Here is a 221701-nt window from a genome sequence, read left to right on the forward strand (position 1 = left end):
TTGACGCCGCCGTAGTCCGCAGTTCTCTGAAGCAAGTGCATGGCTGGTTAGCGCTGTCCTCGCTGGTTCCTACGAAACGAGCCACCGCGGCGGGTGTTGAAGGCTTCCATGGTATCTTCGGGGAAGCTCGCCACGCTCGCCGCTGCAGCTGGCTGCGAAAACTTGCATGTTGCCACCTCGGCAGGCCATTCCTAACAACCTTTTGGGGGCGTATCTTGTCCCACAACAATAATAGTCATCTGTCTTGCCCGCGTTTCCTTTCTTTAACGCTGCGAACCCGGTACTTCCCAGTCACGAATGGCTTGCGCGTTATCAGCTTGGCACAGCATTCTCGACAGGAAATTAGCGAGCGCCGAGTTTTTCAAGAGAGGAAACGCAAGCAAGGCAGATTATTATTGTTTGGGGACAAGATAAGCCCCAAAAGGTGTAAACTTTTTTTTTTTTTAGTGTGTAACCTAAGGAGCACGAGAAACATTTTTCCGGGCTCCCGTCATCCCTGGTTCTACCCAGACTCGCACCACAACCTCACCTTCCCTCGAGCCATACAAGCATTCCCTGCCCTACACCCACACATCAAGGCACCGTAAACCGCAAAGCACAAACAGGCGCCCTTGCAACCCCAGACCGCCTTCACCTTCCCCGAGGTCTCACAGATCCCCCTCACTGCATACACTGCGGCGACCGGCCGAACACCAATCATATCTTGTGGATATGGCACCCGCCCCCTCTCAAACTTCCTTGTCCCACCTCTTTATCCCTACCACCAAACCCCGGGCGGCTGACTACAGCCACTACAAATCAGGATCTCATTCGCCATCAAGCACGCTGACACAGGCGGCCTGAACTGAGGCCACCTGCTCAATAATCCACTGAGCGACAATAACCTATGGTGTTAGGCTGCTGAGCACGAGGTCGCGGGATCGAATCCCGGCCACGGCGGCCGCATTTCGATGGGGGCGAAACGCGAAAACACCCGTGTACTTAGATTTAGGTGCACGTTAAAGAACCTCAGGTGGTTGAAATTTCCGGAATCCTCCACTACGGCGTGCCTCATAATCAGAAAGTGGTTTTGGCACGTAAAACCCCATAATATTTAGCGACAATAACTTTTTAAGGCGGAAGCCTTTAATGGCTCATTGTCAAAGTCATCTGCCGTTAGCAGAAACTGTCACAGCTTTCCGGCCTCCTGATTGGCCTCTGTGTCGTGGCGTCACTGTCGCTAGACGCACGTGTGCGCCTCCTGATTGGCTCGCGTACGTGACGTCACTGTAGTCAAGTGCGAGTGCCGGGTGGTTCGGCGCCACGCGGGATGACTCATCACATCAGCACGCGTGGCGGCCGTGTGTTCGACGGTGCGCCCCGACGTCACTGTCGTCGGGCGCTTGAGGTGGCTTCCCGATTGGGCGCTGTGTGGCCTGACGTCACTGTCGCGAGGCGCGCGTGGCGACCGTCTGCTTGGGTGTGGTGTGGCGGCGTCGGCAGTTTACTTTGCGCTATCGTGTGGGAAGGATGCCTCCGTCTCGCCAAACCAGTGTCTCCCAACACGCGACGGGTGGCAGCCGCTGAACGCAAGTGCTGCTCACGAGAGGTTGACCGTATACGTTGCATGCATCAGGGCAGCGAGGCGCGTCCGACACCACAGAGTCCAGGGACGCGACGGGCTAACGCAAGAGAGGCAATACGTTTGAAGCGACTCGCTGCATCTCCGGGTACCAAGGCAAGTGAAGCTCGGAAGCGCCGTGACCGCCATCATGCCGCGGCCAGCCGAGCAAGTACAAGTCAATCGAGCGAAGTGGATGATGAGGATGGCCAACTACACCCCGACACCGCCATGAAAGACGCGTCTCCTCCTGATCCACAAACTGCGCTGCAACGGTTCGGCGCTGCAAAGCAGCCATCCTGGATGTGGACCCACTAGAACACAAGGAGTTCACCGGCCATGAGTTGCAAGCCGACATCCTCCCAGATGACAGCTTTGAAACGATGGACTCAGAACACATCGGAACGATAGACATAGGCGTAAACGACGTTGCAGGCATTTAATAAACAAACATTCACATAACAGTGTACGAGTTGTGTGCCTCCGTGGTGTTTCCGACGCAATAAATCGTGTCAGGCTTCCGCCGTTTTACACTTTAGTCTCGACAATGTGCCTTCCGTTTTTGTTCTCTCCCAGTACGTCTGTATCGCAAACAATATCTGTAGCAACTGCCAAAGGGATGGTCAAGCGGTCAATCCGGCTATAACCCCTTAAATAAAAGTAGCGCCATCTCTGGCCTCGCCCTGCGCCGGCGTTCACTCTCCCTTCTGTCGACCGTGGCTCCCCCTACGCGGTGCTGAACTAGCAGACGCTCTCCGAATGAAACGCTGTCGCTACGTGTCGCTTGCACTTTTGAGGTCGTATTTTGATGGGAGTTTTTTTTTACGGTATATTATGGCTAGCTGCCGAAATATCAAAAGGACGCCTGAACGTCATTGCGGTTGGCTGGCTCTACTATTAGCGTTGAGACACTGAGCCACGCCGCGTGCGACCTCAGCGTTGGTTGATTTGACACCGTCGCCTCCGCGCTTCAGCAGCTTCAGTCCCTCGTCGGCCAGCGGTCAACGTACACGACGTGCCTCTAACGTTATGACTAGCCTGCGAGAGCAAATGATCGATCAGCAGTATGTGTAGTTTTCTACCGATGAATCGGCCGAAGCGGTCCGTCGATAATGAGGCACAAGTGGCTTCGCTCGCTTGCAGGGTACTTTACACAACTCCACACATATTCTGTTTGTGGACTTTAGAAGCGCGGCAGCAGTCATCTCACAGGTGTATGCAAGGCTTCTACTGCGGATAATATCACCGCTTGCATGTACTGCGCGCGGGCGCGAGAAATGCCGCGCTGCTTATTCTATCTACTTTCTTATGAAAATGAACGCAGAGTAAAAAACGATGAGTTAACCTCAAACTTTACCCTGGCAAACTGACAAAGCGAGCACAAACTTGCGGACGGTAGCAACAGTAACTTTGATCTTCTCCAACCATCGAGTTCCGATTTTTTTTTTTTTTTTTTTTTGAGGAGTGAAGTCGCCTCCACAAGTTCGTCTTTCCGCAGGTAAGCACCCCTTTTGCCTAAGTACCGTCACCGTTCCGTAACGCACGGCGATAACATGCATTCAGGGCAAAGACACGCCACGGAATGTATGAATGAGTCGACAAAAAGCACGTGCGTTTGAAGACAACTTGACTGAAGTCGGGCACAAAAGTTGGAAATAAACTCAGCGCGAACATGCGACACTTAGGAGAGCGAAAAAAGTTAACGAAGCCGCATACAGCTAGTGGCAGATTATGAGACTAGTGATTAGCGAAGAATCACTCGCTTACCTCACGAAGCCAGGACCACTACGTTGGGTTGAAATCAGCCCGGTTGATTCTTTGAAGCCGGACCTTGTTCCGCGCCGCGTCTAGCTTTCAGATGGAATCCGGAAGAGTCGCTTGCCGTAAGTTTCGCGTGTGCTGCAGCCGAAGGCACAGCAACACGGCATCGTGAACACGGAACTACGCTAAAAAGCGCGAAGGAGGCGCGGAACGTGGTGCCTGCGTACGCCGCATGTTTGGCACCGCGGTGTTGGCGGAATAACAAGCAAGAAAAAAAAGCGCGCCAGAGCACGTGAAGGCGCTCGGCCAATGGCAGGGTCGAGGGAAAGCGCAGGGGAGGAGTACGGCAGCAGTCTTCAAAAGATGGCGCTACTTTTATTTCCTCCGCGACGCTTCGCCTCCCTTGATAACTTGAAAGTACAGCCACTTCTTGAACTCAGCTACAGTGTACTAGATAGATAGATTCTAGTACACTGTAACTCAGCCGCCGCCGCGCGACCCCCCCCCCCCCGCCCCTACCCGCAGGAAGCGGTCTAGCCAGCGCCATCTAGAATTCTTGAGAAATTGACTACACAAGAAAATGTTGTGCAGTTTCATGCTTCCAGACATCAAAGGGAATTGCTGATTAGTTTGACACAAGAAGTAATAGACGATGAAGGATTCGATATCTGTTCTCAAGGTCATCATCCTGATGTCTATCAACATATACTGTGGGCAGCAGCGAACACATTGCTTAAAAATTATGTCCAAATGAAGACAGACCTCTTAAACACTGAACTGTCAAAAAAGGAACAGCAAAGAAAGCTCAAAACGCTTTCGTAATGCAGACCAGCTGCAGACAGGTTGTTTGGTTCGAGGATTTGTTTGTATTGTTTGTAGTCAGTGATTCTTCCACCGTGAGTCAGTGTATTGTAGTGTGTCTATACAGTGTTTGTGAGGACTCCCTTTTCGTTCTTCAGTGTGCATTTGAAGTAAATCTGTCAGGGTATTGTTCAGTGTTTTTTTTTTTTAATCAGTTCTAGTATTGGAAAATAAACCTTTTTTCCTTAATGGCTCGTGTCAAAGCCTCCCCTAAAGCTGCATTTTCTTAATTCTCCCGGCCTGCTCACCAGCGTTTTTGCTGCGGCAATTTGAACTTTGCATAAAGATGGGGTTGTCCTCAGTATGCCTAATATTCTGGTGGGACTCCCACCTCGCACGTCGCCAACTGCTGTTGTTCAGTCGGAAATGCAGCACTGTAGGTTGTTTTCCGCTGCGAGGAATTATGAGCGATGATACAGCCTCTCTCGATCGCACTTTTCGTTATTGTTAGGATACGTTGCCTGTTTTACTGAAAATCGGAATAGCGACTTGTATAGGAGCTATTTTCAGCGAACGTCGATGCGTGCGCCAGTCATAAAATGAATGCAGGCCCCGAAAAAATTTGTGGCAAGTATACCCGTGGTATTGCAGGTGATGAGCGCTAGCTAGTCCACATTGCGTTTTACTTTACAAAGTTTAAGGGGCTTTCAGATTATCAAGGGGTTTTAGTCGCCTAGCCTATCTTTCCCTTAAACTTAAGCCCCTTAAACTTCGAAATGTAGCGGCACGCTTTGAAGAATGCCGCCTCCTCCTCACGCGCTCTGGTTGAGGCCGACGCCGCGTCGCTATTGGCCTAATAGCATCACGTGAGCCCTCGCGCCGTGCTTCAGCGGCATTATCGCTCGAGAAGCGTCTACGGGGTGGCGAGGAGCGCATGTCGGCGCCGTTGCTACGCTCGAGCGGTGTAGGCGGCGTCACGGTCGAGGAGTGCGCGTGAAAGACAGGAGAAACGAGGAGGCGTGAAGGCGGAGGAGGAAAGTGTCGCTACTTTACGAAGTTTAAAGAGGTTTTAGCGCACTCGCTACCCTTCGTACTTTCCCCGGAGCGCGATTTTCTTCACCTCTAGCGCCTTCCTCGTTCGCTTGCTTCGCGGCTTCAGACAGACACCGCTGATTTGAAGAGCTGGACAGTTACGCTTGCCCGTAAAAATTGTTTCAGTTAGATCTGAAGCAGTTGTGTGCATCAGAGCCATGGTGCTAATTCTCATTCCTGACTGGCTCGCATGACTTCCGCATTCTGCCGTTCTGCACAGAGCTAATGAGACAGTGTGTGTTCCTAGTAATACCCATGTCACACAGCAAATCTAATGTCATTTCCAACAAATGACATTTGTTGCGATTAATGTCATTATCACGGCACGCTGTCACATGGCGAAAACTGTCATTTGAAAACTATGATAGTAAAAAAGAAAGACATGCAACAATAGTCTCAAACCCAATTTTTTCCAATATGTTAAATTCCACTGGAATATATGATCGTCCCTTTCACACCGTAGTGTTCAATCACTGACTTGTCGACATTACCAATGAAGTCTATAAAAAAAAAAGCCAAGCCAAGCAGAAGATAAGGCAAGCAAAATTGCGAAAAGCATGATGGCGCATCCACTACATCTGCTAAAGAGGAACGAGAATGGCAGTTGCATGTCATCGTCGTTCTGATGTGCATGCGGGCTCTTAATATCCACATTCTTGGCGCGTGTCACAGCAAAACACGTGCATGCATTTCCGTCAAGTCAATCAAAGTGGCCGCGGCCGATGCACCGGTGCGAACCAACATGACTGCCACAACGAAAGCTAAAGTCGCCTGTCTATAGTCACTGGATTGAGTAGCTTTCTGTAATTACACACTGTAATGCACCTCAATGTCGTTAAAGTAATAATTTGGTAATGAAATTGATAGAATAATAGTTATTTTTTGTTAAACAAAAAAAGAAGCGTGTACTGTTTGCAAAACTGACCGGTACGCTCGTGGTATTGAGGATACACATTCGGTTTCAAAACGAATGCGAATGAGTCTGGGGAACTCATTCGTTTGTAAATGTCATTTTCGACGAATGTTATCACGTTTTACAGAGTGTCAGCAAACAAATGGCATTATCAGCGAATGTCATTTGTTGTAAATGACATTAGATTTACCATGCGACGTCTAGCTGCACAATTCATGCTTACACACAATCGCACAGCATGTAAATGCCAATGAGTGTTCTGCTCTGCACTTGCACTTTAGAAATTGTCACTGGTATCTCAAACACATGGTCAGGCATCATGTTTAATTGCCACAGTTGCATCATGCCTGTGTGCTTACACAACCAGACATGATGTGAACAGATGGCAGTGCCAGATGCCCACACTGACACAGTAAAAAAAAAAACTTTATTGAATAGCTTGTTTCATTATGCTACCCAAACAAAACATTGAATGAGTTCGATAGCCTTAAGTGCAGTATATTGCTGCGGGAGGATTAAAGCTAATGAATGCAATGGTCGCCGCTGCAGTGAGTAGAATTCTCAGTCTTGCCTCATAGCTTTCGCCATTTCATTAAAAGCAGCTTTAAAAATTGTAGTTGGACTTTGATGCATCCATATGTCCATTAAGCTAGCATTGTTTACGCGTCATTGGACCATGTCAACCGGGTCAACTCTTCAGCTTCGGCCTCTCCATAAGCCAAAAAAAAAGGAAACCTAGCTTGCCCAACACCTCCACAGAGAATTGAAATTGTGAACCTGAAGTGATGTGCATTCACCTATTCTACAGCTTCTTTCTTTTACAGTGTTTATAACGATGAGGAAAAATGGTGTATGTACAGAACTATATGCAGCATTATGGGTCTTGTCTTGCTCATTTCAGACAAGGAGTCATGTCTACATAACCAGATGTGCAAGCACACTGGAATAAAACTCAACCAAGAAAAACTACCCCAAAGGTTCATTTACCTTCACACTGCGATCGTCACACGTGTGCTCCTGGCAACTGTATTGTAGACACTGTAAAATTGTTCACAAAACATAAATTCTCAAATATTAAGAGCCTCTACAGTTTCTCCAAAGAGGCACTGGTTTCTCTTACAAGCATGGTTTATGGTTAAGTGGTACAGAAAGTGCAGAAAATGGGTGGTGCGCACTCATTGCAAAAGGATGCTGCGCATAATTATGCAGCATCTTCACTGTTTCTGAAATCTGAAAGCCTGAAACACCTAGGGAATTTTTTCTCATGGTGCTTATGTTTATAGTTTGAAGTGAAATATATATGGCGGTTCCATCCAGTTTATTTGTGAACCAGCGAAGTGACGATCTGCCTCTGCGGGATGGGCAACTGCTGCGTTTTCAGACAGAACTGCAGTCAACTTATGAATGCCTTTCCAAAGTATAAGTGAGTGATAGTCAAGAGAAAACAGACGGTGGTTTGCACAACCAAACTGTCAAAACAAAAAAGAAAACAGTTCTCGAAGATTGACTCTGAAGAAAGCCAGACGCTGGATGAACCACTAAAGGTTCAAATTGCCAGTCGCATTATTATGAATCTCAAGCACTTAGAAAGTACCTTTCCTGTAATCCCCGACCCTTCAGATCCCCTCTCATGGTCACTTTATCCCAAACTTATTGCTGTCCCTGCCTGTTATCTTCTTTTTCCTTGTTTTCTTTGCATTCCTCAAAGACCAGGAAAGTATAACCAAAAAGACAATATTTCTTTGATGACTACTTTGATCTCTTGGTTTTATTTACTGCTGGCTAACTCTTCTGCTGTTTTCTAATCAAGGGAAAGCAATAAAGGCATATAACCAAGAAAAGGCTAAGCCTCACAAAGTGCGAAAGTTCTACGACTACTTTGCTTACATGAGCGCTAACTCCACTTCATCCTTTTCATGTTCACTTCATACTCATAGTAGACCGTGGCAAAACATGCACAGTTTGACGGACCTTGAACGACACTAAACTGAATTGAACCACGTGCTACACTGCAGAGGACAGTCCAAACAAAAGCAGAATAAAATGTGTCCCCAAGAATTTTTTGCACTTTACTAAGCTGTATGTGTGCCTGTTATGTGGCCATTTATGTAAGAATGTAGATTAAGCTGTCCCAATTTTGATCAGCTAAGATCTGCATTGAGGTCACTAATGAATGCTTGGACCCTGGAGTAACTCATCATTATAGAGATCTGCTCTAAAAACCTTAGTCTTCTTTAATGAAAGTGATATGGTATCTGTGTATTAACACAGCATGTTCTAATGTATTGGATATTTGATCGACTGACTTTATTGCATCTAATAACAAAAACTGCCATTTCATTGCAGTCTCTTCTTCTTGTTCTTTCTTTTTCTATATTGATGTTCAAGCACGTTAGCAAAGATTGCTTTACTTGCAGAATTCTTTAGTATCACCTCATGTTAGGATCCTTTAATCGTTGAATAATAGAGAATTTTAGTGCGTCCGGTATTCCAGCAAGTGCGGGCGGTTTGCCAGTTGAGCGGGGGCGTAAACGTGAGTGGACAGATTGGCGCCGCCAGCTGGTGGTGCGAAGCCTATTACTATATTCTGCTTAGCTGTGTAAATTTGCGACAGAGGCGTTATCGTGTTCACAATTACACCACTGCAGCAAATTTGTACCAGCAGTGAAGCAGGATATAGTGGGTTACTGCAATTTTAGCTCTGTGTTTGTCTGTTTGAACTCTATGCCACCAGGCGGTTGCACCGCTCCGGCTGCTCACATTTACGCACCTACAAATCCGGCAATGCGCCCAAATCGCCCCCGTTTCCCAGAATAGTGAACAGGCTAAATGTCTCCAATATACTGTTTGTAGAGACGGTGGTGAGACAATGTTGCCAACATTTACATTACAAACTGGCTTTAAATTTGCAAAATTTTTTACATTTGTTCCTATCTTTCAGGTGTTTTCAAGCTCAGTTTGATTTCCACTTGAGACAAAGCACTAAGAAACAAAATTTATTCACATGTCTATTATATTGTCACTAAGTGCAACTGAACTTGAAGTGCATTACATCTCTCCATCATCCATGAAAATGAAACATAAGTAAAGCTATGCACAAAAAAAAAAAAAAAGGCAGCCATTCTTGCATTATGAAAGATTAAACCTCTTCTGGGAACTAGTTGGTTTGTACAGCAGCGTTTCAACGCTTCAAAATCTACTGTCGTGTCTGGTGTCCTTCAAGCAAGCCATTCGCATCTAAGCTGCCCAGCCGAATGCTGTGCTATGTGCTTGCAGTAAGAAATGACACACGCACACATACACACACACTCACACAAAGTTTTGGTAATGATAAATCGAGCCAAGGATTTTTAATTTTTAAAAATATAGAACATTGCAAAAAAGATACAATCTGTACAACAAAAAACAGTAGCAGACCTGAGCGCACAACAACCCACTTGTGTCCCCTTGTGCGCATTGGCTCCGCAGCAAGAAAGGAGCTCCAGAAACAAAAAAATTTGCACAAAGTCCATAACAAACATAACTTATTCAGCCCTCTCTCTCCTCCATAAGTATAAACAGTGTTGACTATATACAAGCATTGTTAGTTACGCCCCGATTATAGCGTCTGTGTGTTCACTCCAGCATGTCTATGAAAAATAACTGACAGTTGCTTCTGCGTTTTTTGACCCCTCGTGCTACCAAGGTTGGCGGCCTCACAAAATAATTTCTCCAAGAATAGACACGGTGATCAGTTGCATCCAGCCGACAGCTGGATTAATTTCCCATAGACAGCATTCTCACTGCATGCCTTCAACTGCTGAAAGCTCCTTCTATGTCCCAGACGGCAATTCTTCGGGGAGGCTTTTGCTGAGAAAGGGGTCGGGGGTTGGGCGTGAAATCACACACTCGCGTATGCAGGGGAGGTGGTGGAAGGCAGTCTCGAGGCAAGAGAGAGAGAGAGCGAGAAAAAAAGTAAGCCGCGCGAAATAAATTAGGGGTCAACAGACGCACGCTACTCGATAGGTGCCAGAGGGCGCATAGAAGCTGACGGATGAGGAACAGGCAGTACGTCCCAGTAAACACAACTGGGAAAACTACATACGAGAGAACAGTCGGGAGAAACACATGCAATCCGGGGAGGAAACGGTAAAACAAACAACAAACAAGGAAATCACAGCATCACTCAAGAGGCCAACATGAACCAAAAGACAGCTCCTCAACACTCAAGGACACAAGACAACTATAGGGACATAGGAATCTTAACAGCACATCGACAGCATCCCAAGGATGAAGGTGCGTGGAGGGAGGACTGACCTCCCTCCGCATGGGAAACACATCACAAGAGCCCAGCTTGTCCCAAAAGACAACCTCCCCCTGACACAGGGAATGTGAGGCAGTGTGGCCGCTGCCCCAGCTGGCGAAAGCTACAAAAGCCACGAGCCACTTTCACACCAGGGACGAAGGGGTGGGGGGGAGGGGAAAGGAGAATACAGGGTGCCCTGCCAGGGGCGCTGCTGGTTCCCAAGCATCCTTTACTGCGCGGGAGCTCGATTGTCTAGCCGGAAGCAGAAGGAAGCAAGCATGCATGCAAGCTCTGTCTTGAACTGCAACTCTTGTGAGCAGTTCTGACACACTGGGCCTCTGTAATCTTCAAAATATGTCTCGGCAAAAATATTAGCAAATCTCATAGTTTGTCATAATTGTTTGAAATAGACAAACACTCTATTTTTCATCCAGGCACTTCCAGTTGTCGCTTCGTTTGTGCTCCAAATGTTTCTGCCGATATTCACTTGGCCTAAGCATCAGGTGTAGAACTCTGCCTTTGATGCCAAGTGCAAGTCAAATGCCACAATCAAGTCTTTGCAGCATGGCCTCCAAATGATTGACTGCTATAGTTTGATGTCCCAAAGCAATATTTAGGCTATAAAACGGTGCCAGAGTGGAAGCCTACGAATTAATTTTGACCACCTGGAGTTCTCAAATGTGCGCCAAGGTCAAGTACACGAGAATTCTTCCATTCTGCTTGCATCAGATTGTGGGTGCTGCTAGCTCAGAAGCAGAGCTCCATAGTCACCAAGCCTTTGCAGCAGGTCAGCTTTCAATTAGCTGTTTACACGAATAAGGAAATAACCAATTATAGGCTCAGTGCTCGCATATGCTTTTATGCTTGTGTAATGAATACCAGCTGGTGCCAGTACACGTTGAGCACTGCCATTCATCCGTGATTGTAGCTTGTTTCCTGGCCGTCATAACTCAACTTTTGGCCACACGTCATAATTTTCATGTGTAACCTATGTGATACAGTTGCCGCTGCTGAAGCTTGCCTTTGGCATTTGACCTATTTGCCATAGGGTAATGTTTTGCATTTCTTTTTTGCAGCATCCTTCTATCACTATATCATGAGCTGCATGCAAAGATTCAATTTTTGGATGCATTTCGTTTCATTGAAAGTGCATGAAAAATATGTTGCGTTTAACAGCTGCCAACAGCCCAAATGCTGCAGAGTGTAGCTTGAGTCACTGCCACATTCAGAGAGCTGCGAGGGTGGAAATACTTAACTCGTCACTGCCAACTGGCTTGCCACCTTTCAAAGCTTTCACTTGGCTGAGAGTCAGCAAATGGTGCAATGCCATGAAGATGCACAGGACAAATGGGATCAGAAATGGGAATGGCTATGTTTTAATTATTGTGGCAGTGGCAAAGATGCTGGCAGCTTTGTATGGCAGACAAGAGGGGAGAAGAGCTATGATTACTGGACGGAAACCCAAGCGTGGCTGGTAGCGAGAGGATACCTGCTTTGGAAAAAGCAGGCAACCGAGGAATAATACCTTCTATTCTTTACTTTTTTTTTACTTGAGCTTGAGGATACCCGTTCGTATTCCACGGTTGCAACATTTCCATCTCAGCCTTAGCACCATAGGTCTCAGCAGAAAAATAAAGGCCGTCTATATTTGGTCAAGGCACAGAATTTCACTGCCCCTTCACCCACAGAGTGTTGCACAGTCTAACCTAGCAACATTGCCTGGTCATGCATCCACAAAGTCGGCCTTTTTGTCTTTCACTCTGCAGATACTTTCATGCTGACAGAATGACTCCCCATAAGCAAAACAACTTAAGTTGGCACTGCTAGCCTTTGACAAGATGAGTTCTGCAAGGTAACATTGTTTACAGTGAGGTCACGGAAAGCAGCCTGTCCACACATGAAATTTTCCGCATCCACCAGTCACTCATTCTGTGTTCTACATTCAGAGAGCTAGAGGGGACATAAAATGGCAGGCCATATTTACATATCTTTCTTTGTCCTGAACACACTGTCCAACTCATTCGTACAATAGAGTGCTATGTTGCCAGAAAAATAATGAGTAAAGCTAAGGTTTGCATGCTCAAGGAACAAGGGAGAAGCAAAGAGTGGTACCTTGCAGAGAGGAAGGAAATAAGTGCTTGGAAACCAGCAACGCTCCGCGGCAGAAATATTCTTGGCTCACTAATGAAATGAGGCATCCATGGTTAGCAACATATATCATCTATGGTACATCAATATACTTATGGATACCAAGTTCCCTTTTTTCTTTTGTTTCTAGAAAGGCGCTTCCACACATTATCCAGGGGAGCTCTAAAAACACAACTCTGGTATCTACCCCTGTGTGCCCGCAACAAAAGCATTCAGCACTGTACCACTTGATGGCAATAAATATCCCATAGAGAACGGGACACTGCTAGACGGCAATGCATGACGCCCAAACCCCGAACTGCACGGCCACCATGCTGACACGTCCACGCACACGCCTCAACAGCCTTGTAATGGGGAAACATGGGGAAGCAACAAAGAAAGTGCAGAACGGCTCCAATGATCAGTGCAGAGATCGTGACGCTCGTACGACAGTCAGGTACACGGGTCTGTAGCAGACAGGAAAAAATGTAGCAGCTTGCCCCTGCTAAAGCATAGCAGGCAAGTGTCAAGCCAAGGTGTGTGCTTGCTGACGTGATCCAATGGGATGATTTGGGATTTGCTGCTCCCCTTGCTTCCCCAACCGCATGACAGAAATGGCCATGCATTGCTCAGCTGGACAGCAAGCAGTGTGCGTAGTGTGCGTAATGTGCACATGACCCCAGGGTCACCCATGCGCAGCTAATGCACAGAGCGAGCTGTTCTGTTGCCCCACATCTCATGCCTCGGTAGAAGTGGCACTTGTCCGAACACACAAGTGCCAAGGCAGTGACACACAATGAGAGAAATGCAATTTGCTCCCCGCCTAGTTGGAAAGATGAACAACGGAAGGGAAAGGAAAGTAAAAGAAAATTCAAGTAATCAAGCACTCTTACACATGTCCGAAATAAACATGCCTTCACACTGCACCTGGTTAGTCTCATCGGATCGTGACAGCAAGAAACAACAAAGGCACTCAAACAATAATAATAATTAAAAAAAAAATCAAGCAGCACCGCCTGCAAATATGTTGTGTCTCACTCGTGCCACTGATTCTTCACAAGTATCTCTTCTTTTTTTTTCTATGCTCCCAGGTGTTTTCTCTTGCTTGATATATTGGCTTCTCTTACGTCCACTGAGATTCAGAAGTGAAGGCGCGGGGCCAGGACAACCCACTGCCACAAGTCCCTCTGGGTATTCCACATAACAGTCTGTGCACGTCCAACAACCACACACTACAAGCACAGACAAGCACAGATGTACACACAAGGTTGACGCTCGATGTTTTGCTGTAGGTCCACTGGTTTCGTTGCCGGCAACGTCCCAAGTTGAAGCAGTCATGGTTAATGCATTTGCAGTCCTTTTTTTTTGTCCATTTTTCTTGCTTTGCTGCTACCTGCCAAGTGGTTTTGTGAAACACTGAGATCGTAAACCGCTCTGAATTCAAAAAGAAGAAAAAAGAATGGTGAGGCGGTCTGGTGGTGGGCTGCTCAGTCCTTCCCTCGCTGCTGGCATCTTTTCCTTCTGTTCTGGGGTGCTCCACACCCCCTTTCACATCACCGGTACCAAGCGAGCACTATACGATGCCATTATTCCCCATTTCTGTCGATCGTGCCTAGCGTTACACGTCGCTATGTACATGCACCCAACGTCGTAACACAGAGAGACAAAAAACACCCTTAAAAAAAAAGCAAACCAGGCAATAAAATAAAGTAAAGAACAATGCCCTTGCCATATGGAAGGGGAAGATATTTGTACAATTGTCAAAGTTTGTGCGTTTATCTCACTCACAGCCACCTCTCGCATGCAAATGCAGAGAAAGGGAGGCATCCCTGCCACTGCAAGCGACCACAGCTGCCCTGGCCATCGTGGCGCTGCCACTGTCGTCTGCCCAGAGGCAGAAAGGGGCGAGGAAGGAAAGCAGCAAACCACACTTTTTTGCCGGCACGTGGCATGACGCTGGCAGCAGTCCTCTCGCACAATCACTGGCTTCACAGGTTACAGAGTTACACACTAACCCAAGAGGAGCAGGACAAACCTTTCTCAAACTATGTTAAGGCACTTGACTGTGGGTTCAACAGTAGGTAGTGGTGGTACTACACGCTATCAAACGCAACCATGCAACCAGAGAGGCAAGCACAAAGGGGGGTGGCAGTGCACATCATGCATGCCCTCTGAAACAGTCCCCTTTTTCGCCACGCCATGGACCATTACATGCACTGCAGCTTTCAAACAATGGCTTTCATCACATGTGGCTACACCCGCCAGAAATGGTGCGAGAGGGCTCGCTGCAAGCCTCAATCATTATTGTTTGCCATTTCCTTCATCAGCGCTCCTCCCTGCAACACTCAAGAATGCCCTTCTGGAGCTGTTAGTCACTGCAACAAAAACATACACTAAACAGCGAAGCCTGTAGGATTTTAAAAAAAAGATAATAAAAGGAAAGAGCTGCTGGTCAGACCACAGGATCGCATTCCCAGCTTACAACTACACTCAGGCTCTGCAATGCTCATGATGCCTTTGTAGTATGCCAAGTCTGGGCAGAAGCCGCAGTCACCCCAATATACCCCCTGTAGTCAGTCAAGCACACAGACCAGGCATATGCTGTCCACACTGTCAGCCATGCTATCCCTCTTGTGCCATTTACATAAGTGGTTTGCGAGCATGGCTTTTGTGAATCCGTTCACATTCAGCAGTTAAAACCGTGGTTGGGGATAGTACAGTCTGAACATTACCTGTTCCACAATTTGCACTGAAGCCTCAGTACACTTAGCTCTCGGGGTGTAAAACACAAAAAGAAAGAAATTATCAACTATGTCACTGTCGGGCATCATTTATAACAACTCAATTACTGTCTTAAAATTACTGTCTGCAAGTAATCATTCATGGCCTCAAATAATAATGACATAGTCACTAGTGACAAAATAAAATGAGCAAAGTAGAATAAAAAGCAACTATTCTCCATGAGAACTTGTAAAATATTAATCATCAGTGCACTACAGTTAATGCTTTGTTGCATGAAAAGCAAAGAGATCGCTCTGCTTCAGCAGGAAAGAACTTTGTATTAACAGAAAACATGCTAACGATCAAACTTCTTTTTTTTTTTTTTTATAACAGTGTGAGGTAGCATTCTAATAAGTGCACACACACACACACACAGTCAGTGATAAAATGAAGATGGGCTTTCCCCCCACAGAAGTTTCTTCCCTCAATGCATTCTTTCAAGAGGTGTGCGAATACCGAATAGTAGATTTCTAATCGTATCAAGAAAAGAAAGCATAGTATTGAATCGAATATCAAATATCAGAAAATTTTTCACAACATTTAACATTACAAATTTTGGCCAAGACAATATGGTGCTGGACATGCTTGGAAATCTTCTAGCATTGGATAACAAGAATGTAGCAAGCTACCAGTAATTAATGTAAATATAAATCAAGATATACAGCACGATTCCACTCTTATAAAGTGAGCACCAAATCAGTATGACAACACTGATTACTCTTCAGTTCTAGTATATGACGGTCTGTATCCAACGCTATCTGTGTGCCTATTGGTGGCTGATCAGCCCGGTCTTCGCACATGCTTTCGCACTTAACGAAATGCGGTGCCGTTCGGTGAACTGTGGTGTTATGGCATTGTAGTGACCAAGTCCACTACATTGTCGCCGGGACGACCCGTCCCAGCTGACGACATGCTTGCGACATGTGGCACTGTGCGGCATCTCTACACCGAATATATGTAATAGTAGATACTTCATGTAGGAATCGAATTATTCAATCATTCACTATTCAATTCGATTCGGTGATATTAGAGTATTCGCACATCTCTAGTTCTTTCAAAACATGACTAAAGGTGGCCTGTCGGGGCTGGTGGCTCACACCTGACACACAAAAGGTGCAGCAAGCATGGCTGACGGCGTGGAAAGCAGGATGTTGGCCAAAGCCTTTTCCCAATAGCATTGGCAATGAGACGTACGACGCCTATACATTGTGGCAGTGCCAGAAGATGGGCCACTTGCAGGCAGTCCACAGCAGAGCCCAACACACTCCCCCACTACTACTCTTGGATGTCCCAAATCTCAGCCAGGAACGGTGGCAGCTTTTTGTTCTGCACCTTGAGCGAGAAGCACATCTCGGCATTCATGTTGCCCAAGGTGCGCAGCTCCGTCAAGATGGACAGCAGCCGGGCAAAGTAGTTCTTGCCCGGGGGCCGGTGGTTCTCCGAGTACATGCGCAGTGTCTCTATGTAGTACTCCTGAATGCGCTCCACCTTGCACGGGTCCACCAGTGCTGGCCGCTCTGCAGCAAAATCAATCAATCAATCAATCTTTGTTCAACAGTACAGTGTGGAAATGGATGCCAGGGAAGAAAGCTGGTATAGCAGCTTAACTAGGCCCTAGCAAACATGATGAGGCAGTACCTACAACATATCCTTATTAACATAGAAATACAAAGGAATGGCTAAAAAGGCACAATATAAAGGAAAACAAAGTGGAGTATTCTACAAGGCATTGTGGTGATTACACAACAATGAACATATGTGATGATTTTGGTAATGTAGACATAATGGAATGTAGATTAGTGATTGTGCTTTTGTAATTAAATAGTCAAACTGTTGTAATAGAATAATGGATATAATGAAGCAAGTAAAATTCCCCTTGAAGTCCCCACAGAGATCAATATTGCTGTACATGTAATAATGTATATAATGAACTAATTTTGCCTCCCCCTTCAACTGCGTTATAACAAGGTTTTACTGTATCCTCAGCCAACTTAGCTCAGCATACCATTATGAGCGGGTCCGTTTGGTTTTGTTCGATTCTTATTCACAGTGGCTGTACAATCCCAGTATTGACGGCACTACTTGAGCGAGAAGTAGGGGGCAGACAGCACTGGTTTGGAATGGAAATGGACTTAGTCATCGTCCAACTCCTAGAATCTAATGCAGTGCTGCGAACCCATAACATTCAGTGTTCTTCTGAAAAAGATATGCAAGCACAAGACATTGAGTACATTACCTGCCACAATTTGTATTGTCCTAGCCCACAGTTCTTTTCACACAGCTTAAGCACCGCTGCATTGTATTTTCTACTTCGGTGGCATTGAGTGCTATTCTACTCCAGTGGCGGCTGCATATGGGATGGCTGGGCCCCATCTTGTAAGCGATCTGCGATGGGTACAGAGACTAGGCGCAAGCTTCGTGTGTGCTGTGTTCTTGCCGCTTTGTCTGTGCGGAAGCAAGAGGCAGCAAGGGAGTCAATTCGCTCGCTGCAGCTGCCACTTCTCATGCCAGAGTTTTTACAGCGAGTGTTTGTGGTCGTAGAGTATGATGTGTTCATGTTTGCCTGTGCGTGTGTCACACCATACTTGTTAATTTAGTTTACATCTTTATATAGCCGATAAAACTACTATCCTCACTTTGTATAGCTGTCTAATAATTTGCTATCGCAATCGATGCTTCACCTTTCAATCGAAACTGCAACTTTTTTTCCTAATTTCTTCATAACTCTCTCATCTGTACGGAGGGGGCAAGTGGAACCATTTCCACTTATCCTCCCTGGATTTCTTTACTTCATTTCCCATACTCTTTCTTTATATTTAGTTCACACAGCATCAGAGAACTACAAGGAGATACCGTTCATAATAGACACAGAGCTGTGCAATACGACAGGGACGAAGAATAAGAAATACACATACATAGCGCTAACTTTCGACTAAATGTTTTATTTGATCGCACATATTATTTATACAATGACAGCGGCTCTATAATAAAACCAAGGAGTCAAACATATAAAGATATAGTACAGCACCCACAAGTGTCATCACAGTAATCGCATCATACCTGGTCACTTCGAGGTGATGAATCTAGAAACCAGAGACTTACCAGTACAACATCAAAAAAGTGGTGTCAGGCCATCTAGAAATCCACTGTCAGGATTGCGGCAGCATCCCAGTCTACGAAAACACGACCATTCCAAGTAGGGCCCAAGGCAGAATGACAAGATAGCATATCATATCAGCATATCGAAACATATCAAATCAACAAAATGAAAGAAAGATGTGTGAGCTTTCTATCTTTGGCCTTATCAGAGAAAGAAAAGTGGTTTCTAGATTCATCACCTTGAAATGACCAGGTACAGTGTTATTACAGTGACGACACATGCGGGTTCTGCCCTATATTTTTATATGTTTGTCTTTTTGGGTTCATAATTGATCCGCTGTCATTGTATGAATAACACGTGTGATAAATAAAACCTTTAGTTGAAAGTTAACATTGTGTATGTGTCTTGCCTATTCTTGGTCCCTGTTGTATTGCGCTGCTCCGTGTCTATCACGAATCCAAACCGACTAGCCCAGCAATGTGCCCTAGTGGAAGAGATACTGCTACTTACCAGAGAAAATAACAATGGCTGTGAGGAGTGCATATTCAGCATTGTCCACTCGCAGCTGACACATCTTGCGGCAGAAACGAAACAGGGCATCCGCTGAATCACCCACACTGGCACTGCGGTAGTTGTCCCTCGTGTACGGCTGGTTGTTGGCAAACACGATAGAATCCGTCTTCACATCATACTTCCGGGCACCTCTCAGCATCATCACCTCGCTGGAGCAAGCCTGCAAGCAACAAAGGCAAAGTCAACATGCAAATGAAGTGTCAGTTATAATGCTTTAATAGAATTGTCAAGATTTTTTATCAGTGAGACCACTGTGTCACTGCATTGTAGCAAGTCATCAATTCGTACATGTGCTTCTATCGCAACCTACATTCTGTGCACATGAAATTGATAATGAAGGGAACAGCCAAACACTTCAAAACATATATTACTGTAAGCAAAATGACACACCTGGGCATCTGCCTATACTTTTACAGCTCCTATTTTGTTCTGGAATTATTTCTGTCGTGTTGGCACATTTTCAGCAAGAAACTGCCCAGTGTCACATGAAAAGGCCCACATGGACTTGGCACTGATTAGCACAACTCGTACAGCATTCGCACTGCTTGACTCGCTTCCTCCCATGAACTCGTGGTTGACCAGAATGGTTTAAATATGACATTTTCCAGATTGAAGAGTCTACAATACTTTTCTGGGCACTTTTTACTTTGTTACAACAAGAATGTGTCTTGATAATTTGCAGCATACCTCGAACGTTTTACCAGACACACCATATTTTTATACATTTGTACAGGTGGCTCCAAAATATATTGCCAACTCTAAAGTTAGCACAGAGTAGGAAAGAAGAGCGCTTTTCAATTGGGCTTGAAATGGGAAAAAAGTTCTGACCCAACTATCAAGGACAGCCCTATTTGTCCAGGAAAGCAGATGTTGCGTGCCTTCTAAACATGCTCAAAATGTGATTTGTAGTAAAATGTTGAAATATTTTTTTTATTAGATGTGCCCACCTTCAGCAGAGTAATCTGATCTTCTCGTGCCAATGTGTCAAAGCCGGGCACTCGCTTGGAGAACTCCACAATGAGCTGCACTGTTAGGATGGTGATCTCGGTGATGTGCTGGAATCGCCGCTGGTTGTCTTCCTCACTGTCCCCCAGTGGGAAAGGCTGCATGCACAAAGAAATGTTGTGCATCAACATCAACAGAACAGAACGAAGCGTCAATCGAGTGACCACACACCTCATATTTACAAAAAGATAATGATATATATTCACACAGCAGTGGTCGATAGCTGGGCTGAATATTATATCAAAATTCACATACAGATGTGACTGCTATTCAAACTAACATGTGCTGTGGAAGCGACAAAAGTTCAATTATGCATATAGAAGTACTGATGAAACCTAACCCAACAAATAACTGTTTAAAATAGATGCCAGCTTCAGGCAATTAAGCAGATACATTGATCACATTACTGGAAACTGATGTAGTGCTCACACATCACATCATGACATTGTCGCCAAAAGCTAAGACTATTGCGCACTCAACTTGCTACTCACAGAAGTGAAAGGATTGTCACAAACCATAAAGCTGTGTCAAATGCAAAGGCCAGAGCACAGGATAGAATGGCCAATTTGCTGCCAATTGCCCAGCTGTTCGTTGCTGGCCGTAGCCTTCTTCAGAAGGCAACTCAAGCTGCTGCAAGTGTTAGACTAGCCTGCTGGCTTTGACACACTGCATTTTTCTGCTAGCCCTTGTAACTTGTGCAAGTGCATTGGGAAGAGAAAAGGGGCTTCTTCCCAAGATTCATTTTTACCCCAAAAAGCAATTATTCTACATGCTTTTCCAGCTTTTACACCGTAGACAGTTTTAGCATAGCAGTTCGACTGTTTAGTGAACGCATGCAAAATAGTTATGGCCACACTATACGCATGTGCTAGACAAGACATTTAGCACCGCCTTCCGCATGGTGAACGGATCACCAACGCCAAATGTGGAGTTACCATCTGGTACATAGAAATCAAAGCGCTTTCGTGGCAATGGTGGGGTGTTTTGTTAAGACTAGCAATGTCAGAGCAGATAACTGATTTCAACAATGAAGACAAAACATTACCTAGCTATGCTTGATCTTCAAAGAGATAAAACTAAGCGAAAGATAATTTCACCATTTACGTTTTGCTGCCGCGACAAACAGCAAGTAATAAGGCCCAATTCGAATCGAACTGGGAGGCCTCAGCACCCCCGTGTTGTTACGCTAGCCACACTAAGCAAAACCTGCAAAGTTATATCCTAAATTAGCATACATATGTAATCAACAAAGCTCTTCATAGCACTCTGCACATGCGCATTTTGGATTTTATACAGTAAGCAAAGTTACTTTCTTTTGTGTGTGTGTGCACTCTACCAGAACTGCCTATTTTGCCGACTGTCATCCAAACCACTCACCGTGGTTTTCTTCATGTCCTCTTCAGAAGGAGACTCAAACTCCTGCTGGTAGTAGACTAGCTTGTTGATGAGGTCCTCCTGAGACGAAGTAAGGGGCTTGACACCTGGGCTCAGCACAAGAGGTTTCTTGTCTTCCTCATGGTTGCTGTTGCTGCCCAGGGAGCTGCCTCCACCACCCAACGGCTGGCTGCTGGGGCTCACACCGCCGCCCACGGACGATGGTGCCATTAGCCCAGAGGGGCTCTCTCGTGTTGTGCTGTTGGGCCGGTCCTTTTGGTGCTTCTTGGACTCTCGCTTGATGGCACACTGGTATTCCGGCACCACACCTGTGACCCAAAACAGCATGAATACGCACTCTACATGTCATTTAAGTGGTCACAAAACTCCACAGTTTCATGTCTACTGCTTCCATTTCCATCATGGTGACACAGCCATGCAAGAAGGATATGGGAGATCACAACAAGAAAAGGACAGGGCAAGGGCTTCACTCACAGACTAAAAAATCACTGCATGAAAAAAATAGGGAGTGCTTTAGTTGCAATTGATTCACATGACCTATAATTTTTTTCTTCCTCACAACTGTGTGTGGTTCCACTGTTACACCTCTGTACCATCAAGGTGGAAGCCAACTGAGTATCCAGCTTTGCACTAATGCTGCTTTGTCATGGTGCACTGTAGTCAGACTATGAACCACCAAATAATTCAGCTTTTCATTTTCATTAGTTGCTGTACAGGAGCGCAAGGCAGTACAAAACTAATATGTGCCAAGATATCAGGCTAGATGGCTGTATGCTTAACCTAGCTGATGAATTGTTAACATACACAGAGCTGGATGACAGTGTGAAAACTAGGGGAAAGAAACAAAAGTATGTGCCCCTTGAGAACTGGTATGTACGGTGAACAGAGGCCAAACTTTAATGTGAACATCCTTTTGCAATATTTACAAAAAAAGAAATGAGTTCACACACAGTTTGACAATGCCAGTATTGTTCACATGCAAGATTGTATTCTTGGATGTTGTATTACAAAGAAGACTCCCAAATCCCTTCCCTACACAGTCCCAAAGACACCCCAACATTGCGAATTAACAATGGCTGCTGTAGAAAAAGCAATGGTCAACATCGAAGAGAAACCGCAAAGTTCAGCAGAGAAGCTAAAGGAATGGTCAGATATGAGAGCGGCCCCACGTGCTCAGTATATATACGTTTTCATTAAAAAAGGGAGTAAGTTGCAAAGCTGAAGCAGTAAGAAAAGCAAAAAAAAAAAAGAACAAGAAAAAAAAGCATGGCCCCTTTAGGGGCCAGAAAGCTCAAAAATGCAGCCATGTTGATTTATGATCAGAGTCCTTTAATAGGAATACTTCAATAATTTTCTACTGGTCACGAAACTTCAGGCCAAGCTGTGTTGTGCCGACGGCTGTGTTGGTGAAAGCGGAGTCATCAGCAGATAAGTCAGACGATTTCGTTGTCCCACTTACGCAACACAACAGCCCCCATGCCGATATGGCTGCCTCAGAATTTTTGTCACTGATTTCTGCATGTGCTACTCACTGTCTTGTTTTACTCATTCTCAAAAAAGCAGTTTGCATTTTCACAGCAAGGACCAATGTTAAAGCATAACGTTCCGTGTATGAAAATCGCTTTACCCAAGCGGAGCATTTGTTTACACTGGCACATACGGCCAAAGTTCGCTGTTCACTTCAAGTACTGCATAAACTGTACAGAGCTGACATGAAATAATGAAGAAATATTGGAAAATCATGCAGATTTGCACATATGAGCAGTGTTGCATCACACTACCTGGGACGATGAGCATAATATGAGCAGCCAGCACCTCAGGCCCCTTTGGAAATGGCAAATGAAAGATGTGTGTGTGGGGGGGGGGGGGGGGGTGCTGTTACTGACAGCTGGTTCTCGCTTTTCATACTCTTCATCAGGCATTCAGTGTGCTCAATGAAGTATTGTTAAAGGAAGCTATATGGCGCATAAGCACTCACTTAGAGGGCAAGTAGCTTTTTCTAGAAAACATTTATGAATGCTATATACTTGCATAATCAGTCAGAGAGGCACGCTGCAATACTGTGAAGGCTGTCATGTGTAGCCCGTTTGACATAAGTGGCAAACAAATGTGTTGGCATGAGAATGACACGACTATCTCTATAGGTCATACACAATACATACATAGCTACCAATATGTAGTCATATTTTTTAATGGAAACGCGAGCGAGTGCAACAGGAGCTTTCAATTGCGATTGGTGATTTACCAATGTTGCCACTGCGCAGTGTCACTGCTTCCCACTTCTTGTGTGTGCAACATACAACGCTTCAAATCGCCATGTGGGCAGAATTGAACTACTGAAGCTAACTTCGTCCTAAATGCCTATCCTTTAGTTAAGCTCCATCAGTAGCGGGTGCATGAACTCGTAGGCTGAACTAGGCTTAACATCCGCTGAACGAGATCGATACAGTCTCAAAGTGGATTTGAACGGCTGTTAAGGGCTGATGAGCATATTATTCAACTTTGGATGCATGTTTAGACTAACTTTAAGCATGAATAAATATATGGTGTCCCAGCTAATATTAAGCCAAACTGATTAAAAAATAAAAAGGAAACAGTCTCACAACTGAAAACCCTAGGTCTTATAATCGTATTTTGCACCGTGTTTTTATACTCTTTCCTTTAACAGCCTGGCTAACGCTGCGGCAATTGCATTGTCGGTATTTTTTCTCCCAGTAGGTGATTTCGCGAACGCTGGCAGACCGTTCCATCCGTCCTTCTGTAGCTGGAATGAACACTGGAGCATGCAACAGGTCTTCGGCATCGTTCTTCAAGTACATGAGTACCATTCAAGCCCCTCTGCACGCAGTAAAAGGCAGAAAGATGGTGTGAAGCCGCAAGAAAAACGACACCAACACACCGGTCAGCTACTGTTCCGCTTGATGAGTGCCCCCTCAGAACTGGTGGCACAGCGGCACTGTCACTGTTGGCAGATATAAAGCTCTCCCATAGCGTCATGGAGAAGTTTTGTGACCAGTAAAGAAGTATTTAGTCATTGCACAAAACAGAACACCAATGCGCCGCACACGCTGCGCGTTTGCACACACATGCACTAGTGCAAACATGAGAGGCTTGCATTTACTTCCGATGGCTACTGCAAAGGACACACTCTAAATAAATCTGTTTAAGCAACTCTGAAATATTCACAGCCTAGGTTTGTGGGTCCGGTTTCACTCCAGAGAAAAAAATTTTGGGTAATCGAGTAAGCACATCTTGGGCTTGCGAGCACTCACATTCTGGTCGCATTCCAACACTGAGGCACTTCTTGAGACGGCACTCCTGGCACTTGCGCCGCATGTACATGTCGATGTCACAGTTATTGCCATACTTGCACTGGTAGACCGCATTCTTTGTGATGCTACGCCTGAAGAAGCCCTTGCAGCCCTCGCACGTGAGTGCATTGTAATGGTAGCCTGATGCCCTGTCACCGCAGACCAAGCAGAGTTCCTCCTGCTGCCTTGGCGCGGGACCCTTCTTCTTCTTTGGGTCACCAAAGCTGTCCACAAAATAGCCATTCATGCCACCGCCCCCACTGCTAGGGCTCATCTCTTCTTTGCCTGCAGAAACAAGAAAAAGTAAAACAATAAGCACTAACATCACAAACTGTGGGCGATAGGACTGCGGTTAAAATTACTTTCAGGCACCATTACAGCTGCTTGCAGCAATGGTTATGCAAACCGTATGCAAGGTGTTGCATATGTAATCGGTCCAAATTAACAAACTTTTGTGCGATGAACTTCTCATATATGATATTAATATTGGGAAAGATCTAGGAAACAAGACTACAGGCATCAAAATGCATTTTTTTCAAGAGAACTGCAAAGAACAAATAGCGTGTGCTCCAATGAGGTAGCATACTGAAATGGTGATAAAGAAAGCAGGACATGCACTTAGCATGTAACAGGGTGGACAACAGTTTTGACTAGCTATGCAGCACAGAAACATTGCTAGATGGCAAGGAATTTAAACAATACCAATAGCTGTATAAACTGTACCGAGATTATCTGACGAAGTGCTACAGACTCTCAAACTCAAGTACAAATGTCAGCCTATAATTTACGGCATTGTCACAGACTACGCTTGTCAAAACGCTGGCACTAACAGAATTGCACATGGTCCAGCAGTGCGCTGTATCACACGTCAATGTCATAGCATGAAAAGAAGTGTCAGTCAAAGTCAGCCAACTTTCACGCCCAATTTTATGTCTATTCTGTTTCATTACGTGGGTATGTATATAGTGTGCATATTCTGACAAAGTCTTGAATTTAAATTAGAGGTGTTTGAATAGCGAAATTTCTTAACTGAATTGAATATTTGAGAACACCAGCCTTCAGATACTATCAAACTGAATGCCGAATATGTTTTCATTTCTAAACAAATTAAAACATAAAAGTTATGTTCAATCCGTATGGTAAAAAACAGGCTTATTTGCATCACTTGATACATACATGTAATTCCACTGACAACTAGACATCCAGTCAACTGAGGAGTTTGTAAATCACAAGTCCTCTCAGTTATCTGGTGCCCCTGTGCATTGCAGTATTGGAACAAAGGAACAGCACCTCACCAGATGCATGTAGGGAAGTGTTTTTTGTTAAAAAAGGTTAGCGTAATACTGGCAGCACTGTACATTGTTTTAAAGGGATGCAAACATGGTGAGATTAGCAATTATTCAGAAGTTATCTGCTCATTCACTCCCTCTGAAACTGGCACCTCTGGAGAACTGCAACTCTCGTACAGCAGAATCATTCGAAACAGTCACTACTTGCACTGGTCTTTCCTTCTCACTCGACACTTTAATAAGCATTGTTATTCCTTATATTTGTACAGACGCAAATATTCTACAATTGCGAATAGTGATTCTAAAATTTAATTCGAACATAACAGTGTGGAATATTGGATTCACATTTAAAATTCAAAATATTCGCACACGCCTTTTTTGAACGGGTTATGTACAACACTCACTCAGATGTTCTTGCATAGAAATGTGTTCACAGCCATAAGCTATAAACGCCAGCGGCACCACCTGTTGCACCATAAAAGGATTATGCATGTCTCTGCTATCGCAAACACCAGAGACCAGTGGAGCTGGCGGAAGGCCAGTGAAGTATACTCGCAGACAACTTTCTGTGACAATGAAGGGAAAGCTACGAAGGCAAAGCGCACACAAGAGAGAGCGCTTCTGAAAAGAGTCCCATGTGTTCATCCACGTTAGTTACACAAGCACCTTATTAGCAGCAGTTAAATGAGACAAAACACACCACTAAAAGTAAATGTTTACTTATTTTGTGGCTTTTCCCTTCCACGTCTAGGCAAACCCAGCAAGTGGAAGCTGCCTCAATTCAGCGTCTGTTCCGAGCAACCAAATCACTGCCAAACGCTGGCGGACTACTTGGCGCGGTAACAGATGTGCAACGGCTCCGCCCTCGTAGCTTTCCCTTCATTGCCACAGAAAGTAGTCCGCGAGTGTAGAGCCAAACCGCACACAAAACACACGAGCGCCGGCAACGCGTTCCTACGGCGTCCGCCAAAGGCGTCTGCTACTACGGCGTAGGCGATTCGCGTGTCCAACACCGTAAAGACGCCGCAGTTGTCTCCAATCTGTACGGAGCGGCGGGCGAGGAGGGCATCGAGGCAACGTAGCAGCCGCTGGAGAAGAACGCCCCTCCTCCCTCGCCTGACCCCCCAGCTTCGCGCGCCACAGGAGAGGGCACGCATCCGGGCTGCTCCTTCTCCCCCGCTAGGCTCCGCCCACTCTCGCCGCGTACCTATGCCTAGCCACCCTACATATGCTACGCAATGCTATTATTGCGATAGCAATTATATGGACGATATGGACACTCCAGGCGCATTTCTGCCGTCGGCGTCGCCGTGAAGTTCTGTATGAGGGAAAGCGGGTGAGCGTAAGCCGGTGAACGCTGTTGAATCTCGCGTGCGCGAGCGAGCATAAGAGTTTCTCACTACATTACCTAGAGGGAAATCTGGCGCTGCTGCGCTGTGGTATGCATGGGAATGCCGGTATATTGTGACTTCGGATTGGCATCGTTCTCGTAGAGACAGGATACCTTGAAAACGCGCTTGGCAAGTACCGTTCCGTCTGTCACAATGATTCATTTTCTACTAGGACAGCACGTAAAAAGCTGTTTTAGCTTTATTATTACGCGAAAACATGTTTTGTTTAACTATGAGAACTTATTATTGTGTGTGCGCCTACATGTTACGTAAAAAGTATCAGCGGGCCGCTGATACTAAAGTTGGAGGACAGACGACAAGGTTCGCGCTCGCTTTGAAACAGTTGGTCGTCTGTTCTTGCTTTCTTCGCTTGGTCATGCATCGTGGGTGAGTAAAGATGTAATATGCGTGAACGGAAACGTCTTATGAAGATTTTACTTTGAGAACGCGTTATTTGCGTAGCTATATCCACATTTTAGACGAAGCCTCTTACAACACCAGCCAACACGAGCCTCGCAGGCACATATGCCGTCATTCCCATGACGGCACGGTGCCCCCTTAAGAAACTCCCATAGACGGTGGCGCCAGATTACCCTCTAGGTGTAGTGAGAAACTCTATGCGAGCGAGGAACGCGGCACGGATGCGTGCCCTCTTCTGTGGCGCGCGAGGCGGGGGGGGGGGGTAGGCTGTCTGGCGAGGAAGCAGGGGCTTTCTTCTCCGGCGGCTGCTATAGGGTTCTAGGGTGCCTCGATATCCTCCTCGCCCGCCGCACCGTGCAGAGTGGAGACAACCGCGGCGTGTTCTACGGCGTTAGGAACACAAATGGCAGACGCTGTAGGCATGCGTTGCCGGCGCTCGTGTGTATTGAAAGCCGTCTGCGACGTGGCTTAAGTGCGCGCCCGCGCAGGCCTCATCTTCAAAGTGATCTGCGATGTTTGCAGAGTGCGCGTAGTGCCGGTAGCTTTCTATTCGCTGTGCTTTCGACGTTTCGTACGCGTTGAAGCGACAGATGCACGGAGGTCAATTGGCTCGCGGCTGCTGCCGCAATTCCTAACTCCAGCGTTTCCACATACAGTTTCCGCTGTCATCGAGCGATGTGTGTTCATGTTTACCTGTGCGCGCGTGACACCGTGCTGGTTAATTTAGTTAAAACACGTTGAAGTGCTAGTTGGTTTAAACCCATGATAGAATGTGTAAGCGCGACTGAAAGACGTAGAAAGAACCAGACACACAAAGACAGCACTGTCTCCGCGTGTCTGTTTCTTTCTACGTCCTCGTTGAGTCACGCTTACACATTCTATCATTGTTAATTCAGTTAGTAAGCGAATTTTTAATACGGACGATAAAACTACTATCCTTACTTGGTACAGCTATATACTAATTTGCTATCGCAATCGGTGCTTCGCCTTTCTGGCGGAACTGCGAATTTTACTCTGCTTTTACTCTCTCTCCCCCAGCTCGGCGTGGCTGCGGACGCAATGGGAAACCCAGCGAGGTTCTAACAGCTCCACTGTAACATGGTGCTTGACTTGGACGCTATATATGCTGTGACATCCAGTGTACAGCCGACAGACGATTTTTCCTTACATGCATCTCAGTTTCGTCACCGACTTCTATCGTTTCGCGGTGCAAGACTGCCGCTAGCACTTACAGAGGCTCGAGAAGTCGTGTCGTATCGAAAACCACGCGACAACGGAGGAACTGTTTCGTCGCAACAATGACCACTTATGATGCCACCTGTGCCGTCAAGTACGGCGGAGGTATGTGATGATCTAACATGGCTTGTCACAAGTCGAAGTTGACAGCGAAAGTCACATTGCAACTTGACTACATAGACGAGCGCTGGTGGAACGAGCATCGTCTCGGCCTGATCGCGACAGGAAGGCGAAAAAAAGGGAAAAGAAGGCTTTTGAGTAGCAACCTCCGCTACTACAGCGCTTTCGCAACCACGGGCAAGGCGCACACGGCTCATGTCATCGGTGCCGACATTCGCCGCTACAGCCCGCGCAGGTGGCCACTCTTCATCCCATACATGCAAAAACGTCCGCCATCAGTCAGTCAGCTGCACACGGCACGTACTGGGCCACTGTGCCGCGGCTGCGCCTTTCGCAGCTGTACGACCGGCACGTGGCCTCGGCGCGACCCCATGCGCGGCCCGCAGGCTCGCAGCAGAAGCCACCTTCGCGTTCGTGCGTTCGTTTGCCCGCGACCGCCTATGCCGACCTAACTGAGCGCGACCGAACCGTACCTAACCAGGAAGTATCTCTGTTACGCCGCATTTGGCACGCTTCATGGGTAACGAGAACCGGCGATGTGGCGGGTTGTGGCGCACGTCACGTCGCCGCACTCCGCAAAGCGCGAGGCCCCACTGGGGATGCGGGCGCTGCAATCGTTTTGACGTGCTAAGTTGGATCACGTGATTCCGCCTTACTCCGACGAAGGGACGTGGACGTTTGGAATGCGTTTTTTTTTTTTTACCGCAATTTCCTAGTGTTTTCCACTTAACAGCATTGTTTTGCACTCATTTCAAGTGCGCGGACACCTAGAGACTACAAAATCTGGGAAAGTGCGCTCAAAGTTATAAGCGGCGTGGTACTTTACTGCTCGGCGCCGAAGTGCGTTATGTGCGCAAAGGAGCAGGGCGCGAGCTTTCACTTTTACCCCAAAGATCAGAAACTGCGCGACGCATCGCTGATAAAGCTTCGAATGGGTAAGGAACCGATCTCCTACGCATGTGTTTGCAGCAAGCACTTCCGCAAAGAAGACTTTGTGTACGGACTCGGAGCGCAAATATTCGGTGAGTCGCAGACGACGCGAGACAATCGCTCACGTACAGCGTTCAGCGATCGAGTGATACGCAAGACTTGGACTGCATCGCGATCGGCGCCTTTTACGCCGCTGATGAGCAGTAGGTGATCGACGGAAGGCCGAATGCAGTCACAATGCACCGCAAGGACTTTCGCTTTCATGAGATACAGAAATGCATCAGCTCGGCGACCCCAGCGCCCACCGGTGGCGTAAGAAGTACCGGCGCCATCGGCAACGACGAGCTCCTAGTATGGCGTTTCAATCGCTGAGCACCGTTCGTTGGTCCCAAAAGGCGAGCTACACCTTGAAGAATGCTACTGCATTCAAATGCGCAAATACTGCCGGGTGTCACACAGTGCACTTTCGATCGTGAGCGAGCCCGATAGGGACCAAATTTCTCGATCGCGATTGGCCCCTTTGTGCAGCGGCGGAAGGGAGTCAAACGTCGCAAAATTTTATCCCGATGTGGCTCGATCGCGATCGCGAATACACCGTGTGACAACCGTATAGGATTCGAACAATAAGAAACAACATATAAATATCAAACTAGTTCGGCAGACAAACGAGCGCTCGTCGTCACACTCGCCAAAATGTAAGATGTTATCTAGCCACAACGTCAGCAATGGAACCCCTGTCAGAAAACTAACAAAGCTAAATTCTATGAATGACGCGCGCACTGCATATGGCTCGCGTGTGTATGCCTCAAATCATGTGAAAAAGGTCGCGGCTGCGTGCAGCTCAAAGCAGGTTGGATTGCTTCCCACAAAACGGAGAAACCACTTGCGTCGTGCTCCGTGGGGCTATGCGTGCTAAACTGCAATATAAATTTGCGAATGCCACTTCCTTGTCGTGTGAACCGCGGCCCGTTTGTAGATGCAAACCTACAATTGATGAAATTACACGGTGGACACGTTGCATGCCTTTCTTGTAGCAAAAATATGTTTCTAAATGGGCTGAAACCCATTTGATGCTTAGTTTTAATTCGACACAATGGTTTCTTACGTTGCACAAAAGCAGAGGACTCGGTCTCCGTGGTTTCCATGTCGGTGGCCATAGCAGACGACGCCGGCAGTAGGGGCGATGTGTAAGGTATTATACGGAAGTTAATTTTTTTGGAACAGTTATTTAGCGTATCGTACAGTCACTCACGAAGCCATATCAGTATTTTAGTGATTTCGTTGGAGTTAAATACCAATAATAAATTAATAATACAAAAAATACGACGCGAAAGCGGCTGCGGGCTGAACAATAGAGGGCTGGCGGAGAAATCCAACTTTGCGCGTCACACGGATGTCTCCGCATGGCGGCGCCGCGGTATGTCCTCGCCCCCTATTTGAGCCGCATAAGCCATTGCCTCCGTCGTTGCGGCGACCGAAAGGGAATCGGAAGACGATGCACCCACTTACAGTGTGGGCCGAGGAGCGCATAAGGACATTCATCGAGTACGCGTTTTCCTCATTGCGCACATTTACAGCATACGAGAAATGGCGCCGACGGCGCTGCGTATGTTCGGAACTCAAACTCGACTCGTGCCCAACTGCTCGTGCCCAACACTGTCCGCCATCTGCAGGCCCGCTAAGTCAAACCCCCCAAACTGCGCAGAAACTATAGAAGCCACCGTAACAGAACGATTGCAGGCGCATCTGCGTTTGTCCGAATCAAAAACAAGGTGACGACCTACAGCTTCAGCGAGCAGTAACGAGGAGCTTTAGTAACGACAAGTGAGGTAAGGAACATGCGTATGCACTTAGCCATGCGCTCTTGACCTTCGATGCGCGCGTGACTATGAAGCCCACGGCGGCGCAGCAAGTACCGTCCAGCGACAGGTTTCGTGCGAGGCAAAGCCTCACCATCGACGAACAGCGGACGAGCCAAGAAGCGGTGGCGGCGGCCGCCCACGCGCGCGTAACTCTTGGGCACGGCTCGCGTCACGACCTGGTATGACGCAAGCGGGCCCAATCGGCCGCCGAGGGGCCGCAGCCGGATACCTTATAAAGGGTGTGTTAAGGCTGCAACCTGGTTGTTACGGGGTCGGGGTTGTGGCGACCTTCAACAGCGTCTGCTCGGAGATCGAACCAGGTTGACCATGCATAGGAGCGGATTCGGCGGGGAAAACGAGGTGATGTAAAAACAATAACAGAATTTTAATACATCATTACGGGTGAGCAGAGCGCTCAAATAAATATATATATATATATATATATATATATATATATATATATATATATATATATATATATATATATATATATATATATATATATACACAGAAACGCTCCGCGTGCGTGCTCCTACACACAAGGGCAGAGAGGATGTGTATCTGCGTGGCGGCTCGCTCGCTGGTGTTCTTGCACCCTCCACCATCCGGGCAACCTCATTCTCTCTTGCTCCCTGGTAGAGAGCCTTGCCAGAACACGTCGGGTCAACCCACACAGAGAAGTACGGAGTGAAACCACTCCCTGGCTTAGAGGGGGTGAACGTTGGTCACAACGGGTCAACCCACACAGAGGAGTACGGAGAGAAACCACTCCCTGGCTTAGAGGGGGTGAACGTAGGTCAAAGGAGAGTAGGATTTGCACATTCCGCGCATAATCCCGTCGCACACACCCGACGGCCAAGTCTTTTCATGTAGACGAGCGTGACGATTAAGCACGTCGTGCCTCAGGCGTTTGGCATCCATTTCCCCATTCATGGCCTCACAAAGTAAACTGTAACAAGAGTGAAAGCTCTCCAACGCCCACACGCGTAATAATCGGGTACAGTCTGTTGCAAAAGTGTGAAGGCCACCGCTCTCTTCTCCAGACAATTCATATTCCACTGAAAGGAGAAGCGTCGTGCGCTTTGAAAAGCGACGCGGCGCCTGAAGGCCTGAACCGCGAATCCATTTCAAACGAGGCGCTGACGACGCTTAACGACATATTTTTTTCCCCCTTAGGATAGCTTTCCATGCCAGTGTCGGTCTTCTTAGACGACGTCACAGTGCGCTGGTCTTCTCCGGTGTAGCAACAGTAGCCGGCCATTCGATTGCGACGAGAGTGGATCCCAGTCGCCGTGCAAACGAATGCTAGCTAGCGCAGAGCCAGAACGAGAAACACAGCCGAAAAAGGCCACCCTTTATATTTTTCCCCGGCAGCTGGTTGGTTCACAAGTTACTTTAGAGCAGCGAAACGGCGTAATGCGATGAAGCAGAGATGCAGTAGTGAACGCTACCACGAGACCCCCCCCCCCCCCCCACATACACACAAACGTGGGCCCACATAAATTATACCGAGCCTTTTGTTAAGCGGAGTTGCTAACTACTAGCGAGTATGACGGACGCCTCACATAATGGTTTCAGAGTCAGCATGCGTATGTAGCGCAATTCCAATCCATTCTATCCGCAAGAAGCGTTTACTTCCTCATTACCGTGCAGCCGCGGATGCGCGAAGACGAGCTTTCTGGTTATTTTATTCCTGTCCCCCGCACGGCCGGTGCCGCCGCTGACGCGGATGGATTGATGGATGCTATGAGCATCCCCTTTAAAACGGGGCAGTGGGTTGCGCCACCAAGCTCTTATTTTGCCTAATGTCCTACGGTACATATCTTAAAAAAAAAAGAAAAGCAATTCCCAGCATCAAAGTTTCTGAACGCGGATGCGCGGTGACGAGCGTCATCTGGTGATGCTGCAAGGAACCGAGTGGGACGCACGCTCCGCTGTGATTGGTTGGCCTATTCGGCAAGGAAACAGCCAGGCCGCAGCTCCCGCAGTCACACAACCCGGCGAGTTTCGCAAAAACCTACGTTTTTAAAAAAAGAACGCGAGAGCTCTCGCCTTCGCGCACATCCGCGGCGGCATTGCATTAACCTGTCTACAATGCCTGAATAGAGCCTTCCGTGTCACTTTATGCGGACACTCAATATACACAAATTCGTGTTTCGACTCTATGTACCCACACAAAGCTTCGCTGTATATATTTGCTGCATTCTATTTTCAAACGCCCGTGGTTGCTAAACACACATGCCCTAAATAATAATGTTCAATTGAACTAAACGTCCGGCAGGAAAACTAACTGTTATGCATCAAGTTCCTACATCTGAACCCACGCATCACGAGTTACCATCGTTTAAAATGAATTCGCTGTTCCCTTTCATGTTGCTGACGCTGTACTTTATTTATTTCTTTTCGTGGAATTTCTCATTCCTTGGTTTTTCGACATCTTAAGACACTTTGTCACCCGATATGCTGCCATGTGACGCAGCCTTTCGCAGGCTGTAGATGCGTGCGTGCACGGGCAGCCGAGGAAAGGTACCGCGCGCTCGTCGCACCGAGCCCATTTACGAGCGGGGGTCGCGCCCTTCACGTTGTCGCTGCGGCAGTCGTGAATAATTCAGGACAGAGCGCTGTCAACAAACCTCGTCGGCATTCCTGCATGTTACGCCGAGAAACCGTCCCGGTTCCAAGCGCGCGAAATCTCCGACAGTTAGCCAAGCCAAGCCGCGGTCTTGAGGTGTCCTTCCTGGAGAGACAGTTACTGCGCTGCACTTCATCCCAATTTTTCTTCTTTCCTAACAAGAATCTCCATCTCTCTCGAGAGAGAGAGGTGGACAGTGAGCACGGCCCGCACCAAGTAACCGCGCCGACGCGAGCTCGCATTGGCCGCGCTCCATACTCGCCTCTCGGTCGACGGCAGAGTCACCAGGTGCCGTGGCCAGAAAGCAGCCAGCAAATTCTTAAACGCAGCCCCCCCCTCCCCCCCCCCCCCAATAAAAAAAAAAAAAAGGCGGCAACGCTGCGACAAAATGATACACCCCAGACACGTACGTGTACATTTGCATGCCACCTCATGCGACCCAGTAGAGACATCTCCCACTGAAGTCTCAGTGTGAGAGGTATTAAACTTTAGACCGGTATTACAGAAACGGAAGGACGCAGTGTAAGATGCAGTTTTTTAAGGCGAAGCTTTCTTTGGCTCTTTCCCCCACTTTGCGTGGACGGCTGAGAGAATTGGGTCGGTGCCGGAGACTGCTTAATCGAAGGTGATGACTTGGTGCGCCGATCTTGATACCAGTGTGCGATATGCGCCCTCGCTAAATCTTTGATTTGCATAACCGACCGATCCTGTAGGCAGCGCAACGTCGTAGCACAAAACACGCTGCATAGCACTGACAAATAGAGGTAACCAACAAATGTCGTCTGGAGCATATCTCAGAAGTTTGACATGGAAGCTACAGATCGCTCGACAGCTTCACACTGACAGTCGCACTCCGATAGTTCCTGACGTCTTATTTTCTTCTTTTTCATTCTTATTTCTTTTTTCGACAGCTTTAAATTAATGCTGTGAAACATAACGTCGAAGAGAAACCAACTTATAATTTTTTTTGTGTGTGTGCATACACGAAGCAGAAGTAGGCAGACGGAATGCGCGCGCATCTGCGAACTGTGGGATCGCGCCCAGACGTGGCCGTCCGCCTCTCCGTGCCGCGACAGGACCGGTCGGTCGCGCGAGGCGCGCACAGCTCGGCGTTGGTGGATCGCCCGCCGCACTAGTTGCCTTTCCTCTCGTCGCATTCCTTTCGCTTGCTTGTTCACTCCTGGCGTACACACGCCAAACATACTGGTTACGGATGCGCTCGGCTCGGGAAAATCCCGACAGACAGGTGGTGGTGGTCGCGGCCGCTGTCTGACAGGCAGAAAATGGACGACGCGCAGCCACGTCGTTCGAGCCGCAAGGAGGGCTTGCACAGTGCCCGTTCGCTCGGGTAAACCCCCTTCTCGCTCTCTTTTGCTTCGATTTTTTTTTTAAAGTTAATTTCGTGCTATCCGATTAGCCCGCCGCGTTCTGCTCCGCACACCCCCACATCACCTCACACGCCCCGAAAGACTAGGAGGCTGCTGCCTAGCGGTTTCGCGCTTCCGCGATTATTGCCGGGACGTCAATTATAAGGTCGGAAGGCCCTTGGCGAGAGCTCGCGTGCCTCCGACAAAAAAAAAAAAAAAGAAGAAGAAGAAGAAAGAAAGGGGGGGGGGCGGTCCTGGCACTCTTCGTCACTCTATCGGCGTGCTGGCGGCACTACTCGGAAACGGAGGAGGGTAAAATACTGCTAGAGACGGTGGAAGAAATTCGTTGAATCGTCTTCCAAGAAGGCACGAGGATGGACAGGTGAGGCTGGACGCTGAAAATTATCCGGCGGAGAACGCAGCACGCACAGGCTATGCCACAAACTTCCGGGGACATTCCGAAAGCAACAGGATATGTCCCCGGGTACACGTTGCAAGGGAGCTTCCTGAAGCACGACCGACACTTCAAAGTTCAACAGAGGGACGAACAGTATCCCGACTCTAGAACACCGGGGTTTCAGTACGCGTCTAGAAGTTCGATCTACCACGAGCCAGGTGGCATCTAGAACTTTTGACAAAGACTGCATTTCCTATTTTTCCTCCGTTAATTTAACTCCACCCATAAGGTTCAGCGCTGTACAGTCGATAGCGACGGCCGGGGCCGATCGGGGCCAGAGGCGGTGGGAGGCAGCTCGACAGACTCGCGTCGCGTCTGGTGCTGCCTAGCCGAGCGAGCACCAGCACTTCTTCAGAGTGTATTGCACGCCGAGCGTGAAACATGGCAGGCGCGCTATGCCCGCGAGATCAGCCGCGAGACAGCACTTCAGTGACGGCGGAGAAAGCGAGCGACGGAAGGCGGCGCGTCCGCTTGTCAACCCTTGACACGGCCGCTGCACGGACTCTCGCTCTCGACCCTCCTTTTCAAGGCCCGCGCACAGACCCGCGTGTGCAAGAGCCGCGGCAGACGAGTCCGCGCTCGGCGGCGTGCCCTTGAGGAGCCCGCGGAGTCCTTGGCCACGCACAACAGGGGCGGGCGGTCCGCGGCGGCGGGCAAGCGGAAAGTTTCAAGGGCGGCAGACGCCCCGCTCGCTTGCTGCCAAACAATGAAGCCATTCTTCTGCTGCCCGCCGCACGCACCCACCACGCAGGTTCGGAGCCGGTCACGCAACTTTGCCGCCGCCGCCGGCGACCCGCTCGCGAGCGCGCGCGACGCTGCCACGTCCGCGACCCGCGCGTTCGCCCATAGCCACCCATAGCGCACCTCCTCGCTGCGATATATCGTCGAACGTTGCCAGAGCCAGGGGTCACCAAATTGGAAGCGGAAGCTGCCCGCTGCGCGTATCGTTCGACGATGCAAGGACATCGCTCCAGTTCATCGGGAAGAGCGAGGTGGACTTGCGAAAGAAAGAGTTTAACGTTTCGTAACACGCACCCCTCACGCACGACCGCGGGAGACCGAACGGAAGCGCGGCGCAGTTAGCGAAAGGCGACCGCCCCGAGATACAGCGCCGGCGGCGATCCGAGTTGGGACTGCCGCGGTCCTTGCGCTCGTGGCAGAAGCTTCCACGTTTCCCAACGCGGCCACAGCGCAAAGCATTTCGCACGCCTCTCACGAAGCGGGCACACACACACACCGAGCACGGCCTTGCGCCGGACGGTTGCGCTGCCGCTTTCCGCCTCCACGCAACTGCGCTGCACGCCATGAATAATTGAAGGATCCCCGATGGCACCTTTCCCCCGTGTGCACTCCAGCGAGGAAACGGAAAGAAAAAAAAAAAATGAAAGGAAAACCGGACAGCAAGCGAGGGACCACTTCGCTAACGGGGCTCCTTTCAAACGCCTCGTTAAAGGTCGAGGGTGGACAAGTTGCGCTTCTTGCTAGAGGGCAGTGTGACGGCGTTGCTCTCGTGTCGGCACCGGCCATTGGAAACCGACGAGAAGACAGCAGCTTCGAACAGGCGCTGACAGGCGGGAACAACAAGAGTGTTCTGGACAGTTCTTGCAATAGCTGCGGCTGCCTTTAGGGAAGATCGCATGAAGTCCATAATGAAATCGAAAGAAAGCGTATCTCTGCACACGCTCAATGCAAGCGTTAATCAAGACCATCGAACGGTATACACAGCGCACAGCCCTCGCAGAGATGCGGTCTAAGTTGCGAAAAGGAAGAAGTACGGTACTAGAGAGAGAGATAGAGATAGAGATGAGACTTGTTCAGCGCCAGAAACGGCACAACTCCCCATGCAGAAATGGCGGGAAAACGCTTGGCTCCGTCTAACTCGGACGGCCAAAGGAATGTTCGGACCGCCGGATTTGCATGAAGAGTCCGCAAATGTCGCCCCTCAATGGCAAAGCCGGTGCAGCGTGTTCAATTATTCATAAAGGCAATCATTCATCCATGCATGCGCCTCTACAAATGCGGTCGACGACTGGACATTGCGTGGACCCGAACCGACTACCGCAATGCGAGACAAAGCTCGCGCAGTCGTAGCCGACGCTGAGGCACCCAATTTCTGCGCTTGACAGATGAAGGCGCAGCAGCCCGCTTCGTTCCGCTGCGACGGAATACCGAATTGCCACTCCGTTGAACGCAGCTACACAGTCCAACACAAAGGCGACCTGAGCTGAAGGCTTAGGAAGGACGACGGCCCATTTAGATCACGTCTTTATGCCGACAACGAGCGACGAACGGGAGCTGACACGCCAATTCGCCTTCAGTAAATTCGCCTTGCTGCGGTAAAGAGACTGCACGCTTTCAGCGTAATATTTTGCAACCACCAGTCCCTCAAGCCACCCTAGGGCCAGCTTGAGCGAGTTGGAGTTCAGACATAACGAACCCGGACAAAGCGAAATATCATCTATATCGAACACGCGGAACTTACTGAGCGATCCTCACGTAAAATAACTATCATAACGAACGGCACATTGGATATATCGAACTCGGGGCGTCCGCTGGGGCCGTCAGGGCGTCGCCCGACGTTCCAAGGCGCACTTTCTGCGGTGGTTGTGGAGCGCCGGCACTGTGCGGGCATTGAGGTACACAGCAGGTCTGTAGAAACTCGCGCATCGAGAACGCCGTTCTCAGCGACGCTGAGAAACAGTTCAAGGAACATACTACTGCCTACAACGCACGTAGTTACGTTTTCAATAAATCGATTCGTTCCTCGTTTCTTTCCACCACTGGAGACAACACAAATTTGCATATAACAAACGCATCACAAAAATTCGAATGTATATGTCGCATCGGGCAAGTCGAGTTACGCGACCATATCGAACTAATTCTTGCTGTTATAACCGGGTTCCACTGTACGCAGACACTTACGCGTGACGGCATTGTATCGCTCCGATGACACGGCTTTCTTCTACCGTGTCCTAAGTTCACAGCCACGAAAGTTCGCGTCCCGACGGTGAGTTCGCCAGGCATGCGGTCACGCAATTACCGCGCAGGTTACCTGCGACGACGTTAGGCCGCGAGACAGAGCCCTTAGTACATCGATCGCACCGCGCTGCTGTGCCTCGCACTGCGGATGCGACCCCTCCCTTTCCCGAGAGAGGTGTGCTCGCGGCGGGCATTTCTAAAAATGAGAAGGGCTTATCGCGGGCTCCTCCGGTCCCGCCCCGAGCGCGCAGCGAAGTCAACAGAAGATGCGCACCATCGGAGCCGCCGAGCGCACGCACCTCTATGGTCGACTCGCACAGATAAGGGCAGTGGAGTACGACAGCGGTGCACGCGGGCACAGGCGCGAAAACAAACAGGGCCGCCAGCCATAACGCCAGCCGCCCCGCGAGATAACAAGGCCGCCGCGACGAGAGCTCGTCCGCAGCCCTTATCGCGGCCGATCGACTCCTGGGAGGTTGGGGTAAGGCAGTCCAACCGTTCACAAGAGTCAGTCCGGGAAAGGGGGGGTGCACGGCGCGACGAACCGAAGAATTCCTCTGGTCTGTGTCGCCTGGTCCCACGAGTTACCACCATCACTCTGCTGCATCAAAAGGCCGATACGGAACGGCTGTTGTTTATTAATAAACGATCCCGCTCGCTTATCGCCTGCCAGCTCACCACTTTACCGTAGCTGGTTCTCCGCAGCTTGGCTGTTTCTCCACACTGGAATCTCTCTATACGCACCGCACAGCTTTTATACCGCGGATTGCGGGGCCTTAGGAAACCGCCCACAAATATCCGGCAAATCGTAGCCCGCATATGAGCAGGTCATAACCGGCCTATGAATCGGTCGCGCCCTCTACATCCAAATATTCGTTCACTCAAAGTGTGTAAATTCTACGAAAACAAGAAAGATTAAACGGGCCCCCTCGCTCCCTTTTTTCCATGAAAACGAGACCCAATCACTCGTTCAAGCTAATGTAGAACAAGGTGTCTGTTGTGCTGTTTTCAATAAAAGAAGAAGAAAAAAATGATGCACGTGTATGGCGACTAGCCAGTTAAGCTGCTGTGTTTGCGTTGGACCTAAATCACTCGATACATCCAGACGAGCGAACCGCGTACAAACACGACGCAACGTCGCACCAGGGTGACACCCGCGGTGCACGTTTATATATGCACGTGGCCAGAGCGCTAGTGGGAACCGGCGTGGGGATCAAAACCTTGTGGTTTACGTAGGCACATGCCGCAATTTGTCGAGAGGTCTGCTCGGGCATTTGTACAAAATGGCTGGCAAAACCCCTTTTAGAGAGTCCTCTAACTTTATGCTATCACCACGCGCCTATCTAGTTCAGGTCGCGTGTTAACGGTACCTACCTTGGCCTTATACTCGTATTATACAGACGGGCCGCGCACTGTCGCGATGATCAAAGCCCACAAGTCGTGCGAGCGACCTCCCTCCACCACCCACGGCTTAAAACACACATACACACACGCACGCACACAGGCGTCGGTACACGTCACTGAAATATTGAATCCACGCTGCACGCCGTCTCAAGATGAGCGCAGCTTGAACAGCCGGGAAACGCGTCGAATCGAAACGCAAGGAACAAAGAACAACGTCTCCACATGCATATACATCGACACCTGCAGTGTTCGACGCGTGCGACGTACAGCCGACGACTTGATCACCGAAGCAGCAGAGTCCTGCAGTATGCTGAACGCAGAGGCTTGGGAATGCAGTAACAGCCGCTGGCGGCAAGTTTCAAAATTACCTGGCGATTCCACCACCTTAGAACGGCCAAATCCATAGTTAACGAAATGTACCTTCTTCATCGGCAAATCAGACAACTTTCGCCAGGCAAACAATAGCCGTCCCTGTTGGATCCTGCGGCCGTATTTTCTCAACTACGATACATATCGTTTTCGATTCTTTTTCACGTATCTGCCAAGCTGTGAACCCTTAAATTCGGAAAATCCCGCGGACCCGACACCGGAACTGCGGACGCGAAGCAGATAGCAGTTTTTTTAGGGGTGGGGGGGATAAACGTGTGTGTGGGATACATACGCACTTTATTAACTACGGTTTGCCTTCGATTGCAGCATACAAGCAGGAGCACACTTGGAACAGCAGCAAGTGACAAACAACACAGTGATCTTAAATCACAGTTTCTTTATACTGCGGCATTGCTATTGACGATTTCGGCTGCTTCAGAAACTTGTACGAATAAAGTTTCTCACAGCAGGTCACCTCTGGTGTCCTTCCACCATCGGAATATTCCTGCCTGGGCATGATGGGAGAACGACGAGCGAAACTGTTTCGCTAAGAGAATTTAACTCTGCGTCCTATGGGTGTGGCGAATATTCGAAATTTCGAATACAAATCGAGTATTCCCTGCTATTAGATTCGCATTCGATTCGATAATTCACTATTCGAAGTTGTCAAATATTTGTTTCTTTCGAATACTCAAGCGACATAAACAATTATTGGAGTCTCGAAGTATACATACAGTACGATGAATGCGAGTGCTATCTCGAATCATTCTGCCGCAGGAATACCCTGGCGGGACAAGAAGCTCTCGTCCAGCAAGTACGTCGAGCAGCCATGGCCAGTGGAGTCCTGGTATGAGGACACCACCCACTCGACCTCAAGAGCAACCACCTCGATGGTCCGAATAAATGTGTTTTTTTTTTCTCTCTCTCTCTGCCGCAGGACAACTGCGGTGGCAAGTTGCGCAAGGGCACCAGTTCCTGAGCGGATGCATGGGACGGATGACTTTTGCCCAATAATTGCCAGTCATCCAATAAGATTCGCTCGTTTTTAGGCAAATTACGGGACATGTGGCAGGTACGTTTTTACCCTTCGTCGCTGTCTCGAGCGCCGCCGCCATGCGACGTGTAAAGAGCAATAAATTAAATTTATTGTTGCAAAACAGCGACCCTGATGCTGTAATGAACATGCATCGATCGCATTCTGCGCGGGCCTTTTGCATCACGCTCTGAGTAACAAATTTCAGGCATTGTAAATGCGAAACACTTTCTGTCTCTTTAACTGCCAGCTTCTCAGCAAGAGGTATCTATAACCTTTCACTCGGCAGAAAGCGTCACGCGAAATACTCACAAGTATCGTGATGTCAGCACGTATATGTACCTACGTAATTACGGATGTGTGACGTTCGCAACCACCAGGCGGGCCGTGGAAACCACACGACTTTATACAGTACGTCGTGGCGGAAACAACAAAGAGCGAATGTAAATTTCCTCGCGTTAATTCTTCGGCGTATAAGAACGTATACGTGTCGTGTGAGCTCAAAGCCGGGATGAACTTTTATTACAGACGTAAGCAGCTGGGCCGAGCATGAAAGCAAGAACTGTGCGCTTACCGAACACGGAAAACGGCAAGGGAAAGTACGTACATGTGAAAAAAAAAAAAAAAGTGGGCATTACGAATCTCAAGAATATTAAATTATGGGATTGTGCGTGCCAAAACCACCTTCTGATTATGAGGCACGCCGTAGTGGAGGACTCCGGAAATCTCGACCACCTGGGGTTCTTTAACGTGCACTTAAATCTAAGCACACGGATGTTTTCGCCCCCATCGAAATGCGGCCGCCGTGGCCGGGATTCGATCCCGCGACATCGTGCTCAGCAGCCCAACACCATAGCCACTCAGCAACCACGGCGGGTATTGCGAATCTCCGGGCATGCTACCACTGTTTATTGATGAACATACTACCTTTCTCAAACATATCGAAAGACACTGCATGTAGTGTATTTTCTTTTTCCCCGCACTTCCAGCAAGCAGAGTTAGCAACAAAAAAGAAAAAGAAGGAAACACGTGAAAACCAAACGACAAGCAAGAAGTCCAGTAAAGAAAATTATGAAGCTCCGAGAAGACAACAGACGGACCCAAGCATATTGTACTACGGCTGCGGTGCGAATATGTGATTCGCTACCACAGGAATCAGTCTTCGTTCTTAAAAATAACAGACGTAGCTCTCACATACGGCCACACTTGGAAGTGGGCTATGCGAGACGAAACACTACAGAACGGGCTCCATTCAGCCCGTGTCGACTAGGACTCCACTGAGGCACACGACCTTCGTTTGGCAAAAGCCCTTTGCGTCAAACGATGGCCGTGGCTTTGCAGATTGAACGTCAACGTCGGGGAGTTGTTACGAAGCGATAAGGCCGAGCCCAAGAGAGTCGTAAAGCTTGGCTCAGGTTCGTCCATACGAATTACTACGAACACACAGAGGGAGTTAATCTCTCCTCAAAGACAGCAAAGCGCTTCGAAACGTGGCCCGCTCTATCGCTACATACCATTACCGTTCATGCGAGGTGTGTGCCTATATGCGCGGAAATAGCTATGCAGTATAAGGTCTCTAGATAGAGAACATGCCGGTGTGTGAGCGGTAGCGATAACGACAAGGAGCTAACGCTAAGCTAAATACGGGCATCTTTATGGACTCGTTGCGGGAATCGTGGAAGGATCTAAAGGCGCTCGAGCGCGGTTGCTTACGAAAATAGGACATCGTACCTTGTATGCGTATACAACAATTTCGACTGATCAAGTACGATTCAAATGACGAGAATGTGGCAACGGGTACCTGTTCAGACACGCTCGAGACCGACGAGAGACATTTAAGCAAAAAGACAATCGCGCGAATGAAAAGAGCAGGTCACACCAAGTGACCGTGAAAGGCAAGAGCGTATTGGTATATAGAACGCAGTACGACCGAAAGGTTACAGCAAGTGACGGAGTGGGTCGGTCGCGAAAGACGGGAAAGCATTTCATCCTAAAGGACTCTGACCCCGTCTCTTCTTCGATGATAAGAGCAACCGATAACCCTGCTGCACTTTCTGACTTATTGCAGATACTATATATGAACTAACATGCAGTGTATTATAGTCAAGGAAATATCAACCAAACTTTTCGGAAAAACAGAATAATAATAACCAGAGAAAACTCGGCGCAGAGAGTGAATTCCGACAGGCGTTCCTTGATTCAGGAGCTGGCAGCTGCCGAGAGTTGTCGCGAATATCGCGCAAGAATACGAATATAGCTCCGTCACTTACGACACCAAGAAAAAAAGCCAAAACAGGTGTGGTTGCGCGAAGGAATGCTGCTGCTGTGCATTGCCGATATACACGTGCTTCAAGTAGTATCAGATGTTGTAGCGTGTACATGCAATATCTACACGTGCCGTAAGATGGCGCTCTCTATCACACCGCACCGCAAGTCCTTCCAAAGGGCAAGACTAAAGCTGAAACTGCCTTTTGTTACATGAAAGCAGATCAAATTTTTGTTCGGGGAAGGCTTGAATTATGCAAATGTGCATGCCACTGGTTTTCCGTGCCCCAAGGGCAACGCCGCGCGTAAGCAGACCCCACGCTATATGCCAGGTCACGCGCTCCGTGCGTATCTGCAACCGTGCCGATGTAGGATCTCAAAGAAAGAAGAAAGACAGAAAAAAAAAAAGAAGACAAACCAGACGCAGGACAAGCCGCCTCCTGTGGCGCAACTCTTTGCGAAGCAGCTCCACACACAGCGAGCTGGGAGGTCTCGTGTGCGTATATGCACAAGTATACAGCACCGTATGACTGGAATTAGGCAGGTGTGTGGCGACACCTTCCGATGCTTTGTTTTATAACCGACATGCGCTGGAACTATATGGCTAACGTTCTTCTGTTGCACGACACTTATAGGAGGCACGAATCATTGTCGTGTTACATATTTGTGCTCCTTTTTACGCCACTATAGATACAAAACGGCCGCAAACAATGTCTACTCGCTTTAGTGGAACACACCACCACACGACGTTATTTTCTTCGCTGCCCCTTCGTAGTTCCGTCTCGGTGTTCTTGTAGAACAGTAAATCTCACACGTGCGCACGGATCAGGAAAAGAAAGAATATCCATACAGTCACAGGAAGAGTGGCTTGAAGCTGCCCTCAAAAAATGATCGACGACGGCGCGGCAATGGGCATGCGCAGAAACCGAACTCCGCCTGCATCCTTATGCACCCACTAACGTTGCGCCTGCAATTTCTAAAAGTTCAATTTTCAACCTGTTTGATCAGACGGTACGCAGCCTACACACTAACCTGCTGCAGCAAGGTTAGTGCCAGCACTACGAATGTGATATTATGTGTTTCAACCTGGACCAGCCAAATCAATGACAAGAAAGAAAGAACAGCCTGTTGATCCAATGAAATTCTTAAATGAATGAAACTTTCATAAAGCACGTTACAGGAAGGCGGGAGTAGCCAAGCCGTCCACATACGGTCGCACATCCAGGTACGCTACGTAGATACGAGTACCGGGTGGAAAAAGACGCACAAGACACGTCCGAAAGCCAGTACAGGCGCGCAGAAAAAGCCACTGTGAACAGCTGCGGCGCGACAACCGTCGAAGCATTGGGAGAAAAAAATAACAATAAAAGTAAAGCTGAGGAATGAGATCGTTCAGAGAACTCGAGCGACGCGGCATAACGGGACGCACATGCAACCAAAGAGCGCCGAAGCTGTAGCTCTACGACAGTGACGCCAAGTATTCAGTCCGGTATATACAACAATTCGACTCGATACAACTAAACAGACACGACTGGGACGCTCCCGGACTCCTTCACCGCACTTCTGTAAGCAGTGAGCTCCACCGCGGGGAAAAAAAAAAAAAAAAAAAAAAAAAGACCCGCAAAGCATACACGAGGACCTGCTTCCTTCTGTTGCTGCTGTTGGTACTGTTACGCGAACCAAAGTGCTTATAATAAAATGATATCTCTTAGCGCATTGCACAATTACGCAAACCCAGCATGGGGGCGGTCGCGTCACCCCAGCATGCTCCATCGTCCGACGCTTGTCATCGCTTGATGAGCGCTTTGTTGTGCTTGTGTGTTGCTAGAAAGGAGATGTGTATCTCGGGTCATTCTTCACCCGTTTTTATCTGGAACGGCATGTCGGGCCTCTGGCATGCTGTCATATCGGTGTGTTTTCGCATGCTACAACTCTACTTTTACTGCTACCGTCTACTCCACATCATGAGCGGATATTGTAAACATTATACCACAAAGTTAACTGCATCCAATAGTCTGAGGGCCTGCGTCGACTCCATCTTTGCTTTGAATGAATGCACGAACGTAGTGGGAGTTTTCCAACAAAATTCTTCTTTAATCACCAGTGGCATGCAGTGCCCAGAAACCTACTCATCCAATTGGAAATTAAAACTCTGAGAAACGGACATCACTTGCACAAGAAATCAAAATACGCAATTGGATAATCAGCAAAATTTTACTCGGAAACTTTCTGGCTAATTACTGTAGCACGGATACTGCAATCTAAGAATCGAAGCCAGTGATTGCAATGGCGCATCCACTTCAAACGAGTGTCGAATTTAGCACCAGTTCGGAGATAAGCGCGGTCAAATTCGCGTTAAAAATGCAGCTGTTGGAAGGGAGCCAATCACTGTCGAGGAACTGGAATCCGATCGTCGAATTCGATCGCGATCGAACATGCACTGTGTGACTGCTTTCTTGAACCTGGCGCGTACATACATGAAGCCCAGAGAAAAATACGAACCGGATAAAGTTGGGTCGAGTCGGCTTGACAGGCTGAAATTGTCGTCGGGTTCATGTAAACGCTAGCGGGTCGAGCTGAGCGAGCGTCGAGGCGAGCTCTGTCAGCCCGCCTGCAAGGGTCGAGTTGAGTCGTTTAACCTGCATTCGGCAAGTTGCATGCAAACGCGGTAGGGTCGAGCGGGGTGAGCTTGGCTTCTGACTCGACCCACTCGTGTAGAGTTAATGTAAACGAAGCTAATGAGCAGCTGACTTTTCCATCGATTCCGGCCATGGCGGCCGCATTTCGATGGAGGCAAAATGCGAAAACACTCGTGTGCTTAGATTTAGGTGCACGTTAAAGAACCCCAGCTTGTTGAAATTTCCCGAGTCCTCCACTACGGCGTGCCTCATAATCAGAAAGTGATTTTGGCACGTAAATCCCTATAATTTTATTTTTTATTTTCTTGCGATATGGTGTACTACACGCGTATCGTTTCCTGTGTTCATCGCCGTTTTCTATATTCGCTTCTACACTTCCCTGAATTACGTTTAGAGGACTGAGATTTTCGAGGAATAAACAAGAAGAAGGAGAAGAAGAAGAAGCGTGGTCCACAGTGTGAAGCGACGACTTGAGGGAAATAACATAACATAAAGCTCGGACTGAACTTACGCATGCTGATCGACCAGCGAGACACCGCAGCACACATAGCAGTAGTTTGTGCTCGAACTTTCAGTCAGAGTTGACGAGCGACTTGGTTCTCTTTAAGTTCAATTTGCGAAGCCAATTCTTTGCCGTGCGTCGACTTTGCCATATCTCCTGACCTTTCAAACATTGAGCAGGAACGTCTCTTTTTGCTGGTTGTACCTTCGCTGCAAATCGCAATCTAACTAGCTTCCGTCTTTTCCGAGAATGGTCCTCAATAACACCCTTACTAACGTCCTACGCAGATGAATTGATTATTTGTACAAGCACACATTACCGAAGGTCTAACATATTGTACATAACTTTACTACGAACAAATCCATATATATATATATATATATATATATATATTCGGAGGCAAAACTTTCTGATTGTAATGCGCATCTCCAAAGGCTAAACGCGCTTCGGCGTCCAAGAGGAACAACATAGACGGCTGACAAATGCATGCACACGTATGTTCTCTGCTGCAAACCTGCAAAAGGCTACGCGGGAAAGACATAAAGAAAGAAAGAAAGAAGCGGCATAAGCGCGGAATCACGCACGAGAACATGAAGAGAAGGAGGGAGGAGGGGGGGGGCAACAGACGAGCTTTTCGTGAGCCATCACAAAGGCGACTGTTTCTCCGCATATGGTGAAGGGGACCGACCATTTTGTGGCGGTCGAACTTGGACGTGAACCACTTTCGATTCCATTAATTTATCATCTATTTCATTCAATTAATAAGCGCAATTAATTGTCCCTATGCTGTCCTTGTTGGCTTCTTATGATATGACTAATAAAAATCGGGCCCCTCGGTTTACTTTCTCCTCCTTCAATACATACATGTATATATATATATATATATATATATATATATATATATATATATATATATATATATATATATATATATATATATATATATATATATATATACACGATAAATATCGAGATTCAGCACCGGTGAGCCCAGCAACTTGCATAAGTGAACGCACGGAAGAAATGCGAGCGCAGTGTTCTCTCTTAAAAGAGAGCGCGACAGGCGCTGACTGCGAAAGCCTAAGGAGAGGTTGATTTATGAGGAGCGGTCGGTCTAACAATAAAGCTTGTATCACAAAATAACAAACGAATCGCGGCGCGACGACAATCGCTCCTTCGTAAAGAAAGCGCGATTCGAATGGCAGGCAAGGCAAACTCAATTCACGATCGGCGAACTTCTACAGTCGCCGAAGTGCGTCGAAAAGGTATACGTTTATCCATGACGCGTGTTGACTATGGGAAGCGGGGCGTCGACCTCCAGAATTTGCACAAATTTTTTTTAATGGCCTCCCTCTCCCCCCTCTCTATCTCACAAAAGGCAAATGGCTGATATAGGTCAAACATCCATTTCAGCGTGAGAATACGCAAATAAACACTCGATACCACACTTACGCATACAGCGCAGATCCGCTTATTCGTTCGCAAAAGGTGCGATTATTTACGTTTTCAAGTAAATATAGGGTTCGTGTCCGTATGTACGTCGGCAAACAGTATAAGCGGGGTATCATCTTCGACAGAGCCACCGGCTCTAATTCTCAGCTGCCACCTGTTGGAGCGCCTCGAGCCATCGTTGAAAAACAAACGAGTCGTAGAGAAACAGTGCGCAGGGCGGCAGCCGGTGCACCTAGCTAATTGTGAAGTGGTCACTCGAAAGCTCATTAATAAACAAAGAACGCTCGTTACAATTATTTTCATTCGCCTAGAAGCCGCTTGTAAGCCGCGTAAGCGCCCTTTTCTGCACACGTTTCCTTTTACGAGACCATGTATTAGTGGATGGGGAGCAGCAGTGTCCTGCGGAGATGGCCGAGGAATATGCTTCTCGCGATCTCCAGACGGCGTCCAGAGCCGATGTGCTAATGGCGCTAGTGAATGAAACAAGCCAACACCGCGAGCGAATAAAAAGAAGAAAGAAGAAGAAGAGTGCAGCCTCCGGCTGTAATAGTTCACCGGTGGACCGATCACGCGGCTCAACATGTGTGCCAACGCAAGCGTGTCTGCAGCTCGGAGAGCAAATAACACGGAGCAGCGTCGAGGAAAGGTCGACCGCAAAGGGAAGGGGGGGGGGGGCAACGACAGAGCGAAGGACGATAGCCCTGCGAAAAATCGCGCGCCTTGGGTACGACGACGACGGCTCCGAGCAGCAGCCGAACGGTCTCCGGGCTCTGACTCACGGAACGCAGCACCTGTGCACGCGCTTTCCACACGCCTCGGTCTGACGTAAGGGTGCCTCGCGCTCGCCAGCAGCAGCGGCGGCGGTGACGGCAGCAGCAGCAGCAGCAGCCGCTCACGCCAAGATAGATAAACTGTGGCAAGTGCTTAGCAAAAAGGCAGCGCAGAACAAAAGGCGGTCTGCACATTCGCTGTCGCCGCCGCCGCTGCCGTTGACACTCTGGGCGAGGCCCGGCCGCATGTGAGCCAGGAGCGGAAGGCCAGCCCCTAGTCTACTTATGGGGGCGTGCGGGCTAAGATGCCACGTTAGCCGCGTGGGCCTCGAGCCACGTCAGATTTACCCGCGGAAAACTTCCATCAGCCAAGTTGATGCTGGCTGTAAAATGTACATGACTGCGGCTACCCGCACCTCTGGCATGACACACACACACGCATACACACACACACACGCGCGTGTCCCAACATGCATGCCTGGACATGCAGTGGTGGTATTCCCGTGCCCCAGGCATCCAACACCATCCGAGAACGCTCGGGCCGACAGCTGAGGTGTGTTCGGTTCAGCAAGCAGTGAAGGTGATGATGGTGGTACGCACGCCAGAAGTGTTCCGGGGCCGCGTAGGGCGGGGGCACGTCCTCGTATCCGGGGTGGTAGTTCATGGCCGACGGCATCAGATGGCCCGCCATAAACAGCGCACTCTTTCGCCGCTCGGGGCTCAGCGGAGGAGCGCCAGGCTACGTCCTCTCGCAGTGAAACGGTCGTGAATTAGCGAATATGTCGTGAGGGAGTAGAGGAGGGGCGTGCCAGACACAACTGACCTTGAATACACGTTGTGCGCGCAGTGCATAGACCCCGAAGAGCGCGCGCGCGCAACGCTCCCTGGCTTCGGTTAGGCGAACAGCGTCAAGAATGCACAGCTGTTAGCGTCGACTCTATACTGCGGCGAGTTCGCGCACAAGAGCCATACGGCTCCTCGCCGTCAGTCATTCGCGCAGCAGGGCTGCCGCCTGTTTTGCCTTGCGGCCGGGGGTCGCCGTGCACTGCAGCGGCACCTGGCGGCAGCGAGCAAGCGGTGTCCCCACGCGCTAAGGCAGATCCCCTCCATCTGTCGTCACGGGAATCCCCTTCCGGTATCGGTATCGTGAGGTAAGCTGTGACGCACGCACGCAGCTAAGACAAAACGCGGAGCGAGGACCTAGGACGACATTCAGAGCTCGCGAGAAATCCGTGGAGAAATTTGCAGTCGAAATTGCCGCTGTCGTCATACGACTGCTACGGGGTCAACAACCGAATATAGCGAGAGCTTCCAGAGTCGCTGGGATTCTGCTTGAAAGACCCCGCCTGCGAAAGAAGAGTCCCCCTTTTTTTACAGGTCAAACATAGCAATGCGCGTAGGGAAAGCGAAATAGGGTGCGAGTCTCGAATGGGAACGATGCTAAACTGCTAATGGATGGGTGGATGGATGTTATGAGCGTCACCTTTGGGACGGGGCGGTGGGTTGTGCCACCAAGCTCTTACTATTATACTGCCTGATGTCCTACCTAGGTTAAAAAAGAAAAAAAAAACCTATGAACTCCCACAACCAAATTTTCTGATCCCCTATTGCGAACTTTGCTTTTGTACGTCTCCGTTTTTTATCCTTTCCTTACTTCCACCAATCTTCCAATCGCCTCTTACTAAATCGCTGTTAAACAGCGCCATCTTCTGTCCGTCCTTTACCGCCACGTGGCAGTGCGATTGATGAAAGAATCGCACGCTTCATGCGGAAGTTGTGGGTTCAGCTCTCACCGGCGGCGGCAAGTCGTTTCTTCTTCCATTTTACATTTCAACAAATAAACGAAGCTAAATTAGGTTCATTGTCTGTTGGCTTCATTTGGTCGCTACTAACAATAAATCGAGCCACTAAGTTCCCCTGATTCTTCTCTGTCTATGCGATTTGTCGATTTGTAAATTGTAGTTCGTGTTAACTACGCGCTATCCCCGGTCAGCAAGCTAAAGTTTAAGTGGCGAATTAGGGGTAAACGCTAGTGAAGTGTGTTGGCAATGCGTCGCATCTCTTCGGTGTCTCAGATCCATGATTTAAACCGCGTTCACTACATTCACTCACTCGACGACACACGACCTGCCTCTTCGAGGGAGCGAAGTGCAACTTACGGTGGTCCGGAGCAGGCGACCGTTGATTGCATTATATATATATATATATATATAAGTTTGTGGTGGTTCTTTTCAATCTGCTATATACCGTGGCAGTCCAAATATCAACTCGCCCAAATGTCAGCCTTGCTCCTCCTCTACATCTCTACTACGTGACCGGCTCCCCTCACATACACTTCCTTTGCACTTTGACACTCCGAATAATTAAAGCAACCCGGCCGGACGCTAAACTAGCGCAGGAATATATTTGTGACAACTCTGCAAACAATCAAGAAGGCGGAGCTCGAGCTCGGTGCCAAAGACGACGACGCTGGAGACTACCTTCACCCACGTTAAGAGGCAACAACATTGCGAAGCATGGCCAATCCCCCCTCTTGGGTACGTGTCATGGGTTAAAACAACGATAACCTATCCCACCACATGAGGTAAACAAACAAACTACGTTGGTGCCGGCAGAGAAGGAAAGTATACGAGGCGCAAACAGGGGGCCTCGACGCCTGAACAAGGCTTCGCCAGCCACCACGACCACTGACCGCCACTCTCCGTTGAATTGGTACCGCGGGTCGATAGCCGCCGGCGGATCCCCCGCCGGTGAGCGTCGCGTGCGGCCGCAGCCGACGACACGCGACGTCGTTGCGACTCGCCACGCGCTTCTCTCCGCCGCCGTTTCCGTATTCGCGCGCGAGACGCTAGCCTGAAAGCTCCTGCAACGCGCAGGACGGGCAGCGGCAGAACCGATTGCGGATGGCATTAAATGGTGAAAGGCCGACCGGTTGTTGCCCTGTGCGGCGCCGGCTTTCACCGGCCGACGCCGAATGAAACGACAGCAAAAGAAGCCTGCGCTCGACTAATAAGCTCGAGAAAAGTCGGGCGCCTTTTACAGCGGACGGCTGCTAAGGTTCATTACGCGGTCCTGGGGTTCTCCGCATGTGCGCAACGAATGCCGCAGTCTCCCCGATCGGCCCAGTGTGTTCCGACGTACTCTTACATCAGACCACCAGTTCATCAGATGCAGCGTGATGGGCCCAATATGCTGTATCTTATGGACTGAACCGTATAAGATATCGAATCACGGGCGCTCGGGGCTGCCAGCGAAACTATTTGCCATATTTTTCGCGCTATAAGGTGATTATGCGGAGACACAGAGCTGCGGTGTCCGCGTTATGTCGTACTGAAGCACCGTGTTTTGACGATCCCCACAAGGCTGTACGCACAAGATTGAGGTTACGGTAAGGTATACCTATTCGCTATCTTGGATTCTGTAAGCACGTGCCGACACGTGCAGATATGTATTTCGTCTCCGCCCTCCGTGCCGTATACGATCGGATCGCCGGCGGCCTACAAGGGCCAGCTGAGATCTTTCTCGCATACCGCAAATAGTATTTAGTCACGCAGTTACTGTATAATCGCGGCGGCTCCAGCCCCCTTCCGCCAACCTTCCTGATGACCCTTCCTTTGAACGTCTGGCTTGTGCTTGCGCGCCTTCGACCCCGTAGCGCTGTCCGTGCACGTCTCTCTCGCTTTCTTTTTATTCCCCTCCTCCCTTCCCCCAGCGTAGAGCAGACAACTGGACTGTTGACTGGTTAACATCCCCATCTTCTGTATATATAACCTTCTCTCAGTGTGTGAACGCAACATGACAATCAGTCAATAACAACGCGTTAATGCGTACTGTAAGTGGGCTCGCACTTGCTGAGATGTCGGCTGCACGTTGGCTTTTATGGCGTCCTCCGAATTACAGCGGGAACAATGCGTGCGTCGACGTTATTCCAGTATGGCGCCAATGAGGCTCGCGGCTTGTAGCGATGCAAAGTAGCGGCGTGCAGGAGCATACGTTCTTCGCTCGCAACCAAACAGGCAGCGAATACTTATACCAAGGCTGGAGCATTTGCAGCAGAGCGCTGACCCATGACATCTCCGCGACGACAGATGCGCAAACGGAGTTGAGAAATACTAGCAGCAGGCGAAACTTTGAAGCGGGAAATAATATATATATACAAAGCCTCCCATGTCACTGGCCACGCCTCAGGTCACAGTTTCTTTCTGCAGCATGTGCTCCTTAATTCGAGCGCGCGGAGAACACTCCGCCGCGACGTGATTGCTAAACAAGAGTTATGATTAATTTAGTGGCTTTCTTTCTTTTATTTATTCATTTTTCGTAGCCTTACTTTGATTCACACAAGCGCTAAAAACAGCAGCACCAGCCATGGATCGAGATTACACAATGACAACAAGAAGAAAGCCGGTCATATAACGACGACACAGCGAACGGCCGTTTGCGACGGAGAGCGCGTTTCTCGCACACGCCGAGACAATGGCGCGCCTTTCGTCGGGACACCGGCGGCAAACGGCGGCGAGCAGCTATAAATTGTACAGAAAAGGGTTTTTCGGCGCGACCACAAGACGGCTCTTCTGTCAAGAAACGGCTCGTCGTCGCTTTTGCTCCGCGAAATCGCCCCGGGGGACTCGTTCGTTCGTTCGCCGCAGACTCGCCACACTGGCACGACTTTTTTAGTGTTCTCTCTCTACGGCTTTCTTTCTTTCTTTTTTACTCGGCACAACTGGCGTAGGCGCGTAGGCGAAATAGCCACCCTATGGACGAGCACCCGCCTGGCAGCTGTGAGAACAACGACGTATGCGAATCTTCATCCCTTTCGTGCCTTGCCGCTTTCATCCTGGCGTCAGTGTCTGGCCACAGCCTCCCGAAATTTGGCAATGCCAGCAAGGCGAAATGTGTTGAAACGTGGTTCAAATACCTTAAACACACCGTGTCAACCGCGATCAACACCTGGGAAAGCAAAGTCCTCTTCGCTGATCACGCTGCTTCAGTGCGACTTAGCATACGTGCGGTAAACACACGTAAGGCTATGGACTGGTCAAAAACGTTTGGCCTTTTCTCCGGCAGAAACAGCGTACGGTGCTTGCGCCGCCGCTTCAATGGGACCGCCTTTAAAGGGCGAAATAAAAACGGAAATGAGAGAGTGTCTCCGGCAAGTGAGGAGGAAACAGGAAGGGATCTGCGGGAGGAAACGATGCCAGCGCAAAAAGGGGGCAAGAAAAGAAGAAAGAACAATTAATCAGAGCCTGGCTCGCTGCCAGGGTTCATGCCACACAGGCACGAGACAGCCCTGGGGAGCGAAAGAAGGCGAACTCTCGCCAGCAGCCTACCAGCCAGCCAGCGCGACGCGAGAATAGAGACGGCGCGTCGTCTCTCCCGAGCGACCGACGACGCAACCCGCGAGGTTCGCCGCTGTCCGCGACCCCTACTCGCGCGACATCGGCTCCCGGCCCAGGGACGCAGACCTCGTGGCGGCGGGGCTCCGTGTTCTGCCCACCGGGAAAGGGGGGGAGGTTGCGATGATGTAGCGGCTCGCCAGGTGGCGCCCAGGAAGGGTGCAGCACGTGTGCGACAGCACACGCGAAAAGAACGTCTTCCCCGCCCCATCGCCCACCCCCCTCCCCCTTCCCCGCCCCACTGCTACCTCCGTGCCCACACGCGCAGGAGCAGAAGCCGCAGCGTCGCTCACCCCACGACCGCGGTCCGTCCCCGCGGGGTCAGGGAGGCGGCGGGGAGCACCAGGAAATGCCTGGCCTGTTTCGTAATTTCTCTCGCTCTGCCGCCACGTTTTCCTCTTCCTTTTTCTTTCTTTTTCGCGGGGTAGCGAAAATGGGGTCTCCAGGTCAAGGTCGGTACAGCGGCTTCGCCACCCCCCGAAACCCTCCTCCTCCTCCTTAGTCGTCTCGGCGAACGCGGCCAGCTCGGATTCCCGTTTCACGTGAACGGAGCCGAGCACCGAGTCACGGGAAAACGACGCTCGTGCGCAAGCACACAAAACACGCACGCACCCTCGGTGCGGTTGGCCTTTTCTCTGGAAGGAGGCACAAGCTGCTACCGGCGCAACGTGTTGACTCAGACGAGTGGAAACGCGCGCGGGGCGAAGCCGCAGGAAACCGGCGGCTTCCGCACGCGGTTCGCTGCGCGCTTGCGCTCGGGGTCCCCCAGGAAATGGTGCGCTCGGTCGAAAGCCGAGCTCGCCAGTAACAAACGACCGTAGCAGCACCAGCGAGGCAACGCACCGAAAGATGAGACAGATATACTGCCGACGCCGTCCGCGTTTCCGCGCTTTCACGCGAGGAAACGCCACGTCGTGGTTCTTTGATAGTTCAGTGCCCGTTTGCTGCGAACAAATGAGATCTATGAGGAGTGCGTATTGGAACGAACGGTACTGACAGCCTATGGAGACGGTCACATTTAACCTCGAGGTTCTAGCGGCCCTCCAGGTGTCCACCCTGTGCCCTTTCCTGCGACGTGCAAATAGGATAAACCTTACGGCTGGAGAGCCCCATGTGTGAAGCACCAATTAACGGTTAGCAACCGAAGCTCAGTGCGGTGTAACACGATGTTCCTGCAAAGCCGACAACGCCATACGTGTCGGAGTGATGTAAGCATTAATATGCTCCTCCGAAGTGCGTGTCGTAGTCCTTACTCTTACAGGAATATTGAACAGAATGAGCAAATCTGCTTGCATTCGTTCTCCCAACTACACTGGCGCTCCCTCGGCGGAGGAAGGTTGCTAAGAAAATGGGCGAGAGTATTCTAATTTTTTTTTTTAATTTTGTTCTCAAGCCGAGGGAAGCATGCTGTCGTCATAAATATCAAGTATATTGGCCGTACTAGCGCACGAGATCTGTCGCCACCTGTCTTTCGTTTCGGCAAACTTACGGCGGCGTGCCAAGCCAAGCTCCCGCTCCCGATAAGGCCGATCTATATACAGTCGGGCGCCCTACAGCGAAATGACCTGTATTACGAAGGAACAATTCTGTCCCGGTTCTATTATGAGCGGCGCAGGGCGTGCCCTTTACAACGAAGTGACGTTTTTGAGAAATGATTTCGGAAGCCCCAAGGGCGCTTGGTTATAAAGGCGTTCGACTGTATTCAATACAGATGTGTAACCAGCAAAATCAGCTTCCCTTGGCATTTCCCTTTAGTGCCCTTTGATCGTTCTTATCGAGGACCTTTCTGCCGCCGGCCAAACCGACCCCTCAGCCTGGCGAAGAGCGAGCAAGCGGCAACATAGTTCTCTCAATGCGGGCGCGCCGGATTGGTCAGCGGTGCGGGCCGTCGACGCACGCACGCGACGGCAGACGCGTGCCGCCGCTGCGGGCAGCTCGGAGAGTGACGAACCGCCCACAGCGTTTTGAATCCAAGCCAAGGCCATCGCTTGTATGTCGAAACCCCGAGGCACGCGCCGCTGGCCCCAGAAATAGCGGCGCGTCTTCGCGGCGAGGGCAGGGAGAAGAAGCCCGAGCGGCAACGCGCGCGTCAGACGCGGCGCGCGCCAGAACCCGCTCGACCCGCCGTGACAGGGACGCCGCCGCCAAAATACCTGCGCCACGTAGCCAGCCAGCGCCGCGGTTCGCCGCAGCCAAGGCGCAGGGAGCGGGAGGGGGGTTGGCGATAAATAAACGAGACGCGCCGAGATTACAATAATAGCGCGCGAGGCCCGAAGGGCAAAGCCCTGCCAAGAGAGCGGCCTCGCGGCGCGCAGCGTAATACCGGCGGCCTCGAACGACAACAACGGCGGCCGCCAACCTGCGACAGGGGATGAGAGGGTGCGGAACCGAGGTCCAGCAGTGCAAAACCGTACGGCACACGCGCTAGTTGGCTCTCGCGCGCATTTTGCCTTCGCGCAAACTGCGTGCGATCTGCATACAGTACGTGTCCCTTGCGGCAGCACCAGGTTCACCAGCACAGCGCGACCGACAGTCGTGCACACCAACTTCTGTTTGACCCGCCGTGGTTGCTTGGGGGACATGGTGTTGGGCCGCTAAGCACGAGGTCGCGGGATCGAATGCCGGGCACGGCGGCCGCATTTCGATGGGAGCGCGAAATGCGAAAACACCGGTGTAGGTGCGATTTAGGTGCACGTTAAAAAACCCAGGTGGTCCAAATTTCCCGAGTCCCTCATTACTGCGTGCCTCATGATCCGATCGTGGTTTTGGCACGTAAAATCCCCATAATTTCATTTTTAACCACTGTCTGCTAGCCCAGCAACGCGATCAGCGCACGAGCGAGACCGCGGGAATGCCGACGACGAGAGGAGGCTGACCTTTCGACTCGCGTATCACCGTGCGAAGACTAAACAGGAAGCGAAGCGTAACGAGAGAAACTGACGCGCCCACGGTCGCGCACGTAGCGTGCCCCAAATCGCAAAACACTTTCGCCAGACCACTTCTCTCTCTGCGAGCGTGTTTTTTGCTTGCTTTTCCTTTTTTTTTTCCCCCGTTTCGTACAAGTGCTTTTCTACAACTGCAGCATCGGGAATGGCGAAACAAGAGAATGCTAATAGGCAGCTCAGACGGGCGTACGCAGATGCGCCACACAGAGGAGAGAGAGAGAGAGAGAGAGACGTTCAGCGCCAGACGTGGCAGCCGACGCCGGCGGCTATAGTCGTTCCCGAGAAGCGCGACGCGCCCGTACACTGATGGGCGCGAGAAGGGGTGGTTTTCCTCGAAAGCGAGGGCCGGACCCCGGGCCCTGCAGCAGCAAAACACACGAGCTGTGTGCTGCCGACGCAAGCGGGGACAACGGCCGAGCGCGCGAGCGCCACGGCCGGGCTGGAATGCGCGCCCAGTGTCGTTGATCGGCCGCTGTCCCCACCACCGCGTGGACGAGGCGAAACGTCGCCCTGGCAACGCCATGCCGCTTGCAGACCACACACGCGACACCGGCCGAATGCAGCGCTTGGCATCCCACCGCCCGAATGGCGAAAAAGAAAGAGCACCTCGGCGCCGCATGTACTACACAAAACATATACAAAATGCATTCAAAGGGCCCCGTTCGTTGTAAAGGGTCACACATCCGGAGGTACACTTATGCCGCACGATTATTAACTGATTGGTGATTACTGCCCATTAACTGCGCTCACTGTGGTCTTTCGTGCATTGTGTTACGGTTCAGTGATACCACGCCTAACTACGCCCCTGCTTATGCGAGAACCGCCGATAAGGAACACCGCACAATGCAGCAGCAAAATGCACGCCGCCTTGCCGTGTCTGTCCGTACGCATCGCTCGAAAAGTTCCTGCTCGACGTTACGCTAAGATGTCCTCTAAACAAGTGTTGCCGGCGTTGGAGCAGCTTGCCACAGGGCACCTCGCTCAGCCACAGCTACATACTCGGCCACTGTCCAGAGCAAGGCAGTAGCTTCGCCGAGTAAGGAAGCGTCAAACGACGGTCAAGGTGCCCCGGAAGAGCAGCAATCTGTCGCTATGCGCGCGCCTGTCGGGGGAGCTCCGGGCAAGTGCGTCGAGCACCGTTCCTAATCAGCATTGGGCCGCGAGGGCAAGGGAGGAATCGGCCGGGGCGCCTTCCTGCATGGAGCAGCAGAAGCAGTGCAGCATGCGCCGGCCCAGCGTCTCGCAGCAGGGCGCGCTATCGCGGGTCTTTCGAGCGGCGCCGATAAGCGCACGGCACTCGGCCGCTTGACCACAACACGCGCGACGACGACGCGCGTTGTCGTGCGCGTTCACGGGTCAAGACGCATTCGCACTGGACGTTTCGTCTTCCCCGTTCTTCTCGACGAACCACATCTCAATGCTGCCATCGAGCTCCACCTGTTCGCGACCAGTGAGCGTAGAGCGGGCGACACACGAGACTGCACGTCACTGACCCCGTTGTCTGAACAACAACTGGGCATGTAGGTCCCACGTGTACGACACGGACGATGGTGCACTATGTTACGGGGAGAGAGAGAGACGGCCACACGCGGTCCGGTTGCAACCGCGAACTATGTAACCACGGCCTCCACAGCTCGCACGGCGAACACGTATGAGCGCAGGTAAGCGTGTGGACCGCGTCGCGCCGGCGGTATCCGTTGTTGACACGGGGTATACCTGAGCTGGTGGACTCGTTGTTGATATCCAGGTCCCAGAAGTCTAGGTCCACGTCGGCGATGTCCGAGCCGCCCAGCGAGGGCACGGGGCTGACGGGCCGGCCCTTGGCCGGGCTGCTCGAGCTCACCTCGGGCGAGCTGTCCTCGGGCGGCAGCGCCCGCTTGCGCGGCGCCCCCACCGAGCCCCGCGGCGGCGGGGGCGCACCGCCCCCAGGAGGGGGCGGCGGACCCCCTTTCTTGCGCCGGGGGCTCGCCAGCCTGGGCTCGGGCCGCGCCACCCACGCCACGGCAGCGCTGCTTCCGCCGTCCGACACTAGGATCACGGGCACGATGACAAGCGAAGGCGCTGGTCAGCCGGCCTCCATGGCGCATAACTCCTGTACACGCAACGCGCACTACCGCTTCCGCAGGGAGAGCCACACGCAGAGGGAGCGAGGACCGCAGCGGCGCCTGGACGTTGCCACCACCAGCGGCGGACGAGTTGGTCCCAAACAGAGCCGGCGTTCAAGGTCGGCCGCCGTGCGGGGCGCTCCGCTCGCTCGCTGCAGCGCCGGAGAGGGCGAGGGACCGCGCTCGCCGGCGAGAATCAATGGCGCGCCCGTCAAATCGGCGTCGCGCTGCGGGCCTGAACTTCGTCTCAACAGAACTGTGCCACTTGCGGTCCTGGCCGAGGGTCCGACGCTCAACGCTCGTCAAAGCCGGGACTGCGTCGTGTCGGATCGACACAGTGCTTCACGAGAGCAGTCGGACTGCCCTCAGGACTCGTTTCATTCCTTCTCCATTAATGAAATTTCTCCAGAGTTACGGAGTTTCCTCCTTCCCGTCGGAGCTGTGTGCAGTAGGCTACAAGCTCTCTGTTCTGATCGTTGATGTTGTGATATAATAGAATGTTTCTTGACCGTCCGCTCAACCACGTAACGAAAGAGTAAACAATGATACCAAGCACAACAAACGCCACATGCTTCCTTTATTTTGAGGGACACTGACAATACGCATTTGAAGTGTGACTGCCGCATACGCAACTCTTCTTTATTCCCCCGACGACGGAAGTCAAACCAGCAACGTTCCCTTCTTCCGGTCAGTGTCGTTTCATGTTCGCGTTTCCATCCAAAGCTTAGTGTTTTGACCTAGTTGTTATGCTACAAGCGCGACGTCCCAAATGCTATCCAGTAGCTCCAGGAAGGTTTCGATACACATTCGACAAAGCTTTCAGGGCCAGCGCACTGCCTACTGCAGCCGGCCCGGGTGCAGTACTGGCCGTCACTCGCGCACCGCGAGACGCGCACCGCGACAGGTTGGGCCCACGAAGCGGCACCGCCTGGTGTCGATTTCGACACGCCGGCGCAGGTGCCGCGGACCGTTCGCTGCTGGCCCGATTAGCGAGCGCCACAGCGAAGGCCGCCCCCACCAGCAGGGCCCCCACGTCTTCGCGTAGCTCTCTCTTCGGCCGCTCCAAGTTGCGCGTCGTCGCAGGATATGTGGGGCCGTAGGAAAGAAGACGCTGCCGTGGCGAGATGCCACTTTCGCCTCAGGGGTCCTTCAACCGCCACGATGGCGGGGCGAGGGGGGTAGCCGGAAAGCGTAGCCCACCCCTTTGGCCTGCAGAGGCAGCACCGGCAGCCGGTCAACGAACGGTTCACCTTGAACGCGGACTTTCACACTGGCCGAGCCGGTTTGGCCCCAGCGAGCACTTTCGCCAAGCGGCGGCGGGCGCAGCCTTCCGTAGCGCCGAGCTCGCTGCCGCCGTCACCCTCGCAGCTTCCTCCCCACCCGTCGCCGCCAGCGTTTCCGACGCCGGAGGAGAACGCACGCCGCCAGCAAGGCAAGCCAGAGGAACCTGCAGGGGCCCACCGAGCAAAGCAACCCCCCTCCCTGCCCATATTCCCTCCATCCGACCCGACCAAGAAAACTTGGCGGCGCGCCGACGCCGTCGGAGGAGCCCAGATCGCGCGCCGCCATGTTTATTCTCAAAACGCGAGCGTCGGCATTAGCACTTCCGCCGTTCCCCGCGCGAATCACTCCCCTTTCGGTGAGAGAGGAGAGTACACTGTGTGCACTGCTGCTACGCGTCTCGTGCGCCGCCGCCACACATCCGGCTGTGTGCCGAACGACGGGCTTTGCACCGGCGCGCCGCCTGCGCGTTTCCTCGTGCACACTTTCACGGTCGCATGAGAGTTGCAAGGGACGACGCCTTGTCACGCGAGTGCGGACGCCGATGAACGTCGGTCCGCGTTCAAACGCCGGGGCGGAATCCAGAGATTATGAAATGCGTGGCACTCCCACCAAGACAAGGCGTGCAGTCGCGGGAGGAATGAAGAGTAAACAGTAGGCCCTGACGACGTATAGTAACTCACGACTTCCCAATCGATGTGTACTACGCGTCGATAAACGCCGCATCACTTCCTGCAATAGACGTATCTGTTTTCATATGGTGATCGTCAACAAGGGGGGGGGGGGGGGGGACAGTCCAGTTCTTGGAGTGATAGCGAGTCTAGAAGTTGCGTTCTTTGCAGGAAGGTGGTTGACGTTTTGTTAGCTCCGGGGCGTGTCCAATATGGGTTTGTGGCATCGGGGTATTCACGGAAGATTTGGCAGTGCGGGTACCAGCGCGCTCGTGAACACAGTCTTGTGTAGTCGGCAAGTTGGCTGGTCTCTTTTTGACACGTGTAGCTGGCGCATCGTCGAAAAAGTGGTATTAATTGGAAGGGGAAGCATGCACTGGGAAAGAGTGCAAATTTGGGCTGGGTGGCACGCGTTAGTAACAGCGGATGATGCAGGACGTTCGCTCATTCCGTTTGTCCGTTCCCAAGCTCTTTTACTGGAACTGTGCATACTACAAGCTAGGCTAGTGGCAGCTAGCTAACAGTAGTTCATCCTGAAGTTCCTGCAACAGCTCGAAGTGACGTCATAGATTTTGGCAGCGTATGATCGGGTCTAGGTCTAATGGCAAAGGAAGACAACCTTGTGTTTTATACATAACCTAAAGACTCAATCTAGCAACGTTCAATAAATTTTCAACAATACAAGAAGAAGCTTCGGAATCCGTGAAGCCAAATTGACGTACAGGCGCAGATATTGCGGCGCGAATTTTAAAGAGAATTTTGGCTTGCTTTTTTATTCTTGAGTATCAACATTCTTTTCCCCGCCAAAAGATTAAAATAGTCTTGAAAGGACACTACGTCAAACTAAACTGATTTAATGTCCCGCTTTGCTGTCCATTAAGGAGGTTCAAACGCCATCAACAGAACCAAAAATAGCACAAGTTGCAAGGGCCATGTTTAAATCACCTTATTAATTTATTGAGAAAATACCAAATTTCCTAAGTCTTGTCCTCATTTGGAAAGTCTCCCAGTGAATACTACACTTTTCTGTTTTCCATTTCAGGTTTTCAAAAAAGAGCCGCGGCCCTACTTCTCTAGCGCACCCATACGGGTGCAGATCATCATCAACACGGAAAGTTGTTGTTGTTAGTTCTGTCACGTGACAACCACCCTCATCTTCCAAGTGACGCAGACGATATCCGCGCGTGGAAGGAGGCGGAAGCGGCGCGTCAGATACACTTCGGGAAAGAACAGTCTCTTCCTTCATCGGCTCCCTCCCTTCCTGTACCATGCTCTCCACAATGCATCACTGAAGTAGGCCTGGCCGGATGTTGTCCTCCGTCCTGGCTGGCTTTCCCGTGACCGTTTCTCTCGGGCAGCGGGTACTAGCATGGAACCCTATTCTGCGCGCCCGCACGCCACCCTTCTCCGCATCGCGTCTCCCTCTCGGCAGGCGACGACCCACGGACTGTTGTTGCAGCCCCGTGCCTCCGGATGGTGTTTACATCACGTGTTCGCGAAAGAAGGGTTGGCGTGGAAAGCCTGGTACTCTCGCAGATGGTCTGTATGTGTATGCCTCGCCTCACGAATAGTGCGCAGCACGGCTCGTAACGGAAGCTGGGCATAATACAAGGATTCCTTTCGCTCGATTCCATTCACTTCTTATCATACACCGTTCCCCTACCGGCCGGCCCCGCTGATAATGTGGGCAGAGCGCAACTCCAACTTTTTACGAAGCGCGAAAAGGAATAGCAATGGAATAGCACTATCCCGTCCCTGGTTTCGTCAATAAACCAGTAGCTAGTACAGCCGGAAGAAAGGCTGGTTCACTGAATGACGCTAATCCCTTTGGGAGAGACAACGGCAGGATTAGCGGCACATAGTGGGCAAGCCAAAGCGTAAGTACTTTCTCTGAACTGTGTAACCCAGCGCCCATTTCTCGTTAGCTCTGTGGATGGCTTTTAATGGGAAAAGTGAAGAGAAAAGTGCAGCGCCGTAATTGCCTCTCGTGAGAGGGCACCTAAACAGCGCTGCACGGGAAAGGGGATGAGGGAGGTATAAAGAAAAGCAGAAAAGGATTGGAAAAAAAAAAATCTGGTTAGCTGGCAGAGGAAGTCTGGCACTATCGCCTCCATGGTTTCACCAACTCTCTGGAGCACGGCGGCAAAAGATGTGGCTACTTTCAGCCAATCAGTAACGAGGTTCAGCTGCCTGTCTGAGAATAAGGAAGGCCTGCTCATTCTGGGCCCCGAATCCCGCCGTGACCCCCCTATCTATGCAGGAGGAGTCACCCTCAAGATGTTCTGCGGTGTACAATGGACAACCATTTCTCCTTGACCTATTAACGCTTTGCACTTTAGTCTAAAAAGATTTATTATTATTATTATTATTATTATTATTATTATTATTATTATTATTATTATTATTATTATTATTATTTAATGCAGACACTCTCTCACACGCTCAGCATTGCTAAGTCAGACTGGCAAAGAGTGACGATAACATACGTATTATCAGCTTGTGTTCGACATATGAAATTGTTCAAACGCTTCCTTCGCTGTTTATTGGCCCTAAAAGTCTGCGGTGAATGCGTTTCGAGAGGAGGTACGAAGAACAAAGTAGGAATGGGTGTGACCATAGAGTTTCTCACTATAACACCAAGAGGGTAATCTGGCGCCACCGTCTATGGGAGTTTCTTAAGGGGGCACCGTGCCGTCATGGGAATGACGGTATATGTGCCTGCGAGGCTCGTGTTGGCTGATGTTGTAAGAGGCTTCGTCTAAAACGTGGATATGGCTACGCAAATAACGCGTTCTCAAAGTAAAATGTTCATAAAATGTTTCCATTTACGCATATTACATCTTTACTCACCCACGATGCATGACCAAGCGAAGAAAAGCAAGAACAGACGACCAACTGTTTCAAAGCGAGCGCGAACCTTGTCGTCTGTCCTCCAACTTTAGCGGCCCGCTGATACTTTTTACGTAACATGAAGTCGTACACATAATAACAAGTTCTCATAGTTAAACAAAACATGTTTTCGCGTAATAATAAAGCTAAAACAGCTTTTCACATGCTGTTCTAGTAGAAAATGAATCATTGTGACAGACGGAACGGTGTTTTCCAAGCGCGTCTTCAAGGTGTCCTGTCTCTACGAGAACGATGCCAATCCGAATCCACAATATACCGGCATTCCCATGCATACCACAGCGCAGCAGCGCCAGATTTCCCTCTAGGTAATGTAGTGAGAAACTCTATGGGTGTGACATTGATCTTGATAGAGAAACCGATGCATTTGGAGGGTGCATGAATGATACAGATGCCTCGTGTAACTGAGAATGGTAGGAGCAGCAGGGTCATCGATGAATTGGCCACAGTTTCCTGTCGGTGTACTGCACATGTGTGGAGAGAGAGCTCGCCCGCCACTCTATCGGAAGCGAATCAGAGGGCACACCGTGTTTCTACAGGGGCTTGTCATTCTCGGTCAGATGATTACGGCAAGCGCGAACGGAACGCGCGATCAATTTCTCGTCGCGACGGGACACGTGGCCCATCCGAGCTCCGAAGGCGCAGGCTCCATTACTGGCGCGCTGTACTAGACTGCGACTCGTTGAGAGGCGGCTCGACGCGAAGCCGTTCGGCGTTAACAAGGTTACGGCGAGGCTGCTTGCACCCCGTGACCGCGCGCGCCGCCGACAGCTTCGCCGTTCACGGTTGAGGCCGCAAATTCGCGCTCGCCAACACAACCGGGCCAACTGGCTCGTCCTCCTCCGCTTGCTCAGGGGTCTGGAAGAAGCGGAGCAAGAACCTCAGGCGAGGCGAAAGGAAGCAGCGCGCTGAGGAACAACGCGGCAACAACAGAAGCAGCAGCAAAGAATCGCAGCGCGAGAAAGAAGAAAAAGAAGTCAGGCAGTTACGAGGGCGCAACGCCGCCGCGAACGGGTTCCTGCCTCCCCGCTCGCACTCACGCAGATCTCTCCCCAAGCCGTCTGGGCCCGGGGCGGTTACGTACGTGCTTGCGCGAGCACAGGCGCTCCACTCGCCCTCCCTCCCGCCAACTGCCGATTTCTTCTCTCTCTTTCTCTCTCCCCTAGTCTGCAGGCGACGATGGCGGCGATACGCCTTCTCTGCGACTGCACGCTGCTGCTTTGAAACCCCAACTGCTGCTCTGCCTGGAGAGAGGGTTGCTGCATTGTGGAGGAGAAGGCGAACTCCCCCCCCTTCCCCCTTTTTTGTAGGTTTGTTCTTCACCGCGATCTCATTCGCCCATTTTGTGGTTATGCACTACTGGCAGACCCGCTTTTAATGAGCTCCCGGTCATGCGTCTTTCATATTTTATCGCCTGTTTGCTTTTCGTTCCTTTTGCAGCACAGACACACACAAGCGCGCGCGCCGGAAGTCTGAGAACCCACTAACGGGGCCAGACGACACTCTGCTGCCAGCGCGCATTATGAGACTTCTTTCTGGGGAAATAAAAATGGCCAGAAAAAGGGGGCCGCTATGAAGCCGTGGGCCACTGCGCGACCTTCCCCGTAGACCTCTATCCGGCCGCCCACCGAAAACTTGGGCTTTCGACGCGATTGCAATAAAACGTGATATATGCACACCCCCGCAAATGACGTTGGTGATCGTGGATCCGATAAATCTGACTCACTAACGGCTCTCTATGGAAGCAAGCATGCTGACTAGCGGTACAAATGAAAGGGAGACTTCAGAGCAACAGTAAATCGGTTTACACCTAGTTCATTGTCGTTAAAGAAAACAACAGCAACAAAAACTCCTACCTAAATTTTTCTCTGCAAGAAAAAGTTTGCATGCAACTGTGATGGGTGTACGCGAAAGTATGTATCCGAGAGTTGCGTACATCCTATTTAGCGTAGCAACCCTTCGCTGACACGGTAAGACTGACCTACTTGGAATTCCAGAACTGTCACGTACCTTCACATTGACGTTTCTTTAAAAAAAATTGCACGAAAATCGTCGCTCAATGCGAGAAAAGTTACTGCCGCAGAAAACGTGAGCTAGACGCTTTTACCTCCGAGAGAAGGAAATGAATATCTGCAATAAGCTGCAGAGAATGCATGTATTCGCTAATCAGCGATCTTCTTTTGTCTTCAAGCTTAAGCACGCGCCCACTCAGGCGGAATTGCGGCATCGGCCTCCCTCCCGCAAGCCGCGGCGGCATTTGGAGACCGACGGGGTTTTCCGAGAAGGGGCGCGCCTAGGCGGGAGAAATAAATGCGCGCAGCTGTGTGTCCGAGAGAGAACGTGAGTGTTGTGTCTGGTCCGGTAATCGCTTTCCATAGCGGCGAATCGTATGGCGAGCGAGGCAGCCGCAACGGTAATGAGTGCAGCGGGCGCGGTGAAGGACCGACTCCTTGCTCGCCTCACTCACGCGCCCGAGGTGCCCACGTCTCGGCAGAGGCGTGACTCATCACCACTGGTCACGGGACGAAGGCTCGCCTTCGCGCGGCTCCACTTGTCGAAGGTCTGTCGCTGGTTTTCGAGGGAAAAAAAAGAATAAAAAAAGAACGTCGCGGTGGTGGCGGTGATACGCAAGCACGTCATTTTCTCGTGTTATGTCGTGATGCTTACTCATGCGCTGCTTGCAACTAGCCCAGCCATTTCATTATACGAGTGCGAACAACATGATACTAAACGTGAGTAAACAAGAAGCGCATTCATCGAGCCGGTACACGGGGTAATAATGTAACTGAACAAGGCAGAACTTCTTCTGGCAAATAATAACAACAAGACCTTGTAATAATTGCACTCTCACAAGTCCCGAAATGCGTGGCACCTGTGGTGGAAGTGAACTGTAGAATCCCAACCGGCTTTTAAAGGCGAAGGCTGCTGTAATACGAGCTGGTTATCTGTACTGGAGAGCGCTTCTAGCATACTTACGTTCCAGCAACAATCCAGCATATGCCTGATCGAAACAGAAGACTGGCGAACTGGCCGATTTCGGAACTATGAACACAATAGCTATGTAGCTGCTTATGCTGTACAGCATTAAGCTTACAACAACAGAGTCAATTTTACTCGTCCTCTTCGTTTTGTACGCTGTCAAAGTGATTGGACTAGTAACTGGAATGCCTTGTCAAAGTTAATGGACCGACTCACAGGCTACGGCACTCGTCTGCTGAACAGCGAGCGCGCGGATTGTATTATCCGCGGAGGTCACTGCATTCAGATGGGGGCAGAATTAAGCCCGGGAGCCGAACTTCTGGTGCACGCTGAAGAACCCCAACAAATCATCAGCATTAACCAGGATCACTCCACAAGGGAGGGTTGCTTTGGGACTCTAAACGCCAAGTTGTAATAAATCATTCAGCCACGTCGCTGGAAACAGACCTGTCGAAACGTAGAAGCCGGAAAGGCCGGGACTCGGTAAGGAAAGGCGTGGTGAAGCATTGTCAACGAAGAACCCGCAAAACTGCGGGTCAGCTGTCTGAACTACTATCCTTTTGAAGTTCGCGCCTTCAGGGGTCGAGCGCCAGTCGAACGGATGGATGGATGGATGTTACCAGAGTCCAACTGCTCCGTTTCGTTGCGCCACCAAGCTCATCGTCGGGACGGAGCGCCACCTCGCGACAGGCCGCCAAGGTACTCGATGGAAAAAAAAAAAGAAAGAAAGGAGGGTGTGGGGAGGTATGGGAGGGTGGGGGGGGGGTCGCTTTCGCCAAAGAAGGCCAGAGAGAACAAAGGAAGGCGCGACGTCAGCGACGGCGGCGGCAGAGCTTTCCCTCTGGTTTGCACTCTTCCGCGACTTGCGCGACCGTTCCGCAGGTACGGCGCCCTCGCCCGCGCAACGACTTCAGCGAACGCCGGCAGCCGGTTCGGCGCGATGACGACGCGCCGATGTGCCGGCAGCAGCGCGTTCGGAAAGAACGCGGCGCCAGACAAGCCGCAAACGGAGAAGTAACGCTGTGAGAACAAAATTCCTCTGCTGCTGCTGCTGCTGCTGATGATGATGATGATGACTGCGATGATTATAATGATCCTTAAACGTGGCCCGTACCCATAATGGGGGATAGGCCAATAGTCGGATGCTTCACATCACTTTGTATTTTCCTTTTTCCCATTGCTTCTCTTTACGGATGAGAATTTGTGATAAGTTAAAATTTTTTACGAATTATTTTTAATCGCACTTCACCCACATGATCTGCAGCAACATGTCAGACATTTGGTTAAGCTAACGTCTCCAGCTCTCAACAAAGTATATCTCTCTCACTTAGCATACACAATGTTTCCGAACCGCAATCACGTCAGACTTGCCAAGGCAACTACGTATCAAGGCTTCCACCCAGAACTCAATTTACTGCCACTTCCGCATACAATACGAACACAGATGTAATACGAGGGACAACTTTTAGGCCCGAGAAAAATATCCATGCATAATAACTTCTAAGACTTAAAAAAACACCTTTTCTCGTGATGAAGGATCAATGTCCCAGAAGACCTAGATACCGCAACATTAACACGAGAAACTTGGCTCGCGAGAACCGCCCTAGTGGTGATGGTGGTGGCGATATGAATTCATTTCGGCCAGCTGGGGTTCTGCAACACTGACCTGCACTATGTTTATGATCTGTACCCGCTAAGGCACGGATCTGTCGTTACGTTACAGTGTTACAGTGTCGTTACAGTGTTCCGTTACGTGAGCCGAGATGTAAGTGTGCACCAGCGCTACTGCATTGGGCTCCCAACGGAATGCGACCACCGCGAACGGGGATCGAGCCCGCGATATTGTGCTCAGGGGCCGAATGATATTTGCCACTGGAGCGGTTATCTTCGCTAAGGATTGGTTGGCATTCAGTCTTACGAACAATTCCACCGTGCAAGATCTCTTTCGTGAATACGGGCCCAGATGAATAACAATACCGCCGACACTGCGCCCAGTATCTAGAGTTACCACTAAATGGCGGCTTGAGCAGGCGCTTAAAGAAAAGTTGACAACTTACTGGGATTTGTAAACAGGCGGAAGCAATAAGTGGCTTTCCGTGTCCAAAGATAATCGTCAGCAGCACTAGGCATGCCAAGAAACTAAACGCTGCTTGAGCAAAAGGAAATGAGGGAGAACCAAAGGTCTCTTTTTAGCACCATGAAGCCAATAGACAATGAAACCAAGAAAACATCAGGAAAACAAATTTAACTGCGTTTCTTAAACTTAAGAATGGACAATTGACAAGTTAAATTCGAAACGAAAGCGCAATAAGCCAACTTGCCGCCAGTGAGGGACGAACCCACAACCTCCGAAAGAACTGCGCGAGGTTTTGCCGGTTGAGTCAGGACTGCGGCTGCCCCACGCTCCGCGCCCCGTCCCCTTTCTTAGGCATCTGCGAATATGTACTAATCCTTTGTGCACTGGTAGGGATAAGTCAGCAGTACCCTGGGTCATGGCGGCGGATGTGGGACAACTCTTTCAGCTGCAGGCGTCTCTCCGCTCGTATTCTTATGCACACAGGGCCGATGGCGCCCGCTATCTTTATGTCCCTTATTTCTAAAACTCCCGAACGACAAGCCTCGAAGATTCAAGCCTCACGACAGAGTCACTGATAACACGCGGAGCGCGCGACAAACGCGAGCACGAAGCTACGAAGGCCAGGGCGAAATGCTTTGTGCAACGCAAATAGAAAGAACATGTAGGAACACCATCGACGAACACAGGCCGCTTTGTGTCTAAATGCTGGGTCCCTTAGCGCTGCGCGAACTCACTTTTCAAGAACAATGTACCGGCTAGCTCGAGAACGAATTCTGGAACAAATTTCAGGAATAAGTAGTTTTAGTAGTAATGGCAAAACTTGTCTTTAGTTAATTATTCTAAAAAAAAAGGGTGGAGCCCCGAGTCCAGGGCCTCATTTCCAGCGATTCGGCCGGCGCGGTCGATCGGTTCAAGACACGATCCGGGACCAACCAAAGAAGACCAGCAACCATAACTTTTTGCCTTCTTTTGCTGCTTCTTCACGAGCACAACGCAGTAAGCGAGCGAATCGAGGTTTATAATGTGAGAAGCCAGCCACGCGAAAGGCGAAAGGAAATAAAATAGTGACATTCCCCTCGGGTTTCCCCCGGAACACGAAGTGCGAGCGAAGGCCAGTCGACCGGTCTCTCCCCCTTGTGACCGCCGCCCTTCGAAAGCGAAAACGCGCGGCAAACGTGCGACGGAGGCGGGAAAGGCGCCCGCGCGCGATGGCGACGAGCGATAAAGATCACGCTACCCTTTGCGGGGCCGCCGCCGCCTCAGGTGGCTGGCTCCGAGAGTTTAATGAACTCGCAAGGACATCTGAGCATCTCAATTTTATTGTTCCTTGTTTACCTCGACATTTATTTCACCGCTCCCCCATCACCCGATGCTTTCCTGCGGTGCGCTGGCGCTCTGCGGGAGAGACCTTGTCGCGATCGTATACGGAATGTAGAATAATAACAATCATCGGTCGCAATACTTATTGCGAGCGAGGCGGCCTTGGGGCGCCGACAGCGCACGCCGGTGACCGCAAACCGCGACCTCGGCCCGTGCGCCCTTTCTATCGGCGACACAAAAAATACGCTGGGAAAGAGTCCGGCGGAAAGTGCCGGCTCACTGCAAGCCAGGCAGTGCGGACAATCGCAAAGGCCGGTAACCGCGCCTAATCCCTGCCCCCTCGACCACTACGGGAGAGCAACGCGCATAGTCAATAATGGACGCTCGGAGATTCCTGCAAATCAACTGCGAAAAAAATAATAATAAACAAATAAATAAAATAACAAAAATAAAGGAAGAGAGGGTGGGGGGGGGGATGAACGCATCATCGCCACAAATGAAGCAGGCCGAAATTTCCGTGTGCCTAAACACAAAAGAGCTCTCGGTAGCGTGTTCGCAAGTGCACTACGAGGAACAAAGCACGTCTGAGCTGTATACTGTGAAGGCGAGTGAACTTCGTACCTGTTGCACCTCGTATTATGGGGTGATCTCGTAATTATTATCCAGGTGGAGATGTAAGCAAGCAACTAACGAGCGGGAAACGAGACCAAGAAATGCACGCTTGGCTTTTTGTCGCGCTAGTTTTTCTTTGTCCGTATGAACCAACTTAGGCCTATGGCGACGGTGATGCAGAGGATGAAGAGGTGGCCTGACTTATTACGACGTCGGCATGATGAAGGCTGGGTGAACGGAATGGACGGACTTACCGAATAACACGGTAAACATAGTTCCGAGGTTCCTATAAACTGCTGTTAGAGTCAAAAATATGTTCGGCTAAACTGGCATACCACCACAGCAACACTAAGGTACGTATTGAGATCGCAAAATCAAGAGCGCACTTACTGAACCGTTCAATAAAGAAAAAAACTGTCCATATTCAGCAGGCCCGTCAGTTATAGTTACAGGAGCAATTCATTACACCGTACAGCAATCATTACCCCAACTAAATGCGCTATAATACGAAACCCACACAGCAGGAGTTTGCGACTCCTCCTCACAGATCTTGTGCTATCAGCTAGATGCTCGAATCGAGCTCGCGGTTCCTGAAAACCGCAATTAACCGTCCATACGATTCCCCTATACCAGTGTAAATACAGTCTGTCACAGAAGCCTCGACGTCCCAGCTCATTCCACCTCTGCTATTGCACCTATACTCGCCTGCAGCGAGACTATAGACTTCGAAATTACTGAAAACAAATGGAGGCAACCGCAGTTGCAACCTAAAGGAAGCTGGCCCACTGTGACGACGGGGACTCTGAATTTTACTGCTGACCGTACGTCCAAACGTGAGCACCCGACTCATTCGAACAACGGAGCGCCATAAATTGGTTACCAGATTTGCACGACGGACTAAGGTAACGATTTGGACCACGGATAGAGCTGGATGAGGCTTAGAGGCAACGATGCGCGTCGTCCTGCGCGTTGCGATTCGGTGCCGTTGAGCTACATTTGGTGCCTGGTGTGAACGGCCAGAAATCGCCGATACAGACGGGCCAAATTGCTTGAAGGTTGCAGTTTTCTGGTGGAAACGGGAGGGCTGGCGCTACGTGCTTCCAGCGGCACCAATATCGTGCAAGGCCTGTTTTTCTGGAGCGGCGGCGTCACAGATGTGGGCCAACGTTTCTTTCCACCATCAACGTTGCCACGGTGAAAGGATGAGTGCGATAGGTGTACCGCTGTTCGCTTGTAGCCGGTATATTCGATTGTATGGGCTGTCGGAACTTTCGGTTCAATCGTGTGACGTCATGTATCAGAGCGCAAAATCGCGGGAGTGGCTCTGGCGCTGACTTGAACGCCCACGCTACGACTGCAAGGCAAGGGAAGCCGTTTGTTCGCTAGGTAGGCTAGGCGGCTAGGTTTGTACTCAGCCTAACAAGACAGAGCTGAACGCGAGCGGTAAAGCAATAGGAAAAACGTAAAATAAACGCAATAACGCAACGTGACGACATCGAAGGAAGAAAACATAACCGCGCTGAGCTCGTCTCGAGGGTTGGAAGTTGATGCGATGGAAGCTCTGGCAGGCGTTAGGCACCGGCGGCACGGCGCACACACGCCGTGTTGGGATGTTTGCTCTTCGCAAAACTCAAATAGGCGCGTCTTTCGCGCAGCAAAGGCAAGCGATCGCACAGAGCCTTGCGGGAAATAAAGAAAAACTAGCGAATGAAGCTTGGCCGTAGGGGGCGACGGAGCCTACGAAAGAAAAACATCTGTGTCGGCAGTGAACTTGAAAACGAAAAAAATAAAAACGCTAACCAAGTACACTGAGCATAAGTGGAGAAAGGAGTGAAAGGAGGTCAGAAGATGAGTAAGTAAGAGAGAGACTGCACCCATCTTACACCGCTGATCGATGCATGGATGCGTACTAGAGTATAGCCGTACGAGCGGTTCTCGAAAGGGAGAGGGGAACGGAACAGCGGTCCCTCGGCGATGGCACAGCACCGCTCGCGAGCAAGTGCTCAGTTTGCGGCGTGCGTGCGTGAGCCGACAAGAAGGGCGCAGCAGCGGACCTCGTTGCCTGCTCCGCGGCGGCAGTCCGAAAAAGCGAGCGCCAATTAAAGCGGCAGGCAGCGCTACATAACGACGAGGGGGGGGGGGGGGGGGGGAGAGCGGACTGCACGCAACCCAAGAGCGAGGCACAGCGGGCAGAAGAGAGGGAAGGGGGCCGGGTTGCAAGGAGGAGCGAGCCGCCACGCAACCGGTCACGTCATCCGCCAGAAAGGCGCACGGACAAAAGGATGCTGCGGCAGCAGCGGGGCAGAAACGAGTTGGCACAGAGATTCCACCTGTTCTTCCTGCGGCGGCGTGCAGGCGAGCGAGCGGCGGCATGTGGAAAAACCAGTTTGTGGCCGCGCCGCGGAGCGCGACAGCCGGTCCCGAAGCGAGCAGCACGCTGCCCTTGAAAAAGGGGCGAGGGGCCCGGCGGCGCGATCGCCCTTGACTCGGGCGCAGCAGCGGCGGCACGCACGCGTGCGCCCGCGAGAACCGCGCGCTGCTGCTGCTGCTCCTCCCCCCCCTCCCTCCGACGCAGCCATAGCGCGGACGCCGACAAAAGCAAGCCCCCTCCGCTAGGCCACGCCATCTTCTTCTTCCCCTGCCCGAAAAACACATCAAGCCTAGGCCTCGTCGAGCCAGCCGTGTCGAGAGGGGCAGCCTTCGGACCCGTTCGTTCGCTAGGCATTTCGCCCCCGGGAGATGCCAAAATGACGACCAAGGGGCCGGGAAGTGAGTCAACGCATGCGATACACATAGGATGCACTGCCGTACTAAGACGCTGCACGAACAATGGATATTAGACAATGCACCCGCCGCGTGGTGAAGGGCGTTACGATACAACGTAATAAAGACAGGCACGTAGGGCGCGTAAAAGTCGAATGTCGTTACCATGGCTGTTCGAATGTAACCGCGCGGCTCAGCGACGCTACATTCGTCATGGATGCCCCTTTAGGGTTACGGTTTAGTAGCAGTTACGTCCGCCGACTATAACCGAAAGAGCGCCACTCGCGATTCGCCTTGACGCCAGAGAGAGAACAGCGAGAAATGCAAGTGCGAGATTGACGAGCGCCTGCTGATTGATGGCGTCGAGCGAGAGCCCGTGAGAACCACGCCCCCCACCGGCGGCGCGTTTGTTTACGTTCTCATAAAGCCCCTCAATTTTTCAAAAGTAGCGCCATTCTTAGATCTTTCCGACACCCCGCTCACCCTGGCGCGTCCTCCTCCACGCCTCCTGTCGCCCCAGCCTCCTCCGCTCCCCCATTGGCCAATCTGTGTCACGTGGAAGCAGGCGCCGCGCTTTTCTATATTTTTTCTTTCCAGGGCGGAGCAGGCGCCGCGCTTTTGTGTATTTTTTTCTTTCCAGCGCGCGCCGACCTCCATTGTTGGGCCTGCGCGACGAAAGTACGGCAGGCGGACTGACGGAGTGCGTTAGCGCAATAGAATGTGTAGGGCCGAAAACTTAATGCTGCTGCGCCTTCGGTTGCCGCAACAGACACAGCGAGGGCAAAAAGCCTTTTGCTTTGCCATCCGGTGGGCACGCAAAAATAAGTGTGGATTCGCAGGATCGGGCGCGCTGACTTCGAGGAAGTGGCAAAGAACGCACGGCTTAGTGAAGTAAGGGCCACGGCTACTCACAACCTCTTATTTCGAGCCTAGCCCACGCCTTACGCTTCGAAAAAGTGTGTGCTCATGCTCTGCGTGGTTTTAAGCGCGTTGTTTGACTTTTTTTTTTTTTTTTCGAATGTGCTCTCTTTGTTTCATGTAGTTTCGTCTTGCGGTGAAATGCACGCATCTGCAGCTGGCCTGTGACATAAAAGCGACTTTATTCAGGGTGTGTTTTGAGCTCCACCAGAAGTTAACATATTCTCGATGCTTTTGCAAGGCTCAATATGACTTACGATGCAGTCTTTTAGCTTCGAATGTACGCCCGCATGTATTGATTTGGTTTGAGGTGATTAACGTTTTTAACGTTCCGAAGCGACTAAAGCTAGGATGCAGGTCGTAGTGGATGGCTCCGGATAACTTTATCTAGCTCGCCTGGGGATGTTTAACGTGCACTTTGATCGTAGAGTCGTACGTGGGCCGGTAAATTCCTTGTTGGCGTTTCATAACACTCGCGCGGGCGCGCTAGCGCTGCTTTAGAAGTTGGCGCCTCGGCGCGATTGTATTTCTTCAATAAATTTTATTTACTAGTTGTAACACCTTGTCATTATTTCGTATTATTGACGGCGCCTCTAGGGCACCAAAGCGGCAACGGGAACATTAAAGCTAGAACCAGGGCTGGATGGGGCCCGCCGAAGCCTGTGCATGCCAAGGGGGTATAAGATTGCGGACAGTCAATTTTGTATGCGAACACTCCGACGCCTGCATTATTGTAATGTCACGTGCTCTTCGAGGCCTCCGTTAGCCATTACATGTGCCCTCCTGGAGCAGTACTTCTAACAAAAAAACAATATATCGTCACGATTACCAAAGCACATCGCAATGGAAAAAACGGCCCTGTTGCCAAGCATTGCTGACTGCACACAGCCATTCCGCCTGTGTGCGGTCAGCAATCTCTCACGCGCCGGCCGAGGAAAAGTATCCTGCAGGTACGTAAATGAACCTACGAAACTACGTACACATACTTTCACGCTGTCAACACCTGAAACTTTGGTAATTACGCGCGTGTTTGAGTACACCGCGTGCATGCGTCGTGTTTCAGCAACACGAACTCTCAACGTCGCGCGCTTTACGCTTTAAATACGCCTTGAATAATGGTCCTTTTCTCTATTTCTTCCGCAATTCCAACACGAAATTCTAAAGGCCAGTCACCGACTGACGAAGAAAGATCTCGATTGAAAAAACTGCTCCGCAGGGCTCGAACGAACTTTTCCGCGGATTTCTTCCCGTAGCGTGTTAGCCGTCGTCTGCTACAGCAGGCCCACCACCGGCGGCGCCACCGTCGAGGCCGCGCCGAGCGGAGGAGGAGGGAAGTGAATGGCGCTACTTTGGGAGATTAAGGGGCTTTACGTTCTCATAACAGGGCGCCCCCCTCCGGAGGTGTCCGAAGGCGTGGAGCCGGCGGCCCATCCCTTCCCCCCGCAGCGACGCGACTTCCAATTGTTCTTGGCCGCGCCGACGCTGTCGTCTCGAGACGCCTGAACCGCTTGTTACGGCGGCCGGCGACACCGACGTCGACATAGCCAACAATAGCCGTGATGACGCTAAAGCGACGGCAGATTTCGCCGACGGAAGCATTCTGTGTGTCGAGCTCCAATGGACTGGCAGTGGCTGGGTAAGAGCACACGTCAGAAAAGTAAGGAAGATGTAGAAACAATACGTAGAAATAGTGGACTGAAAGGTAAGCTGGCGCTGTTCTGTCCAGCGCAGTAGCTCGATATTTGCGCATGCGTATTGCTATCGACGGCATATTGTGAGATACGCTAACCTCTCTAGAGTTTACGTGAGCTCATTTGTGACCGCCATGACCATAACTCTGTAACGAGGATTAGTGTAAAACCACGGAAGATTCTCAAGAAAGGAACTACAACAAAGGCGACCAATTATTTGCACGTTTTCGCGCCACCGTTCGTGCGAGTGCTTGGCGGCTCTTTTGTTACGGAGGTTTATCTGACTGACCCTCTACAATTCTTGTTCATTTCTTACTTTCCCGGCTTCCTGGCACAGCGATCATTCCCGACGGGTCAACCTGTTCCACACAAACTGCGCGAATTCCGCCCTTTGCCGGCTACAATCCCGAGGGTGTGACATCCGACGAGCGGATTGGAAGCGAAGAACAATGGCATGGGAAGAAGAGGCAGAGAAAGGCAGATGGTGCGACACGAAGGAAACCGTGTAACGACGCAGCGAGCCGACAAGAAAGGAAACTTGGTCTCGCACCGTCTCTACTCTGCAAACACGGTGGCGACGAAGATGTATCCATTTCTCGCAACGCGTCCATGCGTGAAAATAGTGTCCTGCCATCGCCTGAAACTGCACAGAAGTGCACGAAACACCACGCTTCAGACGGCGCGTGACGGAGACCCTATTCCCGGCTGGATGCTACACGACCGCGACAACGAGATAACACAACACGGTGGCTGCCGGCTCCGGCAGGAGTTCGCAGCAAGGAGCCGCCGAAACGACGACCGATTGCAGCAGCGACGGAGAAAACCACCTGCCCGCTGCCCCACACTCCTAGCACTGCATCTTCAGAATTCTCGGAAGGGGGGGGGGAGTAATAAAAAATATAACAGAAAGAAAAAGCCTGAGTTGCAGTGGGAGAAGGATGGTTCGGCTTCCATCCCGGGTGCCTGTAAGCAAGTCGCTACGCGTTGGTAAAAAAGAAAAAAAGAACGGCACCCACATTCTGCCTGGCCCCTCACCCAATCAACCCCTCCTTGCACCCACCTGGCGAGCGAAGGAAAACCAAAAACAGGAGGAAAATATACGTGGTCGCTTCGCGGTGCACGAGATGCGCCGGTGAGCATGTGCGGCTTTGACGGCGCGAAGGCCTATTTGATTCCTCTCTCAGGTTGAGCGTAGATAGCAGGATGACGACGTCTCCCCACTGTGGACGCAGAAGAAACTGCCGCCTCGCTCGTCCCAACGCACAAAATGCCCCTTTTCAAGGCTGAACCCCGCGCAATGCCGCCTATAGCTTCGGTGATCTGACGATCTGTATTGGGCATGACGGCACGCAGGTTCTTTAACAGTTAGTGACATAGTATGACGCAAAAGCTCGCATATGATACGAACCCGCGTAGATGGAGCGAGTTCGCCGTCAAGAAAATGAATGAGAGAAAGAAAAGAAAGTGCAGTTGATAGTTTTTATAAGACATAAATATATACTAAATACATATAGCAAAACCGCGCATAGCAGCACCAAAAAGAACACTGTTCCCCCCTCCCCCCCCTTTCGCACGCAATATAAAACAAGAGAGCAATTACATCTCTGAAAACGTTGGTATTCCAATTTAATACGGTTACCAAACTTGGCACACACTCGCGGGCAACGTTCTGTGGCAACGAAAGTAAAGCTACGTAAGCAAAGCGCGCACAAGTAAAAGTGCGAGTAGAGTTTGATAGCGTTGGTTTCAGTTAGTTCTCCCTGCCTCGCCCTCATCATGCGGCATCAAATCGGGGGTGCTTAATGTTACCTGCGCGCATGTGCGAGCCTTCGGAAACACCTCCGCTGCGGAGAACTTGCGCTGCGCTTTCGTTGCACGCAGCTATATGTAGCATCGCAGTTTGTCAGCGGTAACAATGAACTTGGAGCTCAGGAAAGGAGCGGCAAACAGGATAACAATGGAAGCGTCGCTTTCTTTTTCTTACTTCGCTGCGACAAGAAAAGGAAGTCCAAGCGGAGTCGCCGATTGCGCAGTACTTCCAATGAAAAGGGCCCAATTAGTTTGTCTTTAGCGGAGACGGCAGATTTTTACGCTGTTGCCTTCTGAATGGCAGCCGGACTATAGCGGAACGGCATCTGATATATATATTTTTTCTTTACCTAGAGTGTGTCTCTTACTCGCTTCCCTTTGTAGCCCACACATTTCAGACTACAGGAATCCCCAAGCGCGAGGGAAGACTTGAAAAACAGGCACATGTGCGCAGTAGGGCTGTTGTTTCGCTGCGGCTTATACGGCCGGAAACGCTCGCTTTGCAACCAAAGCCACCGCTGAAAACAATGCGAGCTGATACAGGCCAGAATTAGGTAAAGCGAAAAAGGAAACAGGCTCTGCAAGACGACTTTTGTCGTTTGTTTCCTCCTGTAACCTCGTTTAGGTCGGGCTTGTTTCAGCTTACACGAAATGACGCGAAACAAGAGCAACTCGCCAACTCAACGTGACGTTATTATTACTACAACTGCAAAAAGGAAAAGGAATAATGATCGAAAGGGCACAATGCCAACCCCCCAAAAAGGAACGGTTAGAAACAGTACAGGACAGAAAGGCAGGAAATAAAAGAAAAGTCCGCTAGATGGTGCTGAGTAGCACTGAAGCCACTGCTCCGCGCTCGAATTACGTTAACAGAAAGAACGAGAACAAAGGGGTTAACCGAGGGGCCCGATTTTTATTAATCATAAGAAGCCAACAAAGACACCAAGGACAACATAGGCGAAATTACTTGTACTTACGAATTGAATTAAAGAATGTGATAACCTAATGGTAATGAACGTGGATGAAAAAAACAACTTGTCGCAGGTGGTGAACGATCCCACGTCATCGCATTACACGTTCGATGCTCTAACCATTTGAACTAGGGCGGCTAGATTAATTCTAGTAGTAAAGAAAACGTAAATACCTGTAAGAAAGTGGATGGGGAAACGGCGCCGTAGTAGCTCAATTGGTTAGAGCATCGCACGCGCAATGCGAAGACGTGGGATCGTTCCCCACCTGCGGCAAGTTGTTTTTTTTTTTCATCCACTTTCATTGCCGTTCATTTATCATTTTGTTTAATTCAATTAGTCAGTACAAGTAATTTGCCCTATGTTGTCCTTGGTGTCTTTGTTTCTTGGCTTTTTAAGATATGGCTAACAGAAACAGATACTGGAAAGTAAAGGAAACGCCCGGGACTTGTGCAGAAACCAAGAAAAACGAGTAACCTGAAGGAGGCGCGTCACACAGTGACCCCACGTAGTTACAAAAGAAGTCATTTAGTCGTTCCCCAGCCAATTAGCCCGAAAACAAACCTGGGATGCGCGATCACACTCCTGCAACACAACAGCTAGATACTGTTGCACCTCGTTACATGGTAGGACACGGCTGACTCTATAGCCGACGACCTGTTGCCAGACATGCGAAACGGCGAGCAAGCCGCGGGACAAAAATAAACGACCGAAAGCCGAGGGAAAACGCAAACCGTCCGTGTTGCGCAGCGACGCCAACGCGGTCGACACGGTCTGTCACAACGCTCGGTTAGCTTCAAAGGAGTGTCTAGTTAGTCCCTTTACCATGTGCACCAAGCGCACCGCTACCGAGGTTTGCTCGTGCAAGCTGGAAAGAGCTGCGCGGCATTCGCTTCCGATAGCGGCGCAGGAAGCACCGGGGTGCGTCCGAGGGAATCGCGGTTCACCGAGTGTCTTTTAACCGGCGGCAGAAGCGAACCTCTCTCTCCCGCCGAGAGTGCGACGTTCCGAGCATGTAGGAACGGCAATCGCTTTCGAGGAACGCTTCGCAGTTGAATCGCCGCGCACCCAAACGGCGTTCCTTCCTTTATTTTTTCTCCAAGGAAAAGAGGCGAGCCCATCTGTTCGAAATGCGGAAGGCCATGGGCTAGATTCCAAGGCTGGACGAGATCAATGGCGCCGTTTACGGCGCAGCGAGCACGCGGTCAGGGCGGCGCCCGGGCGGCCGGTCGCTCTTGCTCATGGCCTCGACCTCAAAGGGCGGCAGCACCACCGAAGCGTCGGCCCGGAGCTTTTCGCAACAGGGTCCTCTCGCTTGACACCTTCGCTGCCAATCGGCGTAACGGCCGAACGAGCCGGGTCATTCGTATATATAGAAACGAGGTCCACATCGTTTCTACAACGAAAGCACGCAGCGTTGCGGAAGGCTATAGAGCTGGCACCAGCAGGTCAGCGGGTCGTAATCGATGCACTCGAGGCTCCTATATAGGCGCGACTGTGCCCTTCCAGAGACGAAAGCATGTTCAGAAATTAATTCTGGAAGGATATCGAATTTCTCAAATTTTTTTTATGTGATCACAATTTTTCTATGCCATTCTGACTGCGAACATGTAGTACTTGATTGGTTTCTGGTTAGAACTGAAAAAAAAAAAAGAAAAGCTGCTCTTGAGCCAGCTTTCACGCCTGTTTGGATCGGACTGCTGGTACGATCTGTTGGGAACTCGGCGCTGACGCCCGTGGTTGTACCTGGGTCGCAAGCCCCAAGGGTAGCGTTGGCCTGGCGGCCTGGGGCACAACTGGAAGCATCCGAAGGTCCCGGCAAAGCATGAGTCGACTGGTAACAACGAAACAACTTGTTTATTTTAACATCGCAAAGAGTTGGCGGTCAGGTTTGACCGAAGTAGAGAGACGGGAGAGCACTTCACTCAACAGAAGAAATCGGAGCCCTCCTTTTGGCGTCCGGGGGCAGCTGTTTTTATACTCTCGCAGTTGAGGGCAAGAAGGAACCCCTCAAAAGACGAGCACGTGAATGTACAATGGGCTAATGGTGACGCCCACTGTCGTAGCGATGCCGTAGCACCATGTCGAGCACGATCTCGTAGCACCCTGTCGTGGCGCTGCCGGTCGGACACAATGACTGTAATGAGAGGATGGTCCCTGCTTTGGCATCGCCTGTTTCGGGCACAATGACTGGAACGAGATCCCTGCTTTGGCATCGCCTGTTTCGGGCACAATGACTGGAATGAGATCCCTGCTTTGGCATCGCCTGTTTCGGGCACAATGACTGGAATGCGAGGATGATCCCTAGGCGGTCGCATCGCCGCAGTCGCGCCTGGAAACACCTGGCGATGAGTGTTGCGGCGACGACGATCGGGCCAAAATGTCTGCCGCCCCGCCGCAGTCGCGCCGGCAAAACCACGTGTCGCAGGCGAAACGCAACAGACCGCCCCGCCGGGGGAAGGAGATCCCGATGGACAGGGGACTGCATCCGCTGTCCGGAGGGATGTCGCTCGATGATGCTCATAACCGAAGTCGGGCGTCCCTCGACGTTTCTTGAGCGCAGCGCACAGAGAAGGCCTCGTTCTCTCGTTCAGGTTCGCACGGGACACTGCAAAGTGACTTCGGGAGAGTTCACATTTTTGTTCTCGTTCCCGGCAAGCGTTAGAACTACGCTGAAACTCAACCGCTCAGTCAGCAAGCACGGCACAACCCTCACTAAGCCCTGCCAGGCTCTTTCCCCTTTTTATACCACTGCCTAGTTCCTTACAGTAGTCTAGCATCACTCAGAACGCGTCCACAAATTGAAAAATTGCACTAGAAAGCATATCATCACTTTGAAACACTAAACAAAAGCAATATGTTAAAAAAAAAATCCTGCCTCAGGAAGAAAAACACCAGTAACAAACAATTTTGAGGCTGATTCCTACGTTAGGGGCTTCGACTTAAGCCATCGGCGTTACCGTTGAGACTCCCCTTTTTGTAACGCACCTCAAAGGAATATTGTTGTAAAGCGAGGCTCCAGCGCAGGAGGCGGCCATTTTTGGGAGAGATGGTCTGCAGCCATTGGAGAGGGCAGTGATCCGTCTCAATGATAAACCTCGAGCCGGCTAGATAGCATGACAATTTCTGAACGGCCCACACGAGACATGCACACTCTTTCTCGGTGGCGCTATACGCCTGCTCACGACTGGTCAGCTTACGACTAGCATACAGGACGGGGTGTTCTACTTCTCCATTTTCCCGTTGGCACAGTACAACGCCCATGCCTCGCTCACTAGCATCGCACTGAACAATGAACCCTTTTGTATAGTCTGGCGATCGTAGCACAGGCTGGCTTGTTAGGGCACTCTTTAGGGCGCTAAAAGCTCTTTCCTTTGTCTCGTCCCAGACGACTGTTTGAGGCTCTGTCTTTCTTAGAGCATCCGTCAGGGGAGCCGCGATATCAGAGTACCTAGGGATGTACCTCTGATAGTAGCCGGCGACACCTAAGAACGACCGAATATCGGTCTTTGTGCGCGGTTGCGGAAAGTCTCGCACAGCGGCCACTTTTATTTCAGAGGGGCGGCGACGACCCTGACCAATCACGTGACCGAGGTAGACAACCTCGGCCTGTGCTAACTGGCACTTAGGAGCCTTTACTGTCAAGCCTGCTTCGCGCAGGCGGGTTAGCACTGCCCGCAAGTGTGTCATATGCTCAGACCAGGATGCGGAGAATATCGCTACGTCGTCTAGATACGGTAAAGCGAATTCTTGCTGTCCCCGCAACACTTTATCCATGAGACTTGAAAAACAGTATGGCGCGTTCTTCAAACCAAAACTCAACACTTTAGGACGGAATGTTCCCATTGGTGAAATGAACGCCGCATACCTACTAGCCTCTTCTGTAAGTGGAACCTGCCAATAACCCCTGACAAGATCTAGGGTGGAAATAAACTGAGCGCTACTAACTTTCTCAAGGCGCTCCTCGATGTTAGGGATCGGATAGATTTGATCCTTAGTGATGGAATTAAGCCTGCGGTAGTCGACGCAAGGACGAGGTTCCTTGCCCGGTACCTCAACTAAAATCAAAGGGGAGGTATAATCACTCTCACCTGCCTCAATAACACCGAGCTGTAGCATTTTCTTTACCTCAGCCTCCATAATATCGCTCTGGCGGGGTGACACCCGATACGCCTTGGATCGTACTGGCTCTGGGGAGGTAAGTTCAATATCATGAGTAAGTACAGAAGTCCTACCAGGCCTCTCAGAGAACAGACCTTGAAACTCTTGTAATAGCTGGTGTAGTTCGGTTTTCTGCTCGGGCGACAGCGGTGCTTTACTGATAAGGTCACTAATGACTTGACCGGTGTCTTCCCTGTTCGTCACTGAGCCTAGTCCCGGAAGCTCGACCGGAAGCTCTTCAGGAACGTTTACCATCATGCACACCACTGCTTCCCTTTGTCTATAAGGTTTGAGCAGATTACAGTGGTAAACTTGCTGTGCTTTCCGCTTTCCTGGCAGACTTACCACGTAGTTAACGTCCGACAGTTTCTGAACAATTCGTGCTGGGCCCTCCCACTGCACGTCTAGTTTGTTGTTTAGCGATGTGCGCAATATCATGACCTCATCGCCAACCTCAAAACGACGGGCCCTGGCTGTCCGATCATAATAAACCTTGGCCCTCTGCTGGGCCTTTGTCATTGCTTCACCTGACAACTCCTGTGCCCTTCTTAAGCGTTCGAGGAGCTTAAGCACGTACTCCACCACGACTGGGTCGTCGCCCCTACCTTCCCACGATTCTCGAAGCATGCGAAGCGGAGATCGAAGCGAGCGACCGTACACCAGTTCAGCTGGCGAAAACCCCGTAGCCGCATGCGGCGCGGTCCTTAAAGCAAACATCACCCCAGGCAGACACAGCTCCCAGTCAGTTCGATGTTCAAAACACAACGCTCTCAACACGCGCTTCATGACGGAGTGGAGCTTCTCAACGGAATTCGACTGTGGGTGGTACACTGAGCTGTGTAACAGCTTTACCCCACACCTTTCGAGAAAAGTTGTCGTCAAAGCGCTAGTAAACACTGTGCCCTGATCTGATTGGATTTCCGCAGGGAAACCAACTCGCGCAAATATGGACAGTAGTGCATTAACTATCTCAACTGAGCTGAGTTCTTTAAGCGGCACTGCTTCAGGGAACTTTGTCGCTGGGCAGATCACAGTCAAAATGTGTCTGTACCCCGTGGCTGTTACCGGCAGAGGTCCCACAGTATCAATAACGAGCCGTCTAAAAGGCTCCGTTATGATAGGTACCAATTTCAACGGCGCCCTTGATTTGTCCCCTGGTTTGCCCACCCGCTGACAAGTGTCACATGTCCTCACGAAATGGTCTGCGTCCCGAAAACACCCTGGCCAATAGTACTCTTGCAAGAGACGGTCCTTAGTTTTCTTAACTCCTAGGTGTCCGGACCACGAACCCCCGTGTGACAAGCGCAACAGATCCTGACGATAGCATTGAGGCACGACCAGCTGATCGAACTCCACTCCTCGGCGGTCTAGATACTTCCGGTACAGGACTCCACCTCTTTCCACAAAACGCGCAGTTTTCCTGGCGATACCTTCTTTGACATTGCAGCGCACGTTTTCCAGGCTGCCATCCTTTTTTTGCTCGGCTATCAAAGCCGACCGGCTGACTTTTAGCAACCTATCAAGTCCGTCTGACGTAGGCGCGATGAGCAAATCAGTAGATAGCTCTTCTAACTTTCCCGTGTCGGGCATTTCCTCTCCAGTATCTGGCGCCTTTAACGTTACAGACTCAAGTTTATTCAGTTCGGGCGTGCTCGGAATATCAGCTTGCTGCGCCTCTGACCCTTTTTCGTTGTTTGATAACGTCGGCCCCGCAACTACCGCCTTTGCAGCGAGCTCCCGAACCTTCGATCTGGTTAAGGCCTGAACACTAGCTTCACCAAACAAAAGCCCCTTCTCGCGCAGGAGGTGATCGGACCTGTTTGAAAATAGGTACGGGTACTGGGGTGGCAGCATAGATGACACTGCCGCCTCTGTCTCAAGCGCTCCGAAAGGTCCTTCAATAAGCACCTTTGCTACTGGCAGACACACGCTATGAGCTTCCACGGCTTGCTTGATCCACGCGCACTCGCCCGTGAACATATGGGGTTCTACGTAAGATGGGTGAACTACATCCATCGTAGCTGCGGAATCGCGAAGCACTCGGCACTCTTTCCTGTTCACGAGGAGGTCTCGCATGTAAGGCTCGAGAAGCTTCATGTTCTCGTCAGTGCTGCCTATTGAAAAAAACACAACTTTTGGTGTTGTTTCCGGACACTGCGCCGAAAAGTGACCCGGCTTCTGGCACGTATAACAAACGCCCGCTCGCCTCATCTCGAACCGCTTTCTGCGTTTGGCTGCCGCCGTCTCTTTACGTTTGGTCGGACTGCTTTCACTCGCATCCTCACTACGCGTGTCCCCCTTTAATCTCATGGGCGTGAATTTCGGCCTCTCAAACTTCGAGCCAAATTCACCCTTTTGACCGTCCTTAGCTCCGCGAGCCCGACGCGTCACAAACTCCTCGGCTAGCTCAGCGGCTTTAGCCACCGTACAAACGTCTGGCCTATCCAAGACCCAGTATCGCACGTTCTCCGGTAACCGACTATAAAACTGTTCTAGCCCGAAGCACTGCAGAACTTTATCGTGGTCACCAAACGCTTTCTCTTCTTTGAGCCACTCCTGCATGTTCGACATAAGCCTATACGCAAACTCTGTATATGACTCACTTCTGCCTTTCTCATTTTCCCGAAACTTCCGACGGAACGCCTCCGCAGACAGCCGGTACTTTTTTAGAAGACTCGATTTCACTGTGTCGAAATCCTCTGCCTCCTCTCTATCCAAGCGAGCGACTACGTCGGCCGCCTCGCCGGGTAACAAAGTGAGCAAGCGCTGTGGCCACGTTTCCCGAGAGAACCCCTGCTTCTCGCACGTTCGCTCAAAGTTAACCAGGAACAAACCAATGTCCTCTCCAAGCTTAAACGGCCGCATCAGGTCAGTCATTTTGAACAATACGCGTTCTCCTGCACCGTGTGCCTGACTTCCATTACGAGCGCGTTCCATCTCTACCTCAAGACGCTTCATTTCCAAAGCGTGTTGACGGTCACGCTCTTGTTGCTCTCGCTCTTTCTGTTCTTTACGTTCACGCTCTTCTTTTTCTTTTTGTTCTTTAAGTTCGCGCTCCTGTCTTTTTGCAGTCTCCTCAATAGTCTCAAGGCATTCCGACAGCTCGTCATCCTCAGCCTCTAACTCAAGAATAGCCTTTAGCAGTTCAGGTTTTCTTAGTTTGTCTGAGACATCCAGACCCAACTCTCTTGCAAGCTCCAACAATTTCGGTTTGCGCAACGACTTCAAATCCATGGCTGCTCTGAATGCTGCTTTCTCTACTGCCTATTATTGTCTTGCCGCAAACTAACCCGGCAGCAACGACAACCACAATTACCAGCTCTGTTTCTGACACTAACAAAAGCCTGGCAAAGCTCAGAAGAAGAAAGTCCCGCACTCACCAAACCTCGCAGGCAGGAATTCCGCGCAGTCGTTCCGCTGCAGGCAACCAGTCGTCACACAGGGCTCGTTGCACTGCTCCCGGATCGTCGTTGAGCTGCTCAGCATACAGTCAACTGCATCTCTTCGCTGCTGGCCTCCGTTGTCGCGATCTCACCGCTGGCAGACAGTTGTTTGAAGTCGTAGGCGATCTCACCGCTGCCAACCAGATGTTTGGATCGGACTGCTGGTACGATCTGTTGGGAACTCGGCGCTGACGCCCGTGGTTGTACCTGGGTCGCAAGCCCCAAGGGTAGCGTTGGCCTGGCGGCCTGGGGCACAACTGGAAGCATCCGAAGGTCCCGGCAAAGCATGAGTCGACTGGTAACAACGAAACAACTTGTTTATTTTAACATCGCAAAGAGTTGGCGGTCAGGTTTGACCGAAGTAGAGAGACGGGAGAGCACTTCACTCAACAGAAGAAATCGGAGCCCTCCTTTTGGCGTCCGGGGGCAGCTGTTTTTATACTCTCGCAGTTGAGGGCAAGAAGGAACCCCTCAAAAGACGAGCACGTGAATGTACAATGGGCTAATGGTGACGCCCACTGTCGTAGCGATGCCGTAGCACCATGTCGAGCACGATCTCGTAGCACCCTGTCGTGGCGCTGCCGGTCGGACACAATGACTGTAATGAGAGGATGGTCCCTGCTTTGGCATCGCCTGTTTCGGGCACAATGACTGGAACGAGATCCCTGCTTTGGCATCGCCTGTTTCGGGCACAATGACTGGAATGAGATCCCTGCTTTGGCATCGCCTGTTTCGGGCACAATGACTGGAATGCGAGGATGATCCCTAGGCGGTCGCATCGCCGCAGTCGCGCCTGGAAACACCTGGCGATGAGTGTTGCGGCGACGACGATCGGGCCAAAATGTCTGCCGCCCCGCCGCAGTCGCGCCGGCAAAACCACGTGTCGCAGGCGAAACGCAACACGCCCCAATACCGACCCTAATTCAACTTTGGCAGTGGGAGCAGCATAACATCAGGCTCAACGAGTGTGACTCGATATTAGCAATATTGGTACAACCTCCCATGACGAGTACAGCTCGGGATCGGGGATTAAAAGGTTAATACGTGCTTGTCCAGCGTTACGCAACGTCAATGCCCCCTTCTTCTTCTATAAGACGGCCCTTGCTAGCGCAAATATTCATGCGACATCACGTATGGCATATTATTTTCCTATTCGGAGCTTGCACTGCCCTATTGGTGATACGGATCGAGACAACTTTTCCCCGTGCTCATCGCACAACAATATGGCAGCCTCGATGACGCCTACGGTGGCGCATCCCGCTCTATATATAACATCCCTGGATTCGTGAGGAACACAGGACACGTGAGGACACACTATGATACACGTCACGCTTTCATCGACGTTAGGAAATGAAAGATACCAAGGCCATGTCGCGAGAGGACCGAGTCATGACTGTAACGCGCTGTCACATCTTAATATCACAGGTAACGCTGCCAAGGCACGCTGCGAATAAACGGGGTGCGTCCTGCAAGCGCAAGCACAGCGTTGGTATTTCTAAACCCGTAATTGGGCGATGCCATCTCCGCCCATTCCACAGCGCTGCGCGGTATTAGGCGAGGCAAAGCCGGCACACGAGCTGGTCCAGCCGCGGTGCCGGCGGGCAACGCCCCGCGGCCGTGCACGCGAATGCCCGCCACCGCTGCCGACGCTCATCGGAGACAACAGCGGAGCGCCATCGCGGCGGCGGCGGCGGCGGCAGCAGCGCGCAGCCGCCATTGTTCGGTCGGCGACGAGCCGTGTCGCGACCTGGAAGCCCGTGGCCGTCGTTAGCGGCGTAAAAACGCAGCGCCTCGCCACAGAGAAGCGAGCCCCGGCCTCCGCCGGGACGCCACGGAAATGCGCCGCCAATTAGTAACGCGCCGGCCCGGGCGGAGACAGCAGCGCCCGACGACGGCAGTGGCGCGAGGAGAAAGAAATCACGCAGAAACCAAAACCGGCACCACCCCCCCTGTCTTCCGGAACTGGGGCCCCCCGCGGACGCCCGACACGCAGTCCTGCCCCAGACACACGCCCGCACTGGGGACCCAGTCCGCGCCGCACGGGGCCCGGTTTTCGCAGCGAAAGAAATTAACCTAAATGGGCGCGGACTCGTCCGTGCAGGCAATGGCGAAAGCGAGTCCCAGCTCTTGGTCACGGGCTCGTTAACTAGGCTGGGTTCGGATTGCGCGCTTAACTGTCGGGCCCTTTTCAACAAACCGAACAGTCTGCGTGCTCAATGGGCGCCGTAAGAAGGAAGTCGCGGACTGATGCTGGGTGCCGCAGTTGGGGTCGTGTTTTACTACGCCCCGACTGCAGTCTCGGAACACACGTGGCCGTGGAACCGACAACCCAATATTGTCTCCTATAGGTTTAAGCTATACATAAACAAGTCTGGTACGACAGCAATAGTACGTACGTAGGACCGGCGCAGAAACACTGAATGGCGCCTAATTTCGTGTCAGAAATTAACGATACGATGCAAATATCGCTGGACCTAATTGAGTACCGCTTTTCCTCGCAGATGCCTGCGCGTGTGTATTTTGCGCAACACACTTTGCGTCCACGGCGGTGGTCAGAACCAGCTGCCAGCCTGAGGCGATACCTCCAAAGGCGTGGCACGGGACACAATCAGCGTTCTTCTCCCCGGTCGCGACATGCTTCACTGACCAAGGCGGCCACCGGCGTTAGAAAAAGAAGCCAAACACGCGCAGCAGGTCCGCAGCAGCTGCGGCAATGACGTCCTAATCCAGCCGGCCAAATAGGCTCACTGCAAGTTCTGAACCTTCAGCTCATTCGGCACATCTCGCGTGTGGTCTTTCGCTCCCGCTCATTCTCTCCCATACCCGAAGCTACAGCTTTCTCTCGTCAGCAAAGGGTGCCGCCGAGATGAAAAATGATAAGCATGACTGGTTTATTACATCGCTCTCTCGTTCCGCTCTGAATTTAAATTATGATGCATTTTCTTTCTTTCTCCCTCTTCAATCCCTGGCTCATGTATGAGCTGGTGCTACTTGCCGAAGCCACCCGTTTTCAGGCATGCAAGGACTCGACAGAACACAAGCAATCAAGGAGTAAACCAAGTCCGGCGCTCGCTCGATCGCAGATCGACCAAAACCACCTGCAGCAAGCAGGCCGCATCCATTTTTCTCTTTCCTTCGCTGGAAAGAAAAAAAAATGGGGGGGGGGGGCAGAATGGCCGGTCGACTTCATTACTCCTGTACGCCATCCTCATTACAGGCTGGCGCCACACAAGATATTGCGTCTCGCGGCTTCGGCGGCCACGGCGACGGGGCCCGGGACGTCGTAACGGCACCCGCGGTTTATAAGGGAAACGTGTGGGTAAGCGCTGGATTCCTGTCACGTCTCTTCTACGCCAACGGAACCCTGCGAGGAGATTTCGCTCACCATCCCCGTGGTGGGGACAGTCGAGGCGAGAGGCAAGAATGCGCCAGAAAAGGAGCCTCCGCCGATGCCTTCCCAAGCAGTACCAGTTTTAATGGCCTTTCAAGCTGCCCAGGAAAAGAAGTTTAAAAAAAGAAGCGAGAGCAGCAAATCAGCCAGCCATGCAGCTGCCTTGCCAGTGAGCGCTATTAAAATCGACCGAGTCACGTATGGCGCACGTTGTGCGCGGACTGGCCGACGGATAACGGTGTCGCAGCTAAACTGGAAAAAAAAAAAAGACAGGGCCCGTACTCGCAAAGCAGGGCGTAATAAATTATGATTAATCGCCGACAGTGGACATATTAAAAGCCCAGTCGGTTGACCAAGACAAACATATCCTACGGAAGAAATGGCTTGTGAATTATGCCCCTAGTTTATAGTGCTTCAGTGGGAGACAAACGCTGGACTGCGAATAATATACAAAAGATGCTTCCGGCTATGCGTTGGCGAAATGTGAAGAACGATACACAAGTATGCTTTATACAGAACTATAGTAGGGGAGGCCATTTTAAGTCAATTTCCGACTTCACTGTCGTACGCCTATAATTCTCGCTGGATTTATCGCAAGTGATCCTAGCACTGTCCCATGTCGACGATAAGATTCGAGAAGTATAGGGCTTGCGAACTTGAATTAAGGCGTCACGAAGGACAGTCGGTTCTTCTTTAATGCCAGGAAGGGCACCTACCTACACCAAAGAAGTTGAAAACGCCTCGATCGACACTTAGCTATGACAGCCACATGACAACCTGCCATAGCCATAAACCAGGCTTCGTAGCAGTAGCTCGAGTCTTTCGCGCTGGCGTGCCTGTACGTGCGTGCGTGCGGGCGGGCGTCTACATGTGTAGCTTCTTGCGCACGTGCTTCCCTTTCCCACATTTTCGAGACGCACCTTGAGTAAAGTGGCAAGTATACCCTAGCCTTCCTACGTCACAGACACATCGGTGAGCCTTGACCACATCCCTTAACCAAAGCGAGGTCAACCCCGACCACGAGTGCTTACGGCGGCGCTGTACTGACATGTTAAACGGGATCAAGCTTTGGCTCAAGACTGGCACGACGTCCTTGGTTCGTGAGTACTTTTTTTTTTATTATTATTATAAGCAGGACCACGTCAGTGTACAAACTGCTTCCCGTATGCGGGATGTCTTTCTTCTTTTTTTTTTTCTTTCTCCTGTTCAGAAGTTAGCCACCTCTTTAACGCCATGCAGTTCCCGCTTCAACTGACACGCCCGTAAGGAACGTGGTTCTACTGCCCGGCCGGAGGCACCGTATAGGTTGTTTCGACAAAGCAGGCTTCCGGCAAACCCGACTCGACAGATCCGGCTCCATTTGGCAAAGGCGGCACACAGGGTCCGTCTCCTAAGCTCAGCAGCGCAGCGAGCGGCGGGCAGGCAAGCCCGCTATGGTAGCAGCTGCGTTTAACAACGGGGGCCTGCGGCGCAGGACGGCGCACAACGCTAGGCCCTCGCCCCCAACCTGGATGGATGGATGGATGTTATGAGCGTCCCCTTTGGAACGGGGCGGTGGCTTGCACCACCAAACTCTTGCTACTATGCTGCCTAATATCCTACCTTGGTTAATCAATGAGAAACAAAAAAAAAGACACTATGAACTACCACGTCCAAATTTTCTGATACCCTATTGCGAACTGTGCTTTTGTACGTCTCCGTCTTTTGTCGTTTCCCTACTTTTCTTCCACCAATCCTCCAATCGCCTCTTACTGATGTCTATTGCGGACCTGTTTGCTTTACCACTGCTCCCGCTGAACCCAAGGGCTTCAAGGAGGCCAGTGGTGCCTAAATCGACCGCTGGATAGACGTCTTCACATTCTAATAAAATATGCTCCGTCGTTTCCCTAGCTTTACCGCAGCAAGCACATGCTTCTTCTTCCTTCTTATATCTCGCTTTATAGGTGCGTGTTCTAAGGCATCCCGATCTCGCTTCGAAAAGTAATGAGCTTCCCTTTGAGTTATCATAAATGGTTTCTTTCCTAATTTCGTTTTTTCCCCTTAAGTAGTTACTCATGGCAGGTTTCTTTTCCATTGCCGCCACCCATGAGATTAATTCAGCCTCTCTGACTTTCCGCTTGACCTTCTTTGTTGCTGTGTTGCCCACCCCACAGGCCGCATACTTGCTGGTAAGCTTCCTAGTTCTTTTCCTCCACTGTGAATCAATGTTTTGCCTGTACAGATACCTGAACACTCTCCCAGCCCATTTACTTTCCTCCATATTCCTCAGCCGTTCTTCATACTCAATTTTACTGCGAGCTTCCCTCACTTCAAAACTAGTCCAGCCCATATCCCCTTGCACAGCTTCATTTGTAGTCTTCCCGTGAGCGCCCAATGCGAGGCGACCCACTGACCTTTGGTTCCCGTCGAGTCCTGATTGTACCCCTGATTTAAAGCAAACAACCGCATTTCCAAAAGTAAGTCCTGGAACCATTACCCCTTTCCACATACCTCGGAGGACCTCGTACCTATTGTATCCCCATAGCGCTCTGTGCTTCATTATGGCTGCATTTCTCTTCCCCTTGACTGTTATGGTTTTTTCCTGTGTTTCCATATATCCGTTGCCTTCGTTTATCCATATACCAAGGTATTTATATTCTGTTACCCGAGGTATTTCTTGGCCCTGTATCTCCACTGTCTGTTCACTGTTATCATTGAATACAATAACACCTGATTTTCTAACACTAAATTTCAAACCTAAATTGTTGGCTTCCTGTCCACAGATATTAGCCAGACGTTGCAAATCACTTTGCTTGTTTGCGAGCAACACAATGTCGTCCGCATAAAATAAACCTGGGAGTTGCTGCTCTATTACTGTACCTGCCTGTTTGTATGATAGATTAAACCCGATATTACTTCCTTCTAGCGCCCTCTCCATCCTCACCATGTACATCATAAACAGCAGCGGGGATAAAGGGCACCCCTGCCTCAGTCCCTTGTTGATATGAACTTTCTCCGCGCTCCTCATCCCTTCCCATTCAACACAAACAGTATTTTCTAGGTAAATCTCTCTCAAAAGCTGTATACAATCGTTACCTAAGCCTTCCCCTTCCAGAATATCCCACAAAATGCTGCGGTCTACGTTGTCGTATGCTCCTGTAATGTCCAAAAAGGCCACATACAACGGTCTGCTTTCCGCTTTTGATATTTCAATACACTGAGTAAGAACAAACAAGTTATCATCCAAACGCCTACCTATTCTAAAGCCATTCTGAAGCTCTCCCAAAATGCCATTATTTTCTGCCCATGCTTGAAGCTTTAATTTGATTGCCTGCATTGCTAGCCTGTATATTACCGATGTAATGGTCAACGGTCTATACGAGTGAATTCTGTCTTTCTCCCCCTTACCTTTATAAATTAAATTCATTCTACTTTGTCGCCAACTGTCTGGTATTCGTCTATCTTTTAAAGTTTTTTCAACTGCTTTCACGAGAGCTTCCTTACTTTTTGGTCCCAGTTCATTTATCAGCCTAACGGGAACCTCGTCTAGCCCTGTGGCTGTGCGCTTAGGAATTTTCTCTTCCGCTTTCTTCCAGTTTAAATTTGTAAGCACTAGCTCCTTTCCCCCTTGGGTCTCTTTCATGCTCTTTTTTTCTTCAAATACAACCTCGTCCTTGCCTTTGAAAGATTCGGCTGTTACTTTTTGGATGTAATTTATTGCTGCTTCTCCTTCCAGTCTGTTTTCATCTTCATCTCGGATATGTTGTTGTATTGTTGTTGACTTCCTGCCTAATGATTTTATGTGATTCCAAAATATTCTAGGTGCGGCCTTCTTTTTCTCACGTATTTCTGACAACCAACTTTCGCTTTCACCTTTTAATTTTGCTTGTACCAGTATTTGAACCATAGACTTTTTCTCCCGGTATATTTCCCATTTACTGGTTACTTCATCCTGTGGCAACTGCGCCTTCTTTGCCTGCCTGTGCTCTCGAGATGCTTTCTGTCGTTCGGCGATCGCTTCTCGTATCTCCTTGTTCCACCAGCTTTTCGGTTTCTTTTTTCCTTTCCAATGAACATGTTGTTTCTCTTTCCGTAATTCTGTCGTTACTACACTTAGAAGCTCACCATATTCCCACCCCTTACTTGGCGACTTGCCAATTTCTTCCTCCACTCTAGTGACTATATTCGCTATTTGTTCAGCGTTCAAATTTGGACTGGCCATTTTGCTTTCGTTGCTCTCTTTCCGAACTACATATCCCATTTTCAAAATGATGCGTTTATGGTCACTCCCTATGCTGCTAAACCCTTCCTCATCGATGACCATTTCTCTCAACTTATCATGAATTCCTTCTGTCATCAGACAGTAATCAATGGTCGATTGCCGGTTTCCCACTTCCCACGTGATCTGTCCTTCACACTTAAGCCCTGTATTCACGATCACGAGGTTATGTTGCTCGCAAAGGTCTAGCATTGACTTCCCGTTATTGTCGGTATAGCCATCTAAATCCTGTATGTGGGCATTCATGTCACCTAATAGGATTATCTCAGCACCATTCCCGAAACCCCTAATATCAGCGCTTATGCATTCCACTAACTCTTTATTCTTCTCTGTGCAATTTATTCCGGTCCACAAATACGTAACTCCAAGCCAAGTTTCTTTCCCACTCATTGTACCTGCTAACCAAAGATGCTCTTGACATTGTGAATTTACTCTCTTCCATTTGGCTCCCTGATGGATGAGCATTCCGACTCCCCCTCCCTTTCTTTCCGACTTAGTTCTGTTGCACCCTTCCCATACATAATTCTCAATAACTGGCGGCTCTTCTGAGTCTCTAAGGTGCGTTTCTGTAACCGCATACACCCCTATTTGTTCTCTATGTAACTGCTCCTCAATCTCTGCCCACTTTTCCTTTCTTCTGCCGCCCTGCATGTTTATGTAGCCTATTGCATGGCGAGCTCTTGTTCTTGCTTTCCTCCTTTTTCTGTTATCGACGGCAATGCTCTTCTGATGTTCCCCTAGGGGACCTTCTTTATTACTACCTACTCTGACCTCCTGAGCGCCCGCGGGCCCCCTAAAAAAGCAACAGCGCGACCCCCAAGTCGCCAGCCCACTTCTCGTGCTAGCCTGTAATTGAAGTGGATCCCATCTCGTTTAAAACCACCACAACTTCTCACTTCCCTGTTTACTTCGACAACCTCGAAGCCTTTCTCTCGGCTCATTTTCCATATTGCCTCATTGGCAGCCATTACGGCTCTTTGTACGTGACTGTCACGCACAGGCACCTCCGGCACCGTGCACACCACGATCTGCACCTGAGGGGATAGCTCGCGCAAGTCGTCCACCCCCTTCGCCAAGCGCTGGGCTAGTCCTGGCCCTTTCCCGTTCAGGACATCATTTAGCCCACCTGCTACTACGACAAGGTTGCGCACGTGGGCATTTTCCGTGAGCTTTTCTTTTGCTCGCTCCATGACAGAACCCAGTGTCTGTCCTGGAAATGTCCCTACCGCCACTCTTTTGTCGCCTTTCACCCTCTCTACAATTGCTTTTGAGCACCCAGCCATGTTTGAGTCGCCAGCGATAATCACCCTTTGACTCTCTCCTACCTCTCCCTGCTTCCCGGCTTCCTGTGGCTGCAGCGTCGCCTCACTCGGGGCGTGTTGCGCTGCTTCGCTATAGCTACGCCGATTCACCGGCGGCGAGCTGGCGACCGCTTGCTTTGGCTCCCTGCCTCCCACTTCGCCCTCGCTGTGGTGTCCTGACCCGACATTATCCGCTGCCCGAGTCTCAAGAGCGTCGAGCCGCCTTTGCAGTTCGGCGCTCCTTTCTTTCGCCTCCCCAAGCTCGGCCACAGTCCTCACCAACTGCGCGGCCTGGGCCGCCTCCACCTTGACGAAATTTTCAACCTTCGCCTGCAGTTCTATCCGCTTCTCCTGCTCCTCCCTCAGGTTTGCCTTAAGCTCTTCAAACTTAGCCGCCCAATTCTCTTCCAGTTTTTGGACGGCTTCCCTGACGCGCTCGCACGACCTGCACGTGAAGCTAGACCCCACCGCGTCTGCTAAATTCTGAAATTTAGTCTCGTCGAGGAAGCACCAGCGCAGGCACTCGTCGCACTGCACTTGCTCCCCGTCCCCCGCGGCCTTCATGTTTTTCGAGTTCATCGCTAGGCCTACGTCCCTAGGCCCAACGAGCAAGTTCGCCAAATCACTCACGCAAACCCGACCTCGACCGCTATCCCAAACAAAAACAAAGAATTATCACTCCCTACTCCATGTGAGAATCCGAAGAGCTAGCTGAAAGAACTACCCCCTAGGCCTAACGGGGGAGCCGCCAGACCTAGACAAAGCCGGTACGTTTCCTACTCCTACCAAAAATTCAAAATTTGCGCCCCTACTCCATGCAAAAGAAAACACTTCAAAAACACTAGCTAATAAAGATAAAAGAGTACTTAGCTACGAACGAAGTCGCTGAAGCCTCGTCCACAGGAGCGTCCGCGAGCCACGACCGTTCCCAACGCGACCGTCCGCCTCACCCCCGCCCCCACCGCCGCCTATCGGCGCTGCTTGCTCCATTCCGATCTCTCCGCCCGGCTGGCTGTTAAAAGTGCACAGCTGCCGCCTGTCTTTGGACTGGAAGCAGCATCAACAGGGGCCAGCAGCAGCGACAAGGAAGCGGGCGACACGCGATGGTGGTGGAAAGGGGAGCAGACAGACGCAGCGCGCGCCGCTACCCTTTCCCGCCCGCCAGCCAAAGAACAGGCACAGCGGGGAACCGCTTATCCCACTCTCACTCGGCAGAGATGGAGATCGAACGACGGACCGAAATAAGTTCGGCGGAGACAGCATGCTCCCAACATTTCACACAAGTACTATTACATCATCTTCTACAGCTACAGCTATATATATTACATAATTATTTTATTTTCTCCATCCACGCGTTCGTACAAGGCATGCTTTCGGAGAGCGTGTAATGAAGGCGGAACGCGAAGAGCGCCGCCGGCACTCAGCCCGCTTGCTATTTTAAATAAAACACCCACTTGATTTCCACTCACTATAGCGGCCGGCCCGAACCCAGTAAATCTCTTTTTTTTTTTTTATCGGTCCCAGCAAACTTGTACCGAAGCAAAGGAACATTAGAGGGTTTCGAAGATGTTAAAAGGAAAGAGTGCCTGCCAATACGACTTGCTATGCATGTAGGAAGCGCGCCCACACTTCTCATTTATGCAAAGATTGCGTCCTTCAGGCGCTTGGCAAAAAGAAGAAAGAAAACAAAGAGAAAGATGCTGACTTTATCGATTATTCTCGAAGCTCCACGTGCCTGAGACGAAGTGGCAAAGACATTCGGCCACTACCGGTTTTTCAACGCCTTCTCCAATGTAGTCGGACCAGACACGAAGTGAAGTTTGCAAGATTTGATAGCATATATCGGGTGCCAAGACAAGAAAAAGAAAAGGTGGCAAGGCGCAGGAAAGATGAAAATGCGGGAAAGTACCGATACCGAACAATAAGTTCCACCCAGAAACTGGTTCTTATTGGTTATTTATTTATTTATTTATTTATTTATTTATTTATTTATTTATTTTCATGGATTACACGAGTTCACTACACCGGTCCGCCAAAAGTTGCTGTAAGATGTAAAAATATATTCTGGAGCTCACAGACGCACCGCGTGGTCTTTACGGTAGACGTAACATCGCCGGTCGTAAGACACGCTCGCCTCAAAGCAGTCACAGACAGCGTCGGAAGCTGTCACGCGACAGAACCAGCATTTGCACCGGCAAACGCTCGTCGCTTCAAAAGTGTTGATGGCACGCCTTTAAGTTCGCGCCTTCCAGTGATATATGTTCGCTCCCAAACTTTCACGCAAGTGCTATCACATCATCTTCTACAGCTTAGGAAACCACACACCCTCGGAGTACAGACGCGACACTGAGTCACCTTGGCGCTGCCAAGCCAAAAGAAGACCCCGAAACGAGTGCCGCTACCTGCACCTCGCATCGCGGAAGCAAACAACCCAGCGAAAAAGTCCCGTTCCACTGCCTGGTTATGGACATCCATGTGTGACGTTCTGCCGCAGTTCGGCTATGAATGGGTCACGCTTCATTGCCCCGTGACTGCGGATACAGTCAGTTCATATTGAAACATCGGCGCAGGTCGTGATGACGTGCCTTTATATAAATAAATGGCAGACGTCACGGCTGCGTCATAGTTACTGCATCGCTGTCTTTTTGAACGCCTACTACGCTGCCGTTTCCTCTGCGAGACTTGCGAAGGGTTATTTGTTCCTGTGCTTCGAAATTTTAGACATTTCGATTCGCTACTAACGCCAGCTATTGCGGAAGCAGCAAACGAGATATAGAGAAAATGAGGAAGCAAAACAAAAGGGGTGATCTTGGAACATTTCCCCACAGAACGATACGGAAACTGCCGCCAGCGTTCGGCTTCTGACCACACACCATCGTGAAGTTGCAATAAAATATGCTTTATACAGAAGACGGCCGATAGAGACAACTTCTAGGAAAACAGATAAGAGAGAGAACCTTTTGCAAACATCTTGACAGAGAGAGCACGACTACTAAAACACAGTAAAAAGCGATTCTCGAATGTCTGACCTGTTAAGCGCTAGAAGATGTGCCTTCTGGTTTCGCAGCGTCGACTGCAACGTTCGTGAATGCCCCTAGGCGTAATTTTGATGAGGGTATGCGGCTACTAAGATTTAGAAAAGGTCGTAAACCGGTACTTTCCACAGAGCCGCTCGGAAAAACGCAGCTGCGTACACCGATCTGCGATTCCCCTGGCAATGTACCCGCACTGCGACGCGACTATCCATGACAGAATGGCGGCGCGTGGAACAGCCACGCGGGAAGAGCCTCGTAATCGCCAGGTTAAACGACTTTCCACGGGGGCAGTGCAGTCAAGCGGGCGCGTATCGACAGCCCAACGAGCAGCCACGCAAGCGCGCGTATATGACCCGTAACTGCTTGGCATAATCACGCCTTGCTCAGGAAGACGGGGTCGCGAGCCGCAGTGTAATATAAAACACGAACCGCTGACGGAACTGCGACCAAGACGAAGGATGTCAGCAGAGAAATCGAGGCGCACTGACGCAAGAAAATGCAAAAGCGAAACGACTATAATCGGCGAGCCCGCGGTCATGGGTATGAAAGTGCCAATTACTGGTGTCCAAGACAGGAACGAGATACTGGTCTGTATTCGCAAAGCATTTGGAAACACATAGATGCTCTTAAGAACAAGCGCTACCCCAATGTGAGCGAATACAGCTGACCAATGACAAACGTTTCTTACGAGCGAACAGTTCTGTACCTGCATATTTACAAAGATGCAGGCCCTATGCCATAGAGTCGTCGGCAACAGCAGGCGCCGGCCAGTCGTAGTAGAGAATACCGGTTGTTTCATCGAAAAATGTGAACAAAAAAATTCTTACAAATTGCCTGTGGTAGATAACACAGTTCCAGTCCTTGAGCTGGTCTATACTCGAGGAGGCAGACATTACTTCCACAATAAATTGAAATGCATAATCGACGAATTAACAGAAATGCACTAATTATGTGTTTAACCAATTACCGTATGGCACATATTGCAGTTTACAAATCGCAGCCGGTGAATCTTGCAAGGCATATCCGCTTGAAGAGAATTGTGTAGATGGCACCATTCTAGGGACATGCGCCATCAAACTTGCGGTGGAAACGCACTGTCGTTCCACTTCCTTAACAAAACGTCGTTTTATTGACTAAAGCAGAAACAAAAGTAACTGGACCGCCAATGCATTTCATCGAAAAGTTCGGGAATGAATATCTCAAAACTGGTGCCATCCTGAGAATTCGTTCCAAGTGCCTTGCGAACTCCACGGCTAGAATTTGTCAATTGCCATTTGTGCCATAAATTAGTTAAAAACTTAATTGACACATCTTTGTTAATTAGTCCATTATGCATTTCAATTTCTCGTGCAAGTAGTGTCCGCCACTTGGAGTATAGACCAGCTCAAGGACTAAAAACGCGCTATCTGCCACAGGTAATCTTTAAAGGTGTTCGCTGAAACCACCCCGTATATCATTACCAATGGCCACCAGCCAATCACAAACGGTTCTCGAAAACAAAGTTCGCCAGTTTTGTTCTTGATCTCGAGAAAAATGCGAGTGCCGGAAGGCTTCCATTCAAATTCCGCTGCACAAGCGGTTTTGCTCTATAGGTCGACTCCAGCGGTCAGAACCGTCAATTCATAAAGGCTGAGAGAACGCAATGCAGTGACGTCGCTGCGACAACATAACCTGTCACAGCGACGATATAACAACAACCTCGAGGAGGCGCTAACAGCGGTGAGATGGCTCCGACACCCATGGAAGGAGGGACGAGCGCACCGCCATCGACACAGCGGTATATACAGTGAGAAACGCCACGACCTTCGCATGTGCGGGTCATGCCTGGAACTCTCGAGAGGGCGCGTGTATACGCTTATCTTATCTCCTCCTGCGCACCGTGTAGCAGTGCTAGGACACGGCTACATCTCGAATGACCTATATTGGACACTGAAGATAAGAGCCACCGCTACTGGGAAATTGCGCACTCTGTTCAGCGCCCCTTTGCTCAACAAAGGACAATTTTTAGTCGGAAGCGGCTGCACGCGAGTGGCAAATCAGGGGGACGTATATCAAGCCTGCTTGGATCCTCTATCGTCGTTTTTTTTTTTTTCTTCCCTATAACCGACCTCTGCATCGCTTTCTTTGTGATGTCCATGCCCTTGACTGGATTTGCACTCGCGTTATCACGGTTCGCACAGTCTGTTCCTCGGCCTGCGGCCAAATATGCTTTTTTCCCCCCCTCGTCTCTCCGACTATATACACAGATAGATGCTTGATCCAAGGGCATTCATCAAAGCAGTTGGCTTTTCGATAGAATCCGTACGTTCCAACTCCTTCATCTTGTATGACACAGCATTCCGGTAATAGGCATTCTCCGTCTTCTTTTCTTCTTTCGTATTTTTTCACCAACCGGTTTCGTAACGGGCGAACACGATGCGCTCTGCGCCTGCGTTACGTAATTCTCCTGCCGCCACGACTCCTGCCCTCAAATTCCCGCAATAGGATAAATCCTACGGTTTCGGAAGCAAGAAAGTAAAAAAAAAAATCTGTAAAATACGTCAGGCGAGTGCACAAGCCAAGTTGCGCGCCGGCAAAGAACAGGCCATGTGTAATCTCCGATCTAGATCCACTGCATCCGTTTGCGTCCTGGTTGCTCGGCAACCGTCCGCTGGCGTTATAGAGCATCCGCGTTACGTAGTACAAGCTAATGCAATAGCGATGACTTCGGCAAAGGCACGCCATCTTATGCGACGACGGCTACACGTCGTGGCAACAAGCCGGCCGCGATCAGCATAACGGCTGCCTCAGCTCGCGAGTTGGCAGAAAGAGCGTCGTACTGCTCCACAGCGCTAAGGCGATGATTGAGGGGACACTGGAGAAATGCCAAGTCAGCTGCATACACTGGTAGATTATTCTTTCAAGAATCTTACCAACTATTCGACGGGTATAAAGGCCTGATTATCCGAGAAGATGAAGGCCACACCTCCCTGTTTACGCTGATAAATATCCGCACCCAAAATATGCCGCCGATGACGTTAGGGTGACGTCATACATTTGATACGTCTTCTCTTTCTTTTTTTTTTCTTTTTTTTTGTAGCAAGGAAAGTCCACGGAAGTTTCTAGATTCAGCCCTCACTTACTTTAGTATACAGTGTGGTCATACGACGTCACAGGTGCGGCTGATGAGTTAAATTTCAAGCTGACCTCACCGCCCAGCTTTCGTCCTCGAAAGACTTCCGACTTTTCTGGCTTGCTTGTATTCACTGCGCGACTACGCGCTCGCGCAGCTGAGAAAAGGACCAGCATTTCCCTCGGGAGTGCCCTTTAATTCAGAGGAAAGCATGCCAGACTCACAGGGTCCCCGGGGGCTGTACGTCTCGTAGCTGGAGCACGACACGGGCGACAGTCCGCTGCTGTTGGCCAGTCCGTTGAGTAGCGGCGGCGGCGGGGACAGCGAGCCCACCGACATCTGCGACGACGGCGACGAGATCCACGCACCGGCGTCATCCTGGCGCACGCGCTTCGAAGGCGCCGGGCCCCCGTCGCTGGCCGCCCCGCCGATGCAGGGGCTGGGCAGCCGGGGCTCCACCTGCGACGACGGCACGAACACGTTCGGGCGGCGATACGCAAAGCAGCGTCGCATGCAGATGGCTGCACGCAGACGAGAGCTTCGACTGCTCCGCATGGGACACTGAGACCTCGCTTCGGCGGAATCAACAAGCGTTATTGCTGGCCCCCTTCTTCCGAACGCTCTAAAACGCGGGTCTTCGCAATCTGCCTTTTTTTGCAGCAACTATGGCGCGGCGAACTGGTAGAGATCGTTTAGAACCGCATACTATACGTACGAGTAGTCCATGTAGCCCGTCTCGTAAGCTAATCCCGAAAGGTTTAACACGTTAGTCGTTGGTCGTTAACGTACAGCGTTCCAAACCGGACGCAGAAAAACGGCCGTACGCAATTTGTCCAGACGAATATCTTCGGAGCTAAACGGCACGCGATTATTGCGAGGCTCAACTCGGGGCGTAAGGACGAAAGCGCCTGAGAAGCAACTGAGCAAGACGGCAGCTTCGATTCCCTAGCGCTTTTTCCCTTTTTTTCCACCCTTAGCCGTAAAAGTGCCGTACGCTGATATGCAAGACAGTACCCGTTCCGCGCGTTGCTATATAGCGCCGGTTTCAACGAGAGTCTCGACTTCCGATGCCAGTGATTGAGGAGGGCAGCTATAATGGCGGCTGTCGACAGAATGTAAGCCACACGTGGATGGCATCGTGCCGGGTTATCTCTCCTTGAGACGCCTATTAATTTTATCCACTGAACATTTAGTTTCACCACAGACGACGGAAAGCGCACAGAATCTCGAAGAGCGTACAGTTACAGAACGGATGCGCGGAGTTGTCAATTCTTCAGTGAATTTTGTCAAGTTTACAAAATGTGGCCTGCATACGACGACTTTCTACGGGAACGTCATATACGAGATTGCACCAATTATTTTACGTCTACTAGCATACCTGGAAAGAACTTATCCATTAATTAAAAAAAATAATCACGCCTGACGTAATACATCGCAGAAAAAAAAAAGAAGAAGCGAAAGCCGTCAAGTCGTTACACGACGACACACCGAAAATGCGAGCAAACACGCAGCCGTCTACCTTCGAGCTTGTTTTACTTTTACTTTTTACGCGTATTAATCAAACTCCAATTAGAATTGTTTCAAACTGCAAGGGACAGATTTTAAGTACAGTACCGTTGTTCTACTGCCTAGGAAGCTTTCTTTTTTTTTTCTTTTTTTTTGCAGACTTCCCCTGTCTGAATTTTATATAAAGAGAAAACAAGAATCGATTGATTGATTTTGATGCACTATCTTGGCTTGTACGACAGGGGATACGTGAGACACTGGAAATATACTGTCTCAACACTGTTAGGTTGCCCTACACAAGACGGCCGACCTCTCAGTAATGGCTCCATTACTGAGCCGAGGCTACAGGCTAGCAAGCAGCGAAGGAAGAGACGGTGGCTAGGATAGGCCAGCCAGTCCCCCGGCTCGCGCGCTCCCGCTTTGTTTCCATTTCTAGGGCGACGTCCGCCACCGTGCGCTGGGTCCAAGGAGGGTGCGCGGAGAAACGCACTTGCGTCATTTCGCGCTTCATCCCGCACTGCGCGCGCACACTCGGCAGGCAGGCGGTTTTTGCGCACGCACCTTGACCACGCTGGGCAGGTTGGGCGACAGTGCCGGCGGCGACCCGGCGGCCAGGCCCCCGGCCCCCTGGGCGGCCTGCAGCAGCATGGGTTTCATGGAGGCCACCTCGTCCGAGGATGGGGCAGCCGCCGCCGCCGCCGACCGGCGCCCCAGCGGCTGCAGCTGCAGCTCAGAGAGCATCGGGCCGCCGGACGGCGCCTCCACACGACGCGGGTCCCCAGGAAACCATTCGAGCAAACCGGCTGCACGGGAAAGAAAAAGGGGGGGGCAAAATGAGCGCCTTTTCACGGCGACGCGCGCGGAAACTTCTGGCGCACGGCAACATCAACTTCGGCACTCGTAATCGCGTCAATAACAAAGCAGAGTGGTTCGTGCCCCTTCGTCGCCCGCCTGAGAGACCTCCTTTGAGGTGACGTATTGTCGCGAAACATTTTACATACGTATAAGAGAACCGTCGGCGGGCGCATAAAACGCAAAAAAAAAGAAACAAAGAAAAAGAGGCCGATTAAAGTGGTTTCACACGCGTGTTCCCCGCATTGCCCCCCCAAACTCAGCAAAAAAAAAAAAAAAAAAGAATGGAAGCCCGGAGACGGCGAGAAGCGCCGCATCTTCTCACTCTTGCGTCTCGTTAAGTCGCGCTGCCTAACTGCGCATAATGCACCCACTGGAGAACCTACTTCTTTCGTCGAACTCCGGAAACTGACGCGGAAGATGCGCTCTCTTCTTTGCTCAACCAACGATGCCTATTCAGCACTATTTATTAACGCTTCGTCATCTAAGGCACTTCGTCGACCTATTGCAGTTTTAAGACATGGCATCGCCATTCGACTGCAGCAGTCGCTGTGCTTTCGACAAAACTCCGGAGGAGTCGCTCGACATACACCGCTACGCCAAGCAGACGCCGTGCGCGCCTTGTAGCGAAACTATACAGGGGAAGAATAGTCGAGTTGCGTTGTGTGCGTGCGTGCGTGCGTGCGCGCGCGCAGTGACAGCTTCATTCAAGTGGCCGAACAGTAAAACGAGGGTCTGCGGGCACTTTCTGGAGTCGCGATACACGCACCTACACAATATGCCCATCGCGACGACGTCACTAGCCAGTCGTGCAGTAAGATACGGTGTGTGTGCGTGCGTGCGTGCGTGCGTGCGTGCGCGCGCGTGTGTGTGTACACAACCATGTACTGTGCGGAGACTGGAACAGCGAGGGTGCGCGGTTGGCACGGAGACGGCAAAACGGAGGAAGGGAAAAAAGAAAACATAAGAACGGCGGTGACGTGGGCCGCGGAATGTCATTAGCTAAGGTAGAATACGAGGAGGAGAGGTGCGTGCGAGAAAGGGCGAAAACACGCGATTTCCGACGGGCAACAACCGCTGATAAATGACCCCATCTACATTTATTTTTTGTTTTGTTTTTTATCCTCCTTTTTCTTCCGAAGGACACCATACCTACGCGGTGAGTTGTTATTTGCGAAACATATCACACGCGTGACAAGAGCGGACGTATAAGAGAACCCTCCTTTATATATATATATATATATATATATATATATATATATATATATATATATATATATATATATATATCGGCAACCCCTTTAAAACACACGGACAATGCAGAGTTTGTCTACATGGGCGGGAACGAATTCTTTTTTCGCAAGGCGACCAATGAACGATGTCTGTATGCCACTGAAGGTAATATGACTCCGCCAATCCAGCATACTGGCGACCTACTAGGCTACATCAACACTGCACTTGTTGCAGTACTCAAATACATAGGTTTTTCCACAATTACTACAGGGAACTCTGGTGCTGCGATCCTTCGGCCACCACGGGAATTATGGGTAGCCCATGCATTTCTCTGATATTCGTGCTTGGGGCTCCAGAGGTGGTTGTGGCTCCGTTTATTACGCTTTTTCGGGGCTTAAACTGGCCTGAATTTCAAAGCAATAAGGTTCTGCACGCACGCATAATCGCTGCTAATTGAAGTGATTCCTCTTGTCCATTCATCCGCGGCGTAATGGTTTCAATATCGGACTTCTGTGCTTTAGAGGTCCGGTGTTCGAATCCTCCCGTCGAACAATTGTAATTATGTTTATTTCATTATTTATGACCGCAGTACTTAAAAGAGATACTATCACGAAGCCATTTAAAGCCATATGGACGTAAGGTACACACACACAAAACTATGAACATACAAAACTGTGTATGTACAAATAAGGCGACGGTGGCAAACCCTTGCGACGTTGTTATCAAGCTTAAGATAAATGGTATACAACGTCACTGCGTTGCAGGACCTTCCTCTAAGAAGAAAATACATTTTTTTAAATTATTCGTTATCATGGCACATCTTGACAAGCCCAGTCCCGCGGCCAGCAGATAAAAAATGGAACATAGTCGGTCACTGCAATAAAGGTACATAAAGTGACGCGAAGGGCCGTTACCAACAATGCTGCGAGATGCAACAATACTGCAGCAGTTCCCGTTTACGCCTACGATGATACGTGATCGTTACGCCAAAGCCGCCTAGCAACCATTATATTATATTGTACTCACCGTTAAAGAAAAAAAAAAGATGGGAAGATAGGAAAAGCACTTGGTCAAAACGTCATTTCTCTAGATTGATTCAGAAGCCAGCAATAGCTAAATAATGCTTGAGTGGAGAGAGCGTTCGGTCGGTTTCTCTAAAAGAACGCGATCGAATTGTGCCTTCCCGAAGTCATTCTATTTTTGCGGTGCCACTTTAGATCGGGTCTCTCTCTCTCTCTCTCTCTTTATAGCCGTTCGGTGTCCCTATAGCAACGTCAGCAAAATGACGCCAAAGGAAGTGCAATTTCAATCGTTTCGGTGTGCAGGACAATTTGCGAGTCACACTGAGGGCGCCGATCGTACATGGTTGAAGCCTGCATGCGCGCTTCTCTCCCGTACGGCCACGGGAGTCGCGAGCATACGGTGCCAACTGCAGCCGCGCTAATAAGCCGATAAACGACGCAAGCGACGGGAGGCCCGAGAGATAATACCGGCGCACTGCAGGAGATAACTTTCAGGCCGGCGCGTTGGTTTTCAGGCCAACGCTCCCATTGCAAAGCGCGCTTCTTCAAGGAACGATGAGTGAGTGCTATGGCCTGTCGGCCTTCCCAGATGGCGTCACGCGAATTGCTAAGCAAGCACGCCGCGGTGAAAACGTCGACGCAAGAAGCGCCGCTAATCACCGGTGGTACACTGTGAATTTACGTGCTCTCAGCTTATTCACGTGGCACCGAGACTGGGCCGCGATATAGTGGCGATGCATTCAGCTGGATTCTACGCCACTATTTATCATCCACCGTTCGAGGCCGGCTGATTCCACTGACAACGCGGGCGGAGCATCGCTCCGACGCCGGATGAAGCGCGAAAAAGAATAGCATCGGGAAAAATTGGCTGCGGCTTAGCTCAGCTAGCTCTAGATATGCGAAGCGAAAGCTTGGCTTAGCCTGGTTAAGTCTTGGTTTCACTTGGTTAACCTTTGATTCAGCTGTAATTATTATACTTAAGTATACAATCATCGTTAAGCCAGGTATGACGGCTGTGCCTATGTCGGTGGCTAGACATGACTGTCATTAGGCTTGGGTGGACATGCATCGTTCGACGGTGCGACGGGGAAAGTGCAACTGCTAGACATGCAAAGACGCCGCGAACATGCGCAGCGTCGAAACACAAACAGACAGGGCGCGAACGCGGTCGCTACATTGATTTCGACGGTGCGACGCCTGTTGCATTCCGGACCCTCTCCAGTGAAGCAGCTGGGTCAGACGCAGCTTGGTGACGACGGCTCAAAGCTTCCCGCTCCCGTGCAACGCTCAGAGAAGACGGCCCGGCCTCGCTTTTATCCATGGCCAAAGCTCGCACTGACTAGGCGAGCGCTGAGGCTTTTATTTTTATGAATTTACATGCCTCAAAATAAAATGACTAGGCGAGCGCGTCGCTAGAGGCACGCGGCAAGTCACGTAGTCAGGCGGCGACCCAGCTGCAGAGAGCGCATGCGCCGAGCCGGCGGCGGCGCCGGAGCTCGGCGCGGCGAGTCACGGGATGCGTCGCCAAGGCTACGGCGCAGCTACGGTCACATGAAGGTCAAAACTCGGCTCGGCGCGGTTAATAAAACTTCCGCTTTAAAAGGCATCGCTACGAAACCGCCGCCCGTGTTCTTTTTGTCCTATTGTATGACCTATAGCGTGCTACTGAGACCAAGTAGCGTCGATATAGGATTAGCTTGCGATGAAAAGATAAGGAAGCAAACCTATCAGGCAAACTGCAGACAAAACGGACGCGATGTTTATGCATCGTTTGACTTCACAAACGGTCAGGAAATATTAGAAAATGAGGAAGTATGTATAGACAATAAGGGCGCGTACATGTGAAGGCAGATGGAGATACGCAAGTCGCTGACAAATAAATAAATAACACCGGTAATTGGCTTTTCGCGGCACGCGTACGTAACAGAAGCTCTGCCAGAACTGTGTCATTCCAAATGCGCAGCATCATTCGACATCCACGAGTAAGTCGGCTGCAGCTGTTCACCGTATCAGCCGTGTGATGTAATGACAAACGGGGCACATTTTGGCGTCAGAACAGCAGGAGCCGCGTTAGGCGCCAGCGCGAGAAGAGGTGACTGCACTTTCAGGCACGCGCGCTCGGGCGGCGCGTTGTGACATTGCGTGTCAACGCGCCGGATTTGGGACATGTAAATACAACTCTTATCGTGGCCGTTGATAACGGCACGTTCTCACAATCGTCGATAGCCAAATAACTACGACCTGTGTTAGGTGATAAGACCCCTATACGACTATACTCATATCACGCACCCTCCCTCCCCTGTCTACAGGCACTTGCCTCACCGCTTTCAGATAGCAGTCCGGTAGCAAATCACTTTCGCGACGTTCCTAACTAACTGCCCCGATGTTGCACTATGTAGACTATGTGGACAAGTAGGCGTGCGATACGAAGCTGACAGGAAAACTTGCACTTCTCATCACAGCGCACAATCTAGTGTCACAAATAGCAGGGTGCAATTAACGCAAGAACAGGAGAATGATTGTCACACTCGTTGCACAGCGGCGGCGTCACGAGAACGGCATTTTCCAATTACAGCCACCGGGGAGAGATAGGATTTCGTAAGTCTGCGGCTATGCACGGCGCACGGCGCGTCAGAATGGAGACGCCATGTTACGGGCGGGCAGCGGTATACCGAAAAGCAGCTATACGAACGAGTCGTGAGGCCGATCAGATAGAACGCAGTGTTGACAGAGCATTATGCGCTACTGCCAATAGTGGCGGGCTTGTTATGCATATCTATGTTTCTAAAGGACAATAAGCGCACTGTCGCCACTGGGAAGCGAAATGGTGGTGATAACAATGCTAAATGCTGCAACTCGATCACCGGGAGCTCCATTCCAGGTCGATTCCAGGACATTGCTTACAGCGGACGGTGATCGGCTACGCCAGCACGCAAGACAGCGGGCTTCAGTGAGGCGTCACACCAAGCACTGCACGTCTCGGAAACGTGAATCCACGAAAACGATCGCGGCGAGAAAACGGCTCCGAGGAACTGGGGCACAAAAATTATCGTTCGCAGTTGCTGTTTTGCCAATAGGTTGGCAGCCTTCGCTGATAACACGTCCGACATCACGATAGGTTGGCATCTGCTCTTACGAACAGCTCTAGCATAACAATATTCTTGCGATTACAAGCACTGTCCCTTTCAAAAACATGCACCGCAGCCCACTGTCCTCGAGCGGGCACCGGAATATCGGTCGGATGTCTGCTCCTTGATCGTAGCGGGCCCGAGTTATCTCACTCTAACGTCATCTTTGAAGAAGAAAGAGAACGAAAGAGGCTTTGTAAAAAGAAAAAAAAAAGACCGCTCTAATGGTCATCCACGTTCCCTTGATGGACATGTGCGAAAGTAGCTGTGATTATCATGTTAACTGCGCACAGAGCCGCAGGGCAAACGTCAGACACAGCGTTATTTCTTTTCCCTCTTATGCCGTCGCCATTTCGTTCTCCATCAGTAGCCGGTCATGGCAACCAGTCTGGTCCAACCCACGACCGTTCACACATTTCCTAACGTCCTTTCGACTTCTTCGCCCAACGCCCGAGGCAAGTCCGAAAGTAGGGACGGCGGATGCACCGGGACTAATTGGCTCGCCGAGGCAACACCCGATATATCTTCTCCCCTTACACGCAACGTTCTCGCAAGCGATGGTCGTCCGCAGTGTGAACGACCACGCGGACGCTACCGCTACGCCATTCGCGGCAGCTTCGCGGAGAAGGCACGCCAATTCGCTGCGCCCTCTTGTACCAGCCGTGCCAACCCCGGTCGGCCTGGGTCGGCCATCACCATCCGGTGCAGGGCGCCAGCCAGCGCGCGCGCACGGGGGTGAAGTCCGTCGACGCCGCCGATGCAGCGGCGGAGCAGGCCAGCGGCAAACAGCGCGCCGAGTGCAGTAGCCGCAGCGACCGACCTTCAACCCGGGTTGGAGCTCCGCTGCGCAGGGCCATCGATCGGAGCTCCGCGCGCAAAACAGAAAGAAAAAAAAAGTGGCGAAGAGATAGAGAAGAAAGGAAGGCAGCGCGCAGCGCTTGACCTTGGCCGCTGTGGAACCGGAGAGAGCGCGAATCCGAGAGAAAGAGCTGCTGCTCCCGCCTCGTTGCGCGGCAGCGCCGCCTAGAGATAAAACGCATCACTGCTGTGGGCGTCAAGAAACGACGCCGGCGCCTGCGGCTGCACCTCTCTCAGCGCTCGCGGCGAAGGCTGAGAGCCTGCGCGCCCACCCAGCAACGCCACGTGTATGAGCTCCGGGCCACATAGAGGTTCACTTTCGTTATTTTTTCGAAAGCATCATAAAAAGAAGTAGGAGCCAGAACGATCAACGTGAGTGCGGGGGCGTCAATCGTCCGCTAACATCGTAACAACGTTTCGAACTCGCTTAGGCACACAGCTTACGAAACGCAAAAAGCATCAAGGACTCGCAGCAACCGTGCTAAGAAGCTAAGCTCGCGAGAAAACGATACAGCTGCCGGCACTGGTTCGCTCTCGCAATGGCGCTTGGCGGAAGATCGGATTCCACCGTTATGGAGAAGGGTCCGTCGAGTTCAAATCTAAGCCAGAAGGGTTACGAGGGCAACGAGTGGAACGTTACAACACGGTCGTCGGCACCGTGAGAAAAGACGGATCGTGTCGGAATTCAATACGGGGCTGAGGAACTTTCGATGGTTTGACCTTTCTGAAGAGTTGCGAAACGCGTGAACCAACGTTTCCGCTACGGGGTCCTTTAGGCAAGCGCACCACGGCGTCATTTAATTCAGCCTGTCGACTAATGAGCTTGAAGGCCCGCGCAGGATGGCATTGATTAACATAACCACCACCATTTTCTCAGAATTCTGGGGACAACTTCACAAGCCTGTTGGTTCGTTAGTGAACTATTACATTAACTGGCCGCCTTCGCTAATTATGTGTACAGCATCAGGATTGGCTGGTATTCGACCTTACGAACAACTGCAGCGTTCGAGATTTTTGTAAATGTGAGTACGGGCCCTACTTTTTCAGGTTTTATATAATAAACTTGTTGTGCTAATGAAAATGGTCATTTCATCATCATCATCATCAGCCTGGTTACGCCCACTGCAGGGCAAAGGCCTCTCCCATACTTCTCCAACAACCCCGGTCATGTACTAATTGTGGCCATGCCGTCCCTGCAAACTTCTTAATCTCATCCGCCCACCTAACTTTCTGCCGCCCCCTGCTACGCTTCCCTTCCCTTGGGATCCAGTCCGTAACCCTTAATGACCATCGGTTATCTTCCCTCCTCATTACATGTCCTGCCCATGCCCATTTCTTTTTCTTGATTTCAACTAAGATGTCATTAACTCGCGTTTGTTCCCTCACCCAATCTGCTCTTTTCTTATCCCTTAACGTTACACCTACCATTCTTCTTTCCATAGCTCGTTGTGTCGTCCTCAATTTGAGTAGAACCCTTTTCGTAAGCCTCCAGGTTTCTGCCCCGTAGGTGAGTACTGGTAAGACACAGCTATTATATACTTTTCTCTTGAGGGATAACGGCAACCTGCTGTTCATGATTTGGGAATGCCTGCCAAACGCACTCCAGCCCATTCTTATTCTTCTGATTATTTCCGTCTCATGATCCGGATCCGCCGTCACTACCTGCCCTAAGTAGATGTATTCCCTTACGACTTCCAGTGCCTCGCTGCCTATTGTAAATTGCTGTTCTCTCCCGAGACTGTTAAGCATTACTTTAGTTTTCTGCATATTAATTTTTAGACCCACTCTTCTGCTTTGCCTCTCCAGGTCAGTGAGCATGCATTGCAATTGGTCCCCTGAGTTACTAAGCAAGGCAATATCATCAGCGAATCGCAAGTTACTAAGGTATTCTCCATTAACTTTTATCCCCAATTCTTCCCAATCCAGGTCTCTGAATACCTCCTGTAAACACGCTGTGAATAGCATTGGAGATATCGTATCTCCCTGCCTGACGCCTTTCTTTATTGAGATTTTGTTGCTTGCTTTATGGAGGACTACGGTGGCTGTGGAGCCGCTATAGATATCTTCCAGTATTTTTACATATGGCTCATCTACGCCCTGATTCCGTAATGCCTCCATGACTGCTGAGGTTTCGACTGAATCAAACGCTTTCTCGTAATCAATGAAAGCTATATATAAGGGTTGGTTAACTCAAGTAAAACGCTTCCTAAAAGCGATGAAATTTCGCAATTGTTTATTCAACTGAAGTTCGTTAAAATGATGCTGGATCAAGCGATAAAAGCGAACCATCAGTATACCGGTGGATCTGGGTCTATATATATATATATATATATATATATATATATATATATATATATATATATATATATATATATATATATAGAAAATATTAACCACTCCTGACGTAGGACATACCTTCAGCGGTGGTGGCTGGCCAGCGACAAAGATCACTTATGATCTTTGTCGGCAAGTTACCAGGTCATCGGGCCCATACGCAGATATATTTCCTACCTACTGCCACGTCGCCGTACTCCGTTACGCCGAGGCGTCACGCGGTCAGCACCGGTCCACCCGTACCTTCGTCGGGCTCCAAGGTCGCCGTCGCGCGCTAGGTGTACTTTCCATATCGGGCTGCCTAGAAAGAGCTAGAACGCGGCAACCGGAAAGGGGAGGGCAGCAAAAGGAAGGCGACGCACTAAACAAAAAGCTCGCGCTCACGCAACATTAAGGAAGGCGAAAGAAAGATAGAAAGAAAGCCAGGGCAGGGGACGACTCTTGAATGGTCGCCGCCACTCGGCTTTTTGTTGCCAAATAACTCTCGCTCGCAAACGAGGACGGTGAAAGGGAAACCCGCGCGCTCCAGAGGCGTCCGCCGCGACCAGTCGGAGGCAGGGGCGTACTGGCGGCAGCCAATGGTACCCCGTCCGGTGCATACGTCACCCGCGCTTCGTCCTCCAGGGCCGCCACTTCCGGCAGCGGAAGTGAACCGATCCCTTCGCCCGCAGCAGCGGCGGCCGCGGGACCTTGAACACGCGTCTGGCACAATGGCCGTGGCCCCCAAAAGCCCGCACCTCTCCCTCCCTCCTGTCGCTTCTATATGATGTCCCAGTTGATGCGCCGCTCGCATCGTGATGCAAAGCGCGTGCCCACCGCGTCGTTTTGCGTTTCATCTCCGCCTGCTGTCCTCTCTCTCTGTCCCCGCCTACTCCTCCTTTCCCCACACTATACCACCGACCGATGCTGATGTGTGAGTCGGTCAACAAGCTTTCCGCCTTTTTTCAACCACGCACACTCTCTCTTTCTCAGCTATATACATTTCCTCTCTTTGTTTCTTCCCTCAGACCGCGGGACAGAACTTCACAGAACTACTGCAGAACAGATGAAGTGTCCGCCGAAAGGTGCGACAGTTACGATGCACGCAGGCTTCTACACACTTTACTAAGATATTACCGATACTTTACCGATAAACGCTACTGCAGCTACTTCAGCCACAGCGGCGAAACCATGCCGTCGTGCACGGGCATTTTTTTCGTATCGCCTGATGCAACAAGTCAGAGGAGCTCAACCGAGCATTCGACGCGGCGATCAGTCAGAGGGCTTCCACGGGAGTTGAAAAATGGAAAAGGCTATTCGATTAGCATGCCCTTCACCCTTGAAAAGAAACCAGTGAAGAGCGAGATACAAATTTTCACAGCGGGGCTACATGCGGCGGCGGGCTTCGAACCCACTTCCTGCTGCCAAGATAAACGATATATATGCCTATAGCAACCCTTGTGGCACTGAGTCGTGCTTAACGTCCCGTAAAAGTGCCTTTGAGCGCTTTTTGGCACTAAGGACCGCGTAACCAGCTATCGCAGAGCTGCCATACAGAACGGCGACGACTCAACCATACGTTAGAATTAGGCCAGAACGTTTACTTATTCCCACTGATGGTTATGACGAGCATAACTTAAAACCAAGCAGGATATTCTCACTTGGCGCTTAGCACCTCCGCTAACATGCACAGTAAAGCGCCACAATAATGAAGGCAACCTAAACTGTAGTTCACGCAAACAGAAAGGCAGAGAGAGAGAACATCCACTTATCTCAAAACGCTTAGGCTCGGCGTCCGTAAAGCTACGACGCTGTTTATCGCGAACCCCAACTTCAACAACGAAACGAGGCCATTCACGCGCCGCCTGGCTTACCGGGTACAAAACGCGAAAGCTGGGAGCGAAACAATGCTGCGTTGTTGTTGCGAACCGCAGTCACGGCACTTTCCGCTCTGGCGTTTTGGCGGCCATCGCGGGCGTCGCACAGGCACAACGCGGCGTGCTTGGCTGACGAATCCGGTCATTAAATAACGGAAGTAAACTGAGCAATTAAAAACTCACTAAGACAAAAGGGTGTCATTGAAAGGGTGCATAACTAACGCCCTTGCTGACATCACGGCCGCTTCGACGGAGAGCAACCTCCACGAAGGCTCGCGAGAATGCGCCACGCTTTGTTGTCCGATTTCAGACACAACCAACGAACAGGAGAAGCTTCCTCGGCTGGGGTGACGAGCACAACGGCAGATCATGGCCAGCAAGCGTATACGTGCTTGCGAGGATGTCACGTGCCGGTTCGCCAATAACGACCGACGATCACAATATACTCCTGATCATTGCGTGAAACGCATTGTGCCCGCCAAAGTGGTCACGCCTTTTTACTGATGATATTTGGTATCGCGAACATGCCCATCGCTTTCATGCTTCCGTACTTATCATTCCCTCTCAGTTCATAGATTATAGACTAAATCTCCCATAACAGGCAAGAAAATATGCATTACTTTAAAGCTGAAATTGTTAAAACGAGCGTATAAACAAGATTCGCACTGCTGAAAAAGAACTGCGTCGTGATTTCGAGCTCTCCTTCGCTTTAGGCGACTATGGTAAGACATCACAGCCACATGCATGGCAGCTTGCACAGCTGCGGAGAACCATTTCGGGACAGGAGGCGCCATTTCGTGCTTGCTGTCATCGCCGTTTGCGCGGCACAGCAATGACAGTCTCGGCCCATGTTTGGAGCGTTGAACTATATGCGGTCGTTTAAGTGGAACAGCTAGGCGCCATAAAATTTATGATAACGTTCGAAAGCGCACAGGCTTGCTTGCTTGCTTACCCCCGCTGCAACACGATATGCGAGAGCGTGTGCACGATGTACCCCACCTTTGATGTTCTCTTTTGTTTCATTTCTCTCTGTTTTTTTTTCTTTTTCTTTTTTTTTTTCCGTGCACGTCCGTTCGATAGCGCCACGTCGTATCCGGGATTTGCTGATCGCACCGCTTCTCGGCGACGTTAAAGCAGCTGTAAAATTCGCGCGGATCCTGCATTATCGCTGGCGTGCCGGGCAAGAAATAACGATAAAAGTACATAAAATGGGGAACAGGTGCGCCGCCATACAGCACGGAATCTTGCGCTAAACGTCGGATAACGAATCCCGCGTGCGGCGCCGGAGTGCGCGTTCCCGCATGTTGAGAAACAGCCTCTCGCTGCTTCAGCGTCTTCTATAAGCAGTGGACATAAAACAGGCTGCTGCTGCCGATGCTGCTGCTGATGATAATACGCGCAACATTTCAAAGCCCTGCGTGCGCGTCATGCCGCGGTCTGAAATCGATGTACAAACCCAGAGTGACGAACAACACTCTTTTTTTCTCTCGCTATTGATTTCAAGCTGTAACAGTTGCGTTAGCCACGGATGCGGCCGTAGGTAGAGAGAAGGACACTGTATTTAATGAAAAGCACGAGATGTTTGCCTGGCTGACGGTCTGTCATACTACTCCAGGTGTTGCGTGAAAAGGAAATGCGAAGAAGAAAAGAAAAAAAAAAGTCTACTAATTCATTGCTGGCCCTTCATAGTTCACATTGTCCCTCGTAGTCCTGTAGGATGGAGCTTTGGATGATGAAATCACGCGTAGCAATAAGCAGCGGTGGATGAATACTGGTGCATGGGCAGTGTGGAATGGGTGATGTCACGTCCACTTTGCTGACAGCAAATTACTCGCGCAGAGCTGATATTCTAGCTGATATAAATGTCTTGAACCACCCTCCAGCCACCCTCCTGATAAGTGCCTTGAACTTAAATTTGTTCCGTTTGCCCGCAACCGATGTCGTGTCCTCCTGTTACATTTTCCCTATCTTTCTGTAGCAAGCCTACAGACGGTGGCAGAGGCCTGTTCACTTCTACTGCAATTATGTTTTTCGTCTTTTCCTGCGCCACCGACGCGCACAGTCATGCGTTAGAAACACTGTGGTCTGAAAGACTGTTCCGATCAGTAAGAAAGAAAGAAAGAGTTGGAAGTAAATTCGTGATGATGATGTCAGTTCCGACAGGCTTCCGTCGATCGGTGCGGGAGCTCAACTTGGCTTAGCTGAACAAAGCGTCACGAGATGTCGCCACCAGAGCTACTGGTCTCAGTTACGTCTTTCGGTACACGTCTACGCTACACTTTTAAAAGATGGATCTGTAATATATGATCCGACCTACAACCAGATTGCAGCAGCTACGCCGTACAGTGATGCAGAAGCAGGACAACAGCAGGAGAAAGGTCCGCAAAGAAATAATCACACCGCCATTGGTTACCGTGCCTCAAAGCGAAACACAGAGCAGGGCACGCAGGAAAAGGCAACGGTCAAGCGCGCGTTCTTCGGCAACGGGCCCCACCGCACGCGCTCCTGTTGTTTACGGCTCCACGTCCACGCTGTTACTCTCCAGACGTTGCGCCGTCCGAGTGTGTGTTTTGAAAGCGACCGCGCATCGCTGGGCCGACCGGACCCTGGCTTCATCCCCGGGTCCTAACCACTCGCACCGGTGAAAGATGCGCGAAAACTGTTCGGGTATGTACAGGAAAGGAGCGGGCTTTCTTTCCGTGCCGACCGGAAACACACTGCAGCACGTGCTCACTATATTATCACAAACGGCAGTTCCCGCAGGAGAAAAAAAAAAAGGAGGGGGGGGTGAGGGAGGAGGAGGCAGCATTCGTGCGGCACATTTTTTAAATATCCGTTTTTGCTTCGTCAATCTGACGTTTCGTCTGATGCCCATCCTGAGTTCATACATAGTTCATACAATTCAGTAACACCAAAAATCTGCTTAAGGGGCTTACTTATTTATTCATTTTAAACTCCTCTGTAGCATAACCAAGGAATGAGCCGACCAGGCCCAACCAAGCGTGTGACTCCAGAGTATTAGCATCAGAACACGAATACGTGAGTGTACCACTTCATTTTCAGCACCATGCCTGTGCGCTTCAAAAACTTCTCTCTCTCTCTCTCTCTTTCTATATATATATATATATATATATATATATATATATATATATATATATATATCGACATACATTGTCTTCAGACTTTTGCTCGGGACTGTACAGTACGGCGGTATTACAGCGGCTGCATAGCCAGCGCCTCAGCGAGTATAGCAACCCTCGGAGAGGGAGAGCGCGCGGTGGCCGCCCAACCGCCCCGTTATCAGCCGCAGGTGCCACAAAGTGAGCGATTCGCTTCGCTCAAGAACCCGGACTTGCTGTATATACGCGATGCCATCACCGCCACTCTCACTACCATACGTGCACAGATATTCACGGCTGCGCGCAAGACGGGGATTTCGCAACACGCCGCCGGCACGCAAGGCCACGCGCAGGCTGCGTCGTCGCTCTACAGCCGGCTCGCGACGCGACGTTCGGCAGGTGGGCGGCGTCGGTGTACGGGCGATACAGCCGCGCACGCCTCGCTACACCCCCCCCCCCCCCCCCTCCGCTCCCTCGGGGAGCGATGTTTGCCAACGAAGCGCGCATTAGCATGGCCGCACGTATGCGGCGTTCTCGTGACACTCGGCGAAAGCGTCCTTCCGACATTGGGGCAACCATCGTCTTCTCGCTCGTTCTCTCCCGTCTTCTTGAGGCCGAACGTCGCGCGCGCGCCCGCTGCAAACGTCGGCCACCCGGCTCCGCGACCCACCCACCCCGGCCACGACGGGCACGTAACTTCTCGGCGCGCGTCGCTTCTCGGCGCGTGCGTGCGTGCGCATTCGCACGAGTCACGACCAGCAGGGCCGGCCTGCAGGCCCCTCCGTTTCGCGGTCGTGACGCGTGGTCACGCGTTGTGGTACGGCTGGGGCAACCTGGTCGGGACGGCTGGATTGAGAGAGGTTAGGAAAGAAACAAAGCTGTCGTTTACTCTGACGCGGGTGTTGGCGACTCTGTTAGATAACGAAAAGCTTACGAGGCAACTAAAGTCATCGCCCTTCGGGAGAAACAGGAAAGTAGCTCGGCCTGTCTACCCCGTACACTGAGAGTGCCCAATAGCCGCTACAGTACACGTCGCGACCGTATACCAGACAGACTTCCGGCATGGGGAATATTCAGAAAAGGTCATCGTGACCGCTTCGTCCAGGCATTCCATTCTGGTCTGTGTGTGCGGGATCGCCTTCGGAGAGTCCCCCTGACCGCAGACTTCCGCCCCTTACGGCCCTCCTTTAGAGAATGCTTACTTAGAGAGGAATGGAATATCTGCTCTGGATGGTCGAGAGAAGGGGCATAAGGGCTGATAGCAACATAAAAGCCGGTACCAGACCAGACGTTCGTCTCTGCAAAACTCGTTGTTCCGGGGCCCCTGTATAGTAAAGTTCTTCAAGATAACAGGGAAGAGAAGTAGCCATTGAGGGAGAGGGGGGCTCGGGCTGCGAACGTGACCGTGCGATGGCTCCACGGGTTTCTTGCTGCCGCGAGACGAGAACGGCAGGCGGAGGAGCAGAACGCGCCCGGATCCCTGGGAAAAGAAAGGCAGCACCGGAGCCCGAAGCAGTGCGGCAGCCCCGATAAGCAGAAGAGCCCAGCTGCGGAGCAAGCGAGCAGCAGGCCCACAGGATGCACGCCCCAAGAAAAGAAACCCGCGGCTCTTCCAACGCTGGTCGAGTTTTCCTGCTGGCGCTTTGTGTCCCGGTCCCCTACCCCCTGCCTTCGCTGGGCCGTCGCCGCTCTTTTCTTGCTTCTTCGCTTTTTCTTCTCTTTCGGCCCAGACACGGAGCACGCTCTTTCGAGCGAAGCAAGAAGGCCTTCTCCTTCTGGGGTCCTTTTCACGTCGTCTCGCCCTTGCCCTTGGAGGGGGGCCACGCACCGCCGCCGCCGGGACGCAACTGCGTGCACACACACACGCACCGTCTGTTCTCTCCGACGGCAGACCCCCGAAGAAGGACTCGCCCCTGCGGCTTTGTTGATTGGCGCTCCGGAAGCCGCACCCGCGGCGGCGGCGACGCTAGCTCCCGCGCGCATGTTTGCCGCCGTTTCGGAGAGAAGACGTCGACGGGCGCTAGCCCGCTTTTGCTTTCCTCGCAGGGAAGGAGAGAGGCGGACCCTTTCACGGGGCTTCCGGTTCCAGTCGCTGGGTCACCAGTGCACTCGGCGAGGGCAACGAAAATGAATGCCGCTTTCCCCCGGACGACCCGTAGCTTGGAGCTCAACACGAGTCCCCCCTCCGCTGCTCCCGGCTGCAGAAAAGAACCGGGACAGCTGAGCCGCTGCAGCCCGCTTCGGCTTGGCGCGTCAGAGAATGGCGCGCAACACGGTTCGAATCGTTGCGCCTCCCCCCCTCCTCCTCCCCCTTTCACACACACACGCAGACACAACCTGAGCCACGTTTCTTCCTTTGTCGGCCAAGGGGAACGATGACGAGCGGAGAAGACTTCTTCCTCGCCCTCTCACTGCGGCCAAGATGACAGTCCAGACACGCACGCACGCACAGGCACGCAAACACTGCACGAAGCCCCGCTTTCGATTTTGCAGCAGTCGCACCCGAGTCACCCGCTTTCAGAATGGTGGCCGCGGTTGTGGAAGTAACTATGATCAGCTGCCACGGTGCACAGGCCGTTGTGAGCAGTCCGTATCCGCGAGCCCAGCCGTGGTTTTCCATATGCGCGAGCAAAGCAGCAGCATGCGCTGCATACGGTGGGAGCGGTAGTGAAAACGTAAGTGAATGGAAGTGTCGCACATGGACTATCTGAGGCCGCGGGAAAGCAGGATTCTTTCGCTGGCACACGGGATTACGCGAGCCCTTTCAGCGTATACATGAGATGCGGCTAAAGCTGCCTGGAAATCTGAAGAGAGCGACCTGACTGACCAACAATCGTACTGTTCCTTCTTCAAGTATATCAATCGAAACTTCTACGCTACTCACTGAAAATACTCCCTTCTCTTACAGTTCTCCTTCGGTTTTGAACACGGTGCTTCCGGCAGATCTCAACCCGTCCGGGTTTGCCGAATTATTTTCGCAGTCGAGACAGCGCACATGGCGACCGAAGTTCGCATAAGCAAGTTTGTAGCGATAAGTGCAATGCACCAATTGGTACAGATAGTCGCCATTAATAACGTGCCCACAATACCCCTTGGAAGCAGTACTATACTCTAGGCGCGATGCGAAGCAGTTCCAAGAAACAAAAGCGGACAGGCCATAGGAACAGTGGCTCATATCAGTGAAAAAAATACGCATTCGCGCAAGTGGCAGGGGAAGGAGGTGTATACGACATCTGTCTGGACAGCGGGTCTAAAAGCAAAGCCGAGAGTGCATCAGTGGGCCGTCGATGAGTGAGGGAGAGAGAATCGAGCCTTGTTCTTTATAGTTCTTCCACACATCGCGCGCGCGTCATCCCCTCTTCTGTTCTGCCTCACCACTTGCCCAGACTTGCCTACTTCTTCTTTCACTTCCGCTACTTCTTCGAAAGGAGAGAGCGGCAGCGAGCAGCGGCAGCTGCAGGAAAAGATTGAGTCGAGCTGCATGGTGCGCGCGAATCAGCTCGGGGGAACAACAACAACGCGCCATTATTGTGCTCGCCCTACTTGCATTCAGACCCAGCGGGGTAGAAGAAGAAGAAATCGAGGAGGAGCGGGGGCCGGGAGGCACGCGATTGAAAAGTGGAGACCAGTGAAGAACAAAAAAAAAAAAAAAAGACCCAGTATAAAAGGTACCTCGTCGCGGCTGTCCTCTTACAGGTGCTGCTTCTGGTGCCCCGATTTGCAACGGGGCCGCGAGTCCCGAACGCGACAAAAGTGCAGGCGATCAAAGGGAAGAGAGAAGGGGAGGGGGTAGACGCCGCGATGGCATTACAAGGAGAAGGTCGGGAGCTCGAAGCTCGCAAAAACAGGACGGCGTTCACAACCGCGCACAGTTAAAGGGCTGCGGCCGGAGCTCCCGTAAGGGCCACGGTGTTTGTGTACAGAGAGAGAGCTCGCCGACTAACGGGCCTCCAGGTTACGCCTTCCTTTCCCTCTGGCTCCCCACTCGTTCCCCCTTGTGCGGCCTCGCTGTATTATGCACGCCGTTCGCTGGCGCGCAACGTCAAAGAAACTGCCAGAGCCGCGCGGTACGGGATCGTCGTTCGAGCGTCCCTTAACCTTTCGCATGAGAAGGGGTGGATTAAAAGGGTTCACCGGATGCAAGCTTGCTCCTTTTTTCCCCCCCTTGTTTACAAGCTGCACAAAAGCTCTGTGAAGTTGAAAAGAATACTCCAGAACTACTAGTATGTGTTATTGAAGTGAGGCCTCCTTGTCCTCGGCTCTGGTGAGCGCACGTGGATAACCTGAACATGAAAAAATACAGAAAAGGAAAGAAAGAACAGGAAAATTAAAAGCTCGTTGCGTGTGCTGAAGGCTACAAAAAGCGCGATGACGAGGAAATTATTCTTACAGGTAGATTCGAGCAAGGAGTTCGTAATTGCTATTTCCACCAGAAGAAGCCGTCACGCGACTATCGATCACCATATGCCCAACGCTCCGGGCGGCAACTGGTGCTGCTGCAACACCCTGTCACACTAATCGACAACTATTCTACCACTCAAGGTTGTCGTCCCGTGTTTCGCAAGTGAAAACACACAGTGCATCGAAGTTTGAAAGAAAAAAAACAAGACGGGAGAACAATAAATTTCACATTTATCAGGGCTCTTTACTCGGAACACTCACGCCGTCCTTGCGACGAGTTTCACATACCAGTCTATCGGTGAATCTCTCCAGCTAGCAATCCCATGCTCCGCCTCCGACAAGGACCCTCCGGCGGCCACTCACACGCGCGCCTACAGAAAAGCTCAGTCAAGAGCCTCCGCAGCTGTTTATTGGGAGTGACGTCGCTCAGCTAGACCTAAACGCGAAAAACGCGCGCGCGGCGCGTCCCGCCTGCCCTGGCTGGCAATGCCGTGGGAAGTCGAACGCATGGCTGGCGTTGCGTGCGCAACGCTAACGAACCCGGGCGTGTCGGGCGAACCGCGCGCAGCGGGGAGGAGAAGCTGTTGCGCCCCAAGATGCGCTCGCTACAGAACGAACCCAGGCCTTTCTCCAATCAGTCCAAGAATAACACCTCCGGAGCTCCGGGCCACAGGCACGCGCGAGCGGTGCGCAACCTGCGCTCGAGCCAGCCAGCGCAAGAATGGGCATTTCAAAACGCAAAGAAAACCGGCGCGTACGGGGAGGAACGGTGCGACTTGCGGGAAGCTTCGTGAGCAACGCTGCAGTGCACGCAGCTGCTGCTGCTGCTGCACCGTGCGCACCCAGCGGTCGAGGCCTGGAACTGCATGCATGTTTCCTCCCCATGCGCACCCGCGCCGCAGCTGACGTGCACGAACACCCGCTCCCTCCACCGAACACACACCAAGCGCACGCCGTCCACCCGTAAGCCACGTTGGCTGCACGTACGAGCCCAGCGGAGTCATGGTCGTCGGCCAGCGTAACGAGCACGCGTCGGTTATGCACGCGTGACGACGGCTGCGGTTGCCTCACATTAATGCGGCACTTGAGGGCCTAGCTACTACTATATTAGGTGCACTCTGGCTCGAGCTGGAGATTGCGTTCTAGGCTCAGCAAAAGAACGGTTCTGAGCAAAGAATGTCCCAAATGGCTGACGCCAGCTGTATAGCCTTCAACCAATCGCTACGTTATCGCAACACAGGATCGGTAAATACACAGTGGACCGCCTTTGACGTCTGCCTCGTAAGTGTGGATTTTGTCCGGAAACTTCGATCAACGGTTCGTACTTCGTTTACGCATTTGTTTCCTTTGCTGAATTTACAGCTATGGTCCGTCTTTTCTGTCCCGGACCGTCCTCGCTTACCCGGTAGCAAAAGCGCACTGACGGAGGCCGCCTACAACATGCTCATTAATAACCGTTCTCGAGGACCGCGGTACACTGCTTCGTGCACACTTACATTCACAGTCGCTCCATTCGACACTTCAGTTCACCCCTTTTGCTACGATGTCGTTGGGCGAGAGAGGCGGACGTGACCATCGACATCGAAAGTGCTCGTCATCATCGATAACGCGACCTTGCAGTAAACGTAAGGCCACGCGCAGGGGGCTACGAATCTGTCGCGAATATGCAACCGCGCCGTCTCGCAGAAACGAATCCACGTGGTGTCAACCCAGGCGCTATACAAGCACCACGCAAGAACGAAGACACTCTGAGCGCGACCCTCGGTGGGACACCGTTTCCCGAAACAAACACACTAAGCCGCTCCGCGCTGCCTATACACTCTCTCCTCGTTCCGATGACACGACACGTAAAACGTATCGGCTACAAGCTGTCGCCCATCCGTTGTCGACACCAGCGGGTGAATAACAAACACGACAACAAAACTCGGGGAGACCGCATTCCCAAATCGGCTGGCGTCGGTCGCCTCCTCTCACCGAGGAACTATAGCTGGGGACGGCACTGAGACAAGGGGGGAAAAAAGGAAAAAAAAAAAAAGAACAGAAAAACAGAACCGTTTCTAAGTTTGGCTCGCGTGTCGCCGCAGTTCGTCAGCGAAACGCCAGTGCCGTAACTCACGCTGGCAGGCGAGAACGCCAGAAGAGAGGCGAGGCAACGAAAGAGAAACAAAAGGAAACTAGGTGGGAGAAAAGGACGGCCGTAAATCAAGCGCTCTCTGCCGGCAACAAGCCGGCCGGGGGGTGGGTGAGAAGACTTTGGTCGCAACGTCCTGCAGGAAAGCTTGCACAGGCTAAAGCGTATTGCCTCCATCCGTAACACGATCTGCGGCTACCTGGAAGCCCGATAAGTGCTCGCAACTTGTTGCATAGCACGCGTCGGCATATTCACTCAGGGGAACAGCAAGATCGCAAATTAGCAACGCCTACGTCAGCCTCATCGCAACGAAAGGAGAGAGAGAGAGAGACAGAGAGAGAGAGAGAGACCATGTTCAGCGATGCACCGTTTTTCAATCGTTCAGTCGGGTAGGTTCCCAATTGAAAAGGGTGCGCACAGGATCTTAAACTCGGATCGAAGGGCTATTCCTGCAGCCCTTGCCCATGGCCTCCAGGATCAGACGGCGCGCGCGCCGCCCCATCTCAGAGGCCATGCATTTCCGAATATAACTGCTTGGGGCGCCGCTTGGATCACTGCGAGCGTGCTTGAGCCCCGACTTAGATGCATTAAGAAGGCTGCTGCATCTGCGCATGCTCGCAAGTATAAAAAGCGCACGTTCTGGCGCATGACTGTAGCTAGTTGAAAGTTCTAATTCGTCTGTTTTCGTTCCGTCATATTCATGCAGTGAAAAGCAAATTAAAGAGAAGCATGACTGGTATTTATTAGGGGTGGGCGATTACCCAAAATTTCGAATACGAATCGAATATCACACTCTTAACTATTTGTATTCGGCATTTTCACACAACGAAAAAAGTATTCGAAGCAATGCAGAAAGCGTATAAATGACCATCTGTGACTATTGTTTGTAGTCTGTCATTTAGTATTTAGGCGGTCTATAGTCTGTAGACAGTTTGTAGTCTATAGTCATGTACCCGTCTTAGCTCTTACGCTACAACCAGTGATGTTTTACTTGCAACGGGCTCTATTACAATGTCTCTACGGCACACAAGTTCTTTAGCGGCCTTTTCTTTTTTCACTTCAAATATTTTTTTTTCGGCAACCCTTTATTTAGCGTATTTGGAAAGCTAGTCATAAAACAACCACTGATTATTCAAAAGGTTATTTGTAGCTAGGCTCTAAAGGTGTCGAGTGGCTATTCTTACAAGTTTTCTTTTTCTTTTTTAGTGACAATAAGTAATCTTGTGTTTAAAACTAATCCGAACAGTTCCAAATAGTTAGCGGTTTTATTTCATTATAGTCAGTGCAAGTGTAGTACCTAATTATATAGGAATAAATATTTCTACTGTAAATATATGCCTCTGCGTTTGACTATTCAACTCGATATTCGATACTCATTATTCGTATTCTATTCCTATTCGAAAACATTTATGTTCGCTCACCTCTAGTAGATATACTTCTCGAATCGGGAGCGGATCACCCCTGTCGTGAGTAGATACAAGCCAGAAAACGACGCAGAAACGACAGACCGGCGGCGACGTTACCTTCCAATTTCAGCACCTAGCCTTTAAACAACTTCGGCAACGCGGACACCACCGGCCTCTTCCAAGCAGCCTCTGCTCAGTGCTGAAAGACAAAGTTACGTTCTAAAAGTACGCAACGACTGACACGTCTACAGTCAAAGTCAGTAAACTGTCATTATGATGAATCGAACGCTTAAAAAGTGCGTAGCCAACATTGTCCACAGTCAATAGCGCCACGATGGGCGCGGGCTAACCAACTTCGAAAGGAAGGGGGGCGAGGGTAGGACTAGCGCCTGCAGAAGAGACTCGTAAGGCAGCATAGCTCAGCGGGGGGGGGGGGCATCTATCTCCTAAGACTTCCCGGTAGCACACGTAACACGTCTTGCATCCCGCTACAGTTCCTGTATAGGCTCCCTCTAGGGCAAAAAAGGGAAGCCTATACAATAAGAATAGCCCCGCACCGCCGCCAATGCGTCCCGTTACGTTGATCCCACCGAGGAGTGGCCGTCGCCGCAGCAGCACAGCGGTCATTCCATACAACTCGGCTGCAAGGTTGCGCCGTGTTGCGCCAAGTCACGGGCGTGGAAGTTACAGACCGCGTGGGCCCGCAAGGCCCCGGCAGATCACTTGTGCAACCGGCGAGCGCAAACGCGGAACAGCGTTTTACACATGCCCCGCAAAGAGAGCGCGCGACGACCAGTTAGCTGTTGCGATATCGAGACGTGCGTTATATACATGGGCGCTACAGCGCTCGAGAAGGCCGCGAGCGCCCGTACGCAACGCCCCAAGTGAAAGCGAAACAGGGCGGCGATGGCGCAATGTGTACTGGTTTCTATCCTTCCCGCATCTCACCTTCACCCGGCCGCGCAGGAGCAACTGGAGAGACAACGCCTCGTCGTTTCTTAAAACACGCGACTCGGGTAGCTTTTGAAGTTGAAACGGCACCTCGCCTAACTGCCGCGGGGTTTGAACAAATATAGCTACTAAACTACAGAGCTTGTCCGTGCACATTAAAACGGGAAGGACCGTTTATAAAAGGCACATTGTGAATGCCATGACGCTTCGCTCGTATACTGGCATTTACCGCAACGTTCAGTGTACTGCTTGGAGATAGTGCCACTACACTTTCCTGCTCCCTTCGTTTTCTCAAGCGCCTGTCGTCATTAAACCATTTCGCGCGGCGTTACCGGTTCCCTTTCGCGCAGTAAGGGTGCCATCGATTGCGCACATGAGCGATCCGTGGCAGATGGTACTGGAGAACTTCCTTCCTTACTCCTCGGCACATTCAGAGTTAGCTAAACGGGGACGTGAGGCTTATAGCGCGTGAAAAATACAAGGACGAAAGTAAGACGTGACACACACGTCCTTTCGTCCTTGTCTTTTTCGCGCGCTATGAGCCTCACGATGTTGTACCAACAAGCACAAATCACTGCGTTAAACGGGGAACAGCCACTACTGTCATGAAATGCTCCCTCGTCCGATAGTGCCCACACCAAGTTGGCTTCATGAACCGCGCGAAATTCGTGAAGTGCAAATCATTCACAAAAAAGAAAAATAATAAGCTGTTTGCGTTAGCGCACCATCAGTCGCTCTGTTTGACAATCTCGACTCCTTCTTTTGACTTCGGATTACAGCATTGTTGACACGTGTTCACAAATCTTGTTTTTTGACTGCCGTTCTTTTACCAATCATGATTATTTGGTTAATTGTTTACCTTCAGTGTGGTTCTGAGCTTTACGCCTGTCAAGTCGTGCTTAGCATCAAGTCTGACTTGTGCATTGATATCTAACAACCTTTCTGTGCCGGCCGGCCAAGTCACTTACAGACTGCGTCGTGCCATTTGTGTTCTCTGCTTTGTCTCTTCCAATAAAGCATCAATTGATACTGAACGTTTTTTCCTGTCCGTTTTTCACACGTCCCGTCTTGTGCGCTGTTCCGCCGTATGTACGTAAACGAACAAGCCCAGCTAAGAACCCTACAACAGTCACGCTATGCTAAAATACCCGAACTGCTACCTTCGTTCTTATCAGCTGAGGCAACCTGTAGCTTTCGCTGTGCCAAATGGAACCGGCGAGACGGGGCAGGGCACATTCAGCAATTTTTTGACCAAGCTTTGTCACAATGTTCGCCGGCGTCTAAAACCGTCTAAAACGATAATTACCCGTCACAGCTTGTCGCTTCGTTCCCTCTACTGGCGTGGAACAGTTCAGCCCGACGTGAAGGGATGAAACTGCCTTTATGCGAAAGAAGCATGACGTCCGTAAACGAGACGGGTCGTCGACACGTCCCCCGGTAACCATTTGAAATGCAGTGGCCCGCCGTTGGCGACAAAAGCCTTTCGCTCGAAACAGCGGCGAAGATTCCCGAGCAGCTACACAAGCAAACTTTGTCCCACTCCATTTCACCAGGGTGGCGTCCCCGACGGCAGCTTGGTAAAGCCAGCCGAAGCGACGCCAGCATCCCCAACGAGTTCGGATAATCGCCTTCACCCCCGCCTCAACGACGGCTCAGACCGAGCGGCGCCAGCTTTCCGCGAAGCGTGGGCGTGCACGCTTGCACTGCCCAGCGCAAGACACGAGCCGGCAAGGTCAGCACGGAGGGACAGGGCGCGCCGGACCTGACAATGGGGCACCACCGGTTTTCGCCCGCAAGAGGTGCGGGGCGAGGCGCGCTCCATCAGGCATTGTGAGTGCTCAACGGCGATGCGCCCTTCGTCGAGACGACCGCAGGCTTCTCGCCGCCACCCGTCATACCAGACGTGGTGCTGCTCACAACGCGACATGCTAGCTGGCGTCCGTCCGCACGCACGCAGCTCTGGAAGTCGCGAAGCGCTTCAGCCACTGAGGAAGGCGCGGCGAAATGGACGATGAGGCCCGCGCAAGCCGAGCCGGCGCGCTCGCTGCCGCGAGATGCCGGCGCAGCCAAGCGCGGGAGACGGCGAGGGGACATTGTACTGCGCATGCAGGAGGCGAGGGTAACGCGCACACACACACACAGAGGGACGCGCGCGCACGCTCTCTCGCTCGAGAGAGCGCAGCTACAAACTAACCTTAGGGAGGACGACGACGAGAGAAAAAAACAGAGCGCCGGCAACGGAGTCAAGGGCGACGACGCCGGCCGCGCGAGAGCACTCGCTCGACGATGCCCGTTTTCCCTGGCGCACAGGCTTCGCGCAGCCTCCCGCCGCTGCTGCCCCGGCAACCACCGCGGCGGCGGACGACCGGGGCACCGGGGCATTTCCTACGTCTCCCTCCTCGTGCTCCAGTGCGCCAGTGTTCGCGAGGCGCCGCCGCGGCAAACGAAAAGTGAGCACCCAGCTGATCAATGAGCCAAAGTAGAACGGCGAGGCGTTTTTCTGGCTCTCCTAGCGGTGCAGAAGTCTGTGCCTTATTGAGTAGGCCTGAGGGAGGTGCCGCGCAAAGGTCACTGCAGTGCTGCCTGAAAGATACGGAGAAGTGGTCACCCACGGCCGGAGAACGCTTAAATGTCGATGCACTACACGGGCAGCCCGCCCTCTTATTCCGTGTCACTGCACTTATCACACTTAACAGGACCTACTGTGTGGTGTCGTCAAAATGAAGGTGTCACTTTGTACTATGATGAAACAATTCAGGCTTCAGAATCGGACAGGACCTTCTTCATAGGCTGACCTATTCTGTAAAACGAGAAGTACTGAAGCGAAGAAGTATTGCAACATGCGTTCAAACACATTTTACCGATACTAAGTAGTTTTAACGCGATAGCGTTAAGGGACTCGTGTCGCATAAGATCCTGTGTCGGCGACTTACGTTGGACGTCGTTTATCGAAAAATCCTTCAGAACGCGTGGCACAGAGCCGTTACTGAAATAATTAAATTTCTCAAAGTAAGATGCGTGAGAAAAATCGTAATATACAACCTAGACACAACCTACAGACATAACATTGGCGGATTGTAATTTGAATATGCCAGAAAACATAATTCTGTTATGCGGAAACTCACAACATAATACCTTTTTTCCAGCGTTTCTTGCATCCATACAACGGCGCACCGCGCTCGGTTCCTTGCAACACCATCATTCAGATGGCGCTCGCCTCCGCGCATCCGCGGCCCACGCAAGACGCCGCGTTTCTACCAGAAAGGTCGCCCGCTCGCCTTCGTGCATAGCGTTCGCCGCCAGCGTTTCCAGGTAAACTTTACGGTTACATAAGCTGCAGTTGCCGGGAAGCGTGAGGAGCAGCCAGGGATCTTTGAATTCCATCGCCTTCCACTCTTAAAGGTGAAGCTTACGCGTCCTTGAATTTGTTTCTGTTGGATCTACCCCTTGGATTTACCCCTAGAGTTTACTCCAGACGTTGTCTGCCGCGTCTTCAAGTAATGTGAGACGTATTTTATACATATTCAATGTACCAAATCACCCAGAGAAAGTCAAGCGAGTGAGACGAAAGAAAAGCCCGTAGGAAAGATTCGTCCCATCCCGCCATAAAAACCATATGAGAAGATAGCGTATTGCATAACCTCACAGACCGTGAGCTAAGAGGGACGCCACGCAAGAACGAAAATCGCGGACGGACCCAGACACTTTCTTTTGTGTTCCAAGTCGCGAACCGTGTATGACGTCACTGCGGCGTGATGGAGGCCGGTCGTATAAGCGGCCCACTTACGTACTCCCTTCCTCCTTTCACGTGCGCCCCATTTTGTTGCGCCGCTGCGCTGACCCTCATCGCGTTGGAGAAGGGGGCGTTCTACTGAGTCTCCAACAGGAAGCCTGCTTGTTTCGCTTCGAAGTTGTCCGTAATAGCAGCCCCGATGCTACGGTAAAGACGACAGTGCGCAGTTTCGGCCAACAGCATTAACGACACGACTATTCGACAACAGGGCAGTTATCTGGTGAACATCGAGGACGAGCATAAACAAGACGGGGAACGTGGCATGACTGGTACGAGGACTCAGACGGGAGAACGGCAGTGACTGCCTGCCGCCGTGTATGCTTTAGGGGCCCGCGACCAGTTAGCAACGTTTCCCATTTTTCAAAGGCGCTCTGTCACTGCGAATCGTATATAATTATCCGTAATTACAACAGTCAGTATAATAGTCATTATATTATAATAGTCAGTATAAGGTTAAACTAACTCACCGCATCTGCAGCGTATCAGCGTGATACACGCACACTAGCGCATACATGTGTTTGAAGTTAGAAAGGCAGAACGGTCAATGTTTAGAGTGGCTAGTTCGCCACTCTATACGAGTTATGCAAACGGGATACAGAAAGATCGGAGGACTATCGACTAAACGGGACAGAACGTTACATTCAATAAGCACAAGCGAATTTCAGATTGACTTGTACTGTATTCCACTTGCTACAGACATAAGCGACGTAAGTTCACGTGTGTTAGTTGCAATTAACGTTAATCAGTCTTGTATTGACAAACGACAAAGCCAACTACGTTGTCGACACAAGCCATTGAAAGTGTCAAAATTCTCACGCCGAGTAGTGTTGCACACTTCGATTGCAGGTTCTTCGCCAGAGGTTGACAGCAAAAAGTACAACGTCAAGGAATACGACCATGACAACGCCTACTTCCATGATTTTCGATTCGGAACGGTTAAGGACGGTATGGTTATCAGGCCCGTCAGTGAACGACATGGCAACTGCGAAACTGCACTTTCGATGAAAGCCGTGTGTATACAAAACACACTGGACATAATCATTCACAGTTGAATAACCAAGGCGCGCGCACGTAAACCGGTTGCACGCCAAGGCGTATCGCATGATTTCGAGGCGGGCAAACCGCGTACGGAGAAGGCGCGCAGACAAAGCTTGTTGAACGCGTCGTTTCTTATGACTTGCGGATGCGATTAGCTAGGGCGCAGTCGTTGCAGTTTCGCATACAAGGAATGATCACTATACTGGCTTGCACTGACGCGTTGCCACTAACTCGGCGGCCGAAAGCCGAGATAGATGAAACCGTGTCATGGCTCCTGAGGTAATGATCGAAACGATCTAGTCTCGGTAGAGCAATCATAGCGCACCCTCTCTCTTTTTTTCTCCCTCGCTGCCTCAGTGTGTACCTTCCGATGACCTCTGCTATGCCATCGAAGTGGAGACGGGCATCATCATCGGTGCGATGCGGGTCAACTGCAGTGAAAGCGCGACAGAATTAACATTGAAGGTCGCACTATATACGATTAGTTCTCTTCGCGCTGTGAAGCAAGCATAGGCCGGAGTGACACCGGCGGGGCGGTAGTCGATTCGACAGAATTCTGCGCGTCTGCTTCCTTGCGATGCTTCGCTTCAGCGTCTCCTCAGCAAGACAGGCATATCGAAAGAAAACTAACCTTGCCTCCACGATCGGGAGGACAAGTTCTCTGGATTTATAGCTAAGAAAGAACGCAATTACAGATTAGCATTCGGAAAAAGGGTAAAGTAAGAAAATAAAAGAAAACGAGGTATGCTCTATTAAAAAAGAAAGATGTATGAATAGATATGCGAATGTGGCAAGTGCTTTTTCGTTGAGCGCTACGCGCTTGTCTTACGTTACGAATGCTGTATAAGTGGACCAGAATGCTTGCTCCGTTAGAAGGCAGCATATAATAACGAAGCCAACTTTCACAATTTCGCAAGAAGGTCCACTTTAGCGCCACATATATGGCGAACGTCGTAACGTGCTGATAACGTCCACGAACGCACTAATAGTTAGCGAGCGTGGTCCTGGCTTGCGGACACGGCAGCAGATTGCACAGCCGTAGCAACTGACAGCGTAAGGCGCGGGCTATGCTAGTTTGTATTCATGGCGACGGATTCCTCCAAGCTTGGCCACAAGGTTGCAAAATTACGCAGATTCATGCATGGACCTCCCTTGCACATTCCCATTCTGCGACCTGGCGAAGGAAGGCGTCACGCCGTGTGTTCTCACATAGCTATTCGAAGTTCGGTTTTGCTTGGCGCCACTTCGTAGCCTCGCATAATTTAGCAGCGGGGAGGCACGCGAGAAGCAACACTTTCCAACCCCATTCTCGTACTCAAAGGATTATATCCGCGAGCTCCATGGCTGTGCGCCAGCTGGAAGCGCACGTTGTGAACGCAGGACGCGACGCCGGACAAGGTTTACTAACGAGTGGGCTCGTTAGAGAACACGGGTGCATCACGTATACAGAAGCCGGAAGGGGATCTGGACTCATTACGGTTAGCGCAAAGGATCGGCCAAGCAGATAGTGAGGGCGTTTCATTGTGTTATCGCAAGGCAGCCGTTTGGCAACGGCGATGCCTCGAAGAATGCATCTTTCGATCAGAGGAACCCCCTACAAATGCGGTCATTTTATACCTGCTACGTGGAGGGAGGCAGGCTCCATTGAAGAGACCCTGTCATCAAAAAGGAAGTACGAATCCGCCGCAAATGCTGCGTATACGTTATACACAAACGCTTGTGCTGGTATGCCAGCACGTCCTCTATGCTCGATCGAGGGAGGCTACTTATCGACGGATAAAAAGTATATGTGACTAGTGGCAAGGCATGTTCTTTGCACTTGTAGCACCGGACACGCCCTTGCACGCGGTGCACGGAGGTTCGAAATAAATAACGGCAGCAACGCCATCACAATCGCTCCCGGCTTATGTGGCCGCATTTGCTGGAGATGGAATGGAAACGCATGAACGGTGAAAAGAGTACTCCAAGACCTTGCCCCTAGCGGCCTTTCACTGTAGCTTTAGCAAGTTAAATTAACTTCAAGAAGAACGCGGTAGTAAGGACAGCACACTCAAAGTTGTGTTCGATGTTTTTCCCCCGTCGTGATGTGGTCGCACATCTCGATTATCAGCCCTTTCATCTGCCTTTCGGCCGCCCTCATAAAAACTCCGCTGTGTAGATATCCTGTCTAGCTTGCTTTTACCTTGCGCCGGGCACTGCTTATCCGGCGTCTGGGCTTTGTGTACGATCATTTTAAAACGATAATGAAGCCAGTTTTGGGAGACATAAACGCAGGCCTAGGGTGCACCAGGCCAGCACTGTAATCATGGCCTTCTTCGCCCCATTCAACTTTACGTATTACCACCAAGACAGACTGAGCGCAAATATATCTTTCAGCCTGTCGTCCACTCAATAGTGTGCAACTTCCTTTCTTCCATTTATTTCCCCCTCATGTACAATGAAAACGCCGGTACAAAGTATTCGCGTTTTATGAGGGAGGAACGTTAACCAGAAATGCGGCTAACGCAACGTTATGCGAAACTGCTTGTTGAAAGTGCGCAGCGAGGCGCGAGCAATTCATGCAAGTCCCTCTTAACTACTTTTCAAGAGTGGCGACAACCGTCAGCCAGACTTGCGCCACATCGCTGCCCATGTTGTGTCACAATAATCATGTTGCCTCGCTAAAAATAAAGGACCAACCATTGACAAGATTCAATCAGAAAATACCGTAAGTCGACTGATAAAAGCGCGTCTTTGCTACGCAACAGGTGTCACGACCTTCATGAGACAAGTAGAAATGTGTGTTCACATGCGTGTTCACAAGGTGTCAGGGAACCCCTACATTGTGGCTGGATCCTCGCTGCCACCTCTGGGGCACCGAAAACGCGACCGCGGCAGCGTACCCGCCAGTATGAACCCGCCTACACAAACTGTGGCGTCGCCCCGAGCGCCACCGTCAGCCACGTGGCTGCGGCGTCCCGGCGACGGCAAAAAAATGGAGACTCCCCTTCGCTCTCGGCTGTTGCCACGGGCAGCGGTCGCTTGGTGGCGACGCAGGCGCGCGCGCACAGCGCGCACGCGCGCCCAGGGCAGCCAGCGCAACACACGCACACACACAGGCACGAACGAAGCCGGGAGGCCGGTGACGCAACGGAGCCCGCCACCCCCTCGCTCCCGATGCCGGTGGAAGAGGGAGAGAGAGCCAATGCTCTCCTGCCGTTTCAAGGCCTCCCGAAAAAGGCCACGCCAGAGACGCGCATGCGCCGCACCAGACAAGCGCGCCGCTCACTCGCGCGCCAGAGAGAGAGAGGGAAGTGAGCAAAACAAAGAAAACGGGAATATGGAAGGAATATGGAAGGGGAACGCCGCCGAGCCAAGGCGCTCGGTCGCGCACCGCCGCCACTCGCCTTCACTCTCCTCACACATTTCGCACTCTCTTCCCCCTTGCAAAGGATTAATTCCCAAGGGGGTCGCCGGGCCAAGACGCGTTGCGCGCCACTGCCTCCACTGCCGCCGGTCCTTCGAAAAAACACGGCACGAGAGAGAGTGCTTCTATCCTCGCGAGCAAACACGCTCGACGAGAGCGACAGTGGTCGTCGCTCCGTTGAGCGATGTTGCGACCGAAGCGTTTACCCCGCTTGTCGCAGTTCGCAGCCAAGCCCCGACCCATTATGATGCAAATAATGGAGCGGCTGCGAGGCGGGAAGCTGGGTCAGTATGTCTTGGCTTCCTCGGCGTCTGGCGGAAATCGTCCGAGCCCTCCTAGCGGCAATAGGATGCCTCCGAAGGCAGCGGTATCGGATTATTAGTGGAATGGCGCTACATAACGCAGGTAGGGAGGGCCAGGGAACGATGCTAGGTAAACCCCGAAGCGATTATCCGTAGCCTTACTCGGTTTAGCAGACAACGGTATCGGCAAGATGAAAGTTAACAAGCACACTGCCCCCTTTTCTTTTATGTAGCACGGCTATGAGAGATGAAGGAGTTCCTTTTACAGCACGAACAAGTTCGAAAAGTGCCTAAAGACCAAAGAAAATGTGATTCTGTCGAAAGCAAAGTACGAAACCGTGTGCTGAATGCTGTTTCCACGGCGCGTAGTTGATGAGGCCAGGCTCACACCGCACAGAATTGTAGATGATGTAGCAAAGTCGAGGGAGCTTCCCACTCACAGGTGGCCAAGTGTCACCAGAAACGTAAGGAGCTCCGGCTACGTTTACAGACAACCTGGCGCTCCTGGATATTTCGGCTCGAATCCCGGGTACCCTACCACAGAGTTACAAAGAAATAGAAGCGCACCATTGGAACGTTCGAGCACGCCACTGACCATCTTACTGCTACACCTGCCGTCTGTCAACAATTCTCACGACGATTATGTGGCAACGTGCCGGTGCGCGTAACAATGTGCTTCTACGTTCTACTGCAGTGTTCGTTTAAGATCTGCCGCAACGCCGCAGGACCTGCGCGTTTGAGAGCACGGCAAAACGTCGTCACTGCACGCAACAAACGCAAGCAGGAGCATGATGATCTTTTTTAAAACTGTCGATTATTCAACAAACAGCAGCGCCGTAAACTTACACAAGCATCCAAACATTTCAACGTGAGCCCGTCAACGTAAGCCCGCGCCCCGTCTCCCTCCCAAAGCGCTGCAGCACGATGCGATCGCTGTTGGCAGGGAACACTGCTGCCGCCGGCAGGTCTCTTGAACCCCACCAGCACTGCTCGAGCGGCACCGCCAACGGGCGCCCGTCATCGACTCCCCTCCTACCGGAGAAGCGCAAACAAAGCTTCCCAGAAAGACAAGTCCTCCCCACCATCCCTTCTCCTCCACTCGCTCCGCTCAAGATAGAAGCGCCCGGAGCCGCCGCTTTGCATGATGCGGGCAGAGAAAGGGCCGCCGCTGCACGCTGCCTTCTGTCCCGCTAAGCAAAGTCAACGAAAGTCCCATCGCGCGTGCGCATGACGAGCCAAAGACGACTATGGAAAAGCACGGTCTCCCGGTGGACTGCGAACAACCAAGCGCGCGCGGCAACATCGGGGCTTTCAACTTTAAAGAAACAGGAGTTGGGAACCAAGGCACACGCAACGCGCGGCGTTGTGTTACTCCGCTAGCCAATCACAGAAGCAAAGTTGTCGTCATGCGACGTTTTCAAAATGGCGTCGTACTTGATACCTCCGCAGCGTCTGCTGTTCTTGAAGAGTCTTCTCATCGGTGCAAGCGATGAGGTGTGCAACACATATCGATAAAGTGTATGGAGACTTGAGTTGTATCCGACAATAGAGGAAAATATCAGGTCCAGCTAGATTCGTAGCGAAAACAGAGATTTTGTATGCAGAAAATGACGAAAACTGAAAATTGTAGTGGCGCACCTGTCTGCATAAATCTGCATAAGTAATATAAACAATGCGTAAGCAGGAAATTGCAGTGACCAATGAGAGCGCATGGTTCTGCGGCGGTCCCTGGATAGCTACGCGATTATGCCGTTGGCCAAGTTGGTAACTCGTGAAGCAGCATCACAACTGACCCAATAATACACGTTTAGTTCCTTCTTTGTTCAGTATGTAAACACGTCACACGAATAAACGCTCACGAGCAAGAGCGCCACGACATCAGCAGATATCAATAAATAAATAAATAAATAAATAAATAAATAAATAAATAAATAAATAAATATATACAATTTATTCTGCACAGCTCCGCAACGTGAAGTTACTTCAATACACGCGCACGTCGACTGTACCATGTGATTTCAAAGGCATGTCTGCAAGGTACGAAGAAAAAAAAAAAAGAACTCGCGACTCAATTTGCCTCCAAACTATTGCTCGCCAGTGTCCACATTTCGCAAACTATGAGGACACAAGCTAGGCTCTAACAACGTCTATTTAGTGGATCCAGCAGCAGCGATAGCGACCGTACACAGCACACGCACTACACACACAGGGAGAGAGAGGGAAAAGACGAGAGACGGCGGAAAGGGACAAAGAGCTCGGAAGGGCCGGCGCCCAGAGGTCAGCGCTTGGAGGCTAATGTCCATAAACGTAATCGCGCGGCCCCCTGGAAACAGAGCACTGGAACAGGCAGCGCGGCTCGGCCCGCTCGCTCGCTACACCCTCGCCTTCATCCAGTGTCACGTCAGCGTGGCCAGCGCAGCCTTATCGCCGACCGGTGCTTCAAATGTATATTGCGTAAGAGGGCGCCGGAAAGAAAGAAGCCATCTGGAGTGCGCGCTTCTCCAATCCCACTCCCCACCAGTAAACGACGCCGAAACAGCCGGCGTTAGCGGCGTTGTGCTGTGGTGGAAGCAAAGGCTGAACACGACACCCGTCTTTCGCAAGAAGGACGCAGATTGTAACAAGTTGCAGACACAAAATCCGCATGCTTAGAAAGAGACTCTTCAAAACGGTGGTGTAGGGTGGCTGATTATACGGCCATAGGCAACAGCTGACACGGCATGAAGTAGGGGACCATACACGCAAATACGCTCACAATGCGGGGGAAAAAAAATGATGAGCAATTTGATGACATGGCTGCAGAGCAATCTTTGGCGCGACTTGCAATTGTCGTATACGTTAATGGCGTATTCATGACGATACGTGTCTGCGCTTAAAAGCTGAGGTTTTAAACTGTTTTTCCATCACGGCGAGATGTGATGCAGTGAAAGTAAATACCGGTGCCGTGCACGCCAATTACAGAAGTGATGCTACAGTCAGTCTCATTCAAGCAGAGAGAGAGAGAAAGGAAAAGGAAAGAACGCCATGTTGGTCTGGCCACAGGGTCGGTATAATGAAAGGATACGTTATGCGGGACCAAAAGTCGAATAGTACTTCTTTCCCCAGCTCATTGGCAGGTTCCGCCTTTAGTACAAATCTAGTCTATTGAGGCCAGCCAGCTCGGAGTGGTATCAAGAAATGAACCGCAACGTCGGAATCAGACAATGGGTCTTTTCGATTATCAGTCCCGGACTGCTTGGGACTCCTGTGCCGCATTCGACTTTCTCGAACAGCTCCAGAAGTTCCGCCCACAAGTCCGTAAGCTGCCAGAATCGCGTTCGTTTTTCACGGACCGGAAGTTGCCGTGTGTGCGTGGACTCTCGGAGCTGCCAGCAGATATTTGCTCGCGCAAGCGCAAACAGCTAGCAGACGGCGGCTGTCTTAAAAGGATGCACGCGGCGTTTGACGCCATGTTATGACAGATGTGTGCTTCTGACTACTTTGCGCGTTCCAGACGGCACATACTGTGCACTCAGCTATCGCTTCTGTTGCATCGGTGCTTTGTGCACCATCATGCGAGTTCCTCACGAGAGGTCAAATTGCTGCAGCTTTGGTCTTCGTGTTTTTAAGAGAGAAGCACAGCGATCAGGCGCACGTGCTTGCTTTTCTTGGTGTGTTCTGCTAATTTTTTTTTTCATGTTCATTGCCATATGTGTAATAAACCGGTAGCTTTCGCTTTTCAGGTGAGTGAGACTGGTGTGCGAGGAAGTATATCATACTGCATGTGAGTATATTTCACGTCGGTAGCCGGGGTGGTATACAATCGGAGCTTCGCCGATTGCTGGTGACATATATGTTGACCCCTTTCGTTGCCAAGGTCGAGCGTTTGCTTTTCGACGTGCAGGATTCGTAGACGTTGAACAAGCGCTCTGTACTGGACACGCGTCGAGCTTTTAATTAATTGGTAGACGGTCTCACGAGCTGTGTGGATATCGGCGGGAGCTTTCTGCATGAACAGCAACGTGGCACGACTGCGATTTCACTTATGTCCATCTCAGAATTCCGCTTGAATTTCACTGGCAATGAGCTAGCTTAAATACAGCGGTTAAGGGGCACGACCAGCAAGAGTGCGACGTAAACTGCGCTTCGCGAACACATATTCTATGCGCTCAGGCTGCGATTCCACTATGCAAGCTTTTATGGTTGTGTCAATGACGTGGCCTCTGAGAGTGCACCGCTTCGGAGGCTACGCTAATGAATTCGCTGGGCATACGGCTACGTACGGGTAGCTAAGCAGACGACGCCAGCCAGGAGAGTAACTTCCGGCCACGGTGCTTTCGAACGAAACCTCGGCCAGTTTCCCGACACCTGGATCACGTGACTCTGACGCGCTCTTCTGTCAGGGCTGGACAGACCGGAAGACGCTGACGGTTTGCAGACAGTCCGGCACTGCATAATCGAACAGGCCCAATGAATACGCGGACGAATTACACATTGCGCTGTTCTGTAAATAGAAGTACAACTTGATATCTTTTCTTGTTAGGAACATCGTAAATAGAGATGACATAATGCAGGGAAGCGTGCGCATCGTGCTGAAGCCATGTGTTCAAGTCCTGTCGGTCGGCGCACAGTTTTCTTCCCCAGCTTCATTCCCAATGTTTCCCTTACAGCAAGCGCTAGTAAAAAAAAAGCATCGCATTAAGCGCCCATTCCCAAGAGGCCTGTCGACACTTCATCCCTTGCTTTCACGGAATGTTGCTTTCTTCAACAATCGCTCAACCAGAAGTCGAGTTTCACCGATCTTTCCTGCGCACAGAGGAAGCACGGGTGACGACGTCGTTAGTCGGGGTACCTGTGGCGCCAACTGCCAAACAGAGCGAACACATCTTCCTGCCGTCCGACTGATCATGAACCAATTCGCGCCCAGACACGACCGACTGACACCGTTACGTAAACTGGCAGCAACATTTGGACGCACGCGCGCGCCGATCGCCGAACTACATAGGCCGCGCCTGCGCCGCGTTTCCATTCTTCGTTCTTCTTTTATTTTGTACACACTCACACAAAATGAATGTAAACGCCAATGGTCAAAGCCGAAGACAAAGTCGTACTAAGCAGAGTAAGCAGACAGACAAGCAAACAAGAACGTGGCACGCTTTTAAGGAAAGCAGCAGCAACAGCTCGCGTCCTCCTTCACTGCAGGGCCCACGTAGAGCCAGCCCGCAGGAGAGACCGAAGTGGGACACGGCATGGCGGGTGAGGCAGGCAGGCACGATGGTGGTCGGAGCAGCCTTTCCCCGTCGGTTCTCGCTACGAGCGAGCGGGCGCGTTTCGCTTTCGCCGCGTGTACGAAAACTCCTTCGCCGAGGGCCGCGGAGCAGGGCGACCTTGGCCGCCCGGTTCCTGCGGCAACAGCCGCAGAAGCGGCTGCAGCTTTCTCCGACCGGGTCTCAGGGCACAGCACACACGACCTCTCGCCTCTCAAGCTAAACACTGCATCCTCCTCCCCACCTTCCTTACTCCGCAAGCAAGCAAGACACGCCAAGCACTTATTTTTTTTCCACGATGCTCAAATTCCGTTCGTCTCCTAGGGCGGCGTCTGCCTCAAGCGTAAAAAAAAGAAAAAAAGCCCGCCCGGCCCCTCCCGGCCCAAAACCGCGCCTTCTACAAGCGTAGCGGTTGCACCATTGCCGGTTTATTATTTCGTCCTTTCCTTACTCTCGGCTCCCGCTCCCTCCCCCCCCCCCCCCGACCCCTAATGGACAACTTCCGCACACGCCAGAAAGAAGAGTTACCGCAAAGCATTCCTTGGGGCCTTCCTCTCCCTCACGTCGCAGCTTCCGGCTCTCTCTTCCGCACCGGCGGCCGCCCGTGCATGACCAGCGAGCAGCCTGGCTCGCCGACACCGCATCGCCAGGCCGGGAGGGGGAAGAAGGGTTACCTCATTCCATCGCGTTCCCGGACGACACCTCAGAGGCGCGGCCGCGGCACGACGGCGGTTGGCCAAGCGTCTGGCGATGATGCGTTGCGAATCGCCGGCCTTTGCAGCAAGGAACACAACGCATGGGTGACGAACGTTTGTGGGCACACATGCGAGCGCGCGAGCGAAGCATGCAATACGAAGAGCGCGACGTCACAGCGGTCACGCTTCCGCGGGCTCCGGGCAAAGGTGTGTCGTGTCTCGGTGGTTGCGACACCGCCGCACGAATCCGCGCGCACCTGCCGCGTCCATCTTGACAGCGAGCGCGCGGAGGCGATCCTTGGCCGTTCACGCCTCGGGGGTTAAGCAATTTTGGACAAAGAGTTGCGCACGCTGACCTTGAAGCTGAAAAGCAGCTGCCCGCAGAGAATCGCGCCGCTGAGGTGGCGACGAGGCGGAACGGATTCGTAACCAGGGTTCTTCGGAACCCCCACGCGTGCTACAGCCCGCGGATAAAAGAAAGAAAAGAAAACCGGGCAGAACTCATCAACTTTGACTATATGCAAGTATATATGCGAATAGCCAAAACAAAGGCTCCTCTCCTGTGCTTCCCTCTTGACACGCTGCGCCTTCTAGCGGCGCCGCCCTGAAGTCCGCGCATACCCAGTGGCACATACACAATGACCCAAGTCAGCGTCAATGAGGCTCATTGAAGAGCTACAGGGAAGCATACCTAGCGGCACAAATGCACGTGAATGGCCCACATTTCAGACTGCACCACCTTCTGGATGGGGCCACGTTTTGGCGGGATATCTAGATAGCTATACAGCCGGAAACAAAACTGGCCCAATGCCAAGAAAGCTATTCGCATTAAAATATTTCATGCTGTGCCTCTGATAGAGTCTATAACATCTACAAATATGCACACTTCCACATTCATACATAAATTAACGTTGATGCCATAAGAGGAACGGCCACGCTGACTTCCATCTTTACGACATATTTCGTCAGAAGAGGAGTAGGAGGAGCAAGCGAATATACAGGTAATATCTATCGGAATAAAATTAGCAATAACTGAGGCACAAGGATTCGTGTCGTTGCTTATGTACGTACATACACGGATTCCTCTATTGACACAACGAACAAAAAAAGAACTGCGAGAAAACTATTGGTGTTATCTCACTCTCAACCCGGAAGCATATGCCCTTAGCTCGTAAAATTGCAGTTGCGCTTCGCAACTGTACGCGTAGCTATATATCGTTGAGATCTACATGGGTTTCTCAATCCCACCGCCGCCACCACTGTTGGAATTGTGGATTCGTCGACGCCAGAGCTGCCACCGATGCTGCGATTTGTCTTCATACCCGATTTCTTAGACCAATGTTGTGATTTTTCTCTCTTGCGTCTCCCTTTATTCCCTTTACCCCTTTCCCAGCACAGGGTAGCCAGCCGGTATTTACACTGGCTAACCTCCCTGTCTTTCCTTCCCTTTTGTCTCTCTCTCTCGCTTGAAGAGACTCATTCTCGGAGTTGGAGAAGAAGCGGACAACTTTAACACGCATTTACACATTACTCGCAAGTAGTAGATAGTTGGCAAATAGCCGATAAACAGAGCTCTGGCGGACCTCACAACGCCGACTGCGGGCGCTTGTCGCCGCGACGACTGATTGGAAGTGCATGGTGTCGCACAACAGCATCAACTGTGTCAGTCCCGCCGCTCTGCCACATCAGATCGGCTCGGCAGCCCAGAAAGAAACAAATAACCCGTTCGATCGCGATCGGATTTCGAAATGTGTTTCAGAGTTCCAACCTCAACGAAGCAAACGCGCGCAATCGAGACGCGACGGTGGGAACCAAACGCTTCCGCCGCGGTTTCCGGGCCCCGTGCGAGCGTTGACAACTTCAAGCGACGCCCTCTGCCGGAAGGCGCTCGTCACCAGGCCCGTATACTACGCGTGCGATTAACGCAGCGGCGCGCTTCGGGTGGGGCGCGCTCGGGAGCTCGCAAAAGGTCCCGGAGGTGTACGTAGGGGCGGAAATAGCCGCTGCCGGGGAGCTGCTTCCATTTTAGGGAAGACGCCGTAACGAGTCCAAGAGCGCCGACACCCTCTCTCGCTCTATATATGCCTAAAGTAGCGCGGACCCCGCAAGAGTGGGTGCTCACGTAACCGTTCTGCGACGGTAAAGAAACCGACGAACAAAAAACACGGCGTAGAGTGAAAAAAGGAAAGAACGTGAAAACCGCACTGTTCCCTCGATGACAGCGATTCTGGCAATTTTAATGACTCGTAACTTGAGTTTGTGAGGTACAGGACACACGCGAGAGGAAGCAGTCAAGGAAGGAAAGGTTCTCTTTAAAAGCTTAGCATATAATAAATGCCAGTGTCAACTGACCCTCTAGCGAAGCGTGACGCTGGCTTTTCCGCAATGCACAGCTGCCCAAAATATGACGTCCAGCACGCAGTTAAATTGCGATCACTGGGCAGAAGATGGACTCTTCTTCCTTCCCTGCGTTAAATATGTTGCCAATGAATGCACGAATTTAAAAATAACGCTCGAGCAGGTCATTTGTTAGCATTTCTAGCGTAGGCAAATATTGGACAATGTGTATTGTGAGAAAGTCAGACTGGGCACTTATAGAGTCCGATTACGGGGCCGTGAAGCAGAAATAAGAGGAGGGAAAAGCTGATTCGCACAAAACGCTGCTAAAACCCTGTGGTTTTTCTCTTCTTTTTTTTTTTTTTAAGCACAAGCAGAAAAGCAACGTTACGATGCTGATACACTTAAGTTTCCTCGCCTAGAGAAGTTTCCCGTTTCGTCCTACACCTCGGCCGTCTGAAGCAACACATCCAGGTCTATACCAGTAGGCTAACCTACGCTAACCTCCCCCGGTTATTGTTTGACACACTGTATCTCTAGAAGGGAAGCAGCAGCAACTAAAGGCAACTCAACGAAGCCCTAGCACCGCAAGTGCGGGCAAAAGCGCTCTCGGCAATTCGGTTTCCCAGGAACAAACGGTAAAACCTCAATGGTTTGTTCCACGACGTCGCGCTGGCGCGACACCCTGTGTGCATCAGATCTCAGCGTCGTTCGTCGAGGAAGGGGTTAGTGGTGGGCTCGATTCGAAGGACGCGTCGTCGCTTTCTAGAGAGAAAGAGAGGGGGGAGGGGTAAGCGTTCCGAGAACAGCTCTACACGGCGAGGCCCGCGTGCATAACGATGCAGCACGCGTACACGGCTGGCTACACACACACACACACACACGCACGCACGCACGCTGGCAGCGCAGCGCGTTTGAGGTCAGGCCGCCGCGGGGCCCATTCGGCTACGATACACCGCAGCAGGCGCGCGCGGCGGAGGCGAAAAACGCGCGGCGGGACCCGCTCTCTCCGCGCAGCCCCCCATGTGGGTCAGACCGGAGCGAGCCGACGGCGCAAGTAGGCCACGGCGGCGCGCGCCGCACGAAGCCCGCGGCGGTGGCGGCCACGTCGTTGCTCTCGCGCGCCGACTGCCTTCGCCGCGCACAAGCCAACTATGGACACACTTTTGCACAGTCCCTCTGTCGTGTATGCGTAAATGGCAAGGTGCTCTCTCTATATATATTTTATTTTACTTCCCCCCCCCCCCCCCCACTGCTGACCGCCGTTCAAGTGTCAGCAGACGATGTACGCTAGACAGTTACAGTACGGTCAGCAGTAAGTTTCTTCAGGTCCTTGTTCGTTTATTTTTCATTTATTTTATTACACACACAATTACTACTACTACTCTCACAGACGACGATGGCAGTAATAGTATACCACAAGCACATTCGCGTTCGACGTCCACATCGTAGCACATCGTGTCGGTCAGATGCGCGCATTTCCGGGTGCCCACAATTGAAGAAATGGTGGGACATGACTCAAGCATTGGGGCTGACACTCATTGTTACGGAACGCACTCTGTTTTCGTCCCTTCTAAGCGATAAGCACTAAGTGCTTTAGGCGTGCCGTAGTACCCTCACGAAAAAGCGCCCGACATCGTACGGTAAATCAATCCGTCCGGGGGGGGGGGGGGGGGGGTAAGGAAAACGTTGAAGGTGCAATACAGAAGACTGCCTTATACAGCTGTTATCCGGAAACGGGGCAGGGCAGAGACTCTTTTAAGAGTAATTGGCGATGTCACGGTTCCGTATCAGTTTTACGGTGACCGTTACCGGTAAGTCTCTGCCTTGTACCTGCACTCCCCCTCTTTTTTCTCTCTCCTACCTGTCAGAAGGGATTACTCCACGTAAGTGTGACATGGCCAATATCTCTCTTATCGTCAAAGGGCAGTTCCAGTACAGTGTTACCGCTCGACAGTTACCATTACTGTCGCCGCATCCTGAGCTTCACGCGTACTGTTGATAAGACAAGTGAGGCGGCTTACATGTCAGGAGCAGTGCTGATAGCGAAATGCGGTAGAGAGGCGGCACTATGCAAAACCTGTTTATGATCATTACCGTTAACTTATGGAGAAGGCCCTCATGAATCAAATCGAATATTGAAGGCCTTTATGACCTTCGATATTCGAACGTGACTTTTCGAGCAAGATTTTTGAAAGCGATATCGTGCTACATGCGAGGTGATCGGTCGTCCGTCCATCTGCCACTGAAAGTTGCACACGTCCGGAAGATTTCCGCAGCGACGAGTGAATCGTACGGCCTTTCAGCGTGCTGAAGGCAATTAAGTAAGAGCCAATTAGGCACGCTTACCACGTGACTGCCGCCCCAAGCAAGCTCCGAGGTCTCTTCCCGCCAAAAGATACCGAGTGACGCGCACGTTACAAGGACGACGGCTGGCAACTGCACCGAGCATCGTTTACGCAAGCCCCCAACTGACAACGCCGGCCCGTTCACAACCATCATCACAATACCCCTTCGCGCTGCGTTCTCGTCTACTCTCTTTCTCGCCAATCTATCCACGCTTGTTTCCTTTCCACTCCTGGGACGGGAGTTACACGGATGAAGAACGCATAGAGTACGCCTTCTAAACGGGAGGAAAAGAAAAATAGTGACGCACCCCTGAGTGAGGCAGGGCGTTCAGTCTGTGTGTCATGAATATAAATCGCTTCCTCCCGGCGTTGCTGCTTCGCTCGAGAGCGTGGGCAGGCAGTCCGATGCCGGCCGCCTCTCGGCCGTGCGGCAGGCCCAGCGACGTCGAAGTAAAGAACGACGCCTGCCACAGCTCGACGTCCAACAAATCAATCCGACGCCGCCGCTGTCACGCAACGAAGGGCGCTGCACCGCGGGAGCGCCGAGGTCCTTGTGACCCGACCCGTTCATCCTCGGCGAGATTTTACAGCCGGCATTTGCGCACGCGCGTCGATTAGAAAATGCGCAGCGCCGCCGCAAAGTGAGTGGAAACGCTGCGCCGATAAATAATCGGTCCGTGCGCTCCATCGTTTGCAGAGTCCGTGGTTACGGTGTTCGTGTCCACTCGTTTACACGTGACTGCGACTGAGTTCACGGAATTCCCAGCACTTGCAGGAGAGAGGCGTGTATACCGTTGGCTTCACCCGGAGCCGGGAAAGTCGGACTCTTTATGCCCGAGCCCGAACTGGCATCGAAATATAATAGTTAAGTAGTCTGTGACAGTCAGGGTGATGGGAACGAACCTGCGGAGGAACTCCGACGACGCAACACGCGGGGTGGAGAGCTCTCCTTGCAAAGAAACAGCCCTTAGAAGATTTAGCTGCGACTCGTGTCCGAAGACGTATAACGCACCACAACGCCACCGGAATTCTTGAGCGTATTATGACCGAAGGGCGCGTACCTTCATCTTTCAACCCTTTGAACACAGCGCTGAGGCAAGGCGCATGGGCTCAGGGGCAGCGCGTGCTGTTGGTCTCGGTTCTCTCGCTCTGCGAGCCTGCAGCAGCGGCAACAAATGGAGGTGAAGGGCAACCGCTGCACGGAAACTGCAACTCCCCCCCCCCTCCCCCCACCTCACCGCCCTTCTTCGGCGAACGACGAGAGTGCCGCGTGCGCCCGGTGGCTGCTGCTGCTGCTGCCGCACGGGCGTCCGCCGGCGAGTCAACATTCCTGCGCACGGAGCCGAGGGGAAACCCTGACCCATTTGCGCCGCCGACCGGTAGACGACGAAACGACGACGACGACGTGCATATGCAGCACGTGCGCAGGCGTAATTTCTGCGGCAACAGGCGGAACGCGTCGCCTGTATAGCCACGGGCCATTGGGTAAACGCGCGCCTGTGTGTGCTTCTATATACAAAGCAGCGGTGACTTGCGTAACGCGCCACCCGAAGCGGAAGATAAGGGGAGCCCAATAGCGACCCGTGCACTTACAGCCTTGCCGGCGCCCACACTCGCACGCGCAGCAGCACCCTCTTTCCATCATTCCCCCACCCTCGGCTTGGGTTGTTGCAGCTTTCTTTCGTGCCACTCACTGCACGAAAACCGATGTAGGTTACGTGCCGCTTACGGCGACCATGAACCCCTTCTGGCGCCGGTATGGGGAGGGGGCAGAGACGGCAAGTGCGCGCGGGGCTGCCTTATTCGTGTTTTCAGCTGCTGTGCCGCACTGCTGTACGATAGGCCGAATCCCGACACCAGTGCAGGTACACAGGTGCCGCACGGCAAGGGCGCCCACCGGCCATCTCCGGCGCTGCAGCTCGGGGCCGGTCGTTGCAAAACGGGACGAATGCCTACTCTCTCATCGTTAACCGCAATCGCTCGAGGAACGGCTTGTTTACGCTCCACTCCGGAGACCACCGGCGCAGCGGCGAGCGAGCTTTCGGCAACACTGGCGCGCACCTTCTTCTGCCCGCCCGTGTGGATCCGAAACGAGTATGCGCTCGCTTGCCGCCTCGTGGGTCCCAATCAAGATTAATCGACGGTCGGAACGAACAGGAAAACGATATAAAGAACGCGGCGGGCGTCACGAATCGCGGGACGGGCAACACCGCGACATAGGTACCGCACCGTGCTGTAACAGAAGAGTGGGAAAAAAAAAAAAAGCTGAGGGAAGGAGAGGGACAACTATCGATCGTTAGCAAAAAAAAAAAAAAAAAAACAGTATCGCGTCCATATATAGCAACGTGTAAGGGTTTCGGGACGATGTCGCTTCAAGCTTCGCTTGCGAAGAAGCGAATTTCGATAGCAACAAGCCAGAAGGGAAGCAAACAAAGATTTAAAAAAAATAATTTAAAAACATGGAATCTACTCCCGTGCAGAGCATGAGGAGAGAGTGGAATGGATTGAGAGGCCGACAAGTAAACGCGGCAACGCCTTCCACAGCCTGGCAGGCGCTGCTTGGTGGCAGTGCAAACGAGGATGCGACCGTCGGCGGCGCACAAGGTCAGATCTCCGCGCCAGATCAGAGGAGAGCGACGGACGCGAGGCGAACACGTAGCACTGCGGCGGTAACAAAGGCTGTCGCTACAGAGTTGCGGGCTTATATATATATATATATAAAGTTGGCCTGATAACGACGGCGGCATGACGATAGCCGGCGGAAGGTTTCCACGTCGCACACCATCGATCAAATCTCTAATGCGTACAAACCTTCCTTGGTTCGTTTACTGGCGACTCCTGATAAATAAATAAACGGACGTAAGCACGTGAGGCGTGCTTACGTCCGTGAGCGTAAGGCGTGAGCACGTAGCACGTAGCAACTCATGTGCTATACGCCTATACCCATCATTCCCGTGGCATAGCTGAACAATCGCGGCGCCACGATTCCTTCTAGTAATTGTAGTAAGGAAATACATGGCTATCGCTACAAGAAACGTCACAGACGTACGAAGAGTTATGGAAAGCAGGTGTCTCTCTTTTCTACATACATCTCTCTTCTTTCTCATGTTTATATTGCGACACGGTGAGACAGCTCGATAGTGGTAGCAGAGGCAAACGCTGGCGTCGTTCTGGCCTCGGTCCCTGCAGGCAGGGGTCACGTGCGACCGCTCCCTTGACCATCCTTTCTCATTTGCACCGGGGCCTCCTCATCAAGCGCCCAATAGCACCGCGGCTTGCCGGCGCCGGTTCTGCAGGAGGACGGTCGACGGCGATACTGTTGGCCAGGGGCCAAGAAAGCGCGGACGATTTACGTCGACGCCGCGCGATATTCGGAGATGCGTCGCCCGCTGCGCGCCCGAGTCCACAGCCCATCCCGAGAACGCGCGGCACCCGTCCGCCGGTGGGGCTAAAGATAGCCACGCACGCCGAATGGGAAGAGGAGGGCGACGGAGACACTGGCGTCCGAGCAAGCCGCGCGAAGTCCAAGGCCTGTCGCTTTCACTCCTTTTTGTACCTATTTATTAATTTTTTTAAAGCTCTGCTCGGCGGCACCGCTGGTCAAACCTGTCACACGCGCGGGCATCGTCGTGCGCTCGCACACATACGAACGGGCACTCTCGCTCTCTCCCGCCCCCCTTCCCCCTTCAGTGCTTTCCATAGGAGAGGGGGTGTGGGGTGGCGGTTGCTTTGTAGGCTTAGTTGTGGCGCCGCGTTCACTGCCGCGCGCTATCTCGACGAAGAGGTAGTAGTACCATTCCGGTCGCTATCTCTTTGTCCCGCTTGCTGAACACACACGCACGGTCCATATTCCCAACATAACAATGAAACGGAATATGGCGTTCCAAGTGTACGACGCTAAAAGACGGATACCGTTTAACGGCCGATGGGGACGCGGTCACATCGCGCTGCTAAGCGAGAGGGCGCTAGTTGGATTCCTCAACACGGCGACTGCATTTCGCTGGAGTGAGATGCACGGAACGTTTTAGAGCACTGGTTTTGGTGCGCCTTGAAGGTCCCCCGAGGTTCAAATTTATTCCGGAGTACTTTATTGCGACGTCTCCCGTAGGACCCGCCGTGGTTGCTCAGTGGCTATGGTGTTGGGCTACTGAGCACGAGGTCGCGGGATCGAATCCCGGCCACGGCGGCCGCATTTCGATGGGGGCGAAATGCGAAAACACCCGTGTGCTTAGATTTAGGTGCACGTTAAAGAACCCCAGGTGGTCAAAATTTCCGGAGTCCTCCACTACGGCGTGCCTCATAATCAGAAAGTGGTTTTGGCACGTAAAACCCCAAATATTATTATTATTATCTCCCGTAGGGAAAACCTCATCATGAATAGGCCGAAAGGTGGAAAGCAGCCGTAAGTATAGCCAACACGAGAACGATAAGAAATGTGCACAGACTCACGCGAGCACAGTACGCACGCGGGCACGTCCATTCAGAGCTGCGACTCAGAGCCCCTAGGCAGAGACCGGCCTGGAGGAGAGGAAGTCAAGAATGCCCGCATGCCCTCAACCGCGCACGGTTCTTTAGAACGCCCCGCAACACCTCACAGATTCACCGTACTAGGTGTCGAGCAGCTGAGGTACACGTTAGGGCTTGGCTCTGGTATTGAAAACACGCGGGCAATGTTTTCGCTCTTGTATGTATAATACGGCAGCCCTGAACAAAGGGAGGTAAGCTGAGGCACACATTCTGGGAAAGATATAGCAGCGTGGTTATCGCGCGGCGTTACCATGCACGCGCCGACGCCTGACGGTGACATGCCTAAAAAGCGTCGGGAATGCTTCGCTCGAACAATCCGTATAATAATGCGACGTGCGCTTCTGCTTCCCGCTAGAGGGCACCTACTCGGCCGGCCACTGTTCGACGAACCTCTAACGATCTTGTTTGCATCAATAGATTCGATGTGTAACGATCAAATTAATATCCAGCTATCGAGTGTAAGTACCCTGGTACGTCGAAGACCGTTACTTCAAAGCTGCAGTCAACGGAACAAGTATTCTGCCAGAGACGTTCGCAGGGGGCGAGCGCTTTAACGTCGGACAACGCTCTCATTCTACACACTTCTGAGAATAGCCAAGCGATGAGCAATGGCACAAGATATTGTAACACTCAAAGCGGCATCGTCTTTTCTACATTATCTTCCGCCTCTATTGTCCAGCGATTACTGCCGTGCTTCAAGAATGGTTTCAGCGGGCTTGTCGCGGAGCCAAAAAAAAAAAAGAAAGAGAAAGAAAGAACTTAGCAGATGAGAAAGAATGGAACATGAGGGAACTGTTTCCCTCGCCTCGACTGTAGACGTATTCAAAAACCGCGCAACCATTGTGTGGCCCTTGTGGCTACGCGAACAGCGCAAAAAGAAAGGGATGCGGTGAAAGATACATAGATAACGAAATAGGCAAGGGGCTGTTGTCTAGACACCCACACCGCAGTCATCTCCAGGCGCAGAGACAGCGGGCCTGCTTTAACTAAACGTACAGACATTGCGCGTACACCACGTGGTGTAACTGCAGTGAACACGCGGACGACGAGAACATCAACGGCCGAAACGCAGCTTTTGATGAGGTAAGGAAAAAAAAATAGAAAGTAAAAGAAAGTAAAAAGAAAATGCTCGAGAGAAGTTAGGAATATATATGGCTCGGGTGTACGCAGCCTAAAATAACGCCCACCATGTAACTTGCGACACAGCGGGTATAGAATAGCATGTACGCAGCAGAGGTTCAGGTGAGCGCCTTTCGAATAGGAGGTACATGGAGGAAGCAGGAAACAAACTACAAAAAAAAAGAACAAAGTACGCATGCAGCTCCCATCAAGGATCATATATACATTCCACTGACATGCGTGAAACAAATGTGCAAGCCACCCGCTCACTTCCCCTTGCGCCCGTGGTGGATCTGGTTGTGCAGAGGCAGCTGGACAAAGCGGAGATTCTGCAGCTCTCTCTCTCTCTCTCTCTCTCTGACGATCAACGTCTGGGCTGTACTGAGCGGCGGCACTCGCGACTGCAGTAACGTAACGCTACACGTACAGCTGTGTGTCCGCTGCAAGCGAGCGCTCACCTGCAGTGCACAGGGAAACGCAGGCGCTGAGACACGAGGCAGGGAGTGACCCACAGAGCGATGCGACTTTTATGAGACATTTATGATTGTGCCACAATGCGCACATTTGTGGCGGATGGCGGGCTTACATGTCTCGATAGTGATGATGAACGACGAAACGCATGTAAAAACTCGCGAACAGAGAGCAAAAAACGGAAATAAAAATCGGCTACGAAAATAGGGGATGGATGTAAGACAGCCGCGTCGTAAATGGTAGTGGTATAGAAACAACAGCATGACAGCAAATGCATAAATAAAAAGGAGGGGGGAGGGAGGGGGAGTCGTAGAAGCTGCCTATCAAGCAACACTACTCTGCCCACGCCGCGTACGAAAACTGACAGAATAATCAATTTAAATGATGGCTCTAGGTCTACTTGGGGAAGTGGGTAAAGTAAAGGGAGTTAAGTGTAGCTAAGTGAGAACACAGCATGATGCCCTCTGTTTTCATGTTACGAGCAACAAGCTAAATATCGAACCAAAGGCGAAAGCCTACGACCGTTGATAGATGTCATTAACGAAACAAAAGAAAATAAATATATACATATAATTAAACGAGTGCTTTGCGAAAAGTCCACGCGGTTATCAAGACAATCACTCAAAAGTTTCGAAGGCACTGCGCACGTGACTGGCCCGGTCGTCGAGCCACGCTGAGGCGCCTTGAAAACTTTCTCGTTACTTCAAAATGCCATAAACATTGAGAGAGAGAGAGATAGAGAGAGAGAGAGAGAGAGAGAGAGAGAGAGAGAGAGAGAGAGATCACTCCACATTCACCCGAGAGGATGCTCGCAACGAAGTCAGGCGACAGCTCTTGTCTCTCGCCTGGGGGACTTGAAGACCACAAGGACCGTATACATATACCGCTATGAGAAAGAGTTAGCGACGAGCTATACCCGCAAGGGAGCGGAGTGCATTAGCAACGCTCTCAGTCCGACGACTTTCAAGAGGAGCTGTCGGAAGATGGCGTTATCTCCATTTCGTCGAAGTGAAACGCCGGCTGCTTGCTTTCTTTTTAGTGCTCCGTCAGAAACGCAATTACACCGCGACGAAAAGCGCTTCGGGGAGCTTGTGCAACAACGCTGCCAGCGGCCGCGATGTTGGTGGTGGTGGCGGCAGCAGCGCTGGAATGCGCGCGAGGAGAGAGCCGTTCACATGCATCTCCGTCCAAGGACGCGGTGGGGCTGGCGCGGAGGTCACGGAAAACGAGTGGCGAGCCGCCTTCACTCGCCCACAGACACGATTACAGCAGCGGCCTGTCGCGCGCCGTATGGGAGCGCCTCTCCATTCCCAAAGCAAATGGATCGGTGTACCGGCCACACTATAGACCGCACGCCGGCACATGAAACTTGGCCGTACCTGCACGGGGCACGGCGCGGTTTCGTGCAAGCGTTTGCGCGTATACTATACGTACGCACCGGTCTCGACATTCTAAAGCAACTCATGCGCTGTGATCAGGGAATCCGGGAAACAGGCGGGCCGCCCAGCGAGCGCTATTGGATCTGCGTTGAAAATAAATTAACAAAATGAGAGAGAGAGAAAAAAATGAAATGGCGAAATCGACGTTTCTCGAGTGCGCAGGCAAGTGGTTTTCCTGTAGGCCTTTTCTGAATTGTCTGACGAGTTCTGCATAAGGTTGAGATAACAGCTCGGTATATAATCATATACGCAGACAACAGAGATGATTTTGCGTATTATCGACTACCAGTGCCGACACCGTGACGCGTGCCTCTCTGGAAACGGATTCCTTATATCGCAACCGGGTCTTGGGCTCATAATCCGAATATTATTTTTTAAAATAAAATGCTGGAACTCACATCTGTTCTCGCTTATGAGGTGTACGCGGCCGATGGATTGCAATTGTCACCTCGTTTTAGTGACGTCAAGAGTTTTAGTAGCCCCAGACAACCATGAGCCGCACGCCTACTGGTACGTGAATACGTGCTAACCGTCCTCGCACACTGCAAAAGCGATAGCGACGCAGTGCAGTGCAATGTTGGGCGTTGACGTTACAGTTCTTGCGGTTTGATTGCACGCTTTGAATAAAGGTGGACTGCGTTTCACAGGGCATTTGGTATCCTCGCGTGCCATTTCCCGTGACAGCACAAACACAGGCTAAATTAGTCCATCGCCGGATTGAGATGAATGGCCACACAGACAGGCTATTATCGCTCGTACTAACGCTCTCACATGCGGTCGCCGTCACAAAGGAAAGCGATTTTTCCTCGCGAAAAAAAAAAAATAACACTAAACCTACGCGTAACGAGGGCGGTGCGACGTTTCCTTCGACGATGATAATCGGTAGCCACGACGCGTTGCCCTTGAAGAAGACCGCAAGCCGCGACGCGGACCTCATAATTGACCCCCCGATGCACTGCGCATGCACGGGCATCTGGCAAGCAGCGCGGCCACCTACCGAGCGGGTGCTGCTTATCGGTGGCGCGCAGGCGCGCCTCGGGTTTCCGCGTCAATCAGCAGCGCGCAGATGCAGCAGCAACAAACGCACCGAGTCGCGCATCGCGTCGTCCGTCGGCGATAAGGGCGCGTAACGCAGACCGCGGTGGCGACCTTCGCCAGCGACACCTCCACGCAACGCCGATCGACCCAAAGGCATCAAAGCAGCGCCGAGCCCCCCCCCCCCCCCCCGAGTATCGAGCGCACTGCGCGGGTTGGGCAATAAACGCCAAGCTCGACATCGCATGCACTCTTCGGGACTGCTTTCACTCTCTCTCTCTCTTTCTCTCCGCATGCCCCCATTACACGAGGCCCGCCGCATACACAGCACAGATTGGGGCAGGCGAGACGTAATGCAGCGCGCCACACGCATGCACATGCGCGTATATTTAAAACCCGCAGGCGGGCAACAAGCCAGCTCGGCTTTAACGGGCAAGCGACCGGATCATCGCCTCATCTGGAAGCGTTTTTTTCACGATGGCGGTGACATTCAACGGCCTGGACGGCCACAGTACGCGCGAACATGTTGCGAACCGGCGCCCGTAAAATTACGCCGTGCATCCGCGGGGAGCAGGCCACACAGCAAATGTTAGTTATACGGTGCAAGTTGTTACGTGGCCCTCTTGGGAGCGTTCTACCGCAAGATTTTTTTTTTTTTTTCAAGTTGGTTCATTAATAGCCGAGACAGAAATATTTCAGTGCCGCGAAACCATGATTTAAGGAGGCCAGCGTCAACAACAAGGACACTCTCTCCACTTGCCCCGTCTAGCCTCGGCAAGCGAAAGTCCTTCCCTGCGTTCTTCCGTACCGGAGCAGGAGGATCGTGTGACAAATACGTCACGGGCCCCGCCGTCTTTTTTTTTTTTTTTTCGCTTTTTTCCCCCACTGCGCGGCGCGCACTAAGTCTGCTGACGGTCGCGAGGGCGAGCTGTTGCGTTTAGTTGCGTTCGCCTCGTTACGCGCAGCACACAACTTTGCGCGCTGGCCACGAGAACGCATCACCAGCGGCACAAGTCAGTGCTACACGAACGCTGAGGCAGACAAAAACGGATCACAGCGCGATGGCGCGCGACTGCGCTACGCGGGAACAAGCAGCCGAAACGGAAGTAAATGTCCCTTGCTGCGGTTAGAAGTAAAACAAAAGCACGCAGACATTCGGTTTGTGTGTTCTATTTCTCTAAGCTTTAACTCGTCTGTTGCAGCAACAGACTGCACAAACAACAGATGTTGCATTGAATAATTCACGAAGCGTCACGTGTCCCTATGAACGACGTGAAAGCATATGCATGCACGTAGCCGCACTTGCTGATATGCGTCATGCACCCCCCCCCCCCCCCCCCCCCCGTTTTGGAGCGCGGCGTCCACGAGAAGGGCAAACGGCGTTTCGTTTGAAATTTCAGCTCCTTCCGCGGCGCGTAGCGATGTAATTCCTAGCAGACACGCTCGTGAGCGCGCATTGTATGCACTACCCGTGTTAGCGCAAAGTGGCCAGACCTGGCGAGGGACCCTTTAAGGCGAGCTAGAATAAAGCGAAGCGCGGACGCCGGGGCAAGTTTGGCGACACGCAGAGCGCACAGGTGTCAAGCCGACACCCTATAAAGCGAGCCAAGAGGAGGAAGCTTTAGCTCGGAGGCTCCTATTTAACTAAATACATGGGAAAGGAGAACTCGTTTTCCTCGGCAACCACTGCACCAAGTTTGATAAGGTTTGAAAGAAAATGTTAAAATATAGTGCCTGTTAGTAGAGAATATTTTGTTTTGTTTAAGCAGTCGAACGCTTAACAAAAATTGTTGAAAGTTGCAAGTTTTCAGAAAAAGAAACTATCACTTTTAGACCTCTGTACCTCAGCAATGGAATAGGATACCGCAATTCTGTAACCTGTATCTAATCATACGCCTAACGCGGACTACTTTGATGTACTATAAGTGTTTCTCAAATATATCACAACTATATGATTTGTAAAACCTTTGTAAACAATGCAACATGTTCACGTAAGATATAGATCGATATATTAAATTTGTCCGCTTTGGATGTTCTAACGGATGCAGTTTACAGAACTGCGATATCTGTTGTTGGTGCAGAGCTACGATTTGGTGGACTTTCTGCTTCTATGTTTTTGAAACTCACCAACTTTTGAAAACTCCTTTTAAAAAATGCAGCCCCGAAATCAAAATTCCACTGTCTTCAGTCAATACAATTTAACTTTTTTGTTCTGAAATACAACAAATTTCATTAAAATCAGCGTAGTGGTTATCTCAGAAAAGCGTTTCTGAGTTTCGCATGTATCTGAATAGAAGGCATTGGAGTTGGGCCCGAGCTAAAGCTTCCTCTTAATATCCCTACGAAGTCGACGCAGGGTTCATCCCGGCAAATAGGTCCGCTACACGGCTAAGTACAGGTAAAAAACGAGACACAGAAGCGGCCGCGATCCGACAAATACTCGTTTCAGATAAAGCGGATAAAGGAACCTTTGTCAGTAGACCTTTGACTGAAATGTAAAACTGCCGATTCGGGCTTATGAAAGAGCTCGAACTAGCGACACAGTTATATACAGAGCTCTGCCTCGTCTCGAGACAAGCTCGCACAACGTTCACCATTTGCAAACCTCACCCTCACTTTCTCCACCACCCCCCCTTCTTTTTTACCGTTAAAAGCGTAAAACCGAGCGGGCGTGCTGCAACGCGAAGATGCGTCGCATGATTGAAGGGGGAGGTTAACGAGCGCATTTATGGCTGACCACACGGAGGAGCCCGTACGTCGGCCGTCAACGCACGGAGCGGACTTCCGCAGCATGCACTCCGTTCGGCTGCAGCCTCCAGGCCGCGCAGAGTCGCGGGAAAACTAAAGGAAACGAAACAACTGAAGCAAACCGCTGACGGAGGGGAGGTGGAACGGGAAACGCGCAAGAAGAGGAAGTTCCCCAGCCTGGCTGCCCCAGTGACCCGCCCCTCGCTTAGAGCATAAGGGGGGCGCCCTCCCACCGAGCGCGGCTCGGAAACCAGAGGCCGGAATCGCGCCCGGGAGTCGGAAAGCTTGTCTCCCCCTTTCCGCTTCCTTGCCGAGTGCGAAGGGAAAAGGGAAGACAAACAGTTCGGGTCAGGGCGCAGAGGTTACGAGGGCAGCACCCGCCTTCCGCTGCTCCCTTCCTCCTCTACTCAATACTGCGCTTCGGAAAGCGTTCGCCGGGGAGACTCCCGAGCGCTCCCCTCATCGATAGATGGCCGTTCTCGAACGTCATTTTCGAAGCCGGGTGGCGGTGGCGGTGGTGGTGGTAGAAACATTTTATTCACGAAGTTAATAAGAGAGTTGCTTGCTGTGCGCCTGAGTGGCAGCCCCTATTCCGGGACACCGCTGGAGATGGCCGCTGCCCGGGCGCGCGCCACCAAGGAACGTTGAGACGTTGGCTTCCAAGGTGGCGACGCTCGCGAAGGGGCGCCTGTGTCGCTACGCGAGCAGTTTGTTGTCGATGCTCTTCGTGTAGTGGTCGGGGCCTCAATAGTAAATGGGAAGTCTAGATTTCACCGAAGGCAGTGAAAGCAAAGACAGGCGACGAGTTGCCACACAGCGTTGGTTCACACGTGGCACGAAATGGCACATCGAGCGCCTCCAGCGGTTATTGCTACGGAAAACGGTTTGTGTTCGCTACGACGCGCGCACAGTCTCCTGCGTTCGTTTTATAGTGAAGTCGACTACTCGGCTTACTCAGTGAAGGTTTTACTAAGGGTAGCCCGAGCGGAGTGCGTACGCGGTGAGACGGTAATCATGCACGCACAGGTATCGCTACAGATCGACTGTTATATCGTGCTCGGCGTAACACATTCGGCCGCCCATCCCGATTCCCGAAATGAATGTCGCCGTCACTTCGAACACTGCTGATAGCCGTTGTTTGTACCTGCCGCTAAGGAGACGCGGTCGAGATATCACCAGAGCTTGACTGCGCTCAGCGACCGTTTTTGAAAGCGCTGTAAACGCCCTTAAGAGTGCGCGCGCGTCACCTGTTTTCATTTTCCCTCTTTTTCTTTCCGCTTCCCCCTGCCCCAGCGTAGGGTACAACAAATTTTGTGCAGCCTAGTTAACCTCCCTGTCTTTCCATTTCCTTCTTTCTCTCTCTCTTTCTCTAGGCGAAATTGTCCTGTATCCACGACAGGATATTCAAAGGGTCATCGTGCAAGGGGATAAGCGAATTTAAGCCTGCATAAGACATCACTAGACAATAATCAAGCGCTGTGGTCGAACAAGAATAACAAACAAGCGGGGCACATTGCTGCGTGGATTTGGACCTTGGGAGCCGCGCGGTACCGAAAGGGAAATAAGCGACGCCCGAGCGGGGGCCAAAACAAAGCACGCGCATTCCATTACGACACCGGCCTAGTATGTGCGAACAAACGCGCTCGCTGCCTTCGGTGACAGCGAGCACGTACCTTCCCGGAAAAAGCACGCCGCACAGGTAACCGCCAGGTCTGTACTTTTCCGGCACCGCTCGGAGAGATCTTGGGGCAGGTAGCACGCGCGCGATTACATTCGTTGTGCTCCATAACTCCACTCGAGCACAATCGCATTCGATAGAACCCCGCTGCTAAGGCCCCCAAGTAAGCATACAGCTCGCATTTCAGGTAAAGTTATTCCGAAACGATTGTTGATCACCGGTATATACGTGCTTGGAATGTTCTTTATGGCAGTGCTTTGGCACACACGTAGAAACAAAAATAAAAACGATAAGGGACAGGACAGAGTGCTTCCACGAAGCGTGCATAACCAACTAGCTCACCAGCAAACAGCGCTGAAAGCCTACTTGGACAGCCATCTTGGCCGATGCAGTGGGACTGCTTGGGCGCACTGCAACGCACGCCAACCTGACATTGTAGTTTTGCTCATCTAGGTGAATCACAATATGAGCTCGCACTTTGTGGCAGACGACGATAACAAAGCGCATAAAAATACGTAGCCACGTGACGCTGATCGCGAGGCGGCTGTGCTCGGGTCAAGACAGCGCCCACAAGGAACGTGGCAGCTGGAGCATGCATCTGTCCCAGAAGTCGGGAGGCACGCGCAAATACCCCCGGACTGCTTCCTATGCTTAGCAAACTCTGAAACGACGAAACCATGGTTGGCGCGCATTTCCAACCGTAGAATTCGTGCATTTAAACAACGGCATTCTTTTTTTATCTTTTGTACTTGATCTATCAACTGTATAGCAGCACCTACTTAGTTCCAGTGCAATATAAGTATATGCACTTCGCATTTGGCCTCCCGCTTCCTTTACCAGAGTACGAATCATACTTTTGAGGAGAACAACGAGGCAGAGAAAAGTATTCGAGAGCTGACAAATGCACGCGGTGCCTAGCGAGCCAAGTCGTCCTATTCTTTCTCGCACCTTTCGAAATGCTCGCGCCCACGTTCTGGCTGCGAGTCAGGCAGGCCAAACTTCCAACACTCGGGCACTAGGAAAAAGAACTACTGAGCCGCGAACGAAGGGTCCGTTCCTATAACTTCCAGAAGCGAGACGCCGCCACAGAAGCGGTAAATACGTGGCGGCGCGCGGACCTTCCGCGGTGCGAGCAAGGGGCAGCGTAGCGGCCGAGCAGCAAGGCAAGGCGGCGGTTTCGCTAGCGGGCGCTGAGCATGGCGAGCAGAAGCGGGGGGGGGGGGGGGGTGATGAAGAGTTGAAGGAAGAGAACGGGGGTGCTTTCGAGAACGAGACTGGTTCGCCGGTGACCTTGCTTCAGCGTGCTTTCTCGAGAACGGCTGCCGGCGAAGCTGCTCCGGCCAACCCCCCTCCCCCTTCGTGCGCCCGGAGCGCCTTCCTCCGGGGCCGGACTTCTCTTGCTCCCTTTTTCCTATGCGGGAAGAGCCGGCGGGCGAAGCGAAGAATGCGTAACGTTTGATAACGACGGCCAGCTGGCCGGCTCGCTGAGGGCGCGCACATATAAATAGCAGCCTCCTCTACCGGCGAGGCGCTCGCCCGCATTATGAAGTCGCAAGCTTAAGGTGGAGAGGCACGCTACGGCGGTCGGGGAGAGAATAATAAAACACACTATCAGCCCAGAGGGTGGAGTGGAATGACTTCGTCCAGACTGGCTGCCCGCTTAGCGCTGATGACAGGCGCCTTCTCTGCACCTTTTACTTTTTCCCACGTCTGCACATGCGAGAGTCCTTTGAGGCGAAAGCCACCAGACATCTAATGTCGCAAGAAGAACAATAAGAAACAGGCAGAAATGCGACAACTCTGCTTACTCACTCAGACGACAACGAAACGAGATACAGTGCGCTATTCAAGCGCAAACATCGACTCGTCTCCATATAAGCCGCCGTGGTTGCTTAGTGGCTATGGCGTTGGGCTGCTAAGCACGAAGTCGCCGGATCGAATACCGGCGACGGCGGCCGCATTTCGATGGGGCCGAAATGCGAAAACACCCGTGTGCTTAGATTTAGGTGCACGTTAAAGAATCCCAGGTGGCCAAAATTATCCCCGAGTCCCCAACTACGGCGTGCCTCATAATCAGATCGTGGTTTTGGCCCGTAAGACCCCATATTTCAATTTTAAGTTATCTCCAAATAAGACATAAATTTTACATTATATTGCTGCACGCTTTGGGTGCTACTCAGCTGAAAGCGCCCAATCACATAAAAACTTCCAAGGATTGCGTCGACTGGAATCCACACGCGCCTACTTACGCAGCACGTATAGACGTCCTACTCTAGCCTATAGACTTCGTTTGCATCACCTTCATTACGTGGACGGCAGGAGAAGGTTAAAGGTCCTTTCAACTCCGTGCTCCTAGAAACCACGTCGTTCCATCCCAAGCATCACACAAGGTATTGCGTTCCGAAACTCATAAGTGATTTCTAAGTGCTTATCTGAAGACAAAAATATACTGGCCTTATAAAGGCACCCTTTCTGTTCGTAGAGGTTAGGTTCTTGCACGTTAACACAAACTAAACCTTAGTGACTAAGCTGTACATGACATTCATTACCAAATTTGTATTTGCTAAATAATTGCAGTCAGATGTATATATTTAAATTTCGAGCCTCAAGTCCCTATAATTCGAACACTATTATGAATACTGTTATGCTCTGTTATGCACTAGTTGCTGTGGAGAGATTGAGGTAAAGAGTACCTCGGCTACTCAATTTCTCTGTGTGTTCTCTATTTGAAGAATACTAAGCGTGCACCAGCCTCATAGACCTGTTGCAGTACGAAATATTATGCAATCAACATGATTATATTTTTTTAGGGTAGGGGAGGGGAGTTCCGCAAAGCACACTGTTGAGAAACATACCCAGTGTTCAATCACGTGTCTAGATAGACACAATACACGGCTCTTCACTCCGACACGACATCAGTCCGCATGATGACCCGCTACAGTCAAGATAAACTTGCGCCAGCGCGCCGCGGGCCGGTGCGTCGAGATATAAGCCCCGACGATCGATAGCGTGTCCTCGACGAGCAAGTTTCATTGTGTCCAACTCGTAGCCAACGGCTCGAGCACGTCGATAAAGGGAGGGAGAACGCGCTGAAATTTCAGGGCCAGCACTGCGTCACCGCGAAAAGACGGCTTCTCCGCAGCTTTCGGAGAAAGCGAACTCGCGCTCTTGGGAAATTTCGCCTCGGATAGAGACAGCCCATACGGACACCTCTCTTTTCTTTTTAAAGTGGCACAAACAAAGAGCGCACGCGTCGCGCTCTCGCCAACGCGAACAAAAGGCTCCCACACGCGCCATTCATACTCGATGCAGGCTTAGCGACGGCGCGTCGATTCATTGACACACGGACGCACACGCAGCGGCGTTGGAGGGCGTCGTGGTCGTCGCCGCCGCGCTTTTTTGCGCGGCTCTTGCGACAGCGCTTTTTCCCGGAATTGTGCTTCCAACCCGGGCGCTGATCGCTAGGCTGCGAGAACACCCCCGCCTCCCCCCCCCCCGCGCTCTTTCAGCCCCACGCCCTCAACTCGCAACCAACGAAACCCCTAGCCCGCTCGCGCCGGCCGGCCGGCGTTCAAACAAAAGCGCCTTCACCCGCTGCCGCTGGCGCCGAGCCAGCGTACCGATCCGACCTTGAGCTGAAGAGGCCCCGTGACCTCGACGTCACACAGGCCACGTGACCCGATGAAAGATGACGTCATCGTCCAGGGAGCAACGCTCGGTAGGGCACCGCCGCGGCTGCTGTCGCTCGTCCGCAGCGCGCTCGTTCCCTCAAGGTTGCTCTCTCGCGCTCAGCGTCGCCATGGAGACGGTGCTTTCCCTCCACCCCAATCTCCCCTTCCATGCCGCCCTGTACGCCATGCCACCGCCTAGCCAGCACGTCTCGCAGTCGAGCCCTTTCAAACGCGCGCCCACTTTCTGCTTGCCTCCTTCAACGCACGGATTTTTCGTTATTTATTTTCTACGCTATTATTTCTTGCTCAGTATATATGCCAGGGCTTCGCTATTCCAAAGCGCACCCGCAAAACGCCGAAAGGAGGAAATCGAAGCCCCAGAAGAGCGCGATACACACGTCCGATAGTCTTGCTTCACGACGCATTTGTGCTAGATCAGCTTTTCACGAGCACGTTCGGGTGATTCAACTGAGCCACCAAGAACGAACGCACGCTTACTCCTGCAAACACAAAATACCAAAACCTAGGGCCGGCAAACTAGCGCTGCGGACGCCGTACACCCACACGCGAGATACTGGAGCGGATTCGCGATCCGTTCTCAAATCGATAGCTTTCTTGAAACGAGGAGGCCAGTCTGCTATTCGATCTCACTGAATATGGAACAAGGCAAACACAGTGTAGCTAAATCCAGGACACGTGGGAAATGTGAATGGAAGTCCACGTTCGCAAGACAGGCGGGCCCACGAACGCAAGGAATGGAACAGAAGAGATAAATCGAAACCAAAAACATGATATGTATTGTGCAGTCCGTTTCACGTCTGATCGATCTAGAGCGGTACAGAAGCGTGGCAACAGACGAGCAATGCAGCCTCAGCCGGCAGGCACTAGGTAAGCGAATGAGAAATTTGGAGACAACGTGTTACACTATGCCCTTCATCACTCCTCCCTCCACGGCCTCCCTTTGTCCCTGACCGTAACAAGTGGGCGGGCGGCCGAGAGAAGAAAGGTCGACAGCTAAGAATAAAAATTCTGCAAAATATAATGCACGCCCCACGATCGATACCTTATTTGACCATACTTCTCTGCAACAGCAGCGTTCACGCCTACCAAACGTTTCCGGCACAAATCAGCTCTTGCAACATCTAGCTCATGGACACAAAAAGTGCAGTTAATTACGTCGTGCCGATCTTCAATCTGGCAAACTACGGCAAGTGACCACTCATGGCTGCCGACATTCTCGAAGTGCGTAATCATCCCACAATCGCTCGACCTTTTGTTCTTTTGCAGAAGCCCTACACACGTACGTCCCGAGATATCCCGCAAACCAGACACTCAAATGATAACTGGTCGCTGCGCCACCTCTTGAGTAATGATGGGCGCAAGGACGGTCCCGTGGACTGCCTCAAAGCCGATCCGCATGCCGAAAGTGGTCTGCTCGTTCCGAGCCCCGGCAGGTTGTGAGGACGCATCGTAATCTCGCGGCGGCAGCAGCTCCTCGAAAGCGCAGCGTTCCGAGACTATCTCTATCCAGACTGCGCGGCGAATACATGTTCGCAGCAGCAGCCACTAGCGCCGCCTCGCTCCGACGGTGCCTTTGTTGCACGGGCGGCCGGTCCGTTGCACACGGCAGGCACGCAGTGTGGGCGAGGCGACGACAAGCGATGCAAGGGCCGCGCCGCGAAAACGAGGCTGTCTGTTCGCCACCACGCTTGGCTCGTTTCTTCCATCCAGTGTGTGTCGCATCTGCGAGCGCCACCGGCCTGCTATTATACGTGCTCACCTGCTATATGCGCGCCCTTGGGGTATATTTCTCACTGTGTCAACGAGCGTTACCGTTCCTCTCTAGGCTGCATTGTCAACTTTTGGTTTGTTTTCCACCCTTGAGTGTGCAGTCGGAGAGAATGCTTCGTCAATGCGGTTCCGCGGGGCGGTATTACAACACCACGGCCTCGCGGAGCGCGAAATAAAAATAGCCCGCGACCAGCTGCGCCTGCTCGCACCGAAGTTGGAGCAAGTGACACATGATGGTTGCCGCAGTTTGTAGGAAACAAAAAGAAAGGAAAGAAAAATAGCGGCGAGATAAGCCGGTCCACCATCAGCACAGGGCCGAGGCCCCGGGCTGCTGCGCCAGCTGCGGCGGCAGCCTCTTTTCAGTATGGTAGAGTCATTGCCAGCCACGTGCTCCGACAGCCATGTTCTTATTTCTCCTGTAATGCATTTTTCAACTGCGCAAAGTATGGCAGATCTTCGCAACAGCACGCGACAGCGGCAACTAACGAAAGGCGGCGCGCGGATCGACGAGATCGTGTCGGGCGTGTCATCGACAGGCCACGTAACAGCGGCATGGCAAATTAAGTTAGCTGGCCGAATTCAGACGATTTCGAAGACTCAGAAAGCATTGCAGCCAGGAGTTAGCACTGTTTCTTAGCCGATGCTTCTGCCGTAAGTAATCGCGATTCACAGACGCAAAGCACACTGGCGCTATGAAGGCTTCGCCTAACTGCCATGATATGAAGGAAGACAAAACACGGCGCCACCAAGGAGCATGCAGAGACGCGAGAAGGTCGGTATCGATGCAAGAGTTAGCACGCCTTATGAGAGTGAAAAAGTCTTGCAAGAGCGAGTTCCTGTGAACGCAAAGCACAGCACCCTGCAATGCGACTGAGAACACTAACCGTATCGCTCAGCACGAAACATTACTGGCTGGTTTTCCGACAGGTAGGTTGTCAGAGAGAGTGCCATTCCTACTGTTGCGCAGTCCTGCCCAGGGGAGGCAATATTTCTTAGAAACCTTGTCTTTCGAGAACATGCAGCCTTTGCCCGCTGTTTCAAATAATTACTCACGCGCCTTGTGCTTTAAGTCATGACGTTGCCCGTACCAAGGTATAAATGAATCACAACTGAAGTTCCCTCCGTCGAGTGAAAACTTACCGTTCAGTACACCTCAGAAACAAGCTCCTATCTTAAGCTAGGTGGCTCATAGTCTTGCGATAAATGCCGTCACCGAAGGGATAACACCGCGTTGGTTGGCTTCTTGCAGTATGGATCTGCGCGTTGGTAAAGTTATTTAGCTTACGAAATAAACATTTGTGAAAATGGATTGCTTGATCTGGAAACTTACTTTGATTTTTAGAGATGACTGTGACTTCTAGCCCTCCGTTTCCACCCCCACCCCCTTTCTTTTATACCCGAACTTAACAGACTAGAGTGGAATGTCGTAAAGGTGTCATCGTACTGTTGCATATCTCCAATTTTCGGCATGGGCTGCGGAAGCGCAATGGCCTGAACGTGCCGATGACGTGCTAGACATTTTGCACTTGGCGTATGTAATTATACAGGCGCTATCGGAATGTAGGCAGCGGCGCACATGTCCTTGCGAAGACCTCCGAGTGGCGGCTGGGCGCTCTGAACAAAGGTCGCACAACGGCAAAATGACACACGTGTTTACGGTTGTTACAGAAACAGCCCATGTCTAAAAAGAAATAAAGGGGGAAACGCAGGGATGCCCGACAGCCTTAGCCAAACCCTGCAGATGAGGCACATTCGGCTGCGATGTTGAGTGTCTTTTTCCAAGCTTCACCCCAATACCAACTTTTGTTCGTTCGGTTTCACTACTCCTTCCTTTAACGCCTTTCTTTGAAGAGGACCCACTTTTCCCATAACGCTCTTCCTATAAGCACGCCAACGTTCGCGGGGTTTCCGTTCCCTCATAAACACCAAGCGCAAACTTTTCGTAACATCCTGGCATCTTGGCCCAGGCACAGATGAGCGTAAGTTCCCTCAGCTAATTTCTATATAACAGAGCATCGGTAGAGCATCCTACAAGTAGCTTCAACACGACGATGACGACGAACCGCGGCGGCTGCTTCTTTCAGCTCAGCACCTGACAAGGCAACGTTGTTCGGGTTTATTTATTTTTTTTTTTTTACTCGAGAAGTTTTGGCTTCCTAGACGCCATCGGCCACGGTGAAACACACGCGCATATGCCACTGACGTCTAAAGAGAACAGGCCGCGCACACAAGTGAAACAACAAACTGGTCCTGTCACCCAACTCGCTGCATGCCTTCTGCTTGGGATTACGTACTCTACAGACAGGACAGCATAGAGGCTCGTGCACGAGCACCCCTGGGGCAGTAGGAGCCATGCACGGCCGGTACTCGGGTTGCAGTGCGCAACAGAGTCAGCAATGGCGCATGCATGGCACGCAAGGTGGTGGAGGCGGCGGGGTGTTGGCGGTACGTCACTTTTAGAAGAAGGGGTGGGCTGGGGGAATCCAGTTCTGGGAACCACGGCGGACCCTTGCTCGGGAAGGGGGGACACACCGCCGTGCCGCCGAGAAGCGTGCAGCAGAAAGCGCAAACAAAGTGGCAGAGGGGGCAGCAGGCAGCCATGACACAGCAGCAGACAGCGTACCCTGCCATGCGGCGCATCTTCGTGAAAAGAAGCAGTGGTGATGGTGCGGCAGTGGCAAAGGCAAGCCGGAGAGCCAGCCAGGCTGGCTGCAGCAGGCGGCGAGTATACAGGCATCCACAGAGAGGAGGGTGAGGAGGAAGGAGAAGCAGCTTTATTCGGAATTTACTTTGAGAGGGAGTGGGAGGGGGGGGGGGGTTCAGCACCAGCAGCAGCAGTGTCTGACAGAAGCAGCAGCAGCGGCGGCGGCGGCGTTGAATGACGGCGATTAAAAAGGCAGGCGTCTTTCGTGAGCGCGAGCCTTCTCGGTCGCTGTCCGTCCCCCAATGACAGCCAGCCAACACTGGAGCCACGCCAACGCAGGGGTTCCTCCGAGCGCACGGCGTGTGCACATACACAGACAATGTTTGCGCTTGCTTTGGTCGCTCCGCTGCAGCAGCACGGTGCCTATATCGCACGCTTTTACCCTTCTGAAAAGAGAGCGCGAGGCAAGAGAAACAAGGGTAGAAAGGGTCGGTGAGGGGGGTCAGGAAGCAAAAAAGAAAAAAAGAATGCAAGAGCACGCTCGCAAGGACATATGCAGGCAAGGAAACGTCAGCGCAGGGGTGTCTATTGGGAAGGGCTGCGGCGAGTTAGCTGCGCAGTAGCGAGAACCAGCGACTATTTCCAGCTGGAAATAGTCGCTGCGAAAGGGCAAGCTTTAAATATAAGAAAGCCCCCATACGCGATCCTTGTGTGAAAACATAGGCAGAAGAAAGTAAGCAAGTTATGCTACACGGCAGTGTGCTTCAGAATAAAGACGATACATTCAGGAGAGCACTAAGATGCACTATAAAGAGCCGGCATGGAATGGATTTTTTGCACACGCCTGCAGACTCCCGAGTCGCTTGTTTCCTTAGCGCGATGCTATAGCGGCAGTGAGGGAAACAAGATAACATTGAAAAGGAAAAAAAAATAACTATGATAGAACAATAAATATATATAAAGATGGGGGAAGGGAGGGATGAAAAATATATGTGACTGAAGGGTGCTCCTCCAGAGACCTGGCTTCTCTTCCGCGCCGGCTTCTTTGAAATCGCTGAAACACTACGACTCATCTAGCTCGTGTGGCTTGGAAGTTTCGGGATAAAGCGCTACAACCAAAGGAAGCGTATAGATTAAAAAGAACGCACGATATAAGATGAGCAGTTCCGAGATTCTCCTGAAATACTACTCCTGCATGCAGTACAGGAGACAGCCTTTTCGTCCGGTCTCGTGACAGAAACAGATAGCAGGAAAGGTCGTTCATGTACCGTTACCGAAACCGTCGGGCGCGGAGTGCCCACCGGCATGGCAGGGTTAAGCGGTCCGAAGCGCCCGCTACAACAGTAGCGGCAGATTGCTCACAGAACTCACAGATTGCCCAGTACGACGGCTCAGCCGCAAAAGGGGAAACGCAACGAGTACAAACACATCGCGACGGTTCGGTACGTGACACTGTCGTAGGCAGCTTAAGTGCGTGAAAAGGCAGCCTGAATGCGCAACGCGATATTATTCTACCGAACGCACTCTTCATCTGTTGCTTTCTCCTTTTCCCTCGTTGCCCCACTTTGGCTTCTCTTGCAAACATTTGTCCGAAGCACATTCCTTCAGGTGGCGTGCAACTTCTTACATCGTGCTTCCAATGTTCACGCCACATGAAACCCACAATAAAAGCTGAGGAAAAACGGCTTCCTAAATTCAGCGTACTGCCGGCGCGATGCCACAGGCACTGTGACGAACCACTCCAATTTCAAAGGTAAAATGCAAATACCCCTTTCACTTAGTCCCGCTCAACAATGGATCGCCGATGCATCGTCCACGCTGTACGCGAGTTTCACTGGGCCCTCACTCGACAATGCAGCTTCCCTTCAACTTAAGCCGCCTCCTCCCCCACGACATTGTTCTCTTTACCCCACACACTCACCGTTGGGCCTCATTATCGAAATGACTTCACTTCGTGTTAAGCGGGCGGCACATTTCCTTCGCAGTCAAGGGAGTTGGCGCACGTGGCGCGAGTCCCCCAAGTTGTCGACTGCAACGTGTGTCTTAGCGTCCCTTCTGCGCATGGACAGCTGCAAGCGAACACACAATCACCATCAGAAGAAGAAAACGAAAACAAGAAAAATGAGCGGTTACGTTACAGCCAAGGACGCCTATGCAACATGAGATATATAGACGCGCAGCGTTATCAACCACGTCCGTTGGCTACCTTTCACCTTCGCGCGATTGCCAGGGCTATTATAACGCCTTCAGTCACATGTATACGCGAATCAGCATAGCGTGGTAGACAAAGCACAACGTTGCACTAAAGTGATACACCTGTCCGGCTTGCTTCATCTGTCCGCCAGCATCACGTCCTGCTCCAGAGATGGAACTACGCCGTGCCCAGACGAAATTCCTACGCTCGCGGCAATGTGCGTGGTAAGATCTTGCGGTTATCGTGGCGCATTTCATGGAACCTGAACACGGCGGAGCGCAGCGCCCCTTGCGGCACGGTATCGTAACTTCATGACGTTTATCGTATCGATCGCAGTACGATACCCAAACTGCAAGGCAGGCAGCCCCGGAATGCACTGTCACCATATCAGCAAGCAGCTCGCCTAACAGAGCGCAACGCAACCAACCGTACTCGCGCGCCGCGTGCGGTCCGACCGGAAGCATGTGCGCTCAGAAACAGTGCAACCATACATTAAACATTTGCTGCCGAATAAAATGACACGGAAGAGCGCGGAGCTCCTCTTTCGGGTAGGGCGCTGGAGCGAGTCTTGTCACTGCAAGCAGACGGACATCGAAAACAAGTAGAAAGCAAGGGGGCACTAGCGATCCCTGGCGGTCATCATAATAAAGAAAGCGAGAGAGAGAGAGCTCTTTATACGAATGACTATATAAGTGAGTGAGCATCTTTACACGAATGAGTTTCATTATTACGGTGTGCTTGTCCTTCACAAGTAGCACAGGTGGAAGCAGCACGAGATGGCTCTTTCATGCTGTCTTTCTTTTTTTTCCCTTCTCTCACACTGGCAACTGCCAAGTAGTAGATCCTACTTGCACAGAGTGAAGTCGGCGAGTGCGCTTCCCTAGGCACTCGCTGCGCGAAACGCAGGCGACGCTACCGCGAGTACGGTATGGCAGCTGATGGCACTGAGGTGCCACTGTGCACCACACGTTCCAGTGCGGTCACCTAAAACTAAAAAAAAAGAAAAGGCTAAAAGAGTCGGGTGTACCATATTTCGTGGGCTTTCTTTGTTACCCGGGAAAGAGGACTGCATGCGACGTATCGTACAGGAAACAACTCGATCGGTGGTTTCTGGAAGTGCTCTACAAATCTGCGTATCATACTTGCGGTCTTCAGCCAATAATTAAAGACTTGGGTAATTAAACTTAATTAGTTAGAGAATATTAATATGTGAAGATTATTATGCAGAAGACAAAGATAATGATGAATACCCAGGCAAGGGAACGAGAGTTCAAGATCGCCAGTCAGCCTCTAGAGTCTGTGGAGGAGTATGTTTACCTAGGTCGATTAATCACAGGCAACCTCAGTTATGATAAGGAAATTCATAGAAGAATAAAAAATGGCTTGGATCGCATATGGCAGACATTGTCAGCTCCTGACTGGAAGCTTACCATTATCATTGAAAAGGAAGGTGTACAATCAGTGCATTTTACCAGTGCTGACATATGGGGCAGAGACTTGGAAAGTGACAAAGAAGCTTGAGAACAAGTTAAGGACCGTGCAAAGAGCGATGAAAGGAAGATTGCTAGGGATAACGTTAAGAGACAGAGAGAGAGTGTTTTGGATCAGAGAGCAAACGGGTATAGACGATATTCTAATTGACATCAAAAGAAAAAAATGGAGCTGGGCAGGTCATGTAATGTGCTGGCTAGATAACCGTTGGACCATTAAGGTTACAGAATGGGTACCAAGAGAAGGGAAACGCAGTTGAGGACAGCAGAAGACTAGGTGGAGCGATGAAATCGGTAAATTCGTGGGCGCTAGTTGGAATCGGTCGGCGCAGGACAGGGGTATTGGAGATGATAGGAGAGGCCTTCGTCCTGCAGTGGAAATAAAACAGGCTGATGATGATACGTATCGTAAAGGAAACAACTCGATCGGTGGTTTCTAAAGGTGCTCTACAAATGTGCGTATCATACTTGGGGTCCTCAGCCAAGAATTAATAAGTTGGGTAATTAAACTCAATTAGTCAGTTAAGGGGAAAAATTGTCTGAGTTACTATAGGCTATGGCAAATAGTAGGCGTTCGTTTCAATTCGCTTCCGACGCGCCTTTCACTTTTTAATTCCTGGCTCAAGTTATGTGGGGCACCCTGTATATGTCGCGGATGCATCCAACATGTGGTCGACGCCGCCGACGCAGAGCAGCACCTAAGCACGGAGAGAAGCCGGGCCGGCAGCTGTGCCGCACGTGCAGCAGCAACAACAACCGACCCCGCGCGTGCGGTCGACCGGCAGACACAGTCCCCAACGGGGGGGCCCCTCCTACGCGCGCGCACGCGCCCTGTGCAGATCGAGACGGGCGCGGGAAATGTTAAAAGGCGCCCGACACGGCTTTGGTTCGGGAGGGTGTATTCCAGCATCGCGCATGGGCGAAGGCATTCTTATACGCGTGTTGAAATTTCACATGCCCTATCGTCTGACCTCCGTTCAGGGTGGTTCAGGCGTCAGCAGATGTAGCTACAGACAGTATACTGCGCGGTCAGCGGTATTTTCCTTACTTTTCTTTGTGTTACGTAAAAAATAACCCGATTACTACTACTCAAGGTTCCTCTAGTCACTGGCGCGCACAAAAGCTGAGCCCCGGCTATCGCTGGGATCGGCCAACCGGCGTTATGGATAAGAAATTCACTAACTCCCGCATTCAGAAATGCATCTTAACTTGAAACCCATGCTTGACTTGGTATAAATGATGCCTCGCGTGAACGTACCCAAGACGGTCGTTGCGTTTCCTTTGGTGCGTTCACAACAGGCGTCCTTTAATTCAAGTCAAGCGTGGGCTTCAAGTTAAGATACATTTCTGAACACGGGGGTAAGAGAGCGAGACCTCTCCAACTTAACGCCGAACGTTGCCCATCGTACTTCGATCGCGCAACCAGTGCTATGGGGAGCGGAGCGTCGACAAGAATGATCCTTCTATAAGCACTTGCCCAACCACACGAGCGCCGTCCGCACCAGGTCATTGCTTGTAATGCAAATGCGGCTCCCTTGGCTTCGGCGGAACGCGGGCTTTATCGCACGCATGTTGCGAAAGAGAGAAAGTTAAAGAAAATAAAGAAATAAAAAAAAACAAGGTTACGAGAGATCACGGCCAAGATCGGCTGAAGAAATTACAGCGAAGGACAGAAACAAAGCGTTGGCAATTGCCCCAGTTAACAGTTGGCAACGGCACCGCATCCCCCGCGGTTTGAAGCCGCCAAAAGTGGAAACCGCGCTCGCGTACCTTTGCGACCAAGCTGCCAAAGGAAATACGGCAAAACGAAACGCATCCAGCGCGATTTCTCTGAGCCCAGCAGTCATTAAACCCATCAGTCATTAAGAACAAAACCGGCAGCGTAGACAATTTTAAAACCCAAAGGCGCAACCGAGCTTTGAATTACGGCAATCAACAAAACGACGCTACACAAGTCGCGGTGGCCCAGAGATCACCGAGAGAGAGCGCAGTAAAATAAAACAGAACAGTCTCTGCGGCTTTCACGCAAGCAAAGTGTCGCTCAAAAAAAAACTACGAATGACGGCGGTAACGACGTAGCGAGGGGGTGGGGGCCAACAATAGCCTCCCGCTGTGTGGTGGCTGTGTCGGGCACTCGAAAAAGCGAGCTTCCTGTGTCTTCGTGGTCGTCTTTTGCTTACGTGTTTTTACACCCACTGCTCCACCCTCGTTCTCCGGAAAAGACCTAGCGTGTCCCAGAATAGGCGAGTTAGGTCGGCGAATATTCATGACATGACCGCCAGTATATTTTCTCCAAGGAAAAAAAAAATAAATGAAAGACACGACCCCTCCGTCTTGAGGTGAACGCGACACCGAAAGGTAGCCAGCTAAAGTAATAAAGACAGCGCGCGGAATAGCGCAGTTACAGGGGTAATCGGGAATATTATAATGCTGCTAAATCTGCAGCTTAAATTCACTTTCACCTCATATGTCGACGTGCCTTTCGTTTTATTGCACAGATGATTTCTTTCCGCGCTTCCTGGTAGGTTCGCGTTTCCGTGGCTCTTGTGCCCGCGTTCACGAGTGTTGCGCTTGAAATGAGGTACACACCCGAGAGCGACCTCATTTGGCACTGCCCAGAAACAATTACATTTTTGGAGCTCCCAGGAACGTTCGTTTTCTATACGCGAACATTAGAACCACCGTATTTCTTTCTTCTAATCGTTGCTTCTATCGGCACCGTCGTGTTGAGAACAACTTCATAATGACAAAGAGTAGCTGGCGCCACCTGCGGGCCCTAACAGACCTCTTAAATACAACAAACAACAATGAGTTTGCATATCTCCTTCTATAACGACCTACGCGTATTGCGCAGCGCATGCGGTGTGTCGAAGGCGACGACGACGTCAATGCACGGGCTGCAATGCGCTGGGGCCAAACCGGAACGCCAGGGCCCTTCGCCAGCACCAACGTCAATGTACGTCATCGCGCAATTACTCGCGAACGCCCGCCCACACACACACAGAGAGAGACACACACACAGACACACACACACACGCGCGCGCGCGGTGTTCGCTCGGGCGTCCTGCAACCTGCGCCATCCGACGTTGCCGAGAAGGTCTTCGACTCCGAATGATTCACTGCGCCCGCGCTTAAAACTAAAATACGGCCGGAAGCAGGTTTGATTTAAAGATGTCCCCTTCCAACTGGTTCGCATGGCCTCTGTAGTTCACTTGTTTATTCTGCCGCATGTGCCTATGTGCACCAGAGCCACCGCGCTCCTTCTGTGGGAGGAGCGTCGTGCGTGTTTTATATAAAGCATGACACGACGAAGATTTGGCTCCGCCATGCGCCACGCAGTTCACGACAACGGTGGCTAAGCGAACGAAAGAAAGGTACGAGAGAGAGAGAGGTGCGTTTAACTTCGGCCACAAGGTGTCACGTCACTTAACATATCAGACAGCGTGTATACAGAAACGAATCGCGGTTACACTCTCGAGATGTCTTCTTTTATCTTCTGCGTACTGGTCTTTCTCTCCTTGTTCTTTAATATACGGTCAAGCAGGGACGACGGGATACTCAAACATTGCGTTAGCGCGGTATATAGTTAGCCAACGATAACGCCACTGTAAACGCCCTATAACAGAAGGGTTAGAGCTTGATTTTCGAATATAGAGCAGTACTATCTGTACATTTAGCACATTTAGCATTTAGAACGCATCAATTGATGTGGCGTCCGCAGCGGTCGGATTTTCTCCAGCTGAGTGTCTCAAAAAGGCGGATTCGAAGCAAGAGGCTGCCACTTTTAATGAGCCCACACAAAACATGAAATTGTGTTAGATTGCTACCCGCTCATACAATACGCGGTGGCAGCCATCCTCTCCCCCACCCCCCATTTCTTTTTGTGCACAAACGTATACAACATGTTCTTTCCGTTCAATGCACGTTTTCTACGACCCGCTTATTATGTAGAGTCCCTATCAGGCAACTCGTTTGACGTTACTACAGGCTCGCCATGCAAATTGCAGATTATAGCTTCCACTTATTACTGTCTACCACATGAAAAGCTTCCTCAGGTAACTTATCATTTTAAATGATCGTGCATTTTATCCGTTATTCTGTTACCGCTTCTTATTGCCTGCTAATGAAACACCCGAACCTGTGGATCTGGACATTGCAGACTGGCATCTGTTTCCGTTCTTCACTGTGTGCCGCATACATTACGACTCAATTGTCCATTGTACATAGGAATCGTTGTTTTTCCCTTCGCGTCACCTCTCCCGAACAACCTTGTAACGCACGACGTCGGCTTTCAAATACCAACTACGAACAACAACAAAAAATGTAGCCGCGGACCTTCGCCGTCATCACGGGTCGTGCCTCGATTAACCGGTTATGAATTCATCCGTGAAGCCCGTCGAAATATCGCGCCAGAACGCGGTATTTCCCCGCGCCCGAACCAACGAGCGGTGCCGACTGAAACCACGCACTTGACCGCGCGCCTGCTGCACTCGCGTCTCCGTCTTAACGACCTTGCGTGCAGTGCAAGTGAAAGAGGTACGGGTCGCGTCGGCCAATCAGAATCCAGGACCGGCCCTCTGTTCGCCTCGCGGCGAGAAACGAGGGCTCTTCTACACTTTTATCGCAAAAACCAGGACACACGTAGGCACACATAGGACACACACTTGTACCTCATCGTGTCGTTATTGTTGTTTTGCGCCAAAAATGCTCGCCTTGGCACGATGAACCAAAAGCCCACATCGCCACCATCTCGTACACTGTCTGCCATTAATCCTTCCGTCATCCTTCCATTCATATAGCCGCAGGCCCGGAAGGATTAGCGGCGAACAATGTTTAGTGAACTTTTCCTCTTCTGGATTTGGCTGCCGAGAGAGAGAGACAGAGAGAGAACGGAAGGCGGAGAGATCAACATGACGCAAGCACGGTTTGCTACCTTATACACAGAGATCACTGAGTTAAAGAATTGAAAAGAAAGAAGCGAGCGAGTACACTAGAGGTGCGTTCATCCGGAGATGCAAATAGACATCACACCAGGTCACTGAGAGTACGTCGACATCAGGAACTTCAGCAATGCAAGTGGATTTGGCTGGAATAAAAAAAAAAAAAAAATAAAAGGGGGGGGGGGAGGGGTGACGCGGCCTGTAGCTTTCGCTGCCCTGAGCGAGGTAACGTAACCAGTCGGCGAGACGGAACCTATAGGCAGTACGCGCGGGTTTTCCTCTTACAACAAGTGTGATACGGTGTTTGCACCGGTCGGGTTGCGACACCCGCGCAATTCGCCGCTCTCAAGGGACGACCGAGAGTGACTTTTGCCCGTGGGTTCGCGAGAAGGTACTAAAATCAACGAACAACGCCGTACGTGGAAGACAGAAACTTCCTCGTTCTTTTCGCTGACTATGCGCGCATCGTTTAACGAGCGATTCCCCAACGTTTCCCCGGGCGTATGCGACTGATTTGTAGAACAAAAGGATAAGCGCTGCGGCGCGATCGTCTCGCTTCGCTGTCGGCGTTGATTCATTATATATAGTTTTCCTGGAAAACGATCGGGGAGAGGCACGCTTGTTGCCTGCTTCGATTCTCGTTCTTTTATTTCGTCATATACGCGTGTGGTTATACGTGCATGTGCTGGACAGCGAAAGTCGATTGCGACACATCACATCATCGAAGCGCGCAATTCAATAGCCTCATTATACAGCAGAAATTCGGGAACACGATTATCCAAGGGTCACGGATAACATTCGCATCAGCCGAACTTCTCCGTGATAAAAACATAGAATGAACTGAATCCATGCATCGAGGAGGGTCTGGAAAAATGAAAAAAAAAATCGATAGAAAAAGGCGGCAGATCACTTCTCAGTTCGCATCGACTTCTTTTGTAGCTTGGAGACTCCACTAATGATATTAGCGAGACGATGCAAAGAAGCCACGAGGTAAATCAGCGCGGGATGTCGGCCGTCCTCCATAACAGGGTGGTCACGTGCAGCTCAATCCGGCTAGCATTCGACATGCCCCTGCCAGCACAAAGTTTTGTCTCAGCAGTCCTTGCCCAGACTATCATGAACGAGGAAAAATGTAACAAAAAATGTAAACCTAGTAGTCAAATCGCTTGGTGGTAAAGTGTAAGAAGTGGGAAGAGAGAGAGAGAGGGGGATACAGTGACAGACGGCTGGCAGCGAGAAATGTCGCGGCCACTTTCGTGTCGCGAATATGCAGTATGTCAACCACCACGATGTCAAACTTCTTACGTTCCGTGTCGGTCTGCCTGCGTGTTACCCCACCGAATCAGGTAATAGCGTCTCGTTAAACGGCCCCGTCACAGGTAGGACGCAACAACCGCTGCTCTTTCGCAAGCTGTCGACGTCGTGAACGCGGCAGATGCATCAGAGAAAACCATTAACAGCGGATTGCTAGTCGGCCGCGGCTTAACCGACCGGGCGATCGAGTGAACGCGACTTCCCAGAGCAGAAACGAACATTCGCGCGATACGGATGCGGGCGGGCGACGAGCACCTGCTCTCCGCGAACGGCTGCATTGCAGTCGTCCCCAGGAGTGATGCCAGTGCAAAAAAGACACCACGTGACTGTCGGCGTGCGCAGCGATGGCAGGAGGAGGGAAACGGTGTAGAAGCACGCGTTCCAGTGGAAACATGCCAAAACAGCTTCAATAACAGCCCGCTGCCCCCGCGAACAGGCAAGTGAACGCCATCAAGGACACTCGAGGCAGAAGACTCGCGCGAGTGGCTCCTCGCGAAGGCACTACACGCACGCGCCCTCCCAAATGCGCGGCGCACTCCGCAGTGCAGACAGAGATCGCGCGCGGCGCTCCGGTGGCACAAGGAGATTAGCAATCGTGCCGCCGCTTTGGCGATGCAAGACAAGTCGGCCCGTCGCCCCCCCCCTCCCTCCCCGCTGCTCTTCTTGCCATTTTTGTGCGCCAAAAGCAGTTTGTATTCCAGCACATTGCGATAAGGGCGGCGGCGGCGCAATGCAGCAGGCAGCGCTCGTATCCCGCGGCGGCGGCGGGCAAGCAAGCCTCGACAGGCTGGCCGGCCGCAGCCGGAGACTCAGCGGCGCTCATGCGTCGAATCGGCGGCGGCAGCAGAGCTCTCTTCTCCCCCAGATGCACCCTTTCTCTTCCTTCGCCCATATGGTCAAGGCCAGCGGAGTCACGGTCCCAGACGAGCGAAGGCAGCGCTAGCCCCCTCCGCATATCTGCATGAGGAGGCTCGTTCGCCGCTGGCTGCAACAGCAGCGTGCGGGCCCACGTAATTGGGCACGCGGCTAACACGAAGGTCCCGCCGGGGGCACGCACGACACGCGCTGCAGAGCAGCCGGATTGCCGCCCGTCCACCGCTGCAACGCCGGGGCCAAGGGCAGGGCGTCGTGGTGTTGGTGTGGCGAATTCGCCCTCCGGTCCTCAACAAGAATCATTGCCACGAACCGCTAGACCCCCCCACCCCCCTCGCCTTGCTCCTCGTGTGCGTGCAACCGGTCTCTATCGCGGGCCATCATTATGCAACTTTCGCTCGTCGGCGGACAAACAGCACCTTATAAGCTATACTTTGTTTTCTCTCCTGTCGTTCCACTCGCTGTTATAAGACGCACAAACAAGACGACGCAGTGTAAACGGCTCGGCACACAACAATCAGGCTATGCCTATGGCTTAGGCCACGTCATCACTGTTCATGTTCACCACGAGGCCCGTAAATCGACAATTTCCAGTCCAGAGAAGGTACGCTTCCATCGTAGTTGTTCACTCCCCGGCACTGCAAGATAGAATAAGATATGACAACGAAGAGAGAGAGAGAGAGAGAGACAGAGAGACTAAAGTACACGCCGTGTCAGGCGACCGGCGCGGCTGAGCGCGAGTACGAGCCCACAGTCGCCTATAGGCGCGAAACGAACGGCCTCCCTCGAGAGGGAAGAGACCGCCTCTGTAAATACACCTGCTGCATCTCCTGGCTTCATTGACTCCCCCCCCCCCCCTCCTCTCTGTCGCTGGCTCTGCACAACAGAGGCCGGCGCGTGAAGCGCTATGCAATAAAGAGAAGCGAAGCCGACAGAGACTCCGTTGCGACACACACACGCTCACACGTCTATTCTTCGCCGCCCCTCCCGCTGACCGAGCTCCTCTCGAGAGAAGAGCTATTAATTGCGTTTCCCTGTACTTCCCATTTGCACAGGACGGACGTTCTTCGAGCGCACCCGGCTGGTTTGCGCAAGCGGGGTGCCTTTCACCGCGCCAGGCCAGCGCGCCGCTGCGCACGGTCATTTGCACGCTAAAGGGCGAACAGCGGCTCCGCGGATGGCAATGGTTACTCGCAAAGGGAAACGTTCCGGCGACGTCAACGTCCATTACGTTTCTCCCTGCCTGGCCCGCCATGTTCGCGTCCATGCCGCCGTCCGAGCACGGGCGCGAACATGGCGGGCCAGGCAGGGAGAAACGTAATGGACGTTGACGTCGACGGAACGTGGCGCTGTTGCGGCGGGGCGCAACGAAACACGGCAGCGAAATGTCGAGTGGATCGACTAGGTCGAACGTGCTGACCTAGACCTGCCTGTGTCTTCCCTAGGTTTATTAGAAGTGATCCAAGTATAACCTAACGAAAACTGCAATTCGATGCAGCCAACCTTTTTCTTCTTCGCAATGCGCGCGTACAAAACATAGGTTCCGTCGAATTTTAAGGTTACAATGGCTTACATCATTCGGGCTACGGCCAAACGTCTTTAAACGAAACACCGGGTGCCACCATCTATCCACCACGCGGTCAAAAAAGTCAAAGCGCTAGCTACTATTGCCTGTTTTTCAAAGGAATGCGAAGATGCCGGTGAACTTCGAGTTAGGTCAAGGCTAGCCTGGAGCGCTCCAGGATGAATACTGAATGAAACAGGTTGCTAGGCCGCAAGCGAAGGAATGATCAAACGAAGGACAACGTCCACTCTGACATGCGAAATGGATTAGCCCCTTTACAAGCCTAATTAGCTATGTATAGTAAGCCAATACTCGTCAACTGAGCTCGCTGTCTAGACATTTCCGGTGACCTCGCACGAATTACAATGCGCAACCTGGGAATGATCCAGTAACATCGGCGTCAGACTGGGCCCCTTCATTTCGCCAAACAATGCCGGTATAATATAACGATTCTGTTCAGCCGATTCCATTCCTTTCTTCTCATGCACCGCGTCCCCCAAGTCTATTCCAGAGATAACGAGCGTGTAGCGCTGCCCAGGAGACGGACAAGGAATAAGAATAGCATTACAAAATAGCAGTTTTCATTATTCTGGCAAAACTCTCCATCGTGGGACCGCGCCGTTTGACAGAGGGTTTCCGTCGCGCGACCGTGCAGCTGCGACCGTGCCAGCCAATTTCGTTGAAACCATTACGCAAGTCGTCGCGGATTCATTAGCTAGAAATGCCAGAGCCGCCTACTTTAAAAAAAAAAAAAGAACGTAATACTGAAAGGCGGACAGCTGACGGGTGTGAACGCACACACCTTCTTACTAAATCGAGGCATGCGAAAAATCGCCTATCGCTGACGAGGCAACCACTTGGGAAGGGGTTATAACTCGCCTCGGCCCTCCTTTCTCTCGATGCAGTTTGCCAATCGCCGCCACCGACGATGCCACCCAACCGGAGCTATGGAACGGGGTGGAGGGTCAGAGGCAGGCGCCTAAGCGCACCTATATAGATCGTTTGATGGAATTGCTTCACCTATGCCGCTGATAAAAATCGCGCGTCTACAGACCAATAGCCATCGAGCTACCGGTGCATCCCGAATCGCCGACCGGCTGAGCCGGCCGCTTCAACACGCTGGGTCCCAGTTCGGCATGCCCGCCCCGCTGCAACATGCCGACCAATAACGGTTCGTCCGCGATGTCCTTCGCCACCAACCTACAGCAGATTTGAGAACGCTTCTGCTGGTGTGGTGTCTGCGTGGTACATAAAAGAATCGCGTGGGCAGCGAAAGGATCGTGTCAGTCAAACAAAACACAAATAATGTATATAGCAACGAACTCAACAGAGCCGTTGCAAGCAAAGCGCTTCAGAAATGTGTACATTTTCACATCAGAATATAACAGCGCTGTTTATTTATCACCAGTTCTGAAGGTAACACTGATACGAAATAAAAGCGCAACTTATATAGATCTAAGTTCGGTACCAGGCGCCTAGAACACGACGACGTGTGTTAAGAGATCCTGCCTTTAGACCTGGCAAAAAAATGTTGGGAACGTCGAATTTCGCACGACTGTTACCATTATTAAATTAAAAGCACGAAACCATTATACTTAAGGCAAATTTAGGCGTCACGATTACGCTTATACCTGCCAGTTCATCTGCAAGCCACAGGTGACGCCGGGAGAGCGTAAACTTTTATTTCAAATCAACAAGATTTGAGACCGGCGTCTTTTTAGTGGGTCTGGGCACCCGCCGCGGACGCGGTTCCGAGACCTTGTCTCGAAGCGGCTTCCTCGGCTCGCTGGACGGCCCAGAGTTGTGCTGTCAGGTCAGAGCTGAGTAGTGCGGTCATCCAGCGTGACTGGAGGCTGGCGGTGGAAGAGACGGAGGGGTCAGCACTGCCCGACTTGTTTGTTAGGTCCCGACACTCCCATAACATGTGATTTAGTGTAACCTCGCCACACGATGTGCATCTGTTTGTAGTGTACATGTCTGGATACATGGCGTGCATGAGTCTAGGGTTTCTGTAAGAGTCTGTTTGTAATTGTCTGAAGTGTACTGCTTGCGTTACCATTATTAAATTAAAAGCACGAAACCATTATACTTGAGGCAAATTTAGGCGTCACGATTACGCTTATACCTGCCAGTTCATCTGCATGCCACAGGTGACGCCGGGAATAATTGTTTATTTACTCAGGCATGTTGATTCCAGAGACAAGGCCTGAGCAAGCGAATGTTGCCACTGGTGGATTATTATGCGATTTCAATGGCCGAAATAGCAAAGGATCTCGTTGGCGATAACTGATTTCCATTAACTGATTGCCAATGTCCGGCCCTCAAATATGATGTTTGGAATTGCGAGTGCGCGGTGGCTTTTCTTACTAACCGCTCGGGCTCACGAACTGCTCAGTGAGAACACGAGCGCTTGGAGTCGAATTCAATTATATTTTCCGTACGCACGATGCCTTTCTCGTTAGCTGCCTGCCTTCCATAATATTATCTTCGTTATTGCCATATTTCAGCGGCTGCTCTAACGAACTTCTGTGGCGTGTGCGAAATCGCCCGGGAAACCCGAGTCCTGTAATCGAATTCACGCACATGTTCGTTCGCGCACATAGTGTTTGACATCAGCCGGCAGCCTTTGGTATAGTATGACGTTCGCTTTTACGATTGGTCGGTGTCGATTGGTCGGTGGCTGTTCTTACGAACAGTTGTGGCGTACACGAAACGTTTCTTGAATACGAACCCTGGTCGTTACGCCCACGCGCCGCTCGAGGGCCTCGCGAACGGCACCATTAACGCACGCCGGCAACGGTACCATACACGAGATCCTTACGAGAGAAAAAAAAAAAAGGAAAAAGAAAAGGACGGTCAAATCGTACAGAGGCAACGCATTTTCGTCGCCGTCGTCCGGCGACGTAGGCCTAAATATAATTCCTCCTTTCCCATCGCAGTCCGCAGCAGCGGGGCCGCAGAGGAAAAGCCCCCAAATGACAGCGTTACCGAAGGCGGTGGCGGCGGGCTGATTGCAGACGATTACGCCCTCTCTCGATTCCCTGAGGCTGCAAGATGGCGGCGGCAGCCCATTCCATTGCTCCTTTCTCTGGTCGGTGGCGCAACGCTTGCGCCGCCGTCGCCGCCACCACTACGAGAGCCGGAGGAGGAACGGCAGAGACTCGAAATTACCGCGCCGCCGCCGGCGGCTTCGAAGGAAAGGAAGGGAGCGTACCCCTCTCGGAGCGCGACTGACCTCAATCGTCAGCGACGCCGCCTTTTCTCTCTGACGCTGCCCCACACAAGGGAAAGAAAGGGAGACTCTTTCGGTGCCGCAAGCATTTATAATCAGAGAGCTGGACGAAAAGAAAAAAAGAGCAAATGGCACCGCTGGTGTCGACTAAAGCCTGCCCGGACCGCGTATGTGCGCGACGCACCAACTATTCGGGCTGCCTTTATTTCAAGGCGGAATGAACAAAACGAGCGCGGTCGCAACACAGCCAAGAGAAAAGAGAACCAAACCTTAATGGCTCACTTATGGGCGCAGTCCCTGTCGGCTGCTTACGTCAGTCGGCCATCGTCTTTGCGGATGAAACAAGAATGTGCGCTAAATAAAACGGTAGTCGTAAGGTGCAGTCGACCAGCGTATTCTTTAAAGCTAATTTTGTTTAATACCTCGCCCTTCAAAGTTTTTCTGGTCGAAATCAAAGATTATGCTCTCTCGCGAGCTCTAGAGAGAGAGAGAGAGAGAGAGAGAGCAAGGACAGGAAAGGCAGAAAGGTCAACCAGACGAGCACCCGGTTTGCTACTTTACGCTGCGGGTGGGGGAAAGGGGAATAGAAAGAGGAAAACAGGGAAAGCACGAGCACTAATAAGCGTAACAAAACCCGAGCTGGCATCGAATAACCAGTGACCGCTTGTACAAAAGCCACGAGCGCGCATGAACGTCCGACTGACCGGCTCCTGAGAGTGCTGACCAACCGCGACGGGCGACGATGGTGTAACCAATTAATAGGTGAATTGCGAAGACCGTATGGATTTTGAACGCCCAGCAACACGGCACTGTTTGAGAAAAATGGGCGATATGGAGGCGGTACTTAAAACCACGGATTGAGTAACCACGAAAATAGACGCTTTATAAATCTGATATATTCCGCGAGGAAAGACACGGCACCATATGCGCGATGGAGACGCATATGCCCGCGAAATGAAAAAGATCACAAAATTCCGTCTATGAGCGAAACTTAGCGGGATGGTGTACAGCCCTGAGCAACATAATAGCAGTATAACACACTAACGAACACTGCGGTGTGTTAACTCGAATCGCACATATTAATACGTAACAAGTAGCTTTTCCGTTCAATATTTATTAAGACAATCGAACACCTTTAAGCGGCGCATGTGTATTTATTTACTACGGCTTCTCACAGGCCCTTTGAGTGTTTCTTTCACACTGCCTCGATGGAGGTCGCTTTGTTTGCAGCCTTCAAACTTATTGCCTTGCACAACATTCAGATGGTCAAGTTCCCTCTACATCTTTGAAGCAGGCATTCAAAGGTAGGAAGAGTGGAAGTAACCTCCTATAGGGAGTGACAAGGCATTTCTTTGTCGGGTGCATGACTTTCAACCTAATTTCGTTAGTATACGAGGCTTAGACTAAGATGCACAAAACACTACTCTGTTAATAAATATTATTACAAGCGACAGGCTTGCATTAACATATACAGACGACCATGGCACATACGCCGAAAAATGCTCTTGACATTAATAATACGCCGAGGGCCCGTATTCACAGAAAAGCTCGTACGCCAGAATTATTCGTAAGAGCAAATTCCAGCCAATCCTGATGCTGGACACATTATTACGGAAGGCAGCCGGTCAATAGCAAGTAACACGAACGAAAAGCTTCGCGAATTCAGCTTGAGAAGAGCGAATGCAGAGCTGTGACCAGTCGCAGGGCAGCCAAGTGCCCGGGGCAACAATAGTTATACACTAACAAGTCAGTAGCGAACAGGCAAGCACTTGGCGCGCGCGTGGATATCTATCCGACGACGCTGCAACCTTATTGCATCCCACAGCGTGGAGGACGTCGTCGAAAGCGAAGATAGCTGGCGGCGGCAGCGGACCGCGTCGGTGGAGGTGCGCTGGCAGAGGCACCGCGAGCGTCGGGGGGAAGAAAATCAGCCATGCAGAAAGGTCCCGGCCACGGTCGTTCGCTCCCGCGCCCCCGGCGAGGGCTTCAATCAATAGGCGCGCGTGGTGTAGCAGCCCTTTCCCCAGTTAGAGGACGACGACGCCGGACAGAGGGGAGGGACGGCGGCTGTTTTCCGATGCCGCTTTTCGGGCGAGCGCACTGAGGTAACCCTGTCCCGAGGATACAATGCAGAGCGACGCGCGCGCGCTCCTCTCAAAAGTGTGCGCCGACGGTGGAGAACGGCCTGTTCCGGACAACGGCGAATTCCGCCGCATCGTCGAATCCTCAATCTTGTCGACTCTGACTGGCACAGAGGGCCGCTGGATCGAATCTGCTGACCGCTCGGACCACTTGTATGGTGCTCCCTCGAGGGTTGCAGAATTAAGCGTGATTTACTCCTATAAGTCACTATCATCGCTGTTTGGAGAGCAGCAACGCCGCTCTCGTTTTATTTTGCAGCGACACGCGCTGCGCGTCTCTGAAGACGACCGCGCATGCACCATCGAGCGCGACAGCACGGCGGTGGCGGCGCCGACGGCGCGAACGCGTCTCCAAAGTTTCTATAACTGCTTTCGCAATAGTACGAAAGCGAGCCGCGCCACTGAGCTGTCTCGCGAAGTGCTGCCTCGAAGAATCTTGAAGAGCCGTCTCGCGAAGAATTGTAGTAGGCTCTTGGAATCGGGATTACTTTATACTCTGCTGGAGAGCATGTGATGCGAGAATTCGCCTGATATAGAGCACGGCCACGCGGAAACGCTAGCGCTGTTACTAAAGGTAGGAAATCGAAACAATCAACTCCAGGGATTACGAGTAAAGAGTAAGCGAGAGGCTTCGGAGGAGTCCAGCCATGGGGACGTTTGCCGGACACAGTGCTGTCAATGAGAATTCGCTAATAAATCGACAGGGCGTCCGGCGTGCGGGTGACAGGAATAGAGCAGTGTACATACACCACACCAACTCGGGGGTTCTTCCTCGCAAGCGGAAAACTTGTATTTTAGGCGGAAGGTATACACATACGCGTGTGATGGAATGTGCGCGTGTGATGAATGGAATGTAAACGCGGGGCGCAGGAGGGGCGAGTGCTGAACGTAAGCTCGGCCCACGATTAACGGGAACAGAGTAGTCTAGAGCATGTGCGATATTTCATTTTTCCTCTGGCATACGTACAATTACCTGGTTTTGTTGCAGATGACGTGTGATTGGTAGCGCTGGCATATATCTACACCTGTGTGCAGTGCACTGACATTGCTTTAGCCCACGCTTCCGGCTAGATCGTCAGCAAAATGATAGCCGCACATTAGACAGTATAGATCTGTACGTGCCGAGTTTGCGTGGCACTGAATTACAGCAACCGCCGTACACATGAATGGAAGGCGTGGTATGGCACTTCGCGGTATATGCCGGCGTCTAGTTGCCGGTAAGTTTATGCGCGCCTACCGTTCGCACATTCCTGTCAAATTATTACTGTCCTCGTTAATACGATGAGTACAAGGTACGATGAACGTGTTTTCGGGTCCCTCAAGGGCCTTGAAATGGAACCGCGATCTACTGCAACTTCGTCGCTGGATATTTCAGCTACATAGAACACCATAGTTAATACTGAAAGCAGATTGTGCGTTTGCGGAGGAATCGCCATTTCAGTGCTCAATTCGACACAATATGGTTCCCGCGGCAACGCAGAAAAATATAACTTAAAGTGTTACAGAAGAAAAAAAAATACGGATTCGAAAACCTTGGGGAAAAATTACTCCCCATTACCGCGGCACCCCAGTTGGAATATGCGTCATTACCTCTAAACTCTTCCACTTGCCCGGTTTCGCCAGTCCGCAAAACGAAATACGTGCCAATACAGTCGTGCACCGACTACGAATGTGTCCTCCGAAGATATCATTGAATAGATAAGGCATGCACCGAGTTATTCACGTTGTGTCTGAATCCGGCAGAGAGCATTTACGAACTCGGGCAGCATTTCACTGATGGCGTGGCAACTGCAACAAAGACGAGGCGCACCCTACCTCGCAGTCTTGGATAAGGACAAAGGTCAGCGAAGCCCTTCGGCTGTAGTAAAGGTCACCCGGTCGAAACGCCGCCTAGCTGCGAAGTCGTTGGTTGCTGCACGCGGAGGTAGCTTTGTCGTTTCATTCCTAGCTCTTGCTCTCTGCCCCAAGGAAAGGCCATGAATAGAAACATTCCTATATATGCTGAAATACTGCGCCAAAATTCAAAGCAATGCGAGTTTTTTACATCGTCAGTCGATGCCTCTGCGAAACTTTCCCGTTCTCTCCTTTCGAAGAACGGGTTACGTTGAAACATAAACGCAATCGATCACCAGTAGAGAAATAAAGCCAATAAAAGTGAATGCTGGCATTGCGCAAACGCAGATTTTCGCGTGAGCGCTCATTCGGAAGGGACGGCTGTCGCATAATATTCCGGTACATTCCATAGGCTTCTCCCGTTGCGGGACGATCAGAAGCGACACGCGGCGGCGTCCGCACGAGCGAGCGCCGCCAGGCACCTGTCACTCTTGACCGGGCTCTCACGCCAGTGTCGTTAGTCGGCCGCGCTGTACAGTGCAGCTTGCTTGTTTTCGTAAGTCCGTCTCCAATGGATCAGGCTGTCTCTGATGCAGCTGTCGACGATGGCAGTCTGGACAACCGGTCGGACGCGTTTGACAGGGAACATTGAGGCGCGCATGCGAAAAGCCAAAGAGAGAGAAGAAAAGCAAAAGCGAGAATGACTCGACGAAGCGAAGAATCTGGGTTCCACGAGAGAGAGCGGGGGCCCGATTGCATCAGAACCGGGCCGAACCTACAAAAGCAGGTCAGCGGCTCCCGGCGGCACACCGGCAGCTCCCACGAGAGGCTGCACGGATGGCGCGGCACTGACCAAAACATCCTTGCCGGGAGGCGGAGGCGGGCGTCGGATGAGCCGATCCACGGGATTGGGGGGGGCAAACATCGCGTACATGACAACTCGCGTGCAATGCCCCAGACGTGCCATAAGCGCGCACAGCGACGGCGATGTATTACGCGGCTGCACGATAACCTAAAACCCGGCGACTGAGGCCCGCGATAGCTGGCCTGGAAAGAGACCAAGGTAGATTTCAGCGGGGAGAGCGCGGCCCTAGAATGAGGCCGCGACGCGTAAGCGAATCGATAAGGCAAGCCCACCGGCCTTCCACACACAACAACGCCGTGGTGGCGGTGGTCGTGACCGTTCGGGGACAGATTGCACGGTTCGCGAGGGGGAAAGGCTTCTCTGAGGGGTGGCCAAGCTCGCAAGGCGGACACACACCGTCGCGCGTGGGGCAGGGTGCCACTTGCGGACGACCGCCGCCTGTGCCGGGTGCTAGCTCCGGGCCGCCGTGTGGGAGCCGCGCCCGGGGAAAGAAAAGGGCCCGAAACTGGGGCGCCCCCAGGGTGATCCCCAAACCCGCAGATGACGGCAACACAGGGCTTGGGCGCATGCGCACACGGCACGACCTTCCAAGGGGTCACCCACTGCGACTGACCGGCCTTCAAAATTAGGGTCAGCCACCGCGAGTGTCGCGCTCCCTCGCGTTACATCACCGGCGGGGCTCAGCGACAGCGCGCGAGCAGCGGGAAAAGAAACACCGGCAGAGGCACACGGATGGAAGAAGCCGCCATGTGCGCGCACGGACCGACGACGGTGGGAACACTTACCCTGGCACCCAGTGGCGACGGGGTCTGCACGCCGCTGCTCGATGGAGTAGCTCGCCGCGCGAGGACACACACCAAATCCCGGGCAACGGACGATGCGAGAGCGGCCGTAGGCCTAAACCGAGAACCCGCTCGCTCAGCGTCGCAAACGCACAACACAGCACGCTTATTCCAAGCCGGCAGTCGCTGCTGATGGAGGTTGCCGCACGGGTCGTAGTCCAGACGGGCTGCTGTTTCAAGCTGCGGGCAGGCTCGGAATAAAAAAATAAAAGAGGAGGGGGAAGGGCTTGCCGCCGTCGAGCTCGCGGCCGCGCTGCTGCACGCCCAGCACTTTTCCACGGCGACGGCTTGGGGCGGCAGCCTAAGTAGGGCAAGCGCGTTCAGCCAATCGCAGAGCCGCACACGAATTCAGCGGCGCCTCGCGGACGCCGCACCAACTAGGCCTCTGTGGCAGCGGGGCAGTGCGACTGCAGCGCCGCCGCACCATGGCACAGTGGCCATGGCACCGGCGGTTGCAGACGACGCCGCCGCCGGGTACAACGCCCGCGCGGCTCGAAGAAAGTGCTCAGCGCCCGCGGCGAAGGCTATTTGCGATGCGCCGTTTCCTTTCAGCCGCTGCTCGTAAACAAATCGAGCGCGTTATCCGGAGCGTGTTCATATTGACGTCTTTCGGCTTCGCCATTATCATAATGACCGCGAAGTATGGTAACTGTAGGATACGGTTTCGTTATTTTTCTTTTGGTCAAATAACTTCTCGCATATATTTTGCTGCTGAGGCAGTTTAGCTTGCGGTTAGAATTTATGAAAGTTGGAAAAACACGTTTTCGTCGTTCTGTTCCTCTTACGAGCACATTAATGAATGACATGAAGCAACTCACTTCATACACTCAGCCGAACGGTTGATAAAAACTTAGCGTTCATAGCCATTAATGAAGAGAAATCGTATTATAAAGCCCAAGTAAACTGCGGTGTGAATGCCATCAATCACCAGTAAATGCTTTATCGTGTACATGAAGGAGCCCAGATATTTGGCGCAGGCATCTCGCATTGACATTCGACACAGGTAAAGCACTTTCCAACTGTTTTATACAAGCCGGATTTATTTTTCCAAGATTTCCATAGAAATGAAGATCCCTGCCAAGAAACGTTTTGTATACGAGAACTCTTGCAGTATAATAACTTATCTTTTAAATAGAACTGTATACTTAGTGTTTATTTCAGCGTGTTCGAATTCCAAGATGTACGATTACTCGGTAGAAACGGAAACGCTAACATTATGTATTTTTTCTTGGCCTCAGGTAGCGTGTGCTTGTAATGGCCATTTGTAAGCCCCATAACGATTACTGCCTCCGTTGTAAACGGCACTTTATGATTTCGTCCGAAACGAACAGGGGCCGAATTCGTAAAGCCTATCGTTCGCAAATGCTGTTTATTCTTGGCCAGGCGCCCTCGTGGATACATCGCGACTGGATAGCATTTACTGCTACGAACAGTTCTGGCGTAGCAACCTTTTTTTTTTGTGTGTTTGTGTGTGAACGCGCCCACATCACTATTAGAAATGGTGGTTTTCTATGCATACAACGCAGTGAATAGCGTGTCAGGGCTATATTATAACGCATAACGTGTTGTATGATCGATCAGTTTCATTAAGATCAAAGTAGCAACACATTGCAGTAAGAAAGAATTTGATCACAGGACCTGTGGACGTTGATGAATGTGCTTCAAGGACTGGTAGCACGCAACTCTATTATGTGGCAACGTTATGAGCTCCTGTATCTCTCCGTACTGTATATCTGTGATAGCATCCGCGCTACCACATCATCACTTATATCATCAACCATAGCAACTCTTGCACAATAAGCACAGGGCCTGGTATTAAAGCAGGTATTTTCATGCCCCTGTTAATCGATCGCTGATACTCTCTCTCTCTCTCGCGGCGGATGTTTTGGGGCTCAATTCCCAAAGCTTGTCGTTCGTAAATGCTTGGCCTAGATAATATAACTATCCTATTCCAGTGCAGTTCATTTTCACGCTTCTTCAGGGGTCCTAGCGGCGCGCCCGTATTATCGCCGCGACCGGCCGTTTGTGAATGGTGGATTATATATATATAAAAGTAGCATAATCAAGCGCAATGAATCCGGGCATTATACCGGCCGTGTTTTCCATTGGCCGGCCGCCTTCGCTAATAATATGTCCAGCATCAGGATTGGCTGGGATTCGTTCTTACGAGCAGTTCAAGCGAACGAGTATATTGTGAATATGGGCCCTAATTTTGATTGGACAGCCGCCTTCGCTAATGATGTGTTTGCTATACCACGATTCGCCGGCGGGCGTTCCCGTGATGTTGAGGGAAGAGGTCCCTGTGATGTAGCTCGGCGGTGCTGACGTAGCAGACAGGAAACGTTGAATAGGTGTATATGACAAACCGTATTCACAGGCGAGCTATTTAGATTTACAGAGAGTGCGAAGAGCAGGTCCTCACTCTTCTATATATACACCTAGCTCGGTGTTAGAGCCCAGAACGCTGTTAGGTTGTACGCAGTACAGAGCCTCGGCGCTCTACCACTGTGTGGTTACAGCGAATTACAGCGAAGGGAAGAAAGGGTTCGGCGCCCGGCGACAAATCTTGTACTTGGTCGGCCTGTGAAGGGCGAGAGCCGCGTCATTCACTTAAGTTAGCCCATCCTTAATGAGTGAGCACAATTGGGCGCTGCTGCCGGTCATTCTCGGCCTTACAATGACGCATGCTTAAACGACGCATGTCCGGCCTTACAGATGGTTAGTAGAGCGTTTTATATTCTGCGCACCCGAAGCTTGGGGACTAAAGCCACAGGGTTTACACACTACTCCCAAATAGTGTGCGCCTGTGTTAACCTAGGCCATCGAAAATTTATTTTTGCTGTTCGTTACCACCCTCCCTCTTGCCCGTTGTCTTTCACTGCCGAATTTCATGGCGCACTAAACACGCTTTTTTGTGCTGCATCCAGCAGTGCCCGTAATATTAATGGGGGACTTTAACTTCCGGACTGTAATGTGGAAAGCTGATCCACATTGTTGTTAACCATATTCTTCAAAGTCTCATGAATTTCTTGATTTCTGCCCTTTATTTTCTTTAACTCAACTAATATCTGAACAAACAAGAATATCACAGGATACTGCGAATATCTTAGACTTAATATTATGCTCTCATCCTGACATTATTATGGATGTTTCATGTATACTTGGTGTAAGCGACCATCTAGCTCTTTCATTTACACTCTAAGAAAAAAAGGACTAAAAGGGGTAGGGAGGTTAGTCCTTTTGGGGACTAACTGATTTGCCACAACCATTAGTCCTTTTGGGGACGAACTGACATGGGATGAACTGTTACTCCCCATGCGCTTACTCCTTCGGGGACTAACAGTTGCCCCTGCCCGATGGTCCTCAAGGGAGTAACTGTAATTCGTTCCGATGCTCCGCACAGGTGTAATTAATTAAAATAGGCATTTATACCCTAATAAAAAAATTAATGAGCTGAAAAAAAAACATGCCCAACAGCAGGATTCGAACTCACGTCCTCTCGCTCACAAGTCAGGTACTCTAACCACTTCACCACGCCGCTTGCTTGACAAGACGGGCTATTTCCACAAGGTTAAGCATGGGAACGCAAGTGCGGCAATATAAAAGTGACTATTTTGTGCAAGCTATGCAGTCAGAGTCTAACGTTGAGTGTACTTGCAACCATAAGCGACTGCGAAGAGAAATCAGCCCGAGTATTTTTAGGGTGATTTAAACTGAGGCACTACGCCATGTATACGTGTAGCGAGCTCAAACGGGGCACCGAAGACGACAGAAAAAAGCAATTTCTCTGTCGCTTAGCGCGTGCCGTTTGAGCTACACATCGCTTCAGTTCGCAACCTCCTTGGAACGAAAGGAACTTAGGTACTATAGACCAAGAAAATCTAGCCGTCTATCAGTGACTTGCGCGTTTAATGTGTATCGCTCACTTATGGGGTGCGCACGAAGGGCATGCCTCTTCACATTCCAGTTTTAAGTTTCACGTAATTTTCTCACGAAGAGGCAAGGTGCTGCTTTGCATGTAGTTCAATAGACAATGCACGAACTTCGAGCCATTCACGATTTATAGACAATACCGTTTTCGCCGCATCGCTCCATGACACGGACGAAAACAGCGAAGTGCCTGGGGAGTAACTGTTGCCGTTCGTCCTCCCATTGCTCTCTTTCCGAGCAGGGACTAAACACTTACTCTCCGAAATTTGCACACGGCCCGCACATTCATGCAGTTAGTCCTTTGAGGGACGAAAGCGCCCTTTTTAGGACTAACGGCGCAGTTACTCCCGTTTTCCCCGGGATTTTTCTTAGAGTGTAACGTTACCTCCCCTCTGTTAAAGCCAACTGTGAAAAAAAAGTTAATATATGACTACGACAAGACAAACTTCAATGACATAAACATTGAACAATCTAACTTCTGTGACTTCCTTTTTAAGTAACTGTGATGATCGCACTGTAGACAATAACTCGATCATATTCAGACACAAAGTACATGAACTCACTGAAAAGTTTGTTCCGTCGCATACAATATCATCAAATTCTAAGGCGCTTTGGTTTAATTCCCACATAAAGAGGCTTTGCAATCGCAAAAAACGCCTCTACCACCTCGTAAAAACAAGTGGGATGCTTACCAGAACATCGCATGTAAAAGTGGGCCACTTCCGACACGCAGTTCACCCCTTTATACCAAAACCGCTGCAGTGCTGGAAGTGCATGAAGCTTGGCCATGTGAGTAGTGTGTGCAGTTACACTACCGTCTGTTCTCGCTGCACTGGGCCCCACACCACAAACACGTGCGAGGCCAGTGTGCTGAAGTGCACAAACTGCAGCAGCCCTCACGATGCATCTTCGAAGGAATGCCCTTTGATTCGAAAGGAAATGCAAATATTGAAGAAAATGGTTAGAGACCACTCGTCTCACCGAGAAGCAGCAACATCTATTAAGCGACGACGATCAAGTTGCCGCCGTCGATCAGTAGCCTCCAAAGCTTCTGCAGAACGCCACACACGTATATTACCACCCACTTTTCCGCCCAGGCCAAACGCAGTCAGCTCAAAGGACAAGGGTCCATCGAACAGCACGGCTGCTGACGCGTGGCCTGCACTCCCGAGGCTACATGCCCCTACTGAGCGAAATGATACTTCTACAGCAGGGGACACTTCGTCTGTTCCTGATAAATTGGCGGACCAAGATCAACAAATTGTTGTTATGATCAGCTCTCTGGTGAGCGCTATTCGTGTTCTTCTGTACAAGCTGGAGACACCAACAGCTCGAAGTGCATTGCAAGTGCTGGATGCCATCATTCCGGTTCTGGCGAGCCTTCAGAAATCCAGTACTTCTACAGCAGAACCATGGCTCATCGACAACAACAACGATCGTTCCGGGATGATGTGAGAAGTGCCTCCATATTCCAATGGAATGCGAGTGGCCTGAGGTCCCGTGTTTCGGGTTTTCGACAGTTCGTATTTGAAAACCATTTTCCTATACTGGTCATCTGTGAACCAAACTTATCAGCCTCCATAAGACTATCGGGATATGAATCTTTTGTTTCAAACACGTGCGTCCGTAGTAGTAAGGTTCTGGTTTACATTCGCAAGGACCTTACGTATTTTTCCCAACACGTAGCGCCACACGACGGTAACCAATACGTCTGTGTTACTGTGAAAAAGGAGAAGCTGTCTTTTACTCTTATTGGCGTCTACCTTTCCCCAACAAGTCAGTTTGATAGAAAAAGACTGGAAGATATTATGGCTGCTACTCCCGGTCCTTGGATAATAACAGGGGACTTCAACGCTCACCACCATATATGGGGAAGCTCCAGGATAAATTCGAGGGGCAGGTCACTAATATCTTTTGCAACAGGCCACAACCTGCGTCTTCTAAATGACAGAAGCCCGACATTTCTGCGAGGAACTACGTACAGCAGCTGCCTTGACTTGACTTTGGTGTCACGTTGCCTGACTTTGAGCGTGCAGTGGTTCACTGATATTTAAACCAATGGAAGTGATCATATTCCTACCTATGTGAGAATCGATGGACTAGACGCCGCATTACCGGTTGTCTCTCGCCAAATCGACTGGTCAGTCTTTCAAGATCGCGTAGAAGACACATGCAAGACACATATTGCACGCAGATTAGAAGACATAATTGCAGACGCTATGCAAGATTGTACACGCTGCTTCACACATCCATCAAAGCGTACAGAGAATGACATTGAATTGGAAAGGCTTCGTGCACTACGTCGCCGAGCTGAAAGGAGGTACAGGCGCACGAAGTCAATTCTTGACCTCAGAGAAGCTCGGCGCATGCAAAAGAAGATTAAACGCCGAATGGATAAGCTAGCGGATCAAAGATGGAAATGTTTTTGCGACTCACTAGACCCCCGCAAGCCATTGTCCTGTATGTGGCGTACCCTACGGGGTATTTGCTCAAGTCCCCAGCAACGACACTCATTCAACGCCCTTGCTCTCTATCAAAAGCGCCGTGAGATAGACGTCGCAGAGGAATTTTGTGCGAACGTCGCCGGTGGCATAGTTTTAGTCCCTGACATGGCTCTAGGCAACATCCCCGGCCCACGAGATACAAGTAAGGACGCTCCATTCTCTATGGAAGAGTTAGAAGCTGCTATGGCGCTATGCAGGTGTTCGTCTTCACCAGGGCCCGATGGTATAACATATACTGCTTTGCGCCACCTAGGCAGAGAAGCACGAAGAGAACTCCTCAGCCTTTTTAATAGTTCATGGCAAGATGGTGTCGTCCCACAGGAATGGAAACGCAGCCGCCTGGTACCACTTCTAAAAGCAGGAAAGTCACCGCTCGAACTGGCATCCTATCGGCCTATAGCTCTTGCCAGCTGCGTCGGGAAGCTCATGGAACGTATGATCCTCATGCGTCTGGAATGGTACCTTGAACACCACAATATTTACCCTGACTCTATGGCGGGATTTCGACGCGGTCGTTCATCGATTGACAGTGTCATCGATCTAGTATCATCTGCGGAACAACAAAAATCTCGGAAGCGATTATCGGTAGCACTCTTTCTTGACGTGAAAGGCGCTTACGACAACGTTTCCCATCAAACCATTCTAGACGCACTTTTGACAATTGAACTAGGAGGGCGAGTATATCGATGGGTCAGTAGCTACTTGACACAAAGGTCCTTGTTCGTACGTACGGGAGATGGTCCGACTACCGACCACTACACATGCGGAAGCGTTCCCCAAGGCGGTGTTCTAAGCCCTATTCTTTTCAACCTCGCGCTTCTTGGGCTGGCCGAATCCCTACCGGAAACAGTGAGTGTTTCAATCTACGCCGACGACATCTGCATCTGGACATCAGTGGTCACTCGCCTGCAGGTTCGCGCACGGCTACAGAAAGCAGCAACACAGGCATCTGACTACCTTCACACACAAGGCCTTACCATCTCAACGGAAAAATGTGCGTTAGTCGCTTTTACGCGAAAAACGATGACTCCTTATCCAGTATGCATCAATGGTCAGCCTATCTCCTACAAGAGAAATCACCGGTTTTTGGGCGTCATTGTAGACTGGGACCTCACTTGGAGCCCTCATGTTGCCCACTTAAAGAAGAAGCTCACATCTATTATTCACGTCTTCAAGTTCATCGCCGGCAAAACATGGGGATCGTCAGTGTGCTCCATGCTACAGTTATATCGAGCACTGTTCATCGGATTCCTACGCTATAGCTCCCCTGTGCTTGCTGAAACTTGCAAGTCAAAACTTCGAGAACTTCAGAGCGTGCAGGCGCAGGCACTACGGGTTTGTCTCGGCCTTCTGCGCAGCACCTCAACAGCTGGAACCATTATAATGGCTTAAGACCATCCGATCACGACTTACATTAGCACCGAAACGCTTAGAGCCCATGTTCGTCATGTTTCACGGATGCAGTCAAGCTCTCTTGCGTGCCTGCCAGAACGACGACCACACGCGTCCTTCTCCGACAAGGTCAGCATCCATCGTGCTTCCTTACCAACGGGTTTCACACCCGCAGCACGTTCAACCTCAGACTTGTGGTGTTTAAAACAACCTCATGTGCGTCTTATGGTTCCAGGGATAAGAAAGAAGACCGACCTGCCTACCTTGGCCTTGAAGCAAGCAGCTCTGGATTGCTTGCACACTTTCTACTTTGATCAAGTCCACGTATATACGGATGGCTCTTCCACTCAGGCCAGCTCCACCAGCGCAGTGGTTATACCATCACGATCACTAAACATCCAATACAAGATTTCTCACTTGACAACATCGACCGGTTCGGAGCTTGTTGCCCTCCGAGGTGCCGTTGATTATATTAATAACCAACCGGCTAATCGGTGGGCTATATTCTGCGATTCGAAGGCGGCCTTACAATGTCTTCTGGCATCACTTCGTCGCGGGTCATGCGAACAACTCGTGTCAGAGATACGAGAAATGCACCATCACATGATCACGAAAGGACACGACGTCGTGTTTCAGTGGCTGCCTGGTCATTGCGGTATCTCCGGTAACGACCTCGCTGACGAAGCTGCTAGAAAAGCACACGAATGAGCAACCCTTGTTTCAATACCTTTATCGCGGACCGACGCAGCCCATCACTTAGGCAAGCTAGCGTACTCTTTGACATTGGAGAAGTGGCACACACTTGAATTCACTCAACATCGCTTGTATTCACTCGATCCCTCTATGCAACTCCGGCTGTTACCACATCTTCCGCGAAATGAGGAAACAGTGCTGTGCCGCTTACGTTTGGGCGTCGCATTCACAAATGCTTATGCATTTCTGATTGGAATGGCTGATAGCGCCGAGTGCAATTCCTGCGGTGTCGAGGAAAACATAGAACACCTACTTTGCTATACTGCCCATCTTTTGAAAATGAAAGGCAAGACCTCTGCACAGCTCTCAATCAACTAGATGGAAAGCCGTTCACCTTGAACAAGATCTTGGGATCATGGCCTCGCATATCGCAGCTACAAAAGACCACAAAAGCGCTGCTGCGATATTTGAAAGCGACCGGATTGAGTCAGCGTCTGTGATCCGGACTGAGTGACCGACTGTTATCTCCAGTGGACTTTTTCTTCTTTTAATCTTTCCGTCCCCCTTTCCCTTTCCCCAGTGTAAGGTAGCCAACCGGGCTCAGTCCTGGTTAACCTCCCTACCTTTCATTTATCATTTTCTCTCTCTCTTTCTCTTACCAGAACGCGAAGAAAGCTTACATAGCAGCTAAAAAAACTTCCTAAAAGGCTATTCCAAGAACACAATTTGCCTATCATATTCACAAGTGATCCGAAAAATTTTTGGCACATTATTAACCCTTCCAATGACAATACAATAGCTTTAACTGATTACAGTGGATCTACAATGCCCGACGCTGAATGTTACCGAATCCTAAACTCCATATTCTGCCCTAAATTCGTTATGTGTCCAGATCCTGTGCTTCCAGCCCTATATAGTTGAAATTACCCAGCTATGAATTTTATTGCGATTGAGCCACTTGGGGCAGAAAAGGATATTAAAAATCTCAAGATGTCGTCGCGACCTGGAGCAGACCTGGTTAACGCAAAGTTTTTGAAAATCACTGCTGGTTACATATTTTTAATATACTTTCAAGAATATTCCAGCAATCTTTGGACACATACCATCGCCCTGCAGACTGGAAAATTGAGAAGGTGGTTCCACTTCACAAGTCCAGCAACAGAGGTTCACCTCATGACTACCGCCCCATTTCCCTTACTAAGCATTCCTTGCAAAGAACTCGAACATATCTTGTTTTCACATTTAATAAAGCACTTAGACGATAACTCATTCTTTAAACGCGCACAACAAGTTTTTCTAAAAATTTTCTCCTGTGAAACACAGCTAGCTGCTATCGTTCACTCACGATCTTGATCTCATTCTTGATAAAGGTTCATGCGCAGACTGTGTTTTCTTCGACATTGCAAAGGCTTTCGACAAGGTATCTCACAAACTACTCATTTTTAAGCTTAGTAAGCTGAATCTTGATCCTAACCTGTTTGCATGGCTAGAGCACTTTCTTCTTAATCGATCACAGTTTGTTGCATCTAATAACCACTTCTCTCCATTTAGCCCTGTTGAATCTGGCGTTCCTGAAGGATCAATTGTAGAGCCTCTCCTCTTTCTAATTTACATTCACGAATGACCCGATGCATTGTCTTCTAACATTTATCTCTTTGCCGACAATTGCGTTCTTCTTCATGAAATTTCTAACTGTGCTGATACTAACATCCTACAAAATGACATAACCGCTGTCTGTAAGTGGTGCGACTCGTGGTTAATGCAACTAAACCCATCTAAGTGTAAAACCATGCGTGTAAACCACCGTGAACTTCCGACCTATTATCTTACGAATGCTACCATGGAAGCCGTTGCATCTTACAGATACCTATAGGTGCAGGGCGGATTATCCAGGGTTCAAAAGGCTCACATGAACCGGGCCCTCCGGGCTTAGAGGGCCCCCGAGGGCCCCCGAGGTGAACATGATGCTTCCTTGTACTCTGATGTCGGCAAGAAAGGACCAATTTTCGGAGCCAGATGGGTTCAGTTCATGGAACAAGGCATGTGCGAAGTTAATGACACACGAGGAAAGTATCATAGACAATGCGGGCTTGACCTATGCAAACAACGTTCTCTTGGAACCTCACTCATTCAATCCCTTGAAGAGCTCTGCTCGGAACGGGCAACTTACTGGATAAATGTCCTTTAGCGCTTAGTTGCTGTTGTAATGTTTCTGGCAGAACAAGGGCTCTCTATCAGTGGATCTAACGATTTAATAGTGTCTCCTCAAAATGATAACATCCTTCGGTGTCTTGAACTGATCGCCACGTTTGATCCTTTCCTTGCGGCCCATATAATGAGCTTTGAGAGCGCTGGGCGTGGCAAGACATCCTACCTCTCCTCAACCATTGTGGAAGAGGTTGTAGAAGCGCTTGGAACTGATGTCCGAAAAAAAAAATCGCTTGCGAGATTGCAAGTGCCAAGCACTTCGCACTTTCGGTTGATTCTACACCTGATTCGAGTCACGGGGATCAACTTACAGTGGTCATTCGTTACGTCGCTAACAATGAGCCTGAAGAATATTTTCTCGGGTTTTTACCCAGAACCAGTCGCAAAAGTCAACGCTCGACTTGTTAAAAAATCTTGAGAGTTAACTTCCAAGACTGTCGTGGCCAGTCATCCGACAACGCGAGCAATATGTCTGGCAAATACTCCAGCATGAAGGCTCATTTGAAAAAAAAAAACCAATCCGCAAGCAAATTTTATCCTTCGCGCTGCTCATTCTATTAACCTGGTGGGGGCGAATGCTGTAGATTCTTGCGGACAAGCCGTTAGTCTTTTTTCGGGCTTGTATAGCGTGCATGCGTTTTCTTTGCTGCGTCTACTCATCGCTGGGCTGTATACTCCAGACTCACTTGAAACAAAATGCGAAAGCGGTAATCCCAAAGCAAGTCTCAGACATGCGGTGGCACGAGCGGATGCAGCGGGGCCTCTCGTGGCAGGTTCTGAAGAAATCAAAGCCGCCTTGATGGAACTATCCGAAGATCATGATGAACGAGCAGAAACAAAGCATGAGGCAAATTCTTTGCTGAAGGCAATGACAACGATGGAAACCACGCTGATGGCCAAGTTTTGGGATAAAGTTTTTCAGCGCTTCAACGCCACCGGCAAGGTACTTCAGAGCCCAACACTGACATTGAATGCTGCCGTAAGCCTGTTTGTCTTAAAGGGCCCCTGAAACGGTTCGGACAAATTTTGTAGACGCGTAGGGTACAGCTTAAGTAGAACATCCGCACCACAATTTAGGTGAAGCGTTACGTATTAATGGAGCTACAAGCGATTAGAAGCTACCCTCCTCCCTAGCCATGCTTTTCCTCCTCAACTCGTTCGCCGAGCGAGTGGGGCTAAGCTCCGCCTTCACTGGTTCAACGTCACGATGCGACGTCACATCGTCCACATCCGGTTGTTTTGGAGCCCGCCCCCGCCCGCGCGAGACCGCTCCACTAGCCGCTTGGCCGTCGACCCCAAGCGAGAGCTATCGAAGCAGCGTGCGTTGCGAGCATCTGTCGTAGCGCTGAACGTGTCTTGTATTCCGGTAACCACAGGCAAGCTGGTCATTTCGGCAAATGACTGTAGGCATAAACTCAAGCTGATGAAGGAACTTTAGAGTAGACGTACGTGAGCGGCCTGATCGGTCTGCACGGTCCACACACTTGTTGGTGCAGCGCTTAACCAGCCAAACAAAGCGCTGATATTGCTCTAACCAAGTGTAAAACATTCTAAACATTTATAAAAACAACGTGTTCATGATTACACTCCTGCGAAAAATACACACCAGCAGCAAAGAAGAATACACTTCGTTGCTGCTACTGTGTATGGTTGAGCTCTGTGCCACCAGGTGGCTGCACCGTGCAGACCATTCGCATTTGCCCTTCTGCTCATCTCATGGCTCATCCCGTTACGGCAAAGTCAAGCGGCCAGACGCTGTCCCCTTGCGCTTGCGTTTTCCCTAATACCGGACTCGGGAAACGCTATTGCGTTAGTAATCTTCCGGTGTAAAGTGGACGGCCACAAACGCGCAAATCCTGGCGCCGATCGGATAGCGGCAGTCCGATGCGCAGCAGCCAGTTCGCTCGTACGCTGCCTTGCAGAGGGACACGATGTCGCAGCTTGACATATTGCCAGTCGCTACGTTTGCAGTCCACAAGGCAACAAAGTCGACTCATAGTGCTCGCGAAAAGACCGAGACCGACTCTGACAGCGGGGCTCTCTTCAAAATGGAGTACGTTGTAACACAAGCAGACGACACATGCTGTGTGCCGGAAGTGTTTAAGTGTACTGAAAAATTATTCTTGTGCATTCTCTCTATGTTACCTTCTTTTCATAACAACAAATTAACTAACATTCCAACTATTACGAAGATCATTTGTTTACCATAAAGTTGGAAAAATTATCGATCACGCGCCCTTGTCAGCCAATCGGATAGCTCTCCCCACTGACGTCGTATGGGTGATTTCGGTCATATGGGTATGGGCGGCTTAAAATTCCGCCGAGCAGTGCGCTGCGATCGGCAGCGATGTGCATATTTAAAACCTTATAATAAATTACACGCTTTACGCGGAGCACTTAGATGTGTCAATTAATGATCAGAAGGACCTACTCTAACGACTCAATACGTTTGTAGAAAATCGTCAAAAGCGTTTCAGGGTCCCTTTAATATGTATCCTGCTTAAGAGAGAGATTCGATGAAATTGGAAAGCTTGCGAAGGAAGCGTCGGAAAATGCTTCGTACAAAGCAAGCACTCAGAGAAAGAGAAAAGAACTGATACGATACGACAGCAGTGAAGGCACGAGCTAGCCAGAGACACAAAGATGCTTCAGCTACGTTCCGCTGTGAAACGTTCTTCGTCATGACTGACACTCTCTTGCACGCTCTCACAGCTTGCTTGAGCGCCTACACCGAAGTCTTGCTGGAGCACAACGCTGACCCCTCCCTCCCATCCCCCTCCAGGGGCTTTCGCTCGACGGCCCCAGACGGTGCTTTTGCTCTCCGCTTTCTCCTTCGCGCGCGCCAGATTGAGCCGCTATCCTCGGCTTCCCTCGGATGCTTTCACTCGCAAATACAGGTGGTGGTGACAACTTTATTGAGATTCTGCTCAGTTATGATCGGGCAGGCTCGAGTCCTAGGATGGCCCCTCACGAGGAGAGACCCTTTCGGCCCAGGCAGCGTGCGCTTTTTGTAGATTTGGATCTGGCGTTCTGAGCAGCTCAAATACAGCACATGACGCGCGACGACGGTGGCGTTATCGCCTTTTGAGTTTATAAGGAACGTTACGGCGACGGCGACGGCAAAAAATGTGCCTGGAGTGTCCATGTAATTGCTACTTATCGTAATAAAACTAGCCACGGCTCAATTTATTGGCACTCGCTGCGTCCGCTCCTTCGGTGTGCTCGACGGCCAAACTGGTACTGTATGTATAAGAGCTATTGCGCTACAATTGTTCGTTAACGCAAGTTCCGGCCAGGCCTATAAGCTGGAAATATCATTAGCCAGTCCATTGCAAAGATCACTTAATTTACGAAAAAAAAAGTTTTCGAGTTCGGCTCCCGAATTTCACGACCGCCCTCAGAAGACCAGGCCGACGCAAAGCCGCCCCGGGGCCTCACCACTACTCGGCGACGCGTCGACAATCCATGCAGGAGAAACAAATGTTCGGCGAGCAGACGAAAGCGGTCCGGTCCGCCTTGCATCACTGTTAGGCTTCCATATCGAAAGAGGCGATTTCAAGCCGCGGGCAAGAATAGCGGCAGGCCAATACGAACAGATCAGTTGCGTACGGAGACGACGGATACCCAATCACACCCGAAATACAAAACAGCTCAAAGGGAACTGATTGACGGTGCGGCGTCGGTGACGGGCTACCTGTGCGTGACTATATCTCGACTGTTAGTTGGCTGCTCGTTTCCGTATCTTTCCATGTGCCTTTGGTAACGCCACCACGATTTTGTTTTGTCATTTCTGTAAACGCGGAAGCGTGCTAATTGTAGTCTTTGTGTGGTGGGTGGATGCGAGAGCGCCCCCCTTCTGAAGTTCTAGTTTTCATTTTATTTCGATACGCTGTATGAGAGAGGGGCAAGTGAATCGAAAGAGACGATTTCAAGCCGCGGGCAAGAATAGCGGCAGGCCAATGCGAACAGGTCAGTTGCGTACGGAGACGACGGATACCCAATCACAACCGAAATACAAAACAGCTCAAAGGGAACTGATTGACGGTGCGGCGTCGGTGACGGGCTACCTGTGCGTGCCTATATCTCGACTGTTAGTTGGCTGCTCGTTTCCGTATCTTTCCATGTGCCTTTGGTAACGCCACCACGATTTTGTTTTGTCATTTCTGTAAACGCGGAAGCGTGGTAATTGTAGTCTTTGTGTGGTGGGTGGATGCGAGAGCGCCCCCCTTCTGAAGCTCTAGTTTTCATTTTATTTCGATACGCTGTATGAGAGAGGGGCAAGTGAAATCAATGGATAACAGTATGGCACGTATTTTCTTTTGTGTCTGCCTTCTTTCCCATCACGCCATCAACGTATAGTGGTCGCTGTTGTATGGATGTTAACGCCTTAAAATTTCTAGGCACGTACATGTCCTTACGTGCACAAGGAAGCGTCACGGAGTAGTGACATCATACTCCAGGGGAAATTTTCCTGTCTTTGTTTCAGTATAAGCTTCGATTCTCGTTCGACATGGTAGTGTCATCGATACATAGGAGAAAAAATAACGTTTTTTTATTGATTACTTACCTTACAAAATGGCATGCACGCACTGTTAATTAATTATATAGTTAAGTTATTCGCGGATATTGCAGCTCTATATTAGAGCAATAGTCGGAGCGAAAAAAGTAGTAGTAATAAATGTGCAGTAAAGGCAAACACAAGCACTGAAAGGTTTTCGTTTGTAAGCTTTTTTTTTTCTTTATAGCGACAGCATTAGAGAAACCTCGATTAATTGTGCGATTATGTATAGCTAACAATGATACGAAACATTCAACTCCACGATCACCTAAGGCAAGCACAAAAATCCAATAAGAAACTTCTGTATAACGAAATGAGGCAGTTACTGACGTGTATTCTTAAGGCAAGATTCTTTGTTAAATGCTACAGCCAGATGCGATGGAAGAAACGCAGGAGCTGAAAGGTTTACAGCCGGCGTTTATTATATATACGACTACCTCGACTGCTTATCTATACGCGAAATCAATGTCTCATCGCTATGAATGTACGCAGCAGAGTCCGAAAGGCTGTGTGTCGCTTAATTTCACGAGCATACTAGTGCATTCCTATTTGCACGGTGGGCAGTTCGTTTGCCACTTTACCTCCTATAAGAAACAGAGATGGTGGCTTTAATGAAAAATTGGAGGTGTCATAGGCTGCTCGATGGTCTTGTGAGCTACTCCATAAGTAGGGAGCAATATGGCATTACAGACATGTGAGCGCCCGAACGTAACTGACACATAGATAAGCACATACATCCACATAAAGGTTATTCACACAGTCTAATGTTGCGATCGTGCGTTGGTTCCTCGGCACCAGCCCCTGACCCACGATACGGGGCACAAATTTGCGGCGGTTGACTGACGAATTGCCCTAACGACGAGGTGAGAAGGCCCGAGCAAAAGATGGTCACGGAGAGGTTGCAGTCAAGGCACATCGACTGTGAGGGCCGGGTGAGGGGACTCCCGTCGGTGACCTGCGGGCTTTTTCCTTCCAATCTCTGGGGTGACTAAAAGAGCGAACTGAACATAAGCACCGTGTTAAAGCAAACGGATGTCAAACGCCCGAGACACGACGTGCCTAATCGTCACGCTGGTCAACATGAAAATACTTGTCCGTCGTGTGTGTGCGAGACAGGATTATGCGCCACTGCAAATCCTACTCTCCTTTGTCCTACGTTCACCCCGTCTACGCCAGGCAGTGGTTTTTCTCGGAATTAGAGCGTGTCGGTTGCCCAGTGTGTTCACCCGACGTTACCTACGCTCCCCACCTCTACACCAGCGAGGGGGTTTTCTCCGTATTCCTCTGTGTGGATTGCCAGGGAGTGGTCTTCCTCCGTACTGCTCTGTGTGAACTGACCAGTGTGCTGACAAGGCCCTCTACCAGGAAGCAAGAGAGAATGCGGTTGCCCTGATGGCGTAAGGAATAAGAAGGTCAGTGAGACGCCACGGACACATCTTCTTTGCCCTTACGTGCAGGAGCACGCACGCCGAACGTTTCTGTATTTTTTTTCTCTTGGAACGCACCGCTCACCCGTAAAGATCTATTAAAACTTCTGTTATTTGATTTTACATTATCTCGTCTTCCCTGCGGGACCCTCTCCTATGGTCAATCTGGTTCGAGCTCCAAGCAGACGCTGTTGAAGGTCGCCGAAACCCCGTCCCCGTAACAACTGGTACCAGCTCGTAACAACAGGTGGCAGCCGTAACAACTCTCGTGGGACACCGACGGGCCAAACTGCCACGCCGGTGTCGGAGGCATATGTTGACTCCTCGGTGTGTTTCCATCTTTCCCTATTCGTGCATAATGACGTGCGTGTGTGTTGGGAGGAAAGGGGTTCCATGTTTGAATGGGGAAAAGCCCGAACTAAATGTCAAAATGAATTCGCTTGACAGAGGTTCGGGCACGTTTTATACGACAAAAGAAATTATTGAGACATGGAAAATTCCCTCGGAAACCATACTTAGTTCAAGTTCATGTCTCAATAATTTCTCTTGTCGTATTCGAGTGCTGTTCGCCATGTTATCTGTTGTCAATGTAACTTTTCCTCAAGTCTCAACTCGCCACGCACGTTTATATCTCCCGTTTCTCTCCCGCGCGTGCGCTTCAGAACCACGGCGCTGCAATTATGTTGCAGCGCCGTGGTTCCCCCATTCCCACCTTCTCATTAGCTCTAGTATAATCACTGTCCAAAGCTGTAGTAAGCATGAAGACACCACTGAAAGCCGTCAAGGTCGCCTGCTTTGTGCGAATCTCAGCACGGTCGTGCGACTGAACATTCTGAATGGCCACCCGTGAACGCGAGTGTTCGGACGACAAGAAACAAGCAGACGCGACGAGCGGATCATGCGACACTGGCGGCCTCTTGGTAAGCGCTGAAAAACTTTTCCCTTTTTATTTTTACCCACAAGTCGTAATCGCTGTTCAAATTTAGCAAAAATGCATCGTGTACCTAGGCGCACTCAAGTTCGCGTGCATGCGTAAGATGCGGGAAACAAGAGGCTAGGGCAACCGAGAATTTACGCTATGTCGTGCAACCTATACCGATCAGCAAAAACCCGTAAAGGGAGGACAAATTAGCGGATCTCTTACGCATGTAGGGCCCTCTGGGCCGTACTTGTCGGCGACAAGGTAGCCAAGCCGCCTGTGACATTATTTTGCTGAGCTATGTCTTATGCTCGGTTGCGGTAGTCGGAAGTGCAAATCCGCCTCCTTGTTTCTTTTTCTTTTTTTCCCGCTTTTTTTTAAACGATGGTGTGTCTGCATATGACATCCTCCAGTGCACTACATCTGCAGGCTTGGAGTGGCGCCAGACACCGGCGAAGATGTCGAGAGCGAGTGGGACTATACTAATCCCGGTACCACCAAATTAGGAATTAGGAAGGCCCACTAAGCTTGAACAAAGACAGTCCCTCACCAGTACAGGAATTGGCCTCCCTGGTGCAGTATTCGGCCAAAACCTCCCTAATGAAATGATCTCCTCAATGAAATGGCCCTCAGTCCCCAGTGGCTGCGGAGCATCTGACGAAGGCGGACTGACTCCAACCAAATAAGTGAATTTTATTAGCCCGACGTTTCGGAACCCATTCGGCTCCTTTTTCAGGGGGTTGTTCTGTGGGGGGGGGGGGGGGGGCGGTGTGCAGCTTTTAAAGGGTACTTTGTAAAGAAAGGAAGGGGGAGCGCGGAAAGTGGGGAGACACTACACAGACGGGAAGGTGGGGAGAAACAAAAAAAAATTGGGGGGGGGGGGTGTTGACGGCTGCCGTGGCGCTGAGGGGCTGGGATGACCGGTGCTGGGGAAGCTTGGCTAGCGTAAAGCCCTTCCATACACGTTTCCGCCGACCAGGCGGCGGTGGCGCGTAGATGCAGGGGCTTTAGGCCCGCGAGGTCCGCTGTTGGGAGGTGGGGGGTGGGGTGGGGCTTACAGGGACGCGCCGACGTTTTTGTGTTGGTGAACCGAGCGGGAGTCTGCTTCGCTGGGCGTCCTTCTCTTCTTTTCGTCATGTCGCCAAGGCCATGGACGTACACCGAGGGTAGATTGCCCTTCACACGGTTTACGTTAGCCCCCGTATTCTGAATGTGCCATGACTCCAGTAGTAGTCTCTTCCGCGAGTTCGTCTCTGTTTGAAGGATTTCACTTTCCTGGAAAGCAATTTTGTGGTCGGCGTCTTCAGATTCTTCGGCGACGGCGCTGCGTATACGGTTACATGTTCTGACGTCGTTCTCGTGTTGTCTGATCCTTTCCTTTAGATTTTTGGTTTCGCCGATGTACGACGCCGGACGGTCGGCACAGCTAATTTTGTAGACGACGCCTTGAGCTTTCTTTTAGGTGGACGATCTTTTGGTTTAGGGAGGAGGATATTAAAAGTGTTTATCAGCTTGTGCGCCACTTTGAGGCCTTCTTTTTTAAATATTCGGCTGAGCGCTTCGCTGGTACCTCTGACGTACGAGATGGACACTCGCTTCTGGGGTTGGGGAGAAGTCAACGGCTGACGGTGCCGCAGTTTGTTTCTTCTTTTTTTTTTGTCTGGTTGTTTTTCTTTTCATCCGATTCCGATGAGGAATGAGTTTCGGCTCGTTTGAATAAAGAATTTACAACAAACGCCTTGTGGTTTCCCGGATGATCGGATTGGAAATGAAGGTAGCGGTCTGTGAGAATTGGTTTTCGGTAGACTAAAAATTTTAGAATGCCGTCTGTTCGCGTAACTTGTACATCTAAGAATGGGAACGATCCGTTCTGTTCGAGCTCATATGTGAACTGCAAATCCGGGTCCATGGAGTTTAAGTGTTTCTGCAGGTTTTCGACTTGCCCCTTCTTCACGATGCAGAAGCAATCATCCACATACCTGAGGATGACTTTTGGTTTCGGGGGAAAAGTATTTAGAGCTCTCTCCTCGATGCTCTCCGTTGTTTTCCATCAATTTCCCAACCAGACAGGCAATTCTGTCGAAATGTTTAGCTTCAAGGTGGTCAGACTTGCAACGCAAGAGGGTGCTAAGAATATCTGGGTCCTGACAGGCACCCAATGGAAACTGACCCTTGCAACGTTTAACACCCGAACCCTCTCGAGTTAGGCAAGCTTAGCAGAACTCTTCGAAGAACTATCAAACATTGGTTGGGATATTATCGGCCTTAGTGAGATTAGAAGACCTGGTGAGGCTTACACATTGCTGAATAACGGCCATGTCCTCTGCTATAGAGGTCTCCCGGATAAGAAGCAATATGGGGCAGGATTCCTAATCCGTAAAGACATAGCGGGCAACATTGACAAATTCTACAGCATCAATGAGAGGGTAGCAGTAGTCGTAATCAAACTCAATAAAAGGTATAGATTAAAGATAGTACGAACCTACGCTCCAACGTTCAGTCACGACGATGAGGAAGTAGATAAGTTTTATGAAGATGTTGAATTAGCGATGAGAAAAGTGCAAACGCGGTAAACAGTAGAAATGGCGGACTTCAATGCAAAAGTGGGGAAAAAGCAGGCGGGTGAACAAGCAATTGACAACTACGGTGTCGATTCTAGAAACGCCAGAGGTGAGATGCTGGTAGAATTCGCAGAAAGGAATAAGCTGAGAATAAGTAACACCTTTTACAGGAAACGCAGCAACAGAAAATGGACCTGGGAAAGCCCTAATGGTGAAACAAGAAATGAAATTTATTTCATACTTTCTGCCGATCCCAGCATACTGCAGGATGTTTAAGTAATAGGTAGGGTAAAATGTAGTGATCATAGGTTAGTGAGGGCCAGGATCCACCTCAATTTAAACAGAGAAAGAGTAAAATTGGTCAAGAAAGAACAGGTCAACTTAGAGGCAGTAAGGGTAAAAACAGACAAATTTAGGCTGGTACATGCAAACAAATATGCAGCCTTAGAACAGAGAGGTGATGATGGTGGCATAGAGGTAATGAATGAAACCGTAACGAGGCTGGCTTCAGAGGCAGCAATTGAAGTGAGAGGCAAGGCAACCAGTAGGCAAGGAAGGAAGGGAGGAAAAAGGGGAGAAGGAAAGGCAGGGAGGTTAACCAGTTTAGCATAACCGGTGTGCTACCCTACACATGGGAGAGGGATGGGGGCGATGAAAGATGGGGAAGGGGAAGAGAGAGAGAGATCGCATAGCACAGCACACACACATCGTCCGTTAGAGTCCATCAATCTGGCATGGTACGTGATATCACTGTCACAGCCGCTTGTCCGATCCCGTCTCCCTCAAAAACCGAAGTAGTCCCTTCGTCGCCTTCACCTGCGATGTCTTCTGTCGGCGGCATGTGAAAATCGTGTCGAGGGACAATGCTCTAGTGTCAAGCTGCGCTAGAACGGATGCCAGGGACTGTCGCTGAAGATTATATTCAGGACAGTCGCACAGAATGTGTTCCAGCGTCTCCTCGCAAAGACAGGCATTGCAGAGAGCGTTGTCGGCCATTCCAATGCGAAATGAGTACGATTTCGTGAAAGCCACCCCTAGCCATAAGCGATAAAGCAGAGTCGCCTCTCCTCGGCGGAGTCCAGTTGGCCCATAGAGATGCATCAAAGAGGGCAGGTGGTATTGACGGTTGCTCTGGTTGGTCTGGCTGTTTGGTGTGCACCATAGAGAGAGCGTGATCTCCTGTGCAAGCACTCAAAGTCTGCTAGCTGCGTCGGATCGTGAAAGCGGTATGGCCTCTTCTTGTGCGTCTTCAAGAGCTGTCCGAGTGGCATTATCGGCGTCTTCGTTTCCAGTGACGCCGCAGTGACTTGGCAGCCACTGAAACGTCACGTGGTGTCCTTTCTCCTGTGATGTATGGAGTAGGCACCTAATATCGAATACGAGCTGTTCGAATGGCCCGCGACGCAGAGCTGATAGTACAGATTGTAGGGCTCTCCCAAGTAACAAAGGACCTAATAAAGAAACGACAAAGAATGAAAGTGTCCAACTTAAGAGATAAGATAGAATTCGCGGAACTGTCAAAACTGATCAACAAGGCGAAAATAAGTGATATTCGAAACTATAACGTGAGAAAGACTGAAGAAGCCGTAAAAAATGGACGCAGCCTGAAATCAGCGGGAAGGAAACTTGACATAGGACAAAGCAATATGTATGCACTAAAAGATAAGCGGGGCAATATCATCAGCAATCTCGAAGATATAGTAAATGCAGCGGAAGAATTCTATACTGACCTTTACAGTACCCAGACGACTAAGGAGCGCTCTATTCAAAACAATAATGAACAGTATACAGGAACTCATCCTATATCTAGAGATGAGGTCAAAAACGCCTTGCAAGGCATGAAACGGGGAAAAGCGGCAGGGGAGGATGGAATAACAGTCGATTTAATCAAAAATGGAGGAGACATGATGTTAGGAAAACTGGCGGCTCTCTATACGAAGTGTCTATCGATTGCAAGGGTCCCAGAAAACTGTAAGAATGCAAACATTATACTAATCCACAAAAAGGGCGACGTTAAAGAACTAAAAAATTATAGGCACATTAGCTTACTCCAGTATTATATAAAATATTTACCAAAATAATCTCCTATAGAATAAGGACAGCACTGTAATTTAGTCAACCAAGGGAGCAGGCTGGCATCAGGAAAGGTTACTCTACAACGGATCACATCCATGTCATTAATCAGGTTATCGAGAAATCCGCAGAGTACAAGAAACCTCTCTATATGGCTTTCATAGATCACGAAAAAAAGCATTTGATTCAGTAGAGATACCAGCAGTCATAGAGGCATTGCACAATCAAGGAGTATAGACCACTTACGTAAATACCCTGGAAAATATCTACAGATATTCCACAGCCACCTTAATTCTACACAAGAAACGTAGAAAGATGCCTATAAAGAAAGGGGTCAGACAAGGAGACACAATCTCTCTAATGCGTGCTTAGAAGAAGTATTCGAGCTATTAAACTGGGAAGGCTTAGGAGTAAAGATCGACTACGATTACTTCAACAACCTTCGGTTTGCCGATGACATTGCTCTAGTCAGCAACACTTCGGACGAGTTACAAAAAATGATTGAGGACCTTAACAAGGAGAGTGTAAGAGTGCGGTTGAAGATTAACATGCAGAAGACAAAGCTAATGATAAATAACTTGGCAAAGGAACAAGAGTTCAAGATCGCAAGTCAGCCTCTATAGAGTCTGTGGAGGAGTACGTTTACCTAGGTCAACTAATCACAGGGGACCCGGACCATGAGAAGAAAATTCACAGAAGAATAAAAATGGGTTGGATCGCGTACGGAAGACATCGTGAGCTCCTGAATGGGAGCTTACCGTTATTATTGAAAAGGAAAGTATACAATGAGTGCATTTTACCGGTGCTGACATACGGCGCAGAGACTTGGCGGCTGACAAAGAAGCTTGAGAACAAGTTAAGGACCGCGCAAAGAGCGATGAAACGAAGAATGCTAGGCATAACAGAAAGAGACGGAAAGAGAGCAGTTTGGATCAGAGAGCAAACGGGCATAGACGATATTCTAATAGACGTTAAGAGAAAAAAAAATGGCGCTGGGCAGGTCATGTAATGCGCAGACTAGATAACCGCTGGACCATTAGGGTAACGTAAAGGCTACTCAACAATAGACCATATTCACACTATCAATCAAGTGATAGAGAAATGTGCAGAATATAACCAACCCTTATATATAGCTTTCATTGATTACGAGAAAGCGTTTGATTCAGTCGAAACCTCAGCAGTCATGGAGGCATTAAGGAATCAGGGTGTAGATGAGCCATATGTAAAAATACTGGAAGATATCTATAGCGGCTCCACAGCCACCGTAGTCCTCCATAAAGCAAGCAACAAAATCCCAATAAAGAAAGGCGTCAGGCAGGGAGATACGATATCTCCAATGCTATTCACAGCGTGTTTACAGGAGGTATTCAGAGACCTGGATTGGGAAGAATTGGGGATAAAAGTTAATGGAGAATACCTTAGTAACTTGCGATTCGCTGATGATATTGCCTTGCTTAGTAACTCAGGGGACCAATTGCAATGCATGCTCACTGACCTGGAGAGGCAAAGCAGAAGAGTGGGTCTAAAATTTAATCTGCAGAAAACTAAAGTAATGCTTAACAGTCTCGGGAGAGAACAGCAATTTACAATAGTCGTAAGGGAATACATCTACTTAGGGCAGGTAGTGACGGGGGATCCGGATCATGAGACGGAAATAATCAGAAGAATAAGAATGGGCTGGGGTGCGTTTGGCAGGCATTCCCAAATCATGAACAGCAGGTTGCCATTATCCCTCAAGAGAAAAGTATATAATAGCTGTGTCTTACCAGTACTCACCTACGGGGCAGAAACCTGGAGGCTTACTAAAAGGGTTCTACTCAAATTGAGGACGACACAACGAGCTATGGAAAGAAGAATGATAGGTGTAACGTTAAGGGATAAGAAAAGAGCAGATTGGGTGAGGGAACAAACGCGAGTTAATGACATCTTAGTTGAAATCAAGAAAAAGAAATGGGCATGGGCAGGACATGTAATGAGGAGGGAAGACAACCGATGGTCATTAAGGGTTACGGACTGGATCCCAAGGGAAGGGAAGCGTAGCAGGGGGCGGCAGAAAGTTAGGTGGGCGGATGAGATTAAGAAGTTTGCAGGGACAGCATGGCCACAATTAGTACATGATCGGGGTTGTTGGAGAAGTATGGGAGAGGCCTTTGCCCTGCAGTGGGCGTAACCAGGCTGATGATGATGATGATGATGATTAGGGTAACAGAATGGGTACCAAGAGAAGGGAAGCGCAGTAGAGGACGGCAGAAGCCTAGGTGGAGTGACGAAATTAGGAAATTTGCGGGTGCTATTTGGAATCGGTTGGCGCAGGACAGGGGTAATTGGAGATCGCAGGGAGAGGCCTTCGTCCTGCCGTGGACATGAATAGGCTGCTGCTGCTGCTGCTGCTGATGATGATGATGACAGTAGCTGAGAAACCAGAAATACACCTTCTAACATTACAAACATTATGTGAGCACTAAAACATCAAAAAGAAGACAGCATACATTTCACTATCAAAATTTCAGACACGAACTATTGTCTCATACATTCTCTGTTGGAGAAAAATATACATAAAATACAGAGAATTTGAGGGGTATATAAATAAAATGCCCCTAATGTGTTCAGACAAGAACATCCGCATAGAACAAATGGTATAATGAATGCGTCACAAAAATACACCGTAGTGTGTATTTACTGACAGTTGTTATATTGATCTCTCCTTCAAAAAAGAAAAAGAAGTAGGTATGGTTTTTAAAGCATCGATTCGCCATATTTCATTTGACAAATCGGTACTTTCCAATACTCTTTGATGTGTGTGATGTATCGGCGACATTAAGAGTGGTAACAACGTTATCATGTATTCCCTGATAACAGTGCTATGTTACATCGTATCGCCATATTATATGAATAAAGATTACGAAAAAAAAATGACAACCATTCCACTCTGTGAAGATGGATTGGTGAAGTGGTGGTGGTGGTGGTGGTGGTGGTTCAGCAATGCCACCTTGGCCGAAGATGACGTAACCCATCTCCTAACATGGGATTGTGGGTATGTGACGTGATTGGCACGACGGAAGGGATAAAAGATACAATGGCTTTGTGTAGATCGGCAGCTTGAACTTGAAGTGAACATCTCTGTATCCTTCCTATATGCCCTTGTAAATCCTGTAAATATATATGTGTGTTCTAATACATCTTGAAGAATGCCAGGTCAAGGCATACAATCTCGACTCCTTCATGGCGCGTGAACTTCCTAAATCATCGGACCCCGGTCGGAACATTAGTTAAGACATTTACATCCCAAGAAACATGTAGAAGCGATGAGGATAGCTACAGGACCTTGTTGGTACGGCATACCTTATTTTGTGTTGCAGCGCAAGCTGAACGACAATGACACAGCAGAAAGGCACATCTGACACACACAGCGCTTTGTGTGTCAGATGTGCCTTTCTGTTGTCCTTGTCGTTCAGCTTTCGCTACAACACAAAATAAGATATAGAAGCGGCTTCGTTGCATGCAACGCACAGACGTCGTTTCAGCCCCCACAACTCGAGGCACCGTGTCGCGATGCGAACGGGGACTGCCTGAACAGCAATTATAAAGCAGCTGCAGGCACAGACACTACAAGTCATGCGGGGCATTACACACAGAACATATTGGTGTGCAGCGGAGATACCTGATGCCGGGCTCGCCTTTGCATCTTCCGACTTCACCTGTGCCGTATGGTATAGTGGATCAGCGCTCCTTCTACGTCGCTTCCAATACTGTGCCACGTTACCTATGAGATTTATTTATTTATTTATTTATTTATTTATTTATTTATTTATTTATTTATAATTCTCCATCCAAGCCGTTGGGCTTGGATGGAGAATTAATGGAAGGCTCCGGATTAATTCAGATAACGTGAAGTTCTGTAACGTATACATCTACAGTATAGAAGCATATTTTACCAGCGGAGCTTTTTAAGCTTTAGTTCCGCCGCGGAGCGTTACCAGAAAACTCAGCGCAGCTGTGCGCCGCCTCGCATCCCCTAGCAACCACCTGCCAGAGCACCGAGCCACGTAACCTCCATAAAGATGTTTTACTCTCTCTCTCCTAGCACCCCACGCGCGTAAGGCGGAGTAAAAGCTCGGAACAGCCGGCGCGGCGACACACCTCTCGCCTCCTCTACTCCGTGCGTACGTGCTGCCGCCATGGGAAGACCGAAGTAAGTCCGGACTCCCGAAGAAGAAGCGGCTTACCAGGAAGAGCGCCGCACTGCCAAGCGAGAAGCGATGCGTCACCGCCGAGCTGATCCGGAAGACCGCGTCGAAGCTGCGGCTGAGAAGAGGCGACGCCGAGTCGAGGATCCCGAGTTCAGGAAACGCGAGAGTCAGCGCCTGAGCGCACGACGTCGCCGAGAAAGCGATCCCGGTCTGCGACTGCTCGAAAATTTCCCGCGTCAAGCCCGCCGAGACATCTACCCAGCAAAACCTAGCGTAACCACGCGAAACCTACAAAAAACTTAAGCAAACCACGTAAAAGCTAGGTGATCACAAGCTCCGCTGTTAACTCCAGCATTGCCCCAATAGTGCAAGCTGAGCAAGCTTTTTTTTTTTTTTTTGGATGCAGAATTTATCCGAATACAGTTGCCGAGGCCATCGAAACAGCGAGTTTGTGCTCAACAACAGCCAAGGTGACTTATCGTCCGCGGCAAGTATTCCTCTCGGTTAGCTATTCCACGTGAGGACAGCACACATACTGCTACGTTGTGCTAAGAGATGCGTGCGCAGATATCTGCAATGCAAGCACCCTTTGCGCTCGCGATAAAGGCCCATTACCCTAATGAGACACTTTTCTATTTCGTCACCGTTTGAAACAGTTTACCATATCGTTCTGAAGTCATCGCGCAAAACATTCACGGCTGGACTGGAGTGGCTTGCAATTGTGCTCCGGTCACGTGGAATCCGGCGATATAGGGCGAGCCTTTGTCGAGCGCACACAGGAAGGCACCGTTCCAAGCGCGCGCACACCAAATTCAGCGGACGTGTCCAGACTTGCATCCGCTTGGTGATGAAAGCGCTAGATACTCAAGCAGTTCCAGTTGCCGATTGCTACGTGCCGGCTGTCTAAACTACGCGCCGATTGCCGAAATAAATAGTACGATTTCCCTTGCCGCATTAAAAAGAATTCTCTCCTTTTTTTGTTTTTGTATACAGTGATGAGTGTTTTCTCTTTTGTTATTCACACTGAGTGTTCTGCGTAAGGGTAGCTGGTGTTTACTTGCCCTTTCACAAGCGTCCTGGACAATTTTTACATGATTATCCGAATAAACATGTCATATCATATCATAAGTGTTTTATTCCACATGTCTTCCATTTCATTGGATAACTGTTTGTTGGTGCTGTGTATTCCGTCGCCTCCTTTAGTGCTTTCGTTCGCCGTTATAGGCCCTTCACCAGGAACCTCGGATACTTTTTCATTTTTTTTTTAGCGAAGCTGTTAGCATCCAGATAGTCTGAATCTTTCCTATCCGTGTGCGCGTTGCTCACACAAAAACAGACGGCAGCTGGAAGGCTTTGTGTTTGAGTTTCGCGTAACAGAATTGCTTTCTCGAATATTCGAACTACAATCCGATTCTTTCATGCCTGCAGGTTGTGTGTAAGTCGTACTTAGCGAATTTTCTGACGCATTTTACTTTGAGAAATTCAATTAGTTCAATAACGCACTTGCGCTAGGCAGAGGGCCTACAAGAATGAGGATGTATGCTGTGCTAACGGTACCACCACCTAGCGGCCGGGGTCACGGCCACTCAGACAGAACACAAACGGCCGTTGAAGAAAGGTTTTTGTCTTTCAGTTCCCGCGTAACATGCTTATGTTTTCTCGCATATTCTATTAGCAACTCGAAGCCGTCATGTCTGCAGCTTGTGTGCACGTCGTACTTGTGTAGACGCTCGGATCCCACGCGTCCCCTAATGTTGTTTCCCCCGCATAGCTGTCGCGTCTCCTGTAATCCAGGTTCTGCGCGTAGATGAACGCCGGCGGCGGGCGGTGTGGTTGCAGATCAGCTTGAGAGATAGCGCGAGTGTTGCGATGCTAACGCCACCTAACGGCGCGGTTACTCGGGAACGGAAGGGAATAGGCACTTGCCCTTTGGCTTGAGGTCGGTGGGCGGTGTGGACGTTTCGCGCGCTCGCTGCCTCCACCACTTTGCGGGACCGTCCTGCGAAAGGCTTAGGAGCGGCACACTGGAATGCACGAACACGACATTACAAACGCGACACAGTTCGCGTGACTGTACACGCGAACGACTAGGCGTTGGTGGCTAATACAAAGCGAACATTTTCGCTCGCTATACGGTCGGACTTCCCCGATTTGTTTCTTTTGGCCGCACCATTCAAGAAGGCAGATTTCGCAATTGAACAAGCTGATAGAAAGAGCGGAAATGCAAGATTTATGGTTCTTCTTCATGTGGAGAGCCCCGATGATGTCACGAGCTTATCGGGGTGGGCACGCAGAAGAAAAATTTTACATTTATACTTTTCAGTTTGCAATAAACTGCCAGTTGTTAGCTCAGTGCTTGTAGCATGTGTTCCATCTTTTCTGTGTCGCCGCCCCATTAGCGCTGCCGTTATAATAAAGACAGACGCCCACTTCACGACCCCCCCCCCCCCCCCAATTTCAATTTCAACGCATCTGGGTTGATTGGTCTCCTTTTGTATGCCTGTTCGCTCGTGTACGCGTCTGTGTGTGCGATGCCAAATTCTCCCATGCTTTCTAACGCTATTATGTAACACCCATTTGTTTCCACGCACTTTTTTCCCGCTTGCAATAAACGGTGTACACGTCCCACCCTGATAGTTGGCTTCACGCGAAGCGCACAAGCGGCAGGCGAAGCATCGCTCCCGCATAGCGAATGAGGCTTTATGTTGATTCGGCCAAGTAGACTCGCTGCGAAAAAAAGAAAGGGGGGAGGGGGAGGGCGGGAGGTTGCTGATCTTTGGTACAGTGCCCGCCGCCTCGGATGAATGGCAGGTCGAAAAAAAACTTAACGCACGAATCGAGTCCGAGTAACGAAATTACCATATGGGGGCTTTACTGCGTGACCATGCGGAGAGATTATACTGGCAGAATTACGGATAGCGATGATGCCTTGATATTCATTTTAGCGGTTTTCGCGCTTCGTCAGTGGTCAGAACGACGCTCCACCAGCGATATCAACGGGACAAGCCGGCCGTGAACGGTGGATGATAAGAGCGCCATAGAATCGAGCGGATGGCGTCGCTACAAGATCGCGGCATGAACGACGTTAGACACAGCCTCCAGAACTGCCGCAACATATGCCAAATATTACAGGCATAATTTGAACAGCAGTGCAGATTGCACGTGTACACAAAAAAGAAGGACCACGAAGGCCACGAAGATTACAGGATAGCGATAATGTAACGATTCTGTTCCAATGTGAATCATTTTCGCGCTTCATCAGTGGTCCTAGCAGCGCTCCGCCAATGTTATCACCGGTACCGGCCAACCATGAGCTGTGGATCATGCGAAAGGAATAGGATCGAGCGAAATGAATCCTTACGTCATACCATCCCAAAATGCGAGCCTCCTGCAGTACGTGGCTTCAGTTTGCACGCGGCCAGGTGTATAGCTCGATCAGTCGGCGAGTTAGGGAGTTGCTCGTTCGCAACGAAGAGACGGAAAAATGAGACTGCACTCGTTGGACTCTTTTAATGCATTCGCATTCTTAGAATACTTCAAGCAGTTTCCGCCGACAGCAAACTGTTGTGGGGTTTCGGGCGCTCGCGGTGGTTCCGTGGAGCCGTCGCGTTGCGTTTTCAGGGGCCTCGTGTCCCTCTCCTCCCTGCCTGGAAAGGGTGGCGGCGGGTCACAAAACACTATCACTTGGCTGTCATCACGCCCACGGGAAAGTCAACGGGCTTCACCCATTGGCCGACATTTTGGCGGGATTCGGGCCCTGCTTGCGTGCGCTCCGGGTACGCTCGCGCAAGACGGGACCTGGAGTCGGGACCTGGGCGTCGGAAGGCGCGCACGTGTTCTTCTCTGCCGGCGGCGGCACCCTTTGTCCACCGCCGACCGATGGTTACTTCGGCTAGTCGGGGTCCCGGCCTCTGCGGGCGCGCGCACTCTTCCGTCGCCTCGATGTCCTGAGGCAGCGTCTTCCGATCGTGCACCCGTCTGTTTCTTTCTGTTCACATTTTCTCTGTTGTTGGGGTGCGCGATGGCAGGCGCTGGCCGAAGAATGAGCGGTCTCTCACTGCTGGGTTCTTTGTTCTTTGTTCTCTCTGTCACGGTGCGCCGTTAGTGACGCCACCGACGACCATTTGGCCATGTTTTGTGTCTTAATTAGATTTAGATTCGGACGTGTTGTTTAAACTTGTGTTTGCATCGAATGCCAGCATGATAAAGGTTATTTCTTCTTTCCGGAGTGCTTGGCCTAGGGTCTCCCTTGCTGCGCGCGCGGTCTCGCCTTCCGCCAGCTGAGGCCGGCGGGGCGCGTGCGCGCGAAGCGGCGCGCCGGCTCACGGAGCGGAGCCGGAGCAGGCGCGGACGCGGCGCCCTGCGTATGCATGGCGACTCGGAGTGCTCGAACCCGCAGCCCGGCGCGCGAGATATCAGAGCGTGCGCACCGTGAGAGTAGCGCGAGACCCACACTGTTTATATATCTATATCTCTCTAACCGTGTTCCCGCCTATATATGCCTGGATAATTGGGTAGTCCATGGTCGAATCGGAAGCGCACCGGGCTGATGTGATGAAGGGACAGAGTTCGAAACCAACCGTCCAAGCAAGTGGGGCCACTAAGTATGTGGCAATGTGTAGATGTGCCGCTCTTCAGCGAACGTCTTTCACGCCGACATGGGTGTAGATGCGGGACTGAGTGGGCACGCGCTGTTCGAAGAAACCGTTTGATGTCGACTTGAAGCACTGGGTGTGTGCCACTCGGTCTGCGCTTGCCTTCAATAAACTTCCTTGATGCCACCTTGGGTCACTGTACGTATACGTACCAGTAGGTGTGTGCCGCTCTTTAATGAAAGTCTTTGACGCCAACTTGGGTAACTAGCTAACGGTGGCCCGATTTATCTTCTGTGACTATTCTTCTTATACTATAGTGTCACAGCGCTAAAATCTAATGCGAACCTTTCTAGTCTAGGAACGAGACGTCAAGTGTCCAGGCTCATTCTGTATCACAAGTTTTATCATGCCCCGATTGGTAACAGCGTCATATCGTCCGCTCACCGCCATTCATACCGGACTAATCATTCAAAGTCAGTATACCCCCGCATGCGCGCACATAATCCCATCTGCATTCGTTTTTCCCACGTACAGCGAGAGACTGGAATGATCTGCTTGAAGAAGCGGCGGACCACTCCAGTGCGACTGAGTTCAAGTCTGCTATCGAACACCTTCTTCTTCGAAGCTGCCCACCCCTCATATTGCCGCAGAGAGCTCTCCACATGCCAGGTACGAGCACTCTCGTGAGGCACCTTTGCAAGCGTCTCATCGCTAAAGCCCATTACTCGTCGCATCGCCATTAGAAGAGCGCCAGCAACGCCTCGCGCGTGGCGATACAGCGCGTGTCTCCCGTGCACGCGCTCACGGCAGCGCCCGAGTCTGCCGTCCAATGAGAAGCCACGGCGTGGCTCTTGGCCTTCGGGGCGCGTGAGAAGTGCGTTCGGCGGAGAGACGCGGTTGACTGTGGAACAGGCTGCTGTTAACTCCTCTTTTAAAAAGTGTGTGAATGCTTAATATTGAGTTTCCGGGCACAAGTTCGCCCACAATAAACCAGTGTGTTTAGTGTGCTTCATTGAAGAGTGCTACATTTCTGGTGGAGGTGCCGGGGTATGATTGGAAGTCCCCAGTTCGTAAGAGAACGGAGCCCCGACCCTCAGCGATTGGAACCCAGGGAACTGACTCCAGTACACCAGCGCACAAGCCGCCGCATCCGAGGAGACCCACCCGAGTTCGGACCGCTTCCTGTTGCTGCAGCAGTGCGGGCAACAGTTACCAGCGACGGTGCAACCATGACCACCCCAGTGACATCATCCCAGCTCATCGTGTACCCACCACGC

At 51.0% G+C, this 221701-nt stretch overlaps 2 protein-coding genes, 1 long non-coding RNA gene and 1 other non-coding gene across 9 annotated transcripts; 3 read left to right on the top strand and 1 right to left on the bottom strand.

Annotated features, from left to right (window-relative positions):
* Positions 1-9147: 9147 nt before the first annotated feature.
* Positions 9148-189668, bottom strand: LOC142572108 (ecdysone receptor-like). 5 transcript variants are annotated; one of them, XM_075680975.1, is made up of 10 exons: positions 189318-189668; positions 176441-176632; positions 170008-170155; positions 105069-105310; positions 103226-103460; positions 24706-25029; positions 21416-21741; positions 19981-20136; positions 18971-19193; positions 9148-16877 (listed from the first exon to the last, which is right to left on the bottom strand). In XM_075680975.1, exons 3-10 carry the CDS (start codon positions 170018-170020, stop codon positions 16636-16638), a joined length of 1761 nt encoding a protein of 586 aa, XP_075537090.1. In that variant the 5' UTR covers positions 170021-170155; positions 176441-176632; positions 189318-189668; the 3' UTR covers positions 9148-16635. The 5 variants fall into 5 exon arrangements, with proteins under 5 accessions (XP_075537090.1, XP_075537089.1, XP_075537092.1 ...); XM_075680974.1 differs by lacking the exon at positions 176441-176632; XM_075680977.1 differs by lacking the exons at positions 170008-170155; positions 176441-176632 and adding an exon at positions 126965-127046 and having other exon boundaries at positions 189318-189667.
* On the top strand, positions 59302-60864 carry LOC142572110 (uncharacterized). Its single transcript, XM_075680979.1, has 2 exons — positions 59302-59860; positions 59947-60864. The coding sequence occupies exons 1-2, from the start codon at positions 59757-59759 to the stop codon at positions 60782-60784; spliced, it is 942 nt and encodes a 313-aa protein (XP_075537094.1). The 5' UTR covers positions 59302-59756; the 3' UTR covers positions 60785-60864.
* LOC142572111 (uncharacterized) lies at positions 74804-78142 on the top strand. Of its 2 annotated transcripts, none has more exons than XR_012826002.1 (3): positions 74804-74920; positions 77217-77534; positions 77861-78142. It is a non-coding gene; the product is annotated as an uncharacterized LOC142572111 (long non-coding RNA). The 2 variants fall into 2 exon arrangements; XR_012826003.1 differs by having other exon boundaries at positions 77217-77468.
* TRNAA-CGC (transfer RNA alanine (anticodon CGC)) lies at positions 80504-80576 on the top strand. Its single transcript has one exon. It is a non-coding gene; the product is annotated as a tRNA-Ala (tRNA).
* Positions 189669-221701: the final 32033 nt, after the last annotated feature.

This window comes from Dermacentor variabilis, chromosome 2 (assembly GCF_050947875.1).
Source record: "Dermacentor variabilis isolate Ectoservices chromosome 2, ASM5094787v1, whole genome shotgun sequence".
NCBI lineage: Eukaryota > Metazoa > Arthropoda > Arachnida > Ixodida > Ixodidae > Dermacentor > Dermacentor variabilis.

Excerpts from the sequence above, each read along its gene's own strand:
- LOC142572110 (XM_075680979.1), top strand. The coding sequence starts at position 59,757 with ATGTTACGGGGAGAGAGAGAGACGGCCACACGCGGTCCGGTTGCAACC. Across the intron at positions 59,861-59,946 it reads GCGAACACGTATGAGCGCAG|GTCCCAGAAGTCTAGGTCCA; the intron begins GTAAGCGTGTGG and ends GTTGATATCCAG.
- LOC142572108 (XM_075680974.1), bottom strand. Across the intron at positions 25,030-103,225 it reads GTACAGCCCCCGGGGACCCT|GCAAAGAAGAGATGAGCCCT; the intron begins GTGAGTCTGGCA and ends TTGTTTCTGCAG. Across the intron at positions 19,194-19,980 it reads ATCAGATTACTCTGCTGAAG|GCTTGCTCCAGCGAGGTGAT; the intron begins GTGGGCACATCT and ends TGTTGCTTGCAG.